The 260843-nt window shown below is 43.3% G+C and overlaps 2 protein-coding genes across 3 annotated transcripts; both read left to right on the top strand.

Moving 5' to 3' along the window:
• The first annotated feature begins 37049 nt into the window (after positions 1-37049).
• LOC126278751 (facilitated trehalose transporter Tret1-like) lies at positions 37050-63711 on the top strand. Its single transcript, XM_049979028.1, has 4 exons — positions 37050-37291; positions 42443-42722; positions 52772-53083; positions 63208-63711. Exons 1-4 carry the CDS (start codon positions 37050-37052, stop codon positions 63709-63711), a joined length of 1338 nt encoding a protein of 445 aa, XP_049834985.1.
• Positions 63712-78742: 15031 nt separating this feature from the next.
• LOC126278011 (facilitated trehalose transporter Tret1-like) lies at positions 78743-211118 on the top strand. 2 transcript variants are annotated; one of them, XM_049977714.1, is made up of 6 exons: positions 78756-78834; positions 126073-126309; positions 149636-149924; positions 158662-158941; positions 187763-188059; positions 209064-211118. In XM_049977714.1, exons 2-6 carry the CDS (start codon positions 126123-126125, stop codon positions 209562-209564), a joined length of 1554 nt encoding a protein of 517 aa, XP_049833671.1. In that variant the 5' UTR covers positions 78756-78834; positions 126073-126122; the 3' UTR covers positions 209565-211118. The 2 variants fall into 2 exon arrangements, with proteins under 2 accessions (XP_049833672.1, XP_049833671.1); XM_049977715.1 differs by lacking the exon at positions 126073-126309 and having other exon boundaries at positions 78743-78834.
• Positions 211119-260843: the final 49725 nt, after the last annotated feature.

The raw sequence follows: 260843 nt of genomic DNA, 5'->3' as shown, positions 1-260843 counted from the left end.
TAATGTTATATACGAGGTTCCCGCGAACGCCTTACAATCTCTTCCTGGAATTTTATTAGCTACGACATTTTCCTGCGCCTTTCCTTTCCAAGACTTTTATGAAAATACTAGTGAATACACTGAGCATCATTTCGGGTTATTTCCAGGGTAACGTAAAAAATGGAAATAAGAAAGAGAAATTGTTTTATCCAGTTCCGCTAGGCCAACCGCTGCCTGGTAACTGCGCTGACTTGAATGGCTCATGCCTCGCCCCATCCGTGCCAAAAACGCTATTTCTTCCTAAACGCTCGGCCATATAGAGCTCCCACTTCTGGACAAAATCGGTGGTGACGACGAGATGCAGCCCCCTTGTCAGAATGTTTCATACGTAAAACACCTTTAGCATATTGCCAGATAAAGTCACCTTCCATATACAATACGGTCCCAGCATTCTAGCAGCATGTATCATCATTTAATTTTAACTTACAGCCTCCATGACTAAGGCGACTACCAAACTCCAATCAATGCCTCCTAGTACTTCGGTGTCTCTACTCCCGTTGGCTGACTGCATCATATCGTCTATTAGGTAGAATCAGAAGCTTATTTTATAGATACACAGAGACGGTGGCAGTCCGCTACCTCTGCAAGACTGTTCTTCGAAGCAAATATCGAAGTTCTGTGACAGGTGGGTGAAGGTCAGTGCCAGTAATTAAGCGCTAATCGGAACGCAACTGACTATCGCAGTTTTTCTGGTTTCTATCTGAATTAAGCACTGGCTTTAGAAATAGAGCGATCCGCTGTACTCTCATTGCACATGAAACACCAAAAATTAGGTAAATTCTGCGAAATTACCAACATTAGTGCGATGATTATTACCCGTCAACATGCACTCGGATAAAACGTAATTTTTAGACATTACAATTACATCATTTACTGAGCGTAATTTTTATAAGCACAATTTTTGTTTACATCAGCTACTTCATATTAACAAAGTGCACAGATACAACGTATGAGTTTGTTATGAAGCATTACACAAAAACATGTGTAAGATGTTTGTTATGCTATTACCAAAGATGTCACTTGCTTTACCCATCATGTGCGATTTCTCTCGAAAATAGCTCTTTACGTTTCATGACTCCTGCTAAATCCACTACAGCTACTGAAACAAAATTAAATCAGTAAGTATAATATATAGGAAAACTTTAATTATTGAGGTACCTGTTGTTGTGAGTCTCATCATACACAATTTTGTCGCCTCAGAACCTTAATTTTTATCGACTTTGGATCTCAGGATCTAAGTACATCCCAGGTTGTAACTCATGTAATGCTGGAAATTTCTGTATCCGGATTTTTTAAAAGAGTCCTTTTCACAGTAAAGCGTTCTATGAGCTCGCTTAATGTGTGAGTGTGTCAACAAGACGTCTTGGAACATATTGTTTCTGGCCTAAACAATGTGTGTATATTATAAGACGGTCACATTATTATGTCTCATTCGCTTTCATAGTGTCCCACGGATAGTAAGACATTTTAGTATATCCTGAACGCTAACCTAGTAACATCACTATGAAGTTGATATGACTGCAGCAATAAAACTCTTTTCTGTAACTTTCGGTTGTTACTATTATTTTAAAATCCTCGAGAACGAACTTGATAGGACAACGAGGCACATCCAAACATGTTTCCATTGTGGAACAACACCGTTTTGGTAATCCTACAGGAAGGACTGGTAAGCGAATCTATGCTGAATTGGATCATTTTCAGTTTCTAGCAATGCTTCACCTTGTTTACGATCATCACTGAGCTATGAAATCTAAGTTAGTCACGAGAGTATTTGTGGCATGTGCCACTCACAGTTAAGTTTCTGATTCAGAACTCATTGACTTCTAGGCTAGGAGTCCATATTTCCCAAGTTATGACAATAAAAAAGGAAAAAGAAGTGAAAGACTAATAACAACCATAATAACAGTGAAACCTCTGTCTTTACTTATGTCTGTTGCATTGGGAAACTTAAATCTCAGTGGAAATTCTATGCTTTCTTCTTGTTATTTTCAACATTTACTCTCTCAGCCAATAATTTAAAAACGTCAGGTTGAGTCTGGTATGGACAACACTACATGTGGGGGAGAAAACAGGTACAGTTGCTGCGTAAAATTTGAGCTCATTGTAAATTAGTTACAAATCACGAAATTTTTGCAAGCTAAATATGCTGAATAACATTCTGAAACTAACACCAAGCGTCAATTCCTGAGCAGGTAGAATTAATGACACAGAGAATTTCTAAAGAATGGCATGCCAATTTTTTTATTTCCTACTCTTGTCTCTCACAAACAAAACCTAACACAGAAAATACAAATAGGCACTTAATTAAACACACAATTTGCAAGCGCAGTCATTTTTAAATGATACACAAATTAAATTTACAAATGTTCTTTCTTTTCAAGGCATGGGACCATTCATTCGTATGAGCTCTATCAGCTGTAAACCTGTTACCAGTAGCGACGATTTCATAAAAAGAAATTCGTATCGTGAACAGAAGAAAAGAAAGACAATATTAATTTTACACTCATACATTCATGAGACAGTTGTAGAAATATCCTTATCAATAAATTCATAGCATTCATAATGAAATACTCTTAAATAGATGATTAGCACTGCTCGTCACTTCTTTAGTCTCTAGGCCTTAATTCAATGACCTGATTTACAAAAATGTATCAAAAATTTATTACTGTAAAGCAACATTATTTGTGGACCGATTTTTTTTCATGTCATTTATTATTCCATAATCCAACTGCTTCCTAAGACTTCAACATTATAACAAAAATAATCAGTTCCAACATTACAATAAAAAAATTAACGTTTACTCCACAAGTAGACTTCTTTCACTATCCACCCGTCAGCTGATCGAGGTATTGGTTTTCATATAATCATGCTATATGGTGCTTCTCGTATCTGTGGTCAAACGCAAGACGCGTCTGTGAAGAATCTAACTGACACCCTGTTCCCCCAGTCTGTCAAATGGACCGGAAACACAACGTAAGAGTGACTCTTACGCCATGTCACTACGATTAAAATGGTACCATTTTTTTACTTACTTTTGCACGTTAAACATCTAGCGCTCTAAATAATTATCTAATGGTTTCACTGGACTAATTAAAACTCATACGAATTTTAACGGCCTCTCTAACGATAAAGCGGAGCAACTTGATGTTAAACTGCTTGCACAGTACGTACATAGAGAACCTCTAGTCAGTGTCGAGTTATATTCGATTACAACAGCGAAAATTTTCATATCCGTTTACTCTGTACCGCCATTTCCAATATGGATTACACACCAGAGTCCAGACGTTCATATGACATCAGAAGCACATACGAAACTGTATCGACCTAATATGGACAAATATGGCTCCTCAAATGTAGGCAACTGCCCCGTTGATGATTTCATTGTATGTACCGGCATCCAGCCTATGAGATGTAAATAATACTTGAATGGCCCAGAAATAATCACGATCAGGTGGATGTGTTCGGCAGAAGGGTTGATAATGAATACGAAAGCAGTGATGATGTTCGAAGTAATTTCCCGTGTGCAGTTCCTAGAGCACTCGATAATAACATCTAAGAAAGCGGACGTCAAGAGTTAATGCACATACTACTGTTGTTATTCCTGCGTACACTTTCAGAATTAGCTCTGAGGACAAAAGTTGTCTTCCAAACACACCGTTTGTTTTCGAACATAGAGAAGTTCGAACACAGAGCTTAATGGGGCAAGAATGCCCACTTAAAGTTAGCAATATACTGAAGAAAATTTCACAAATTACACTTATATTTTAACTGATATTTCATAAGAAAATTTTCTGTTGCATACCAAAGTCCGAAAGTCTTAGTTACAATTTAAAGTGTAATTCGCACGTAGTTAAAATGCAATGCAAATGCGCAGTCTTATCCGACAGTGGGGTAAGTGTGCGTTTCTAGGGGTTAAATTTGCGCATTATTATTAAATGAGATAAACGTATGGGTCATTCAGTTCTTCTTACTTATTTAGTTTACAGTGTACATAAACGTAATATACCTTCCATAATTTTCCTTCTTTCTCAGCACATAACAGTTACTGTACATACAAGATTTGATGTGATGATCGATCCTGCGGTGTGTGAACAAAAACCTGCAAAAATAACCAATCGGAGGAAAAGCTGTGTAACAGAGATAAATAAAGTATCCAGAACCTTCATAACAAGAGCAGAATTCATGTCACCACTCCTCGCACTTGAGACATTGAATTCAGTCTTCTGTTAGTGGATTATTATACATTTCAGTACAGTGAAAAGTATGTGAATTTCCCGCCGACGTATTTAAGATTTGCCTTGCTTTCTTTTTGTTTGCTTGATTTGAAACGGACAGTTTCCTCCTTAGTTTCTTTATTCCTTGTTCTGTTGATTAGGATTTCGGTTGCTTCTTGAATGGCATTCCGGATACTATTTCTGACTTATTTCCTTTCTTCTGTCTTTTTTGGCAATATTTTCTTCTTTTCACAGGACTTATGTCTTTCAGGGAAACGCAGGTACTTGGACCTGGTTGTGGTTCATTTGTAGATGTCTGTGGACTTTGGTTCTGAAGAGATCCAGTTTCAACTGTGGACGCATCATTAAATTTGTCACTTTGGTCTGTAACAGTCGAAGGCAGGAAATCTTCCTCGGTGAATACCTGACGATCGATTGCATATATGCGGCTTATGTTAAATGCCTTTGTTGTTTGTCATTATGGTTGTCTTTTCAAAAGCGTTTTCAAACAATTCCGCAATAAATTCTTGCGTAATCACATATCCAGAATCTGGTTAATGAGCCACTGGTTGCATTCTTGTGAATAAAAGTCATTCAGCGGCTTGAAAAAGCAATGATCCAGTGGCTGCTGTTTGTGGTTGGTGTGTGGAGAAATGTTAAGCACATGAATGTCATTCTCCCTACAATAAAGGACGCCATGCCGACTCAAATGTGACGAGTGATTGTCAAAAATTAACAAGACTGGATTTTCTTCTGTTGGCTGTGTATGTTGCTCAAAATGTTGTAGCCATGTGAAATACAGACCTGAGTTGATGCAACCAGTGCTCGAACACATCATTAGTGATCCACAGAAGAGGCAATAGTCTTCAAACCCTCCTTCACCCTTTTCTGAGGCAATATTATTAATGGAGGGATGTATCACCCCCCCCCCCCCCCCCCCCAGCTCCCACACAACATACAACGTTTATAAGCTGACCTATTTCTTGAGATGCAATTTTCCCTATATGCTTTTTGCCGCATGTTGCAATCACTTTCGGAACTTTATTAGGAACAGTTGCAATCCCCGACTCATTCATGTTATATATGCGATCAAGTTCAAATTTATACTTCTCCATAAGCGATGAAAGATTATCGAAGAAGATGCTCGTTTGCTGTTTATTAAAACCCATCACAAGTCCAAGACTATTTTTTTTTTTTGTGGGCTAAGTTTCATCTCTGGATGAAATCATAAGCCCAGTCCTTTCCAGCCATCTTAGTGTTTTTGTCAAATTTTATTTTTACATTATTCTTCTCATAGCAGCCAACAACTAATTTTCAGAAATCGTTCAGTGTCACACCATAATGACGTCTGTCCAAATATCTGCAGTGTTCAGCGAGTTCCAGTTCCTGCTCATCATTAAAAGTCCTTCCAAATCTTCCCAATTTGTTTACCTCAAAACTCTGAAAAAGTAGGGCTAGGACTATTAATTTTATGCTTTTTATTACGTAGGCGACAGTCTCCAAAATAAAAAAATATAGAGATGAAAGTACACTTAACAGGGCCTCGTACCTCAAGAAGACGATTTCTAAGGGCAGCTTCACGTAATGAAAGCTGCCACGTTACTTCTCTTTTAGACACCCCTTTTTTCAAGCCCTATTTTGCAGCTTCTAGCATTTCTGGAGTGCATGGCTTCGGTTCTGTTTTCCTTTTCTAGATGCTAACATAGAAAAAATGACTCTTCGAAGACTACTATCGGTGAATAATATCCACCCATCACGTTCATAAACATTTATAGCTCCATATAAACTAAAAAGCTGGTACTTATAACGGATGGAGTACACACTGCGCTGTTTTACCCTACATGCGACGCGCAAACTTACCCCGTACTACGAGACTGCAGCTATCGTCTTCACGTGGAAACGCTTTTCAGGAATGTCGATGTGTTAATATATCAGAAGAGTGACAATACATCGTAGTAAACAATGGAATAAAGTTAAAATTCGTAAGTCCATTATTTCCTGAGTTATAGCTTATTTCTGCAACACAAAATTTTATATAAAAATAACGTAAAACAGTTCTTACCGCACTGCGCAGCCGTTGTTCTAGCAACAAGCAAACTACGGTATCAAAGGGTCAGATACATAGGTTATTTCGTACCCTGCAGAGTGGCTAACTGCTGGATTATTAAACGTGAAATACAAGCGTTGCACAGTCTTACCCGCCCCCAGTCTACTCTACATTATTTATGTATGGTTACTGCCGCTAGTAACAAGGGATACTGTCCATTGCACCCCTCCCTCAGATTTAGTAGTAATGTGACCCAGTAGATAGTCTGTTAAAAACTGAACACATATCAAGCATGAAAACAGGTGGAAGTTGTACTGAACTGTAAAAAAAAGAACAAAAACAGATATAGTGAACGGTCCAATTTCAAGACATACTACATGCGAGCGAATCTGAATAGCAGTGGCGCTGGCGCCATGATTATGTGATCACGGTGTCGGTCTGTGAAGGGGGAGATCCGTGTTCAAATCTACCACGAGCACCAATTTTTTTTTTTTCCACAAAATTATGAATTATCTGTCCGGTCGTTGACGTGTCTGTTCACTGTATTCATATTCGTGTCGGTGTCGTGGTGTAAGGTCCATTTGCAACAGCGACGTATAACGAAGGGGCCTACAGACCAACGCACCTATTAGCTCTACACAAGTACTACATGTTATGAGTGTTGCGTTCCGTTTGGCAAGCTTTCACTCTTAAATTACTTTTTTGTAGCATGGTTAAGACTCGTTTATTTGTTGTTTTCATTTCTGTGAAAGGGGTATGCGGCACTTCGCTTGCTCTCACTATTCACCACATTCACTTGCTACGGTAATATATATATTCTTTCCACATCACTCACATTGTAAAGTACCAGTGTACAGTATGACAGTTGGAAAGATTACGGAAAGAGAACAGACACATCTATGACTTAGATAGTTCATAAATTTCTGAATGAAAGGGGCGCGTGAGGCAAATTTGAACACTGATTTCCCGAGTTGCAATCGAGCACCGTGACCGCACAACCGCTTGGACCGTTCACTGTTTCTATTTTGCTTCAGTACAGCATCTTCCTGTTTCCACACTTGATCTCTGTTCAGTGTTGGAGGGCTAATCAGTGGACCCTTTTACCACTGAATGTGAGTTCCTCCTGTTAGAGACGCCTCGTGACAAACGTCGCACACTAAGCCCTTTCAATCAGTATTGCAGCTGTTTGGTGGGAGTCTCCACACAGTTCATGTCCTAGAGGTAAGTCGATACAAGATGTGGCCGTAAGGTCACTTCTCAGTCCACAATCATCTATCTTAAAAATGAATAAACACATTAACCCTGCCATATGTCATCGTAAATCGACGAAACAGGATGTGTACTTCATAAAAACTGTGAGAAACATGTGTAAATAGGCTGTTTAGGTTTTTATGTTGGTAACGCCACGTAGCGCTCTGTATGAAAATCACTGGCTGTGCTGTGTGTAGTCTGTAGCTGGTTTGCGTTGTTGTTGGCTATTGTAGTGTTGGGCAGTGGGCTGTTAACAGCGCGTAGCGTTGTCGCAGTTGGAGGTGAGCCGCCAGCAGTGGCGGATGTGGGGAGAGGGATGGCGGAGTTTTGAGAGCAGATGATCTGGACGTGTGTCCATCAGAGACAGTAAATTTGTAAGACTGGGTGTCATGAACTGATTATATAATCAGCGATACAGGTGCAACCACAACGGAGGGGTATCTGTTGAGAGGCCAGACAAACGTGTGGTTCCTGAAGAGGGGCAGCAGCCTTTTCAGTAGTTGCAGGGGCAACAGTCTGGATGATTGACTGATCTGGCCTTGTAAAAATAACCAAAACAGCCTTGCTGTGCTGGTACTGCGAACGGCTGAAAGCAAGGGGAAACTACAGCCGTAATTTTTCCCGAGGGCATGCAGCTTTACTGTATGATTAAATAATGATGGCATCCTCTTGGGTAAAATATTCCGGAGCTAAAATAGTCCCCCATTCGGATCACCGGGCGGGGACTACTCAAGAGGATGTCGTTATCAGGAGAAATAAAACTGGCGTTCTACGGATCAGAGCGTGGAATGTCAGATCCCTTAATCGGGCAGGTAGGTTAGAAAATATAAAAAGGGAAATGGATAGGTTTAAGTTAGATATAGTGGGAATTAGTGAAGTTCGGTTGCAGGAGGAACAAGACTTCTGGTCAGGTGACTACAGGATTATAAACACAAAATCAAGTAGGGGTAATGCAGGAGTAGGATTAAAATGAATAGGAAAATAGGAATGCAGGTAAGCTACTACAAACAACATAGTGAACGCATTATTGTGGCCACGATAGATACGAAGCCCACACCTACTACAGTAGTACAAGTTTATATGCCAACTAGCTCTGCAGATGACGAAGAAATTGAAGAAATGTACAATGAAATAAAAAAAATTATTCAGATAGTGAAGGGTGACGAAAATTTAATAGTCATGGGTGACTGGAATTCGGTAGTAGGAAGAGGGAGAGAAGGAAACGTAGTAGGTGAATATGGAATGGGGCAAAGAAATGAAAGAGGAAGCCGCCTGGTAGAATTTTGCACACAGCACAACTTAATCATAGGTAACAATTGGTTCAAGAATCATAAAAGAAGGCTGTATACATGGAAGAAGCCAGGTGATACTGACAGGTTTCAGATAGATTATATAATGGTAAGACAGAGGTTTAGGAATCAGGTTTTAAATTGTAAGACATTTCCAGGGGCAGATGTGGACTCTGACCACAATCTGTTGGTTATGAGCTGTAGATTAAAACTGAAGAAACTGCAAAAAGGTGGGAATTTAAAGAGATGGGACCTGGATAAACTAAAAGAACCAGAGGTTGTACGGAGTTTCGAGGAGAGCATAAGGGAGCAATTGACAGGAATGGGGGAAAGAAATACAATAGAAGAAGAATGGGTAGCTTTGAGGCATGAAGTAGTGAAGGCAGCAGAGGATAAAGTAGGTAAAAAGACGTGGGCTAGTAGAAATCCTTGGGTAACAGAAGAAATATTGAATTTAATGGATGGAATGAGAAAATATAAAAATGCAGTAAATGAAGCAGGCAAAAAGGAATACAAACGTCTCAAAAATGACATCGACAGGAAGTGCAAAATGGCTAAGCAGGCATGGCTAGAGGACAAATGTAAGGATGTAGAGGCTTATCTCACTAGGGGTAAGATAGATACTGCCTACAGGAAAATTAAAGAGACCTTTGGAGAAAAGAGGACCACTTGTATGAATATTAAGAGCTCAGATGGAAACCCACTTCTAACCAAAGAAGGGAAAGCAGAAAGGTGGATGGAGTATATAGACGGTCTATACAAGGGCGATGTACTTGAGGACAATATTATGGCAATGGAAGAGGATGTAGATAAAGATAAAATGGGAGATACGATACTGCGTGAAGAGTTTGACAGAGCGCTTAAAGACCTGAGTCGAAACAAGGCCCCTGGAGTAGACAACATTCCATTGGAACTACTGACGGCCTTGGGAGAGCCAGTCCTGACAAAACTCTACCATCCGGTGAGCAAGATATATGAGACAGGCGAAATACCCTCAGACTTCAAGAAGAATATAATAATTCCAATTCCAAAGAAAGCAGGTGTTGACAGATGTGAAAATTACTGAACTATCAGTTTAATAAGTCACAGCGGCAAAATACTAACGCGAGTTCTTTACAGACGAATGGAAAAACTAGTAGAAGCCGACCTCGGGGAAGATCAGTTTGGATTCCGTAGAAATATTGGAACACTTGAGGCAATACTGACCCTACGACTTATCTTAGAAGCTAGATTAAGGAAGGGCAAACCTACGTTTCTAGCATTTGTAGACTTAGAGAAAGCTTTTGACAATGTTGACTGGAATACTCTCTTTTAAATTCTGAAGGTGGCAGGGGTAAAATACAGGGAGCGAAAGGCTATTTACAATATGTACAGAAACCAAATGGCAGTTATAAGAGTCGAGGGACATGAAAGGGAAGCAGTGGTTGGGAAGGGAGTGAGACAGTGCTGTAGTCTATCCCCGATGTTATTGAATCTGTATATTGAGCAAGCAGTGAAGGAAACAAAAGAAAAATTCGGAGTAGGTATTAAAGTCCATGGAGAAGAAATAAAAACTTTGAGGTTCGTCGATGACATCGTAATTCTGTCATAGACAGCAAAGGACTTGGAAGAGCAGTTGAACGGAAAGGAGGATATAAGATGACCATCAACAAAAGCAAAACGAGGATAATGGAATGTAGTCGAATAAAGTCGGATGATGCTGTAGGAATTAGATTAGGAAGTGAGACCCTTAAAGTAGTAAAGGAGTTTTGTTATTTGGGGAGAAAAATAACTGATGATGGTCGAAGTAGAGAGGATATATAATGTAGACTGGCAATGGCAAGGAAAGCGTTTCTGAAGAAGAGAAATTTGTTAACATCGAGTATAGATTTAAGTGTCAGGAAGTCATTTTTTAAAGTATTTGTATGGAGTGTAGCCATGTATGGAAGTGAATCATGGACGATAAATAGTTTGGACAAGAAGAGAATAGAAGCTTTCGAAATGTGGTGCTACAGAAGAATGCTGAAGATTAGATGGGTAGATAATATAACTAATGAGGAAGTATTGAATCGGATTGGGGAGAAGAGAAGTTTGTGGCACAACTTGATCAGAAGAAGGGATCGGTTGGTAGGACATGTTCGGAGGCATCAAGGGATCACCAATTTAGTATTGGAGGGCAGTGTGGAGGGTAAAAATCGTAGAGGGAGACCAAGAGATGACTACACTAAGCAGATTCAGAAGGATGTAGGTTGCAGTAGGTACTGGGAGATGAAGAAGCTTGCACAGGATAGAGTAGCATGGAGAGCTGCATCAAACCAGTTTCAGGACTGAAGATCTCAACAACACACACATTATATATATAACTTTTGAACACTATTAAGGTAAATACATTGTTTGTTCTCTATCAAAATCTTTCACTATGCCTATCGGTAGTTAGTCCCTTCAGTAGTTTGAATCTTTTATTTGGCTGACAGTAGTGGCGCTCACTGTATTGCAGTAGTTCGAGTAACGAAGATTTTTGTGAGGTAAGTGATTTGTGAAAGGTATAGGTAGATCAGAATAGGTAAAGAGCGAAATGTTCAGTTCTGCTCAGCTGTTTGAAAATCAAATAATCTAAGAGGTTTATCAGCACAGTAATTCATTAATTTTTCTAAGGGGAAGTTTCACATGTATTTCCACAACCTGCAGAGAGACTTATCGATCTGTGCTACCCACACACATTAGAAAAATATATGTATATATACGTGCCACATCTCCTCCTACACCACTGGAGCGATTTAGAAGAGACCTGATAAGCATATGCTTTACTGCCAGGGAACAATCACTGTTGGGTTAAGAACCACCTATCTAACATTGTTCAGGATGTATGACGTCGTAAGCATTGATATGCGTGAGTATCTACCGCATATACATGACCTTTAAATGTATTATTTCTATGCTACTAGCTGTGTTCACAATAAATTAAAAAGGTAGTGTCCATATACGCCCCTAAATGCACCTACAGTAGTATATTGCGGTAACACACTTCTGGAGATATGTCATAAATATTGGGATGCGCAAAAAACTGCCACATTGTTCATTCTCAACATATTTTGCAGACAGCATCCACACGATGATTCTGAAATTACTGCTATATCGTAGCACAACTCAAATAATTTGACAATTCAGAAGCTTCCTTTACCAGCATATAGATTAGCTGGCTGTTTTTCAAGGAGTTCCTCACGGAGTGGGGGAATGGCAACGTACGTAAAAAGCAGTACTCCGTTTGAGTCCATAGACGTGTCACAGCACTGCACTGAACAGAGTGTTGTGCAGGGGCAGTTGAATTTAGTGGAACTAAAGTTATAATTGATGTAGTTTATAGATTCCCTAACTCTGACTTCAGAGCAAGAGAGGGTTTTTAATTCACTTCATAGGAAGTACCATAAATTTGTTGTATGTGGTGACTTCAAAATTTATTTTTCTATTTGATTGTGCAAGAAAAAGGATGTTGTTCGATCTCATAAATTCATATGATCTGATGGAGACCGTGTTTTTTCCAACTAGGGTGTAGGGGAACCGTAGCACAGCTGTAGATAATATTTTATTGCATTCTTCATTACTAGATGAGCATTCTGTTAGCAAAAGGGTGAATGGCCTTTCAGACAACGATGAACAAATTTTAACACTAAAAGGCTTCTCTACTCAAACAAATCTCACATGAAAGTACAAACAATGCTTCTCTTATCAGATTTCTGGTGCTCATTGACATTTCCTTTCCATTAGAACGTTCTAAACGGAGTACTAGCAGTAAAAGTCAGCCTTGGTGGCTGACTAGTGGGATAAGAATACATCAGCTTATTCCTAAGAATAAGCACCTTTCACTCTGTTAACACTCGGCAGAAATCCAACCTGCATTTGGATCGGACTTCCTTAACTCCTGTGCAGAAAGGTGTGCAGTATACTGCTGCATCAGTTTCCAGTAAGGTACCACAACGATTCAAAAATCTTAGCAGTAATCCACGTGCTTTCAAATTGAAACTGAAGCGTTTCCTCATGGATCACTCCATCTATTCTGTTGAGGAGTTCCCTGAAAACTTAAGCTGATTCTTATGTTATACCGCTAGACCACCGCGGCCGGCTGAATGAAGGGTAGAGCCACAGGTCGTAACACATCTGAAATGTAAAGTCCACTCTTAAAAGTGCCGTCAATGCGAACAAGAGGTGACCGAGACGTGTAACCAATGGCACCCCATACTATCGAGCCGGGTGATACCCCAGTATGGCGGTGACGAATTCACGCTTCCATTGTGCGTTCACCGCGATGTCGCCAAACACACATACCACCATCAAGATGCTGTAAACAAAACCTGGATTCATCCGAAAAAATAACGTTTTGCCATTCCTGCACCCTGGTTCATCGTTGAGTACACCATCTCAGGCGCTCCTGTCTATGATGTAGCGTCAAGGGTAACCGCAGCCATGGTCTCCGAGCTGATAGCCCATACTGCTGCAAATGTCGTCGAACTGTTCGTGCAGATGGTTGTTGTCTTGCAAACGTTCCCGTCTGTTGACTCAGGGATCGAGATGTGGCTGCACGATGCGTTACAGCCATGCCTGTTATCTCGACTGCTGGTGATACGAGGCCGTTGGGATCCAGCACGGCGTTCCGTATTACCCTCCTGAACCCACCGATTCCATATTCTGCTATCAGTCATTGGATCTCGACCAACGCGAGCAGCAATGTCGCGATACAATAAACCGCAATCGCGATAGGCTACAATCCGACCTTTTTCAAAGTCGGAAACGTGATGGTACGCATTTCTCCTTCTTACACGAGGCATCACAACAACGTTTCACCGGGCAACGCCGGTCAATTGCTGTTTGTGTATAAGAAATCGATTGGAAACTATCCTCATGTCAGCACGTTGTAGGTGTCGCCACCGGCGCCAACCTTGTGTGAATGCTCTGAAAAGCTAATCATTTGCATATGACAGCATCGTCTCCCTGTCGGTTAAATTTCGCGTCTGTAGCACGTCATCTTCGTGGAGTAGCAATTTTAATGGCCAGTAGTGTACATGAGTACATTATGTATATTTCTGTGTGCGACTGCTCCATAATTTCTAAGATGTTTACACGAATACATGGAAATGAATGCTTTAGTTTCTAATAGAATCGCAAAATGAAAATCCGAAAAGTCCCAGATTTGTCAGCTAGTTTATTATGTATAATAGTAATCTTGATCGCATCGCAATGTAACAATAACGAGATAACCGGTTTCGGTTGGCAAACAATCTACTTCAGGTCTAGTGATGTTCTGTTTGGTAACAGCTCGTAATAACCGCCAAATCTTTTTTAAAACATAAAATTATAAGAAACATTAAAACACTAAACATTAAATACACGAAAACAACGCATTTTTCTTTCACTGTAATTGGTAAGTAAGACTGCGGGTACGTTAGCGATCACCAAGCTGATATTACGAGCAACTTGTCGAAATATCCAACATATGAATCAGAACCTGTCTGTCGACGTATAAAATCTTATCATTGTGCGTTCCCTAAATGTAACCAAGTGGTGACGGACAAGAAGGAGCAGTCACAAATTTAGGACCTAAATAGAGCTATAGAAAATGGTTCTAATGGCTCTGAGTACTATGGGACTTAACATCTATGGTCATCAGTCCCCTAGAACTTAGAACTACTTGAACCTAACTAACCTAAGGACATCACACAGCACCCAGTCATCACGAGGCAGAGAAAATCCCTGAACCCGCCGGGAATCGAACCCAGGAACCCGGGTGTGGGAAGCGAGAACGCCACCGCACGACCACGAGCTGCGGACTAAATAGAACTATAAACAGGATTACAAAGATATGGATGTAATTCACATACCGGTACATCGAATTCACAATCACAATGCAAATACAAAATTCGCAAAAACTGTGTGAGGACTATGTTGGGAAGTCTAATTTGGAAAAAGTATTGGGTATCCAAGCTGCACGCGCATTACGAACTATATATAGCAAATGCCTCACTGTCCAGCCGTTGCGACGTGTGGTATAAGCAGCCAACTGCATTCTTTGTTTTCCGTAACCAGGATAAAGTGGCGCAATATCTCTGAGAACTATGGGGAGAGTTTGAGATGAAGATGCTTCCCTGACAGTTGTAAGTTTCGGAAGTATAAGCATTAGAATATATACGGTTCATCTCTTTCGTAGGGAAGACTTTCTCTCTTAATGTAGTAGATGACTTTAAGGATTTCCATGAACGCTCAATGTTTTGCGTGTCGACAGATGGCTTCAGTCATTACTATTTACACCGTTACAAATGATATTCCGCTGGAAGCGCAAAAACAACGTACAAATTCGCCGCCTCGACAGTGAGGTTCGTGAGTGAGGCATTCGATACATATCGCTCGTAGAGCACACGCGACTTCCATACCTAAGGCTTCTTCCAAACTGTGTGGAAAAGATGTAATCCTCAGATGGTAATTAGCCTACGTAAAATTTATGAAAGACAGCACCAAAACAAAGGCTAAAACCAGAAACGTAAATTTTACAGTCCAGCGTTCAAGACTATTAAAATTGGTAATAACTATACAGCTCGTAGGACAAGTAAGAAAAAGATTTTAAAAATGGTGGTAATTTCCAACTAGTGTTAAACTAAAATAGGGATAGAAATTCGAATAGCACTAATATGGCAAAGGACGGATATGCCAACTTCAACTAAGAAAAAGTTCTGTTTTGGTGGCAGTCGCTAGATGTCTTCGACCTTCCATCAGATACGGCGTTACTGTCATCCCATTACCTGCAGTTTGAAACAAGAGCAGGCACAGTAATCCAAAACCTATTTTCAACCGCTTTCTGTTGCGTTTGTACTTCGACCATCACGCTCAGGTTTGCGTCCAACAGAAGGTACAGACATGGCAGCTTTTCGCAATTTTCACTAAGTTTGCGTTTTCTCTGATTTATACATTTTGCAAGTGTTACTAAATTTTTATTGCTTTCCAGCTTTTGTATTCTATCCCAAAAGTTGGCCGCGGTGGTCTCGCGGTTCTAGGCGCGCAGTCCGGAACCGTGCGACTGCTACGGTCGCAGGTTGGAATCCTGCCTGGGGAATGGATGTGTGTGATGTCCTTAGGTTAGTTAGGTTTAAGTAGTTCTAAGTTCTAGGGGACTGATGATCGATTACAGATGTTAAGTCCCACAGTGCTCAGAGCCATTTGAACCATTTCTATTCCAAAAACGCTGTTTTGCGGTTAGCAGACATCGTTTTATACAGGTATTTTTCGTATACGGCGTATTGCTTCATTTCTCTACGACAACTCGAAGTACTACGCTGAAGGGTCAAAGAAATTGGTATATGGATGAGTATTCAAATACAGAGATATATAAACAGGCAGAATACAGCGCTACGGTCGGCCACGCCTATATAAGACAACAAGTGCCTGGAGCAGTACTAAGATCGGTTAATGCTTCTATCAAGAGTTAAATGCGTTTAAACGTTGTGTTATACTCGACGCAAGAGCAATGTGACACATCATCTCCGATGGAGCGATGAAGTGGGATTCTCTCGTGCGACCATTTCACGAGTGTATCGTGAATATCAATAACCCGGTAAGACATCAAATCTCCGACATCTATGCGGTCGGGAAAAGATCCTCCAAGAACTGGACCAACGACGACTGAAGAGAATTCTTCAATGTGACTAAAGTGCAATCGTTGCTGCAGATTTCAGTCTTGGGCCATCAAGAAGTATCAGCGTGCGAGCCATTGAACGAAATACCAGCTTTATGGGCGTTCGGAGCCGAAGGCCCATTTGTGTACTCTAGATGACTGCACGACACAAAGCTTTACGCCTCGCCTGGGTCCGTCAACACCGGCATTGGACTCTTGATAACAGGAAAGGTTGCTTGGTCGGAGGAGTCTCGTTTCAAATTCTGTCGAGAGGACGGACGTGTACGGGTATGGAGATAACCTCATGAATCCATGGACCCTTTATGTCAGCAGGTGACTGTTCAAGCTGGTGGAGGCACTGTAATGGTGTGGGGTGTGGGCAGTTGGACTGATACAGGACCCGTGATACTTCTAGATACGACCCTGACAGGTGACACGTACACAAGCATCCTGCCTGATCACTGCATCCATTCATTTCGTTTGTGCATTCCGACGGACTAGAGCAATTTCGGCAGGAAAATGCGACTTTCCAAACGTCCAGAATTGCTACAGGCTGGTTCCAGGGACACTCTCCTTAGTTAAATACTTCCGCTGGCCACAAACGTCCTCAGACATAAACATTATTGAGCTTATCTGGGATGCATTGCAACGTGTTCAGAAGAGATCTGCACCCCGTCGTACTGTTACGGATTTATGAACAGCCCTGCAGGATTCATAGTGTCAGTTCGCTTCAGGACTTCTTCAGACATTAGTTGAGTTCATGCCACATAATAATGCGGCACTTCTGAGTGCTCACGGGGGCCCTACACGATATTAGGCAAATGTACCATTTTCTTTGGTTCTCCAGTGTAGAAGTAGTCATCTTCAGCGGCAAAACACAGAACTACAACTACTTAATATATGCAGTTTTGCGAAACGGCCTTTTGATTTTTGCACTGAAATTATCCCAGTTGATCGTAGTTCTTTTCGTTACCTTGAAATACATGTTCATCATACAGCACTATTAGAAATACTTTTCGAGTCCGCCATATTTCACTGATGTGACACTTCCCGAGTATTTTCCACGTTTTTACTCCATGCTGACTCAACTAATTCACATACAACAACTGCTAGCTACTAGCCACAATGGTATTTTAATCGTTTTGGAAATGCTTAACAGGGTGTTACCTGCGCTAGTAGGATAGCTTATACTAGCTATTACTCACAGCAGTGCTTGTGTATCACTAGTTTTCTTACGATGCCTGCTGAGAAGTAAGTGAGCGACGAATAAGTAATGCAACACATTTATTTCTGGAAGACTGGTGATTTTATTCTTGATTCCCGTTCTTTTGCCTGCAAAACCCTATTTTTCAACATAATCTCCAATCAGTGCAGCTGCCTTAAGGCCACCTTACTGGCAGGGCCTGTATGTCCACTGATCGACGTCGGATCTAACGCCTTGCTTTATGAATAACCTCTCTATCATCCACGTACTGCTTCCCACACAACGCAACATTCATTGGGCCAAACAAACAGAAATCTGAAGGTGTGAGATATGGGCTGTAGGATGGATGCAGAAGAATATTCCAATGATATTCTGTGATCTCCTGTCTGGTGTGCAGACTTGTGTGACGCGTTGCATTGTCATGGAGAAGTAGTTTGCATTTTTGTGGTGACAAACAGGCTGTAGTCAAATGGTTCAAATGGCTCTGAGCACTATGGTATTTAACATCTGAGGTCATCAGTCCCCTAGACTTAGAACTACTTAAACCTAACTAAACTAAGGACATTACACACATCCATGCCGAAGGCAGGATTCGAACCTGCGACTGTAGCAACCATGTAGTTCCTGACTGAAGAGGCTGAAGTCTTTTCTTCAGTTTTCTAAGAGTATCACAATCCACCTCAGAACTGATCATTGGACCATGTTGGAGTTCCAGAAGTCTGTCTGAGGACGCGGCTTCGAACGCTTTCTTTGGCGGAGAGATGATGCGGTGCCACTCAATGGATTGCTGTTTTGTATCCAATTCGTAGTGATTAACCCATACTTCATCGACTGAGATACTGTTGGCCAAAAAATAGTCACGATCAGTCTCGTACTGTACTAGGTGACCCACCCTTGCTCTTTCTGGTCTACTGCTAGACTGTGAGGAACCCAGGGAGAACACACTACTGAGTACCCCAGCTGGTGGACGAATGTGTCACCACCACCAGCAGTGACGTCCAGTTGAGCAGCGAGATGTCTAATTATGATCCATCGGTCACCTCCAGTGAGAGTATGCGCATGTTCCAAAACCGCAGGAGTCACAGTCGTGTGCGGCCGGCCGATAAGTGACAGAGGTTGCGATGGTGACAGGCACCCTGCCCACCGATTCATCGTGGTTTTGTTCACTAAGAGGTCTCCGTAGACATTCTGCAAGCGCTTTTAAATATCTTCGACGCTGTGGTTTTCTGCCAAGAGAAACTCAATAACAGCTCTCTGCTTGGAACACACTTCTGTTCCAGACGCCATATGAAGGGTATATATAAGTGCTGCCATCTATCGGTACTTAAAAAAAAACTATAGGGGCTGTAGAACTAATATTCCGCGATGTCCCACAACGAATCTTTCATTCTTGTCAACCAAAATTGACCGAGAAAAATATGTTGTATTGATTATTCAAGACCCTGATACGTACAATAATGTCAGCTGTCCTCACAAATCTACCTGTACCGATAAGCATACCTACTGATGTGAAACATGGGTAAGCGTAGAGGTTCTGGGTGTTTGTGGGGAGGATTGCGTCCTACCAACTGAATAATGCCTGCTTTACTCACACACTGTTCATCTGCATAGTCTGATGCGATAGGGCTGCTGGTCGCTGCAGCAGTCTCACGCAGTTTAGTGACGTCATGAGCAAACTCACTCGAATCTGGTACTTTCTGGTTTGCAGATTGTCTACCGCATTCTTTAGCGGCTACAGCAGGAGGGGCATTTCCATTACAGAACCCGTCCTCAAACACAGTATCAGCATTCTCAGCACGATGAGCCAAAGCATTATTATGACCACTTGCTTAATAGCTTGTTTGCCGTCTTTGGAACGAAATATGTCACTGATTCTGGATATGATTGATCCGCCATATAGTTGGTAGGTTTGTGGAGTTATGCAGCATTAGATGTCTCATCACAGGTCATGTAATTCGCCGCTGATTTGCGTATGCAGTGATGGCGCCCGAGAGAGACCCATACGGGTTCCATAGTATTTACATCAGGCGAATTTGGTGCCAAGACATCGACGAGAGTTTACTATAATACTCCTCAAAGCAATGCAGCATGGTTCAGGCTCCGAGACAGTTATACCGCTGAAAAAAGGCCTCGCCATCGGGGAAGACATCAGACTTGAAGGGATGCACGTGGTTTGCAGCTGTCAGCGTGTTTTCGATTACTACCACAGGTCCCATAGAAGCGCAGCAGACTAGCATAACACTGCTGCCACTGGCCTGTGTCCGTGGCGTGCTGTACATCCGAGCCGCCGCTCACCTCGATGACGGTGTTTGTGGAGACAGAGTAGCATAAATGTTATTTACGCGAAGACCCGACATGTTTCCATTGATCGACGGTCGAATTCCGATGGTCCCGTGCCCACTGCAGATGTAACTGACGATGTTGTTCGTTCAACACGTGGACACGTAGGGGTGATCTGCTCCCGAGCTCCATGTTCAACAACGTTTGTTGAACGGTGCCCATCAAAACACTTGTGCATGCACCAACATTGTGCTCTGTCGGCAGAAATGCCACAGATCACTATCATCCTACTTTACAAGCAGACAAGCTCCCCAACCCATCGTTCTGTGAAGAGTCGTAAATGCCCAACCAATAGCGCCTAGTGGTAGTTTGGTTGGTTGGTTGATTGGGGTTGAAGGGACCAAACAGCTAGGTCATCAGTCCCTTGTTACAAAGGCGGTCAGTTCCGACAGAGGGACAGCTCAGAAGAGTCAAAAACGATAAAAGGTAAAAGGTAAAAGGCTAAAAAAGTGCAGTTGTGTCGTCAATGATAAAAACACAAGGAGGGAAGTCAGTAAATGGGCAACCTCAAGAGAGGAAATATCCCACCTGTGATGCAGTACAAGCAAGACCACATGCTATTTAAAAGCGTTCAACCGCCAGAGTGTAAAAGGGCGGATTGTAGAAGGGATTAAACAAACCTAAAAGGCGATAAATACAGTAAAAGGGAAAAAAGAAGGAACATGGCCAGGGAGGGGAGTCAGGAATCTCCAAGCACAGCCTACAGTGGGAGACATCCCAACCCTCACCGCCCTGCCCCTACTCCAGAGGGAGATGAAAATCCTTAAAACTGAGAATAAAAACCACTTTCACGGAGGAAACTGAGAACCAGTTCAACCATCCGGGAATCGTCTGCTAATATTAAGCGTAAAGTGCAGGGAAGTCTGTACTTAGAACGGAAAGCTAAAAGAAGGGGGCATGCCACCAAAATGTGGGCCACTGACTGGAAAGTTCCACAACCACAAAGTGGGGGTGGCTCACCACGCAAAAGAAAACCATGGGTCAGCCTGGTATGGCCGATGCGAAGACGACAGAGGGTGGTTGAGTCCTTTCGCGAGAGGCGTAAGGAAGAACGCCATGGGACAGGTGTCACCTTAATCGCACGAAGTTTATTAGACAAGGAGGTAGCCTCCCAGGATGTGGCCCATGATTGCGCAAAGTGGGATTTGAGATGAAGCCGTAAATCCGCCACAGGAGGGGTGACAGGGAATGGGGGATAAGTGACTGCTCCCCCAGCCAAACGATCAGCAAGCTCATTTCCTTGGATGCCCACATGGCCAGGGACCCAAAGGAAGCTAACAGAACAAGCAGCATGGTGGAGATCAGCGAGATGGTCATGGATGGAGGAGACCAAGGGATGACGGGAGAAACACTGGTCAAGTGCCTGAAGGCCACTCATTGAGTCTGTACATAACAAAACGCGATTGAGCTTGGACTGTTTAATAAAGGCCAGGGCCCGGGAGACCGCCATCAATTCCGCAGTGAACACCCCACATGCATTTGGCAGGAGATGATTTTCCATGCCTACAGAGGAGGTGAAGGCATAGCCCACACGATCAGCAGATTTAGAGCCATTTCAGTGTAAAAAACAACAGCATCCCGAAACTCAGATAAAATGCGGCGGAAAAAACAACGGAACACCATCGGGGGAACGGAATCTTTCGGACCTCGGCAGAGATCCATCCGAACTCGGGGCCGAGGAACTAACCAAGGAGGTGTGTTGGGGAGGGAACGTGGGATACAGGAAAAGGAAGGAAGCTGAAAATCACGGCGAAGAGACGCTAGGCGGAGCCCAACCGGTAAACCCGCCCGAGGGCGGGAGTCAGGTGGGCGACTTCCTTGGGCAGGGAACAGGATAGAAAAGGAAGGATGAGTGGGAGAGGAACGGACAGCGATTGCATACGAAACCAGAAGCTGGGAGCGCCGAACGGAAAGGGGGGGGATCCTAGTGGTAGTTTCACTGTCCTATCTCTTTCTATAGATGGTTACGACAGTAGCACGTGAACATACGACCAGCTTCGCCGATTCCGAGTTACTCGTACACTGGCGCTGCCTAATAATAACCTGTCTTATGTCAAAGTCCCTTATCCCATTGGATTTCCTCATTTTCAGCCCATATGTCCGCTAGGGTGATCCTCCATCTGCATCTGCTCCTTTTACATACTTTTGTTATCTCGTCACTGCCCCCATCGTCACTAGGTGGCACCCAACGTAGCGATGTGCAGTCGTCACAATGTTTTAGCCTGTCAGTGTACGTGAGGCACAGGTGAAAAATTCAATTCTGTTATCTCACGACCAACTTCACAGCTTGAACTTCAAAACCAACACGACAATCGACAAACTTATAAGTGGACTACCAATGAAATGAATTTTTATCTCTGCAACCAGCGGTATCTCTGTAACCAACGAATACTGATCGCATGTTCTACTGACTGTTTTATCCCAGTTAGTCCACATCGCCACCTCGTAGATTATTTACTATTCTTCCTGAAACATCCGATACAGCTGAGTCGTAGCTCTTCAGGCTTTCGGGGTGGACATGTTCAGCATATGGCTCTCGGCCCTACTGTTGAATCACGTTTTGTAAATCCATTTCCTCGAACTAACTGCTCAACATGCATGGAGTCAAGAGGTTGTACGTCAGGTGGTTGCATTAGTAAAATCATCTATGGAAGAGAAGTTTTCCACGAACAAATCTTCTGAATACCATTTCATCACTTCATCAGCAGCTTATTTTTTTGTGGTTGTGGCAAGCTATTAAGAATGTATATTCCCGAATAATGAATATCTTCCCGCGCTACAGGAAATAACTGTACGACTTTATACAGTGTGTGCGAGGAGGAATGGTCAGTATTCAGGGATATGACAGGAGCGGTCATTTGAAGCAAAAAGCTTCTTGTGAATATATGCCCTACTCCGAATGGTTCCGGATATGAACCACATTTAATGTACATTTGTTTTTGGGCCAGGGGCGCGCATTTGTGCGTTTTATCGGCCCAACCACATTGCCGTTTTATTCTAGCCCATTCCGTTTCGCTCCTTTTTGCCTCATTGACCGGAACGTTTTTCTGCCATTAAACTAGTGTTCTGAACGCGCAGTTGTCCTTGTAAATTGATCAGTGCGAAAGATTGAGAGTATATCAGCGAGAAACATCGGTTATCCTTGACTGTACATGCGCTGACTAAAATGCCACACGTCTACTCTAAGGAAGAATATGCTGATCATGGCGTATTTTTATGGCTTCTACGACAGTAATGGTCCTTCGGCTGTCTAAGAATACGTCTGCGCTTCCCCATACAACGGATTATTCGGGATCATAGAGTGTACACCAGGTTTTTCAGCGCACAGCAAGGAACAGGTATTCAAAATTCCCATTTTTCTTCTGAACGTGTAGTTCAACAATGTTAGCAGAAACAGCTGCACATTGTTGAAATGGCGCTGCGTAATCCTACTACCAGCACACAGTGACTTTCTGCACGTAACAAAGTCCCAGGAGCGCGTGTATGGCGTACATAACATGCGGAAATCTTGAACCCGTTTGACATACAACATGTCCACGATCTTCACATTGGCGGCAATGCCACATGAATTTTGGCACTGGTTAAATGACAATCGTCGTTCTCTATCTTTAATACTGTTCACTAATGGAGCCGCGTTTACACTGAATGGAATCAACAACAGACTAAATAACTATTGATGATCACAGGAAAATTCACAAGCTGCACTTTGAAAACCAATTTCCAAGTTAGTTTTTCGATCAATGTTTGGAGCGGCATGTTTGGAAATATGTTGATAGGTCCAGTCCTTTTAAAAGAGGAAACGATGGGACACAATTACTTGTATTTATCAGGAAAATTCGTTCGGTGAACGCCTTGATTACGTTCCTTCGGCTAAGTGGAATGCAAGTCTGAGGTGTAGAAACGAAACATGAACAATCGAGATGAACTGCTTGGTCACATTATGGTCACTGGTGCCATCTTTAGCGAACGTGAAGAGACGTCCAGAGAAGCAACACAGCATGTACTCCCAAAACTGGACTAACGCAGTGAAGTTGTTGGTGCGATGTTCGAACATTTGTTGTGAACTGTGTAATAGCTGTAATGGGACGTGTACGTGCTTAGAAGTGAATATGTTAAAAACAGGCATTTTTCAGTTTCTGCTAACAGAGTTTATACACGTGCTCGCTGAAAATCCACACATATATTTACTACTTAGTGTACGTAAGGAATTATGTAAACATGACAGTGTACTGAATAACAGAATAAATAACAGTGTACATTAAATGTGTTCAATCTCAGAAGCTATGAGGAATATGGGACATGTTCATATGAAGTTTTGCTTCAAATAACCGTTCCTGCCACATCCTTGAATATTGAGTATTCCTCCAACGAAACTCTGTATAGAACGTTTGTATTCATGCTCATCATTCAGTGAACTGAGCTCTTGCTTTACAGCCATGGATAATACTTATGACAAACTGCGCTAAGGAATAAATAAACCGATGCGCAGTACTTAACATACGCAGTCCACTGAACAGGTTTCCTCAGACCATTCTAGACTTCACACTACAAGTATGTCTGAAGTTGTGAAATTTTAACTTCGAATAATAACCCAATGCGTTCGATGGTATGACATTACGAAATAAAAATGAGGGAAACCACGCCACCTTTCTAACTGTTACATCATTTATTGTAATATATCAATTTTTTATGTGGCAAACATAGCTACTGGTGTCTATCGGAATCGGGAAGTAAAAATTGACAGGTAGTGGCAATGTGGTGGTGCGGATATTTTCTGGTGATGTAAGAGTGTTCGTAGGAGTTTTACAAACAAACTGGACCAGAGAGCTTGCGGATGTTCCAACCAGATTAGTGTAACGGCTGAGCAAGGTCCTGTGGTCTCAAACAGAACGGTGGATAGCTGGGATAGCACGATTACAGATGCTTGTGATTTCCGAACCTTTGTGGAAGTCCTATGGTTGCTAGGTTCAAATGTCTCTGAGCACTATGGGACTTAACATGTTAGGTCATCAGCCGTCTAGAACTTAGAACTGCTTAAACCTAACTAACCTAAGGACATCACACACATCCATGCCAGAGGCAGGATGGCTGCAAGGATACAAACACAATCGCCAGGATGTGGCGAAAGACGGTGTCTTCATAATGTTTCAGAGAATCAGAAAGCGAATGCAAATTCTAGAAGATTGTTATGTATATTATCGAGGCAGGCATTCGCGTGGTTTGAATGTCGGAACACGTGACGGCTCAAGGTGGGGGAAAATTAGCGAGGGTGAGAGAGGAATATGGGCAGAAAGCGAAAACGAAAGCATTGCTGAAATTATGTATGTCCATCCGACCAACACGAATACATAATAATGGCAAAAAGCCTCAGTGAACTCGTATACTCAGTGTAAAACCGAACTGGAATCCCATCAGGTCCAGCGGCCTTTCCTCTTTTGAGTGATGTTAATTGTTTGTCTATCCCTCTGTCGTCTATTTCGATATCTACCATTTTGTCATCTGTGCGACAATCTAAGAGAAGGAACTACAGTACCGTCTTCCTCTGTGAAACAGCTTTGGAAAAAGACATTTAGTATTTCGGCTTTTAGTCTGTCATCCTCTGTTTCAGTACCATTTTGGTCACAGAGCGTCTAGTCATTTTGTTTCGATCCACCTACCGCTTTGACGTAAGACCAAAATTTCTTAGGATTTTCTGCCAAGTCAGGACATGGAACTTTACTTTCTAATTCATTGAACGACTCTCGCATAGCCCTCCTCACACTACATTTCGCTTCGCGTAATTTTTGTTTGTCTTGTGTTGTGTGTGAGCTTGTTTGTTGATAATCTTCCTCTATATCTCCAAACCAACGAATGAACCACTGATCACAGGTTAAGTAGTCAGAGGGTCTAAGAAAATCTATTGAACTGATAGTGGCCCATGAGGGTCAGTAGTATAAAATCTGTGAGGTATGGAGAGAGGCAAACACCTGTAACGTGACTTGCTGTATTAGCGGGTCCTGTGCATGATATCTCAAGAGAAGGTGATATTGTTATATAGACACCGTGGACAAAAATTTGTATAGGAGTTTGTGTAGTACACTTCTTCCAAATTAATGCATTATGAAATGGAAGCACCAAGAAGTTATGTCACTCTTCTATTTGCATACCCACATATTTTAAGCATATGATGATTAGAAAGGTCTTGCTTTCCCTGAACTTCACTTAGTTATTTTTTTACAGCTTTGAAATTTTAATTGGAATTAATTGGCTGGAAATCATTTATTTACGTCTAAATTGATTTCATTTACAAATCTTTCTGAAATTGTACTTCATTTAATACTTGTTGATTTGTTTGTGTAACCAGAGAACAAAACAAAGAATATACACACATCAAAAAAAGTTTTGCATCACCTTGGTTCCGAGATTTCCGAAACCTGTACAGAAAACTGGAATAGAGATCAACATAAACATCAATTCCGCCTTTTTTATTGCTCATGAAAACCACACATTGTAGGTTGTACCTACATTCAGCGAGACCTTGAGAGGCGGTGGTCCAAATTGCTGTACACGCCTCTACCTCTAATACCCAGTAACTCGTCCTCTTGCATTGATGCATGCCTGTATTCGTCGTGGCATACTATCCACAAGTTCATCAAGTTACTGTTGGTCCAGATTGTCCCAATCCTCAACGGCGATTCGGCGTAGATCCCTCAGAGTGGTTGGTGGGTCACGTCGTCCATAAACAGCCCTTTTCAATCTATACCAGGCATGTTCGATAGGGTTCATGTCTGAAGAACATGCTGGACACTCTAGTCGAGCGATGTCGTTATCCTGAAGGACGTCATTCACAAGATGTGCACGATGGGGACGCGAATTATCATCCATGAAAACGTATGCCTCCCCAGTGTGCTACCTATATGGTTGCACTATCGGTCGGAGAATGGCATTCACGTATTGTACAGCCATTACAGCGCCTTCCATGACCACCAGCGGAGTGCGTCGGCCCCACATAATGCCACCCAAAAACATCAAGGAGCCTCCAACTTGTTGTACAATGTGTCTAAGGCGTTCAGCCTGACCGAATTGCCTCCAAACACGTCTCCGACGATTGTGTGATTGAAGGCAGTTGCTACACTCATCGGTGAAGAGAACGTGATGCCAATCCTGAGCGGTCCATTCGGCATGTCGTTGGGCCCATCTGTACAGCGCTAGGACTGATCGGCTGTCGGACCCCCTACGTCTAATAGGCGCTGCTCATGCATATTGTTTATATATCTGGGCGGGTTTGGTGACATCTCTGAACAGTCAAAAGGACTGTGTCTGTGATACAATATCCACAGTCAACGTCTATCTTCAGGAGTTCTGGCAACCGGGGTGATTCCAAACTTTTTTTTGATTTGTGTAGTGAAAATAGTGATGAACGAATTTGGATCACAGTTCTGCCCTAGACATTGTATATTCATTTACTTATTTATTTTGGGTCATCGTCTCCTGACCGGTTTGAAGCGGCGTGCCATGAATTCCTCTCCTGTGGCAACCTCTTCATTTCAGAGGAGCACTTGCAAACCTGCGTCCTCATTTATTTACTGGATGTATACCAATTTCTGTCTTCCTCTAGAGTTTCTACATCCTACACCTCACTCTATTACCATGGAAGTTAATCCGTGATGGCTTCACAGATGTCCTAGAGCCCTGCGCCTTCTTGTCAGTTTTGTTTCCATATATTCCTTTCCATGCTGATCTCCGGAAAACCTCGTTTCTTATCATCCCACCTAATTTTCAACATTCTTCTGTAGCACCACATTTGAAATTCTTCGATTCTATTCTGTTCCGGTTTTCTCAAAGTCCATGTTTCACCGCCACACAACGCTGTGCTCGAAACGTACATTCTCAGAAATTTCTTCCTCAAATGAAGGCCTATGTTTGAGACTAATCGACTTCTCTGGGCCAGAAATTCCCTATTTTTCAGAGCTAGACTCCGTTAGTATCGCTGAAAGGTAGCCCTGTGGACAGAAAACAATTTTTTGGGAAATTTAAAACTTCCTTTACAACATGGCGTGCGATACATCATAAGGATATCGTATTCTTTCCCATTAAGTCTTATAAGTCATGCGTCTCGTACTACGTACGCCAAACGAAACAGCCACCGAGCTGCAGTACAAGTCAAAGCGCCCTGTACTTAGGAAAAGAGCGTAGGGCACCACTCGCACGAACCCTGCACCGTAGCTCATTGCAAGGTCTTACAAGAGGATAAAACGGCACTCGGATTTTTGAAATTTTTTATATTTATAGCGCGTTAACTTCAGAACTCAAATATCAGTCAACCAAAGTAGTTAGACGTGACTCAAAATTATTACGATTAAACAGTCTTCGACGTTCTCCGAGCCACATCAATTCACGAATCGTAGCGCAATTTTCGATTGGCAACGTGGCTCTATCTGGAAATCGCTGGATCACTGGTTCGAGTTTCTCGTTTCACCCATAACTTTTCTCTCTTATTTTGTCGTTCGGTTTGAATACTTACGTTTATTTAAATATGAAATTAATGAAATATATGATAATTAACATATATCTAATTATAATTTTTATGAAAACTGCATGTGAGTTGAGTGGAAACGTAATAGTAGAGCGCCTCATTACGGAGAGGCTTCACAGCACGTGTTTACAAACTTTGGACTTCGCGCACTATTGTGTAAACCTGCTGTTTGGTGACAGGATTTCAATGAATTCCGAAACGGTTCTAAGGGACACGAAGTATTTTGGAAGGTACGGCTGTGGTTGTAGCAGCATTTCAGTGGTTGCCGACGAAACAGTAGATAGTGTTTTGCGGAGCTTCTCATATAACAAAAAAGAAAAGAGACATTGTAACGTCGGCCGTCGATGACGGAATTTTGCCTTCAATGGGACAAGACGATTCCTTGTGTAGTAAAGTTTCAGGATTACGCAAGAGAGATGTTCTTTGCATTCCTGGAGAAGAACTGCTGCTATCAGAAGATCTGTTCCATTGCGCTCTAGAAATGTTTGTAACCTATCAAGAGTTATTTATGTTCAATCAACAGAGCGAAGAAAATATTTTGACGACTCTGTTTTTAATCGTGAAGATTCTTCGGATGATTATGTGCCAAGCTAAACACTACAAGAACAACATTCCACTGAGTCATATACCAAAAGTTATCACCATAGTTTAAAAAACGATAAAGATAATCACCGAAGCGAGGCTCGAACAGTCTCGGGGGCAAGGGGTCCGTTGAAAACTGTCATACCTTTGTCTATCTTGAATTAAAGTCACTCGCAAAACTTCAAAGACTCGTACTGAACTGATTTGGAAGGTAGTTATCTGAGTTCTGAACTTAACGTACCACAAATACTAAATTTCAATAATTCCTTTGCTTTGTGGTCCTCTTGTTAGTGGAGGGGGTTTGCCATTACCTTTCTGCAACCTATTACGAAAAAAAAAAAAAAAAAGTACGAAGTGGGCAGCCAAGTTTAACGTCCTCACCCGCCATACGTATTTCCATCAACAGTGTCATACGCCGTTACTTTATAAAACCCTCACTTTATAAAACACTGCGGAAAGTTCTGGAATTTAATTCAGGACATTGGCGGGAAGTCTGGCAATCAGGATCTTTACGCCACCACGACTGCTCCTCTTGCTGACTAAAAAAACTGGTGATGAAAATTTCCCACCACCATTACGGACTTATCACTTACTCGAGCGCCACCGTACAAGCAAGATTCAGCGACCGCGGCTACTGAAGCAAGTTTGTGTTATATTACGCACTGGGAAATTCTGAACACAGTGTATCTTTTGTCCCTCGCAATGCCTGTTTTCTGCGCCTTGTTGAATGGCACCTGGCTTGAGTAACGATACACTATTCTCATCTACAACAAAGGAGATAAGGCTATTGTGTAGGTTATCACACGTTTTCCCCGTACGCACTTAAGTCCCCGTGCAGACGGTAGCTGTCAACACACGTGTCGAAGCACAAATGAAGACGCTCAGTAGCGGACAGTGCGACACCGCAACCGGTTATGGTGTGGCCGGTGTCTTCAAGACCAGTGCGTTAACAGGCGCTGCTACCAAGCTGGTCGCCAGTGGAAACGAAGATGCGAAGGCGGAAGTGTCCGAAAAGAAGATATCTGCGTGGCCCCAGTTCCTCGCTACAGTAGTCGGTAAGGTGGGAATGCAAACGGTGCTCACACCCAGAAACTTTCATTTGCAGCAGTTTGTTTGTGTGTGTCTGTGTGTGTGTGTGTGTGTGTGTGTGTGAGAGAGAGAGAGAGAGAGAGAGAGAGAGAGAGAGAGAGAGAGAGAGAGAGAGAGAGAGAGAGAAAGAGAGAGTGAGAGAGAGAGAGAGAGAGAGAGAGAGAGAGAGAGAGAGAGAGAGTGAGAGAGAGTGAGAGAGAGTGAGAGAGAGTGAGAGAGAGTGAGAGAGAGTGAGTGAGAGAGAGTGAGTGAGAGAGAGTGAGTGAGAGAGAGTGAGTGAGAGAGAGTGAGTGAGAGAGAGTGAGTGAGAGAGAGTGAGTGAGAGAGAGAGAGAGTGAGAGAGAGTGAGAGAGAGTGAGTGAGAGAGAGAGAGTGAGAGAGAGAGAGTGAGAGAGAGTGAGTGAGAGAGAGTGAGTGAGAGAGAGAGAGTGAGAGAGAGTGAATGAGAGAGAGAGAGTGAGAGAGAGAGAGTGAGAGAGAGAGAGTGAGAGAGAGAGAGTGAGAGAGAGAGAGTGAGAGAGAGAGAGTGAGAGAGAGTGAGAGAGACAGAAGCCATGGGGATGGAGCAAGTAGGGGGGAGGTAAAAGACAGACAAAATAAAATAGGTGGGTGCGACGAACTTGTTGAGAATCTTCTTCAGTTTCTGATCCACTCCTGTGGTATTTAAAAATTAGTAGAGTGATTCGAAGCACTGCAGTAGCTACGGTAGGCGACAATGAGTCTTAACCGTTCACTAACGCAGATATAAAAATGCACAGAAATGATAATGTTTCTCTTATTCAGGTATTTAATGCTCAACGTATGTTATTATAATAGTGTAATGAATCCCTGATTCTGTTGCCAAGCGGCCCACAAAAAATATTCACTTTCTCGACATATTTTCAAAAACAAAACAGTTCTTTTTCTTTTTGTCCTCCAAGAGCAACGCTAAAGTGCATATTTTCGGTATGTTCGTTTTCCTTTTTTTTTTTTATTAATAATAATATTTAATATAAGTCAACGCTGTGTGTTTTACAACATGTTTAGTTTTCCTGCATAATACTTTTTTGGGTCTAACCCACATAAGGTACTGAAAGAGCCAATTTTAGGCACCTACAATCCACTTTTTACTACCTATAAACCCGCGGTCTACGCATTACAATGAAGTAACTACCGGCAACGTGACATTTTGCGAGAATATTGTCAAGCAAACATGCCAGTCGATGTTCCACTGTTGTAGGTGCGGGATTCTACATAACAGAAAAATTTCGTTTATCGTACAGAAATGGGCACAATTAAAAAAAAAAAAAACAGAATTCAAGAAGAAAATTGTTCCCCTTCTACTTGCCGCCATGCACTGAATATGGGCCGGTCTCCACGCCACGTGCGGGCGCACAGCGCTCCTCCCAGCTCTCTCTCCTGACCGCCGTCCGCACGCGTCTCCTCGTCTCGGAAAGATTTTCTTGCCGAAGGAAAGCGTTCCATCGTATTGAGCACCACGGCTCAACTTCCCCCACCAAAAACGCAACACACCCGCGACCTGGAAAGTATCGATATTGTGCACCAATAGGCTAACTGCGTTAAGGACCTCAATTACCTCGTAAGGCCCAACAAAACGGGGAGCTAATTTATCGGAAGTAGGATCCTTGTCCAGACCGCCCAGTGAAAAGTTACGGCCAAACACTATCCCCCAACTTACACTACTGGCCATTAAAATTACTACACCATGAAGATGACGTGCTACTGACGCGAAATTTAACAGACAGGAAGACGATGCTGTGATATGCTAATGATTAGCTTTTCAGAGCATTCACACAAGGTTGGCGCCGGTGGCGACACCTACAACGTGCTGACATGAGGACAGTTGCCAACCGATTTCTCATACACAAACAGCAGTTGACCAGCGTTGCCTGGTCAAACGTTGTTGTGATGCCTCGTGTAAGGGGGAGAAATGCGTACAACCACGTTTCCGATTTTGGTAAAGGTCGGATTGTAGCCTATCGCGATTGCGGTTCATCGTATCGCGACATTGCTGCTCGCGTTGGTAGAGACCAATGACTGTTAGCAGAATATGGAATCAGTGGGTTCAGGGGGGTAATACGGAACGCCGTGCATAATCCCAACGGCCTCGCATCACTAGCAGCCGAGATGAAAGGCTCTTATCCGTATAGTTGTAACGGATCGTCCAGTCACGTCTCGATCCCTGAGTGAACAGATGGGGACGTTTGCAAGACAACAACCATTTGCACGAAGAGTTCGACGACTTTTGCAGAAGCATGTACTATCTGCTAGGAGACCATGGGTGCGCTTACACTTGACGCTGCATCACAGACTCAACGACGAACCTGGGTACACGAATGGCAAAACGGCATTTTTTCGGTTGAATCCAGGTTCTCTTTACAGCTTCATGATGCTCGCATCCGTGTTTGTCGACATCGCGGTGAACGCACACTGGAAGCGTGTATTCGTCATGGCCATTCTGGCGTATCAACCTACGTGATGGTATGGAGTGCTATTGGTTACACGTCTCTGTCAACTCTGGAAATTCCCGCCATAATTCGAAATTCCCGCCAAAATTCGTATTCCCGACAAAATTCGAAATTCCTATCAAAGGATAAATGGAGAGGGAATGGGGAGGGGTGGGGAGGAAGAGGGGGCGGTCACCCACTTCCCAACTATAGAAAAACATGCCATCATCTGGGGGTGCAGTTGTTTGTGGTGGTGGGTGTTTGTGGTGGTGGGTGCAGGTGGAGTCAGTTTGGGAGTGGGTGGATTAATTAAGTGATCCGTTTAATTATCAAAGTTAGGGTTGGAGCGCCCCTAACCTACTACTCCTTTTAAATTTTTTAACCTACCTCCCTCATTAAGGGAGCTGACATTCCACACTCCAATCTGTAAGGCTTCCGTTTTGTTTGTCTTAATAACGACATTCTCCTGAGTAAATGGCTCTGAGCACTATAGGACTTAACATCTGAGGTCGTCAGTCCCCTAGAACTCAGAACTACTTAAACCTAACTAACCTAAGAATATCACACACATCCATTCCCGACGCAGGATTCGAACCTGCGACCGTAGCAGCAGCGCGGTTCCGCACTGAAGCGCCTAAAACCGCTCGGCCACTCCGGCCGACCCAGATAAGTCGGTCACACAGACTGTTGCCCTGCAAATACTGAAAAGGCTGCTGTCCCTCTGAAGGAATCACACGTTCGTCTCTCAACGGATACCCCTTCACTGTGGTTGCACCTACCTTATGGCTACCTGTATCACTGAGGCATGCAAGCCTGCCCACGAGCATCAAGGTCATGGTTGTATGAACAAATATTTGCAATCAAAGGTAATAAAGTTTTTCCAGAACAAGACTGTACCATTGAGACGATGTTTTAATTGCTATTTGTTAACTCAAATATCAATAAACATGTATCGATAACTATCGAATTACTTTGCCTAGATAAAATCGATTTTCATCGTAATGCTCTGATCAAACGGAAACCTTTGATATACTTCTCGATTACATTAAGGTTAAATTGTGGCATTTTTCTACTGATTTTTGTTCTTTGTCTTTTTAGTACTTTTCAATGATTGTAATACAAATACCATTGACACGCGATCAAAACGGGTAATTTGTGATGGACTCCCAGCGTAATTCTGCTGCACTGAATTACCTGTATAATTAGACACCTACATAAATTTACATGATAACAGATTTGCATTATACACTCCTGGAAATTGAAATAAGAACACCGTGAATTCATTGTCCCAGGAAGGGGAAACTTTATTGACACATTCCTGGGGTCAGATACATCACATGATCACACTGACAGAACCACAGGCACATAGACACAGGCAACAGAGCATGCACAATGTCGGCACTAGCACAGTGTATATCCACCTTTCGCAGCAATGCAGGCTGCTATTCTCCCATGGAGACGATCGTAGAGATGCTGGATGTAGTCCTGTGGAACGGCTTGCCATGCAATTTCCACCTGGCGCCTCAGTTGGACCAGCGTTCGTGCTGGACGTGCAGACCGCGTGAGACGACGCTTCATCCAGTCCCAAACATGCTCAATGGGGGACAGATCCGGAGATCTTGCTGGCCAGGGTAGTTGACTTACACCTTCTAGAGCACGTTGGGTGGCATGGGATACATGCGGACGTGCATTGTCCTGTTGGAACAGCAAGTTCCCTTGCCGGTCTAGGAATGGTAGAACGATGGGTTCGATGACGGTTTGGATGTACCGTGCACTATTCAGTGTCTCCTCGACGATCACCAGAGGTGTACGGCCAGTGTAGGAGATCGCTCCATACACCAAGATGCCGGGTGTTGGCCCTGTGTGCGTCGGTCGTGTGCACTCCTGATTGTGGCGCTCACCTGCACGGCGCCAAACACGCATACGACCATCATTGGCACCAAGGCAGAAGCGACTCTCATCGCTGAAGACGACACGTCTCCATTCGGCCCTCCATTCACGCCTGTCGCGACACCACTGGAGGCGGGCTGCACGATGTTGAGGCGTGAGCGGAAGACGGCCTAACGGTGTGCGGGACCGTAGCCCAGCTTCATGGAGACGGTTGCGAATGGTCCTCGCCGATACCCCAGGAGCAACAGTGTCCCTAATTTGCTGGGAAGTGGCGGTGCAGTCCCCTACGGCACTGCGTAGGATCCTACGGTCTTGGCGTGCATCCGTGCGTCGCTGCGGTCCGGTCCCAGGTCGACGGGCACGTGCACCTTCCGCCGAACACTGGCGACAACATCCATGTACTGTGGAGACCTCACGCCCCACCTGTTGAGCAATTCGGCGGTACGTCCACCCGGCCTCCCGCATGCCCACTATACGCCCTCGCTCAAAGTCCGTCAACTGCACATACGGTTCACGTCCACGCTGCCGCGGCATGCTACCAGTGTTAAAGACGGCGATGGAGCTCCGTATGCCACGGCAAACTGGCTGACACTGACGGCGGCGGTGCACAAATGCTGCGCAGCTAGCGCCATTCGACGGCCAACACCGCGGTTCCTGGTGTGTCTGCTGTGCCGTGCGTGTGATCATTGCTTGTACAGCCCTCTCGCAGTGTCCGGAGCAAGTATGGTGGGTCTGACACACCGGTGTCAATGTGTTCTTTTTTCCATTTCCAGGAGTGTAGATCGTAATTCTGATGCAGGGCTTGTTTGACGCCATGGAATAAATCATTAGCCACTGGAATAAAAGCTGAAGCCTCAGATGAAGAGGGTACTCGCGCAGCAGAACCAATGGTGGTGGAAAGCTTCGCACATCATCAAGTGTAGCGAGCAGACTGTCTGACAGTTACAAATGCGCTCGTTTTGAAGACGAGTACTGCCTGTGACTAGGGTGTAGGTGGCAACACTGTAGCAGCGACGTATTTCAGTCCGTCGTACAATCGTGGACAACAACTGGCTACTACATACACTACCCTAACAAAATAATAGGGTCATCTATCAGTGGACGTTAATGTGGGGTGAGGTCACTTTTCGCTTCTGTTATGGTTCGAACTATGCTGAGAACAGTTTCAGTGCCTGAATATCCGTGGAGGAACGATAGCTCAGTCTTCCTCAACAGCCAAAACAAGATAATGACGTTGGACGCTGCTGTCTGGAGCGGCTTCGACTTTCTAATTCACCCCAGAAGTGTTCCCTTGGGCACTCTGGGACTCTGGGCAGGCCAGTTCATTTCTGGAATGTTATTGTGCATAAACCATTGCCTCACACATGCTGCTTTATAACTTGTTACCCTGTCAGGCTAGACAGATAGTCATCATCTCCGAACTCTCTCTTTTCTGTACACAGCACATATTCTCCCACATCGACTGTTTTCTTCAGAGCAATTCTGTGAACACCAACAACCAAAAGAAGGATCCCCATACCATACCATCACCTCCTCCATACGTCACTGCTGGCACTACACATGATGGCAGATAACGTTCTCCAGACATGGGCCAAACCCGAAACCCTACATGAATTACCACAGGGCGTACCGTCATGCATGGCTCCAAATCACTATTTTCCCTACGATCACTGCCCAGTGTCGCCGCGCCGGCCGCTGTGGCCAAGCAGTTCTAGGCGCTTCAGTCCGGAACCGCGCTGCTGCTACGGTCGCAGGCTCGAATCCTGCCTCGGTGTGAAGTCCTTAGGTTAGTTAGGTTTAAGTAGTTCTAAGTCTCAGATGTTAAGTCCCATCCTGCTTAGAGCCATCTGAACCATTCTGAACCTAGTGGCGCCGCTCTTTACACCATCTCAAGCGTCACCTAGAATCAATACAGAAATCTGTAGCTTATAAGCAGCTGCCCGACCACTACACCTCATCCTTTTTAACTCTCTATCCACAGTCTAACTGGACTGCTGGTAGCACTGAAGTGTGATTCCTTCTGCTGATTCATGTGATTTTTTGTAAATACCCACCTCAATGCTCGAAGGTGCCTGTCTGTCAGACCATGAGGTTTGTCTCGTCTTCATTTAGCTGTTGTTATGGCTTTTTCGTTTCCAATTAACTGTTATGAACAATTGACTTGGGCAGATATGGAAAGATTGAAATGCCTGCAATGTCCTTGAAGGATTTGTTACTTAGGTGAAATCCAGTCTACATGCAATGTTTCTATGCTGACAACGTAGTTCTCCCCCCCCCCCCCTTCCCCCTCTTCAACTGGCCTATACTCACCTTGCAAAATTTAGTGTTCAGTTTCGCATTCCATACTTTTAATCAGACAGCGTAAGTGTACCAGTGGGAGTTGTGCTTTTGGGAATCTACATTATTAGTTGGGCCCCTTAACAATGACATTGGTGTGCGCCTGCCTGCTGCCTGCACAGTGAACCTGAACACATTCTCGCTGGGCGCGGCTACGGCGTGGCCCGCGATGGCGCTGCCGCAGCTGCTGTCGGCAGAGAGCGGCCTGGCAGACCAGCCGCTGACGGTGGAGCAGGGCTCCTGGCTGGTGGCTCTGATGGCGGTCGCCAGCTGCGCCTTCGTGCCCGTGTTCGCCGCTCTCGGCGGCCATGTAGGCCGAAAGATGCTCGGCTACCTGACCATAACACCTGCACTTGTCTCGTGGATCATCCTGATGTTCTCCACCTCTGTCGGTGCCCTCTACGTGGCCAGGTAAGGACCATTCTCGACTTACAAATGTTCAGTGATATGATGACACTGTAATTCTGTCAGAGACAGCAAAGGACTTGGAAGAGCAGTTGAACAGAATGGACAGTATCTTGAAAGGAGGATGTAAGATGAACTTCAACAAAAGCTAAACGAGGATAGTGGAATGTAGATGAATTAAGTCGGGTAATACTGAGGGAATTAGATTAGGAAATGAGACAAAGTAGTAAAGGAGTTTTGCTATTTGGGGAGCACAATAACTGATGATGGTCGAGTAGAGAGGGTATAAAATGTAGACCGGCAATGGCAAGAAAGCCGTTTCTGAAGGACAGAAATTTGTTAACATGGAGTATAGATTTAAGTGTCAGGAAGTCGTTTCTGAAAGTATTTGTGTGGAGTGTAGCCATGTATGGAAGTGAAATATGGACGATAAACAGTTTGGACAAGCAGAGAATAGAAGCTTTCGAAATGTGGTGCTACAGAAGAATGCTGAAGATTAGATGGGTAGATCACATAACTAATGAGTGGATATTGAATAGAATTGAGGAGAAGAGGAGTTAGTGGCACAACGTGACCAGAAGAAGGGATCGGTTGGTAGGACATGTTCTGAGCCATCAAGGGATCACCAATTTACTATTGGAGGGGAGCGTGCAGGGTAAAAACCGTATTGGGAGACCAAGAGATGAATACACTAAGCAGATTCAGAAGGATGTAGGTTGCAGTAAGTACTGGGAGACGAAGCAGCTTGTACAGGATAGAGTAGCATGGAGAGCTGTGTCAAACCAGTCTCAGGACTGAAGACGACGACAACAACAACAACAACAACAACAACAACAACAGTGATACGATTTCATTTCCAGATCTAATAACTGATATCAATAATGCATACAACGCTCCATTTATAGGCATCCGCGGAGGTAAAATTAGTCTTAGGTAAATCTATAGCAAACGTTACGTCTCCTCGAAGTTCCGGAGTAAAGTTGAAAACAGACTCGAGAATTTGTATAGGGACATAATCAGAACCGCCAAGATCTTGTGGTAAAATAAATTTTTATGGACTACTTGTTCCGATCATCTGATAATTTTCAGCTACCATAAAATTATTTACAATAGCATTTACGGCAACAAAATAATGGACAGAAGAGTAAAAAAAGAAATGGAAGCTCTAACAATGGAAATTCAAGATTGGAGTATTAAAAATATTATGGAAAGGATAGATTGGTTCAAAATGGTTCAAATGGCTCTAAGGACTATGGGACGTAACGTCTGTAGTCATCAGTCCCCTAGACTTAGAGCTGCTTAAACCTAACTAACCTAAGAACATCACACACATCCATGCCCATGGCAGGATTCGAACCGTAGATTGGTATTCACTGCATTCACACACACACACACACAACGAAACGACTGTTACACATGGAGCATTCGGCCAAAGCCTTCTTCAGACGCAAAAAGAAACACACACACACACACACACACACACACACACACACACACACACACACACACACACAAATTCACACAAGCAAGCACACATTATGCACACATTGCCGTTATCTCCGGCCACCGTGGCTAGAGCAGCGGGGAGATTGCGGTCATGTGAGGTGTGCTTGCTTGTGTGAATTTGTGTGTGTGTTTCTTTTCTTTCTGAAGAAGGCTACGTCCCAAAGATCAATGTGTACCAGTCTTCTCTTTGTGTCTGTCTACAACTCGACGTGTCATTTTTACTGTGAATATCAATCTACCCTTTTCATAACACACTGAGTGGCTGAGCGGTTCTAGGCGCTTCAGCCCGGAACCGTCCGACTGCTACGGTCGCAGGTTCGAATCCTGTCTCGGGCATGGATGTGTGTGATGTCCTTAGGTTAGTTAGGTTTTAGTAGTTCTAAGTTCTAGGGGACTGATGACCTCAGATGTTAAGTCCCATAGTGCTCAGAGCCATTTTGAACCATATCACACTGAGGTTAGAAAAGTAATAGGATAGCGATATGCACTTACACGGCGAACACAAAGAACAAAAGTACAATGCACTGGCGGTGGTGTTATTTGTACTGAAGTAATTGTGGCCACACGACGGCAATTAACAGACTATGAACACGGAATTAAAGTTCTAGCTAGAGCCATGGAACACTCCATTTCGGAACTCTTAGGGAATTCAATATTTCGAGATCCAAAGTGTCAAGAGTGTGCCTACAATATCACAGTTCAGGCATTACCTCTCACTAAGCACAAAGCAATGCCTGACTGCTTTCCATTACCGACCGAGACCAGTGACATTTCCATAGAGTTGTCAGTGCTAACCGACAAGCAACACTGCCTGAAGTAACCACAGGAATCAATGTGGAACGTACGATGAACGTACTCGTTCGGACAGTGTGGCGAAATTTGGCGCTAATGGGACATGCAGCAGACGACTGACACAAGGGCCTTTGCTAACAGTACGACATCGCCTGCAGCGCCTTTCCTGGTCTCGTGACCATATCGGTCGACTGGAAAACCGTGCTCTAGTCAGATGCACCTCATTTCAGTAGGTAAGAGCTGATGATTCATGTGTGGCGCAGATCCTCGGAAGCCATGGACCCAAGTTGTCAAAAAGGCACTGTGCAAGCTCGTCATGACTCCATAATGGTGTGGGCTGTGTTTACATTCAATGGATTGGGTCCTCTGGTGCAACTTAACTGATCATTTACTGGAAATCGTTATGTTCGGCTACTTCCCAAATAAGGATGTCATGACACCGTGACACCTCTTCGCGACTGGTTTGAGGAGCATTCTGGATAGTTCAAGTGAATGATTTGCTCATCCAGATCGTCCGACATGAAGCCCATCGAACATTTCTGGAACATAATCAAGATGTCAGTTCACGGAAAATATCATGCACCAACACTTTCGAAATTCTGGGCTTCTATAAAGGCAGTATGGCTCATTGTTTCTGCAGGGGACTTCCAACGACTTGTTGATTCCACGCCACTTCGAACTGTTGCACAATGTTGGGCATATGGAGATCCAACAATATATAAGGAGGTATTTCACCAATTTTGTCACATCAGTGTATTGTTAAAATTGAGGATCTACTCAGTGAAGGGCAGTTCATGGAATATTTACAGAAGATCTAGACATGATCATAGAATTTATTGACCTAGAAAAAGCAATCAACTATATAAAACGGTGCAAAATGTTCAGAATTCTGAAAAAAGGGTGTAAGCTGTAGCCAAATATGGATAATATACAACATCTACGAAAACCAAAAAGGAACAAGACTAAGGGACGAACGAAGGTCTCAGATTGAAAAGAACATGAATCAGGGACGCAATATTTCCCCCCTACTATTCAATCTATACATAGAAAAAACAATGATGGAAATAAAATAAATGTTCAACAGTGGGATTAAAATAGAAGGTGAAAGGATGACAATACAAACATTCGTTGATGATATTGATACCATGAGCGAAAATAAAGAATAATTAAAGGAACTGTTGAATGGAATGAACAGTCTAATGAGAACAGAATACGGATTGAGAATAATCGGAATAATACAAAAGTAATGAGCAGTAGCAGGATGACACTAGCGAGACACTTAATATAAAAATTGGCAATCACGAAGTAGACTACATTATGAAGTTCTCCCATCATGGAAGTAAAATAACCCATGATGGATGAAGCAAGGAGGACATAAAAATCAGGCGAGCACTGGCATTCCTGGCCATGAGAAGCCTACTCAGTGGATTAATAACAAATGAGAAGGTCCTCTGAAAATTCGGCGAGGAGAGAAACATTTGGAAAAACATTGACAAGAAATAGGAACACGACTATGGATGGATGTTAAGGCGTCATGATTTACATGGTGCTCGAGGACGCCGAAGAGGCTAAAACCTGCAAGTGTAGACAGAGATCGGAATACAACCAACAAATAACCAAAGTGCTACTCGGAGATGAAGGGGTTATTGCAAGACAGGAATACGTGCAACTGTATGAAATGAGTCCATTAACAGCCCTACTGTTTGGTCACTACAGCATGTAATCAACAATGAGTGTCTTCAGATTGATATGGTGTAACTGAATAAACTTGTGGTTCTTGGCCAAATGGGGGGCATGATCGACAATATGGGCTATGATATCTGCTGGATGTAATTAATATCTCCCACGTTTTTATTTGGTCGCTTTCTTGTGTGCCTGTTGGTTGCCCAGTACAAATTTTGCGACTTATTTTAAAATAACTTTGCAATGAGCTAGCAACTTGAAATTTTAGATATAAGTCAGAGCTGGATGACTATGCAGTATTAACTCACTTTCTTGCCAGTCTGTTCAGCAAGGAAATAGGTGGGGTGAAAGAGTTTGCCAACAACTGGCATCTAGGCTGCCCTGCACAACTGCTGTGTTGTGTGGGTAGTATCAGAACGCATTCTAAGGGGTATATGTGCGGATGGGCCCAGCTGAGCAGAGAGAGGGGCAGGAGGAGATGGATAGTGAGATGGAGAGGATGATATGGTCAGAAAATGAGAGGAAGAGATGAACATATATGGGAGAAAGATATGTATGGAAAGAGGATGGAAGGAGAAGGACATGGGAAGGGAAAGTAGATAGAGAAAGGGGAGGAGAAGATGGACAGAGAGAGTGGGAGAGGAGATGGCCAGAGAGTGGGTGAGAAGAGGTGGATAGAGAGTCAAGGGGAGAGCAATTAGCTAGAGAGAGGGAAAAGGGGAAATGAATAAAATGGAATGGGTGTTATGGTCAGAGAGAGGAGGCAGAGATGGACAGCGAGTGGGGGAGATAATAGTAAAGACATGAACTATACATGCATCGGTTAGTAAGTAATGGAATAGCAAGGAGGGAAAGCATTCATTTATCATTTATCAATTATGCATTGTATCTGTACCACGTTTATCATTCTAAATCTTACAATTGTTTTCATAGCTATTAAAATTCACAATGACAAAGGACTACCTACATAGGAAGAGGCAATGACTTATAGGAATAGGATTCTGTATGATGTTAGAAGAAATTATTTTATTCCTTTCTGTCCTATTTAAAAATGTTATATATAAAAAAAATTAGTTTTATTTAAATAAAGAAAATTTAGTATATGTAAATCGTACCTAGCTGTTTCTCCTCAGTCTGGCGCTCAAGGGAATGTCACGACTCTACTTGGATTTGCAGAGTGCTCGTCGGCGTGCAGTCGGCTGGCACCATGGTGATGGCGACGCTGTACGTCAGCGAGACGACGACGGACAAAGTGCGCGGGTCCCTCGGCTCCCTGCTGCCGCTGTTCTGCAACTGTGGCTCGCTGTGCGCGTTCCTTGTGGGCGCCTACCAGCCTTACGACATCGTCCTGTACCTGAACCTCGCTCCGGTCGTCACTTTCGTCTTCTGTTTCGCGTTCATGCCCGAGACACCGCACAGACTGATGCACGTTCGCCGACATCACCAGGCCAGAAAGGTAACAAGTGTAAGGACTGGGGCGCGAGGATCTGAGGGCGCGCTTTGACTGCAGGCGTATACCAGCAATATAACCAAAGACTTTATACAGGGTGTTTCAAAAATGACCGGTAAATTTGAAACGGCAATACAAAGTAAACAAGCAGCGACAGAAATACACCGTTTGTTGCAATATGCTTGGGACAACAGTACATTTTCAGGCAGACAAACTTTCGAAATTACAGTAGTTACAATTGTCAACAACAGATGGCACTGCGGTCTGGAAAACTCTATAGTACGATATTTTCCACATATCCACCATGCGTAGCAATAATATGGAGTAGTCTCTGAATGAAATTACCCGAAACCTTTGACAACGTGTCTGGCGGAATGGTTTCACATGCAGATGAGATGTACTGCTTCAGCTATTCAATTGTTTCTGGATTCTGGAGGTACATCTGGTCTTTCAAGTGTCCCCACAGAAAGAAGTCACAGGGGTTCATGTCTGGCGAATAGGGAGGCCAATCCACGCCGCCTCCTGTATGTTTCGGATAGCCCAAAGCAATCACACGATCATCGAAATATTCATTTAGGAAATTAAAGACGTCGGCCATGCGATGTGGCTGGGCACCATCTTGCATAAACCACGAGGTGTTCGCAGTGTCGCCTAAGGAGGTTTGTACCGCCACAAATTCACGAAGAATGTCCAGATAGCGTGATGCAGTAATCGTTTCGGATCTGAAAAATGGGCCAATGATTCCTTTGGAAGAAATGGCGGCCCAGACCAGTACTTTTTGAGGATACAGGGACGATGGGACTGCAACATGGGGCTTTTCGGTTCCCCATATGCGCCAGTTCTGTTTATTGATGAGCCGTCCAGGTAAAAATAAGCTTCGTGAGTAAACCAAATGCTGCCCACATGCATATCGCCGTCATTAATCCTACGCACTATATCGTTAGCGAATGTCGTGCAGCAATGGTAGCGGCGCTAAAGGGTTGCCACGTTTGATTTTTGTATGGATAGAGGTGTAAACTCTGGCGCATGAGACGATACGTGGACGTTGGCGTCATTTGGACCGCAGCTGCAACACGGCGAACAGAAACCAGAGGCCACTGTTGGATCACCTGCTGCACTAGCTGCGCATTGCCCTCTGTGGGTGCCGAACGCGGTCGCCCTACCTTTCCAGCACGTTCATCCGTCACGTTCCCACTCCGTTGAAATTTTTCAAACAGATCCTTTATTGTATCGCTTTTCGGTCCTTTGGTTACATTAAACCTCCGTTGAAAACTTCGTCTTGTTGCAACAACACTGTGTTCTAGGCGGTGGAATTCCAACACCAGAAAAATCCTCTGTTCTAAGGAATAAACCATGTTGTCCACAGCGCACTTGCACGTTGTGAACAGCACACGCTTACAGCAGAAAGACGACGTACAGAATGGCGCACCCACAGACTGCGTTGTCTTCTATATCTTTCACATCACTTGCAGCGCCATCTGTTGTTGAAAATTGTAACTACGGTAATTTCGAAAGTTTGTCCGCCTGAAAATGTACTGTTGTCCCAAGCTTATTGCAACAAACGGTGTATTTCTATCGCTGCTCGTTTAGTTTTTATTGCCGTTTCAAATATACCGGTCATTTTTGAAACACCCTGTATTTACGAGGTGCTAATTACAATTTTACGGCAGTATTTGTAGATTCAGGGACAGATTGTGACGGTAGCAAGGGTAAAATACAGGAAGTCTAAGTTATGCACAAGTTGTACAGAAACCTGTCAGCAGTTATAAGAGACGTAGTGCACAAAAAGGGAAGCTGTGCTTGAAAATGGAGTGCGTCACTTGTAGCTCTCGCTGTTATTATTCAATGTGTACATTAAGCAATCAGTAGAGGAAACCAGGGAAACCATGCGTGGCAATTACATAAGAAACAGAAACGCAAATGGTGCCATTATTTGATTGCTAACCAATACTTCACTTGCTGAACGTGTCTCAGAATGCTCTGTATGCTGGACAAGTAATTTATAAACTTAAGCCGCATGGGATTAGCCTAGCGGTCTAAGGCGCTGCATTCACGGACTGTGCGGCTGGTCCCGGCGGATGTTCGAGTCCTCCCTCGGGCATGGGTGTGTGTGTGTGTGTGTGTGTGTTTGTGTGTGTGTGTGTGTGTGTGTGTGTGTGTGTGTGTGTGTGTGTCCTACGATAAGTGTGGAAGCTTAGGGACTGATGATGGCTTGGTTCAAATGGCTCGGAGCACTATGCTTCTTAACGTCTGAGGTCATCAGTCACCTAGAACTTAGAACTAATTAAACCTAACTAACCTAAGGACATCACACACATCCATGCCCGACGCAGGATTCGAACCTGCGACAGTAGCGGTCGCTCGGCTCCAGACTGTAGTGCCTACAACCGCACGATCATTGCGGCCGGCAGGGACTGATGACCTTAGCATTTAAGTCCCATAAGATTTCACACACATTTAACATTTCATAAATTTAAGTGTTAAGAAGTATTTTCTGAAGGTGTTTGTGTGGAGAATATCCTTGTACAGAAGCGAAAAGTGACCCAAAAGCAGTTCGCACAGTAAGAGAATAGTAGCTTTTCAGATATGGTGCTACAGAACAACGTGGAAAATTAGAAAGGTAGCTAAGTGATGGGTAGCCAACAACTAATGATCAGACACTTAATGAACTGCAGTTAAATCAAATTAGTGGCACAAGTTGATTAAAAGATGTGAGGAAGCAAAATTATGCTTATCATAGACGGAGCACACACGCAGAATGTGTGAAGGGTGGGAAAGGAAATCAGCCGTACCCTTTTAAGGGAACCGTCCCGTCATTTGCTTGGAGCGATATAGGGAAATGACAGAAACCTAAATCTGGATGACTGGACTTGGATATAAACTGTCACCCTCCCGAATGCGAGACTAGTGTGATAACTTCTGCGCCCCCTCGCCCACCGGCTAATAGATGAGATTGGTTGATAGGTCACATTCTGAGGCACCAAGGAATGATCAGTTTGGGAAAGGCAGGAGGTGTGTGTGTGTGTGTGTGTGTGTGTGTGTGTGTGTGTGTGTGTGTGCGCGCGAGCGCGCGCGCGCGTGTGATGGGCGGAGGGGGGAGAGGGGATACAACTGTAGAGGGAGTCCAATGGTTGGTTGAATACAATAAATGGATGTAGGTTGCAGTAGTTACGCAGAGATTGAAAGCCTTGCATAGGGTAGACTGTCTCCGAGAGCTGCACCAGTCAGTCTTCGGAATGAAGACTACCGCTCGCAGCTAACTGTTTTGCAAGGACGTTTGTCACGCATACATTTATCGGAAAAGCTAAAGGAAGTGTTGTTCAACCAAGACAAGGGTTCCTATCCTCGATCTAAGGGAAGTGTAGTTTACCTAAGAAGGAAATTGCTTAGAAAACCTCGATCGCCCAGTCCTTCTGCTCGACGATTGTACTACGACACACACACACACAATATGCTGCAAATAAGTACACGCCTCATTCACTAGCGGAAGAACGATGCATTAATATGTACGCCCCATATAACAGGCACTACAGAAAAGTTCAATAAATTAGGGCCTTTTTTCTTCGCCTCACCGGCAGTCGCATAAAGAAACTGGATAGAATAATAACAGAAGCACAAATTTTCCAGTAAATACGGGTCGGCAGACGAAACATTTTTATGTGAATGTGTCTTTGCGATCCGACACTGACTTCACTACGAAATATTTTCTTAGTTAGTAGAAATGCATTTCAAACGTACACTTGTCAGTTAATGACCATTCTTATCCATCAGAGATCATTGGAACAGCGGAAAGTTCCATGGGACTGGAAAAAGGTCCACGTCATAGCAATCTAGAAAAGGGGTAGAAGATCAGATGCACATAATTACCGGCCAATTTCACTGACATCGATTTGTTGAACAATCATGGAGCATATTTTGTGTTTAGACATAATGACCTTTCTAGATTCTGAGAAGCTCATCTGCAGAAACCAGCATGGTTTTAGGAAACAGCGGTTATGCGAGACACAGCTGGCCCTCTTTGTGCATGGTATACAACAGGCTCTAGATACCGGCTTCCAGGTTGATGCCAATTTCTCGACTTTCGAAAGGCGTTCGATTCAGTTCCGCACTGTCGCTTGCTCCAAAAAGTGCGCGCTTACGGCCTATCCGATGACATATGCGGTTGGATAGATAGTTTTCTAACAGACAGGGAACAGTATGTCGTACAGAACGGGGTGACATCAACAGAAACAAGAGTAACTTCAGGTGTGCCACAGGGCAGTGTAATAGGTCAGCTGCTTTTTACGATTTACATAAACGATCTGGTTGATGGTACTGACAGCGGCTTAGACTGTTTGCCGATGATGCTGTAGTCTACAGGAAAGTAGTATCACACGAAAATTGTGAACAAATCAATGAGGATTTACAGAAAATAAATGTGTGGTGTAATGACTCGCAGTTATCTCTCTATATTAATAAGTGTAACCTACTGCGTATGACAAGGCGAAAATCCTCATTAATGTACGAGTAGAAATTAAATGCCCAGACTTTGGAAGCGGTAACATCTGTCAAGCATCTGATCGTGACTATTCGAAATGACCTCATATGGAATGATCAGATTACACAAGTAACGGGCAAGGCGAACTCTAGATTACATTTCCTTAAGATTCTTCCAATGAATCTGAGTCTGGCATCTGCTTTAACGATGATTAATTTTTTTTGGTCATTCCATTTTAAACCACTCCTAATGTCTACTCGCAGATAATTTTTGGAATTAACTGCTTCCAGTTGCTGACCTGCTATAGTGTAGCTAAATGATAAATGATCTTTCTTTCTACGTATTCGCAGCACATTATACTTGACTTTTTGGTCGAACTTCAATAATTTCAGAGCAAACTTTGCTGCTACACGTTTCATGCGCCAACCATCCGGGAAAAACCCTTGACAGGAGCCAGAGAGTATGTCTACATTATCAGCAACCCCTGTGATGGTGATTCGGCGATTTTCCAGAGAAACTTTCTTTACTTCCTCCATACTGCCATCAGCAGTTGATGTGCTAAGCCATCCAGGGAGATTGTCCGCTCCAGCGTGTTCTCGAGCCTCTCTCAAACCGTAAACTCTTGTGTTAGTCATAGTAGTAAACGCCGAAACCACAGTCAACATTTCGAATGGTGTGCTGCACTTTATCAAGTAAGATTTAATGCAAATTCTTTGATCAGCTTTTTCGAAGTTAAAACTTCACCGAATACTTGAAAACAAGTATAACCTATTGGTGACTGTCAACAATAAACTAAATATAGAAAAGCTACAAATGAAAAAATCCATCAGGTACTGAGCCGTGCTCCGGCTCGCGTTTGTGCCCTTCACAGTTTGGCGTCGTGTATTCGGATTGTGACCTCTCGTTTTCTTAGTCTGTTCACTGAAACCCCTACGTTTGCTCGCCTTGTCCGTCCGTCAGTGGCAGCAGCAGCAGCACTTATCGATAGCAAGTACTGCGGTACTATCTTTGGAGCGACCTCGAGTATTTCTGGGTCGTCGTGTGTCAAGGAGTTCGCTTAGGACGAAGGAGCAGTGAGGTCTGCACAGCGCCAGTACTCGCCGGGACTGCTGGCGTTACATGCTCTGACCCATGGAAGGATGTGGTCGCGAGAGTGCACGACCACGTCACGGTCCGGATTCAGTGAGTTTAAGTTGAATGGATCGTTATATTTGTGTGTGTGTGAGTGTGTGTGTGTGTGAGTGTGTGTGTGTGTGTGTGTGTGTGTGTGTGTGTGTGTGTGTGTAAGTGACCTCCTGGAAATAAGCTCTCAGTCGACGATTCACTTTCCCTTGCCTGACTTGAACGGGGACGACGGTTGGTTGGTCGTTCGGTAGGTCGGTCGTCTCATCGGACGACGTGTATTTGGTGTTCCAACCGCTTCTGGGCCCCTCTGTGTTTGTGTCGACTTGCGGTTCGCGCTTGTTGTTCCACGCCGGCCGGAGTGACCGAGCGGTTCTAGGCGCTACAGTCTGAAACCGCGCGACCGCTACCGTCGCAGGTTCCAATCCTACGTCGGGCATGGATATGTGTGATGTCCTTAGGTTAGTTAGGTTTAAGTAGCTCTACGTTCTAGGGTACTGATGACCTCAGATGTTAAGTCCCATAGTGCTCACAGCCATTGGAACCTTTCAATTTTTTAGAAATGATTGTTTAAAAGAAATTTCTTATGCGACTGACGGGACAGTTGCCTTGAAAGGGTACGGCTGATTTCCTTTCGCACCCTTGAAACATACTGCGTGTGTGCTGCGATAACCTCGATGTCGAAGGGATGTTAAACCCTAATTTTGCTTCCTTTTTTGTGATTTAGGCCTTCAGCCGTTAATTGTTCTGATGTACTACTTGTGGCCTTCAGCCGACAATTTTGAATTCCCTCTCTTAATAAGGACTTCCCTCCTCCCTCCCCCCCCCTCCCCCCCCCCCCCCCTCGCATGAACCATGGACCTTGCCGTTGGTGGGGAGGCTTGCTTGCCTCAGCGATACATATGGCCGTACCGTAGGTGCAACCACAACGGAGGGGTATCTGTTGAGTGGCCAGACAAACGAGTGGTTCCTGAAGAGGGCAGCAGCCTTTTCACTAGTTGCAGGGGCAACAGTCTGGACGATTGACTGATCTGGCCTTGTAACATTAACCAAAACGGCCTTGCTGTGCTGGCACTGCGAACGGCTGAAAGCAAGGGGAAACTACAGTCGTAATTTTTCCCGAGGGCATGCAGCTTTACTGTATGATTAAATTATGATGACGTCCTCTTGGGTAAAATATTCCGGAGGTAAAATAGTCCCCCATTCGGATCTCCGGGCGGGGACTACTCAAGAGGATGTCGTTATCAGGAGAAAGAAAACTGGCGTTCTACGGATCGGAGCGTGGAATGTCAGATCCCTTAATCGGGCAGGTAGGTTATAAAATTTAAAAAGGTAAATGGATAGGTTAAAGTTAGATATAGTGGGAATTAGTGAAGTTCGGTGGCAGGAGGAACAAGACTTTTGGTCAAGTGAATACAGGGTTATAAATACAAAATCAAATAGCGGTAATGCAGGAGTATGTTTAATAATAAATAAAAAAATAGGAGAGCGGGTAAGCTACTACAAACAGCATAGTGAACTCATTATTGTGGCCAAGATAGATACGAAGACCACACCTACTACAGTAGTACAAGTTTATATGCCAACTAGCTCTGCAGATGATGAAGAAATTGATGAAATGTATGATGAGATAAAAGAAATTATTCAGGTGGTGAAGGGAGACGAAAATTTAATAGTCATGGGTAACTGGAATTCGTCAGTAGGAAAAGGGAGTGAAGGAAACGTGGGGGGAAGAAATGAAAGAGGAAGCCGTCTTGTAGAATTCTGCACAGAGCATAACTTAATCATAGCTAATACTTGGTTCAAGAATCATAAAAGAAGGTTGTATACATGGAAGAATCCTGGAGATACTAAAAGGTATCTGATATATAATGGTAAGACAGAAGTTTAGGAATCAGGTTTTAAATTGTAAGATATTTCCAGGGGCAGATGTGGACTCTAACCACAATCTATTGGTTATGAACTGTAGATTAAAACCGAAGAAACTACAAAAAGGTGCTAATTTAAGGAGGTGAGACATGGATAAACTGAAAGAACCAGAGGTTGTAGAGAGCTTCAGGGAGAGCATAAGATAACAACTGACAGGAATGGGGGAAAGAAACACAGTAGAAGAAGAATGGGTAGCTCTGAGGGGTGAAGTAGTGAAGGCAGCAGAGGTTCAAGTAGGTAAAAAGACGAGGGCTAATAGCAATCCTTGGGTAACAGAAGAAATATTGAATTTAATTGATGAAAGGAAAAAAAATAAAAATGCAGTAAATGAAGCAGGCAAAAAGGAATACAAACTTCTCAAAAATGAGATCGACAGGAAATGCAAAATGGCTAAGCAGGGATGGCTAGAGGACAAATATAAGGATGTAGAGGCTTATCTCACTAGGGGTAAGATAGATACTGCCTACAGGAAAATTAAAGAGACCTTTGGAGAAAAGAGAACCACTTGTATCAATATCAAGAGCTCAGATGGAAGCCCATTTGTAAGCAAAGAAGTGAAGGAGGTAAGGTGGAAGGAGTATATAGAGGGTTTATACAAGGGCGATGTACTTGAGGACAATATTATGGAAATGGAAGAGGATAAAGATAAGACGAAATGGAAGATATGATACGGCGTGAAATGTGTGACAGAGCACTGAATGACCTGAGTCGAAACAAGGCCCCGGAAGTAGACAACATTCCATTGGAACTACTGACGGCCTTGGGAGAGCCAGTCATGACAAAACTCTACCATCTGGTGATCAAGATGTACGAGACAGGCGAAATACCCTCAGACTTCAAGAAGAATATAATAATTTCAATCCCAAAGAAAGCAGGTGTTGGCAGATGTGAAAATTACCGAACAATCAGTTTAATAAGCTAAAGCTGCAAAATACTAACACGAATTCTTTACAGACAAATGGAAAAACTGGTAGAAGCGGACCTCGGGGAAGATCAGTTTGGATTCCGCAGAAATGTTGGAACCCGTGAGGCAATACTAACCTTACCACTTATCTTAGAAGAAAGATTAAGAAAAGGCAAACCGACGTTTCTAGCATTTGTAGACTAAGAGAAAGCTTTTGACAATGTTGACTGGAATACTCTCTTTCAAATTCTAAAGGTGGCAGGGGTAAAATACAGGGAGAGTAAGGCTATTTACAATTTCTACAGAAACCAGATGGCAGTTATAAGAGTTCAGGGGCATGAAAGGGAAGCAGTGGTTGGGAATGGAGTGAGACAGGGTTGTAGCCTCTCCCAGATGTTATTCAATCTGTATATTGAGCAAGCAGTAAAAGAAACAAATGAAAAATTCGGAGTAGGTATTAAAATTCATGGAGAAGAAGTAAAAACGTTGAGGTTCGCCGATGACATTGTAATTCTGTCAGAGACGGCAAAGGACTTGTAAGAGCAGTTGAACGGAATGGACAGTGTCTTGAAAGGAGGGTATAAGATGAAAATCAACAAAAGCAAAACGAGAATAATCGGATGTAGTTGAATGAAGTCGGGTGATGCTGAGGAAATAGATTGGGAAATGAGACACTTGAAGTAGTTAACGAATTTTGCTATTTGGGGAGCAAAGTAACTGATGATGATCGAAGTAGAGATGATATAAAATGTAGACTGGCAATGGCAAGGAAAGCCTTTCTGAAGAAGAGAAATTTGTTAACATCGAGTATAGATCTAAGTGTCATTAAGTCGTTTCTGAAAGTATTTGTATGCAGTGTTGCCTTGTATCGAAGTGAAACATGGACGATAAATAGTTTGGACAAGAAGAGAATAGAAGCTTTCGAAATGTGGTGCTACAGAAGAATACTGAAGATTAGATGGGTAGATCACATAACTAATGAGGAGGTATTGAGTAGAATTGGGTAGAAGAGGAGTTTGTGGCACAACTTGACAAAAAGAAGGGACCGGTTGGTAGGACATGTATGGAGGCAACAAGGGATCACAAATTTAGCATTGGAGGGCAGCGTGGAGGGTACAAATCGTAGAGGGGGACCAAGAGATGAATACACTAAGCGGATTCAGAAGGATGTAGATTGCAGTAAGTACTGGGAGATGAAGAAGCTTGCACAGGATAGAGTAGCATGGAGAGCTGCATCAAACCAGTCTCAGGACTGAAGACCACAACAGTAACAAATAAGGACTTCAGCCGTCCGTGTAGCTTGTGTTGCAGTCATTTTAAAAAACATTCAAAAAATTATTTCCTTAAATGAAGTGTGTGTGTTTACTGTTCAACCAACGGTAACTTATTAGGCCCCATCCACACCTTTTCCTGCTTTCCGTAAGTCCCACGTCTCAGGTACGTGTGTACCTAACATTGAGAATCAGGTTTACAATACCGGCGAAAGAAAAAAGTTCCCATTATTATTCCATCTGACCTTGTACGTTTACTTTGCTATATGTCTTAGAAATACATTGTGGAGTCATACAGGTACCAGCGGCACGAGGGCTTTTACGTAGCTCCACGTGCCACGGGTGTGCGCAGGCGCTGAGGTGGCTGCGCCGTGGGATCTCCGAGTGGCAGGTGGATCGCGAGGTGGAGCGAATACAGGCGTCTCTGGGCAGAGACACGACCGAGGCGGGCGGCGGCGGCGACGGCGACGGCAGAGCTGTCTCGCTTGCTGAGCTGCTGCGCTGCCGGGCCAGCCTGCTGGGCTTCGCCATAGTCCTGGTGGCCGGCGCCAACGCCCAGCTGTGCGGCTCCTTCGCTGTCCTCAACTACGCCGTCCTCATCTTCGACGAGGCTGGGGGGTCAGTATCTCCAGAGGTGGCCACCATCGTCCTGGGTGCGCTGCAGGTACGATCGCCGACCTTCGCTAGCGTCCTATCTGTGCGATGTAGTCTGTCTGTCCCTGTCTTTCATCATATCATCGGAAACAGTGTCCGAACTTTCGTTTTTTCTAAGAACAGGTAATCTCACAATGGAGATTTCATCTGAAAGGAATCTGCCACTTCCTTGGAGGTAAATATGCAAAAACACAATATCACGAGTTTGGTTGTATGGAAGAGTATTCGGCCTTGGCTCTTGTAGGGAATCCCACAGAGGAGACTTCACCTAAAATGAACTCTTCTGCCATTCCCTCGGAGATAAATACGCTAAAATACAATAGACCAGTTTGAGTGTCTGGAAGAGTATTTGGTCTTGGCTCTTAAAACGACTCTTAGCTGCTACAGTATTCCTATCGATAACTTGCATGTCACCTCTTATTGGACACTATTTTTTAAAATTCTTCTTCATCATTACTTTCTTGCATTTTTCATAATGACTCAAATACATTTTCAGATTTTTCAGATCTACCACCCTACTGGCCATTAAAATTGCTATACCAAGAAGAAATGCAGATGATAAACAGGTATTCCTTCGACAAATATATTATACTAGAACTGACAGGTGATTACATTTTCACGCAGTTTGGGTGCATAGATCCTGAGAAATCAGTACCCAGAACGACCACCTCTGGCCCAAATAACGGCCTTGATACGCCTGCGCATTGAGTCAATCAGAGCTTGGATGGCGTGTACAGGTACAGCTGCCCATGCAGCTTCAACACGATACCACAGTTCATCAAGAGTAGTGACTGTCGTATTGTGACGTGCCAGTTGCTCGGCCACCATTGACCAGACATTTTTAATTGGTGACAGATCGCTGGCCGGGGTGGCCAAGCGGTTCTAGGTTCTGCAATCTGGAACTGCGAGACCGCTACGGTCGCAGGTTCCAATCGTGCCTCGGGCATGGGTGTGTGTGATGTCGTTAGGTTAGTTAGGTTTAAGTAGTTCTAAGTTCTAGGGGATTGATGACCTCAGAAGTTAAGTCCCATTGTGCTCAGAGCCATTTGAACCATTTTTGGTGAGAGATCAGGAGAATGTGCTAGCCAGGGCAGCAGTCGAACATATTCTGTATCCAGAAAGGCTCGTACAGGACCTGCAGCATGCGGTCGCGCATTATCCTGCTGAAATGTAGGGTTTCGCAGGGATCGAATGAAGGGTAGAGCAACGGGTCGCAACACATCTGAAATGTAACGTCCACTTTTCAAAGTGCCGTCAGTGCGAACAAGAGGTGACCGATACGTGTAACCAATGGCACCCCATACCATCACGCCGAGTGATACGCCAGTATGGCGATGACGAATACACGCTTCCAATGTGCGTTCACCGCGATGTCGCCAAACACGGATACCACCATCATGATTCTGTAAACAAAACCTCGATTCATCCGAAAAAAATTACGTTTTGCCATTCGTGCACCCAGGTTCGTCGTTGAGTACACCATCGCAGGCGCTCCTGCCTATGATGCAATGGTAACCGCAGCTATGGTCTCCCCAGTTGATAGTCTATACTGCTGCAAACGTCGTCGAACTGTTCGTGCAGATGGTTGTTGTTTTGCAAACGTCCCCATCTGTTCACTCAGGGATCGAGACGTGACTGCACGATCCGTTACAGCCATATGGATAAGATGCCTTTCATCTCGGCTGCTAGTGATACGAGGCCGTTGGGATTAAGCACGGCGTTCCGTATTACCCTCCTGAACCCACCGATTCCATATTCTGTCAGCACGTTGTAGGTGTCGCCACGGCGCCAACCTTGTGTGAATGCTCTGAAAAGGTAATCATTTGCATATCACAGCATCTTCTTCCTGTCGGTTAAATTTCGCGTCTGGTGCACGTCGTCTTCATGGTGTAGCAATTTTAATGGCCAGTACTGTATTTGGTCTTAAGCCGACTCCTAGCTGCTACAGTATTCCTATCGACGACTTGCAAGTTACCTCTTATTGGATAGAAATCATTTTTTAAAATTCTTCTCCATCATTCCTTTCTTGCATTTTTCCACAATGATGAGTGAAATACATTTTCAGATATTTCAGATCTACAAGATTCCATAACCAACACAAATTTTTTGAATAATGACAGTCGTGTGCACTATCATCGATTCGATTAAAACATGTTATTGTTTTGTGATCGTCATAATTGCCCTGCTGTTCACGAAATAACTCACAGAGAAAGTACGAAAGCACTGACCATTATTCATTTGAATACCAATCCTCACATATTTTCATTTCAATAACATTATTCTACTGTCACAGTAGGCACTTGTGGGAACAATCCTGCACCCTGGAGTCCAAAACCCTTTGGGCAGAGAATCTTAATTACTACACACCTGGCCTGAGGCTGCCTTCTGGACATTCGACAACTGCAATGTCCTCAACATAAAATACTGGTCCTCGAAAGGCGGATATTCATAGATCGCATCTCGACAACTGAAATTTGGAACTCCAATACAGCAACATCACAGACACTGGGAAGGGCAACCATATGGCGAAGTAAAGCATTTACATTAATGCATAATGTTGTTTTCCTTGCCGACTACGGACGTACGTATGATCAACTGGAATTGACACGTCTATTTACCAATTTTCGCTCTGATGACGGAGAAGAAGCGTGGTAGCATGGACTCGGCGAGACCCCGGTCCGCCGGCCTCGGTGGCCGTGCGGTTCTGGCGCTGCAGTCTGGAACCGCGGGGCAGCTACGGTCGCAGGTTCGAATCCTGCCTCGGGCATGGGTGTGTGTGATGTCCTTAGGTTAGTTAGGTTTAAGTAGTTCTAAGTTCTAGGGGACTTATGACGTAAGATGTTGAGTCCCATAGTGCACAGAGCCATTTTTAGACCCTGGTCCATGACTACTCAACCACTGACACCGTTCAAGGATACTGGTCGGAGCTAGGTCCAAGACACACACGTTCGATAGCGTCCCAGTTCAGCTCAGTACGTTTGAGGACAGCTGAGCTGTTGAGCCATACACGTACACTAAGGCGTTGCTGTGTACTTCACTATCCTGACACAAAGGGGAAGCGACAGGGTGGTGCATTCTCTTGTTGAAGGCCCATTGGGATTCTATACGCACATAAGTGATGCGTGTTATCGGGGAGTGTGTTCCTCGACCGTTTTACAGAGGGTGATGAGAGAATACGTATCATTATTTACATTTGATCCAATTAGAGCACCACTCAGACGAAAATAACGAAAGTTTTGTATGGCTGGTGTCCTGTTAGCAAGCTCTTTGTCCCCCCTCATGTGGCTTTACCCACTCGTACTACGTCACTGTAATGTACCAGTACGTTAACGTGACTTATAAGCCTATGCGACATTTTTATATTCTTCAGGTTTGCAATGTCAGCGCTCCTACGCTTATGCTAACTTCCGCGCTCTCTGACCTGCGTCTCTTACAGGTGAAGTTGGTGTGTATATCGCTAGCACAGTGATTACGGATTTTTAGACTCTTCGATGATTACTACTGCCGAGTAATGGTGTGTTATTTAGTGCATCGTACTTTTGTCTCCTGTAATAACATATTTTTGCTCACAGCATTTGACTCGGGCGGCTACGGTTTTCCGGCAAATAATAATACACCAGTCACACGATAAGACACGAAAATCCCAATGTCTGCACGACCTCGGAGAAGCAGTGTCCCACATGTAGGTAGCCCACAATATGGTCACAGGCAAATGGGTCTTGCTCACTTTGTATTCTGCTGTTGTGCAGATGCCCAGTATAAGACTTGTGTCATCTGGGTCACGTGACACGTCGAACTATCCCATTCATCGTCACACTGCTTCTCCAATATAGCTGTCATTTCTAAAGCATTTGTTCGTAAGTGTATATTAACATACTAACAGTAAATAAGGGAGGAGTCATACTGGAAAGACCGTTAAAAAGCTACAGAGGTGGCATAAGAAGAAAAACGAGAAGGACTCGCAGGATTCTAATATTCCCTAACGTATTCGGCTAGGAAGTCAGTCTGTAACACGGCCAATGCTATATTTCCTATAACAGCTGAAATACCAAGGTAATTCTGGATACTACGTTAGTCACTGTAGTTCTGTTTCCAAAACCCACACGTACAATCGAAATTCGCCACCAAAGTAGTAGAGTCCTTTTTTATCATGTCGCTGTAGTATGCATTGCTCTTATTCCTTGGCGACACAACAGAAATAAAAGAGGTACGATGTGAAACGTCCCCTTAGAACAATTTATACAAGACTGTGCTTAAAGCTGACACACAATATTTTTAGCGCAACGCAATCTGACTTCCAAAAATCCCTACGAAAGCATGGCCCTGACTAACATTAACCTATACGTTTCACAAATCACTCACCTCACAAAAATCTTCGTTACTCAAGCTACTGCAATACAGCGAGAACCACTACTGCCAGCTAAATAAAAGATTCAAGCTACTGAAGGCACTAACTACTGATAGGCATAGTTAGCAAATGAAACATTTTAATACAGAACAAACAATGTATTTACCTTAATAGTCATAACATATATATATCAGTCCGTGACACCAATTCTTACAGATGGTATGTCTGTTCGTCCATCTTTATTAACGTTCGACATATTCGCGATGTCTAGTTTGGAATTACGATCAACATTACGAACAACAAGAAGTTTAAATTTGTATCGCCACGTGTATATACTGGAAATCATACAGCGACACATCACAAGTGACAATGGAGTTGTCACTTGCTATTCACGGGATGCCATAACAAATGAATCTAATTGGTGCAGCCCTCTCTGCTACTTAGTGAAGTACGTGTCGCTCGTAGTAAAACAATAACATGGTGTATCACCAACATAGGCCCTATAGCCAAGATAATGAATGTTGCCTGTTATAACTAGAGGGTACCTCTTACACTCGCACTCAATGCCATGTCCTAATAGAGAGCGCGACAAGACAGACAGATACTTTAGGACTAGCTAATACACAAAAACAGTTTTATCAAGCTGCCTATCAGTATACTAGTTGATTATAAAATTAGAGCGATTCCTGTGTCTGAGGCTGAGACCATTTGACTCTGCAACCGAATGGATGTAAATCTGACGTAGTAACTATAGGTAACTGAAGAAGGAAAATAGAGGAATAAAAATACGGGATGTTCTCTGCGAGAACGGGATTAGGACCATCCTAAAACAGGATGCACTGTTGCCAGATTTCTGATGACATCATAAATGATGTACTGTTACCATATTTCTCCCCTACTCCTCTCCCACACCTCTCATTTCACAGGCCATTTGCCGAATACATAAATTGGCGGGAGATACAAATTATGGCAGTAAATTGAAAAAGTAAAGAAATGCAATTTTGCTAAGCGTAATACGACAGGAAATTCAAAAATCCTCAAAGGTAAGAGAAATTAGGGCTTGTACGGAAGCATATAGTCGTTTCCCCCTCACTGAAGTATCGTAACTTCATGTTTGATGCTCCAAAAGTCAGTCTAGAGCACTTGCAGTGATATGATAGCTTGTTAATGTATATTACAATAAAATTCTAGGGAAGGAAGACGAGAAAATGACGAATTGTGGTAGCCTCTAGAAGGGTTTTACTTCTACTGCCATCTCAATGTAATGTGAAGGACGGCATCTGAGCTAAGTGACTATCTGATAACGGCGCTGAACACAGGCAGCGTAGAAAAAGCATGTATGTTGCTGTAACACTTGATGCAGTATCAGCAAGTGTCTCTAGCAGATTTATCTCCTATTTGCCCTAGTTCGGTACCTGTTCGGTCTGGTATTATTGCTTATTAACACAACCATAATGACAACAGATGCACTGACGTCTATGGAAACACATCTGTGTCTAAAAGGTAGTCAGAAATTACACTCCAGAGAAGAGATTTTCTTCATATCATTTCTTACTTTACCAAACCAAGATATCTGCGTAATTTTCAGCTTCCTAGTTGCGATGAGTTTGAGTCTGTGAGTGACGGAAATTGTGAGATTCTGTCAGCACTATGTGCATACTTGTCTAGTCACCTGATTGACAGTTACTGCAAAATATCAGGATGAAAAAGTGTTCAGTTCTTGTTCGAGACGTTAGTATAAAATCTGCATCATACTTTTAATACCCCAAACGCTGTTGCCCCTGTGTACATTGCGTTGGGCAGTGAGACGCACCTTGATAACACCTGCTTTTGAGAGGTTTCTACATAAAGCTGTACCATACCGCTGCAATTAGAAAAACTATACAATTACCATTTTGTACGCACTATACTGCGTACATCTCTATCGTTTTGAGAAGATGTAGTCATTCTTACAGGTAATATCTTTCCGACATCCTTGTCCTTCGTAAGAACTAAGTCGTCATTCTTTGAGGCAACCCCATTTAAGTTTCCCAAGCATTTGTCTTAGACTTTTATACGAAAGTTTGTGTCGATCTGTTAAGGTCCTAGTGGCATTTATCTGAATTTCATATCTGTCCTCATGCCTCCTTGATAACGCAGTAGGGTCCATTTGATAGTATTTCCCTGCCTACTTGTACGACGTTCATCACTAATGTTGGAATTAGTTACCATGACGTTCGTTCTCTTCGTTATAACAATTTTAAATACGGTTAAAGTTAGTATCTTACACTATATATAGAGGAAATTTTTGTCCTCAGGTTTCCACAATTCCTTACGATTCTCCATTAATGTTTCTTTCCTATACGCAAAGGCGTCATTGCCAAACAGTTCCATAGCACAACTGGTCCTATCTGCTAAATCGTTTATGCATATTGAGATAAATGTGCAGCGTAAAGGACTGTGCTCTACTAGTTAAATATTCCTCCACGTGACACCTGAAATGTTACCATTAGCATAGTTTTAGAAAGCCTCAAACTCATTACGTATGCTCCACGCAAAAGGACAATAGCACTTTGGTGTTCACATCATAATTTTTTTGGCCTGATCTAAGGCTTAAAAACCAAAAATTCCTGTCTACTGACATGTATGGCAACCGCTAACATTCCTATAATGGTGGCATATGTCAACAGTTACGTGCTAACGAGTCACCACGTCATTAATGAGACGAACGACGTTTTCATCCACATGGAACATAGCTTTGCCTACCAATATTAGGTATCACTGATTGCTCGTTGTTCTGACCTAGCAGTCCCAATGACCTTGAATAATTCCACTTTCGACGAACCTCGGAAATATTCCAAAGACTGACTACAGTCGAATACATTTTACTGTCTCACAACTTAGCAGACTAGTGAAATTTCTCAAAGTTTGTATGCACAGCCATTTCACTGCTCACCTCTCGACGCTGACTGTCAATCATTTCCTGCGCAAGCACACTTGTTGAAGAGCCACATCTGTATTTGTAAGAAATTAGTCGGAAGTCATTTATAAACATCCAATGTCTACATCATGGCCATAGAGATCGTTTGAGACATGCCAGTCGCATTGAAGACTGTATAAATCGGAAGTGAACTCTTTGAAGGAACCACATCGACACAGCCACCAAATTCGTTTGAGAGGGACTCAGCTGGGCCGCTACTGGACGTCAGTTCTATGCCGCATTTAATAAAAACTGTGTAAATATGTGATGCTACATGTCTGGAAACCAGGAATAATCCACTCGTTGTGATATGTGTCCAGAATTGCTAACAAACTTTAGCTTGCACAACGTCCTTCATGTTATATTTTAATGACAGCAGATGTAAAAACTCAAGCTTGGATTATCACATTTTGTCAGTATTCCGTCTCATTTTCCTAATACTTTCATTGTAATAGACATTAATAAGTGATCATTTCACTGCAAGTGCTATAGAACGACACATTAACGAGGCGCAAACGACAGTATGGTTCTGTACAGGCACTAATTTCTCTTGCCTTTGAGGTCCTTACAGAAGGTGTACGTCAGTGGCATTAAATCGTTCTGCAGTCTGTCGCAAATGTCGAGTCTCAATATTTATACCGTTGGACTCCTCAAATGCTACATTTAGAAACCCTTTGGAAAATTCCGATGTCCCATGTACAACATAAAACATTGAATGAAGCAAGAGCCCTCAGACGTAAAGGTTATGTGACATGGTAGTTATCAGGTGTCATTTGTAGCGATTAAAACCGAAACATTAACTGAATTTGGTTCTTTGATGTAGATGTTCAACGGTTGGCGAGAAGGCTTAACACAAAATATGGTGATTTACGTACAAAACTAATGATCTGGTCACAACATCCGTTTTAGATGGTTTCAGCACAAAACTGACCGATTGCGACGCGAAATACAAATTCACTGATTTCGACTCAAAATTGACTATTTGATTAAGTTCCCTCTTGGGTCTGCCAAATGAAGAAACGGCTGGCCGCTGTGACAGAGCGGTTCTATTATTAAGTGGCAGACCTGTCTCGTGAACTTTGAAGATGAACTGAGGCTTACCACAAACTCCAGTCTATTCAGACAAATTCCGGTACACATCGAAATCAGCAGTTTCAGCCCGCATATTCATCTCCTTCGATGCAGCTTTTGACAAGTCTTATGGTTTTCTGAGTGATAAATCACTATGCCCCTTCATAAATCCAGTAAACCAGTCATTATCTGCAATCATGTGTTCCACGCCTCAGGGATGCTTAATGTTATTCGTCGTTGCACACGTGAATGCTGCTCTTCGAATTTGTTCAGGAGTGCAGCCAAACCCCTTGCAGCGAAGTCTTTCAACCTAGAAATTAAATCATCCTCTTCTTCTAGGCTGAACACCGTCGGATGACCAGCTGGTCTATGAGGTTCCTTTTCCGCCAGTGCCGAATCACGTTTTGAAATAGGTACCGCTCTTTAAGTGTCGAATAAGGAATTTTGGACAACGCAGCAGCTCCTTTCATACTCACCTCTCCAAATGGTTCAAATGGCTCTGAGCACTATGGGACTTAACATCTGAGGCCATCAGACCCATGGAACTTAGAACTACTTAAACCTAAGGACATCACACACATCCAGGCCCGAGGCAAGGTTTGAACGTGCGACCGTAGCAGTCGCGCGATTCCGGACTCAAGCGCCTAGAACCGCTCGGCCACCACGCCGGCCTCACGTCTCCGTGCTATAGCACTTGTTACTGCGTATTTCATCTCTTCCTCGGACATTAAACGCTTGACTTTTTCCTTTTGTGTGTACGGACCATCTGAAAGGCAACCAAGAAAATATGTTTTCTAGAATATCGCGTTACACATCGATTAAACTAATAATTTGATTGAGAGGAAATAGCCCAAAGGCGCAGTCATTTCGAAAGACACACCAAATCCCCCAAAAATGTTTGTTGACACACTGCATAACCTATATTCTTACACAAGTAATGTAAAGATAGATTTTATTCGTTAACTTCGGCAGTAATCCATCACAATGCCCTTACCTCTAAAGTTTGTTCTTCTGTCCTGTCAGTACTGTAACAGTAAATGGCCTTACAACAAGTACATGCGGTGACACAAAGATACTGGCGCACACTGCAGGCAAAACGACCTTGACTATGTGTGGAACTAGCCCATTGTTCCAACATTTCCTATCAGGCGCATTAGCCCCGTGAGCGGAATAACCCAGCTACACGCTACAGAAAGTACAGCACGTAATCGAACAAGTTAACTTTTGTATGTGTTATACCTCAATATTTCACAGTCAGCAAGTGCAAAATATCAAGAATGATATTTTCACTCTGCAGCGGAGTGTGGGCTGATATGAAACTACCTGGCAGATTAAAACTACGTGCCGCACCGAGACTCGAATTCGGGACCTTTGCCTTTCGCGGGCAAGTGCTCTACCATCTGAGCTATCCAAGCACGACTGACGCCCCGCTATCACGGCTTCACTTCTGCCAGTACCTCGTCTCCTAACTTGCAAACTATACAGAAGCTCTCCTGCAAATCTTGCAGAACTAGGTTTGCAGGAGAGCTTCTGTAAAGTCTGGAAGGTAGGAGACGAGATACTGGCAGAAGTGAAGCTGTAAGGACGGGGCGTGAGTCGTGCTCGGGTAGCTCAGATGGTAGAGCACGTGCCCGCGAAAGGCAAATGTCCCGAGTTCGAGTCCGGCACACAGTTTTAACCTGCCAGGAAGTTTCAGTGCAAAATATGTTTCTCTGTCGTCATCTGAAGTATTAATTCGTTTCTTTCGATGTCACAGGTTGTTGGCGGTCTGGTGTCTACAGTATTGATAGAACGGATTGGTCGACGGCCCCTGCTGTTCCTCGCGAACGGGGCCGTCGGTACTTCGGTTGCGCTTTTGGGTGTCTACCTGTACCTAAAGCAGCAGACGCAGGTAGATGTGACGTCCGTTGGATGGCTACCAGTCACTTGCCTGTCTATATATGTGCTGATGCACGCTGTCGGACTGAGCCCACTGGCGTACGTCGTGGTCTCTGAGACGGTGGCTCCAAGGATCAGAGGCTTGGCTGCCATAATCACGTACTCGACGAGCAGTGGCACCGCAGCCATCATGAGCAAACTGTACCCAGCCATGTCGCAGTCCATGGGAGCCTACGGCACCTTCTGGTTCTTCGCCGCTGTCTGCCTGGCCTGCTCCCTCATCGGGAGGTGCTTGCTGCCGGAAACCAAGGGACGACCTCTCGAGGACATCCTCAAGGAACTCAACGGCGGAAAGGATGTCCGCGCCAGCAGCTCCCAATGAAGCTCTTCACATAGGTCACGGTTGTTTCTGAAATTTTTCATTCGTAGTATTTATTGTGTGTGTGGTTTGGGGATCTTATAGGCGCCCAACGGCGAGGTTATCAGCGCCCTAACAATGATTAAAATAAATGAATGTGGATAAGAAGGAAAACTGTCGTACGCGCATGCACACGAAGTGACCAAACGATTACTCTATCTCACAGGCACACTCACTTGCACTAAAACCGATGAGGAGGCCAAATAGATAATAAAGATATTAAAACAAAGGGAAAACAAAACACAGAAAAGCTAAAACAATAGCACAGGGAAATGTAACTGGCTGACCACTTACAAAAACTTGGGTGAGCCATCCAGCCGTAGTATTTACTGTGTGCAATTTCACCCTATGGGTGGGTACTACATCCGGAACACCGAAACTTTCTCGTATGCTGGATTATGGGTCAACAGGCGTGTAAATTGGAGATACATCGACAAATTACATTCTTTGCGCATTGTGCTGACAGACGCTGTTGACACATTTCTGTTTTCGAGAGACAGAACCGTCCAGATCTCACTTTGCAGCAACTCATTGAAAGACCTCACCTGCCTGCTCTAAATCAAAACTTTGACCTCAACTGTGATCAAATGTGTGTGAAATCTTATGGGACTTAGCTGCTAAGGTCATCAGTCCCTAAGCTTACACACTACTTAACCTAAATTATCCTAAAGACAAACACAGCACCCATGCCCGATGGAGGACTCGAACCTCCGCCGGGACCAGCCGCACAGTCCATGACTGCAGCGCCCTTGACCGCTCTGCTGATCCCGCACGGCAGCTGTGAAATAGTTACCAATGAAAAAACACCATACGGTCCTATGTTTTCAGAAGTTATTATTTTACTTACATGGCCAGTTTCTGCGTCTCATTAATGTCTTCTTCAGGCTCCTAAGCACTCCATGTGTATAGATCAGATACATCGATGCATCCATAACGGGAGCCGTCGATACTTGGACACTCAGTTTTTTGTCGGATGTGTACTTCGAGGACTTGTCAGATCTGAAGACGGCGTTAATGATATTCCGAAACTGACATTGTAAATAAAATAACTTCTGAAAACAAACGGTTGTTTGCTGATTCTTCTTTGGTAAATAGGAGGTATGAATAAAATTAATGTCTCCACCTTCGTTAATTGGGTATGGATGGGAATATTTTAATAAATCAAACGCACAAATAATCCTTAGAATGTCATTTTAATTACCAATACTCGCTTTTCCACACAATCATCAGCCAATTTGATACATTTCTGCTAACGATGAACAAGTTTTCTAAGGCCGTCACGGAAGATGTCGACACACTGTTTTCGCAAGCACCGTCTCACAGTTCTCTCCTCGTCTTCATCAGAAGCATAATGATGTCCCATGATTGAATGGAGAAAGGCGTCGCATTCATTCTCGTAACGCGAGAGGAGTTCCTGGCAAATTTCAAGTCTGTGAGCTTTCATTTCACGAGTCAGGATCCGGGGTACCCATCGTGCATAGAGCTTCCGATAGCCGAGCAAAGGAATAATGTGACCCACACGTTCTTGTGATACGCTGATTGTGCTTGCAGTTTCTCTCTGAGTGATAAGACGATCGTCCTGAATCTGTCAACATTTAGCTTGTGGAACTCTGTGGTTGCTGTCACAGGACGTCCAACTCTTTGTCTGGCACGCAGGTCAGATGTTCCAGCCTCAACATCTGTAAACATACTCCCCCAGTCATGCACAGTAATCACATCAACACAATCACCATAAACAGTTTTCATTCTCTGATGACTCTCATTTGGGGTAAAACCTACTACTGTCAAGAATTCAATGACTGCACGTTGCTTAAAACGCATTGACGAACGTCTGTGCAGAGTTACATACTTTACACTGTAAAAACACAACCGTTCAATGCTAAGGCTTCCCGCCAACTGGAGCTGTAGAGAAGAGGCTACGAAACAAGGCAGTACCTGCCGCATACCAATGCTGCCAACTGTTGAAGAGTTACGAAGGTGGAGGCATTAGTTTACAGTCAACCCTCGTATTTGACAGGTCTCTACCACGTACCAATAGTGGATCAACAGAGAGTAAACTGTGAAAGCCCGATCACGTTTGCTTACTGTCTACTAGGAGTTCATAAGATACTATGACAACGGTTCTATGCCCTGAAATATCCTTTTATATCAAACTTGATGCACATTTAAGTAACGTAATCTAACAGATTATTTAAGGTTTGGAGTGGCACGGACTCTCGAAAAGTGCAATGGAATAAAAGATGGTTGGAAGGTCGTTGATCGGACTTAAGTGAAACTGAAATTACAATCGTCACTGTAGACATCCTGCATCTACTATCTAAGTATGTAACTAAACTGCATCTTTAACAAGTTATATGTTATACATAAAATATGTGGAATTCAAATGTTTTTGCTATCTGTGCCCTACATTACCTAATAATCTGAAAATTGCCTCCTCTGACAGTTGTCTCGAATTTCAACAGCGACACAGATTTACCTGCACAGCTGAAATTGCTGTTTAATATTTTTGCAATCTCTTCAGGCTTCTTCAGCCTAGCTTTGAATACAATTAGAATGATCGGATTACGTATCGAGAAAGTAGTTCTAGAGTGAACGTATGAGATAAGGAACATATTTATTAAACAAAGATATCCCGACTTACTCGAACATAATGCAAGTACAATGACCAGTACTCATGTACAAGATAACATACTACATGCCCAAATACAATTCCACAGAACATACGTCTTTAGTTTCCCACCTGGTGCACAGACAACACAAAATCACAGCTCATTACTATTAACTCCTGAAACATTGTTTTACGGGTGGAAGAGCATTATGAGACCACTTGGAACTTTGGATGACTGAATGAAAAATGAGTATTGCTCTCCATGTGTTCTAAAGAGGTTGAAAGAAAATACTTAACAATGTCCAGGCGAAATAACATAGCAAAACGCACCGCAGGGAGAAATCAAATTCCCCGTGTTCTGGAACGCTACTTAATGTACAATCATGTAAATACAGCACAGAAGTGCAAAGGCAGCAACTATCTCACCACAATCGGGAACGAAGTCAGGTAAATGTGACCGTTTCACTATCACGAGATAAAGTGTCTGTACCAGGAAGAAAATCAGCTCGCTCAGTCGTCACGACAGCAGGAAGAAAGACTGTGCGTGTGCGTGCGTGTGTGTGTGAGAGAGAGAGAGAGAGAGAGAGAGAGAGAGAGAGAGAGAGAGAGAGAGAGAGAACTGCGAGGCCTCCAGAAACAAATTCTGCTGCCTAGCGTTCCTGTTGCTGGCTCGAATCAAGGCCCGCACGACCTGTCAAGACATAACTTGGAAGCACTGCTGTAGTAGACAGATAGCTGACGACAGCTCTTCGAGGCTACTATTACAGCACTCGCTAATACGGAGCATGTAAGGTGTTTCTCGCCAAACCAGACGCCTTTCAGCTACAAGTCAGGAGTAAAATGAAAATGAACGAATTTAAGCTACTGACTTCTTCATTGTCCCACAAAAATCTGTTCGCTAGACGTAAACGTTGTATGGCATCCGAATCCACGCTTTGTAACGCATGCAAATGTGTTCATGAATCTTGAGATAAAAGCACAGGTGACATGTGAAAAGTTCTCAGCATTAAGGCTCCATCATCTGAATGTGTACCTGCGCTGCTACCAATGGCTCGTAGCATGGGGTGAACTATTATTAGGTAACTGCGTCATGTATCCTAAAACGAAGGGCCAGATCATATGTGCAGGATATGGCAGTGGTAAAATACAGTAGCCCTCCCCCAATCCTCTAAGCAAGTACGTTAACTCCTCCCTCGTCAAATGGGCCACAGCCATATTGCGGCATGGAAGTGGCACACTTCCGTCAACATGTCTGTGTGCTTTTTTTTGTTTTTATTTTTGAGCACTAACTGTGAAGCGCACGTTTTGATGTCACGATGTTTCGCTGGCTGTATGCTGTAAGTTTAAGGTTTACTACAGACACGCGGTTGGCACACTGTAAGAGTACTACCAAATTTGTAGCAGCTAGTACACATTAACTGAAAGGTGATTGCCCTGTTCTAAACTGTGTCGACAGCCAGGATTAAAAAATATCATAGATGTATAATGGTACACCTAATGATTCGCAAGAGTCGTCTTGCAATGACTATCATCAAATGAGATGTCATCCTAACGAGAATATTTACAATTATAAACTGTTTATTCATTTCAACATCAGTAAGATGTTAGATAATCACGATCACGTTCATTAGAACTTTCATTCTGGTCCGGATACTTCTACACGTCTATTGTTAATGTCAACAACTTAGTAGCATCGTTAACTTCAACTAATATTTCAGGCACTGGACTGCAGCATGGTCACTCATTTTATGCGACTGCTACGGTCGCAGGTTCGAATCCTGCCTCGGACATGGCTGTGTGTGATGTCCTTAGGTTAGTTAGGTTTAAGTAGTTCTAAGTTCTAGGGGACTGGTGACCACAGCAGTTGAGTCCCATAGTGCTCAGAGCCATTTGAACCATCTGAACCACTCATTTTAGAAGAAATGTGACTCAAACAAATCTGCCAACCACAGAATAAGACCCGCTTCTAGAATAGCTACATATATAACCAGACACACGCTGGATTCTACTATTCCCCAACAACCGTTTTTAAAAGTGAATTAAAAGCATACCTGACCGCAGTTAAACATTTAATGGCAATGGTAACCGGTTTCGGTCAGAACCATATTACATTAAAATACGGTCTATTACGGTGGCACTGCTTTACAATCAGAATCTGATATATAACTGATTACTTAGGTGTAGATAGCTAATTATATGAGCCTATTAATTTTCAAAGGCAGAATTTCGATATTAGGTAAGTTACAGTCGCTACTTCAGCTACTTGTTTATCGTTATACTCAAAGTCTCAGTCGGTAGGTTGCAATCAGTATGCTAGTTTGATAACTCTCAGAAGTGGCTATACGCACATAGTCAACAATTTTCTATTCATAACTAGCAAATTTTTGGTAGTATTTTACACACTGTAGCTTGACTATCTTCTGTTTCATTTAGTAGTTGTTAGTCACCTATATACAGTTACATGCAAACAGCTGTTCACAGGTACAATTAGTCCAGCTTTTATTATTGGTACATTTGTTACAAGTAGTTAATTTTTCAACTTTTTTAGACAGATTTTTAGTCAGTTGGTCATCTATAGCTACAGGTTATTAGGCAGCTATAGTTCTAAGTAGTGAAGCATTTCAAGTTTTCATTGGCTAGCCACTTACATTGCCAGGTAGTTAATTCTTTATAACTGGAGCTACTAAACCATCTACAACCTCAAGATGGTGAATTACACTCAAGCGCCAGAGAGACTGGTACAGGCATGAGTATTCACATACAAAGATGTCTGGCGCAATTCTTAGATCGGTTACTGCTGCTAAAACGGCAGATTATCAAGATTTGAGTGTCAACCTGGTGTTACTGTAGGCTCAGTTCTGAGCTATCAACAACTGGCAGAGTGCAAACCATTCAATGAAACATCATCGACATGGGCTTTCGGAGCTGAAGTCCCACTCGGTATCCTTGATGACTCCATTAAACGAAGCTTTACGATTCGCCTGGGCCTGTCAACACTGATATTGGACTGTTGATGACTGGAAACGCATTGCCTAGTCGGACGAGTCTCGTTTCAAATTGTATCGAGCTGATGGACCCGTACGTGTATAGAAACAACCGCATGATACCATGGACCCTTCATGTCAACAGGGAACTGTTCAAGATGGTGGAGGCTCTGTAATAGTGTGGGGTGTGTGCAGTTGGAGTGATATTGGACCCCTGATACGTCTAGATACGACTGCAGCAGGTAACACGTACGGAAGCATCCTGTCTGATCACCTGCACCCATTCATGTCCTTTGTGTCTTCCGACAAACTTGGGCAATTCCAGCAGAACAACGCGACTCCGGCCGGCCGCAGTGGCCGAATGGTTCTAGGTGCTTCAGTCTGGAACTGCGCTGCTGCTACGGTCGCAGGTCCGAATCCTGCCTCGGGCTTGGATGTGTGTGATGTCCTTAGGTTAGGTTTAAGTAGTTCTAAGTTCTAGGGGACTGATGACCTCAGATGTTAAGTCCCATAGTGCTCAGAGCCAGTTGAACCAATGCGCTACCCCACACGTCCAGAATTGCTAGAGAGGCTCCAGAAACGCAGCTGAGAAGAGTGCTCCATCTACCATCTCCGGAGGATGCCATGGGTCTGATGATGGTCATGTGATATGGCCGAAACCGGTCACCTATGTTCTTGTAGCATACGTGGCACGATCAAGATTGCATTTTAAAAAGAAAATTTTTTTTGATCGCTGTTCCAAAAATGTTTATTAAAATTATGACGATTTTATTTCATATAGATCAATAATTATTACTCTGTGCATAAAAGTTTCTGGCAAAAAATGTGCAAGCATTCAGCAAGAAACGCCCGTGCGTAACTCATCTTGCCCTTTTATCGCATAATACCTTGCGAACCATGGATGAAGGACGACAGCAGATTCTACGTTACTACATTTTCCGGAAGGCGTTTGACACAGTGCCACACTGTAAAGTGTTGAAGATCAGAGCGAAGCAAATAGTATCTCAAATATGAGAGCGGCTCTAAGACTTTTTGAGTAATAGAATCCAGTACGTTGTCCTGGACGGCGAATGTTTATCAGGGACAAAGATGTCATTACCAGTGCCCCAGAGAAATGTGACAGCGTCACTCTTGTTCTCTATTTGCATAAACGAATTTACGAATAGCGTGCCCAGCATTCTACGAGTTTGTTAATGATGCTGTCGTGTCCTGGAACAGCGTAGTCATTGTGCGACTGTAGAGGGACGCAGGATGAGGCAGAATTTCTATTTGGTGTGAAGAAAAACAACTTGTTCTAATGTTGAAAAACAATTCTATCATCTTCGAATATAGTATTAGTGATGTACTACGCTCAAGCTCACAAATTAAGGATAATGCTGATACATGGTGAAACATCGCTCTGGTGGGCGTTTTTGCGGGTTTCAATCACCTCTGAGTATGACCATGCGGTGCATTTGACCTGCGGTCGTGGCACGGTGGCGCTGGCTGCAGTCCACGTACGCAGAGGTGTGTTGGTGCATGTCAGAGTATGGTGCAGCGAGTAAGTGTGCAGACGTTTCCAGATGAGCTAATGGTTACTGTGTGTTGATAATGGCCAAAAGAACACATATTGACGACGTTATGAGGGGTAGAATACTAGGGCGACTAGAGGCTGGTCGAAGACAGCAGGTCGTAGCACGGGCCTTCCGTGTGCCACAACGTGTGACCTCACGATTATGGCGACGATTCCAGCAGAAAATAAACGTGTCCATGCGCTATAGTACAGGGCGTGCACAGTGTACAACAACACAAGAAGACCGATATCTCACAATCGGTCTTCTTGTGTTGTTGTACACAGAAGACCGATATCTCACAATCAACGGCTGAAAGCAAGGGGAAACTACAGCCGGAATTTTTCCCGAGGATATGCAGCTTTACTGTATGATTAAATGATGATGGCATCCTCTTGGGTAAAATATTCCGGAGGTAAAATAGTCCCCCATTCGGATCTCCGGGCGGGGACTACTCAGGAGGATGTCGTTATCAGGAGAAAGAAAACTGGCGTTCTACGGATCGGAGCGTGGAATGTCAGATCCCTTAATCGGGCAGGTAGGTTAGAAAATTTAAAAAAGGGAAATGGATAGGTTAAAGTTAGATATAGTGGGAATTAGTGAAGTTCGGTGGCAGGAGGAACAAGACTTCTGGTCAGGTGAACACAGCGTTATAAACACAAAATCAAATAGGGGTAATGCAGGAGTAGGTTTAATAATGAATAGGAAAATAGGAATGCGGGTAAGCTACTACAAACAGCATAGTGAACGCATTATTGTGGCCAAGATAGATACGAAGCTCACACCTACTACAGTAGTACAAGTTTATATGCCAACTAGCTCTGCAGATGATGAAGAAATTGAAGAAATGTACGATGAAATAAAAGAAATTATTCAGATAGTGAAGGGAGACGAAAATTTAATAGTAATGGGTGACTGGAATTCGAGCGTAGGAAAAGGGAGAGAAGGAAACATAGTAGGTGGATATGGATTGGGGCTAAGAAATGAAAGAGGAAGCCGCCTAGTAGAATTTTGCACAGAGCGCAACTTAATCATAGGTAACACTTGGTTTAAGAATCATGAAAGAAGGTTGTATACGTGGAAGAACCCTGGAGATACTAAAAGGTATCAGATAGATTATATAATGGTAAGACAGAGATTTAGGAACCAGGTTTTAAGTTGTAAGACATTTCCAGGGGCAGATGTGGACTCTGACCACAATCTATTGGTTATGACCTGTAGATTAAAACTGAAGAAACTGCAAAAATGTGGGAAATTAAGGAGATGGGACCTGGATAAACTGAAAGAACCAGAGGTTGTACAGAGTTTCAGGGAGAGCATAAGGGAACAATTGACAGGAATAGGGGAAAGAAATACAGTAGAAGAAGAATGGGTAGCTCTGAGGGATGTAGTAGTGAAGGCAGCAGAGGATAAAGTAGGTACAAAGACGAGGGCTGCTAGAAATCCTTGGGTAACAGAAGAAATATTGAATTTAATTGATGAAAGGAGAAAATATAAAAACGCAGTAAATGAAGCAGGCGAAAAGGAATACAAACTTCTCAAAAACTAGATCGACAGAAAGTGCAAAATGGCTAAGCAGGGATGGCTAGAGGACAAATGTAAGGATGTAGAAGCTTATCTCACTAGGGGTAAGATAGATACTGCCTGCAGGAAAATTAAAGAGACCTTTGGAGAGAAGAGAACCACGTGTATGAATATCAAGAGCTCAGATGGCAGCCCAGTTCTAAGCAAAGAAGGGAAGGCAGTAAGGTGGAAGGAGTATATAGAAGGTTTATACAAGGGCGATGTAGTTGAGGACAATATTATGGAAATGGAAGAGGATGTAGATGAAGACGAAATGGGAGGTAAGATACTGCGTGAAGAGTTTGACAGAGCACTGAAAGACCTAAGTCGAAACAAGGCCCCCGGAGTAGACAACATTCCATAAGAACAACTGACGGCCTTGGGACAACCAGTCCTGTCAAAACTGTACCAGCTGGTGAGCAAGATGTATGAGACAGGCGAAATACCCTCAGACTTCAAGAAGAATATAATAATTCCAATCCCAAAGAAAGCAGGTGCTGATAGATGTGAAAATTACCGAACTATCAGTTTAATAAGCCACGGCTGCAAAATACTAACGCGAATTCTTTACAGACGAATGGAAAAACTGGTAGATGCAGGCCTCGGAGAGGATCAGTTTGGATTCCGTGGAAATGTTGGAACACGTGAGGCAATACTGACCTTACGACTTATCTTAGAAGAAAGATTAAGAAAAGGCAAACCTACGTTTCTAGCATTTGTAGACTTAGAGAAAGCTTTTGACAATGTCGACTGGAATACTCTTTTTCAAATTCTAAAGGTGGCAGGGGTAAAATACAGGGAGCGAAAGGCTATTTACAATTTGTACAGAAACCAGATGGCAGTCATAAGAGTCGAGGGGCATGAAAGGGAAGCAGTGGTTGGGAAAGGAGTGAGACAGGGTTGTAGCCTCTCCCCGATGTTATTCAATCTGTATATTGAGCAAGCAGTAAAGGAAACAAAAGAAAAACTTGGAGTAGGTATTAAAATTCATGGAGACGAAGTAAAAACTCTGAGGTTCGCCGATGACATTGTAATTCTGTCAGAGAAGGCAAAGGACTTGGTAGAGCAGTTGAACGGAATGGACAGTGTGTTGAAAGGAGGATATAAGATGAACATTAACAAAAGCAAAACGAGGATAATGGAATGTAGTCAAATTAAATCGGGTGATGCTGAGGGAATTAGATTAGGAAATGAGACACTTAAAGTAGTAAACGAGTTTTGCTATTTAGGAAATAAAATAACTGATGATGGTCGAAGTAGAGAGGATATAAAATGTAGACTGGCAATGGCAAGGAAAGCGTTTCTGAAGAAGAGAAATTTGTTAACATCGAGTATACATTTAAGTGTCAGGAAGTCATTTTTTAAAGTATTTGTATGGAGTGTAGCCATGTATGGATCATGGACGATAAATAGTTTGGACAAGAAGAGAATAGAAGCTTTCGAAATGTGGTGCTACAGAAGAATGCTGAAGATTAGATGGGTAGATCACATAACTAATGAGGAAGTATTGAATCGGATTGGGGAGAAGAGAAGTTTGTGGCACAACTTGACCAGAAGAAGGGATCGGTTGGTAGTACATGTTCGGAGGCATCAAGGGATCACCAATTCAGTATTGGAGGGCAGTGTGGAGGGTAAAAATTGTAGAGGGATACCGAGAGATGACTACACTAAGCAGATTCAGAAGGATGTAGGTTGCAGTAGGTACTGGGAGATGAAGCAGCTTGCACAGGATAGAGTAGCATGGAGAGCTGCATCAATCCAGTCTCAGGACTGAAGACAACAACAACAACATCTCACAATCAGTGCCCCCAGACAGCCACCGAGTACTGCAGGTAGCCTTGTCAGGACCTTACCGAAGCCACTGGAACATTTGTCTCCAGACACACAGTCTACAGACGACTGAACAGACATGGTTTATTCGCCCGGAGACCTGCAAGGGGCATTCCACTGACCCCTGGTCACAGAAGAGTCTGGAAAGCCTGGTGTCAAGCACATGGTCATTGGAACAGTGGGCCCAGGTTATGTTCACGGACGAGTCCAGATATAGTCTGAACAGTGATTCTCGCCAGATTTTCGTCTGTGGTGAACAAGGTACCAGATACCGATCCCTTAACGTCCTTAAAGGGACCTGCATGGAGGTCGTGGTTTGATGGTGTGGGGTGAGATTATGATTGGTGCACGTACACACCTGCATGTCTTTGACAGAGGAACTGTAACAGGTCAGGTGTATCGGGACGTCATTTTGCACCAGTATGTCCGCCTTTTCAGGTGTGCCGTGGTGCCACCTTCCTCCTGATGGATGATAACGCACGGCCCCACCGAGCTGCCATCATGGAGGAGTACCTTGAAACAGAAGATATCAGGCGAATGGAGTGGCCTGCCTGTTCTCCAGACCTAAACCCCATCGAGCACGTCTGAGATCCTCTCTGTCGACGTAACACTGCACGTCTACAAACCCCTACGATACTTCAGGAGCTCTGACAGGCACTGGTGCAAGACTGGGAGGCTATACCCCAGCAGCTGCTCGACCACCTGATCCAGAGTATGCCAACCCGTTGTGCGGCTTGTGTTCGTGTGCATGCTGATCGTATCCCACATTGATGACGAGGTACATTCGCAGGAAATAGTGGCGTTTTGTAACACTTATTTTTCGGGACGGTTTTCTCAACTTATTTAGAGCAGTTAGTCCACGAACCCACGCGAATTGTAAATGGTTGCGAAAACACACTTGACCTCTTAGCCACAAACAATCCAGAGCTGATAGAGAGCATCATGACTGATACAGGGATTAGTGATCACAAGGTCATTGTAGCTAGGCTCAATACCATTTCTTCCAAATCCATCAGAAACAAACGCAAAATAATTTTATTTAAAAAAGCGGATAAAGTGCCACTAGAAGCCTTCCTAAAAGACAATTTCCATTCCTTCCAAACTGACTATGCGAATGTAGACGAGATGTGGCTCAAATTCAAAGATATAGTAGCAACAGCAATTGAGATATTCATACCTCATAAATTGGTAAGAGATGGAACGGATCCCCCGTGGTACACAAAAAAGGTCCGAACGCTGTTGCAGAGGCAACGGAAAAAGCATGCGATGTTCAGAAGAACGCGAAATCCTGAAGATGGGCTAAAATTTACAGACGCGCGAAATTTGGCACGTACTTCGATGCGAGATGCCTTTAATAGGTTCCACAACGAAACATTGTCTCGAAATTTGGTAGAAATCCGAAGAAATTCTGGTCGTATGTAAAGTACACAAGCGGCAAGACGCAGTCAATACCTTCGCTGCGCAGTGCCGATGGTACTGTTATCGACGACTGTGCCGCTAAAGCGGAGTTATTGAACGCAGTTTTCCGAAATTCCTTCACCAGGGAAGACGAATGGAATATTCCAGAATTTGAAACACGAACATCTGCTAGCATGAGTTTCTTAGAAGTAGATACCTTAGGGGTTGCGAAGCAACTCAAATCGCTTGATACGGGCAAGTCTTCAGGTCCAGATTGTATACCGATTAGGTTCCTTTCAGATTACGCTGATACTATAGCTCCCTACTTAGCACTCATATACAACCGCTCGCTCACCGATAGATCTGTACCTACAGATTGGAAAATTGCGCAGGTCGCACCAGTGTTCAAGAAGGGTAGTAGGAGTAATCCATTTAACTACAGACCTATATCATTGACGTCGGTTTGCAGTAGGGTTTTGGAGCATATACTGTATTCAAACATTATGATACACCTCGAAGAGAACGATCTATTGACACGTAATCAGCATGGCTTCAGAAAACATCGCTCTTGTGCAACGCAGCTAGCTCTTAATTCGCACGAAGTAATGGCCGCTATCGACAGGGGATCTCAAGTTGATTCCGTATTTCTAGATTTCCGGAAAGCTTTTGACACCGTTCCTCACAAGCGACTTCTAATCAAGCTGCGGAGCTATGGGGTATCGTCTCAGTTGTGCGACTGGATTCGTGATTTCCTGTCAGGAAGGTCGCAGTTCGTAGTAATAGACGGCAAATCATCGAGTAAAACTGAAGTGATATCAGGTGTTCCCCAGGGAAGCGTCCTGGGACCTCTACTGTTCCTGATCTATATAAATGACCTGGGTGACAATCTGAGCAGTTCTCTTAGACTGTTCGCAGATGATGCTGTAATTTACCGTCTAGTAAGGTCATCCGAAGACCAGTATCAGCTGCAAAGCGATTTAGAAAAGATTGCTGTATGGTGTGTCAGGTGGCAGTTGACGCTAAATAACGAAAAGTGTGAGATGATCCACATGAGTTCCAAAAGAACTCCGTTGGAATACGATTACTCGATAAATAGTACAATTCTCAAGGCTGTCAATTCAACTAAGTACCTGGGTGTTAAAATTACGAACAACTTCAGTTGGAAGGACCACATAGATAATATTGTCGGGAAGGCGAGCCAAAGGTTGCGTTTCATTGGCAGGACACTTAGAAGATGCAACAAGTCCACTAAAGATACAGCTTACACTACACTCGTTCGTCCTCTGTTAGAATATTGCTGCGCGGTGTGGGATCCTTACCAGGTGGGATTGACGGAGGACATCGAGAGGGTGCAAAGAAGGGCAGCTCGTTTTGTATTATCGCGTTATAGAGGAGAGAGTGTGGCAGATATGATACACGAGTTGGGATGGAAGTCATTACAGCATAGACGTTTTTCGTCGCGGCGAGAGCTTTTTACGAAATTTCAGTCACCAACTTTCTCTTCCGAATGCGAAAATATTTTGTTGAGCCCAACCTACATAGGTAGGAATGATCATCAAAATAAAATAAGAGAAATCAGAGCTCGAACAGAAAGGTTTAGGTGTTCGTTTTTCCCGCTCGCTGTTCGGGAGTGGAATAGTAGAGAGATAGTATGATTGTGGTTCGATGAACCCTCTGCCAAGCACTTAAATGTGAATTGCATAGTAGTCATGTAGATGTAGAATAACGTGGAGTTACAGATCAGTGTCGTGTGTGTTCCCTATATGCCTATGCTATTAGTGCCAGTTTTGTGTAGTGCCACGTTGTGTGGCACCACATTATGCAGTTATCCTTAATTTATGAGCATGAGTGTACTTGACACATGCTGATTAAATACCTAGGCGTCATGTTTCAAAGCAATACGAAATGGAACGAACACACAACGTCTGTTGCAGGAAAGGCGAATAATCAACTTCGGTTCACTGGGAGAATTTTAGGAGAATGTGCCTCATTTATAAAGAAGGCCGCGTACAGAACACCGCCAGCCTGACCGAGCGGTTCTAGGCGCTACAGTTCGCAACCGCGCGAGCAATACGGTTGCAGGTTCGAATCCTGCTTCGGGCATGGATGTGTGTGATGTCCTTAGTTAATTAGGTTTAAGTAGTTCTAAGTTCCAGGGGACTGATGACCTCAGAAGTTAAGTCCCATAGTGGTCAGAGCCATTAGAACCATTTTTTACATAACACCAGTGGAACCGATTCTTCAGTACGCTCGAGTGTTTGGAATCCGTGCCAGGTCGGATTAAAGGAAGACATTGCACAAATCAGAGACGCGGTGCCGGATTTGTTACCGGTAGGTTCGATAACCTTGCAAGTATTACGGAAATGCTCTGTGACTCAAACGGCAATAACTGAAGAGAAGACGACATTCCTTCCACGAAAGACAGAGAACTGGCATTTGTGACTAACGGCAGAACGATTCTACTGCCACCAAAGTACATTTCGCATAAAGAACGTGTAGATAAGGTAGAAGAAATTAGTAGTCAGTATGTTATTCAGCAGGTGTCGAAAATTCGTGGTACACGTTGACAACACGTTTTGGGGACTATATAATCCAAAATCAAGTGCTTAAACTTACTAAATCGTAAGAGAAATTAGGGCTCCTGCCGAAGCACAAAGCCCCTCGCTCTATTTTCTAATCCAACAGGAAAGGGAAAGACTAGTAGTAGTAGAAGATACTCTCCACCACACACTGTATGGTGGCTTTCGGAGTATCTTTGCAGATGTAGATGTAAACTATAATACCACGACGTGTCGAGTATTTTCGTAAAACTGATACACGCATGAATAAAATTACTACTGTGGAAATCTGGTGATACCCGGGTGTGCGGTGTGCTAACAACAAGCCCCTCCATACGGCATCCGAATGACGCTATTCGAAGGGGATGACCCGGCGGTCGGTCGGCATCGTGTTGGTGGGAAGTATCAGCACCTACGACGAAGGTTAACTTGGGGCGTGTTTGCGCGCGCAGATAGTCTACTGGTTTGCAGATAGCGTAAGGTTAGCAGCGCTGCGAAAGCATTTTCACACTGTACACTTGCCCGACGTGGTATGCGGCCCGGCTCGGCACCTGCTTGCGAAGGAACTATAAACAACGCCCGATTTAGCGTATACTGTGAGTATATCAACACTTCATTACAATGGAACAGTGACGAAATCAACATTAAAAGCAGCCTTGCACTTTGGAGCTAATAGTCTTTTAGTCACGGAGTGACCATTAACTTAGCGATCAAATATGTCATACTGGCGTGATGTCTGCACTTGTTGCTTCACTTCTTTATACCATTTTCGTACGGGCGCTATTAACCATATGACCACAGCAGTAAACTGCAAGGATCTTGTAAGTCCCACAGTGCTCAGAGCCATTTGCAAGGATTTTTTGGGCTAACACTTGCAAATAATGCCATAGTTATTACCTTCTGAAGAAGGGCATTTAGTGTCTCAAACCAGTTAAGGAAATAAAATTTCTTTTATGTAACTGGCTACCGATTACTTCGATAGGTAAAACATCATACAAATAATCATCAAACACATTAGCCGTAACTCTCAAATCTTGCAACCGTATACTTCCATTTTATGTATGGACCACCACAGTTCACATTTTATTCAGCATCAAGGAGGAAACATAATTGTTCAATAATACTGCTATTTATAAAATTATTTCCACCTACTTTAAAAGGCAAAAAATTAACCTATAAGGAGCACTTGAGGTAAATAAGCATATAGCTCAAAATCCCGACTGTTTCTAAATGACGATTTACAGCTGAACCCATATCCGCTCTTAAGCTTCACATGATCCAGTCTATCAGCCACGTACGTCCAGGCCACATTCTCAACGATCATATTCATCTCCACTACAGAATTGTCATTATATGCACTTTACTTCTTCTTCCTTACTACCTTTCGCATTACATTTACACAGTTAATATATTTTAATTTTGTGCCTTTTCGTTATTTGCTGCGTTATATTATTCATCTTCTAAATTGAAACTCAATGTAATGTTTTGTTTATAACAATATTTCGCATCCAATGTAATGACCTAAGATTCTGTGTGTGTGGTCACAACATCTTTGTTCCTAATGTTTGGTTTCCTACACGCTACTGTACTTTCTCTAAAGGACATTATCAGAATAACGTCTCAATAAGCCGAAAACCGATTCGAAAAACAAATGTTAATAAAATACTGTCCAGCACCTGTACATCTACATCTATATCTATATCCACGTAGATCCTCAACAATACACAGTACGGTGGGTGGCGGAGGGTACCATGTACCACTACTAGATATTTCCTTTCCGGATTCCATTCAAACATAGAGAGAGTCAAAAACGACTTTATGCCTCCGTACGAGATCTATTGTCCCGTATATTATCTTCGTACAAACGAAATGTATGTTGGCGTCAGTAGACTCACTCTGCAGTCAGCTTCTAACAACTGCTCTCTAAATTTTTTCAATAGCGCTCTTCGAAAAGAGCGTCGCCTTTGTTCCATGGATCCCCATTTGCGTTCCCGAAGCACCTCCGCAAAACTTGCACTTGTTCAAAGATACGCTCTTCGTACGTCTTCCAGTGATTTCTTTGGTTATTTAAAGCAGTGTTGGTTTGTCTGTTAGCACTGATAACTCTTCGCAAATGCCGTTGCTCTCGTCGTTGCAATCCGACTCAGAAACGCTTCGATGTATTTCTATAATCCGACCTGGTGCGGACCCCAGACACTTGAGAAACACTCAAGAATGCGAGTAGCGTCCTATATGCGGTCTCCTTTCCAGATGAACCACACTTTTCCCGAAATTCTCCCAAGAAAGCGACTTTTCGCCTTCCCTACCACAAATTCACGTACTCGTTCCGTTTTACAACTTTACATCCATATATTTAAACTACGTGGCTATGTCAGACATAACACTACTAATGCTAATCCAAACACCACGGATTTGTTTTCCCTTCTCATCCACATTAAGTAACATTTTTCTACATTTAGAGCTAGTTGTGACTCATCACACCAACTAGAAATTTTGTCTAAGTCATCTTCTATCCTCGTACACTCAGTCAACACTTTCCCGTTCACCATAGGGATCATCAGCAAACATCCGCATATTGCTGTCCATCCTGTCCGCCAGATCATTTATGTACACAGGAAATATTAACTGAGCTGTCACGCTTACGTGAGGCTCTGATGAACGCTTGCTGTCGAGATCAGCTTACTAGATTCTATTACTTATGAAGTCTTCGAGTCAATAACTTATCTAGGAACCTATTCCAGATGCTCGTACGTTCGCTAGTTGTCTGCAACGGAGCATCGCGTCAAATACTTTTGGGAAATTTAAAATTATCGAATCTGCCTGTTACTCTTCAGCCATAAATCGCAGTATATCATGTGAGAAAAGGGCAAGCTGTGTTCACACCAGCGATGCTTTTCAAAATCGTGATGATTCGTGGACGTAATCTTTTCAGACGCAAGCAAGTTTACGATATTCAGTATCTAAATATTATGTCTGGCCGTACACTGTTCTTCAAGAAACATTGCCATAACAGCAATCCAAAGGTCAGTACAAGGAACAATACTTTCACCAAACTCTCAGCGAGCACCTGAGACCTTCTGCTACATCTACGTGATTACTCTGCTATTCACAATAAAGTGCCTGGTAGACGGTTCAATGAACCACCTTCATGCTGTCTCTCTACCGTTCCACTCTCGAACGGCGCGCGGGAAAAACAAGCTCTTAAATTTTTCTGTACGAGCTCTGATTTCTCTTATTTTATCGTGATGATCATTTCTCCCTATGTAGGTGGGTACCAACAGAATGTTTACACAATCGGAGGAGAAAGCTGGTGATTGAAATTTCATGAGAAGATCCCGTCGCAACGAATAACGCCTTTGTTTTAATGATTGCCACTCCAATTCACGTATCCTGTCTGTGACGCTGTCTCCAATATTTACCGATAATACAAAACGAGCTGCCCTTCTTTGTACTTTTTCGATGTCATCCGTCAGTCCCACCTGATGCGTACCCCAAACCGCACAGCAATATTCCAGAATAGGGCGGACAAGCGAAGTGTAAGCAGTCTCTTTGATATACCTGTTGCACCCTCTAAGTGTTCTGCCAATGAATCGATGTCTTTGGTTTGCTCTACCCACAATATTATCTATCTGGTCGTTCCAATTTAGCTTATTTGTAATTGTAATCCCTAAGTATTTAGTTGAATTTACAGCCCTCAGAATTGTGTGACTTATCGCGTAATCGAAATTTAGCTAACTTCTTCTAGTACTTTTCTTTATTCAGGGTCAATTGCCACTTTTCGCACCATACAGATATCCTATCTAAATCATTTTGCAATTCGTTATCTGATGACTTTACAAGACGGTAAATGACAGCATCATCTGCAAACAATCTAAGACGGCTACTCAGATTGTCTCCTATGTCGTTAATATAGATCAGGAACAATAGAGGGCCTGTAAGTCTTCCTTGGGAACGCCGGATGTTACTTCTGTTTTACTGGATGACTTTCCGTCTATTACTATGAGGTGTGACCTTTCTGACACGAGATCACGAATCCAGTCGCACAACTGCGACGATACTCAAATAGGGGCGCAATTTGGTTAAAAGACGCTTGGGAGGAACACTGTCTAAAGCCTTCTGTAAATCTAAAAATATGGAATTAATTTAACATCTCCTGTCGATAGCACTCATTACTTCATGAGTATAAAGAGCTAGCTGTGTTTCACAAGAACGATATTTTCTCAATCTGTGCTGACTATATGTCAACAAATCGTTCTCTTCGAGGTGCTTCCTAATGTTCGAATGCAGTATATGCTCTAAAACACTACAACAAATCGACGCTTTTTCTTTGTTTGTATCAGCTGCAGAGTACGCCTCACTTGGGTTAAGTGCATCTGCTCACACCAAGGAACCTGGCACTGCAGTCAGCAAGGACTGCCCGAATCTTGTTGGGATTTATTAAACCAACTCTAGTCGACAAACTGTACCCGATTGTTGGAACAGCTCGAGCGCGCTGTCAGAAGGGTCCTCGCTGCCGATGCGGAAAGAGCGAAGTAGATCAGTGATCCCTGTGTCTACTGCATGATCACCAAGCTGTAGTCGATCGATAAAAATCTCAGAAGAGCTTCATCGCCAGGACTCGACCAATGGAAGGAACAACGGGGTCTAACCGCGTCACCAGATGCTTGAGTAAGCTGCCGCCCGATATTCCTGCAAAGGCAGAGCTAGCCCCAGGAAGCAGTCTCCCCTACCCTGTTGGTATGGAGGTCGTTTAAAAGTTCTGCACATCGCGCAAGCGCGACTGGTACGGCGGTATGGTCAAGTTGAAATGCATGTCATTTGTGAGCGAGATTTTAGGCGTGACGGTCGAATATGTGTCGTGGGTAATTCATTTTGAAAACGAAAGCTGAAACCGAGTCAGGTCGAATCACATGTAGTGACCAGCGTTCCTGCATCAAAATCCGTTCGTGTAAACAACCCAACGGAAATTTACAAAGGTTTGAGAGAGATGTGTGGGAATAGTGCAGTGGATCGTACCGCAGTATCACGATGGTCTCCTTGTTCCCGTGAAGGTCGGGTAAGCAGCGGAGAGAAGCAACAAAGTGGACGGCCATCAACTGCAACAGACTCTCAGATTATTGTTAGTGACATTTTCAGCGAGTATCGACGCAAAACATGTGTGGTAATTATACAGGGTGGTCGATTGATCTTGACCGGGCCAAATATCTCACGAAATAAACGTCAAACAAAAAAAACTGCAAAAAACGCAACTGGTCTAGCTTGAAGGGGGAACCAGATGGCGCTATGGTTGGCCCGCTAGATGGCGCTGCCATAGATCAAACGGACATCAACTGTGTTTTTGAATAGGAAACCCCATTTTTTATTACACATCGTGTAGTACGTAAAGAAATATGAATGTTTTAGTTGGACCACTTTTTTCGCTTTGTGATAGATGGCGCTGTAATAGTCACAAACATATCGCTCGTGAAATTTTAGACGAGCAGTTGGAACAGGTAGGGCTTTTTAAATTAAAATACAGACCGTAGGTACGTTTGAATATTTTATTTCGGTTGTTCCAATGTGATACATGTATCTTTGTGAACTTATCATTTCTGAGAAAGCATGCTGTTACAGCGTGATTACCTGTAAATACCACATTAATGCAATAAATGTTCAAAATAATGTCCGTCATCCTCAATGCTTTTAGCAAAACGTCCATAATGCCACACCACGCATTAACCAGCCAAGGTCGCTGATGTTCCACTTGTCGCAACCATCGTGGATTTTCCGTTGCCCAATAGCGCATATTATGGCGGTTTATGTTACCTCTGTTGGTGAATGACGCTTCGTCGCTAAATAGAACGCGTGCAAAACATCTGTCATCGTACCGTAATTTCTCTTGTGCCCAGCGGCAGAACTGTACACGACGTTCAAAGTCGTCGCCATGCAATTCCTGGTGCATAGGAATATGGTACGGGTGCAATCGATGTTGCTGTAGCATTCTCAATACCAACGTTTTTGAGATTCCCTATTCTCGCGCAATTTGTCTGCTACACCTAAATGGGCATCATCATTTGTTGCAGGTCGTGGTTGACGTTTCACATGTGACTGAACACTTCCTGTTTCCTTAAATAAAATAACTATCAGTCGAACGGTCCGGACACAGGATGATGTCGTCCAGGATACCGAGCAGCATACATAGCACACGCCCGTTGGGCATTTTGATCACCATAGCCATACATCACCACGACATCGACCTTTTCCGCAATTGGTAAACGGTCCGTTTTAACACGGGTAATGTATCACGAAGGTAATACCGTCGGCACTGGCGGAATGTTACGTGATACCACGTACTTATACGTTTGTGACTATTACAGCGCCATCTGTCACAAAGCGAAAAAAGTGGTCCAACTAAAACATTCATATTTCTTTACGTACTACACGAATATGTAATAACAATAGGGGTTCTTATTTTAAAAAAACGCAGTTGACATCCGTTTGACCTATGGTAGCGCCATCTAGCGGGCCAACCGTAGCGCCATCTGGTTTCCCCCTTCAAGCTAGACGAGTTTCGTTCTTTGTAGTTTTTTCGTTTGATGCTTATTTCGAGAGATATTTGGCCCGGTCACTATCAAAGGACCGCCCTGTGTATGGGGCCAAAATGCCTGTGAATTCAGTTTATAGAATCATAACTGAAAAGTTAAAGAGGAGAAAAATAGCTGCCAGATGGGTTTCGCATGATAAGCGTGAAAAACAAAGCAGGTCCCGAATCGCAGAAGTATTGGTTCAAATGGTTCAAATGGCTCTGAGCACTATGGGACTCAACTGCTGTGGTCATTAGTCCCCTAGAACTTAGAACTACTTAAACCTAACTAACCTAAGGACATCACACACATCCATGCCCGAGGCAGGATTCGAACCTGCGACCGTAGCAGTCGCACGGTTCCGGACTGCGCGCCTAGAACCGCGAGACCACTGCGGCTGGCCGCAGAAGTATTGCTTCAGCGTTATAGATCAGAAGGAGAGCAGTGGCTGAATAGGATTCTTGGTTTGAAGAAACCTGGATAACAGTTAATGAGCCAGAACTGAAATCTCAATCACCAAAATGGAAAACCCCTGTTGATACAACTGATGAAGCGTCCAGTGAGGCGACGCGAGCAGTCAGACAGCTCATCAACGAAGGTGACCTGTCCGGAATTCAGAAGTTGCCAAAATGTTGGGAAGATGCCCTAATCGAGGAAGGAGATTATACTGAAAGCCTCAAAAGGTATTTTGTGAAGCAATGTGTATATAACTTCTGAATAATCCTGCTAGATCAGTCAGTCGTCTTTCGTTGCAAACCGACCACGCAGCTTCTGGAGAGCGTTTTGCGAAAGGTGGAACAATTCAAGATCTGAGCCACTCGCTCATGTGCCCTCCACTGGAGCGAACTTGCACAACACAGAAAGGCAAATAACAAGGCCATTGGAGTCGCTGCATTCTGCAAACGCCAGCCAAACACGGAAATTGATGAGGGGTAGAACAACTTTAAATTTGAGAGGTTCGGAGGTATTGTGTCTGTAATATGCTTTCATCGTGAGTATGGTTACGTGCATATTGTAAATGATGCGATTTGCAGTACATTCATCGTAACCATGGGCAATATGGCAAAATCGATTCCCTATATTGGAGAAATATTTAATGCGACCTTAAACGTGCGTGATTGAGACTAATCAAGTCTTTACCTTCCTATATAAGAATGAAAATGATCGTATAGCATGGTTGGCCGGGATGTCCCATTCGGGTTGGCCGCAAAGCGCGAGTCTTACTTCATTCTGGGCCACACTGGGCGACGTGAAGCCGATGATGATGAAATGATGATGAGGACAACACAACACCCAATTCACGAACGGAGGAAATCTCCGACCCGGCCGGGAATCGAACCTGGGCCCAGAGCATAGGAGGCAAGCATGTTACCACCCAGCTAAGCAGGCGGGCAACTTACTGTATGGAATATATATACAGAAAACAGACCACACCTTCAGTCCATACGATACAGTGTTGCATACACGAAACAGAAACTTATTAAACAGCACACACTTCAATTTAGTCTATGGCGTAAAAGCAATCAGATAAATTTTAAATGTCACATTCTTTCAAATATTACGGTTCACTGGTCCAGGACTTTGATTTCATGTGATGGACAGCTGGTGGCATATGCGATATGTGGCTCAACTAAGCATATCCGAGTTTATTCTGCAACGAATAAGCCAAATTACAACAATGTGCAGCCAGAAACTAATACCAAAATTAGAGGTACATAAATGGAGAATTTACACAAACATACTGGAGTCACAACACGTGGAGTCTCCAGTCAGAATGACAAGGGTCACAGTCAGCGATAGATGTCCCGCGCGCATACGCAGCACAAGTAGAGAATATCTAGCCGTCACATTGTTAGCGTGTTAAGTGGGCTGATGTTGGAAGCTCAGTCTGTATCGTCGGCGCCAGAAGATATTGCTACAAGGTACTGCGACCTCTGTCAGGTCAGGTAAAGTGAGCTTGCACACAGAGGAACATGGCACGAGGATAACAGACACAGAAGAAACACGTGTTATAGATACTGGAATTCAAAATGGTTCAAATGGCTCTGAGCACCATGGGACTCAACTGCTGTGGTCATCAGTCCCCTAGAACTTAGAACTACCTAAACCTAACTAACCTAAGAACATCACACACATCAATGCCCGAGGCAGGATTCGAACCTGCGACCGTAGCGGTCGCGCGGTTCCAGACTGAAGCGCCTAGAACCGTTCGGCCACACCGGCCGGCTCTTTTGTGAATTCAAACTGGAGTAAACTGAACTGCTATTCTCGATACTCGTGTATGTCTGTGTTGTAAAGCTGAACAATACAAATGGCGTAATTTTGGAAACGCTGTTTAGTTAATGACGAGCTAAAACTAAAACTGTATAACTGCACATTTCATTAACTCTGCTAAAGTTATTAGCAAACTCTATTGTGCGGTACAGTGAGCAGTGCTACAACGCATGACGTCACAGTGTCTGACTTGCAATTCTAACACACAGCCTAACAGAATGAAAATGCTACATAAAATCACCAATCGAATTTTGAAGGCGTAAATAACGCTCTGAAAATTTAAGTACACAATCTGAATGAACATAATTCCAGATCCAGGATAATATGCAGGCAAATGCAACATTTCAAAATGGCTCTAAGCACTATGGGACTTAACATCTGACGTCATCAGTCCCCAAGACTTAGAACCTACTTAAACCTAACTAGCCTAAGGACATGACACACATCCATGCCCGAGGCAGGATTCAAACCTGCGACCGTAGCAGCAGCGCGGTTCTGGATTGAAGCGCCTGGAACCGCTCGACCACAGCGGCCGGCAGATGCAAACTGTATTCTGAGAGTAACTATCTGCTTATGAAAGGAAAACTGAAAAACTTCACCTAAACTGACTCTGATAATAAATTCTGAAAAGCAAAGCTAACTGTAATGTAACTGGCCATAAAAAATTTTCATGTGGCTTACATGTGGCAACGGAAACTTGGTGCTGCTAGAAGTGATGAGCACAAAATATTCAGCGCAGCAGCTTGCAAGCTAAATAGGAAAGAAAATCTTGTGCACTGCAATGACGTGCAACTGTTCTGAACACATCATGCTTTGCTTTTACTTCGTGCAGCTGTGTTCCGCTCCGAGCAGAGCGGCGACACACATAATGAGGCAATAAAATACTTGCGTGATGATAAAATGCTGTAATTTGAACTTGTTAAACGATTCAAAGTAATTGACCTTAATTTTATTGCAAAATCTGAAACTCATTAATTATTACTGTCATCACTATAAAAGTTATCTTTTATAAGAAATATCTCTCTGCCATAAAATTAGTTGCCAAAATGGTAAAGGAGCAGTAAAATCTATAAGCTATGAGAGCAAGCCATGAGAATTCATAACTTTTCTAACGCTCGTCTGAACAGTGAACTATCTGATACAAACCAGCCAGAAAGAATTTCACTAAAAGTTCCCGTCTTATAAACACATCTCAATTACGCGCAAGCAATTAATGCAGCAACAACTGTACCTGGACTTCTTCGCTTCCGAAATTACTCTTTACCAAATCATAATTCAAAATTCCTTCTTCTCTGCATATTTCTCTCTGTTCTCTGCAAGCTATTTCCAACAGCTCAGTCCCACAGCCAACACCCAACTTCCTCACTAGCTTAGCTTAGAATGCTCACTATAGCAACAAGACTAGTGACAGCTAATGATCAGACTTCTTATAATTAAATCTTCCTCAAGACATTTAAGTCTCATCTTTATCTACAATAAAAATCACAGTATTTGTACTCAAAACCTCTGTGGCGTAACATATCGACTATCTAAAACCTCTGTTTGAAAAATATCAAGTACACAAGTGAAATGTGACACATCGAACGAAAACAGAGCTTACGCCACTTTCCTTCAACGCCCTAAAATATACTAAAAACCTTAGAAGATGGCACTGAGACAAAGGATGCATAAGAAATGTTTGTTACGGGTACCGAAAAAGACTTTCTACTACTAAACAGTTTACAAAAAGGACAAAGACAAAGCAAAGGGCGAATCCAAACTTATGACACATCTGGGCATAATACATGCACCATCGTGGGTAAAGAGGAAAATAAGCGTGGTGTCAGCTGATCTGTACGGTGTTATACCTCTCCATAACCATTTGTCGTACTCTAACTACAGTGAAATTTGCCTGTTACCTACAGTATAAAAGCATTTTCTAGTATAATTTTTAATAGTCTTACACTCAGTGCAGGGGTTGGTCACTAAGAATGTGGGTCTCGTCTGGGAGGATCTACTATCGACCAGATCTTCAAGATACGGAAAATAGTAGAAAAACGCAAAGAATTCGGGATGTATATACAGTCTCATCTCTTTATAGACTTCAGATCAGCCTAAGACAGTATTGACAGAGAAGAACTGCATACAGCAGTGGAAGAATTAAATATTGCCACTATATTTATTGTCTTAGTGGAAGCTACTATGGAAAATACCCAGAGTCAACGTAAAATACAATTATCAAGTACTGTGGCCTTAAAACGTAGAATATGACAGAGAGATACATTGTCCTCACTGCTGTTTCATATAGCCTTGGAAAACGTTGTAAGAAATGCGGGCATCAATACAAGAGGAATAATCCTGTACGAATCAGTTCAATTTCTGGCATATGCAGATGATGATGATGATGTAACTGCAAGAACGCCAAGAGCACTGAAAAGGCCTTTACAAGTCTTGAAAGAGCTGCTAGAAAGATCAACCTAGAGATAAATGAAGGGAAACCTAAGTATATGCCCATAACTAAGTAAGATTATCCAAATAAGCCTCATCCATAGAAAATGGTTTATATAAGCTTGATGTGACGCGTTGTTTCATTTATCTTAGATCAGAAGTATAAGAACAATGTCGGCTCAGATCAAGAAACGTCCGCTAACCAATACTATCCGCTAACAAGTACTATCATGGCCTCAAAAACATCTGAAATACTAAAATTACGTTGTATAAAGGTTTAGGAAAGCCATTGGTAGCATACAGTGCTGAAATATGGATGGTAACAAAATTTGATGTACAGCAACTGGGTATATTTGAGATTAAAAGGCGGAAATCGGCAGGACTTGCACTGAATCAAACGACGGAATTATTACGAAGATATTCTGCGAATTGCCTGAAGGAATCAGGAGAGTTGGAAGAGCAAAGCTGAAGTGGGAGGAAGGTGTCATATAGGATATAAGGAAAACTGGAATTCAGAATTGGATGTGTTCGTCACTAAGCAGGGGAGAATGGAGTAATCTTGGCAGGGAGGCGCGTCACTCTCCCGCGATCTTCGGTAGCGGTACTCGCGTCATCAGCTGATGTCAATCGCGTCACCGTGAGAGGTCTAGTTTTCTGCGGGAGGAAGTGTTAATGACACTTTTGAATCTTATATAGACCTCGAAGTCGTGGTAGGAAAAAATAAACAAAATGTTTGACAGTGTGCAAAGCGTGTTAGAGCAGAAAACTCAAGGTTTCAGACAACGAGACAGGGTCACAAGGCGCGTCTCTTGCGACTTACAGTGTAGTCCTTGGGATACGATCATCGCCCTACGGTAGAAGTGATGAAACTTTAAACTGAGGTGTACAGTTCGATCGAAAAGTGAATATTTAATAGCATCGTCACATGTGCTCGATGCCTGCACGCATGCGATATTTTGTTTTCGACATCTGGTAGGAGAGAGATGCGGTGAAAATCTTATCGAGTTTGAAACCTTCCCGTCTAATATTGGATGCACGTTTGCTTGCTGACTGAACGCTGCGTCTCTTAAAATCTTTTAACTGCTGCTCTGTCAAGACTACCTGCTGATTATTACGACGAAACATAAAATGTGTTGTCGCCGTGGCCCTCAGTCGTTACCTGAAATTATTAAGACTGATTCTTACCTTTAATTATTTATACTGGATCGCCATCTGACTGCTACAGCAAACTGTGGAATGAATATACTTACTTCTCTTTAACATAATTATAAGCTGCTGGTGGAGTTTCATAATACTTTGTGACTGGAATTCTTTAAGTTGAAGTTAATTTAGATTTGATAAAAGCTGAAGCTCAGTTTAGACTTTTCTTTTAAGATAACAATAAATTCCGTAAAGCATTTACGTGAATGATTTTGGGATAGAAAATTCTTCATGCATTTAATCTGGTAGAAGTTAACTATATTCTGAGAACGATCTTGACAAACAATTACAAGGGGTATAGTTCTTTACAAAAATTCTTAAAAAGTAGCGTTGCGCTACATACATAATTTTCCATCAAAATTACATAACTATATTCTGAGAACGATCTTGACAAACAATTACAAGGGGCATAGTTCTTTACAAAAATTCTTAAAAACTAGCATTGCGCTACATATAGCGAGTGGCTGGCGAGCACACCGCTTCTTTCAAAGTGTTAATTCATACCTCGCTTACAGCGACCTCCTCTCATGTCTCGCTAGCTACGACTGCCTCGTCTCACATCTTACTCGCAACTGCTCGCTTCCAACGCTCAATGCTACAAAAGTGCGGTCTCGCCGCCAACAATGGTTTTTGGTGCAGACAATCCCTGCTACCATTACAGATGTATTACTGCGCGCTGTTTCCCGCTCTTTCTCAAAATGTATCTATGCGCGGTTTCCCGCTCTTTCTCAATAATACACAATGCAATTTAATTAACAAAACAATTTAAATAAGAAACAGTTCAGATAATTACATGCTAAAACAGTTTAAATACGCCTATTACATAATTACATATGCCGCTACTCGGCTTTCTTAAAATTTTACTACGTTGTTGAGTCATATGGACTCAACATAAGTATAAAATTTGATTATAGAAAATAGTTTGAACAAAGTGTATACACAAATGCTGTCATACGAAATGATTTGTCTATCTCTAATAAAGAGAATATGTAAGTAGAAAGGGTTTTAGTAGGAATTGTACATCAAGTAAAATTTGGTTCCCTTAAATTTAACAACAAGAATAAGAGTAAATGTGAAAATCAATATACAGATCATATGAAGCAATTGAAAGTTTACATTATGAAACATTTAATTCAAATTGGCATCTCTTAGTACCACAATTAAGGAAGGTACAAAAGGAATTGGATAGCATGGTCAAAGCACTGGCAACTGTCTGTGAATGCACTCAAAAGTCTGTTCCTTTCCCTCACATAGCACAACACCAGGTTTCGCCATGTGGTTCCATCATCGCCTTGCTCCATAGTTTTAATGTACCCAAACACTAAGTACGTCGTCGAATAGCCTGAGTTGCCACAGCCGCATCAGGATTAAGTTCCATCTCCAATGGTCCATTAAGGTTGGTGGTGTGCATCTTGGTATGCAAACACCTATTGTCGTACATCATACTGTGGTGTGTATCTAGGTATGCAGGCACCAATTGACATACATCGGGCTGTGGTGTGCATCTAGGTATGCAAACACCTCGTCGAGAACATCATTGGTTGAAGTCACGTGTTTCACAATTCACTGATTCTGTGCTCAATAACCATGGGGATGCACAGGAATTAAGGTACGGGTAAAATTGTTTTGGCAATGGGTTCACGGACATTGTTGGTACCATAATTTGACTACCAAATAATTTTCCCTATGACAAAATATGTTGTGTCATAATTTGTAACAATATGTAGTTTTAATTTAAGAATTCTTCCAGAAAATTATTCCCATATATAAAAGACATAAGAGTTCCTACTTATTCAGTATTTGATAGTATACAGATTTGTTATAGACAAGTACATTATTACTTATTCTGTATTTACATATCTTAGTTTCTTACATCATTAATTATAAATTTTGTTGACAATGCATTTCTTGACTTACTGTCCTAAAATTTTATCTTCCATTCAGGGGTGTAGTCGTCAGTTATGAGTCGTCAAATGTCAGGTCATAATATACAATAAAATTACTGTCATAAAATTATTTAAAGTATTCTTTTGCAGCTGAAAATTAAGGTAAACATTATTCTGGTTAGATATTGTAATGTGTGGTCCCCATCCATAGTGTTGCAATGTGTCACATGCTAGCAAAATTATTTCTTAACATTATACATTTCTTATATGCTAACATAACATACACATTCTTCTTCTGCATCTGTGTCAACTCTCTGCATAACCTATTATAAACATTCAGCATTAATTAACGTCAGCGCACGGCATGACTTATTATAAAACATTCAGTATTAATTATCGTCAGTGCACGGCATGACTTCAATAAACATCTTCTGGTACTTCTCGTCCGCTCCTGGCATGACCTATAAAACACTTTCATAATATTAACTGCTGCAAAATCACGTCAGCTCCCAGCATGACCTATAAAATTTCTGTAATGACAATTAGCGTCAGCTATCTGCGTGACCTAAAGATTCACATCCTTATTCTAACTAAAACTACGTTTCATTTTGATGACGTGTGACAACAATGCTGCATTCTGGAATAAAGAGTACATGTTAATGTTACCACTAAAATAATTGATTAATGAACGATCTATATTATCAGTTTAGCTATTGCAAAAATCGACATTTTCTTAAGTAATTATGTCACGTTATAAAAAAAATTTCTTTCATTTATGAGCTCTCAGTGCACAAATTCATACGTCGTGTCGTTGTCTGCATGTTCTCTTTAAGTTAGGAAATGTTTCTCGTGTTTTTATTTGTCTTGGCTGGCGTAGCATCATTAAGTACTGCTGTGTTCTTTAAGGTACGGTGAAATATTAGCGGCCCGCTGCGTGTCGCGGCTTTGTTTGTTACTGAAGCGCGCTGAAACTACCATTGTTGCATACTTACGTGTCACGCCGTCCTTTCGTCAGCTGAAATGCAAAAATTTAAGTCAAGAAATGTTTCACGTTGGATACATGATGATTCCCTAATGATTTCTTCTTACGTAGCGTTTCCACATGCACTACATTAGCGTGTGGAATATTACGAACTCTGTAAGGGCCTGCATACAGAAGTTCGAATTTACGGCATCTGTGCTTACCTTTGTTGGAAAGAAAATGAGTGCGAATCAGTACTTTGTCGCCAATCTCGTACTTCTGTAGTCGACTTACCTGCTTCTGTTGTTTCTTCCGCCGATCTGCAGCTCTTTTAGTGTTTGCTAATGCTGTGTCTATTATTTCACAATGTCGAAGCCTACGCGTCTTAGGAAAAGTAATTAGTTCGGTAATTTTGTTCGGTGGGTCTTTATTTGTCAGTATTACGGTTGGTGATAGCATCGTAGATTCATTGGGTATTGCATTTATCACTTCCTGAAACTGTAAAATATATTTATCCCATGTTGTATGTCTTTTATGACAATAAATTCTGCATAACTTCCCGATCTCTTTCATTATTCTTTCTGATGGGTTGGAAGAACTGTGATATCTTGATATGTAAATAGGTGTTATGTTCTTACTTTCTAACATTTTCTTCCATACGTCTGACCTAAACTGCGGACCGTTATCCGAAATAACCTTCTGTACACGTCCTACTACTGATAGAAAATCTCTTACAAACGCTCTTGATACTGTTCTTGCTGTTGCTTTCCTTAGTGGAGAAAATGTTACAAATTTGGATGTTAGTTCTACAGCTACAAAAATATAACTATAACCATTATTTGTTCTGGGGATTGGACCGAAAAGATCCACTGCTGCCATGTGTCTTAACTTGACCGGTATGATGGGATACAATGGTGGAATGTGTGACACTGTTGATGATTTAGCTTTTTGACGTATCTTGCATTATGCTATTACTTTTCTTATGTGTTTTTCCATGTTATTAAAGTGGCAATTTTGTCGCAGAATCAGAAAGCATTTCCTCGCTCCGTAGTGTCCATAACTTAGATGTGTATACCATATCAGTTTATTTACGATCCCTTCCGGAATGCATAAAAGCCAATTATTACCGTCTCGGTATGATCGAATAAAGAGTATATTTTGATGTACAGTGTAATGAAGTCTGACTTTAGCGTTACTTCTGTCTTTCCAAAGCGTTACAATCTCTTTCAGTGTTTCATCTTTCTGCTGTTCTCTCTCTATATCCTGTAATGCTGCTGATATAAAGTTTTCGAAAGCTACTTGTTTAATATACATAATACTATGGTTGTTGTAGCAAAAGGTATTTTCTTTCTCCATGCGTTTATTGTGAATGGAACTCGACAATGCGTCGGCAACAGTATTCTGCGTGCCTGGAATGTGTATAATGGTAAAATCAAACTCTTGTAAGTATAATTTCCAGCGGCTTAATCTATCGTGCGTAAGTTTTGCTGACAATAAAAACTGGATTGCTCGGTGATCGGTATATATTGTTGTATGTCGGCCATATAGAAAATGACGGAATCGCTTAAAAGCGTAAATTACACATAGTGTCTCTAATTCTGTTACAGAATAATTGCGCTCTGCTGGAGAAAGTATCCTGCTTGCAAAAGCAATGTATTTCACGACTGTCTTATCTTCTTCCTTTATTTCTTGGAAAATATGTACTCCTAGTGCTGTGGTTGAACTATCTGTTGCAACGGAAAAGTTTTGTGTTGGGTCAGGGTGTGATAACAAAGGTGCTTTTAATAATGCTTCTTTCAAGTTCTCGAATTCAGCTTCAACGTCTTCATTCCATGACCAAAGTGTGTTTTTACTTGTGAGCTGGTATAGCAAGGGCGTGTCTAATGCTTTGTAGTGGATAAATTTTCTAAAATAATTGATAAGACCTAAAAAGCTCCGAAGTTCCTTTTTGTTTGTTGGCACGTCGATGTCTTTCAGTGCTTGCAATTTGTCAGGGTCTGGTGCGATACCTGTTTGTGAGATAATGTGCCCTAGAAATTTTATTGACGCTTTACCAAATTCAGATTTACGCAAGTTTATAGTTATACCATTCTGCTCGAATGTATTCAGTAATTGTTGAAGAGTATGATTGTGTTGTTCCCAGTTTTCTGCTGCAATTAAAATGTCATCGACATATGTAGTAATTTTGTTTTTCAGATCTTGTGGTAGAATAGTATTCATGCCTCGTATAAAGGCGGCAGACGAAATCGTTAGTCCAAACGGAAGTTTACAAAATTGATAGCATTCCCCAAAGCAAAGGAATGCCGTATATTTTCGGCAATTTGGGTGTAGTTGGATTTGCCACAACCCTGATTTGAGGTCGAGTGTAGTATAAATGGAGGTGCCATGAAATTTTTGCAGTAACTCTTCTAACGTCTGTGGTCGGTCGGTTTCTGTAATGATTATTTTATTAACTTGACGTGAATCTAAAACTAAACGTAGTGATCCATCCTTCTTTTCAACAATGTGTAGTGGATTTATATATTGGCTGGCTGCTGGTTCTATTATTCCTTGATCGATCATTGCTCGTAATTCTTTCTTAACTGCTTCTGTGTGTATGTGTGGGATTGGATAATACTTTGCTTTGAAAGTCTCGTGTGGTTTCACCTGAAATTCGTACATAAATCCTGTCATTGTTCCTGGAACATTGGCAAAAACTGCTTTGTGTTGTACCAGAATATTTTCAAGTTCTGTACGTTCTGCGTCGCATTTTGCTACACTATTGTCTACCTTGCGTGTAATTGTCTCGAACATATTGTACTCCTGTTCCTCTACCAAGTCATTATTAAGTGTGTTCGTGTATAGTGCGATATAACAATCGTTATCTTGAGAATCAGTAATAATCTCGATCCTGTGCATATTTTGTTCTTCGGAGGATACTGTGTTTTGAAATCTTACGATCACTTTCCTGTTTTCCTTTTGTAGTGTGAGGTATGACGATTTGAAGTCAATCTTCGCATCGTACTGAACAAGAAAATTTATTCCTAATATCATGTCTGTTGTTAAATTCGGAACTATCCAACAATCACTGTGGAACGTTTCCCCTGCAAAAACAAATGTTAATTGTGTCTGTCTTTTAACTTCAATGCCTTTTCCTGCAAAAGCTCCCTTGACCTTCGTTCTGTTTAAAGGAAATACTGGGTAATCATTATTGCTATTGCATCTGTTAAATGTGTCTTCGTTAATTATGCACATAGGTGAACCTGAATCAATTATCGCTAAAATATTGTGCGACTGTAAATTTATCTCTATTATTGGGTGATATATTGTTTTCTGTAGGATTGGTTTTTCCTGTAACAATGTGTCTCTCACGTCGTCAAATGTAATGGCATTTTCGGTCGTTATGTTTTCTCTGTGTGATTTCATAGTATCGACATTAAGAGATTCATTGCAGGTTCTCTCTAGTCATAATTCTTCCGATATGTGATTTTCAGCTTGGGAGTTTGGTATGTGTTCTATCAACTGTACAGTTCTGCCGTTTTGATTATTAGCAGTGTCTGGTGGATGAAATCTGGTGTCTGGTACATTCATACGGTAACGCAGCTGTTGGGCCCTGTTGTAGTTTCCGTTAAAATTGTCATTGTGGAACGTCCTCGGCGGTCTGTGTTCTTTTTCTTTTCTCCTGTCGTTATAACTGTGACTGTACGGCAGCCCACCTGCACCCCGTAGAAACGTTTGTTTTTGTTCATTTTGCGGTCGACCCGCGTAATGGCCTTCCCCGGTCGCATTATCTGAGCGATGATTCATATGGAAATTTGACCTATTCGGTTGCGTGTTAAGTCTCGGATTCTGTTGCTGTCCTGAATATAAATTTACCGTGTCAGTATAATGTTTTTCATTACTCCTGTTTTCGTTGTCATTTTCGCTGCGAAAGCGTTTACTCGGATTGTTATTACCAAATCGTGTTTGTTCAAAAGTAGCTGAGTTTGTTTGTTTTCCGTTCTGTCGTGAAAAATTTTTGTTAATAATACACAATGCAATTTAATTAACAAAACAATTTAAATAAGAAACAGTTCAGATAATTACATGCTAAAACAGTTTAAATACGCCTATTACATAATTACAAGTTCTCTATCAGATGAAGTTAGTGGAGCTTCTATAGTTAGTAATATTTCTCTGTTGGATGGTAGAGAATAACGACGACAGATGTGAATGGAAGTGGACCTGTAGTACTTGTACGCAGTTTGGAGGCGCACCGCAGTACGGTAGAAAAAAATCCTTGTCTTTCTAGAAATTCCGGTTTTCATCCAATGGTCAAAACACAGTCCTGTCGCAGTAACACAGCTTAGCCTATTTCTACATGGATTGCAGAATGTGGTAGACAAATTTTCCCCCTGACTCCTACTAAGGTGCGATTTAAATTGAAATGATCACATGCGTAAAGCTGGAGAAATGGCAGCAGTTGCACGGGGGGCTAACTGAAACGGGGTTGGAATTTTACTGTAGCAAATCGGCTCGAGAAAGGTGACTGTTTTTGAGATATGAGAGTGCTAGAAATATGATTCATTAATAGCTGTAATAAACGACTTCTCCATAGGATCCTACGCAGGTATGTGCTTGAATGCGAGGACGCCGGCCGGTGTTGCCGAATGGTTCTAGGCGCTTCAGTGTGGAACCGCGCTGCTGCTACGATCGCAGGTTCGAATCCTGCCTCGGGCAGGGATGTGTGTGATGTCCTTAGCTTAGTTAGGTTTAAGTAGTTCTAAGTTCTAGGCGACTGGTGACCTCAGATGTTAAGTCGCATAGTGCTCAGAGTTATTTGAACCATTTGAACCAATGCGAGGACTTGATTCAAAATTCGATACTGCATTTCTAGAGGATAACGTAGCACTAGAGATCTGAACAGAGTGTACATTTCTTACGACCTCAATCAGCACATCATCCACTGTTTGTGATCCTCCTCAATCAAGCATCACCTATAGCCCAGTCGATGTATCACCGAACCTCTGGCATGGCATAGGGAGAGAATTCTTTACAAATACTGGATAAATATCTAGACACGGTGGCTTCAGGGGGTTCAAAATACCAGGTTCATAACATGCTCCTTAGCATCTGGTTTATAAAGTATGTGTTGTGTTCTGAGATGTGTAAAGGAGATGACTATGTCCAGTTGTAAAGAAGGTTTCTATTGTGATAGCAAAGGGGAGAGTATGTCAAGCGACAAGAATGGTACACATATTTCTATTTCCAGAGCCGTAAGCAGGATGTATTTCGGATACTTCGGTCATTGTCGAATGTCATTCAGTTGTAAGTATAGCGATCCAATATGTATGTGTTCGATTCAGTAGGATGATTCTGTCTATGCATGGCCTGTGGTAGGAATGATTCAAGGTTCCCGCTAACGGTGGGGTAGGTGGGGGGTGGTGAGGGGGGCATCTAAATGGATAGGGCTGTTGTAATTCGGGAATGTATTTGACTTAACCGTGTGTAGTCGTCTAGACGACCGAACAGCGAACTAATACTTAGTATGTGCTGGACAGCTTTCGTGATCAAGTGGAAATTTGAATATGGATGTGTGTTTGTGCTCGGTCATTATTCCGTTATCATGTAAATTGTTTGGTCGAGTGCTACTTCGCATTTGACTTCTTATTTTGATGAGAGGAGGTCGATTGTGGTGTGTGCATCTAGCAGGTGGAAGACACGTTTGCCGGTTGTCTAGATATGAGAAAGACGTTATCTGACTTTATAAATTATAGGGCGTGATTTGGAATTTGCTAAATGACGGAAATCTGTATTCGTGAGTGGAAATATCGGTTTAGACGTAAATGTGTTTTCAGAGGTGATACGTTTCGAAGTCTAACGCGAACAACTATATACACTCCTGGAAATGGAAAAAAGAACACATTGACACCGGTGTGTCAGACCCACCATACTTGCTCCTGACACTGCGAGAGGGCTGTACAAGCAATGATCACACGCACGGCACAGCAGACACACCAGGAACCGCGGTGTTGGCCGTCGAATGGCGCTAGCTGCGCAGCATTTGTGCACCGCCGCCGTCAGTGTCAGCCACTTTGCCGTGGCATACGGAGCTCCATCGCAGTCTTTAACACTGGTAGCATGCCGCGACAGCGTGGACGTGAACCGTATGTGCAGTTGACGGACTTTGAGCGAGGGCGTATAGTGGGCATGCGGGAGGCCGGGTGGACGTACCACCGAATTGCTCAACACGTGGGGCGTGAGGTCTCCACAGTACATCGATGTTGTCGCCAGTGGTCGGTGGAAGGTGCACGTGCCCGTCGACCTGGGACCGGACCGCAGCGACGCACGGATGCACGCCAAGACCGTAGGATCCTACGCAGTGCCGTAGGGGACCGCACCGCCACTTCCCAGCAAATTAGGGACACTGTTGCTCCTGGGGTATCGGCGAGGACCATTCGCAACCGTCTCCATGAAGCTGGGCTACGGTCCCGCACACCGTTAGGCCGTCTTCCGCTCACGCCCCAACATCGTGCAGCCCGCCTCCAGTGGTGTCGCGACAGGCGTGAATGGAGGGACGAATGGAGACGTGTCGTCTTCAGCGATGAGAGTCGCTTCTGCCTTGGTGCCAATGATGGTCGTATGCGTGTTTGGCGCCGTGCAGGTGAGCGCCACAATCAGGACTGCATACGACCGAGGCACACAGGGCCAACACCCGGCATCATGGTGTGGGGAGCGATCTCCTACACTGGCAGTACACCTCTGGTGATCGTCGAGGGGACACTGAATAGTGCACGGTACATCCAAACCGTCATAGAACCCATCGTTCTACCATTCCTAGACCGGCAAGGGAACTTGCTGTTCAAACAGGACAATGCACGTCCACATGTATCCCGTGCCACCCAACGTGCTCTAGAAGGTGTAAGTCAACTACCCTGGCCAGCAAGATCTCCGGATCTGTCCCCCATTGAGCATGTTTGGGACTGGATGAAGAGTCGTCTCACGCGGTCTGCACGTCCAGCACGAACGCTGGTCCAACTGAGGCGCCAGGTGGAAATGGCATGGCAAGCCGTTCCACAGGACTACATCCAGCATCTCTACGATCGTCTTCATGGGAGAATAGCAGCCTGCGTTGCTGCGAAAGGTGGATATACACTGTACTAGTGCCGATATTGTGCATGCTCTGTTGCCTGTGTCTATGTGCCTGTGGTTCTGTCAGTGTGACCATGTGATGTATCTGACCCCAGGAATGTGTCAATAAAGTTTCCCCTTCCTGGAACAATGAATTCACGGTGTTCTTGCACTCCTGGAAATTTCCAGGAGTGTAGTTCTTGCTCATAAAACTGGACTTTGTCTATTTCCGTGAAAAATAGGACATTTATTGTGGTCGGAAATGTTTTGCTTTATTATAGGAGCGAAGTTTATGTTAAAAAAAAATGGAACACTGAATGGTGGATCTCGTCCGGCCGTGCTCGAGCTTACTACGTAACGTAAAAACAGTCTGCGTACGCGAGGCGTTGTGGGTCTGTGACAGCGGTGCTTCATAGCCATTAGGTCAGAACACTTTTAGAGGAAATGGATGAGAAGGTAGTCTTTTAGGACGAGGATCTCCCACTGGCTTCGGTTAGGGTGATTTTTTAGTAGGCGTGTGTAGTGAACTTTGACGTCAAATAGGCATAGATGGTATATGCTTGGAGCTAATGAATTTTTTAAACGCATCTCTGTCGAACAGCAGCTGAATGTCTTTTGCCTTGCTTGTAGGTGTAGGGTACAGTTTGAGTGTTTTTGTCGCTGGTTTCGTGCGGTATATTTTTTTCCCCAAACATGATAATGCGAGTTGTCAGTTTTTGTGGAGTACTGCCGTTCTTGTGCAGTACTATACATATAGTTGTGTAATTAAAGAAGGATAAGGTGCGTTTTATAGTTAGTTTTTGCGATTTTAAGCCGTCCTTACGCAGCGCTCTGCATATAACTGTGTAATTAGGAGCGATCTTTGTGATTAATTATGTAACTAGGATGGATATTTTCGTCAGTTTCCCTAACAAAATAAAGTACACTAACCTAACCTTTCTCTCCTGCATCTGGAGAGTTTCCATGAGTTAGTAGGGGGGGGGGGGGGGAGCACTTAGGCTTTCCATCCAGTATAATCAGGTTTCGAATGGTTGAAAATCTGGGCTTTTTACTTGCACTGAGTGTTTGTGCAATGACTTATTTTCGGGTGATTAAGCGTTGTGAGCCTGTTTGCATGCATTATTTCGGTGATCCACGTGTAGATTGCTCGTTGCATGGTATGTACTGGATTATTTCGGTGATTTAGGAGTGTGTTGTTTGAAGGAGAAGACCAGACAGCGAGGTCATTGGTCCCATCGGATTAGGGAAGGACGAGGAACGAAATCGGCCGTGCCCTTTCAAAGGAACCATCCCGGCATTTGCCTGGAGCGATTTAGGGAAATCACGGAAAACCTAAATCACTATGGGGCCGAACGCAAGATTGAACTGTCGCCCTCCCGAATGCGAGTTTAGTGTGCTAACCAATGTGCGACTTCGTAATTTACGGGTTGTTACGTCTCAGCACATCGGTGTAATGTATTATTATTTAGGAGTAAAATGGTTGTGAGCACTATAGGACTTAACGTCTGACGTCTTCAGTCCCCTAGAACTGAGAACTACTTAAACCTAACTAACCTAAGGACATCACACACATCGATGCCCGAGGCAGGATTCGAACCTGCGACCGTAGCGGTCGCGCGGTTCCAGGCTTTAGCGCCTGGAACCGCTCGGCAAATCCGGCCGTCATTTAGGAGTAGTTTTGAGGTCTATAAACTGTATATTGTGACTAAGCACGTTAGGGCGAGTGCTTTGCATCAGCGTAATAAACAAATTAGGTAAAATCCGTGGCTAAATCAATTGTTCATAAAAATAAATAAAGTACACTCCCTCCTCTCTCTAGCAGCCCAGAACAGTTTTCCTCCCTTCTAGACCGGTGGCATTGTGAATGTTTTGTATCATCATAATAAACTAGGTGATATCCCTAATTCTGTGTATGTAGGAAATGGGGTTGGATCACCTTGAAAAGTAGCTGAAACAAGGTATTTGGAACCCTAGCGAATACCTTTTATTGCCTATAAGAATGACCAACCTCTAGTGGGGCGACACCGTAATAGCCCCCCTCCCTTCAGCAAAATTCAAGCACATTTTCCAATAGGATGGCAAACATTTGATGGATAGTTGTTTAAATAAAGACTTATGTCCAGTGCATGTAATACACCTACTAAGACCCTGATATCCAAGCCTCTTGTGGTGGCAACACAACGCTCATGCTGTAGGTATATAATAAATTTAAACACATTTAAAGAAATTTACACAAATTTTAACAAATTTATAGAAATTATATTCGAATTGAATGGAAACACGACACTATCTCACATCAGCTATTCCAGCAAATTTCGTGAACAGGCGCTGTTGCCAACCGGTTATTAGTAGTGGGACTACGGACACGCACACCTTTGGCCTGTCTGTTACTCACGCGAAGTATTGACATACACTACTGGCCATTAAAATTGCTACACCACAAAGATGACGTGGTACAGACGCAAAATGTAACCGACAGGAAGAAGATGCTGTAATATGCAAATCATTAGCTTTTCAGAGCATTCACACAAGGTTGGCGCCGATGGCGACACCTACAACGTGCTGACAGAATGTGGAATCGGGGGGTCAGGAGGGTAATACGGAACGCCGTGCTTAATCCCAAAGGCCTTGTATCACTAGCAGCCGAGATGACAGGCATCTTATCCGCATGGCTGTAACGGATCGTGCAGCCACTTCTCGATCCCTGAGTCAATAGATGGGGACGTTTGCAAGACAACAACCATTTGCACGAACAGTTCGACGTCGTTTGAAGAAGCACGGCCTATCAGCTCGGAGACCATGGCTGCGGTTGCTATTGACGCTGCATCACAGACAGGAGCGCCTGCGATGGTGTTCTCAAAGGCGGACCTGGGTGCACGAATGGCAAAACGTCATTTTTTCGGATGAATCCGGGTTCCGTTTACAGCACCATGATGGTGACATCCGTGTTTGGAGACTTCGCGGTCGACGCACATTGGAAGCGTGCATTCGTCATCGTCATACTGGCGTGTCACCAGGAGTGATGGTATGGGGTGACATTGGTTACACGTCTCGGTCACTTCTTGTTCGCATTGACGGCACGTTGAACAGTGGACGTTACATTTCAGATGTGTTACGACCCGTGGGTCTATCCTTCATTCGATCCCTGCGAAACCCTACATTTCAGCAAGATAATGTACGACCGCATGCTGCAGGTCCTGTACGGCCTTTCTGGATACAGAAAATGTTTGACTGCTGTCTTGGCGAGCACATCGTCCAGATCTCTCACCAACTGAAAACGTCTGGTCAATGGTGGCCGAGCAACTGGCTCGTCACAATACGCCAGTCACTACTCTTGATGAACTGTGGTATCGTGTTGACGCTGCATGGGCAGCTGTACCTGTACACGCCATACGAGCTCTGTTTGACTCAATGTCCAGGCGTATCAAGACCGCTATTACGGCCAGAGGTGGTTGTTCGGTACTGATTTCTCCGGATCTATGCACCGAAATTGCGTGAAAATGTAATCACATGTCAGTTCTAGTACAATATATTTGTACAATGAATACTCGTTTATCATCTGCATTTCCTACTGGTGTAGAAATTTTAATGACCAGTAGTGTACATAGCTGGATTAGGGCAGACAGAGGATCACTTAGTAGGTGGAATGGCGCGTCGTGGTCTTGATCATCTGCTTCTACGACGTACATCTGGTGAGTACTGTCTCGTACAGTGCATTCGTCCAAGCCACACTGGCCCCATCCCAGGACTTATGGTCTGAGGTGCAATAAGCTACAGCCCTCGTTCACCTTTGGTGCTTCTGGAGGGGACTTTACCACCACTCGGTACATACAGATTGATTTTGGACCCATCTTTTGCCGTTCTTGCAACAGGAAGGCTGTAACGTGCCTCTTACGTGAGGAAGACATTTTTACCAGTTTTAGTAAATTATTGTCTCTTATTGATGTATTCACGATAGTTAGAAAGTGCTGTATTCCGTAGCCGGCCATGAGTCGGAGAGAATTTCCCACGCTGGATGGCTAGGTGACGAAGCGACCGTATTTCGCGCATAGTGGGGTGGGGCTCGGCGCTGGACCGTAGCAACAAGCGTCAGCCTGGGAAATATACATGACGGGAAGTACCGCCATCTTGGTTCCAAAGTCACCGATTTTGTTTATTTATATTTAATAATCAAAGTCGTTTATGACAACATGAATACTAGGAGGAGCCTCTGGATGTTTAAAACTATTCATCATAATTTTGCCTCGTTAAAATTCACTCCAGTTCATTAAAAAATGCATATCTTCCTAACTACGAACTTGATCGGAAATCCACGAACTGTGACGAAACTAGTAAGAGATACAGACTGCGCGCCAAAGCTGGCAGTCGGCGTTAAGAGCTCTTCCTGTCTTGATAGATGGTAGCCATGCTCTCGGTTACGAGTAGTTTGTCACATGAGTGTTTCATTATTGATCTAATATAAATAAAAGTGATATTACGGCATTCTGAATGTTAATTTCGAGTAAATAGATACCCCAAAGTTGATCGATAGCAATTTCAGATAATTAGCTTCCTCCGGCAGAGACATCCAATGCGCAGATGAAGTATCTGCACGAGACGACATTTACGACAGCTGCACCGCGCACAGGTAGGAGGTAATCCGACGAGACGACCCACCAAGCCAGATCGAGGAAGGTCCGACTTCACTCGCAAATTCTGGTTGGAAATGCTGAACAGTTATACTGTACGTCACATATACCACCCTCTACGGACTCTAACCTGAGTAATAACAGCATCAGTTTAGAAGCGAGGCGATCTTGCAAGGTGATGTATTGTTCCAACAGGATCATACTCGCCCACACATCGTCCGTGAAACTCAAGGTGCTCTGCAAGACGTGCTGGAACTTCTCTGGACACACGATCGCTGGACTTGCTCCAGTCGACGGGACGAGGAGTTACTCGTGCGACTCGTCAACCAGCGACACTCACAGAAGTACGTGAACAGGTCGAGCAGGATTGGAATGACGGATCGCACGACAGTATTCGCCATCTGTACGATCGAATGGATGCCAGTCAGCGCCTGTATTTCCACCCGTGGAGGATTCACCAAGTATTAATATGGGTGCTTTCTCGACACCACAAATCAACTTCTGCGATTCACCTGGAAATGTAATCATTTCATGTACTCCATATGCACTCTGAAACAATAAATCTTGAGTGACTCTGAAACCCCTCGTAGGGTCTACTAATGTTTTTCAAAAATGTTCAAACGTGTGTGAAATCTTATGGGACGTAACTGGTAAGGTCATCAGTCCCTAAGCTTACACACTACTGAACCTAAATTATCCTAAGAAAAAACACACACACACCCATGCCCAAGAGAGGACTCGAACCTCCGCGGGGACTAGCCGCACAGTCCATGACTCCAGCGCCTTAGACCGGTCAGCTAATCCCGTGCTGCTACTAATTTTTTCCCGTCAGTATACTTCCGGCTGTACACTGAATGCTAATCATGTGATTTATCACCCCTACTGAAACTGTAGAACGTGACTATACTGAAAGGATCCAGCTGCGGTCAGCTTGATGAGATACGTGAAGGGCCCATCAGAGCCTTGGCACCTTTTTTACAAAACGAAAATATCATCAAGGACGTTCAGTAAATTGTCGTACGAAGATTCTGAATGTATTATGGATTGGAGGGTTTTGTAATTTCTCTCTCCCCTAAGTGAAATGTCATTCGCACTTCCACTTGTCCCGGCTCTCGTTAATTTATAGTGCGGCTGTCCACGTGTCTAGGTCGACTCGAAAACAATGACCACCAGAAATGCGCTGCAAAGCCTGTTACGGACAGTGTTGTGATATGAACACGGCGCGATATGAAAGTGGCAAGCTCGTTCACCTTGTGGAGAACAAAAGATAATATCCGCAAATGGTAGCTTTCGCCTTTAGAAATAATGGAGACATTCTACATTTACGTTTCGTAAGAGTACATACGGTTTGTAAGTAGTCACTCCCTTCCCGCTCCGCCGGCCGCGGTGGCCGTGCGGTTGTAGGCGCTTCAGTCCGGAACCGTGCGACTGCTACGGTCGCAGGTTCGAATCCTGCCTCGGGCATGATGTGTGTGATGTACTTAGGTTAGTTACGTTAAGTAGTTCTAAGCTCTAGGGGACTGATGACCTAAGATGTTAAGTCCCATAGTGCTCAGAGCCACTTTTGAACCTTCCCGCTCCTCCGTGGTGAGAGGGAATTCCCGTAATTTGGTGTCTCAGGACACTCTAGACACTGTTTATTTCGGAATATAGAATTCCCTGACGATTTCCCAATTGGAGTGTTCCATGTGTACAGCTCCAACTACCATTCAGCGTTCGAAGCCTGTTGATTCTATCGAAGACATTCTGTATCCTCTTATAGTAACTCAACCATGACACTGCGTCGTGCAATACCTTATGCGTCAGATTGTTTGCGTACGTGGATAACATGAGCAATTCTGTCATACTTCCCTGGGGCTCTCAGCATGATATCTTTGTCTGCCATGAACACTCGCCATCCAGGACTATTTCTTAAGAAGGCTTCTAGCCACTCACATATTCCGTAAGTTCGGACCACGTTAACAATCTTCACTGGGTCGCTGTGTCAAACGCTTTCGGGTAATAAACGAATATAGAATCTGCTGTTGCCCTTCACCCGTAGTTCGTAGGATATGTAAGAGACAAGGGGAAATTGTGGATTTATGGAAACCAGCTCTTCACTCTCAAGGAAATTCATTGTATTCCAAGCGATGTTACGGACATGTATCTGTAATTTTAGGCTCGAATCGAAGTAATTGCATTAAGTGTAGTCTTTTCACACAGCTCTATGGCGCAACACCATAATGAATCTTTACAACAGACAAATTGAAAATGTAGGTGTTACACCCGTCACATGCTACACCTATGTATTGGAGCTTGATGCAATGTCTCGATACCATTAAACTACGAGCACAGTACATCCTGAATGTTCTGAAGTTTTCTTCCCCACACCCGAAGACTGGTATTACTTCGCGTCTAAAGATATGCTCATATGCTGAGTTTCACGTCAAGTATTTTTGTTGTTAGTCATCGAACACTGCTAGCTCGTACAGCATAAAGCTGTCGGCACACGTACCATGAAGTCTAACATTGAGTTTTGAGAGTGTGTCGTTTCTGACGTCATAGCGTGGAAAAAGCTAGTTGGTGATACCTAGCATGTCAGATATTTTGAACATGTATTTGAACGTATACCAATGACATGGTCATACGCACGCCATCTCTCTCCAATACAGAGCCGCAAAATGCCATATTGACTTTCAGTTCAAGCCCATATGTACACTATATGATCAACATACGTTTTTCATATTAGTTGCATTTTGATGCCACCTACTGCCAGGTATTCCATATCAGCGACCTCAGTAGTCATTAGACATCGTGAGAGACTAGAATGAGGCCTTCCGTGGAACTCAAGGACTTCAAACGTGGTCAGGTGATTGGGTGTCATTGTATCATACGTCTGTACGCGAGATTTCCACATTCCTAAACATCCCTAGGTCCACTGTTCCCGATGTGATAGTGAAGTGGAAACGTGAAAGGACGCGTACAGCACAAAAACGTACAGGCCGACCTCGCCTGTTGACTGACAGAGACCGCCGACTATTGAAGAGAGTCTAATGTGTAATCGGCAGATATCTATCCAGACACAGAATTCCAAAGTGCATCAGGATCTTGGATTTCGTGGTCGGGCGGCTGCTCATAAGCCACACATCATGCCGGTAAATGCCAAACGACGCCTCGCTTGATGTAAGGAGCGTAAACATTGGACGACTGAACAGTGGAAAAACGTTGTGCGGAGTGACGAATCACGATACACAATGTGGCGATCCGATGGCAGGGTGTGGGTATGGCGAATTCCCGGTGAACGTCATCTGCCATCGTGTGTAGTGCCAACAGTAAAATTCGGAGGCCGTGGTGTTAAGGTGTGGTCGTGTTTTCATGGAGGAGGCTTGCACCTCTTATTGTTTTGTGCGGCAGTAACACAGCACAGGCCTACATTGATGTCTTAAGCACCTTCCTTCCTACTGTTGAGCAATTCAGCGATGGCGATTGCATCTTTCAACACGATCGAGCACCTGTCCATAACTCGCAGCCTGTGACGGAGTGGTTACACGGCAATTACATCCCTGTAATAGCCTTTCCTGCACACGGTCCTGACCTGAATCCTATAGAACACCTTTGGGATGTTTTGGAACGCCGAATTCGTGCCAGGCCTCACCGACCGACATCGACACCTCTCCTCATTGCAGCACTTCGTGGAAAAAAATGTGTGTGAAATCTTATGGGACTTAACTACTAAAGTCATCAGTCCCTAAGCTTACACACTACTTAACCTAAATTATACTATGGACAAACACACACACACCAATGCCCAAGGGAGGACTCGAACCTCCGCCGGGACTATACTTCGTGGAGAATAGGCTGCCATTCCCCAAGAAACCTAACAGAATCTGATTGAACCTATGCGTCCGAGAGTGGGAGCTGTCATGAAGGCTAAGGGTGGGCCAACACCATACAGAATTCTAGCATTACCGATGGAGGGCGCCATTTTCAGCCAGGTTCCGGATACTTTTGATCACATTGTGTAATTATGCCGTTTCTAAACACCAGCAAACTGAGGATCTGTCGAAAACCCGTCAATAATGGTATGATTTGTTGTACTAAAATGTCGGGAAACGTTGTATTGGTCGTTAAAGAATTATTGTAACTCCCATCTTACGAAAGTACGCCGTTTGAAGGCTGCGGCACAAGGAGGACCCATCAAAAACACATTGTTCGTGGTACAATGTGTTACAATTAAATGTCAATCGATAACATATCTACGATTAAAGCTTTCAGAAGGTGATAAACTCACTCAGGGTTGGTGTAGTGTAATTTGCAGTGTCATGGAATTGTTAGGTGCTAGATGATGCGTTGCTGGTTCGCGTCTAACTGTATCTAAATACTTTATTACTACCCTCCTCGTTTTCAGATGGGCTCTTACACTATCTTATTAGTTTTATAATAGTATGAGTATATTATATAATAGTCGGTGTTACTTAAATAAAAGTGCCCTATTTTTGAGAAGTGATTTTGTTCCATTGCTTTAATCTCTAAGACATCTTGCCCTACTTGCTGTAAGACGTTTTACACTTTGTTTTAATTTTTGTATTTCACACTTTGTAAAGATTCTGTTACTGAACGGTCACAGTGATCAAGAAAGAATTACCTAGGCTATTACTAAAAGGTGATAACGAAGAAATAATTTTGTTTTTTTATTTTTTCTATTTGTCTTTTTTTTCCTCTCCGTCGCCCCATATGGATGGGGGGGTGAGCTGTCAGCGGTACATTTCTCCGCTCTTCAGCCATGCGAACTGAAAAATTTATAAAGAGAAATTGAAACAGCAGGAAGGTAAAATTCTTCTTATAAAAAGACTGAAGCACTGCACATTCAGTTAAAATCTGGAGAGCCTGCACTATGGTGAGAAGTATTCTCGGAGGAGAGGGTATGTTCCATGGGGTTGAGGGGTTTGGGTAGAAAGGAAGGGGTCCGAAAGCTAGGAAAAACTATCTAGATAGGAGTTAAGGCGGATAGTGGGAAATGCAGACGCTGGAAAAGACAGACGGTGAGCATTAGTGCGCTTTGTGGATAGGACAGTGGTTACAACAGGAAAGGGATGGGGAAATATGGAGGGAGGAAAAGGAGAGAGGACCTCCGATGTCGAATGGGATAGTTGGGGTAGAGGTAAAGTTGGTAGGAGGGATAAATATCGGGGCGGATCTCGTCTGAGAGAGGGAGTTAGCTGAAGTTGCGTTGAGCTGGAATATGGAGTGTATGTAGTTGTAGGGATGGAGGGATGTGTTTCTCAAGGCGCGGCTGCATAACAAGACTGGTGATCAGAGGGGAGACAATGATGTGAATGGAATCTGGTTTGTGAAGATTGTAGGAGATGCAGAGGTGTACGATGTGAGTGAGGAGGGTGGGGAGGAGGGGGGGGGGGGAACTTGATGAGATGGTAAAGCATCCAGGTTGATCAAGGTATAATTTTTACCCTATGTGGAGAACTATTGTAAATCTGTGTCGAACTATTTGTAGTGGAACTATTATAAGCCAATGTCCTTATTGACTGAACATGGTACTTTCCTTTTTGACATGTATCGATGTTTTTATCTATTTGTACCACATACAGAACAAAATGTCTAGGGTGTGAACAAGTGAGGAAACCTGAATTTTAGATGAGATAACATAGGAAATTTAAGTCTGTCCATTTCGCAAAAAGTGTTATTTGTGAACTGCATGCAGCTAACAACTGTTGCAGGAGCGCGCTGCGATTGCGTATACCACGATAAGGCACACGTACCGTAACAACAAGTCACATCGGTTACGAGCGTTGAACTCGGTACGCTCAACGTTGACGTTCGAAAGTACGGACCGCATGCAGACACGTTAACGAGCAGTGCGCCAGCTCGAGGGACGTGGAGGTGAGCGAGATACGAAACGAAGCTGTACAGTACATTAACGACAATGGCTTCAGCACTGGCCAGCCTGAGTTTGTTTTTTAGGCGGTTTCCCACACACTTTTAGACAAACGCTGAGCTGGGCCTAAGTTTCTGCGTCAAACAACAAGCTACACAAACATCTGAAACAGGATCACACACAGAACAGAATTAACACACTTTGGAGACTGTGCTCGCATGGGTCTTCCCTTCATTAAAAAACTTACCAATGCAGTGACTTGGGAGGGCACCCGACACGAAGTTAAATAAAATAAAATTGCCCTTCCTTGCGTATAGCGATCCTCATATCTAAGACGGAGGGGACGCTAACGAACAGAAGAAAGAAGAACATGCCGAAGAATGAATCACACGTACGAAATCGTTCCCGCTCTTTTAAGTAATATTGTACCAAAGAAGTTATTTTGATATTGTTTTATTAGGCAACCAGTTTCGACGTTCCAATCATCTTCAGGTCTATACAATAAAGTTACAAGACAGTAGATAAACATATAACAGGATGTCACACACGGTATTACATAAATGAAGTAAGTGACATATTAATCTACACATATTTTGCATCACTCTGCTTCCCAGAACTCCTGAAGATAGACTTGACTGTGGATATTGTATCACAGACACAGTCCCTTAGACTGTTCAGAGATGTCACTAAACCCGTCCACAAATGTAAACAACCATGCATGAGCAGCGCCTATTAGGCGGAGGGGGTGAGACAGACGATCAGTTCCACTCATTCCGCCAGGAAAGAGGTACATGGCTCGTCTTATCTGTACTCGGCCATGCCTAGAAGGTCAATACCGTCGTTCCATCGCGTCCGCATTGTTACTTTTGCCAGGAAGGGCTCTTAGCAAGGGAAGTGCCCAGGCGTATCGGAGTGAACCAAAGCGACGTTGTTAGGACATGGAGGAAATACAGAGACAGGAACTGTTAATACATGTCTCACTAATGTCGCCCAAGGGTTACTACTGCAGTGGATCACCGCTACCTGCGTATTACGGCTCGGAGGTATCCTGACAGCAACGCCACCACGTTGAATAAATCTTTTCGTACACCCACAGGACGTCAGCGCAATAGGGTGCATGATGCCTTGATGCCTAACTTCACTCCCGCCGTCCATGGTGAGATCCATCTTTGCAACCACGATACCATGCAGCGCGGTACAGTTCGATCCAACAACATGCCGAATGGACCGCTCAGGATGGCATCACGTTCTCTTCAATGATGAGTGTCGCATATGGCTTCAACCAGACAATCGTCGTGTTTGGAGGCAACCCGATCAGGCTGAACGCCTTAGACACACTGTCCAGCGAGAGCGTCAAGGTGGAGGTTCCCTGATGTCTTGGGGTGGCATTATGTGGGGCCGATGTACGCCGTTGGTGGTCATGGAAGGCGTCGTAACGGCTGTTCGGTACGTGAATGCCATCCTCCGACCGATAGTGCAACCATATCGACAGCATATTGGCGAGGCATTCGTCTTTATGGACGACAATTCGCGCCCCCAAAGCGTGCACATCTTGTGAATGACTTCCTTCAGGATAACAACATCGCTCGACTAGAGTGGTCAGCATGTTCTCCAAACATGCATGGGACAGATTGACAGGGGCTGTTTATGGACAACGTGACCCATCATCCATCTAAGTGATCTACGCCGAATCGCCGTTGAGGAGTGGGACAATCTGAACCAACAGCGCCTTGATCAACTTGTGGATAGTACGCCACAACGAATACAGGCATCTATCAATGCAAGAGGACGTGATACTGGGTATTAGTAGTACCGGTGTGTACAGCAATCTGGACCACCACCTCTGAAGGTCTCGCTGTGTCGACAGCTTATGGTCTTGATGTAATTATCATTAAATAAAACTGGTCAGAAAATTAAACTTCAAAGCAGTATCCACAATGCAGTATTTCCATTGAGACATCTTAAAACTACTAATAAGAACGAATAAACTACTTTGACACTCATTAAACACACTCCCCATAAAATATTGCACGCAATGCGTCTTGTATTTACCTATCTACCTTTTAAATCTTCATATATAGTTAAGGCTACACGGCCATTGACCTCCTCCTTCTGTACGGATGCACACCCACTGCCCGAACTCTTACGGGAATCGATAGATTGTCTGCCGCGAGTAATGAGTGTAATGGCAGGGGCACTAAGAATGTAGTATGTGGACATTAAGTGGGGAAGGTGGGCATCACGGGGAGCGCGCAAGGGATAAATCCCTGCAGTCGCGCTATCCTCTGTGTCCTCGGTGGCTCAGATGGAGAGAGCGTCTGCCATTTAAGCACGAGATCCCGGGTTCGAGTCCCGGTCGGGGCACACATTTTCAACCGTCCCCGTTGATGTACATCAACGCCTGTCGACAGCTTAGGGTCTTGATTTAATTATTTCATTCTTGAGAGCTGCATGGTCAGCGATGGTATCTGTTCTTTCGTATATGCCTGGGGCATAGATGTTTGTGATGTCCTCAGTTTAGTTAAGTTTAAGTAGTTCTAAGTTGTAGGGGACTGATGACCTCAGCTGTTAAGTCCCATACTGCTCAGAGCCATTTGAACCACACCTCCAGAAGCTCTGTACTTCTAGCGCCCTCTGAATAGAACGGCCAGTGGCAACAGCTGATCCCACTTCCTCTTGGAGCGGCTTCGCAAGATGATGATACGCAGGTCTGTCATCATTCGAGCTATAATAGAGAGAGAGACTTTTCCTTGTGGACAATTACAGCTGGGCTTTGTTTCATGCTGCAGTATGTGTAATGAGGCTTTGTTCGACTAGATACATATAAATTAAGTAAACCTTCAGTTTGTTGTGTTGTTCGCTAATCATTTCTGCTGCTGTATAGCTTTCTGTGATGGGCGTATTGTAAGACCTTCAGTAAACACACCATCAGATTATTTGACTTGTCGCTCTAACGAAGTAGGCGAATGTCAGCAATATGTCTCGTGCTCTTATCGTGGCGTGTTTATCTTCTGCCGGTAGGTCAGACGATAGAAGTGCCAGTTGCACGCTTAGAGTAGCAGATTGACGGTGACCAGAACTTTAAACAGAACTTGATACATTTTCACCCACATTTATTAAAATAATAAAAAATATAGACATTACGTAACTTGATTCTGGATGCTGTTTACAATTTACAATCTGAAGTTCCTTTGATATTGGTACGTTCAACTTATTCTCACATATACTCTGATACTTGACAAAAGTGTCTGTACATTTAGCTTCATGGCTATGTACTTGAATATGGTAATCTTATTAGGCGCAGACTGAAACTTGACTACAGACTGGTACAGACTGTTGCAGACAAATGCAGACTCACTAACTGGAGATCTGTACACCCGTTAAAATACCTTGCCCATTCATGTATCACTGCGCGATTGTGATCCACGAGAAGAAAAGGTTCTACGTTAGCAGCAATCTCATTGGCTGCGTTACATATTAGTACGCAGATCGGCTGAAGCAGAATTTGGTCCGTCTCTATGGCAGCGCCATCTCGTAGTTCGGAGACGGACGAGCGCTGCACCTGCGCTGTTGTGCTTAATGGGGCGCGCTCTAGTGGGAAAGTTGTGTGCGCGCTGACTACGTGGAACTATGTACAAAACACATTCCTACCACAGCAATTACCACACCACTCAGCAGATCACCTCTCCTTATCGTTTTGTACAAAGTCGTATGCAACGCAACTGAATATTTCAGTTGCACTGCGTATATTCTGGAGATTTAAATAATAGTTCACTGGCGAGAGTGGTTTTTCGGGCTTTATGATTTTTGTATGCATGCCAGCGGACGTCCTGGTGGTGTCAGATGAGCTGGCATGAGTAGAACAACGGTGTAGTTCAAGAAACTGCCATGGATGACGCACGCATCGCGTCATATCGGCAGACCAGCTGAAAGAAGTGTTTACTTGCGAGCAAAAGTAAGCAGAGCAGACCAGTGCTACTACTGTATTAAACCACCACAAACATAATTTTGTGCTAGAGCTGACAGTTGTCGCCTAGTCAGTTGTCAAATGCCCGCATCTGACGAGGTAGACGGGTCGAAATAAACGAACACGTGTCTCAGATTATCCGTCGATACTCGACGATTTCTGAAAAACGACGGTCAAAGTTTGCGACTTATCGTCCAGGTACTTTACGTGTCTTTCACGTGGCACTGTTCTCAGACGAATTAGCGGCACGGTCGTTAACGTCTTGCGTTCTTAATTTTGGGCCCTGTGTTCGAGACTCGATTATTGTTTTTTATTTATATGCCCACACCTGTAGAAGACTACTACACTGATGTTTTCCAGATCTTTGACATAGCGTTGTCCTTATCCGTCTACTAATTGTATGTCACATGAATGAATTTAAACAAAAAGTGAAAATATTTGAAATTGTTTTGGTTGAAGCTCCTGTACTGTATCTTGGTTCGCAATCCACTACAAGCGCCAGTTTTTTGAAAAGTGACTCATTATGCATGGTTTACCGTTAATGTTTCGCCAACACGCAAACTCTTCACCAATTTTAATGAAGTTCCTTTCCCGAGGGAATTTCATACGAAATACTATGACTGTAGTAAATCTGTCTTCGCCCGATGCTCGTGGTACGCAGAATATTTGTGTTGTTCAGGGGAATTCAGCAAAGCTTCCTGAATAATAAACGTACAAAAATATATAGGAATTAATGTAAGGATTGCTATGAGATGAAGTATCAGAATATGAGAATTTAAACAGATTGTAACCCGTCAACAGACGATACAGACACACATTACATAATAAACGTATGAAACGTATTGTGAAATACAGTTGTAATTTTAAAATAATGTAACCCCCTGTATCCCCTAATTTGATAAGAAACATTCGTGTAGTAACCTTCTACGGACACGGGTTCATAAACGAAAAAAAAAAAACTAAAACCAATTAACAACACTCAGGATTCGACAACAGGACCAAAACTAAGAAGCCGCGACGCTAACCACTGACACACAAAAACTTTGACGTCCTTCTTTTCTTAGAAACAGTCGCACACCTACGGATAACCCAGGACAAGAGTTTGCGTATTTTGACTCCTCTTCCATTGACCGAAGTACCATGCAAACCGGGTGATGGCACTTGCCATATTCTCCTCGTGTGTATATTGTAGTGCGCGTATCTACATAGATTCGGACGTCGTCACGCCCACCTGCAGATACTAAAACTATTATTGTATACTATACAATGACTGATAACTTTCAGTGAATATTACACTGTTCATATTTGTCCACAAGGTTTTTATTTTTTAAACGATCCCATTCCTTCCACACTAGAGGTTGCGTATTGTATGTGGAATGTGGTAACAAACAGATGATGTGGACACAATTTTCTTTCTTTGACTCTTAAGAAACATGGTATGATTCCCGTCAAGTACTAGCACAACAGAAATAGTGCTTAGAGCCATTTGAACCATTTCTTTCCAACGGGAAAGGAAATGATTAGTACTGCCACAGGATACCATCCGCCACCCAATGTACCGTGGGTTGCGGAGTATTTATGTTCAAATGTGTGTGAAATCTTATGGGACTTAACTGCTAAGGTCATCAGTCCCTAAGCTTACAAACTACTTAACATAAATTATCCTAAGGACAAACACACACTCCCATGCCCGAGGGAGGACTAGAAGCTCAGCCGGGACCAGCCGCACAGTCAATGGCTGCAGCGCCTTATCCGGAACCGTGCGACTGCTACGGTCGCAGGTTCGAATCTTGCCTCGGGCATGTGTGTGTGTGATGTCTTTAGGTTAGTTAGGTTTAAGTAGTTCTAAGTTCTAGGGGACTGATGACCACAGCAGTTGAGTCCCATAGTGCTCAGAGCCATTTGAAACTTTTTTTTTTGCAGTGCCTTAAACCGCTCGGCTAATCCCGAGCGGCATTGTTCACAGAGTGCTGCTATGAGTAGAGTTATCGATGTCGGTAAGCGAGGCCTGGCACTAAGTCGGCGTTCCAAAACATCCCATAAGATTCTGGTCAATACGCTGTGCAGGCCAGTCCATTGCACTGATGTTATTGTCATGTAACCACTCCGCCACAGGACGTGCATTATGGAAAGGTGCTCGATCGTGTCGAAAGATGCAATCGCCATCCCCGAATTGTTCTTGAACAGTGTGAAGGAGGAAGGTGCTTAAAACATCAGTGTAGGCCTGTGCTGTGATAGTGCCACGCGAAACAACGAGGTGTGCAAGACCCCTCCACGATAAACACGACGACACCACAACACTACCTCCTCCGAATTTTACTGTTGGCACTACACACGCTGACAGATGACGTCCACCGAGCATTCGTCATACCCACACCCTGCCATCGGACCGCCACACTGCGTACCGTGATTCGTCAAGCCACACAATACTTTTCCACTGTTCAATCGTTCAATGTTTACGCTTCTTATAACAAGCGAGGCGTCGTTTGGCATTTACCGTTGCTTATGAGCAACCACTCGACCATGAAATCCAAGTTTTCTCACCTCCTGCGTAGCTGTCATATTACCAGGGAGGTTCAATAAAGAATGATCATAACTTTTTTTTTTGACAAGATACGTTTACTCATCCTCATAATTTTGATGGTCCTCCTCAAAGTAGTCTCGCACGAATGTGATGCACTTGCTCCAGATTTTCTGCCTGTCTTCAAATATATGCTGGAAAACATTTTTTGAGAGGTCCTTCAAAATAGCCTCCGCAGCCTTCACCACTGCTTCTGATGATTGATAATGCTTCCCACGAAGGCGTTTCTTCATGTCAGGGAATAAAAAAAAGTCACATGGGGCTAAATCCGGACTATAGGGAGAGTGAGGAGACGTTGATTTTTTGCAAGATATTCAGCAACAGCAGTCGCAAAATGCGCCGCTCATTATCGTGGTTCAGCATCCAGCCTGCTTCTCGGAAATGTGGTCTTTCGTGCCTGATATGGACTTGCAATGTTCTCAGGACATCCCTGTAGTGTTGTCCGGTTACTGATGTGTGTGCGGGTACAACATTCTGACAAACCATTCCATGAATATCAAAGAAGCAACCACTTTTGCTTTTGGTGGAGGGGGGGGGGGGGGAGTTAGTGGTGAAGGAAATTTCCACACTAATGTTTGCTGTTTACTCTCAGGATCAAAATTATGTAGCCAAGTTTCATCAGCAGTGATTACATTTGAAAGTAACTCAGGTTCTTCTTCTAACATCAACTTCAACTGCATGCAGACCTGTACGCGAATGTCCTTCTGTTCGGAAATCAACAGTCTTGGAACCTATAGCGCATAAGCACGCGCCATGTGTAGTTTTTCTGGCACCAATGTATGGGTGGCACCCTATGAAATGTTCGCTATTTCAGAAAGTGATCTTGAGGTAATTCGTGGATCCTCTCTCAAAATGGCAGCAGAATTGTTGATGTTTACTCCCGTAACAGCAGTAACTGCAGCACGGTGTCCACCTTCCTTTGAAACTGATTGTCTCCCGTCTTTAAACATTTTAAACCTCCTTCGAACTGTGCTGTAAGGAACAACAGACTCTCCGTAGGCCTCCTGTAACATTGTATGGCCTCAGCTGAAGATTTTCTGAGACGAAAGCAGAATTTCAAAGCCGCATATTGTTCCTCGCCTGTTACCCCCATTAGAGCGGTAGGCGATACTGCACTTGTCTGACCTTGCCTGCCTCTCACAGGCGGGAACCAAGAGTCCCACCAATCAAACTACTGCGATGTGTTTGTTGCACATTATGCTAATAGAGTATCATTAGATTAACTTTTAGCGCGAGAAATTATGATCATAAAAAATTATGATCATTTTTTATTGAACAGCCCTCGTACTTGCAGTGGATCCTGATACAGTTTGGAATCCCTGTGTGGTGGTCTAGATAGATGTCTGCCTATTACACATTACGACCAACTGTCGGCGGTCTCTGTCAGTCAACAGACGAGGTCGGCCTGTACGCTTCTGTGCTGTACGTGTTCCTTCACGTTTCTACTTCACTACAACATCGGAAACAGCGGACGTAGGGATGTTTAGGAGTGTGGGAATCTCGCTTGCAGATGGATGACACAAGTGACACGCAATAATCTGACCACGTTCGAAGTCCGTGAGTTCCGCAGAGCGCCCCATTCAACTCTCTCATGATGTCTAATGACTACTGAGATCGCCGATATGGAGTACCTGGCAGTAGGTGGCAGCACCTAATATGAAAAACTTATGTTTCTGTGGGTGTCCGGATACCTTTTATAACATAGTGTAGCTTCAAAAAGTTCACAATTGCCAAACCACTTTGTAAAAATGTGTCTGAATACAGCTACTAGCTGACGTGGTGAAGATATCCTAATATGAGATAGTGCATCCCCATGGTAGCAAATATTAGGAATAAGCCATCTAGCGCTATAAGCCCAGTCTCATAGATATGCTGCTCATTTTGAAGGATAATTCGTTATAGTGAGTGAAATGGAAACTGCTCTTTCAAGTTTCGAATCACCATTCGAGCATGAAATTATAGCTGATGATATCAATATAAATTTTCTATACAGTAATCCACCCAGTGTAAAATTTAAGTGGTTGCTTTCTTCTTCAAGTGTGTCGTTACTTCGGCTTGCTCCTACCCATCATACCAACGTTAGTCACACTTCTCTGCAACGAAATCCCCAGACTGAGTACTTCGTTCTTCTTTAATATCTCCACCTGACCTGTTCACCCATTACATAATTTTCATGCCGTACTTGCCAGAATGTTCTGGAAAGAAACCACAATTGGCTACATGCCGATAGTTCAAACATATTAATTTATCTGAACTTGCAACTGAGGCGTACAAAATAGTTTGGGGGAAGTCATCGATTCCTTTGTGGAAAATTAACGAAAAACTTACTCAACTATATGCCAAATATGACTCTTAAAGACCGAAAAAGTAAGAAAGAAACCTGCACCGCGGCTAACTGAAGAACTAAAACAGCTCATGAATCTCAAGGTGCTGCACATAGGACATAAAAGCTACGTGCTACATCTGAAACTCTTATTACTTACAAGCAGAAGTGGAACAGTCAGTCAAGCTTTGAGAAATGCAAAACTCAGACATGCCCATACATTAACGGACAACAGAAATAGACTAGCTGTCATAAGGAAAAACCTGCATGGTCTTGGTATAAGCAAAGTAAAAGCTGCAGCTGATTCCATTGTCCCATCTAATAAACTGAACCGGTACTTTGCATTACCTACAATGGCAGTTGAACCACAGAAGCAAAAGTGACTCTTTGAGAACTTTAGAGGATAAACGACTGTAGGCAAGAAAAATTTTATGTAAAGTATGTCACTGGCAACACCGCCCATACAGCCATCATGCGTATCATATCAGCATTTACTGGACTCGATGGCATTACATTCCAAATCATGAAGCATATTATTGACCCACTGCTGCCCACTATAGCAAATTTTCAACTTTCCTTAACCACGTTTCCACTGAAGCCTCGAAACGGGGACAAGTTAAGGCATTATCTACAAAGGACGCTGCCACAGCACCTTCTGATTACCGACCTATCTGCACTCTTCCTCCACTTTTGAAGGCCATAGAATATGTAGTTCACGTCCAGCTAACAAACTACCTAACTACAAACAACCTACTACAAGAAGACCAATCAAGGTTTCCGTAAATATATAGCACAAACTCTACCACAATAAAGATAACAGATGACCTAAAGCTCGCCATGGATGCGAAAGTGGCAACTGTCATGTGCATCTTAGATTTCAGCAAAGCCTTTGACACCGTCGATTATGACATTTCACTTGCAAAACTCAGCAGCTTAAATTTCTCGCCGAGTGCAGTGCAATGGTTTCGGTCATGCTTGACATCTCGCCAGCCGTGCGTCATGCCCTGCACTGGAAAGTCAATGGACCCAGATACTTTCCGGCGACCCCAGGGTTAGCTATTAGATCGTATAGTCTGTCATTGTACATAAACTGTGTGTTTTTTGCTATTGCAAATACCAGTTGTAGGCTGGTAGCCCCCAGTTGTACATAAGTGCAAAACCTACAAACCTGAAGACAGCTATCGAGAATCACAGAACCGACTTATGTGCAATATCAAAATGGGCGCAGGATATAGGGTTAAAAATCAACCCACTCAAAACCCGAGCGGCACTGATTGGTCATTCTACTCCCATTGGCCCGAAACATTGGAAATCACTACCATCTTTTATCTTACATGGGATAAGTATCAACTCTCCTTCATCGAAGAGTTTTGGAGTAACGACAGATGAAAATCTAAGTTGGACAGTGTACGTAATTGTAATGTACAAGAAGGCAACAGTATCTCTCCTTTCCCAGAAAAAAATACATAAAGCTCTTCTCTCTTGACATGAAAAAGAAACTTGTACAAACACTTGTACTTCCATTTTTTATTTATTTACTATTAAAAACAGTCTTGATCACAATTTATTCAGTATGGTGACCGGTTTCGACCACTACTGTGGTTATCTTCAGACCAATGAGTAAGAACCTCCTTCTGCTAGAGGATCACTAGCATTAGGTGGTTCTTACTCATTGGTCTGAAGATAATCACAGTAGTGGCCGAAACCGGTCACCATACTGAATAAATTGTGGTCAAGACTGTTTTTAATAGTAAATATTTGTAACATAATGATCACTGTCACTCCCATAATGTATTCAAAAACTTGTGCTTCTAGTTATTGATTACAACCGTATTATCGTTCAGTGCCTTTCTCAGGAAAGCTCACGCCGCCTGGAACTGGTTCTGAATGCTTGTGTTCATTATATCTGTGACGTTCGACTCCTTAATCACATATTACCATCATATCCACAGCTATCCTGGTTTGGTGCAGACAAGCGCAGAGCTTTCCATAGCTCCTGCTTGCTCTGACGTCTTATCACTGAACGCTGTCCCTCATATCTCTCCTCGACCTTAACACTCCTGTCTGACCAATACGGAAGCAATACCCGTTCCCGTCAGAGTAAAATCCTTACTGTCCCACTCCCTCGTCCAGCCACCTTGTACAGTACTTCTCAACAGCGGGAACCAGTATCTGGAACAACCTCCCCCACTATATTAGAGAACTACATAACACCTCCAACTTCACAAGACAGATAATTACATATCTATTAAAGCAATGGTAAGATCATCATTGTCCCTGTATGCATTCGTTACCCTTGCACAGATCTCATTCGAAGCTGATGTCTCCAACTTCCTAGTATTCATAGCGAATGTGCCTTTCTTAAATTTTCTTTTCCCAAAACTCGGTACATCAGAAAACAACTACTTCTATACCTATAAATTCTACTTTTATCTGCTTCTGCCATTACTGTTATTAATGCACAACTACTGCCATTATTATTATTATTATTATTATTATTATTATTATTATTATTATTATCACTACTAGCGGCTGCATCTGCAGTAGCAAAAGTAATACCAATATTATCTTTGTTAGGTCAGCCTAGTTAGCTGAAAGATAACGCCCTGGCCTCCCATGCATAGGGCCTAGGTTCAATTCCCGGCCGGGTTGGAGATTTTCTCCACTCGTGGACTGAGTGTTGTTTCGTCCCATCATCGTTGCATCCTCATCACCGGCACGCGAGTCGCCCAATATGGCGTCGACTGCAATAAGACTCGCACTCGGCGGGCCGAACTTCCCCAGATGGCGCCTCCCGGCCAACAAAGCCAGACGCTCATTTCATTTAGTTCGCAGTCACTATAATTCACCCATACCGTACATTGCGCAAGCAGTTAAGGAAACAAAGGATAAATTTGGAAAGAATTCAAGTTAAGGGGGAAGAAATAGAAAGTATTATATTTGCCGGTGCCGCAGCAATTATGTCAGAGACTCCAAGTGGCTAAGAAATTCATTGAGATGAACTGACAGTGCCTTTATAACAGGTTGTAAGGCGAATATCAACAAAAGTGAAGCAATTGTAATAAAATCTAGTCGAATTAAATAGGGTGATGGTGAGGGAATTAAGTTAGGAAATGAGATACTGTTGTAGTGCACACGTTTTGTTCTTTAGGCGGCAAAATAAATGACGATGACTGAAGTAGAAAGGAAATAAAATTCAGATCAGCAATAGCAAAGAAAGTATTCCTGAAAAAGAGAAATTCGTAAACATCAATTATAAATTTAAATATTTTATTTTTGGTACAGATTTCTGCAGAATTTTTGATTTTTTAAACGTAATGATTACAGTCTTACACAACAAGCTCGTTTTGGCGCTTTGCCACTATCAAGCTTACATGTGTAGATTAATAGCTATTATACTGTTCCTTACGTCTATGTTAGTTTCTCTGTCAACATAAGGAACGTAATGCTTAATAACTGGTACGACGTAGTTCATATTGCGCTTTGGATTATAAGTATCGGTAGTCTTTCTTTTATGTTACAATCACGTTATTTCTATATACTTTTACTTGTGTGATTCCGGTACAGTTATTTTTCACAGCTTTTTGACAGCTCCGTCTCCCTCAATGTTGTATGTTTACAATAGAAATTGTATTTAAGAAAAATTCAGTGAGTACGTTTAATTTTACGAGATACTATTTTTAGGATTTAGGTAAATTATGGTTTGTGTTTGTCGTAACAATTTAGGTTTTTCCTTTTATGACGTCAATAAAATTTTTCCAGTTTTTTTTATGTTTATCTGTTTGTTCGTTACGGATGTCACATGCGTATTTTTCCGTATGAGTGTAAATTTCCTTTCTTCCAAAACGTTTAGTCAATGCCCTTTAGGGACTTTGTGCAAAAATTTTAGAGCAGTTTCAATAGTTTTTGCCTTATGTTTTTGGCTTTTTCAATGGAAATAAGGTGTCGACTGTTGCCGCAGTTTCGTGTATCTTCTTTACATCTAATTACGAAATTTGTACCAGTTTGTCAGATATAAAATTTATCGCAGTTGTCGCAAGAATGTCTGTAAGGCCGGGATTTTAAAAAGCGGAGATATTTTTTGGTATTTGATTTTTGTCCTTCAAGTTGTTTTTCGTACGAAATGATAATTTGGTTTTTGTTTTCTTGATCAGTTTGTTCATCTGATTCTATATTTGGCCTATGTATGATGTGTGACAGGTAGATTTATTTGTGATTTTTTTCTTCTCTTTTTCATGTTACCTCTTTAAATATGCTATCTGTTTTAGGTTTTGTATGCCGTTGATACCTAGATAAATAAGATTCTTCTTCTTGTGGCAGGGCCCTCCATTCCTCCACCAGTGCAATTGGCAAATGATGTTTGGTTGTTAGCGCACGGGGACGTGCCACAGTACGTTTTCCCAATGCATTCCACACGTGCACGATGAGTTGGGTCAACAGGCGGCCACTCGATTAGCCGAACATCCTCTCGTTTCAAGAGCTCCCCCAATTGCACAGTTCGATACTGCCGCAAATATGAATCCAGTGCCGAACGCACCCTTGCAAATACGCACATGAGAAGGAGTACGGTGTCTCGATAATGTTTACCTGTGACTGTACCTAGTTCAGAGATTTGGAGATCAGTAGTGCCATGTAACATTACGCCTCCCAACACCAAATCTACCAGACTATCAAAACGATCATTTTAGACATTCCTGTGTGCATTACGTCTTCCCATTTCTCGCCATACAAGGGTACGTCCAGAATCACTTCTCAGCCTGAATCTGTTCTCATCCGAGCATGCGATCCCACCTCTCGTTGGCCCAGTCCCTATGCTCTTTGAATCTTCGCAAACGGTGCAGTCCTGTTAAATGTGGTTGCAGTTGTACCCGCTGTGTGACGTGGCTCCTTTCTTGTCTTTTGCACAGTGCTCTGTACATCTGGTACTGTGACCGCCAATGGCACGGTAACTGAGTGGGGTTCCGACGACCAGTACGATGTGTTTCCTGTGTAAGTAGGCTGTTTAGGTTTTTACGTTGGTAACGCCACGTAGCGCTCTGTATGAAAATCACTGTGCCGTGTGCAGGCTGTGGCTGGTTGGACTCATTGTTGGAATGTTCACTTGTGTAGTGTTGTGCAGTTGGATGTGAACAGCGCGTAGCGTTGGTCAGTTGGAGGTGAGCCGCCACCAGTGGTGGATGTGAAGAGAGAGATGCCAGAGTTTTGAGAGGTTGCTATAAGCGGACGGTCTGGACGTGTGTCCGCCAGAAAGACGAAATTTGTAAAGATGGATGTCGTGAACTTATATATATATACAGGATGACTTTTGAACACTATTAAAGTAAATACATTGTTTGTTCTCTATCAAAATCTTTCTTTTGCTAACTACGCCTATCGGTATTTAGTGCCTTCGATAGTTAGAATCTTATTTATCTGGCAGTATTGACGCTCGCTGTATTGCAGTACGAGTAACGAAGATTTTTGTGAGGTAAGTGATTCATGAAAGGTATAGGTTTTGTTAGTCAGGGCCATTCTTTTTTAGTGATTATTGAAAAGTCAGATTGCGTTGCGCTAAAAACATTGTGTGTCAGTTTAGTGATGATCAGAATAAGTAAAGAGAGAAATGTCTGAGTACGTTCAATTTTGCTCAGCTGTTTGAAAATCAAATAAGACAGAAGTTTATCAGCACTGTCATTTTTATATTTTTCTAAGGGGATTTTACACATGGCGTCCAGTTTTCTGTGCCCAACGTCGAGATGTTGCCAAAATACTCGTCCATTCCTACCGCACAGCTAATATGATGTAGTACTTTATCTACCGCCTCCTTACGTTTCGCAGAGTAGTGTGAAATCATTTTTCTTGTTCCAGTGAATTAAATACCATTATAGCTTCGAAGTGACGGGAGCAAGTTCCCTACCTTTTACAACCCACACATCTCGAACCTCCCGAGTGGAACAGTGACAGCAATGCACGTGTGTTATTACATAGCCGCAACTCTGACTAATTCTCTGCCTTAATACCACCATTCAGTGTGCACAAACATACTGCCCAACAGGTACGGCTTATTAGCTGTGTTTCATGCAGGTACTTAAGCAGCTGCAGGAAGCCACCTTCCGGCTAAGGAGCTAAAGCCAATGAGATCACACGCAAAGAAATGGTGCAGCGTCGCTGACGACTGGGGAGTAAACGGCATCTTCAGGACGACCGCTTCAGGATGGCCCTACATTGGCCCAGTGTCCAGCGGGAAGGCGCCTGCAGTGGGGCCGAAAGAGGCCAACACGTTGGGGTCCACGTGGCCCCAGTTTCTGGCAGCGGCCGTAGGTAAGCTCGAGTGTGTATTAATGCATATGTGCATTATAGAGTTACATCAACAATGAAGAAGATCTAAAATTCATCTATAGCAGTTCCAATAATTTAGTATGCAAAAAGCTACGGGTTGTCAGAGTGTGAATTATTAATGCATAGTTAGTTGTTGTCCCAACACTGTTTTGATGCAGTTCTCCATTCTGCTCCATCCTGCGCCAGCCTTTTCATCTTCGAATAACTACTGCAACCTAAATCATTCTCACTCTGCTTACTCTGTTCATCTCTTGGTCTCTTTCTATGATTTTTACCCCCCCCCCCCCCCCCCCCCACACACACACACACTCACTCACTTCCCTTTAATACTAAATTGGTAGTCCCTTGATGACTCAGAATGTGTGCTATCAATCGAACCCTTCTTGTGGTCAAGTTGTACCACGAATTTCTTGTCTCCCCAATTCTGTTCCGTACCTCCTCATTAGTTGCATGGCCTATAGATCTATCTGCTACATTCTTATGCAACAGCACATTTCGAAAACTTTATTCTCTTTCTGTCTACACACAAACACTTTCACAAAAGACTTTCTAACACTTAACACATGTCAACAAATCTCTCTTCTTTAGAAATGCTTTTCTTTCTATTGCCAGTCTCTAACTTCTATCCTCTCTACCTCGGTCATCGTCAGTTAAAACTCGTCTGCTACTTTAAGCATCTCGTTTCGTAATCTGATTCCCTTAGCATAATCTGATTTAATTCTACTTCATTACATTATTCTTGTTTTGATTTGGTTGATGTTCATCTTATCTCCTCCTTTTAAGACAATGTCTATTCCGTTCAACTGCTCTTCCAAGTTCTTTGCTGTCTCTGACAGAATTATAATTTCAGCGGCAAAGTTCATAGTTATTTATTATTCCTGTTCCAAATTTTTCTTTCGTTTCCTTTACTGCAGCCTAAAGTTCACGCAAAGTGCAGTGCAATAGTTACGCTCATACCTAACGTCTTGCTAACAATGCGTCACGTCTGGCACCATAAGTTACAGTTGAGGCAGCTAGTATCAGACTCCTCCAGGGAACTATTAGACATTATTCTCTTTTCATTGTACGTAAATGATATCAGTTTTGTCCTACTGCAAAGACCACATATACGTCGAGAACCTCCATTTGTATATAAGTGTAAAACCTATAAACCTGAAAACAATTACCAAGCGAGGTGACGCAGTGGTTAGACACTGGACTCGCATTCGGGAGGACGACGATTCAATCCCGCGTCCGGCCATCCTGATTTAGGTTTTCCGTGATTTCCCTAAATCGCTCCAGGCAAATGCCGGGATGGTTCCTTTGAAAGGGCACGGCCGACTTCCTTCCCCATCCTTCCTTAATCCGATGAGACCGATGACCTGGCTGTCTGGTCTCCTTTCCCAACCCAACCCAACCCAACCCTGAAAACAATTATCGAGAATCCCATTACTGACCTGTGTGAACCATCAGAATGGGCGCAGGATATAGGGTTAAAAAATCAGACCACTCAAACACCAAAGCTGTACTGGCTGGTCTTTATAAGCCCTACTATCTTTAAACCTAAATGGGACATATATTAACTTCTTCAACAAAAAGTCTGTGAGTAATAATAGATGAAAATCTAAATTGGACTGAGCAAGTAACTGTAATGTTCAAGAATGCATCAGCATCCCACCATGTCCTACAAAAATAATGCCATTCCTTTTTTATCTAAAACAGTAACTTGCACAAACACCGTATACTTCGGCAATTTTTGAAAACATTTCTCGTGGAGAAGCCGAGTTCTGGCTAAAAATGCTTTAAAAATGGATAAGAAACTGTCCTGACCACAATAAAATATATATTTACAATGGTTACCGGTTTCGGTCAGAATATGCCTCTCTTCAGACCATTTAAACTACGACGGTAGGCGGTGGCGGTGAACGGAGGTGATGTTACGACTCAACCAGCAGTTGGTGTTTTAGAGCCATAACACCTCCTCTGTTCACCGCCACCGCACACCGTCATAGCTTAAATGGTCTTAAGATGGGCACATTTTAACATAAACCGGTAACCATTTAACTACGGTCAAGACTATTCCTAACTCATCTTTTAACTTATACTTTCAATTTTTGGTTAAATGGTGTTATCCTGCAAGGCCTTTCTCAGGAAAGCTCATGGCTCGTGGAAGAGGTTATGAATGCCTGTGTTCGTTATACTCGTGATGTTCGAATCCTTAATCATACTCCACCACCATAGGCACAGCTATCCTGGCTTCATGCAAACAAGCGCAGAGATTTCCATACCCTCTCTCTTCTAAAATGTCTTATCAACGAACACTGTCCCTCATATCTCTCCTCTGCCTTAACGCTCTTATCTGAACAACATGCCAGAAACACCGGATCCTACCATAGCAAAATCGTTTCTGTCCCACTCAATCGTTCAGCCACTTTCTCAAAATCCCTCTTAGCAGCAGGAACCCGACTCTGCAATAACCTTCCACATTACATTGCAGGACTGAATAACATCTCCAGCTTCAGAAGACATTTAATGATATACCTAATAAAGCAGCAATAAAGATTACCGTTGTCCTCGTATGCACGCGTTACCCTTGTACATCATTCTTCCAAACAGATACTCCTCTTTCCCCACTACTCTTAGCTGATGCAGTGTCCTTAAATTCTCTTTCTGCAGATCTCGCTATATCAGAAAACATCTATTTTGTACACCTATAAATTCTTTTTATATCTGCCACAATCATTATTGTTATTATTATTATTACTACTACTATTATGGCAGCCGAAAACGTCCTGCATAAGAAGTCACTATCATTCTCCCAACGGCCATGTGAAAGAGAGCGGAGAAGTGGACTGAGGTTCAGTGCACTCTCTTGGCCTTGGGGTGGCAAACAACCCCTAACACGTGGAAGAATCGGTCATGATCAACGACATGAAGATGCGGAAGTCGATGGAAACCATTGCATTAAAGAAGCATAACGTTTATCGACAGGACATGTGGCCTATAATTAAAAAAGTATCATCATGACCTCTAATTGGTAAAAGACTCTGGACTACTTCCACATTCGGATCTCCGGGATGGAATTGCCAAAAGGGGGGTGACCAACGAAAGGATGACATTATACTAGCCTGGACGTGGAGTGTCAGAAGTCTGAACGTGGTAGGGAAGCTAGAAAAACTGAAAACGGAAATGCTAACAATCATTCTAAATATAGTAGGTGTCAGGGAAGTGTACTGGAAAGATGACAAGGATTTCTAATCAGAGGAGTATAAGGTAGCATCAACAAGAGCAGAAAATGGTTTACGACAGTAGGATTCGTTATGAATACGAAGGTAGACACAGTAAATTACTGTGAACAGTTCACTGATATGGTTCTTCTCATCAGAATCAGCTGGGAGGCAGCACGGACAACAACATATCACATGCCGACGTTGCAGGCAGAAGTTGAAGAGTTGGAGAAAGTATATGAAGATACTGATCGGGTAATTCGGTACGGAAATGGAGATGAAAATCTAACAGCCATTGGGGACTGGGATGCTGTTGTAGGGGAAAGAGTAGAAGAAAGGGTTACAGGAGCGTATGGGCTTGGTTGTAGGAATGAGGGAGCAGAAAAACTGAGTTTCGCGATAAATTTCGGATGGTAATCGTGAATACTCTGTCCAAGAAGCAGAAGAGAAGGAAGTATACTTGGAATAGGCCGGGAGGTACAGAAAGATTTATATTACATTATACTACATTAGATTATAGCATGGCCAGACACAGATTTCGAAATCAGATAGTGGATTGTAAGGCGAATCCGGGAACAGATACAGACTCAGATCATAATTTGGTAATGATGAAGAACTGGTTGCAATTTAAGAGACTAGTCAGGAAGAACCATTGCGAAAAGAAGTGAGATACCGAAGTACTAAGGAATGAAAAAATACGCTTGAAGTACTCTGAAGCTATAATTAGTTCAAAAAATGTTCAAATGTGTGTGAAATCTTGTGGGACTTACCTGATAAGGTCATCAGTCCCTAAGCTTACACACTACTTAACCTAAATTATACTAAGGACAAACACACACACACACACACACACACACACACACACACACACACACACACACACACGCACGCACACACAACCATGTCCGACGGAGGACTCTAACCTCCGCCGGGACCCTATAATTAGTGCGATACGTAATAGCTCAGTAGGTAGTTAAGTTCAAGAGAAATGCACATATCTAAAAACAACAGTCAAAGACGTCAGAGAAAAACATACGTACAAGGTAGATAAATGCGAAGAAACGACGAGTTGCAGAAGGAATACTTCAGTAGATCGGCCGAAGAAGGAAGTACAAAAATGGTCAGGGAAATTAAGTAATACAAGTAACGAAATAAATAGGAAGTGCATGAAAGATCAATTGAAATGGCTACATGAAAACTGTGAAGAAATCGTAAAAGAAATGATTGTCGGGAAGGACTGACCCAGCATACAGAAGAGTCCAACAACAAGGCTACGTCCACTGTTAAATGTAGAGGAGAGAGTGGACGGTTGGAAAGAGTACACTGAAGGCCTCTATGAGGGAGAGAACTTATCTGATGTGACAGAATACGAAACAGGAGTCGACAGGGAAAAGATAGGAGATCCAATAGTATAATCTGAATTTGTGTCTTGAAAGGATGATATATGATGAACATTAACAAAAGCAAAACGAGGATAATGGAATGTAGTCAAGTTAACTCCGGTGATGCTGAGGGAATTAGATTAGGAAATGAGACACTTTAAGTAGTAAAGGAGTTTCGCTCGGCTCTGAGCACTATGCAACTTCTGAGGTCATCAGTCGTCTAGAACGTAGAACTAATTAAACCTAACTAACCTAAGGACATCACACATCCATGTCCGAGGCATGATTCGAACTTGCGACCGTAGCGGTCGCTCGGCTCCAGACTGTAGCGCCTAGAACCGCACTGAGTTTTGCTATTTGGGGAGCAAAATAACTAATGATAGTCACAGTAGAGAGAATATAAAATGTAGACTGGCAATGGCAAGGAAAGCGTTTCGGAAGAAGAGAAATTTGTTAACATCGAGTATAGATTTAAGTGTCAGGAAGTCGTTTCTGAAAGTATTTATATGGAATGTAGCCATGTATGGAAGTGAAATATGGAGGATAAATCGTTTAGACAAGAAGAGAATAGAAGCTTTCGAAATGTGGTGCTACAGAAGAATGCTGAAGATTACATGGGTTGATCACAAAACTAATGAGGAGGTATTGAATAGAATTGGGGAGGAGTTTGTGGCACAGCTTGACTAGAAGAAGGTATCGGTTGATAGGACATGTTCTGAGGCATCAGGGATCACCAATTTAGTATTGGAGGGCAGCGTGGAGGGTAAAAATCATAGAGGGAGAGCAAGAGATGAATACACTGAACAGATTCAGAAGGATGTAGGGTGGATACGTACTGGGAGATGAAGCAGTTTGCGCAAGATTGAGTAGCATGGAGAGCTGCATCAAATCATTCTCAGGACTGAAGACCACAACAACAACAATCTGAATTTAAAATAGTTTTGGAGGACTTAATATTAAATAAGGCAGTAGAGAGGGATAACATTCTATTGGAACTTCTAAAATAATGGGGGGGGGGAGGAGGAGTGGCAACAAAATATTATTCACGTCGGTGTGTAGGATGTATGAGGCTGGCGATATACCATCAGACTTTCGGAAAAACATTATCAACAATTTGCAAGATTGCAAGATGCGACAGGTGCGATAATTATCGCACAGTCAGCTTAGTTATCTCGTGCATCCATGTTGCTGACAAGAATAATATACAGAAGAAAACTGAGGATCTGTTAGATGACGATCAGTTTGGCGTCAGGAAAGGTAAAGGCACAAAGGCCTGCTAGTATCAAATATAGGTCTCAACTTGAGGAAGGAATTTCTGAGAATATACGTTTGTAGCACAGCCCTGGGCAAGCAGCACATTTTCTACGACGTTAGTGAATATCTTCCAAGGTACTGGAGGCAACTGTAGAGGGTCAAACTGTAGAGAAGGACAGAGATTGGAACCCATCCAGCGAATAACTGACGTAGATTGGAAATACTACTCCGATATGAAAAGGTTGGCACAGGAGAATAATCAGTTATTTACTCAGTTTGCCGCTTCAGACACTCAAATCATTCTAATACCATTTGTCATATTAAAATTGTCATGTCTTAGTAAACTAAGTAGTGAAAAAGGTACAGTACGCGAGAACCGCTGGTCCGATTTAGGAGAGGGTCTGATAGTCCTAATCTTATCAGGTTAAAGAGATAAATACAAAATAAAATGAACAGATAGTAACAACAACAAAAATAATTTCCTGTGGCTCTGTAACATCGTGCAAGGCTTTCTGTTGGACACCACTTCGGCGACTTTAGTGTCCATAACCTACCCTATTTATCCAACTTGTGAATAAATTTTTATTTTCTAACTGTAAAATTGTTGTTACATATTAACATTTAGCGAATCTTTTGGTGCGTAGTATTTACAGTTGTGAATGAATTCACAATTTTAAATACTATGTACCAAAAGTTTCGCTAAATGTTAATATGTAACAACAATTTTACAGTTAGGAAATAAAAATTAGCCCACTGAAGATAGCACAACATGTGCTGAATCATGCTTCGGTAAAACAAAACAGAAAAAAGGTGTCTTGCATAAGGCGGAATTCCTCTTCTCATTTCGTAGCAAGCACGGACATAAAAAGAACTGCATCACCAGAAGATGATCATTACAGTCTGGTAAAACTATGTGCTCTTTTAATGCCCAGTTACAGGTTTCTTCACTCATTTCAGTTATAGCCATAAGGATTAATTATTTTTGTCATTGCTTCCACTTATGTCACCAATTTTGCCCAGATTACGTAAACAGCTTTTTAAGACAGTTGCTTTTGTGGATATTCGGGACAGATCGGACGTTCGTCTTCTTCCAGCCGTCCACCTGAACGTAATTCCATCCCCCTTCATGTAAATGTCTGTTAAAATGGCAGTACCTTCATCCTAGTTTCGAGCACATAATCCTCATAATTCTAGGAACCAGGAACGTCTCTTCTCCGTCTTGCTTTGCAAAATACAGCTGTCCACAATATCTTGCTTCGTGCCCTAAAACGGCATGTTTCCACGTGCTGGATTAACACTACACCTTTTGCGAAGGTACGAGAGGTACTTCTGCCTGAAGAACTTCATGCAATGTTGTTATGTTCACATATCACTAAAATTTCTTCCTTCCTTTTCAGAACAGTCTTCACAACAGCAGCTGCAAGCGATCCTAGGAGGTGACCCCATTCTGTCAATCTCGCTAAACTCAGTCGTTCATACTCCACAAGTACTGAGCTACAGACGAAGTTGTGAACAACCTACTTCACTTTAAAGCGATTTTTTTTTCAAAATTTTTTAGAACTGTGTCGTAAGGCGTTAGGAGAGCCATGTTCAGGCAGTCATTTTTAAATTCTGTAAGTACGAATAACTTCGAAGAATGCCATCCGTAATACCCCCTTGTAAGTTATTAAGCCACTATTAAGAGCAAATTTGATTATTTCCTTCAGAATTCTTGCTCTTGTGTTGACACATAATGAAACTGCTAAACATTTCCAATAGAAACCCACTGTTGGCGGTATATTTCTATCCGCCGACAGACACTATAAGCTTCTATAAGGAATCATTAAAAATATGGCATTTACTGAAGTTACGAACGGTTTCCACGTGCCATAAAGATGGCAGAGAAATGCAAACGTATTGTTCTACAATGGAAAAGAAATAAGTTACTGGTAAGTTTAAATCTGCTGTAAGACTTTCTCAGGATCACGAACATTAACGGTCGAGTCTCATGAAACAGCTTTTGCAAGAATGTTCAACCATTCGAAGCAATCCTCGGTATTTATATGGTTTGGTATAAAGTGAAGATAATTGCAACGCCTTCCGTTGGAAATGATTTTGAAGGTTGTAGTAGTAAGGAATGTGATTCTGCTTCTCGTGTGAATGATCCTGTAGAGAGAATTTCCGATTGTGAACACAGTGACCTCCCCTCAATTCTCGGTAGCGTCACGCCTGACGTTTATTCTGCACTAGAGACAACGTTCATGACCTAGAAAATGGGGGACAACCATATACTTAGCTCTGTTCTTGATGATCTCTTAGAAGCCGAAAGTACGTAGTTAGTGTCTCCAAGTCCGTAATTGCAGCTTTGCAGGAAATTGCGTAACGGATTTTATGAAGTTAATTGCAGCAAATTAATAAGTTTCAGTAATCTTCGTGGTTTACTTGTTGCTTCTTGGTTCACCAATGTAACAAACAAATTATAGTTTCAACGTGCGTGCTAAAATTGCGCAACACTTTAACGTACGCAGAAATTGGAAGCCACGTCTCTCACATAACTCGGTCATGTGACTCCTTTTTGTGCTTTTCCGAGACAAAACATGTCGCAAAGCCAACACCATTCTTACATATGGTCTTCTTTATGCAAGTCACTCATAACTACTCCAATTTAGGATTAATGTAAATGTTGGTAACTTTAATGTATTATCTCCACGTCTGTGTAATGATCGTATTTTCTATAAATACAGATTAGCGTTCCGTTCGCTATAACCTAAGGAACTTTATCAGTGTGGATGTGATACTAGCAAAGACTGGATTACAATTTTATGTTGTCTTTTCCATGAAGAAGACTTTCCCAATTCCAAATATTTTTTAGTGTTATAAAAAACGAAACGTAACGTTAGTATCCGTAATTGTGTGAATTACGTGCGTATCTGTATTTCGATTTGAAAAGAATTTTACGTCATTTTATTACTTCTCGTATATATTACCTTGACTCAAGAGTTTTTCACTGAGGTATAAATTATCGATAGGTGATATCTTTTTAAAAGGACGTAAATTCTGAAGCCAAGTGTTGCATCTGATTACGCATCGATTTGCATTCCTTAGCAGTTTTTCACTCAAAACGTGGAAATTGTCGAAATGAATGTAGAAGTAGCAACAAGGTGTTATCTTTAGATATGTAAAGGGTCACAAAACTGGTTGTGATTACTATAGGTCAGAAACTTTTCTTTGGTCTATTATTATTATTATTATTATTATTATTATTATTATTTTCGATTATTTCCCTTTGGGATAGCATGTGAAGTTGAACCAGTCACAGCTTCACTCTCTTTTCCTCATTTCCTTGCTTCGCAAAACCTCTTAATTAATTCAGTGCCTTTTTTCTTCATTTCCTACGTCTTCTTCTTCGCGGATGGATCACTTATAACCAATAGTAATCAAAATTTGTTGGCCTTCCTTTTCGCCCAGTATTCCTTCATACGTTTATTTTTTCCTGTTTTACTTTACTTGACATTTGTCACATTCTCCTGTTCCTTGTTTTATTTCTGAACTGTTGTCGGTCCTCAGTTTCTCCTCCTAACATTTCCAGTCGTTCTAGGTTTTCCTGTGTTTCTTTCAGCCAACTGGTTTTTAATTTACCTCTATTAACGACGTTACAATTTTCTTTGAGAGTCTTTTTCCACCCTTCATAGGTGTCCCTACAACTATGGACGTCTTTCCTTAAATTTATTTGTGATGTTGACTGTGTTTTGGTACGCTTTCTTTTTAGGTCATCTGACCAAAAGAACAGCGCCATGAATTTCTTTAAAAAGTTTTCTTTATCAGTGCGGAAGAATGTAAATTGAATATTATAAAGTCCTATAAACATGAAAGTCAAACAAAGTTGATGTGTTTCTTCACCTACGTGTTTTATTTGCCGACGTTTGAGAGTGTTAATAGTATTGTAGTATCCGGTACACAGTTGAAACATAGTGTAATATCCTATATATGGCCTAATTCGTTACGAAACGTACTTGACGGAACCATCTGCGAATTAAATAGCAAAGCCTACGAAACGGTATTTCAAGAGCTAACTGATGCAGATATACGGGCAAAGTGTGTTCGGTGTAAGAGCAGTCTACTATTTTTTTTTTATTTCAAGTAATCCTGCGAGGTGTCGGTAACTGAAAACCGCGCACTCCTTTTTCCGACTGCACATATTCTAACTGGTTATTATCACCTAATTCACCGTTACCTTAATGGATTCATTTTTATGATATACCACGGACCTTCTGCTATCCCTTGACTCAGAAGTAGAGAAACTAGTAATTTAGTTGTTTGAGTATTACACTCGTCCACTGCGCGTGCGATGCTGTCCGTTTCCTCCAACATACGTTTTTTATTAAGATATGAATTTAGACAGCGCAACGGAGCGATGCTATAGACAGTGTGGGAACACACAGGGACGAAATACACATCGGGTAAACTGCTATACTCATGGTGAGATATATCTCACAATGTATTACCTCATCTCTCGAAAAACAAGAGCTATTGATCATTCGGAGAGTTTGGTGGGAATTGAAAATGCATGGCGGATTTAAACATTTTCACGTCAGAACATTAGTTTACTACAATAAAACAACAATACTGAATACACACACAACGAACATCTAACAATACTGAGTCAATATTGAAAGAAAAATGTTCCCTTAACATCATCAAATGTGCCTTAACACGAACAAAAGTATCCGGACACACCGAAAAACGTATGTTTTTCATATTATGTGCATTTTGCTGCCGCCTACTGCCAGGTACTCCGTATCAGCGACCGCTGCAATCAATGGAGATCGTGAGAGAGCAGAATGGGGCGCTCCGCGGAACTCACGGACTTCGAACGTGGTCAGGTGACTGGGTGTCTCTTCTGTCATATTTCTGTACGCGAGATTTCCACACTCCTAAACATCCCTAGGTCCACTGTTTCCGAAGTGATAGTGAAGTAGAAACGTACGGCGCAAACGCGTAGAGGCCGCCCTCGCCTGTTGGCTGACAGAGACCGCCGACAGTTGGTCGTAATGTGAGGGCCGTAATGTGTAAAAGGGCCGTAATGTGTAAAAGGCAGACATCTACCCAGACCATCACACAGGAATTTCAAACGACATTTAGTATCCACTGCAAGTACTATGAAAGTTAGGCGGAAGGTGAGAAAATTTGGATTTGATGGTTATCGGCTGCTACTAAGGCACACATCACGCCGGTAAATGCCAAACGACGCCTCGCTTGGCGTATGGAGCGTAAGCATTGGACGACTGAACACGGGAAAAACGTTGTGTGGAGTGACTAATCACGGTACACTATGTGGCGATCGGATGGCAGGGTGTGGATCTGGGTAACGCCCGGTGAGCGTCAACTGCCAGCGTGTGTAAAATTCGGATGCGGTGGTGTTGTGGTGTGGTCGCATTTTTCATACAGGGGGCTTGCGCCCCTTCTTGTTTTGCGTAGCACTATCACATCACAGACCTACGTTGATGTTTTAAGCACCTTCTTGATTTCGACTCTTGAAGAGCAATTCGGTTATAGCGATTGCATCTTTCAACACGATAGAGCACCTGTCCTCAATACACGGCCTTTGGCAGAAAGGTTACACGACAGTAACATCTCTGTAATGGACTGGCCTGCACAGAGTCCTGACCTGAATCCTATAGAACACCTTTAGGATGTTTTTGAACCCCGACTTTGTGCCAGGCCTCACCGACAGACTTCGATACCACTCCTCAGTGCAGAATGGGCTACCATTTCCCAAGAAACCTTCCAGCACCTGATTGAACGTATGCCTGCGAGAGAGAGGCTAAGGGTGAGCCAACAACATATTGAATGCCAGCATTAAAGCTCCACGAACTTGTAAGTCATTTTCAGCCAGGTGTCCGGATACTTTTGAACACATTGTGTATGTAATAATTACACTCTCCCAGGTTTCAGTGGAAGTGCTGGCACGCATTGCTAGGAACTTTCATACAATGGAGAATAATTCTGCCTTGCATACATGTAATCAATCACACCTAAGAGGTTCTAACAACTTTAAAACCATATTTCAATAAGATGAGAGCATACAGACAAAATAGAACGGGCGATGAACTGCATATGGATAGAGCTTCCCCACAAAACCCAATAAATTCAATAACTTCATTTAAACTGGGTTCCTGTCACACTAACAGTGGTCAGTTCATTCTGGGTATAATACTTAGGTCTGTTAATGGATGCTGCCTAGGAGTACGAAACCGTCACTTTCATCACATGTGGAGATGGCGCGACACAAAGGCTTTAACACCAACACACGGAACTATTACAAAATCTGTGGTAAAATTAATGGCACTAAATATGAGAACTTCGCAATGCAATAAACTTTTTCCAACAGCCCTATGGTTCAAATGGCTCTGAGCACTATGGGACTTAACATCTTAGGTCATCAGTCCCCTAGAACTTAGAACTACTTAAACCTAACTAATCTAAGGACATCACACACATCCATGCCCGAGGCAGGATTCGAACCTGCTACCGTAGCGGTCGCGCGGCTCCAGACTGAAGCGCCTAGAACCGATCGGCCACTTCGGCCGGCCAACAGCCCTATACTTTAGATTATTTTACTTTATTTCGAACGCTACCAGTTTCAGCAATTCATTTTGTCGTTTTCAAGCCCTATCCGCTTTTTTCGAATCAACAAGCTTATCATATAGTGCCATAAAACTGCATACCGTGAACCCACATCATTGTTCAACTGATTCATACGAAAGTGTGACACCAACTCACCCTTCCGCATGGGTCAGTTGCACAGCCTTCCGTCGAGGTATCTCCGCAGATTTGCAGAGTAGAACCATCACGTCATCTGCCTATGCACGAATAGCTATAGTCCAGCCTGTCAGCTGAGATGTTAGCATCCGAAGAAGGGGCTCCAGAGACAACACAAACGTAGTCATTGACAGCGGGCTTCCTTGGGGTACTCCCCTACGGATATTTATGGAAGGGCGTCAGTTGGCCATTAACAACCACCGAGGCCGAAATACCAGCAAACAGATTCGAGAGCACTTGCTGTGTGTCAACACTAAAACCAGCTGCAAAGATCCGAAGCAAAAAGTCGTGATTAACACGATCAAATGCCTTATCAAGGTCTAGAAAGACGGACGTTACAGCAGCAACCGAAACCACGTCACGACAATTGACTATAGGAGTATGAATGGTACGAGCAGATACGCAGCTTTGATGTTTTGCAACAATCGTCACCATCAGAGCCGACATTCTACTATTAACAGCCTTCACCACAGTCCGTATGAATCAGTTGCACAGCCAGTTCAACAAAGTAATTGGGTGAAAGCTATCAGAGGCAGTCGGTCCACGACGTTTCGGAATTGAAACAATTTTTCCCCACTTTGAACGATGTCGGCACAACTCTACCCTGTGACACTTCAATCAAAAGGTACTTAAAGGTAGCCCCCAACAACGGCTTAAAGCGCACGTAAAATACCTTGGGAAGTCCACCCAGACCCGGGGACTTTTGAGAAGGCGATACCACAATAAACTTTCACAGGCTGAAAGGCAGCTAAGAACGTTGCATTATGTTCAGGTGTAATTGTCGTATCCAAGATGCTGACTGCTGGGTCGCCAAAGTTTTCACTGGACTCATCGATGTCTTAGATTTCTACATAGTACTGGCGTAAGTTACGCACTATATCAGCTTGCGCCATTACGATACGTCCATCATGTGTCGTAAGAGAATGAATATGAGCGTATCGCGGATCTGATGTCGAAGCAAATGATATAAGGCAGTCAGTTCTTCCATTATCAATTAACGCTGCTTGGATCGGATTTTGTAACCTTCCATTTGTATTCTCTTGAAGGTCAATTTTGCTTTTACACGCGTAGCATCCGCAATTCGCAGCAGAGCGGCGTGATCCGAAGCAGCATGAAGTTCACGCAGGATGGAACAGTAATATTCTTCAGTTTTTCGAAAGTCCTGCGGTTTGGCAGCACAGAAAAGTATTAAAGTTTGCCTCAGCCTCGGTTTTGCCAGCTGTGTTCACCAGCCAAGGATGGAAGAGAACTTCCCAGTGGGCCGTTGAGTACGCTCCCACACGGCTCACATCACGTCATCGAGAGAGGGGTCAGCTAGGCGAGAGACGTTTAAGATCCACGGAGTGCGAAACAATTTCACTGGCTGCCGTTCACTATTGAGAGTTATAGTCGCAGCACAGTGATCCGTAAAGGAAGCTGGGATGAGTTCGACATTAAGAATACTAACGCACAGGCTGTCTGATAAGTAAAACTTATCTAACCTGCAACTAGAAGTCGCAGTAAAGTGGGTAAATTTAACTCACGTTGGGTATTTACATATCCAGACGGCTTTCAGGAGTAAGGAGCGGACCAATTCAAGTAACTCAGAGAGAAATTAAAATCTGGGGATTGATCTGCAGGACGCAACACACTTAAAATCTCGATCCAACAGAATACCCGGAGGACTCTTACGCAACAGACACACACAATTTCCTGTTTGTAAAAATGCGAACGATCTACTGTGTGACCAGTGCCAGAATGAGCATATAAAAGAACCAAGGTAAGGTTAAAAAGCTGATAACCTGTGCCTCTGCCAGAATCCAACATTTCCACCTCAGCAATAGGAATGCCTTAGCGAAACAATAAGACGGTCACCGTAGAATATTCGGGTGCTAGAGTAAAGATCACACGAAAGCCAGGTAAAGAGAAATGCCTACATAACACCTCCTGCAAGAACACTATGTCCGCACACGAATCATAAAACTCAAATGGCTCTAAGCACTATGGGACTTAACATCTGAGGTCATCAGTCCCCTAGACTTAGAACTTCTTAAACCTAACTAACCTAGGGACATCACACACATCCATGACCGACGCAGGATTCGAACCTGCGACCGTAGCAGCAGAGCGGTTCCGGACTGAAGCGCCTGAACCGCTCCGGCCGCATCGGCCGGCTCACGAATCATAAATGAAATGACGCAGTGAAGCCAATCGCAGTTCTGATTCCACACGATTAACATTTAAGGAAAGGAACATGCACACATGGGTCATTGATCTCAGCTATATAGGGATGTACAGAACGTATCGAGCAGAATTAGGTAGACAGCTGAGAGTCAACGTCCATTGCGGAGTCCACAGATGAATCAGATATCGGTGGACCAGAACCCCAATCATCATAACCTTTTTTCTTAGATTTCTTAGGTGCCACCGCACGGTCTGGTTGTATACGCTGCTTCTGTCGGCATGGAGATCTCTGCAGACAGAGGTGTGGCAGGGGTTATAGGCACAGGCTCCTGCCCGTCAGAACAGGGGACATGTATTGCAAGTCTAGTCTCTAAGGCCGAAGCATTCAGTGGAACTACCAATGCAACTGGTGATACTTGGTCGTTAATTTTATTCTCCTCGGGAGTGGCTGCAGGCGGCAAAATTCGGGAAACCGTCGGCGGCTGAAGACGAAGGAGCAAGAGGATACTGCATTCTCAGACTGTAACGGAGGGTACAAAGACGAAGAGGGGGGACTCCGCTCCCTCTCCACACACAAGCATTTCAGATGGAGCCACTTCGAGAGTAATAGGGATGCTGAAGATAATTTCTTCTCCACTCACCGTATCACGGAATGGAGGTATCGTAGCATCGAGAGTACAAGGGAATACAATCGATGCGAAGGAGGTTGGGTCAGAAAGCACAGCCAAATCCTCACCCTCACCATTTTGAGTGCGACGTCGCTTGTTTGTCACTTAAAGGTTCTACCCTGGGGGCAATAGGATTTTGAACCTGTTGCGGAGTTCAAGGCGAAAATTCGTTTACACGACTTTTTTTTTTCATTATGATCCGAAGCAGAAGTAAGTTCGACGTCCGGAGTAGAAGGAACAAGATCAGCGACTGTCAATTTGCGACGCTGCAATGTTGACGGTTTTAACACAAAACTTTTGTCGAGCAGTTAGTCCGAACATATCCACTTTCATTACCTAGGAATCAGGTTCCCTCTTGACCAGTATACATGACACGAACGGGATTGCCACACACTTGTAAATGTGATGGAATATTGCGTTTGACATGCATTTCCACGGAACGAATTCCCACTATTAGACTGTAATGTGTGTTACGTAGACCAGCGTTCACGACTGACGTTTTTCACGTTACCATAAGGAGTCAATATGTCCTTTAGAAAATTGCCATCAACTTCCGGCGGTAGGTTGAACACTCGTATATTGGTATATTCTATTTCATCATCTGCGAGTGACACCATACTAACGGAATTATCACGAAGCTTGAACGGGATTTGAGAACCATGTCGCGACAGTAATCTTTCAACGTGAAGGGAATCCATAAATTTAATGTCGGCATCAAAATAAGCGGTGTGGACTTCATGAGAGTTCACATGAATTGTATCGACAAGCCAATCTAGAGACCTGGGCTGCAAATGTCGCGCTGTTTTATAGAAAGTAAAGGTCACAGTACCTTTTCGTGGAATACTTGTAGAATCCGTGGTAGCCATAGCGAAGCGGTCGACGCTGCTGCAAGTACACGAACACAAACAGACAGTAAAGGCGGAGTGGAGGCGCTACGATTCACTCACGAGGAAAACTACACACAAGCGACGCTGCGGCAAGTGAAGTAAACAAGAACCTTCCCGCTCGGTGCTCGAAGCGGAATGGTTCAAATAGCTCTGAGCTCAAAAATGGCTCTGAGCACTATGGGACTTAAATGCTGATGTCATCAGACCCCTAGAACTTAGACCTACATAAACCTAACTAACCTAAGGACATCACACACCCATTCCCTAGGCTGGATTCGAACCTGCGACTGTATCGGTCGTGTGGTTCCAGACTGTAGCGCCTAGAACCGCTCGGCCACTTAGGCCAGCCGAAGCGGAACTGGTTGAATACTTACCTTTTTAATTAAATTTAATTATTAGGGGCAAACATATTTATAACTATCGACAAGTAAATGAAGAAACGAGTAGAGTTTTCCTGAAAACGTGTGCCTATCGTGATTTACGAAATCCTTTATACATACGATTTGCTAACGTATCCGGAACTAGTTTGCACCTCTACGCTTCGGGCCTGAAGACACAGAGGCAGGCCATATTTGGAAGTTAACCTGCAACCTGCGTAGCGGTGAGAGATTTCTATAGCAACAAGAATGAATAGAGTTGGTGCAATTTTTTTTTAAATCACAGTATTTACAATGATACTACAAAAAGGAAGGTTTGAGCGGGAATCGAACCGTCGTTCATACACATGCCTTTGGCGACGCTCGAACGCTAACCACTCCACCACCAAGAACTCTAACGTGCTGTATCTGCGCAGACATACATCAGTTACATATTAGACGCGTAAAACTTCTCTTACGATTTTCTCGGAACGCCAGAGTAGTGCAACTTACTACTTGTACGTTATGTTGTTTTAATAGCCTACTAAAGATGCACAGTTTGAAGTAAATCTGTGATCCCAACGTCGTAGCCTCCCCTTGTCAATAACCATTCCTGCAGCTGGTTTGACTATGTCAGGTCTTCTTACCTTCTGATCATTTTTTTTTTTCGTAACTTCCATCGCCTAATTTTAAAATTTCAATCTTCGCCATCTCTCGCTACAGTATTTCTCGACTTGCAATTTAATTACAGCCATTCGTCTCACGACATATCACACCAACCAATGCTTCTTGTCGGAAATCTACTCCATAGATTTGCTTCCATTAATATATTTACTTTTTCTTTCTCTTACTTTGAACAATACTATAGGTAACACAAAAAATATCTTCATACAAACGTGCATGAAGGAACACTGCATCGTGTTTCTTAACAACTCAGGCACTACAGTATTTATCCGCCGATACCTGGTACCGATTTTCAGTTAAAATTTCCTCCCTGTACGGAAACTGCATAATGTATGTACAGGTACAGGAATGATGATATATGGAACACGCAGAGCCAAAGTGGTCACTGAGCGAGGTGGCGCAGTGATTAGACACTGGATTCGTATTCGGGAGGACGACGGTTCAATCCCGCATCCGGCCATCCTGATTTAGGTTTTCCGTGATTTCCCTAAATCACTCCAGGCAAATGCCGGGATGGTTCCTCTGAAAAGGCACGGCCTACTTCCTTCCCTAATCTGATGAGACCGATGACCTCGCTGTCTGGTGTCCTTCCCCAAAAACATCAACCAAAGTGGTTAAGGTGACCACTCGCGTAAAGCGGGAAATCTGGGTTAGAGTCCCGGACTGGCACAGATTCTTTATTGTCGTCGTTCCCTTATACAGCTGATGGTTGTTCGTATTCGCAACTGTGAAAACATTTCATTTATATAAACTCCTTATGGTCCTCGTTTCACTTCCGGAAAAAGCTACTTCCCAGAACAAACTTCCCAACCTTTTAATTTATGTTTGGTGTTAATAAATTTCTTCTTTTTTCACTCGATACGACTTCTGGACGTGAACGTCGCCATCTTAACAATATCCTTCAAATGCATTCTCTTCCTTACAGGCAGTTATGTGCACCAGCATTGCAACCAATCTTCCACTACGCTTCGTGTCGAAGTAACTACATCAGTGACGGACTATACCATCTTACATCCAGTGACATATTCTTTTGACGGTGGTAACGCACTTTGTTCATTGTGTCAAAGAGAGCAGTTCCGAACACATACTGGTGCCAGAGATCTCTTTGTTTTGTACATTTTTATGTTGCGATTCACAAGTGTAGCGCAACTGAATGAAACGAATGAATGTGTCGTTAAAGAAGTAGCTTAGTGCTATTATTAACATCGATGTTGTGCGCTATTTTCTTTGGACTGTAATTCTGACACTGTTAAAGTGAAGTACATTTGCAGGAGTTGCGCTATTCTTTATTAGCAGGACACTGGTCTTCAATCCACTGTTCAGTACTTAGTTCTCGGGCAGTGAGCGGGTATGGTGGAGCGCGCGGAGAGAGTGACAAAAAAACGATGCGCGCGCTTCATGGTACCTTTCTGTTCAAGCCATATTCTGTTTCTTATTTCCTTATTTTACAGTTGTACAATTTTGTATCGCGTCTGCAGATATCAAGTAGCTTTCAGTGCATAAAGCGGCACTGCAAAACGGGCACAGTCGAGAGGAAGTTTTCAGTTCCCTCGCTGTCTGAAGGAGCCGGTGAACCACATGGTGTAGCCAGAAAGGTTGTGCGAGGCGCTGTGGCTAGACATGAGAACCCCCGTTACGTCAGCAGCGAGGTACGTTGGGAAATCAAGTTATTCTGGTGCGAAGCACGTAACTCTGATTAATAAATATTTGCTAGTAAAAGGTGCTTTTTCCTATACATATACGAGGAGAAGCCTACAGGTCGTTACAGCAATATTATAGCGCCAGAAATCGATCATCTCGATAAGTAAATGAATAATGTTTAAGCTAACGAAATGTACGAATGACTACGAAATATCACGAGGTACAGGCTGCGAGCTGTAGTCTGCAGTCATTGACAGGATGCCTTCCGGTCTAGTTCTGTCGTATGATCATGCTCTCAGAAGACTGTTAGTTTTCAGTTAATCTAATGTTCTACTGGGTGTGAATTTCTAAGGGACCAAACTACAGAAGTCATCGGTCCATAGACTTACACACTTCTTAAACTAACTTATGCCAAGAACAACACACACACCCATGCCCGAGGGAGGACTCGAACCGACGGCGGGAGGTGCTGTGCAATCCGTGACATAGATCAGTTAATGCTTATTAATGGTGTCGATGTTAGTGGTTTATGGTGTTTAGTAAACATACATCATAAAGGGATCTCTTCTGAACGTTATTCCGAATGATACAGCTTCCCCCTTCATCACTTAGAATAACAGGAAGTAGAATTGCACTTCACACAGGACACGACGGCGCTGAAATTGCTTCTGCGAAAGACATAATCTTGGAGCGCTTCTCGGCATAGATTGTGTTTATCTCCGCAAAGGTCGGACTGAAAAGCACGTCAAGTCATACTGTACCCCTCATATTAAGGGCTTATGTCAATAGTGGTACATGTCCATTACCTCCTCTTTTATGCCTATAATGCTTCTGAAATTAATGATCCAAACAAACAGAAAGAAAGGTTTATCTCTAGCAAGAAGCCATATACTTGAATATTTCTGGTATCTCAACTACAGAAGTTTCAGCGCTCATTTCACCTTAGGACTCTGCATCTCAAGATGAACAAAAATGGACCTGTACCACAATTGAAATAAGCCCTTCATATAACATCTTCTATGGACTCACTTGCTAAACTGAGACACTTCTGATGTCTTGCATGGCGTGTTTAAAAACTACACATAACTTCATACTTTAACAATAATGTTCCAAATTCTTACGCGGGGTCGATTGTTGGGACTGATATCTTGCACGTGTGTTTTTTATTTTCACCTTGCACCTAAATCTACGTCCACATCTACATGATTACTCTGCAATTCACATTTAAGTGACTGACAGGGGGTTCATCGGACCACCTTCAAGCTGTTTCGCCTCCGATCCATTGTCCAACAGTGCGTGCTAAAAGTAACACTTAAATCTTTCCGTGCGGGCTCTAATTTCTCTTGTTTTATTATGATGATCATTCCTCCCTACCTAGGTGGGCGCCAGTAAAATGCTTTCACGCTCCGAGGAGAAAGACGGTGATAGATATTTCATGAGAAGATCCTGCTACACCGAAAAACGCCTTTGTTTTAATGATAGTCACCCAAATTCACTATCAAATCCGTGGCATCCAATCCCCTATTTCACGTTAATACAAAACGGGCTGCCCATCTTTGAACTTTTTCGATGTCCCGCGTCGATCCTACCTGATGCGGATTCCACAACGTACAGCAGTACTCAAGAAGAGGACGTAGAGGAGTCCTCTCTAGTCGACCTGTTGTATTTTCTCAGTGTTCTACCAATAAATCGTAGTCTTTGGTTTGCTTTATCAACAACATTATCCATGTGATCGTTCCAACTTAAGTTATTCGTATTTGTAATGCGCAATTACCGGGTGATCAAAAAGTCCGTAAAATTTGAAAACTTAATAAACCACGGAATAATGTAGATTGAGAGGTAAAATTTGACACACATGCTTGGAATGATATGGGGTTTTATTAGAGCCAAAAAAACAAAGTTCACAAAATGTCCGACAGATAGCGCTGGACAGCAAAATTGCTACCGTGACGCTGAGAGGTACGCCGATATGTTACAGAATCGCACCATCCCCAGCCTGGCTGATAAACAGCTGCTGGAACGTACGATATTTATGCAGGATGGCGCTCCACCCCAAATTGCTAGACGCGTGAAAGATCCCTTGCGCGCGTCGTTTGGTGATGATTGTGTGCTCAGCCGCCACTTTCGTCATGGTTGGCCTCCCAGGTCACCAGACCTCAGTCCGTACGATTATTGGCTTTGGGGTTACCTGAAGGCGCGAGTGTATCGTGATCGACCGACATCTCTAGGAATGCTGAAAGACAACATCCGACGCCAGTGGCTCGCCATAACTCCGGACATGTCTTACAGTGCTGTTCACAACATTATTCCTCTACTACAGCTATTGTTGAGGAATGATGGTGGGTGTATTGGGCATTTCCTGTACAAATCATCATCTTTGTTTTGTCTTACTTTGTTATGCTAATTATTGCCATTCTAATCAAATGAGGCGCCATCTGTCGGACATTTATTGAGCTTTTGCATTTTTTTGGTTCTAATAAAACCCCATGTCATTCCAAGCATGTGTGTCAATTTGTACCTCTCTATCTGCATTATTCCGTGATTTATTTAGTTTTCAAATTTATACTGATTTTTAGATCACCCGGTATTTTTGTTATTATGTATTATTATTATTTATTTTATGGCCTTCATTGGACCACTATAGTCAAAAATACAAAGTTATAAGCAAGTTGTTACACAGGGATACAATTTGGCTCAATAGTAACTTAATATGATACTTAAGTAATATAATTATTAGCGTTTATTCTTATATGAAAGATGTTTTGCTCCTCTGTCTGCCCAATATTTCTTCATTCTTTCAGATATTTTCTTTCTTTCTTGATTTGAGACCACTCTCCCTGTACTCCTTTTATTAATTTTCATTTGTAGTCTGGTTTGCGGGTCTTGCAGTATTCTGGTTTTCTCTGTCTTGTTTTTTAGGTCATCTACTGTAATTTGGAGTTCTTTTACATCTTCTTTAATTTCTGTGATCCATTTAATGTCGCTCTTGCTATTCCACAATTTTTGTTTTATTTTTTTACTAATTCTGTTTTCTGGAGTCCTCATCAGATGTCCAAAGAATGAGATGCGTTTCTTCCTGATCGTGCTCATGACTGGTTCTATTTTCTTATATACTGTTTCATTTGATGCTATTCTCCAATGTCCATTTATTTTATACTGTTTATTTATACATGTCCTAATTATTGTTCTTTCTATTTTTAGTATTCTGTCAATTTCTGCAGTATTAGTTTTTTTGAAGATAGTTTCAACTGCATACGTTCTTTCTGGTTGTGTAACTGTTTTATAGTGTTTTAATTTTGCATCTATAGATAAGCTTTTTTGTTGTATGTAGTTTTGGTAATTTAATTTGCGTAGTTCAGTTTTTTTATTCTATTCTGCCATTTTGGCTTCTCATTTAGATTGTATGTTATTATTTCACCTAAATATTTAAATTTATCAACAATTTTGATTTCCTGTTCTCCTATTGTAATTTTGTTTGCAAGTGGTGGATCAGTTAGCATAATCTCCGTTTTTTCAAATGATATTCTAAGGCCTACTTTCTCTGATATTTCTTGTAGTGATTTCACTTGTTGCCTGGCTTCTTGAACGGTGTTGGCTAGGAGAGCAAGGTCATCAGCAAATCCCAAGCAGCTTAAGCTACTATCATCTTTTGCAATTCCAACTCTTATCATCTTTGGATTGTCCTTGCACCATTCTCTCATTATGTATTCCAGTGCAGAGTTGAACAATAATGGTGATAGGCAGCCACCTTGTCTTAAGCCTGTTTTTATGAGGAATGGTTCCGAAATTTCTCCTCTAAACTTCACTTTTGATTTGGTGTTGGTTAGAGTGAGTTGTATTATTTTAATTAGTTTTGGATGGAGTCCTAGATTTCTTAAAAATTTTAATACTGAAGGTCTGTGGAGACAGTCATGTGTCTTCTTAAAATCTACAAATGTTATTGGCAGAGGTTTGTTCCGTTTCTTGTAGTATGCCATAATCAATTTTAGACTAATTATCTGCTCTGCACAGCTACTCCCGGTATTTATTTGACTTTACAGCCTTTACATTAGTGTGAACTATCGTGTAACCGAAATTCAGCGCGTTCCTTTTGGTGCTCATGTTGATGACTTCAGACTTTTCATTATTTAGGATCGAGGCCGAGTTGATGGTGTTTCCTTGTACGTTATACCAAGAACGGATGTGCCAGTTATTGTCTCCTGATAGGCAGAACAAGAAACATCATAATAATTTCAGTAAATCATGGAGTCATTTGCTCATGTGCAGTGAACCTGAGCACATTCTCCTTGGGGACGCACGTGGCGTGGACGGCGATGGCGCTGCCGCAGCTGATGTCTGCAAAGAGCGGCCTCCGCGACCAGCCGCTGACGGCGGACCAGGCGTCCTGGGTGGCGTCGCTGCTGGCGCTCGGCGGCCTCTGCGTCCTGCCCCTGTTTGCCGCACTCAGCTCGCACGTCGACCGCAAGATACTCGGATACATCATCGTGCCGCTGCAGCTTGCGGCGTGGGTCATCCTCATGTCGTCCACTGAGGTCGCAGCTCTCTATACCGCTAGGCAAGTTAGTTAGTTTCATGTTCCACGCATCATTTGCACTACACAGGGTGGTCCATTGATAGTGACCGGGCCGAATATCCCACGAAATAAGCATCAAACGAAAAAACTACAAGGAATGGAACTTCTCTGGCTTGAAGGGGGGAACCAGATGTCGCTATGGTTGGCCTGCTAGATGGCGCTGCCATAGGTCAAACGGATATCAGCTGCGTTTTTTTAATAGGAACCCCCATTTTTATTACATATTCGTGTAGTAGGCAGATGATATTTGAAGTGATCCTGTCTAAAAATCTACGGATAGCAGGTACTGAATGCTGCCTCCTATTCTGACTCGACCAAAGGTGGGAACCCTACTACACATCGGCCAGAGGGCCTCAAGATGGAGTAATATATCGCCGAAATTGGTAGCCCAGTAAAATAATAATTTTCAAAATGGTTCAAATGGCTCTGAGCACCATGGAACTTAACATCTGAGGTCATCAGTACCCTAGAACTTAGAACTACTTAAAACTAACTAACGTAAAGACATCACACACATCCGTGCCCGAGGCATGATTCGAACCTGCGACCGTAGCGATCGCGCGGTTCCAGACTGTAGCGCCTAGAACCGCTCGACCACCCTGGCAGGCGACTGTAAGGTGTTTGATTTGATATTCTGTACTGAACAGCCAAGGTCTCGCAACTGTCTGCCAAGAGATGGACGTACAGAGGTAGTACTTGAGGTTCAGCAGATATTTTGTGATTGGCTGTTGTCAGAAACAATGGAAATCAGAGACATTACAACGGACTGAGCGAATGAGGCACACGTCTCCTCTCACATTTTCTTACGTCACGTACGTAGCCTGTTTTAGACACTTCTTGAAATAAAATTACGTTTTTCCCAATGAAATCAAGTTACTTCATGATTTAAGGCCTTGCGAAACAGACATCTAAGCGTCCTCGTTATTTGCTGCGTCCTCGTTGTTTGCTGCGTCTGTATGCGTTTGTGCATGCACAGAGACACCACTAATCACCCCTCAGCACTGTAATCGCTCCCGATAACATCAGCGACTATTCGCAACTGAAACAATGCCATGCAGAGACGAAACAAAATAATACTGACAACAATGCTTTTCGTCAGTTTAAAATCAGTAGCGTTAGAAAAACTACTTCATTTATGAACAGTTAAATGAAGTAAGCGGGCTTCTCTGACACCCTATATACTGTAGATAACACGCCAAAGAAAGAAGAATTTTACATCAGCTCATGATAGGAGGAGTTTAATTACAGAAAATTTACCAATTAAGCAATGAGTTTGTGAGAGAGCTATTGCTTCAAAACGGCATCGAGAGCGCGGTTGTTTATTCAGCAACTGGACAGGAATGAAGGTGTCCAGAAGATGTATTTTGTTTAATGTTGTTTGGAAGAGTATATGCACAGCTACATCTACTTGCATATTAAGCAAGCCAGCTTACAGAGGTGACGGAGTGTGCTTTGTAAACCGCTGTCAGTTCTCCCTTTTCCTGTTCCAGTCGCGTATGATTCGCGGGAAGAACGATTGCTGATAATCCTCCGTGTGAGCTCGAATCTCTCCGATTTTATCTTCACGAACTTTTCGCGAGATATACGTAGGAAGCAGCAATATACTGGCTGACGCTTCTACGAACTTCTGCGCTCTGAACTCAAGCACTAAACGGCACCATCATGCTGAACGCCTTTCCTGTAGCAGACGCTGCAGTTGCCTGAGAATAGCCGTGTTGCTTGCTTTCAAGCCTACTGAATGAACCCGTAACGAAATGCGCTGCTCTTCTTTGGATTTTCTCTGTTTCTTCTGTTGGCCCTATCAGGTATGGGTCCCAGAATGACGAAGTAGGTATTCTTCAAGTATTGATTGAAAGAGAGTTTAGCAAGTTATCTGTCTGCAGGTGGACCACACATCCTGAGATTCTTTCAGTAAACCTCAGTCGGGCGTCTGTTTACCGAGATCATGCGCGTCGACTACGTGGGTACGCCGGGGCTCGAGCACCCACATACATAATCTTGTGGGCGCGCCGCACCCACGAAATGTTTGCTTTGGTAAAAACAAAATAAAATAAATTTTGTCACTTGCTTTTATCAAAAAGTAATGACCTATTAAAACACTGAGATGAAAGGTAAAATTTCTAACCTCTAGAACATATCTGTCTGTTTCGGACGTCTTTCAGCAAAGGCAACGAAGCAACACACTCCCTCGTTGCTTGTCTTTCTCTGGCCAAGTCAAAGGCACTCACCAGGATACCGAGCGAGGTTGCGCAGTGGTTAGCACTCTAGACTCGCATTCGGGAGAACGACGCTTCAGGCATATTCCGAGATGGTTCCTTTCAAAGGGCACAGCCTACTTCCTTCCCTAATCCGAGGGGACCTGTTACCTCGCTGTTTGATCCTCTCCCACGGATCAACTGCCCAGAATATCAGTCGCACTGCACTGCGAACTGGATCCCGTCTTTCAGGATTGCTTTCATGTTTACTTACAAGTGACGCGCTACAATATGTCCACTCCATTCGTCAATAATTGTTTTAAAAAATCGCCGACCGGAGTGGCCGAGCGGTTCTAGGCACTACAGTCTGGAACCGCGTGACCGCTACTGTCGTAGGTTCGAATCCTGCCTTGGGCATGGATGTGTGTGATGTCCTTACGTTAGTTAGGTTTAAGTAGTTCTAAGTTCTATGGGACTGAAGACCACAGCAGTTAAATCCCATAGTACTCAGAGCCATTTGAACCATTTTTAAAATATCTGCTTGTTAGTATTGAGCAGCAATAAAGAGTAATCCGAGATATACAGTTTTAATCTGCCAGGAAGTTTCATATCAGCGCAAATTCCGTTGCAGAGTGGAAATTTCATTCTGGAAGCCTCCATGTGTGTTCATATTTTTGCACTCCATAAATTAAAAAAATTTTATCAAAGAATTTCAAACACTGACGTCATCAGCAAAGGCAGATCATTCCTCACGGACCCCTGAATAGTTGCCAGCTTCGCCGCTAGGTAAAGTATCACACGCACTTTATCCTTCTTTAAGATTCTGGAAGCTTTTGAAGAAACAGTTGCCGTATATGGGAGAAACATGGCAGGCTTTAAATCACATCACTTAAGTAGGAGACGTAAGTAGCAGAAGTAAAGCTGTGAGGACGGGGCGTGAGTCGTGCTTGGGTAGCTCAGGTGATAGAGCACTTGCCCGCGAAAGGCAAAGGTCCCAAGTTCAAGTTTCGTCCGGCACACAGTTTTAATCTGCCAGGAAGTTTCACACATGGAGGCTCATTATCATAACATGCAAGTATGATTACCTATGTCTACGGAAACTAGAGCAAAGTAACTTTGTATAATTTTTTCTAAATGCATAAGACTTCTCACAATTTGTAAGCACAGTGGATCTTCAAATTAATAATGCTACGTCTAAATCCTATGGATTACTTGATGAACATAGCTTGCATATCGATACTGCTGATAAAAACTTCTAGGTTAAACAACACTCACTAGGACGAACGTAGGGCCGAGGTACTAAGCTTTTCAAGCTCTATGAACCTTCAAATTAAATATTTCCACATGTAAATTATCTTTGGAACTTACTTTACACCCAGGTCTCCTATTGGCACTGCTTAAACAATTATAGATTGATAGACATCTGTACCAGACATTAGACGCATCTAAAAACGTAAAAACTGTACATTAAAACACAGATACGAGCACTACTTCAGATCTAACCTAAAGCCTAACGGACACCAATAATTAGCAAAGTAAACGATGACAACAGAGCAATAAGCAACTTACCATACATCTTGGAATCTATGTAATAACATCAAGATGCCTTCCCCCAGCACCGTACAAAAAGTTGTTATCTTCTATGTTACGTTGAGGAAACTAGAGGGGGATACCTGTATGCCCGCTGTACTTTATTATAATGTCGTTTCCTCATTAAAGTAGGTGTTACAGCCCACCTTCCCCTTTGTAATATGTAACGCTGTTACCTCATTAAAGTAAGCATTACAGAGAGAGGAAATTTACTGTTGTGTATAAATCAGGTAGATAATGATGATGCAGATGTGGAATTATTATGCATCTGTGATGAAAATTAATGATGGGGAAGTACAGTGGATGAGGTAGGCGGGGAAATACCTGATCACTGTTAGCCGGTATACTGTCAGGTGGAGAAAATGATGTTCAGCGGAGAATAACGGTAAGTGGGAAATTATGGTTAGTGGAGAATTATAGTCAGTAGACAGAATGATCGTCTGTGGAGAGAATGAGGATCAGTAGAGAATCATGGTCACTGGAGATAACGATAGTCAGTAGAGTATTGTAAGCAATGGAAAAAAAAGATTGTGAATGGAGAGAATGATGGGCAGTGGAGAATTGTAGCCAGTGGAGAGAATGATGGCTGGTGATGGATAGGCAAGAGAGTTGTGGTCAATTGGAGAATGATGTTCAAAAGATATTGGATATGAATGGTGAACTGTGAGCTGCAAAACATGAATGGTAAATCCACAATGGTAAATGGTGAATAACAAATTGTCAATAGGAAATGGTAATAGCAAAAGGTGAATGACGAATGCGTAATGGGTAATGGTAAATGGATAACAGGTAATGAGTAACAAGAAACTGTGAACAGGTAATGTGTAACAATAAATGGTAAACTATAATTTGCGAATGGCGTATGGTGACAGGAAAACAGTAAATGATAAATGAAAAATGAGTAACAGTAAATGTTAGACAGCTAATGGATAACAGTGAATGGGTAAGAGGTAACAGTAAATGGTAAATGGTTAACAGGTAATGGGTGAAGAGTAATAGGTAACAGTAAATGGGTAATGGTGGTTGACTACCATGGGTGGCCACCATTCCCCCTTGAGTGGCCACCACTCTCCTAAACGACTAAGAAACGAAAGAGATCACCATATAAGAACCACAGCTAGTCAATGTTTAAAAAAATAGAACGAATCATTATTTAAAGAAATGGAACAGGCCAATGAAATTACCCTTCATGTCACAGCAAAGTTGCATCTACTTCCCCACCTCCCTTACACTGTAGCAACTAGCCCCTGCAACTGTACAACTTACCCATGAACTGTATCAAACTGCCCCTGAAACTGTACCCAGTGGCCCTTCAAACTGAATCAGATTGCTCCAAAAGGAAATCTACTTGCCCTTCAAACTGCATCTCAACTTTCCCCAATGTGCATCAAAATACCCTTCAAACTACATTGTCAGAAAAAAAATCAGCGTATCCTTTCAAAGATTTCCAATTTATTCCAGATTTATTGTTGCAACAGTGCATACGGAGTACATTAAATGGTTACTTTTACAGATCAGTATCATGAGTGGTTCTGAGGTACTAGGTATCGAACCATTCTGAAACACCCGTATTAGTACGTAGTGTAGCCTGCATGGGCAGCAAGGCAGTCACTTACTCGGGCATCCAGTCGATTCTATAGATGGCGAATACTATGTGATGGCCAGAGGAGTTGTTGCTCGTCTTGTAGAGTATGTTAAGCTTCAAAGGAATTGTGTGGCCGAGCATTATCCTGTTGGAACAAAATATTATCTTCCAGCAAAAGAATGGGACAAACAGCATTCTTCACACACCAAGTGCTGGTTATCGTACGTTCCAGGAACACCAAAGGTGAAAGAGAATTCTAGTTTATTGCACCTCAAACCATAAGGCCGTGCCATTGTCTGTCTTGGACAGAATGGCACGGTTTATTGTAGCCAGTAATGAGAACATAGTTTAAAATACTTTTGGCGTCATTTTACGTAATACAGGATTGTGTGTGTTTGTGTGTGTGTGTGTGTGTGTGTGTGTGTGTGTGTGTGTGTGTGTGTGTTGATGCCGTATTTTAGATGTGGTAATACTGCAAACATAATTTTTGAACAAATAATTATGTCATTTTGGGGAGAGTCAAGATGAAACTCCACTGTGTTTGGCTGTTCCTGCACTCATACCTTCAATGCCTTAAAATACTATGAGTTTGTTTAGTGATTGGCATTATTTGGGTTTTGTGATTGTAAAGCTATGACGTGGCTCTGCTGAACCATGTGGATTGCCATTCAGATTTTTTTCTGTTCAGATGTATATCTCAGGGTGTGGCTGTATAGGCCATGAAACCAGTAATGTCCCATTAAAGATTATCATACAGCCATACACGGTTTTTGTTTTGCAAGCTGTATTTTCCAGTTTGTCTGCAATGTGGTCCATAGCACAATACGCGATATAATTCGAAAGGGCATCAGTCAAGCGATTGATCACGACTGAACAGAAACTAAGACTGATTAGGACACATACACTGAGTTGAAAAAAGTCATGAGATACCTCCTATTATCGTGTCAGACCACCTTCTGACCAGCGTAGTGCAGCAGCTCTACGTGGCATGTACTCAACAAGTCACTGGAAGTCCCCTACAGAAATATTGAGCCATACTATCTCTATAGCCACCCATAATTGTGAAATTGTTTCCAGTGCAGGATTTGGTCCACCAACTGAACTCTTGATTATGTCCCATAAATGTTTTATGTGATTCATGCGGTGCACTTTGGATGACCAAATAATTTGCTTGAATTGTCCAGAATGTTTCTGAAACCAGTCGTGATGAACTGTAGCCCGGCGAAAATTCCACAGGTCTTTGAGTGCATGGAGTTCGTAAATGGCTGCAAATGGTCTCCAAGTAACCGAACATAACCATTTACAGTCAGTGATAGGTTCACTTTGACCAAAGAACCCAGTCGACTCCATGTAAACACAGCAAACACCATTATGGAGCCACCAGCATCTTGTACTGTGACTTGATGACGACTTAGATCCATAGCTTCATGGGGGATGTGCCACACTAGAATCCTACCATCAGCTCTTACCAACTGAAATCGGGAATCATCTGAACAGCCCATGATTATCCAGTCGTCTAGGGTGTTATCAATACAATCAGAGGGCCCAGGAGTTGCACTGCAAGAGATGTCATGCCGTTAGCATAAAATGACTTTTATCTTAATAATATGAATATTTATATATGTGTTTGGAGAGAGAAAGAGAGAGAGAGACTGATTTTTGATTGAGATTTTTAAGTCGTAACTGGTACCTGAATTTCGGTGCTGCCTCCTTGAATGATCAGCGTCTGCACCAGTTGGTGACGTATTACAATTCGGAGGAACTTTTTGTTGTTTAAAGTTTAAAATACGACTGTGTTAGTTACTTGACCGTATTGCGGATAGCTTTGAGCCCAAGTTTTCGTAGCTTTTCATGCCTAAGGGACCATTGTTGTAAGCAAATAAGATCGAACAGCAATCTGCTTTTCGTGAGAAAAGGAGACTGCTTGGCACACAAACTTCCTTCAAACTACACGTCCTGCTACATCAGCATTGGTCAGTGGAGTTCAGCACCATACTATCGTACAAGAACATAATTCAATTACTGTAATTAAGAAATTATGAGAGGCTGTTACGTATTGAATGAAAGCTATAGAGAATGCATTTCTTTTCCTGTATTTTAGTGAACTTCGAACACTTACGATTCTGTCGATTGATAGACGGCGACGACAATGAAGTTCACCTCTTTTTCCAAAAACAAGATATTTCCAGTCTTCACTTCCAGACTATTTGTATACATAAATGTTTCGCAACTGTTGCACATGCTTTACTCGGCTTTATCACTAAAATAACAATTTTCATTACATGTAACAATACGTTCTGAGCGACGGCCTAACAACACGTCCTCTTTCCACAAGATATAGATTAACAGTCCTCTTTTTTTTAATAAATCAATTGTCTTTTTTTTTAGAGTCCATACTGTAAGATTCACAACCACTATCGTTGTGGGGATTGCGCGCTAAAGAGTTTCTTGCTGTCCAGCTGCGCTTCACTTCACTTCAAGTACTTCTTGAATCACATTTACATTTACGGTATTTACGTACATTACTGAGCTACTCAGAATAAAATCAGGCACAAATTAGTTTAAAAAAAAGGGCAGTGGGGCTCACATAACATTACAGTCTGCTCCCACAGCCCATTACCGCCATATTTCGCGGCACTGTCCAAAAGAATACGTTTCTCGTACGTCCCACATTGATTTCTGCGATTATTTCATACAGTGTTGCTTGTCTGTTAGCAGTGACAACTCTACATAAACGCTGCTGCTCTCCGTCGTTAAATGAAGGCCGTCAGCCTCTGCATTGTCCGTGGTGAGAGGTAATGCCACAGACTGGGTGTTCTCTGCACACCCTTGATACTGTGGATCTCAGAATACTGAATTTCCTACCGATTTCCGAAATGGGATATCCCCAACTACCACTCAGCATTCAAAGTCTGTTAATTCCCATTTTGCGGCCATAATCATTTCAGAAACCTTTTCATATGAATCATCTGAGTACAAATGACAGCTCCTGAAATGCAATGCCCCTTTGTACATTGTGTACGAACTATTACTGTCATCTGCATATGTGCATGTCGCTATCCCTTGACTTGTGTCTCTGAACGTATTTGCCAGTAGCTTACAATGCAGTCCATATAATATTACACGATTAAATTGGACGGAGCGTCAGTCTCTAGGCTGGTCGTGATTGACAAGAAATGGTAATTGATAAGGAACTGTAGTTCACAAAAAGCGCAAGGGACATTGCACGTTGTCAGGTGATGATGGTTCGAGAAGCTCCAGGTTATTTTGTGGGAAAATAAATGTAAGTTTTCAGTCACTATTATCACGCAGGGAAAGTAGTTAACATCGGGTGATGGTGTGACGGTAGGTTTCTGGCGAGCGTGCACGGCACATGCGCGGTCCTGTTGTCGACGCTTTACGTGGGCGAGACTGCGAGCGACGGTGCGCGCGGCGCCCTCGGCTGCTTGCTGTCGCTACTCTGCAACTGCGGCGTACTTTGCGGCTACGTGCTGGGTGCCTGCCTGTCCTACAGCGCCGTCCTCTACGCCAGCACGGCTCCGCTCCTCCTGTATGTCATCTGCTTCCCGTTCATGCCTGAAACGCCGTACAGGTTGGCCAGCACTGGTCGTCATCAGGACGCCAGAAAGGTACACTGATTAGCTGCCTCGTTTTAATATTTCAGTGTGATTACTTGGTAGGAGGGGGCGGGGGATCCAGGGCGTTAACATACATAAGCTATTTATACCATCCTGTATTACGCAGAACTTCACGCGATCCTGAAGGCATTGGAGCAGATACGGTGTACTCAGGGCAAAAACTTTCTCATTTGCTCTGACTCAATGAGCGCATTACAGTCACTGCAGAACCTGTAACCAGCGCAGAAGTTGGAACAGCTGATTTACGACCAACTGTACATCCTCCAACGACGGGGCAAGCAAGTGTCCTTTTGCTGGGTGCCAGGGCATGTGGGCATACGGGGAAATGAACAAGCTGATAGAGCTGCCAAGGACGCCTGCAGATTACCGGAGGTGACACAATGTTCTATTCCTTTGCAAGGCGTTGTTTCTGTGCTGCGGCGGAAGTGTATACAATTGTGGAAGGAGGAATGGCTGGCGGTGAGGGAAAATAAGCTGCGATTGGTGAGACCCACCATCCAGCCGTGGTGTTCCTCCTGCCGGTCACCTAGGCGTGACGAAGTGACCCTTACACGTCTTCGCATAGGACACTGTCCTCTTACGCATGCCTTCTTACTACGGCGAGAGGAACCCCCACTGTGTGATGCCTGTGGCGTACGAATCACTGTACGCCACATTTTAGTTGAGTGTGATTTATATCGTTCTGTCAGGGCGGAAGTTAATATTAGTGGGGATCTGCCCACGATTCTAGCCGATGACGAGGCGAGTGTCAAGAAAGTTTTAAAGTACTGTGATGTTTCTGGCCTTCAGCCAAAAATTTTAGGTTGGAATTTTGAGTGTGTTGCCGAGTGGCTTACCACTCCTTTTTATACTTGTAATAGGCCAGTTCCAAACACGTGCTATGTGCTTCATTTTAACAATTTCACCTACGTTCTCTTGCAGTTATCCTCTTTATGTGCTGCATTCCACTTTGCAACTGTTGACGTGCAAACTGCCTATGTAGCCTTTCACTTTAATTTTAGTCCTATTTTAGCACTTGCTGCATTTTAGTGACACTCGTCCGTTGTTGTTTCCGTTCGGGCGCTAAAGACTACACTGTTGAGCGCCCATATCCATCATATCCATCCATCCATCTGTATTACGATTCAAAAATGGGAAGCGGAAAGGGCATGTGATTTGATGACGCCACTGATACGGATGATATCACCGATGATATCACAGATAAGGATGGAGGAAACTGTGACATGGAAATGGTCATGGCTGCTACCATCTTGGGCCACTTGACTGCATTCCTTGCACTCCATAGCGGTCACATTACGGCATTCCTTGAATTACAAAGTGAACCAAAGGATCCCTAACCATACAACTTGTACTCAGAAATGGTTCAAATCGCTCTGATTACAATAGGACTTAACATCTGAGGTCATCAGTCCCCTCGAACTTAGAACTACTAAAACATAGCTGACCTAAGGACATCACACACATCCATGCCCGAGGCAGGATTCGAACCTGCGACCGTAGAGGTCGCTTGGTTCCAGACTGTAGTGACTAGAACCGATCGGCCACCTCGGCCAGCTAACTTGTACTAATTCGTGCCCAAAACGCTGTGTATGCTGGCCAGCACCGGCCACCATCAGGGTGCCAGAAAGGTTTGCTGAGACAAGATATGTACCAAAAATATGGCTGTGCGTTGAGCGTTCTTCATTCCTATTGGCTGGCATTGAGACATCGCTGAGGAACAGCCTCAACTTTGAACAGTGCTGTAATGTGTGGGCTAGAGCACGCTGATTAGATATCCCATTTTAATTGCTTGGAATGAAGGCAGTCGGAGATGCAAGGAATTAACACACTTGGGCTATTTCTGCCCTCTTGGATTTCGATTCTGAAAGGGGGAGCAGATAGGGTGTGTGGCTTGATGACATCACTGATAAGTATGATGATATCACTGATAAGAGTTATAACATAACAGATAAGAAGGGAGGGGCTTGTCACATGACAAGCATCATGACTGCGCCATTTTGGAATGAAAGGTCTTTGAATCAGGCCAGTTTGACTGCTTTCCTTGCACTCCAAAGTGGTCATGTCGTTGCTTTCCTTGCATTCCTTGAATTTCAATGCGGACAAAAGTGTTCATAACCCCACTACTTACACTACTTTGTACCCAAAATGCCGTACAAGCTGGCCATCACCAGTTTCGATCGGCATACCAGAAAGGTAGGCTGATGTGAGTTGTGTAGCAGAAATAAGGCTGTGCATTAAATTAAGTCTTCTGTGCTGCTATTGGCTGGCGTTGTGACATCACTGAGGAACAGTCTCAGCCTTGAAACAGCGCTGTAACATCTAGGCTAGAGCATGCTGATTAGATAGGCCATTTTAATACTTCAGTGTGACTGCTTGGAAAGAAGGGGCGTCCTGTCACGGTTCGCACGGCTCCCCTCCCCCCCTATCGGTTGTTCGAGTCCTGCATGGATGTGTGTGTTGTCCTTAGTGTAAGTTAGTTTAAGTTAAGTAGTGTGTAAGCGTAAGCACCGATCGACCTCAGCAGTTTGGTGCCATAAGATATTACCACAAAATTTCCAAAAAGAGGGGTTGGGGATGCAGGGCATTAACACACTTGAGCTATTTCGATTCCAAACGAGGAGGTGGAAAGAGCGCGTGGCTTGATAGCGTCACTGATAAGGAGAAATGTATCAGTGATAAAAGCGATGACGTCACATGGCTAGGATTATCACTCCCGCCATCTTGGAACCAGAGGTCTTAGAATGAGGGTCACTTAACTGCGTTCCTTGCACTCCAACGTGTTCATGCTAGTGCTCTCCTTGCATTCCTTGAAATCCCAAATGGACCAAAGAGTTCGTAAAAGTACAAGGCGTCTCCCAGAAAACCAGTACCCCTCAAATACTCGTTAATCATCTGTAGTTTAGTTGTTTGTGATGCAGCGACATTGTCTCGGAAGTTGGCTTTACTGATTTTTATCGGAACATTGAATGTAACTGTGTGTTTCCTTTTCTGGCTGTAATGGACCTTTCGGAATGTCCTGCTCCCGAGTCTTATTCAGTTTTCCCCTTCGTCGTCACCCGCTGGAGTCGAAGGGCGCTCATCATTTCTTTGCTCTGACTGTGCACTTTTCTTCGGAGGCCGAATGGACAGTCTGCTATAGACTCTGCGTGACGTACAGGTGCCCCTTACAGAGGCTCCTTCTCTCTTTATCCATTTCTTATCCTCGCTCCTTGTCTTGCTGCAGTCACTCATAGGCGATCATTATCTCTTGTCCCGTAACATTCCGTTTGTTACGTTTAGAACTCACAAGACTTGACGATTTCTATAAAAGACGTACCATATTTAAAAATAAATTTCCTACACATCAATTAGAGCACCAAGCACATTCTTATTAACAGAGATTCTTTCTAAATTATTCCAAATCGTCCCATGTACACGAACAGCAAAATTAATTGACAACGTGTCAACTGGAAGGTCAATTAGAGCGACTAGAGAAAAAGAAACTAGCTCACCAAAAGTATTGGATAATGGCTTACCACAGGGCTCCGTCTTTGCTCTTCTCTTGTTTAATTTATATATGTCTGATATTCCTCCAACACAGCCCAGAACGTTTGGCTGTGCAAACGACTGGGCAATAGTACCAAACACTAAACCTTTGGAACAACTGAAGTAATCCTAACTCCTGATACAGATATTTTATGCCACTATTTCTGTAAATGGAGGCTACAACTAAATTAAAATTAAACAAAAGTTTCATGTCTTCGTCTGTCCAGAACCATCGACTTATACGAAGGAGACAAACTTCCTCATAATATGAATCCAAAATACCATGGTATCACTTTAGATAGGACGCTTTCTAAATAGGACGCTTTCTTTTAAGGAGCACTTGGCACGAAAACCTGCTAAGCTCAAAACTAGAAACAAAGTTCTCCATAATCTCTGTGGCTCTCGTTGAGGATCGACAGCAGACTATGAGCACTCGCTTTGGTATACTCAGCAGCAGAGTACTGTTGTACTTTCTGGCTTAACAGCCCACACGTGAAAACGATAGATGTACAACTTAACGAGGTTAGTGGGTCAATACGATCTACTCCCACTACTGGCTGCCTATCTGGAGCCACATTGCACCTCCTGATATCAGATGCAGCTCCATGGGTTAAGACGCTGCCCCAGTTTCTGCGCTCCAGGAAGCGCCAGTAACAGACCGCTCTGTGGCTAACAGAAGCGGGAATGCCCTACTTCCACTTCGGGCAGAATATTCTTGTTATCGACCGTCGACTAGACCACTTAAACCCGTACTGTTCGGCTGCTCGGTGGTAGTCCGTATTCCGTCTCACGTTACTCACTCAGTCATACCTCCAGTTCCGGCCGATGTGTACAGCGACATCGCACACCAACACTGCAGCGCTGGAGTCGTGGCGCTCCTGCTAACAGCGCCCTCATGGAGTCATGCTTACACAGCCTCAACTCTGTTCGCGCAGCTTTTCAAACTGCCATGGACGAGTGACGTCTTGTGACGACACGGTCATAATCTGTTATCACACATTCCTGAACATAAATCTTTTTCATTTGTCATTTCCAAAAATTTGTGACTGTCAGTGCAATTTTATCTGCAGTCTGAATGCTGAAAAAAAATTCTACAGCTATTAATTCACGCGGATTTACAAGGCTGGCTGCATTTTTATTTTCAAGGCTGCGTTTAGACAAGTATGACTCGCCATCCGATAAATTCGTTCAAGTCGTAGTGGTCCACTCTACTCAGCTGGTAGCCACGCCTCACCACACAATGAAATTTGATTACGCAGCACAGACCACGGGCACTATAGCCCATGCAGCACAGCGTGGATGGGGGATTGCTTGCAGGTCTTTTTTTCTCTTTTTGTTTACGTTACAGCTGTGATTACTTCTTGAAATTATATGACATGCCGCTGTGGCCGAGTGGTTCTATGCGCTTCAGTCTGGAACCGCGCGCCTGCTACGATCGCAGGTTCGAATCCTGCCTCGGGCATGGATGTGTGTGATGTTCTTAGGTTAGTTAGGTTTAAGTAGTTCTACGTTCTAGGGGACTGATGACCGCGGATGTTAAGTCCCATAGTGCTTAGACCCATTTGAACCATTTTTTATATTACTTCAAATAACAAAACGGAAAATTATAAAACATTAATTTTTAAGGAGAGAAAGAAAACGGAAGATAGGAAAGATTATTGTCAGAGATAGTCAGCCCCTCACTGGCGCTGCTAAGAAAGCTGGTCTCAGAAGTTGGTCTTGGAATGTGTACTTGACCCCGATGTCCCAGAACAGCGCCACCAATTGCTAGCTAATTACGCGAAATATTTCACGTCTCAGATGTCACGAGACGATTCATGTTTCACATATTCGTATAATTATTCTAATTTTTAAATTTTGTGTATTTGTACTGTGTATGTATTAGCTGTATTACTTGATTTACTGTGTCTGTGTGTGTGTGTGTGTGTGTGTGTGTGTGTGTGTGTGTGTGAGAATTCCCATGGGACCAAACTGCTGAGGTCATCGGTCTCTAGACTTACACAGTACTTAAACTAACTTATCCTAAGAACAGCACACACAGCCAGCCGCTGTGGCCAAGCTGTTTGAGGCGCTTCAGTCTGGACCTGCGCGACCGCTACGGTCGCAGGTTCGAATCCTGCCTCAGGCACGGATGTGTGTGATGTCGCTAGGTCAGTTAGGTTTAAGTAGTTCTAAGTCCAGGGGACTGATGTCCTCAGATGTTAAGTCCCATAGTGCTCAGAGCCATTTCTTTTTAACAGCACATACACAGATGCCCGTGGAGGACTCCAACTTCCGGCAGGAGGGGCCGCTCTGTCCTTGACATAGCGTCTTAAACCGCGCAACCACTCCGCGGGGCTTGATTTACTGTTTTTGTATATTAATGTAATCTAATTAGAGTTTTAACGTGACGCGTGGTACAGTAACTGGCTACGATCTATCTAACATAGCCTGTTGACAGGTTTCTGTTCCGTTTTGTCTGTGTTACAATTTCTATCTTTAGTGTCGTTTGTTTTGTGTGTTCTCTGCTATTTTTCTCTCCTCGCTCTACGTATGTTAATTTGCTGTATTACTTGTATTACAGCTCTTCTGCATTCATAAAGACAATTAGATGTTTTAGTTGACGCCTGAGACAATAACCAGCCACAAACTATCCTACTCAACAGATTTTTCTAATTTATATTTGTATTACTATTTCATCATTTAGTGTAGTGTATACTGAACAGTCAAAACATAACGACCACTCAATAGGATTTTCACTCTGCAGTGGAGTGTGCGCTGATATGTAACTTCCTGGCAGATTAAAACTGTGTGCCGGGCCGAGCCTCGAACTCGGGTACTTACCTTTCGCGGACAAGTGCTCTACAATTTATTTATTTATTGCATTTTGTTCGTTATGGTTCGCTATATTTCGTCGTCGCGCACGTCACATGACATGCGTTGAAGCTTGTTGTTGATCTCTTCAATCAGTTATTATTTTTTTATATATATATTTTTTTTTTTTTTATTGCAGGGGGCAGCCAGCTCTCTGACCGAACACGTTGAGCTAAATTGTCGGCGCCCCTTACAGCTTCACTTCTGCCAGTACCTCGTCTCCTACCTTCCAGACATTACAGAAGCTCTGCTGCGAACCTTGCCGAACTAGCACTCCTGAAGGAAATATATTGCGGAGACATGGCTTACCCACAACCTGGGGGATGTTTCCAGAATGAGATTTTCACTCTGCAGCGGAGTGTGCGCTGATATGAAACTTCCTGGCACACATCTACCAGGAAGTTTCATAACGACCACTGTTCACCGCGACACTGGATGCCGCCTGGTGGCGTTGCGGGCACGTAACGCGGTGACGGAAGTACGGAAGCGGAGCTGAGACGAATGGGGGATCACGCTAACGAAGATATGGGCTGCAAATGGAGAAATCAATTAAGATAAGCGACTCTGGAAAAGGGCAGATATTTATCATGCAGAGCCTGTGAGTGAGTATCTGTAAAACCTGCGAAGCTGGCCGAATACTTCGTTCTGCTGTCGTGAGCATTTACGGAAAGTGGTACAAGAATAGTAAAACTACCGCTAGGCGCTAAAGAGTTGGACGTCCAGGACTCAATGTGGGGTTCAGAGGCTTGTCTGCTCCGTAGAGTAGGATAGATGGTGATCTGTGGTGTCTCTGCCAAAAGAACACAATGCTGGGGCACGCACAACTGTTTTGGAGCACACCGTTCATGGTACATCGTTGAAGATGGACCTCCGCAGCAGACTACCCCCAAGCGTTCACATGTTGACCCAACGACATCGTCAGTCACGATTGCAGTGGGTACGGGACTATCCAGATTCGGCCGTGGATCAATGGGAATGTTTCTGTTCTACGAATGAACCGTGTTTCTTGCTACACCAGGTCTATGATCGTCTCCACAAACGCCGTCATCCGGGCGAATGTCGGGGCTGGCTAGTGGAAGCAGTATTATGCTATGGAAAACATCCTCCTGTGTTTGCATGAGACCTGCGTAGTAATCGATTATTTCAGCTGCGGATTAGCTGCATCCTTTCAGGCTTGTTGTCTTTCTTGGCGGTGGTGTCAAGTAAAACTGTCCGTGTCTCGGAGCCAGAATCATGCTACAGTGGTTTGAGGAGCATTATAGTGAAATCACTTTGATGTTTTGGCCACCAAATTCGCCTGTTGTGAATCCGATGGAATCCTTCTGATGCCTTCCCTATTGCATTATTTCATAATTCTCTAGTGCAGTGGTTTCCCCAGGGGTCCGCAAGCTATGACAGAGGGGTCCGCAAGATGCTATTAGAATAAAAAATGTATTAAATATAGTTCATATGACAACAGATTTTTTGTTTTGACCGCTTCCTGTATGAGCAGAGCTTTAGCGAACGCTAACTTCTGCGTCTAGCGTCTTCCTAGAGCCAACTGGCTCTGGAAGACTCTAGCGCAAAACTAGAATTAGGTAGAGGCAAAAACAATGATGGCTAAATTGAAAAAGTTTTAAGCTCAGGCAAAAACAATGATGGCTAAATTGAAAAAGTTTTAAGCTAAATATTTTTTTCAATAATGAATATGCTTTTTATAAGTACCAAAAAAAGAAAACGTTTAAAAAGACTCTTAATTTGGCTTTTTTAAGTACTTGATACTGTGATATGACAAGGTACCAATTATGCTCGATGAGGGGGTCCGCGAGAAAATTTTGTTGGGAACCCCTGCTCTAGTGGGAGGACATCTGGACCTCTATCAAACCCTGGGAAAAGTTAAGGCTCACCTCACTTGGGCTACGTTGTATAAGGTTATCAGTCGATTAGTAGGTATGTGTGACGCCTGTAAGAAGATAAGAAGGCTAAAATCAGTAATACTCCTCCGAAGGGGTTGTTACAATCCGATTGCGAGGAGAATCCTATGGATAAACTCTTTATCGATTACGTAGGGCCTCTTCCTCGTATCAAGAACTGGAACCGATGTACTATGGAGGTTGTTAACGTTTTTTCCAGATTTCTATGGTTAATCCCTAGTCGTGGGCTCACGTCGGCCATTACCATTGCGTATCTGACCAACATCTTCAGCTGGTTTGGACCCCCTAAGGCTCTTGTTAGCGATAACGCTCCGGTGTTTGTTTCCGAACAGTTTAAGCAGTTTTACTTTCGTAACGCTGTTAAGCACCGAATCATCAGATGATATTATCACCAGGCCCATTTTGCCGAGAGAGTGAATCGCAATCTTAAGTTAACTTTTATCATTTACCATCATAAGCCTCCAAGTAAGTGGGCGACCACCTCGCCTTGGCTCAATTTTACATTTAACACTGTGCATGCATCCAGGGCAACTCCTACCGCTCTCTTGTTTCCCATCAATTCCGCTCTATCCAATTTGTGAGATATTAACGACATCCTGCCTTCGTCCGTTACTCCTGAAAATCTTAGGGAAAATTGGGAACGGGCCAGGAATAACGTTAGGTCAGCCCACCGCCGCCACGAACGGTGATGTCATAGGAATAGACGACCCTTTCAAGGCAAGGTAGGGGATAAGGTATTCGGGAAGAACTGTGCCATTCAGGCGAGGGGTGGTGCCAAACTCTGGAAGTTCACTCCTCGTTTCATCCCATTCTCTATCATCCAACTTCTGGGTCCGGTTAACTTGCTTGTCAGGCACCTGACCACTGGTATGGTCCTCTGGGTGCACCTTAATCAACTTAAGCTCGTCAATTAACCTCCTCCTTTTTCTTCTGTAGGCTCGATTAGGGTCCAGTGGTTTAAGGGGCGAGGGGGGGGGGAGGGGGGGTGAGCCGTGGCAGGATTGCTGGCGCCGCCTTTCGGTTTCCTGGCGCCACTAGCTCGATCTGTTGTGTGATTCCCTCTGGCTTGAGGCCACTGAGATCTTTGCTCGAGATTGTTGATAGGCACGGGATGTGTTGTGGCGTGGGAACTGAGGAAGGGTAACGGAGCGGCGAGGACGGTGAGAGAGGTCCGGCGGCGAGTAAGACGAGCACTTGCGCATATGTCTTGGGCACAGAGTCTGGCGAGTGGCTGCAGGGCATTTTTGACGGTACGGTTTGAATCCTTGGCTGACTTCGAGTGCCGTCTTCATGCCTAGCCTGGCCAACCAGCTATGCGTAGAACCTCAGTCCACCTGATTTTCAACATTGGTCTGTAGCTCCACATCTCAGATGCTTAGATTCTTTTCTGTTCCGGTTTTCCCAAAGCCCATGTTTCACTACCACACAATGCTGTACTCAGACGTACATTCTCAGAAATTTCTTCCTCAAATTAAAGCCGATATTTGATATTAGTAGTCTTCTCTTGGCCAGGAATGCCTTTTTGCCATATCTAGTCTGCTTTTAATGTCCTCCTTAGTCCGTACGTCATTGCTTATTTTATTGCCTAGGCAGCAGAATGCCTTAACTTCATTTACCTCGTGACCATCAGCCCTGGTGTTACGTTTCTCGCTCTTCTCATTTCTAATACTTCTCATTACCTTAGTCTGTCTTCGATTTACTCTCAGTCCATACTGTGTTCTGATTAGATTGTTCATTCCGTTCAGAAGATAATGTAATTCTCCTTCACTTTCACTCAGGATAGCAATGTCATCAGCGAATCGTAGCATTGATATCCTTTCCCCTTGAATTTTAATTCCACTCCTGAACCTTTCTTTCGTTCCCACCATTGCTTCCTCGATGTACAGATTGAACAGTAGGAGCGAAACGCTACATCCCCGTCTTACACCATTTTTAATCCGAAAACTTAGTTCTTAGTCGTCCACTTTAATTATTCCCTCTTGGCTGTTGTAGACAAGGTATAAGACCTGTCTCTCCCTATAGCTTACCCGTATTTTTTTCAGAATTTCGAACATCTTGCGCGATTTTGCATTGTCGAACGCTTTTTCCAGATCGACAAATACTACGAACGTGTCCTGATTTTTCTTTAGTCCTGCTTCCATTATTAAACGCACCGTCAGAATTGCTCTCATTTGCCTCTACTTGTCCTAAAGCCAAACTTGTCCTCGTCTGACACATCCTCAATTTTCTTTTCAGTTCTTCTGTATATTATCCTTGTAAGCAACTTGGATGCTTGAGCTGTTAAGCTGATTGTGCGACAATTCTCGCAATTGTCAGCTCTTGCCGTCTTCGGAATTGTGTGGATCATGCTTTTCCGAAAGTCAGATGGTATGTCGCCAGAATCCTACATTCTACATACCAACGTCAATAGTCGTTTTGTTGCCACTTCCCCCAATGATTTTAGAAATTCTGTTGAAATGTTATCTATCCCTTTTGCCTTATTTGATCTTAAGTCCTCCAAAGCTCTTTTAAATTCTAATTCTAATACTGGATCATAACGGGTGGCAGGGACAAAGAATACAGTGAATTTTTTTAAGTGCTTTATCTGAAAACTACCTTGAGCAGTTAAACAGAGAACCGACTCGTGGCGATAACATATTAGACTTTTTGGTGACAAACAGACCCGAACTATTTGAAACAGTTAACGCAGAACAGGAAATCAGCGATCATAAAGCGGTTATTGCATCGATGATTTCAGCCTTAAATAGAAATGTTAAAAGAGGTAGGAAGATTTTTCTGTTTAGCAAAACTGACAAATAGCAGATTTCAGAGTACTTGACGGCTCAACACAAAAGTTTTGTCTCAAGTGTAGATAGTGTTGAGGAGCAGTGGACAAAGTTCAAAACCATCGTACAATATGCGTTAGATGAGTATGTGCCAAGCAAGATCGTAAGAGATGGAAAAGAGCCACCGTGGTACAACAACCGAGTTAGGAAACTGCTGCGGAAGCAAAGGGAACTCTACAGCAAACATAAATACAGCCAAAGCCTTGCAGATAAACAAAAATTACGCGAAACGAAATGTAGTGTGAGGAGGGCTATGCGAGAAGCGTTCAATGAATTCGAACGTAAACTTCTATGTATTGACTTGCCAGAAAATCCTAAGAAATTTTGGTCTTATGTCAAAGCGGTAGGTGGATCAAAACAAAATGTCCAAACACTCTGTGACCAAAATGGTACTGAAACAGAGGATGACAGACTAAAGGCCGAAATACTAAATGTCTTTGTCCAAAGCTGTTTCACAGAGGAAGACCGCATTGTAGTTCCTTTCTAGATTGTCGCACAGATGACAAAATGGTAGATATCGAAATAGACGCCAGAGGGATAGAGAAACAATTAAAATCGCTTAAAAGAGGAAAGGCAGCTGGACCTGATGGGATACCAGTTCGATTTTACACAGAGTACGCGAAGGAACTTTCCCCCCTTCTTGCAGCGGTGTATCGTAGGTCTCTAGAAGAGCGTAGCGTTCCAAAGGATTGGAAAAGTGCACAGGTCATCCCGTTTTTCAAGAAGGGACGTCGAACAGATGTGCAGACTATAGACCTATATCTCTAACTTTAATCAGTTGTAGAATTTTGGAACATGTATTATGTTCGAGTATAATGACTTTTCTGGAGACTAGAAATCTACTCTGTAGGAATCAGCATGGGTTTCGAAAAAGACCCAGCTCGCGCTATTCGTCCACGAGACTCAGAGGGCCATAGACACGGGTTCACAGGTAGATGCTGTGTTTCTTGACTTCCGCAAGGCGTTCGATACAGTTCGCCACAGTCTTTTAATGAACAAAGTAAGAGAATATGGACTATGATTTGATTGAAGAGTTCCTAGATAACAGAACGCAGCATGTCATTCTCAATGGAGAGAAGTCTTCCGAAGTAAGAGTGTTTTTAGATGTGCTGCAGGGGAGTGTCGTAGGACCGTTGATATTCACAATATACATAAGTGACCTTATGGATGACATAGAAAGTTCACTGAGGCTTTTTGCAGATGATGCTGTGATGTATCAAGAGGTTGTAACAATGGAAAATTGTACTGAAATGCAGGAGGATCTGCAGCGAATTGACGCATAGTGCAGGGAATGGCAATTGAGTCTCAATGTAGGGAAGTGTAATGTGCTGCGAATACATAGAAAGATAGTTCCCTTATCATTTAACTACAAAATAGCAGTTCAGCAACTGGAAGCAGTTAATTCCATAAATTATCTGGAAGTACGCATTAGGATTGATTTAAAATGGAATGATCATATAAAGTTGATCGTCGGTAAAGCAGATGCCAGACTGAGATTCATTGGAAGAATCCTAAGGAAATGCAATCCGAAAACAAACGAAGTAGGTTACAGTACGCTTGTTCGCCCACTGCTTGAATACTGCTCAGCAGTGTGGGATCCGTACCAGATAGGGTTGATAGAAGAGATAGAGAAGATCCAACGGAGAGCAGCGCGCTTCGTTACAGTATCATTTAGTAATCGCGAAAGCGTTACGAAGATAATATATAAACTCCAGTGGAAAACTCTGCAGGGGAGACGCTCAATAGCTCCGTAAGGGCTTTTGTTAAAGTTTCGAGAACATACCTTGACCGTGGAGTCAAATAGTATATTGCTCCCTCCAACGTACATCTCGCGAAGAGACTACCAGGATAAAATAAGAGAGATTAGAGCCCACATACAGGCATACCGACAATCTCCCTTTCCACGAACAATACGAGACTGGAATAGAAGGGAGAACCGATAGAGATACTCAAGGTACCCTCCACCACACACGATCAGGTGGCTTGTGGAGTATGGATGTAGATGTATATGTAGATACGCAAATATTAGCTTTTCAGAGCATTCACATAAGGTTGGCCCGGTGGCGACACCTACAACGTGCTGACATCAGGAAAGTTTCCAACCGATTTCTCATACAGAAACAGCAATCGACCGGCGTTGCCTGGTGAGACGTTGTTGTGATGCCTCGTGTAAGAAGGAGAAATGCGTACCATCACGTTTCCTACTTTCGTAAAGGTCGGATTGTAGACTATCGCGAATGCGGTTTATCTTATCGCGACATTGCTGCTCGCGCTGGTCGAGATCCCTTCACTGTTAGCAGAATATGGAATCGGTGGGTTCAGGAGGGTAATACGGAACGCCAAGCTGGATCCCAACGGCCACGTATCACTTGCAGTCGAGATGATAGGCATTTTATCCGCATGGCTTTAACTCATCGTGCAGCAACGTCTCAATCCCTCAGTCAGTAGATGGAGACGTTTGCAAGACAACAACCATCTGCACGAACAGTTCGACGACGTTTGCAGCAGCATGGACTATCTCGGTGGTATCCTCCACCCTCAGGGTACCCTCCACCACATACCGTCAGGTTGCTTGCGGAGTATGGATGTAGATGTAGATCTCCTATCTCTTCTAAATCAACTCCTGTTTCTTCTTCTACCACATCAGACAAATCTTCCCCCTCATAGAGGCTTATTTATTCTTTCCACCTATCCACTCAATCCTCTTCATTTAACAGTGGAATTTTCTGTTAATGTTACCACCCTTGCTTTTAATGTCTCAGAAGGTTGTTCTGACTTTCCTGTATGCTGAGTCTCTGAGTCTGTCCTTCCAACAATCATTCCTTTTTCGATGTCTTCACATTTTTCCTGCAGCCACTTCCTCTTAGCTTCCCTGCACTTACTATTTATTTTATTTTTCAGCAACTTGTATTACTGTATTCCTGAGTTTCCTGGAGCATTTTTGTACTTCCTCCTTTCATCGATAAACTGAAGTATTTCTTTTGTTACCTGTGGTTTCTTCGCAGTTACCCTCTTTGTACCTATGTTTTCCTTCCCAACTTCTGTGATGGTCCTTTTTAGCGATGTCGATTCCTCTTCAACTGTACCTCCTACTGAGCTATTCCTTAGTTCTGTATGTATAGCCTTGGAGAACTTCAACCACATCTCGTTATTCCTTAGTACTTCAATATCCCACTTCTTTGCGTACTGATTCTTCCTGACTAATGTCTTAAACTTCAACCTACTCTTCATCACTACTAGATTGTTATCTGAGTCTATATCTGCTCCTGGGTACACCTTAGTATTCAGTACGTGATTCGGGAATCTCTGACTGACCATGATGTAATCTAACTGAAATCTTCCGTATCTCCCGGCCTTTTCCAAGTATACCTCCTCCTCTTGTGATTCTTGAAAGGGTATTCGGTATTACTAGCTGAAACTTGTTACAGAACTCAATTAGTGTTTCTCCTCTCTCAATCCTTGTCCGAAGCCCATATTCTCCTGTAACCTTTTCTTCTACTCCTTCCCCTGCACCTGCATTCCAGTCCCCCATGACTATTAGATTTTCATCCCCCTTTACATGCTGTATTACTCTTTCAGTATCCTCATACACTTTCTCTATCTCTTCATCTTCAGATTGAGACGTCGGCATGTATGCCTGAACTATCGTCGTCGGTGTTGGTTTCTGTCGGTTACAATAAGAACAACCCTTTCACTGAACTGTTAACAGTAACACACCCTCTGCCCTACCTTCCTATTCATAACGAATCCTACTCCTGTTATACCATTTTCTGCTGCTGTTGATATTATCCTACACTTATCTGACCAGAAATCCTTCTTTCCACTTCACTTCACTGACCCCTACTATCTCTAGATTGAGTCTTTGCATTTCCCTTTTCAATAGTTTCTAATTTCCCTACCACGTTCAAGCTTCTGACATTCCACGTCCCGACTCGTAGTACGTTATCCTTCCGTTGATTATTCAGTCTTTTTCTCATGGTAACATCCCTCTTGGCAGACCCCTCTCGCAGATCTGAAAAGAGGACTATTCCGGAATCTTTTGCCAATGGAGAGATCTTCATGACACTTCTTCAATTACAGGCCACATGTCCTGTGAATACACATTACGTGTCTTTAATGCAGTGTTTTCCATTGCCTTCAGCACCCTCATGCCATTGATCATTGCTGATTCTTCCGCCTTTAGGGTCAATTTCCCACTCCTAGGACAAGAGAGTGCCCTGAACCTTTGTCCGCTCCTCCACCCTCTTTGACAAGACCGTTGGCAGAATGAAGGTGATTTCTTATGCCAGAAGTCTTCGGCCGCCAATGCTGATTATTAATCAAGATTTAAGCAGAGGCGGGATTCGAACCCGGGACAGAAGACGTTTTGATTATGAATCAAAGACGCTAACCCTAGACCACAACCATGGGTCAATGTACGGATTGATTAATATCGGGGATGGGCTACAACACTATCTCATTCCCTTCTTAAACGACAGCTACCCTTTCATGCTCTTTGACTCTTATAACTGCCCTTTTAGTTATATACAAGTAGTAAATAGTCTCTCGATCCCTGTATTTTACCCTTGCTAATATTTCAGTCATCATTGTCAAAGGCTTTCTGTAAATCTACGAACGCTATAAACACATGTTTGCATTTCCTTAACCTTTCTTCTACGATAACCATAGTGTGACTATTGCCTCATGTGTTCCTACATTATCTGGAATCTGAACTGATCTTGTCTGAGGTCGGCTTCTACCAGTTTTTCCATTCTTCTGTAAAGAATTCGTGTTAATATTTTGCAGCCATGACTTCTTAAACTTATACTTCGAAAATAATCACACCTATGATACCCGCTTTCTTTGGAATTGGAATTATTAAATTCCTCTTGAAGTCTGAGGGTATTTCGCCTGTCTCCCACTAGATGTAAGAGTTTCGCCGTGGCTGGCTCTCCCAGGGCTTTCAGTTGTTCTGATGGAATGTCATCTGCTCCCGGGACCTTGTTTCAACTTAGGTCTTTCAGTGCTCTGTCAAGTTCTTCTCGAAATATCGTATCTCCCACTTCATGTCCATCTACGTGCTATTTCTATAATATTCTAGTTCATATCTTTTGTGTAGACCCTCTATATGCTCTTTCCATGTTCCAGCTTTCCTTTCTTTGTTTCAAGCAACTATCACTCGAAACACACATAGGGCTCAAAACCGCAAAATTTGTTTTTGCAGTTTTCTATCAAGTGAGTTTTGGAAACGAACACCCAGGTTTCTAAGTTGCCGCTAAGACAGGTTTTAGTGAGGAGATCTAGATAAGGCTATTTTCATTTTGAATGCATCACAACCTTAATAAAACTTTAATTGGTAGGTGAATACTGTCGTTTCAGTTTTCCATAATTCTAGCAAGCATTTGAATAAGCTAATTTTCCACACCATCCTTGGATTTTTCAACAACTTGATCCATGTTGCTGGATTTCTGCCATATAACAGGGAATTACTTCGAAAACGTTAACAGCGCTGGAAAGTACTTTTCACAGGAAACATAGGCGAGTTTACTTACCATGACTTCCGTCCAGAAAAGCTGCTACGTGGTATGTGAAAGACGCCAGACCTTGGCACTATCGAAGAATGTTGCTAGATAGTTGGAGTTCTAGTGCTGACAAACAAACACTGCCTGTTTACGTCTCTCACGAGATCTTCGCACGACGTTGGTTTAACGACTTTTCTGACGTTTCACCAGCACAAGTGGCTGGCAATTTCAAGGGCTCACCCAGCATTTTTGATGGTGGACTGGAGTCAACAACTGACCACGAAAGTCTCAACGGTTTTGCACTGCCAATTATCTTCACTGTTTTATCTAATCTAAGTTACTACACAAAATTTACACAATTCTTGTAAAGTGATCATGTATACTACTTCCTTGTTAAGCGGGGATGAAGTACCTCTTCTTTGCCTTCTCTGTTGATGACATCCAGTGAGACCGCGAAATTTCCGCGCTCTGTTGTAAAGCTTAATTATTAGTGAATGAACAGTGCCACTAGGAACTCTGTTAACTAACTATATCTAGAGGATAACAAACAACATTAATAAATGTACATTTAACAGTTTCCTCTTCCATGATGAAAGCTTTCCTTAACTCTTTAGGCTTCATTTAAGTGTAGCACATTTGTTAAAACGTACATAACTTTCTTCTGTTGGAAATGGCGGGCCATCACTACAAGGCAAAAAGGCACGATGTAAATACATGTCTTAAATACTTCTTTCCTTTATAAATTTATCATGTTTAGCAAGTTCCTCAACATAATCTGTTTCTTCGAAAAGACGAGTGCATACTACAGTGTCTGTAACGTTCACAGCATCTTTTCTACAACATTTCGAAAGTCAAGTTTGTTGCAAAACTTGCATTCCGAGGGAAAAGCATGGAGGGCTAATTCAGTCTCTTTTGTCTAAAGATTGTTCCCATTACGGCCATCATAACACTCCTTAAACATACTCGAAACACTATCTCTTACAAATCGCTCACTAAACAGAAACACTTAATCGAAAACGATAACACTCACAGAATCATGCAGCGTCCAACGTACAAGCCAAGAGTTCCTCAGTGATGTGCGTACAACAGCAGCAACGCGTCTCATCCTACGCACTGTTTATTGCGCCCCCTGCGTTGCAGACTACGCGTCACGAGTTAGCGGCTGCTATAGCAGGCTACAGTGGCATCGCGGAAACTGGAGACGTTTCCTCTCCACTTACCTGAAACAAAAGAAAGAACAGGTAAAGTGACATTATTTCAGTCCCAGACCTACCATCCATCCCTTTTCATTTGAGATAAGAGTCCCTCAGAGCTCTTTCGGAAAAAAAAGTTGTGATCAACTCCAATTAAAACACGAGATGCGTTTGAAGAAATTCATGTCACCACCATAAGCTGCTTTTCGGTGAATAATGCTTTACTGACGATTAGTTTCGGTAGGAGGTTCCTGTCCATATAGGCGTGCGTGATAAAGCGCAGCTTCCGTGACGGGGAGGTGCGCCGGCTCCGGAACAAATCAGCCACATGTGTTAACAACGAGGTTTGGCGGGCAGGCTAGTCTGGATGTGGTTTTAGGTGGTTTCCCACATCCCACTAGGAGCATACTGGGCTGGTATCAAATTCCTGCGTCAGTTGCACGATTCGCAAACACGTAGAAAAAGATTGCTCAAACGTTTCAAGGGGAAGTAACAGTGAAATTTCAAGCCCGTTGCAAATAAATTACAGGGGAATGAAAATTTGTTTGGTAACATGTCTCGTCATGTTGAATTCTGTGGGTAAATCCAATTTACTAAACAAATTTTTTTCAGACGATCTGAGTATTGAGTTTTGACAAAAATTAATATTTTTCCAAACCTGAACGTGGAGTCGTTGGCTGTCACGTAATGTATTCACAAAAATGTTTTGAACCGAAGTTTTTAAAACTGATGGAGCAGTACAATTTTTTTGTTTTTGTATCGGCCATTCTGATATTTTTCCAAAAGTTTGAAATATAATGATCTTTTTAACACTATATACATACGAAAAGAATAAACAAATTATAAAAAATATGTATTTATAATACGTGACAATAATTTAGCGTTAAATAAAAATACTACGACATTATGCAGTGTTCGGCCCAGTATGGAGGAACAAATAAATAAAAGACAATAGTTTCAAAATTGTATACTTTATTTTTAGTTTAATGGAACGATGAAAAATCTAGGATGGAATGCAATAGTATAATGAAACGGAAAGTTGCTACTCACCATACAGCAGAGACGCTGAGTCGCAGTTAGCCACAACCGAAAGACTGTCACAAATAAAGCTTTCGGCCAGCAAGGCCTTCGCTGAAAATGGACAACAGACACACACACACACACACACACACACACACACACACACACACACACACACACACAAACGCGCGCGCGCGCGTAAACCAAACACACACACATGATTGCAAACTCAGGCAACTAAACCACACTGCGAGCAGCATCACCAGTGTATGATGGTAGTGGCGACTGGATGGGGGTAAGGAGGAGGCTGGGGCGGGGAGGAGGAGGGATAGTATGATAGGGGTGACGGACAATGAAATGTTGCTGAGGTTAGATGGAGGGCAGGGAAGAACTGGGGAGAGATAGTGAAAAAGGAGATAAGTAAAAAGACTGGGTGCGATGGTGTAATGAGGGCTGTGCAGTGCTGGAATGGGAACGGGGAAGGGGTGAGGACAATGACTAACGAAAGTTGAGGCCAGTAGGGTTACAGGAACGTAGGGGATATAATGAAGGGAAAGTTCCCACCTACGCAATTCAGAAATGCTGGTGTCGGAGGGAAGGATCCATAAGGTACAGGCTTTGAAGCAGTCATTGAAATGAAGGATGTTATGTTGGACAGTGTGCTCAGGAACAGGATACATACGAAAAGTGTAAACTGACCACACTTTAACGGTGGCTACATTCGTGTGGATTGACAGCTTGATGGTTGTCATGCCCACATAGAATGCAGCTCACTTGTTGCAGCATAGCTTATAGACCACGTGACTGGTTTCACAGATAGTCTTGCCTTTAATGGGTATGGTAAGGTCTTGCATCTAGGGCTATTACAGTGGTACGAGCCATGAGGTAAGGGGTTCGGAGCAGGGGTTGTGTAGGGATGGACAAGAGTGTTGTGTAGATTCGGTAGGCAGTGGAATACCTGTGTGAGAGGGGAAGGAAGGATGGTGGGCAGGAAATTTCTCATTTCAGGACATGACTAGAGGTAGTCGAAACCCTGGTGAAGAATGTATGTGGAGAATGTAATTCAGTTGTTCCAGCCCCAGGTAGCACTGAGCTACGAGGGGAATGCTCTCTGTGGCCAGACGTTGGGACTTTGGAAGGAGGTGGTGTGCCCGTTTGGGAGGATAATTACAGTCTGTGAAGGCCTCAGTGAGACCCTCAGTATATATCGAGAGGGACCACTCGTCACTGCAGATACTATGAGCGTGGTTGGCTAGGCTGTATGGAAAGGACTTCTTGGTAAGGAATGGGTGGCAGCTGTCGAAATGGAGGTATTGCTGGTGGTCTGATATCGACGGAGGTACTGATGTAGCCACTTTGATGTGGAGGTCTACAACTAGGAAGGTGTCTTGTTGGTTGAGTAGGACCAGGTAAGCAAATGTGGAAGAAGTTATTAACGTTCATGTCACACTCCGTCCAAATCGCAAATAGGTCATCAATGAATCTGAAGCAGGTGAGGGGTTTAGGATTCTGGGTGTTTAGAAAGGATTCTTGTAGATGGCCCATGAATAGGTTGGCACACAATTTGTAGTTTAGACGTTACATCAAACATTCCCATCTCCACTGCGGCTGCATGGGTGGGCCGTCGACCGCGGGTGTAGCTGGCCATGTGGAATAAAAGTAGGTCTTTTCTGGCCGTCAGGCGTCCAGCTGTCATCAATCGTCGTGCTTCGGTGTCGCGTTAGACTTGGCAGACTGTATACTGCAGGAGCGTTACCGCTAGAGTGTATATATCGTGGTATGAATAAAGTAATGTAAATGAAGTGGACTGTATTCGAGTCTTTAATCATCTGCTCGCTCTAAGAACCTAACACCGCGCCGCCACAGACACTGGGCCATAAATCTTTATAAATACTTTCTTTCCAATTCACAAATGAGTCCGCCCCAAACGTGAATACACATATCTGGATATAACAAAAAAATGAAAATTATAGTTGCACTTCTTTACGTTGATTTCGGATGCACATATAGATTAGGCACATATACATCCACGATTACAGATGTTCGTACAGATTATGCACATATACAGATATATTCATATAAATTTCTGCACCATATGCATCTATCTACTGATAGAAAAATAACTTCACTTTAACCTTATGAAAACAGTCAAATTGTCACAATAAAAAAATTTTACTCCTCTGTCAATTAAAACATTTATGGCTCAATTTTTTTTTTCTGAATACACTCCATGACAACCAACAATCCACTCATGGATTTGAAAAAGTATGAAGAAAAAGTTGTTTAGAAAATTAGATTTACCCACTGAATTCAGCACGCCAAGGTATGCTATGAAAAAAATTTTCACCCCCCTACGATTTTTTTTACGACTGCGTTCAAATTTCGCCGGTACCTCCCCTTAATGACGTCAGCCGAATTTGGGATTTGAGATGATGAATGGTGAAGATGTGAAGGACTGGGAGTCGAACCCGGATAGCCCACTTAACGCGAGCTGTCACCTTAACTGTCTCGGCTATCCGAGATCCCAAAAAAATATGGTTCAAATGGCTCTAAGCACTATGGGACTTAACAGCTGAGGTCATCAGTCCCCTATACATAGAACTACTTAAACCTAATTAACCCAAGGACATCACACACATCCATGCCCGAGGCAGGATTCGAACCTACGACCGTAGCAGCAGCGAGATTCTGGACTGAAGTGCCTAGAACCGCTCGGCCACAGGGCCACCTCCCGAGTTCCCAGCCTGTTACACACTACTGACATAGCGTCACCTGCTCATGAACCCTTTTCTCGCAGTTACTGATTCCCGTAAGAGATCGGACTGATGACCTCTGATGTTAAGTTTGGGTTTGAGGTACTTGGGGAAGGAGACCAGACAGCGAGGTCATCGGTCTCATCGGATTAGGGAAGAACGGGGAAGGAAGTCGGCAGTGCCCTTTCAAAGGATCCATCCCGGCATTTGCCTGGAGCGATTTAGGGAAATCACGGAAAACCTAAATCAGGATGGCCGGACGCGGGATTGAACCGTCGTCCTCCCGAATGCGAGTCCACTGTCTAACCACTGCGCCACCTCGCTCGGTAGATGTTAAGTCCCATAATGCTTAGAGCCATTTTTTTTCTTATTGTGTGGTTTGTTGTAATCAATTTGTGTGAGTATTGTTTTTAGATGATTACATTTCTAGACTCAAACTGACACACTCATCAGGTCGCATGTGGGATATTCGGTACTTTTTTTTGACTTAAGTATCATGACTAGCGACGAGTTAGTTTAACATAGTTCTGACATTGTGACATTTACTTCACCGTAAACCTGATGGGATATGGTACGATGTTCTTAACATATACGCGCATTTTACGGTGTTTATGGATTTTGGATTGATATCGAGCTGATTATAGCTATGAGTTTTGAGATTGTTATGTGCTGCTATTGTGAGTCACAAGTTGTTTCTGTGCGGCACGAGACTCCTGCCATATTTACGATTGTGACAACACATTGTTTATTTTATCACCTTTGTTTTCCCCAGATTTTGCAAGATTTTGATTTAGTAATCTTCCATTCCATGATTGGTTTTTAGTCTGAATCAATTTAACAACAGGTTTTTCACCCGCAGTCCCCTCCCCCCCCCCCCCTCACACCCACAAACGCATTTTGTGCTAGGACGTTTCTTAAACATTGGGCTTGTACCCTGGTGTCCTGTTTGTCTTCGCACACTTACCTTACTCTTAGCTTACTCTTTTCCTCACTACCTGTCGCGATATAGCTTGCTATGAGTCAGTTCCTATTTGGATGGGCCGTCATTTTATAGATGGGTCGATAGTGTGATACCTTATACTCCCAGGGAAATAGTATTATATTATTATATCCTCTTAAGGATATGGGTCTGAGATCCTTGGTTGCTACACACTTGTTTTTGCCCGCATATTAATTCATGTATTGGACAACAAGGCATATCTTTTTATTTTGATTTGCTATATTAATATGCTCTCGAGATATTTTAGAAATGTTCCTCGCATGTTCTCTGCATACCGTTTTCCACTTAATATGTCACCTGCCGTTGAGTTTTGCTTCTGGTTGTGTTTTTGATGTTCTGACAACTAATTCTGATATACCATCAGTAGTGATAATAAGCAGGCGCTGGATATGCACACTATCCTGTCCTTCATAGATTATACGGCGATGTTTTACTTCGAATGAGGACAGGCCTTCATATGAACTAGGGTTTTTCTCATCTATAAGAATTATGCGGGTATTTGTTTATAAAAAACTTTGTTCATTTGTGCTTCTGATTACATATTGTCTGTTTTTGTTCTTTTGTGATGTTTTGCATGTCCTGTTATAACTCTAAGATGTTCAAATAGTTACGTTGCTAACCAGTATGTGTACATAGCCTACATTTTTGTGCTTTACTGGCACAGATACATGCCTTAGCGCTGAGACCTGTATTTTGTAAGTTTCAAGAACTTTTGTCATTACGCTTCATTTTCTGAAAAGCCAACTGTGGTATATCTTGATATACACTACACGTATATTTGTTTTAATATGAAGGGGCTTGAAGATAGCACACTGAAATGCAGAAACTGATTTTCAAAATAAAGTAAAATAATTTCTCAAATGCATACGACTGTTTGGTGATTTTCCTTGATAAACACCAAGATGGAGGTGCGCGACATAAATGAAAGTTAACAGGCACGTTTCACACGACATCTATTCAGATTTCGTCTGCTCCACTATGAGGATGCAAAACGTGAACATTACTTGCCCTATTACAAAGGTTAAGGCAAGGAATAAGTACCTAAAGGTAAAACACAGTGAGTGTTTTACAACTTCTGACTTTATTCAGAAAACAGTTGCAACTCCTGACATACTTTCTCTGAAAGAACTGTAACCACGAAAATCCCAAGTCTTTACACAAAGACGGTGACTAACTACCTCCGTTCCGTGCACTTAAATTGAATCTGTCAGTAGCGGGTGAGCCCACATCCACAACACGACATGTAGAAGTCCTTAGCTAAAAGAGGAGAATTCCATCAGCTGCGATGCAGCTACAGCGGATGACTGTGCTTGGCTCTGCCTGGCTACTCTCTTCTGCTGCCCCTGCTCATATTACTACCAACTTCCCACTCTGACTGCAATAGACTATACATATTCCGCGAGAAGACCTAACCTAACACACTGCTCCATGAAACACGACAACTAGCAAGGAAATAGTACACTTTAGCTTTTGTTCGTAAGTAGACAAATAGTGAAGAGCATTATATGTTTCTTTGTTCTCACGTCTTCAATACGAACTTATTACTTCACTCGTATATAGATTTCTCTGCTGATTCCAGTACATCTTGTATTGTATTGTATGTCAACCAGGGACCTAGAAACGACGGAGAGGCTCCGTCCCCGCCGCAGCCGCAGTGGTCCACAACCTCACGACGACTACCGCAGTCCACTTCACCTCTCCACCGCCCCACACCGAACCCAGGGTTATTGTGCGGTTCGGCCCCCTGTAGACCGCCCCCCCCCCCCCCTCCCGTCCTGCACCCCCGGTACGTCTCACACCAAACGAGTGTAGCCCCTCCCTATGTTTGCGTGGTAGAGTAATGGTGGTGTACGCGTACGTGGAGAACTTATTTGCGCAGCAAACGCCGATCTAATGTAGCTGAGGCGGAATAAAGGGAACCAGCCCGCAGTCACCAAGGCAGATGGAAAACCGCCTAAAAACTATCCACAGACTGGCCGGTTCACCTGATCTCGACACAAGTTCGCCGGGCGGATTCATGCCGGGCACCAGGCGCTCCTTCCCACTCCGGAAAGCCGTGCGTTAGACCGCTCAGCTAACCGTTCGGGATGTCGCAGCGATGCTCATTACCACTTTATACTGAGATTACAAAGGTCGTGAGATGGCCCCTAATATCATGTGACACCTCGTTTTGCCGGCCGTAGTGCAGAAACTCGACGTGGCACGGACTCAACAAGTCGTTGCAAGCTCCTGCAGGAATATTAACCCTTGCCGCCTATACAGATGTCCATAGTTCCGAAAGTGTTGCCCATGTAGGGCTTTGTACCCTAAGTGACCCCTCCATTGTGTCCCATAAATGTTCGATCGGAATCGTATCGGGCGATCTCAGTGGCCAAATCATTCGCTCGAACTCTCCAGAATGTTCTTCAAACCAATTGCGAACAACTATTGCACGGTGACATTTCTCATTGTCATTCCATCGTTGTCTGAGAACATGTAGTCGTGTATGGCTTCAGATGACTCCCAAGTAGCCGAACATAAGCATTTCCAGTCAATAAGCGGTTCAGTCGCACCAGACGACACAGTCCGTCCCATGTAAACAGAGCCCCCACGGTTGTGGAGGCACTCCAGCTAGCACAGTGCCTTGTTGACAACTTGGGTCCATGGCTTCGTGAGGCCTTCGCCACACTAGAACCCTACCATCAGCTCGTACCACATTGATTACTGCGGCTGTTTCAAGCAGTGTTGCTCGTACGTCAGAACTGACAACTCACGCAAACGCCGCTGTTCTCGGTCGTTAAGTGGATCCTGTCGGTCACTGCTTTGTGTGCAGTAAGAGAGATTGCCTGAAATTTGGTATTCTCAACATACTCTTGACACTGTGGATGTCGGAATACTGAATTACCTACTGATATCCGAAATGGGATGTCCCAGGCGTCTAACTACAGTTGCCATTCCGCGTTCAGTGTCTGTTAATTCCCGTCGTGCAGCCATAATCACGTCGGAAATCTTTTCACATGACTCACCTGAGAACGACTCACAGCTCTGCCAATGTACGTACCTTTTATATCTTGTGTACTCGACACTGCTACCATCTGAATACGTTCATAACGCTTTACCATGACTTTTGTCAATTCTGTGTACGTCAGACAACTGTCTGACCATCACCTGCAACTTCTAGCGACCACGCCCTGCGGCCCTATTCTGTATCGTTCATACCGATCGGTGTAGTGGGTTAGTCTCGGTAGTGACGTCTTTTTTCGGTTTTTTGTCGAAATATCCTATTCAGTAAGCTTCTGAGACCAGTTACCGAACGGTTCTCCCTCCGATGTTAAGATAATTGTACTGAGAGGTTTTAGATTTCGGTGTTGCACTGTCGGTCGGTGAGCAGTGGTTTATGTACACCTATAATTTGTCATTTTATACATATTTAGCGGTTTTAGCTTTGGATTTAGTGATTGTGTTACTAAAGCCGGCCGCTGGTGGCCGAGCGGTTCTAAGCGCTTCAGTCTGGAACCGCGCGACCGCTACGGTCCAGTCGGAAAGTAAGTTCATAATAGAATATTCTCCTTTGTTAGAAATATGGTTAGGTTACGTTGTTACTGTGAATGGTTACATCAAAAAAAAATTTCGGTCAATATAATCTCAAAATACGTGTTATTTTTTATGCAAATAAGAGTTTAAAGACCATTACATATCAAGACATTGGCTCTGCTTACGTATATTACATGAGTGTGAACTCACGTTGCTAGTGACTTTGTGTATTTTTTCCCACAAATGGTGTAGTTAGTAATTATCGAAACGTGTTTAGAATTTTCAAGTAACAATGGAAAGTAATTATGTGAAGCCTGATAGTGGAAACCTTCAAAATTATCACGCAATTCTGACTTACGCAGCACCTTCGGGAAAGAAGTAAACCTACGTTCCTGTCCGCAATAGTACAAAAATTGAGCTGTAAATTATTGTTGTTTGGCGTGGCTAAGTGATTAGCGCGCGGGTATGCGATAAGAAAGGCTACGACTTCGAGCACGGATGGAGCACTAAAAACATTTTTTTCGCTCTTCATTTATGCAACACGTTATAAGACAATGTTATTCGTGTAAGTGAAGATTTTTCTGCAATATTTGTTATTACTTACAGGTAATAGCGCACTTCCTCAGTAATGATTTCGTGATTTCTGTGTGTTTAAAAATCAAAATATGAAATTGCTGTGAGTGAAACATCCGAGAGTGAATTTATATTTTTTTCTTGTCAGAAATAATTCACCATTCTTTCCGAATATGTAGCGATTTCCGAGTATGCGGTTAGACAGGAATGAAATAAAACAACTTAAAATACTGGGAATGTACCTAGCAGCAGTCATCTTCATAATCTTGCTTGTCACAAGTATTTACCTGCGATCGAATTCTCAACAACAGTAGGCAGAGATGAAAGATCTCCGCCGTAACATTTTTAGACTGTAGCGTCACATACGAAACATTTTCATTCATGAGAAGCATGTTATAAACCTGGACGAACTGCAGGAGCTCTCGAAAATGCGTTTTTTTTCAGTTTTGTTTTTAATACCCAAATCGATGACGTATCATGTAGGGAAGTGGGCTACTTAATCATTTGGATCTCTTGGAGCGAGTTATACCCACATTCTGTTTATCTTTTTATTCTTTGAATTTCTCAGAATCAATTTTATGGGTGTTTTTATAGATGTATTAGTACAATGTGGTACTACATACTATTCTTAATTCATTTTCCGAAACGCAAAATCCTAAACACGATGTCAGTGTGAATGAGAATAAGATGACATAATGCGACATTTACGACAATCTGCAGAATACAGTCAAATACGCTATCTTTTCGGTACTTCGAAGAATAGTACGCTTGTGTGGTCTGCTAGCCGCTTTGTGTTCGTGGCGCTGTGATCGCTGCAGAACGCATGCGGGGCCGCTTGCTTTTAATTGGCTTGCGCGACACGAACCGACTACAGCGCTTCGGCTCTCTAGACCCGAACAGTATTGCTTCCGAAATGCATACTGAATAACGCAGGGGCTCTAATTCGAGTACTAGACCGTTCGGTGTTCTTGAGTACCGAAACGGTTGGAACAATAGCGGAAAGATACAGAATACGCACCCTGGTCAGAACTGTTCACCTGATCGCGACCACAACAACAAACACCCTCGCCTATCTTGGCCTCACCTTTGACCGTCACCTCACCTGGATCCCTCAACTCCGCCCCATCCAATCCAAAGCCCACAACCGCCTCTGACTCCTCAAACTCCTCTCTGGGCGGACATGGGGGTTGCACCCCGCTACCATCCTACAAATCCTTAATCCGTCCCATCCTCTGTTATGCCAATCCCCCTGGATATCGCCCCCCCCCCCCCCAAAATTCTATAAGTCCCTCCAGAACCTTGAGCGTCATGCACTCTGCCTCGCCTTCCATATACACCTCCCGTCCCCCACGCGGATCCCCTATGACCTCATTCCTTTCCCGCATCTGCTTCTATTCCTCGAACATATCCGCATCCACTACACCTCCCGCCGCCTTAATCCCCCTCACCCCCTGGTTGCTCCTCTCCTCTCCCGTCCCGCGCCCTGCCACGTCTTCATTGTCGCTTCCCCCCTACCCTCCATCTCCACACCCTTCATCTCCTTTCCCAAGGTGGCTTCCATTAACTCCCCCTCCCGGATGATGGCCTCTCTGCCTCCATTTATCCCTCCTATCAACTCTGATCCTCACTCCCCCTCCTTTCCTCGATCTTTTACCCGGGCTCCCTGTCCCCCCTTCCATCCACATTTTTCCCCACCTCCCCTCTCTCTACCCCCTTCTCTCCCCCAAGTCCTTTTGCATTTCCTCTATCTGCCTTTTCCCATTCCCTCTCGAGCCTGCCCTGCCCCTCTCCCCCCTTATGAGTCTTCTCCCTCCTTTGTCCCCCCACCCTTTTCGTTTTTTCCTCTCCTACCTCCTTTCTTTCCCCCAAAGACTGCTACACTCTAACTTCCACTTCCTCATTTCGAAGACAAGTCTGTCGAAGTAAGGCGACCGCGCCCTCGCTATTCATTGGCTAATGTAGATTCCCTCGAAAGACCAAAGGGATGGGGGGGGGGGGGGGGGAACGATGTGTAATCGATGTAGCAGAGAAAATGCGGGAATTGATCGACGGTTTACGAAGTGAAAAGCGGAAGTGCGCGCCAGTAATCGTTAAGCAGGTAAATGGAACGTGTGAACGATCGATGACGTGGACCTAATGGCAGGCGCTGCGGTGGCTCCGTCGCGGAATCTCCGAGGAGGAGGTGGAGCACCAGATGGCATGCATCCAGGCCTCACTGGACGCGGGCGGCTCCAAGCAGGGCGACGGCGACCGCCGGCCACTGTGCGAGCTACTGCGCTGCCGGGCCTCCCTCGTGGCCGTCGCCATCGTCCTCCTGCTGTTCCTCAACCAGCAGTTCTGCGGCACCCTCTCCGTCAACAGCTACGCAGTCTTCATCTTCAACGAAGCTGGCGGCTCCCTGTCACCGGAGGTGGCAACCATCATCCTAGGCGTACTGCAGGTACCATCGCACATTCTCCAGGCCAGATATCTATTTTCCCATATTACACTACTGGCCACTAAAATTGCTACACCACGAACATAACGTGCTACAGACGCGATATTTTACCGACAGGAAGAAGATGCTGCGACATTGACGCATGGTGCAGGCAATGGCAATTGAATCTCAATGTAGACAAGTGTAATCTGCAGCGAATACATAGAAAGAAAGATCCCTTATCATTTAGCTACAATATAGCAGGTCGGCAACTGGAAGCAGCTAATTCCATAAATTATCTGGGAGTACGCATTAGGAGTGATTTAAAATGGAATGATCATATAAAGTTGATCGTCGGTAAAGCAGATGCCAGACTGAGATTCATTGGAAGAAGCCTAAGGGAATGCAATCCGAAAACAAAGGAAGTAGTTTACAGTACGCTTGTTCGCCCACTGCTTGAATGCGGTGTGGGAGCCGTACCAAATTGGGTTGATAGAAGAGATAGGGAGGATACAACGGAGAGCAGCGCGTTTCGTTACAGGATCATTTAGTAATCGCGAAAGCGTTACGCAGATGATACATAAACTCCAGTGGAAGACACTGCAGGAGAGACGCTCCGTGGCTCGGTATGGGCTCTTGTTAAAGTTTCGAGAACATACCATCACCTATGAGTCAAGCAGTATATTGCTCCCTCCTAAGTATATCTCGCAAAGAGACCATGAGGATAAGATTAGAGAGATTAGAGACCACACAGAAGCATACCGACAATCTCCCTTTCCACGAAAAATACGAGACTGGAATAGAAGGGAGAACCGATAGAGGTACTCAAGGAACCCTCCACCACACACGATCAGGTGGCTTGCGGAGTATGGATGTAGATGTAGATATGAAAATATTAGCTTTTCAGAGCATTCACACAAGGTTGCCCTGGTGGCGACACCTACAACGTGCTGACATCAGGAATGACTGTTAGCAGAATACGGAATCGGTGGGTTCAGGAGGTAATTCGGAACGCCGTGCTGGATCCCAACGGCCACGTATCACTTGCAGTCGAGATGACAGGCATTTTATCCGCATGGCTGTAACTGATCGTGCAGCCATGTCTCGATCCCTCAGTCAACAGATGGGGACGTTTGCAAGACAACAACCATCTGCACGAACAGTTCGACGACGTTTGCAGCAGCATGGACTATCTCGGTGGCCATGGCTGCGGTTGCCCTTGACGCTGCATCACAGACAGCAGCGCCTGCGATGGGGTACTCGACGGTTCTAGGGGCGCAGTCCGGAACCGTGCGACTGCTACGGTCGCAGGTTCGAATCCTGCCTCGGGCATGGATGTGTGTGATGTCCTTAGATTAGTTAGGTTTAAGTAGTTCTAAGTTCTAGGGGACTGATGACCACAGCAGTTGAGTCCCATAATGCTCAGAGCCATTTGAACCATTTTTGATGATATGGGATGCCATTAGTTGCACGTCTCGGTCACCTCTTGTTCTCATTGACGGCACTTCGAATAGTGGACGTTACATTTCACTTGTGCTACGACCCGTGACTCTACCCTTCATTCGATTCCTGCGAAACCCTACATTTCAGCAGGATAATGCACGACCGCATGTTGAAGGTCCTGCACGGGCCTTTCTGGATACTGAAAATGTTCGACTGCTGTCCTGGCCAGGACATTCTCCATCTCACCAATTGAAAAAGTCTGGTCAATGGTGGCCGAGCAACTGGCTCGTCGCAATACGCCAACTGTGGTATCGTGTTGAAGCTGCATGAGCACCTGTACCTGTACACGCCATCCAAGCTCCGTTTGACTCAATGCCCAGGCGTATCAAGGCCGTTATTACGGCCAGCGGTGGTTCTTTTGGGTACTGATTTCTCAGGATCTATGCACCCAAACTGCGTGAAAATGTAATCACATGTCAGTTCTAGTATAATATATTTGTCCAATGAATATCTGTTTATCATCTCCATTTCTTCTTGGTATTTCAATTTTAATGGCCAGTAGTGTACTTCATAATTGACTTCTGTCTATCGTGTTGCCACATCTGTTGCTGGATACCATTCGTGTTCACAAATGCTCTTAACGTCTAACGTTGTGCACTGTTGGAAGCGGCTGCCGCGAGCTATGATGGGAGATTCTCTGTCGACAGCTGATGTTCAGTGGAGAATGATCGCACTGCGGCAGACGACCCTTCTTATAGCCTAGAATTTAAATTCGTACCCTAACCTAACCACAACTGCGTGAACCGCAGTGTATCCGCAAAAACGGCGGTCAGCAATATGCGGCAGAATTAAAATCACGATCGCTTTGTTCACGGCGTTTAACGCTAACAACCGTTTCAGAAGTAAAGGCAACCTGTAATCTCTCGCAATCACTGGTTACCTGAAGCTACCTATTCTCACACTGCTGCGTTACCAATCGATCAGCAGTTATGGTTGGCACTTTGTTAGAGATTGTAGGCGACACAAGCAGATTCCAGAAGAAGAGGAATGATAGGAAAAAGATAAGAGCAAATAAAAAGATTAATACGATGATGAAAATTTCATGGAAAAGTATTACAAATAAAAAATTACGTTTAAAATCAATTAATTAATTAATAATAGTCAAAACATTTTCATTAGATTTAGAAAAATAAAAAATTTCGATGCAAATGAAATTTAAACTTACGACCGTCTACAGATGAAGTTTGTATGCTAACCACCACACTAAGCGATTACACAGCGGAAGGCTATTGTATTTACGACTCCGGTGACCCAGTCGCGACGATGAATTGCAGCCTTCAAAAATTCGGCTTCTTGCGACGCTGTGCGAAGCTTATATAATGTAAGCGAATCTCTGCGATTACAATAAATATACCGAGTGAGGTGGCGCAGTGGCTAGCACACAGGACTCGCGTTCGGGAGGACGATGGTTCAATCCCGCGTCCGACCACCCTGATTTAGGTTTTTCGTGATTTCCCTAAATCGCTCCAGGCAAATGCCGGGATGGTTCCCTTGAAAGGGTACGGCCGACGTCCTTCCCCGTCCTTCCCTATTCCGATGACCTTGCTGTCTGGACTCCTCCCCAAAACAACCAAACCCAACCAACAACAAATATATACGTGATGATTAATTGCGTCTTCTGCCGAGGGATTCAATAGTATTTGGTTAGTGTTGTCTGTGAAACTTGTGTATTTCGTTAGCATCATTGTGTGTGTGTGTGTGTGTGTGTGTGTGTGTGTGTGTGTGTGTGTGTGTGTGTGTGTGATGAAATAAGAAATAAAAGCGGCAGACACAGGACTCGGGATTCAAAAACATCAAGGAAGAAAGCCGAACAAGAATTTGAAAGTGGACTAATTGTTATGGCAATTCGACAACGCAGAACGATTCCGGCGTGACGCTGAGCTCTCTGATTGGAGGAAACCGGGTATCAACTATCAACTAATTTTAATCAGGGAATAGTATGTAATATGTGGATTATTCACAATGATGAGCCAAAGCTCCATCAGTTTCAGTCCAGGTGAATTTGGAGGCTAAAACATTAACGTACTCTTCAGACCACTGTAGCACCTTGTAGCCTGTTGATATATACAGACACCCGACTGTAAGATGCCATCTCTAATGGAGAAGACGTCAAGCGAGATCCAGGCGGTCAGCAATAATGTTCACATGTTGTTTTTGTTGTTGTCTTCAGTCCTGAGACTGGTTTGATGCAGCTCTCCATGCTACTCTATCCTGTGCAAGCTGCTTCATCTCCCAGTACCTACTGCAACCTACATCCTTCTGAATCTGCTTACTGTACTCATCTCTCGGTCTCCCTCTACAATTTTTACCCTCCACGCTGCCCTCCAATGCTAAATTTGTGATCCCTTGATGCCTCAAAACATGTCCTACCAACCGATCCCTTCGATGTTAACAAATTTCTCTTCTTCAGAAACGCTTTCCTTGCCATTGCCAGTCTACATTTTATATCCTCTCTACTTCGACCATCATCAGTTATTTTACTTCCTAAATAGCAAAACTCCTTTACTACTTTAAGTGTCTCATTTCCTAGTCTAATTCCCTCAGCATCACCCGATTTAATTTGACTACATTCCATTATCCTCGTTTTGCTTTTGTTAATGTTCATCTTATATCCTCCTTTCAAGACACTGTCCATTCCGTTCAACTGCTCTTCCAAGTCCTTTGCCGTCTCTGACAGAATTACAATGTCATCGGCGAACCTCAAAGTTTTTACTTCGTCTCCATGAATTTTAATACCTACTCCAAATTTTTCTTTTGTTTCCTTTACTGCTTGCTCAATATACAGATTGAATAACATCGGGGAGAGGCTACAACCCTGTCTCACTCCTTTCCCAACCACTGCTTCCCTTTCATGCCCCTCGACTCTTATGACTGCCATCTGGTTTCTGTACAAATTATAAATAGCCTTTCGCTCCCTGTATTTTACCCCTGCCACCTTTAGAATTTGAAAAAGAGTATTCCAGTCAACATTGTCAAAAGCTTTCTCTAAGTCTACAAATGCTAGAAACGTAGGTTTGCCTTTTCTTAATCTTTCTTCTAAGATAAGTCGTAAGGTCAGTATTGCCTCACGTGTTCCAACATTTCGACGGAATCCAAACTGATCCTCCCCGAGGTCTGCATCTACCAGTTTTTCCATTCGTCTGTAAAGAATTCGCGTTAGTATTTTGCAGCTGTGGCTTATTAAACTGATAGTTCGGTAATTTTCACATCTGTCAGCACCTGCTTTCTTTGGGATTGGAATTATTATATTCTTCTTGAAGTCTGAGGGTATTTCGCCTGTCCCATACATCTTGCTCACCAGCTGGTAGAGTTTTGTCAGGACTGGATGTCCCAAGGCCGTCAGTAGTTCTAATGGAATGTTGTCTACTCCGGGGGCCTTGTTTCGACTCAGGTCTTTCAGTGCTCTGTCAAACTCTTCACGCAGTATCATATCTCCCATTTCGTCTTCATCTACATCCTCTTCCATTTCCATAATATTGTCCTCAAGTACATCGCCCTTGTATAAACCTTCTATATACTCCTTCCACCTTTCTGCCTTCCCTTCTTTGCTTAGAACTGGGCTGCCATCTGAGCTCTTGATATTCATACACGTGGTTCTCCTTTCTCCAAAGGTCTCTTTAATTTTCCTGTAGGCAGTATCTATCTTACCCCTAGTGGGATAAGCTTCTACATCCTTACATTTGTCCTCTAGCCATCCCTGTTTAGCCATTTTGCACTTCCTGTCGATCTCATTTTTGAGACGTTTGTATTCCTTTTTGCCTGCTTCATTTACTGCATTTTTATATTTTCTCCTTTCATCAATTAAATTCAGTATTTCTTCTGTTACCCAAGGATTTCTAGCAGCCCTCGTCTTTGTACCTACTTTATCCTCTGCTGCCTTCACTACTACATCCCTCAGAGCTACCCATTCTTCTTCTACTGTATTTCTTTCCCCTATTCCTGTCAATTGTTCCCTTATGCTTTCCCTGAAACTCTGTACAACCTCTGGTTCTTTCAGTTTATCCAGGTCCCATCTCCTTAATTTCCCACATTTTTGCAGTTTCTTCAGTTTTAATCTACAGGTCATAACCAATAGATTGTGGTCAGAGTCCACATCTGCCCCTGGAAATGTCTTACAACTTAAAACCTGATTCCTAAATCTCTGTCTTACCATTATATAATCTATCTGATACCTTTTAGTATCTCCAGGGTTCTTCCACGTATACAACCTTCTTTCATGATTCTTAAACCAAGTGTTAGCTATGATTAAGTTGTGCTCTGTGCAAAATTCTACTAGGCGGCTTCCTCTTTCATTTCTTAGCCCCAATCCATATTCACCTATTATGTTTCCTTCTCTCCCTTTTCCTACACTCGAATTCCAGTCACCCATTACTATTAAATTTTCGCCTCCCTTCACTATCTGAATAATTTCTTTTATTTCATCGTACATTTCTTCAATTTCTTCATCATCTGCAGAGCTAGTTGGCATATAAACTTGTACTACTGTAGTAGGTGTGGGCTTCGTATCTATCTTGGCCACAATAATGCGTTCACTATGCTGTTTGTAGTAGCTTACCCGCACTCCTATTTTCCTATTCATTATTAAACCTACTCCTGCGTTACCCCTATTTGATTTTGTGTTTATAACCCTGTAGTCACCTGACCAGAAGTCTTGTTCCTCCTGCCACCGAACTTCACTAATTCCCACTATATCTAACTTTAACCTATCCATTTCCCTTTTTAAATTTTCTAACCTACCTGCCCGATTAAGGGATCTGACATTCCACGCTCCGATCCGTAGAACGCCAGTTTTCTTTCTCCTGATAACGACATCCTCCTGAGTAGTCCCCGCCCGGAGATCCGAATGAGGGACTATTTTGCCTCCGGAATATTTTACCCATTTAATCATACAGTAAAGCTGCATGTCCTCGGGAAAAATTACGGCTGTAGTTTCCCCTTGCTTTCAGCCGTTCGCAGTACCAGCACAGCAAGGCCGTTTTGGTTAATGTTGCAAGGCCAGATCAGTCAATCATCCAGACTGTTGCCCCTGCAACTACTGAAAAGGCTGCTGCCCCTCTTCAGGAACCACACGTTTGTCTGGCCTCTCAACAGATACCCCTCCGTTGTGGTTGCACCTACGGTACGGCCATCTGTATCGCTGAGGCACGCAAGCCTCCCCACCAACGGCAAGGTCCATGGTTCATGGGGGGGGGGGGGGGGGGGGGGAATGTTCACATAATATGCAGATTTCATGGTGCCCGTCACCACCAGTACATGTCCCAAGGAGGCCAAGGTAAATGACACCACTCGCCTTTTTCTTTTTCTTTTCATCATTCTAGTCATCAGTCTTTGACTGGTTTGTTGCTGTCCACCACGAATTCCTCTCCTGTGTTAACCTCTTTATCTCAGCGCTCTGCTACTTTCCTCGCCGATTCTAAGGAGAATCTTCTCACTTCTTATCTTACCAGTCCATCTACTTTTCAGCATTCTACTGTAACACCACATCTCAAATACTTCGTTTCTCTTCCGTTCCGGTTTCCCCACAGCCTGTGTCTTACTATCGTACAATGCTGTGTTCCAAAACTACATTCTAAAAAATTTCTTCCTCAAATTAAGGCCTGTGTTAAACGATACTAGTAGATTTCTCTTTGACATAAATGCCCTTTTTGCCAGCTATATAATTTTTATACATTATATACAAGCTCTCAGGTTGTATGTATATTTATTTATGAACTAAAATATATATCATGTTAAAATATTGATGTAAGCATCATGTTACATATATTACAGCAGTACATAATTATAATTATATATAGAACAGCATGTTATAACTCTTGTTCATTCAGACTATATCAGAAGATTACAAAAATTAGGTTACATGAAAACCGTCCAGGTAGAATATAATGAAACCGATGACACGGTACAAACATGAAACATCACAAGATCATGACAGCGACAGCTCGTGACTTGAATATTCCATCTGGATATTAACAAAAATGATATGTATATAATTGCAGAAGGTTGCTATAGGGCTATGTATTGATGCAGCCCTCATTATTATCAAAAAACCTACAATGTAAATCAATTAACAAAACACTTTATTACTCAAACTGTAAAATTTCAGTTAATTATAAGGAATTTTCATTTTTCAAATTTTTCTGTTCTTTTCGTATGTTTTTTTGTTTCTTTATTTTATACTTTGTCGTGATGATGGTTGCTAAAACTGAAGCCGGTTGAGAATGAAGGTTTATATGTATAGAATACTTTCCTTCAAATACATGACCGCTGTAAACAGTCACCCACAAAAAAATTTTAAAAAAAGAAGGACACATCGGGAATGTGCGGACAAACAAATGACTACAACTTCAGAACAATTGGATTATTCGTTCAAGAGAAAGAGCTCTTCAAAACTGAGTAAGTCAATAACGCCTTTGTCCGCCTCTGGCCTTTATGCAAGCAGTTATTTGGCTTGGTATTGATTGGCAGAGTTGTTGGATGTCGTCCTGAGGGATAACGTGCCACATCCTACCCAACTGGCGCGTCAGTTGCCCAAAATCCCGAGATGGTTGGAGGGCCGTGCCCATATGGCTCCAAACGTTCTCAACTGGGGAGAGATCCGGCGACCATGCTGGCCGAGATAGGCTTCGGTAAGCACTAATACAAGCTGCAGAAACTCTGCTGTCTACAGGAGAGCAATATCTTGCTGAAATGTAAGTCCGGGATGATTCGCCATGAAGGGCTACAAAACGGATCGTAGAATATCGTCGACGTACAAGTGTGAGGTAAGGGTGCACCACATGACAACCAAAGGGATCCCGCTGTGAAATGGAACGGCACCACAGACCGTCGCTCCTGGACGTCGGCCCTTACGGTGGGTGACAGTCAGGCTGGTATTCCATCACTTTGCGAATCTTCTCCAAACACGTCTTCACTGGATATTGGCGCTCACGTCGAAGCGGGACTCATCACTGATTATAATTCTACTGCAGTCAGATTCCAGGGCGAAAACATGTATGGAGACACCCTACCCAACGGTGGTACAGCAACCCTGACTGTCGCCCATCATACAGGCCGACAATCGGCAGTGATGATCCAGGGTGTCGTTTATTTTCATGGCAGGATAAGCATTAGCTTGCATTTATCGTGAATCTCTTGCGCAACGTAAAGCCCCGAGCGACTGGAAAAAAGCGCAGGTGACACCTGTATATAAGAAAGGTAGAAGGACGGATCCTCAAAATTACCGACCAATATCCTTAACATCGGTTTGTTGCAGGGTTCTCGAACATATTCTCATTTCGAATATAACGAATTTCCTTGAGACAGATAAATTGCTGTCCATGCATCAGCACGGCTTTAGAAAGCATACCTGCGAAATGAACTCGCCCTTTTATCACATGATATCTTGCGAACCATGGATGAAGGGTATCAGACGGATGCCATATTCCTTGACTTCCGGATAGCGTTTGACTCGGTGCCCCACTTCAGACTCCTAAGGTACGAGCATATGGGATTGGACCCCAAATATGTGACTGGCTCGAAGACTTCTCAAGTAGTAGAAACCAGTACGTTGTCCTCGATGGTGACTGTTCATCGGAGGTGAGGGTATCATCTGGAGTGCCACAGGGAAGTGTGGTAGGTCCGCTGGTGTTTTCTATCTGCATAAATGATCTTTTGGATAGGGTGGATAGCAATGTGCGGCTGTTTGTTGATGATGCCGTGGTGTACGGGATGGTGTCGTCGTTGAGTGACTGTAGGAGGATACAAGACATGGGGAGGGTTTGCGATTGGTGTAAATAATGCCAGCTAACTCTAAATATAGATAATAGATAAATATAAATTAATGCAGATGAATAGGAAAAAGAATCTCGTAATGTTTGAATACTCCATTAGTAGTGTAGCGCTTGACACAGTCACGTCGATTAAATACTTGGGTTTAAAATTGCAGAGCGATATGAAGTGGGACAAGCATGTAATGGCAGTTGTGGGGAAGGCGGATAGTCGTCTTCGGTTCATTGGCAGAATTCTGGACAGATGTGGTTCATCAGTAAAGGAGACCGCTTATAAAACACTAATACGACCTATTCTTGAGTACTGCTCGACCGTTTGGGATCCCTATCAGGTCGGAGTGAGGGAGGACATAGAAGCAATTCAGAGGCGGGCTGCTAGATTTGTTACTCGTAGGTTTGATCATCACGCGAGTGTTACGGAAATGCTTCAGGAACTCGGGTGGGAGTCTCTGGAGGAAAAGAGGCGTTCTTTTCGTGAATCGCTACTGAGGAAATTTAGAGAACCAGCATTTGAGGCTGACTGCAGTACAATTTTACTGCTGCCAACTTACATTTCGCTGAAAGACCACAAAGATAAGATAAGAGAGATTAGGGGTCGTACAGAGGCATATAGGCAGTCATTTTTCCCTCGTTCTGTTTGGGAGTATAACAGGGAGAGAAGATGCTAGTTGTGGTACGAGGTACCCTCCGCCACGCACCGTATGGTGGATTGCGCAGTATGTACGTAGATGTAGATGTAGATGTAGATGTAGATGTATATGTAGGATAACGCACTGATTTTACAGAATCTGGCACAATATCTTTCAGGAGAACATCCAATAATTCCATGAATCAGTGCCAAGGTGAAGAACTGCTCGGATAAGAACCAGAGTTTGAACAACACTCTACTGACAAGCTCAGTGCCTGAAGCTCTTTCTCTTGAATGAATCACCCATTTTTTGTTGAATTATAACCGTTTGTTTGTCTCTACATGTACATCACACATATGCATTTCCAGGCATTTGGCTAATTCCTTCGTGGTGCATTGATTTTATTATTATTAATAATATTATTTTTCTTGGATTGTCTTTTACATCGCACATAAACAATAAGCACGTTACAAGTTACATCTACTTTGGGGCTGAGGTTTAGAAACTGCTGTAGTGCAAAAACCAGACGCTAGACATTCGTTCACGAGAAGTGCAATGATAAATACAAATTATAGGAATGTGGCTCCAGAAGGAATGGATATGAGATAAAGGGTGGACGAGGCTTAGAAAGAGGAATGTGATAAACTGTAATTAAAGAAAGGCAGGGGAAAAGAAAGCGACGTAACTGAGTGAGAAGCGAAAGTATAAAGAGCGCAAAAATGGTTCAAATGGCTCTGAGCACTCTGGAACTTAACAACTGATGTCATCACTCCCCTAAACTTAGAACTACTTAAACCTAACTAACCTAAAGACATCTCACACATCCAACCCCGAGGCAGGATTCGAACTTGTGTCCGTAGCAGCCGCGTGGTTTCGGACAAGTGCCTAGAACTGCTCGGCCACCGTGGCCGGCTAAAGAACGCAAATTGAGAAGACGGGAAGGCTTCCTTTACTGTTTTAACGCAGTTAAAATTGGTCATATACGTTAATTATTTGGGACAATGCTGTGAGGATGACAAAAAAATTGTTTCAGCCTCTTCTTTAAAGCAACAAGACGTAAAATCCTGCGTAGCTTGTTCCAGAGGCGGCAACCAGCGACAGAGGTGGAATTTGGGGATGTTTTTGCAGGATATTATATCAGTGAGGTCGTGTTCTTCGACTACGATGAGACGACAAGTAACCTCTGATGCGTGGTACTAGCACACATGCGCACTGAGGAATCGGTGAGGCAGACGCAGCGTGTGACACGTAGCTTGACTGATGGCAAACCAAACTAATTGGGAGCGTAAAGCACTGTCACAGCCATACAGACGTTACAGACGAAGAGCACACGAGAAATCGTGGTCAGTACCAACCACTTAGTGCTCTCGCTACACGTCCGTGTTGGATTACGTCGCCGTGGTGTAGGTTCGGTATAACGAATGATTGCACACGTTTACGCTTCACATCTCGTGGAAATATGTTCAGAAGCGTTTTGACGGCACAGAAGCTAGGAGAACTGTTCCGTCGTGTGGCGACAGTATTTTCTTCCCAGTTGAGATTGTCCTTCAGTTCATACCCAGATTGTTACTATCTTCTGATACGGTACTGGAATACCGTCAGGGAGAATAGAAGTCAAGTGCTCACACAGTTCTAAAATTTGTCAGTTTCTGATGGGATATTAAGATTACTTGGAATATATTCGCATGTGGTTTGCCCGCTTCTTACCAAGAGACTGTCATTCATCGGGACGATTACTGTATTGATATCTTCAGCTCTGGCACTCAGGCATAGCTAGAGGCCGTTGATACATAAAATATTTACATGAGGACAGAACCGACGAGATGCCTTTGACATACAAGGAAAACAATATTAGTCCTAGCACTCACCGCTGGGAGATTCCAGAGAGTTCGTGCTTTTAAATGACATTTCATTCCTATAGGCAACACGTTGTTGTATGTTTTTCAAGCCGTTTTCAAACCACTCCAGCGTACTCTCTCAAAATTTTAGCTATTGTATTTTACTGAGCAGTACCGCTTGTGAATGATCGGTTGAAATTTCGTACTGCCAAAATTATGGCCTCACGGTTGCCCGCGGCGTATTTCAGTTCATCAGTTACCTTAATTAACACAGTGTTTGTGCTGTGCTGTTTACGAAAGCAAGACATTTTTATCATACTAGCTGAATGTAGCGGTTGTATCATAATTAACAGCGAAAGTGACGAGGATGAAAGTATCCACAAAGATTCGTTTTCAAGAAAATTGAGACAGTGTGGTTACGAGACTACAGTATGAAATGTTGCACTAATTAGTACAAAACATTTACATCTACGTGATTACTCTGGTATTCACAATAAATTGCCTGGCAGAGGGTTCAATGAGCCACATTCATGCTGTCTCTCTACCGTTCCACTCTCGAACGGCACGCGGGGAAAACGAGCACTTAAATTTTTCCGTGCGATCCCTCATTTCTCTTATTTTATCGTGATAATCATTTCGCCCTATGTAGGTGGTTGCCAACAGATTGTTTTCGCAATCGGAGGAGAAAACTGGTGATTGAAATTTCATGAGACGATCCCCTCGCAACGAAAAACGCCTTTTGTTGGGGAATGCGGTACATGCATGACGGGGTACCAGGACATTTTGCTGCTCACTTGACAATTGCAAGAAAGGACTCACTTACTGAACCGAACATAAACCGAAAATATAAACACGAGTTCAGTGAAGTTATTTTGTCTACTCAGTTTGAGAACTGGACGGGAAATGCTGGGAAGGTACAGTCTGTATGCAAACTGAAAAGCGAACAGCGTTCATGGTGCAGGAAGTCGCCTTTCTCGAAAGAACACTAAAACTGTCTACACGATAACTAAGAATCAATTGCTCTCCAGCAGCGTAGAACAGTCTGCAAATATTATGTAGATTCTGTCCATATGTGCATCTTGCGTTGTTATTATTAGTATCTCATATCTGTTTTATGTATTGTTAACTTACTTTGCTGAAAACAAACACCCCTAGGCTTGTCTGCACACTGCACCATCAGTGATTCAATAGGTGAGCAGCAGAAGGGTTGGTACATCTTCGTGGAACGCCCTATAGTGACACAGTGCGGTACAAGGCGTGGGGAATCGTCCGCTCAGTCTTCATTTTGCAGACCTACGGAGGGGTAAGTGGATGACCGCAGTCTGGCAACCTATCTTCCGTGACACTTCTAACCTCCTCTCCCCTCTTCCACCCTGTCACAACCCCAGAGCGCCATTTATCTCTGAACACGATTCGCTTCTACTTTTAAGATAACGGGTTATGTTAACACATAATAACACAGGTTCACACCTGTAGCACTGTCCGCTTAACATGTGTACTGTGAGGAATTTTACCGAGAATTTTCAGACAAGAGGAGAGGAAAGTGATTTGGAAACATAAGTGCCAAGGCAAGCTATTCACCAAGCAACCGTTCAAGTTCTACATTAATCCTAGTAAAATCTCACCATACACTGATGAGCCGAAATTTTATGACCCCCTGTTTAACAGCTTGTTTGTCCGCCTTTGGAACCAAATACATCACTGGTTCTGAGAATCAGGAATCCGACAGATTGTTGGTAGGTTTTTAGCAGTATGTGGCTTTAGATGTCTACACACTGGTCATGTATTTTGAGCAAATAACGATCCGCTGATTAAGGTGTGTGGTGATGGTGCGACGCAGATGGATTCCACAGGGTTTACATCAGGCGAATTTTGGTCGCCGACACATCAACGTCAGTTCACTATAATGCTCCTCAAACCACTGTAGCACGATTATGGCTCTTACTACCACAGAACCCACGCAAGCGCAGGGGAATGTCTCTCATAACAGAATACTTCTCCCACCATTCGGCGTCCGTGGTGCGCTGCAGGTTTCGAGCCGCGGTTCACCTCTGTGGCGGCGTTATGAAGACTACCATCGATCTAGCAAAAATGTGATTCAGCCGACGAGTCGTCACGTTTCCATTGATCGACTGTCGATTCCCCGTGGTCTCTTACCCACTGCAGTCGTAACTGACGATGTCGTAGCTTCTACTTGTTGGGGTTGCGGGCCTTCAGATAACTGCGCACCCTCCGACTCAGAGTTTCAATATTAAAAGTTTTGGCTGGTTTGTTGTGTGGGATACGTAGTTGCCGCATTACAGGCCAAATATTGCTGAGTCTACAGTATACGAGAAGACTACACACATTAACCGATTGGTCGAAGCTCCTATCACTCGGCAGTTGCGAATTTTGAACGTAACATATACATTTATAAATGAAAAATTGCAATTAAATAAAGTCTGCAGGTACTATCTTAACGACTTTAAATGATGAGCATGATAGCAGAAGTACTTTTGAGAATGCGGTAAATTTCTGCAAAACACTTATTGGTGTCGATGATCCAGCAATTAAATAAAATATAAGTTGAATAACAGGGAAACAATAGATTCCTACAGCACGTAATTAGTTTTGAACAAGCCGACCGGTGTGGCCGCGCGGTTCTAGGAGCTACATTCTGGAACCGCGTGACCACTACGGTCGCAGGTCCGAATCCTGCCTCGGGCATGGATGTGTGTGATGTCCTTAGGTTGGTTAGGTTTAAGTAGTTCTAAGTTCTAGGGGATTGACGACCACAGATGTTAAGTCCCATAATGCTAGGAGCCATTTGAACCAAGTTATGAACAACAACACAGCTTGCGCGATATTCACTTCTAAACGCACACTACGTCTTCACTGTAGAAGCCACGGAAATCTCACAAGTGCACAAGTCGGCACTTCAAAGAATTTCTATCTGCCGCTACCAGGCGCAAACCGCTCCACCCCCTCCAAGTCTATATCGCGCCGCACGTTCGCCGCGCCGTCGCATCCAGTACCTCCTCGTATCCCGTGCGACTCCCAGACTCCCTTCTATTCACTTCGGTAGTCGCCTACCTTAATAACGAGCGCTGTGATTGGCTAGAGCGCTCTATCCACGTCTCCAACCTAACGTATACTCACAAACGTAAAACACTTTCGAAATACTGGATTTACATTTAAATAATTTGAAATTAAATAAATATTCCTACTACTGCACCATAAACACGCTCTAACACGCATAATTAGATACTTAAACAAATTAAACAAACATATATCAAAGCAATAGAACAAAAGGTAGGCCAGTAGCCTAATCTCTCTGTGCTTCCTATAACACAGTAAATATTTAACTAATTTCTTCATGAATAGTGTATATCGGATATAAACAAAGACATAGATGAATAAATGAATTTATAAGGATGCTGCTACCGTTTTTTCGTGTAACTGTGGAGTACTTATGGCCTGAAGCGATCGATAGTAATCGGCCACTTTGACCTCCAATAACTCATGTATTATTCAAGTTACATGCCTGTAATTCATACCAATTAGAGGTTTACACTAATAGCTTTCTAAAGACACGGCGATCGAGAAAATCGGATGAAGCGTTTATACACTACTGGCCACTAAAATTGCTACACCGAGAAGAAATGCAGATGATTAACTGGTATTCATTGGACTAATGTATTATACTAGAATTGACATGTGACTACATTATCACGCAATTTGGGTGCATAGATCCTGAGAAATCAGTACCCAGACCAACCACCTCTGGCCGTAATAACGGCCTTGATACGCCTGTGCATTGAGTGAAACGGAGCTTGGATGACGTGTAGAGGTACAGCTGTACATGCAGCTTAAACACGATATCACTGCTCATCAAGGGTAGCGACTGGCGTCACAAGCCCGTTGCTCGGCCACCATTGACCAGACGTTTTCAGTTGGTGAGAGATCTGGAGAATGGGCTGGCTAGGGCAGCAGTCGAATATTTTCTCTATCCAGAATGGACCGTACAGGACCTGCAACATGCGGTCGTGAATTGTCCTGTTGAAATGTAGGGTTTCGCAGGGATCGAATGAAGGGTACAGCCAAGGTTCGTAACACATCTGAAATGCAAAGTCCACTGTTCAAAGTGCCGTCAATGCGAACAAGAGGTGGCCGAGACGTGTAACTAATGGCACCCCATAGCTTCACGCCGGGAGATACGCCAGTATGGCACGTTTCCAATGTGCGCTCACTGCGATGTCGCCAAACACGGATGCGACCATAATTATGCTGTAAACAGAACCTGGATTCATCCGAAAAAATGACGTTTTGCCTTTCGTGCACCAAGGTTCGTCGTTGAATACACCATCGCTGGCGCTCCTGTCTGCGATGCAGCGTCAAGGGTAACCGCAGCCATGGTCCTCCGAGCTGATAGTCCATGCTGCTGCAACCTTCGTCGAACTGTTCGTGCAGATGGTTGTTGTCTTGGAAAAGTCCCCATCTGTTGACTCAGGGATCGAGACGTGGCTGCACGTTCCGTTACAACCATGCGGATAAGATGCCTGTCATCTCGACTGCAAGTGATATGAGGCCGTTAGGATCCAGCACGGCGTTCCGTATTACCCTCCTGAACCCACCGATTCCATATTCTGCTAACAGTCATTGGATCTCGACCAACGCGAACAGCAATGTCGCGATAGGATAAACCGCAATGGCGATAGATTACAATCCGACCTTTATCAAAGTCGGAAACCCGATGATACGCATTTCTTCTCCTTACACGAGACATCACAACAACGTTTCACCAGGAAACGCCGGTCAACTACTATTTCTGTATAAGAAATGGGTTGGAAACTTTCCTCACGTCAGCACGTTGTAGGTGTCGCCACCGGCGCCAGCCTTGTTTGAATGCTGTGAAAAGCTAATCATTTTAGTATCATAGTATCTTCTTCCTGTCGGTTAAATTTCGTGTCTGTAGCACGTCATCTTCGTGGTGTAGCAATTTTAATGGCCAGTAGTATATTTTGGAAATTCATTGCTGGGTGTTACTCGTATAATTTACCGTCAGATACTAAACTTTAAACTAATGAAGATATTGAAAATCTGATTACATTATCAGAATCGTCGTGCAAATAATGGTAATGTACATGTTTCATTTGAGGTATCATGATTCATCTGGCTACCATTACTTTCTATATGAACTGTGAAATGTCTGCCATGATGGTTTCACAAAGACCGCCAACTTTGGCACTCTCGGCATACAAGTCTCTTTCATTGGCTCAGCGTCACCAATGAATTCCCAACCACGCGGCTGGACCGCCCGTTGTGCGGCATCACGCGATTGGTAAGCTAACGTCCGGGACCACGTGGTCGCTGCCGGGCCGCGGCTTTGACTAGTGTCCTGTGTGGCCGCCCCAACTCCGAAAATACAATATTTCCAGGGCGCCACAACACGCCCGTTACTGGGTGGTCTACTGCGAAACTCTATTTCAACAATCTACAATGAACGGTATGCTCAGAAACACTTTTGCAAGCACCAGTATTGTGCTATTTCGGCAGAAATGCCACGGATCACTGCCTATCCTACTTTACAGAGCAAACAAGCTTCCGATTCCCACGTTCTGAGAAGTGTCGTGAACGTCCAACCATATAGCTGCTAGTGGTAATTTCACTGCCCTTCTACCTCTTTGCCTAGATGCTCACAATAGTAGCACGTGAACATTCAACCAGCTTCGCTGTTTTCGAGATACTCGTTCACAGGCCCTGCCTAATAATAATTGGCGCTTTGTCAAAGTCGCTTATCTCAATGGATTTTCTTATTTGCAGGCAGGCCTTATCTTCGCCAGAGTGATCCCCCCGCCCTTGTCTGCTCCGCTTACAAACTGTTAATGTTTTTTTCCTGTTTGCTCCTTTTATATTTCTGTATTGTTCAGCGTTTTACCTTTTAAAATTCCGTACCAACACACTCTCAAAGATTGTATTTACTATATGTTCCCTCACACTCCTCCATTTTCCTGCATTTATCCATTTCTTTTAATCTTATTGATATTGCTTACGTTCCTTATATATATTCTGTATTTATATTGATAATTCTTTCTTCTTTAAATTGGTTTGTGTATCACTCTCCATGTTTTATACCTCCTGAAATAGCCTTGTCAAGTACTAATTTTATTTTATTTTATTAGTTTTGTTTATTAATATAATCTGTTAAGTAGGCATGCTGTTCCTATTTTGTGTTAAAATTTCTTTCTGTTTACTCCGTTTTTATTTATTTACTGTTCAATTTGTACTTTTTATGTTGCACTGCCACCATACTGTCAAAGACGTTACTTACCGTATGTTTCTGCTTCAATCTAGAAATATAACTTCTCCTCCAATGTTATTTATAAATATTGCAATTTCTTTGGTGACAATACTTAGTAATGTCTGAAGATGGCTTGTAAGCCGAGAAACGGAAGTAATACTGTAGAACAAAAGTAAACTAGTGCTTTCCATTTTCTACTGAACATTTTCGTTCTATATAGTTATTTTCCTGTCTGTTACATCAAAATAATCAGTATTTATAGCAAAACTGAAATTTTCAATGTTTAATTCAGCTTTTATTCGAAAACTGTTGATTTGCAACATGAAACAGAGGGATGTAGTGGTAAAAGTAAAGAAAACAACCAAGATTCATCATATAGTGCTAGAAAACGCAATTTGCTCAACAGAAAGTTAATATAAAAAAACGCAAAACTTCTATGAAATTATGTAAAACATATTTCCGTTATTCATAAACTACTTCCGCGTTTACCAGAATCAACAGGAAACTCTTGCCTTTGATTATGATGAATGTTCCATTGAGTACAAAATAACAACGTTAATTATATACTTTTATGTTTGTGCATTAAACTGAACTTGCAGCAATAGTAATTACTATGGTTACGTAAAAGAGTGCACTATCAACTAAATTTTATTACTTATAAAATAAAATTCATATTGGATAAGGATATACACTACTGGCCATTAAAATTGCTACACCACGAAGATGACGTGCTACAGACCTGAAATTTAACCGACAGGAAGAAGATGCTGTGATATGCAAATGATTAGTTTTTCAGAGCATTCACATAAGGTTGCCGCCGGTGGCGACACCTACAACGTGCTGACATGAGGAAAGCTTCCAACCGATTTCTCATACACAACCAGCAGTTGACCGGCATTGCCTGCGAAAACGTTGTTGTGATGCCTCGTGTAAGAAGGAGAAACGCGTACGATCACGTTTCCGACTTTGATAAAGGTCGGGTTGGAGCCTATCGCGAGTGCGGTTTGTCGTATCGAGTCATTGCTGCTCGCGTTGGTCGAGATTCAATGACTGTTAGCAGAATATGGAATCGGTGGGTTCAGGAGGGTAATATGGAACGCCGTGCTGGATCCCAACGGCCTCGTATCACTAGCAGTCGAGGTGACAGGAATCTTATCCGCATGGCTGTAACGGATCGTGGAGCCACGTCTCGCTTCCTGAGTCAACACGTATGTACCCAGAATGAGATTTTCACTCTGCATCGGAGTGTGCGCTGATATGAAACTTCCTGGTAGATTAGAACTGTGTGCCCGACCGAGAATCGAACTAGGGACCTTTGCCTTTCGCGGGCAAGCGCGCTACCATCTGAGCTACCGAAGCACGACTCACGCTCCGTCCTCACAGCTTTACTTCTGCAAGTATCTCGTCTCCTACCTTCCAAACTTTACAGAAGCTCTCCTGCGACACTTGCAGAACTAGCACTCCTGAAAGAAAGGATATTGCGGAGACACTTGCCCGCGAAAGGCAAAGGTCCCGAGTTCGAGTCTCGGTCAGGCACACAGTTTTAATCTGCCAGGAAGTTTCATATCAGCGCACACTCCGCTGCAGAGTGATAATCTCATTCTGGAAACACCCCCCAGGCTGTGGCTAAGCCATGTCTCCGCAATATCCTTTCTTTCAGGAGTGCTAGTTCTGCAAGTTTCGCAGAAGAGCTTCTGTAAAGTTTGAAAGGTAGGAGACGAGATACTGGCAGAAGTAAAGCTGTGAATACCGGCCGTGAGTCGTGTTTCGGTAGCTCAGATGGTAGAGCACTTGCCCGCGAAAGGCAAAGGTCCCGAGTTCGAGTCTCGGTCGGGCACACAGTTTTAATCTTCCAGGAAGTTTCAACAGATATGCACGTTTGCAGGCAAACAACCATCTGCACGAACAGTTCGACGACGTTTGCAGCAGCGTGAACTGTCAGCTCCGAGACCACGGCTGCGGTTACCCTTGACGCAGCATCACAGACAGGAGCGCCTTGTGGTGTACTAAACGACGAACGTGGGTGCACGGTTGGCAAAACGCCATTTTTTCGGATGAATTCAGGCTCTGTTTATAGCATCATGATGGTCGCATCCGTGTCTGGCGACATCGCGGTGAACGCACATTGTAAAGGTGTATTCGTCATCGCCATACTGGTGTATCACCCGGCGTGATGGTATGGAGTGCCATTGGTTACTCGTCTCGGTCACCTCTTGTTCGCATTGACGGCACTTTGAACAGTGGACCTTACATTTCTCATGCGTTACTACCCGTGGCTCTACCCTTCATTCGATCCCTGCGAAACTCTACATTTCAGCATGATAATGGACTACCGCGTGTTGCAGGTCCTGTACGGGCCTTTCTGGATACAGAAAATGCTCGACTGCTTCCCTGGCCAGCACTGGTCAATGGTGGCCGAGCAACTGGCCCGTGACAATACGCCAGTCACTACTCTTGATGAACTGTGGTATCGTGTTCAAGCTGCATGGGCAGTTGTACCTGTACACGCCATCCAAGCTTTGTTTGACTCAACGCCCAGGCGTGTCAAGGCCGTTATTACGGCCAGAGGTGGTTGTTCTGGGTACTGATTTCTCAGGATATATGCATCCAAATTGCGTGAAAATGTAATCACACGTCAGTTCTAGTATAATGTATTTGTCCAATGAATACCCGTTTATCACCTACATTTCTTCTCAGTGTAACAATTTTAAGGGCCAGTAGCGTAAATTACTCAATGGATTAACATTGAAAGATGTGCGGTTCTAATTATGTGCAAAACAGACAACCAAACGAAAAAAAAGAAACGTAGAGATGTTGTTGGCTCCCAGTTTCTCTCTCACACACGATTTATGTTTCTTTCTTTACCAATTTTAGCAATACTACCGATAACCATACCAGTTACTACTCCATTTGTGTAGCGTAGCAAAGCCGTAGTTTTGTTAGAGGACAACTCTAGCCCTGGTACATTCCTCGTACGACTACCAGCGTCTCTGCCGCCTGTCGTTTGTGCAGGTGGTTGGCGGCTTGCTGTCGGCGCCGCTGGTGGACCGCATGGGTCGTCGCCCGACGCTGTTCCTCTCCAACGGGGCCGTCGGCTCGTCAGTGGCGGTCATGGGCGTGTACCTGTACCTCAAGGCGGAGACCCAGGCGGACCTGTCGAGTGTCGGCTGGCTGCCCGTCTCGTGCCTCTCCGTCTACGTGGTGATGGTGGCCTTTGGACTGGCCGCTCTGCCGTACGTCGTGATTGCCGAGATCGTGCCTCCGAGAATTAGAGGCTTAATTGGTACCTGCGGCTACTTCATCATCTCCGTCGCAGGCGGCACCATGTCCAAGCTGTACCCGCTCATGTCGGAAAGCATGGGGACCTACGGTACCTTCTGGTTCTTCGCTGCCGTGTGCGCCCTCTCCACCCTTATTGCGTGGTTCGTACTGCCGGAAACAAAGGGTCGTCCCATCGAGGATATCCTCAGGGAGCTCAACGGTGGCAAGGATGTCTATGTCAGCAGTACTTAGTGATCTACCGACCTCGCAAATTGCTCTTTTTGCCCATTACACTGTGTAACATCATAGATCAGGTTCGTCCAAAATGTGCCCCTGGGGCGCTAACGCGCGGCCAGCGCCCCGGGCGAATTCGTATGTTGCCGCAGTGGCCGAGCAGTGCCGCTTAGCTCGCCGTGCGGACCGCCTGAAAGCCAGCCGATACATATATTTGTTCGCCCGTTTTCCCTTCGGGCAGAGGACGTCTCACAAGTGCTTCAACTAGAGCTGATTGTCCTACAGTGCCATATCCGCCTGAAGGACCGCTTTCTTGTGTGTAAAACTTTGCATGACTTTTACAGCTGTCTTCCACGAGAGAAATATCCTCTTTTGCACAAGCACGTAGCCAAAGTTCTCAGTGTTTCGTTCCACGTATATTTGTGGGCGCTTTTTCGCTCTTTTAAAGCTTTCCTTGGCGATAAAAACTTGACCAACTCTTTGAGGTTAGCAGTCTCACGGAATATTGTACCAAGCCTAGACAAAATCGTTTCCTCGAAGAAGAAAGACGTATAAAATGTTAATTGTCTTCTTTAACAGTGTCGACTGTAAGAATTAAAGAGCTTCGTAACCTTAATTCTATTTTAATAAGTTATCAAATATGGTCAGTTAAAATTTTTACGTACAAAACAGCAAACTATGGATCCTATTTCTAAACTCTGAAAAGGGATACAAAAAATTTTAACAAGAAGTAAAACAAAAAATACTTACATGTAACTACTAAAAGTAAGAGTGAGACTCTATATCCCTTACATAAAATTGTTCCTAAAATACAATATTTTGTTACGTTTGATCTGACCGCGGGACAGTCCAGCGCAGAGCAGTGCTGTCCGGTCTCACTCACTCTCTCTCTCTCTCTCTCTCTCTCTCTCTCGCTCCTATGGTGACACTAGCGACACACGGTCGCGGACGGAGCGCTGAACTACACTGACTTGCGGCCGCCGGGCGCAATTCTTGGATGAGCCTGTCATGGATTAAGGGTCGACCTGCGACAGCAATCGCACAACTTGCCGACGGGCCGCTAGACGCCGCCGTGAGAGCTAAGAATGCATTGCAATCGCAGGCGCGCGTTTTGCGTACGGGCCGAGAGGTGCCGCCACGAGCGCAACCGTATATAAGTACCGACGGAGTTCGGCCAGGTCTCATTTTGTTGGCATCTCATTTTTGCCTATTGTCTTGTTAGCTTAGTTGCTTAGCTCTCATTCGTTTATGGCTCTATTGTGATCTCTTTCAGCCATTCTGATTGTTTTGATTAACTCCCAATTGAGAAGTCCTCGTTTTGGCATTTCACTTTTGCATATTTCTTATTTTGCTAATAATATCCTCCTTAGCTTTTTGCGATTGAATTGATTAACATAGTCTCATCTGCTGTTTGTTCATTTCAGTCTGTTCATATTTTGATGTTCTTTAAATACTGTAACAATTATCGGAAGCATTTTTTCCCTTAAACTTGTGTATAGTATCCTCGATGTAGGATTTGTTCTGTGACACAGGTGTATGGTTTTGAATATAAATTATATACGAAACTGTGCTTTAAAAGGAATTTATTTTTCCGTTTGTACTACATCAGACGACAATTTTGTGATATGAGGGAGAAATTTGAGGGGTGCACCCATGAAAATAGTCTTAAGTGATCCACTTTAAAAATAAAAATTTGCGTGACACTGAAAGACTTGACACTGTAGGAACTGAAATTATATATATATATATATATATATATATATATATATATATATATATATATATATATATATAGGGTGAGTCACCTAACATTACCGCTCCATATATTTCGTAAACCACATCAAATACTGACGAATCGATTCCACAGACAGAACGTGGGGAGAGGGGCTAGTGTAATTGGTTAATACAAACCATACAAAAATGCACGGAAGTATGTTTTTTAACACAAACCTACGTTTTTCTATATGGAACCCCGTTAGTTTTGTTAGAACATCTGAACATATAAACAAATACGTAATCAGTGCCGTTTGTTGCATTGTAAAATGTTAATTGCATCCGGAGATATTGTAACCTAAAGTTGACGCTTGAGTACCACTCCTCCGCTGTTCGATCGTGTGTATCGGAGGCCACCGAATTACGTAAGGATCCAAAGGGAACGGTGATGGACCTTAGGTACAGAAGAGACTGGAATAGCACATTACATCCACATGCTAACACCTTTTTATTGGTCTTTTTCACTGACGCACATGTACATTACCATGAGGGGTGAGGTACACGTACACACGTGTTTTCCGTTTTCAATTACGGAGTGGAATAGTGTGTGTGTCCCGACATGTCAGGCCAATAGATGTTCAATGTGGTGGCCATCATTTGCTGCACACAATTGTAATCTCTGGCGTAATGAATGTTGTACACGCCGCAGTACATCTGGTGTAATGTCGCCGCAGGCTGCCACAATACGTTGTTTCATATCCTCTGGGGTTGTAGGCACATCACGGTACACATTCTCCTTTAACGTACCCCACAGAAAGAAGTCCAGAGGTGTAAGATCAGGAGAACGGGCTGCCCAATTTATGGGTCCTCCACGTCCTATAAAACGCCCGTCGAACATCCTGTCAAGGGTCAGCCTAGTGTTAATTGCGGAATGTGCAGGTGCACCATCATGCTGATACCACATACGTCGACGCGTTTCCAGTGGGACATTTTCGAGCAACGTTCGCAGATCATTCTGTAGAAACGCGATGTATGTTGCAGCTGTTTGGGCACCTGGAATGAAGTGAGGACCAATGAGGTGGTCGCCAATGATTCCGCACTATACATTTACATGTCACGGTCGCTGTCGCTCTACCTATCTGAACCAGCGAGGATTGTCCACGGAACAGTAATGCATGTTCCGTAGATTCACTGCCCCGTGGTTTGTGAAACCCGCTTTATCCGTAAACAGGTAGAACTGCAACGCATTCTCTGTTAATGGCCACTGACAGAATTGCACTCGATGATTAAAGTCATCACCATGTGATTGCTAATGTAGCGACACATGAAAAGGGTGAAAGCGGTGACGATGCAGTATGCGCATGACACTACTTTGACTCAGTCCACCAGCTCTCGCAATGTCCCGTATACTCATGTGTAGGTTCATGTCAACAGCAGCTAACACACCAACTGCACCCGCTTCTCCTGTGACGGGCCTGTTACGGACCCGTTTGCGTGCTACGACCATACCTGTTGCATACAGTTGGCGGTAGATGTTTTGCAGTGTGCGGCACGTTGCATGCTCTCTGTCCGGGTACCGTTCTGCATACACCCTGCAGGCTTCAGCTGCATTTCGTCGACACTCGCCATAGATGAGTATCATCTCCGCCTTTTCAGAGTTCGAATACACCGTGGTCACAGTTCCTACAACACTACACTATGACAGACTTCTCGTAACACGGTGTACTACAGTTGGACTACAGTTGGTCTGCGTGCAGAGACGAATGCAGAATAACAATAGCAGCAAGCGCTACATGCGGACACTGCGACAGCTAGAACAAACCACAACAGTGCACTACATTCACACTCTTAAACACGGTCGTCATCGTATACATGTCCCTGCAGATGCTGCTGGCCGACCGTGGCCCGTGTTTGTTACAACATGCAACTGAACGTCGGAGGTTTCAAGCGTCAACTTTAGGTTACGATATCTCCTGATGTAATTAACATTTTACAATGCAACAAACGGCATTGATTACGTATTTGTTTGTATGTTCAGATGTGCTAACAAAACTAACGTGGTTCGATTTTAAAAAACGTAGGTTTGTGTTAAAAAACATACTAGCGCTTCTCCTCACGTTCGGTCTGTGGGATCGGTTCGTCAGTATTTGATGTGGTTTACGAAATATATCCAGCGGTAACGTTAGGTGAGACACCATATTATATATATATATATATATATATATATATATATATATATATATATATATGCCACAACTGGCAACATGACAAGAGTCTGTTCTGACTTGAACAAGACTTCTTGTAAAGATATTCTCACAGAGTTACTGTTCTTTCTATTTTTCCATATTACTATAGACGTCTAGTCCGGCAACGGGAAGCACTCATTCTCGTGATGCCAACTAAGGAGCTGCTTGACCGAGCAGTAGCAGCTCCATGGCTTCAAAAGTCCGAAAAACGCCTTGGTACGCCCGCTAAACCTGCTCGACAGAATAGGTAATAGGATTGTGGAACAGCCAAAGGCTCAGGTCAGTTTCTCTGTCTAATTGTCATTTATTGTAATTTGATAACCTTTACAAACGAAGCGGCACACAATCGGAACCTTACTGAATGCAACTCTTTCACGGCTGAAGGCCTCCAAACAAGAAATCTTAACAATCAACAAGACAAAAACCAATTAAGATAGCAATAAAATATTTTTTAAAAAAACAGCAACATATGCAAAGTGCAATACAAATGGCTCAGGGCCGAAATTAAGTTTCAGAATTTTAAAATACTTTCCATAATATTTTAAAGGCAGAAGGCCGCAATGTTTAAGCATGAAAGATAAATTTCAAAATTAATTTTGAAATTTTTTTAAGAAAATAGAAACAATAACCATTAGCCTTAAATTTAAAGTAGCTCACAACAGATAATTAAACACCGGTGGCACTCAGTAGCCTCCAGGGAGGTCGGTCTGGCCTCCTTCACTTAGGCGAGACAGGTGGTGAGCCCAACTACCTACCCTTGATCCATCGGAACCCAACCAGGGGACAGCCACGGACCGACCCACACAACGACTTGCTCGTCACCAATCAGTACATGAGAACTCAAAACACAAAAGGTTACGTACATGATGGATGTATTAGCTGTCCAAATTTCACACTATGTTTTACAGCGACAACTGGTGAGGAAAGGACGCTGCCTGAAATTACGTTAGTGGCCTGGACAGGTAACTGGAATACTAACGGCCACTAGGCAGAACATTCCGCTGTTACAGTTGAATTTGAAACACGGCAATATAGTTAACTTCACTCAAAGGAACACTGCCTGAATTTACGTCAGTGCCCGGGGCAGGAAACCAGAACACTAATGGCCACAAGACAGAAAGTTCCACTGATGCACTCAAATTGAAGTCAACCAAAATAGTTAATTGCACCGCATGGCGGCTAAATTTCAGCAGTAGAAACACTCGGTGTCGCTCACAGGAAAACCTCCCCAACAGCAAACTACCGAAACGAGCCATCACAACATGAATGGACGCGGTTTGGGTAGTTGAAACCACTACTCCACTTTGACGTCCTGGGTCGGTGAACCAAGTAGCTCGTAGCGATCGGACAGCTCCACACACGCTCCGGTACTGCGCAGGGGCTGCCAGCGGCCCCAACCGACTGCACCGTGCGGAGATAATTTCCCTTGTCCGCAACAACAGACCGACTCATACTGCTCCGTCGCGACTGCACCGCTGGTCGGTCTCGCACTCACTTTCAGACACACGACGGCGGAAATGCTTACTCGGACCCAACCATGCAGAGGAAACACGCCCACTGGCTAAATGACATCCCTGCACCAGGAAAGGACCGAGCCAAGTTCCACAAGATGGTAATTGGAGGAGCCCAGAAGCGCTCGGAGAAACAGTTACACATCGCCCAATCAAAATCACACAACTACTCACAGAACCTGACAAATACTTGCACGAAGACCTGAGCGATACCCAACAGTAACTAAGCGCGCACGAAGACAAATCGGAAGTCGATGCACACACACACACACACACACACACACACACACACACACACACACACACACACACACACAGCCTACTCACGAACGATCGGCGGGCCAAAACGTTTCGTCCAGTAAGACGACCGACAGGCGATCCACCAGCAGGACCGCGGCCCGGCTCAAGTGATGCATGGTGGCAATGGTCGGGCGAGTCATGTAGACGCAGAGCTCACTGCTCCAACCCGACTGCACTAGTGCCGCATTGCAACTCCCCGTCTGGCAGGGCCGGACTGCACTCCAGGCGCGTTCCCACTGACTGGCAGACCTGAACTCGCAACCCGAACTGCGACCAACCAACTTACAACAGACAACGAGCGGGAAGTAATAGCAGTCAGGCAAAGGTACTACGAGAGGGGATATATGGATATGCGCTGCTAACGCCGCTCACGATCAGGCAAAGCAGCAACTCAGTGACGTTAATATTTTAAATTAACGCAGTGAAACTGAAGTACGTTAAAAACAGGCTGTAAAATACACTCCCGGAAATTGAAATAAGAACACCGTGAATTCATGGACCCAGGAAGGGCAAACTTTATTGACACATTCCTGGGGTCAGATACATCACATGATCACACTGACAGAACCACAGGCACATACACACAGGCAACAGAGCATGCACAATGTCGGCACTAGTACAGTGTATATCCACCTTTCGCAGCAATGCAGGCTGCTATTCTCCCATGGAGACGATCGTAGAGATGCTGGATGTAGTCCTGTGGAACGGCTTGCCATGCCATTTCCACCTGGCGCCTCAGTTGGACCAGCGTTCGTGCTGGACGTGCAGACCGCGTGAGACGACGCTTCATCCAGTCCCAAACATGCTCAATGGGGGACAGATCCAGAGAGCTTGCTGGCCAGGGTACTTGACTTACACCTTCTAGAGCACGTTGGGTGGCACGGGATACATGCGGACGTGCATTGTCCTGTTGGAACAGCAATTTCCCTTGCCGGTCTAGGAATGGTAGAACGATGGGTTCGATGACGGTTTGGATGTACCGTGCACTATTCAGTGTCCCCTCGACGATCACCAGAGGTGTACGGCCAGTGTAGGAGATCGCTCCCCACACCATGATGCCGGGTGTTGGCCCTGTGTGCCTCGGTCGTATGCAGTCCTGATTGTGGCGCTCACCTGCACGGCGCCAAACACGCAATCGACCATCATTGGCACCAAGGCAGAAGCGACTCTCATCGCTGAAAACGACACGTCTCCATTCGTCCCTCCATTCACGCCTGTCGCGACACCACTGGAGGCGGGCTGCACGATGTTGGGGCGTGAGCGGAAGACGGCCTAACGGTGTGCGGGACCGTAGCCCAGCTTCATGGAGACGGTTGCGAATGGTCCTCGCCGATGCCCCAGGAGCAACAGTGTCCCTTATTGGCTGGGAAGTGGCGGTGCGGTCCCCTACGGCACTGCGGAGGATCCTACGCTCTTGGCGTGCATCCGTGCGTCGCTGCGGTCCGGTCCCAGGTCGACGGGCACGTGCACCTTTCGCCGACCACTGGCGACAACATCGATGTACTGTGGAGACCTGACGCCCCACGTGTTGAGCAATTCGGCGGTACGTCCACCCGGCCTCCCGCATGCCCACTATACGCCCTCGCTCAAAGTCCGTCAACTGCACATACGGTTCACGTCCACGCTGTCGCGGCATGCTACCAGTGTTAAAGACTGCGATGGAGCTCCGTATGCCACGGCAAACTGGCTGACACTGACGCCGGCGGTGCACAAACGCTGCGCAGCTAGCGCCATTCGACGGCCAACACCGCGGTTCCTGGTGTGTCCGCTGTGCCGTGCGTGTGATCATTGCTTGTACAGCCCTCTCGCAGTGTCCGGAGCAAGTATGGTGGGTCTGACACACCGTTATCAATGTGTTCTTTTTTCCATTTCCAGGAGTGTACATGATGGCGGGAATAAGAGCCAGGCCAGGCTCACGCCTCTCCGCACCGGATTCGCATGAGGCCGCATGGAGAATGGTGACACGGCGGCCGGTAACATCCCTTGGGCCTTCACGGCCTGGACAAGGAGCCCTAGTCTGGCATCGGTGTTTTAACCTGTGTAGTACAATCACTGCCACCTGTTGCAGACGTATGTAACTTGCCTACATCATATCTGAAAACAAGTTATCTTTTGCAAAGTATAATGTAGTTTCAGTCATTTTCTCTGGGATTGTATTCCAAAACCAATACCGTGCTAAATGCATGCAAAGTATCTGTGAGTACTACGGTGTCCCAGCGACCTGCCGAAATTTCACACCGCTAGCTATGGGTACCTATGGCCGGACGACTTATTGTATAGTGAAGCGTTAGCTGAGCAGCTTAGTACATTCCTGAGTTGCTACAGATTTTATCCCCAGTGACAGAAAACTCCCTATCAGATCGTTAGAATTAAAAGAAAACCCGCATCTCGTGGTTGTGCGCTAGCGTTCTCGCTTCCCACGCCTGGGTTCCCGGGTTCGATTCTCGGCGGGGTTAGGGATTTTCTCTGCCTCGTGATGGCTAGGTGTTGTGCGATGTCCTTAGGTTAGTTGGGTTTAAGTAGTTCTAAGTTCTAGGGGACTGATGACCATAGATGTTAAGTCCTATGGTGCTCAGAGTCATTTGAACCATTTTTAAAAGAAAGCAAGGTCGCTCAACGGATAACGGCTAATCTAATGAAATTACCAGTGGTGGACCAATTAAGCATGGCAGAATGGGCACCACAACTCACATAGACATATTGAAAATGGGTGCATCGAACTACGAAAGGAAACTAAGGGCCACTATAACAATCTGATTTATCAGTTTTCGACATGGCTGTCTTTCAGCAACGGTACATAAGTTTCAACGGAGAAATAAAACAGCCAACAAGTTGCAATTATTTTTTTTTATACGTTGACCTAGGTTTACACTCCACTAAGGACGTCTTCCTCAAAACGAGATTTTAACAACCGTAAAATTACTTTGCGAGAATCCAATAGCAAAAATTTCGAGAAGGCAAAAATTGAAAAAACTCCAGCCTTTCACGCGTATTCCTTGCAATGAATATCAGACTGCCTGATGTCTGACTGTTTTTCATTGCAAGGTATACATTCCAAAGGCTGTAACATTTATAATTTTTAGTTTTTCACTTAAGGTTGTCTGTTCGAAACTTTGGCTGTTGCCTTCTCGCAATGTAACTTGACGTGTCAAAACCTAGGTCACTGTATTAGAAATTTTTTTTTGCTATCGGTTGGCTGTGTTATTTAACCGTTGAAAATCTTTAATGTGGGGAACAGAGCAGAAAATATCCCTCATTATGTAACAGATTACTAGCTACTACCAATGAGAAGGCAGGTACACAAGGACGGAAACTCTCCCCCACTACAAAAATAATTACTAAGACCAAATCACAAATCTCCTTAGAAATTTCTGAACGAACCTTCCAGCATGCCTCCTCCAGACCTAATGGCTGATCCCACACTCATAGCCTCATGGTTTTTGCTGTCCTAATTGTTCAAGTGGCTCTGAGCACTATGGGACTTAACATCTGAGGTCATCAGTCCCCTACAACTTAGAACTACTTAAACCTAACTAACCTAAGGACACCACACACATCCAATCCCGAGGCAGGATTCGAACCTGCGACCGTAGAGGTCGCGCTGTTCCAGACTGAAGGGCCTAGAACCGCTCGGCCACACCGGTCTGTCTTTCCTGTCATTCCGGTCTGTATCTTTACTATAATGAAGTATTTTCGCTTCACAGTCGAAGAAGTTTTACGATGGACTGCCCACCATCGCTAGCTGCTTCTGCTGCGCTTGGTCCGCAGAATGCTCTCCTCTGAATTTATTGCACGGAACTCTGGTTCTCAGCAGAAACATCTTTATGACACACATGACTACCCCTAGTGACTCGTCCCTTTCACCATCCCGCCAAAAGCCTCACTGCAACTGCAATCATTGACAGTTGTTATTACTTCTCGCAGTTTTCATGCAGCATTAGTCATTTGATTTGAGTTATTCGCGGGGTCTGCATATTGGGTTATTAAACAGGTTACTTAACACTTCTTGGAAAAAGCTGCTATGCCACGTAACAATATACAGAAACCTTCCTCGCGAATCGATCTGTTAGAGGAAACTGTGTCAAAACTTCTAAGTTGTTCCTTTTATTCCAGCCGCGCAGTCCGGAACCGTGAGACTGCTACGGTCGCAAGTTCGAATCCTGCCTCGAGCATGGATGTGTGTGATGTCCTTAGGTTAGTTAGGTTTAAGTAGTTCTAAGTTCTAGGGGACTGATGATCACAGCAGTTGAGTCCCATAGTGCTCAGAGCCATTTGAACCATTTGTTCTTTATATTAGCCTTCACATACAAACAGAAAAACATGGATGGGGCTTTGATTTATAATATGTTTAAAAGAACAAGACATGTATAGATTCTGGTAATAATAATTTCATGTGGCTGACTGGCCCGGAGGCACGTCGGCAACTTGCGTGTTCCTAAACTGCCCCAGTCTTCCAATCGGAGTATGTGGAAGTACATTTTTACGTGAAATCCGTACCACGTGTCGTTCTTGGCGCATTTCCACACCATTGACATCTGAATGCTTGATTAAAAGGCAGATTGAGTTCCGTGGTCTGATCAGGAGTCGATCCCACGTCCTGTTGGTTTCTAGGCACGTACTTGACCGCTAGACCGCCAGACCCGGCATTGAATCTTGTCAAGCTTCACTAATCTGGGGTGGCTGTTTTCCGCTTTCTCCACAGGACAACGCCTCATCTGCAGCTGACCAGTTCAGAGCTCCCATCGCTGCCTTGAGGTGTCACTCTAAATGCCAATTAAATATGCAACAGAAAACAATACATGTACTATACTTATCATTACTGAGTGTTAATTAATTTTATACACAAACTTTCCTCAAGAATCAGTCTCTCGATTTGTGGAAATCGTATAAAAATCCCTACCGTAGATTCTGAGATTAGCCATAATGGACAGACAGAAAAACGATAAGGGAGCTTTAACTTATAATACGTATAGATTCTCTCAAAAACTATTAACTTTAATTTATAATATGTATAGATTCTCTCAAAAACTATTAACTGCTCGAAGTTGGGGATTACACACTTATAATGATCTCCACACAACATTGCAGTAACCTATCCTCTCCTGTGCTAATGTTACATGGATATCCGCCCCACCAAAATTCTGCAAGTCCCTCCAAATCCTTGAACGTTATTCGCTGAGCATTTCGTTCCACGTCCGTTCACCTTCCCCTATATGGATACTAATCAAATTCCCACCCCTCCTTGCATACAACACCATTGTCTATACTATCCGAAAACTAGATTCCAATACCACTATTGTTTCTCCTCTGATAAACAATCCTAGTATGCTGCTGCGGCTTTACAAACACTTCCCGCCGCCCCTATACCTACTATCACTCCGTATCCTATCCCAGCGCATATTCAACCTACTCCCTGTCCCAGACAATGAGATCCGCCCCTATAATTATCCGCCCTACCAACTACAGATCTTACCCACCTACCCCACTCCACATCAGGGCGCCCCTATCTGCTACCTGTCCATCGCTGCCTATCCCTACACACACACCAAATACCTCCTCACCTTCTGTTTTCCCTCTTTCCATTCCAATACCTTCGTTCACTCCCATAGCGTCCTACATAGTGGACCCTATATTTTTTTTTACTATTTAAACCCCTCAACCCTATATAACATATTCTCTCCTCCCCAAGTCCTCATCTCCCAGAGAATGTCATTCAGATATTATGTGAAAGTGCAGTGCTTTTTTCTTAGAAGAATGTCGCCTTTCTTTGCGTTTTTAATACATTCTTATTTTTGTTACTTAGCTGTCAGTTCTATGATTTTAAGTAAAAAAAAGACAGGAGTCTAAATATCTTTCATGTAAACTCCTGAAAATGTCATCCTTTTTGTAGTTTTTAAAACCATCTGTAAACTTTTCAGCTTTAATCATCATTGTAAGCTATTTTACTTTTTGTTAAATAAACACAAAGTCTATTTAATGAAGAGTGAAATGTAGTGTCCCTGAAAGCCCCACCCCTATGCTGCGTGGGGGATGAAATAACAATAAATAAAAATTGTTTCAATAGTTAGTAAATCTATACACAACACAAATAAACTGACGCATCGGCTGTTCAGACAATAAGCAAAATAATGTTCTCTGTGATGCTCTTTTCAGTTGACGATGGAATGGCCATGCAAATTACTCACTGGCTTCCGTCAACGGAGCCCTGTTTTGTATAATAAGTGTTGTATATGTTTTAAACTATAGACCTAATTCAATGGCGAGAGACTGCTAAATGTTGCGGCCGTACCAATCGCAAATCTACCCTTTCGAGCGCCAAAATGGGTTTCATGAAAGAGATCTTCCTAATTCCTTGCCTTCCTTAAAGTAGACTTTTTTATCAAATGGCTAACTATTGCACTATATCACTGCACTATATTTCAGAACAAGATACGTAATTCTACAGAAGACATTCGTAACTTCCGTGGATATGTAAGTTCGCACGTGTTGCACTAAGTACTAGGGCCGGACGACTTGTTAGTAATACGAAGGACGTTCATTAAGTTCGGTTGAAAAAGGTTGTGGGACATCGTGTAATATTCCCACTTCAGCCCCTATAGTTTCATGAAGTCAGATAGGTGGTAGCGCGATACGTACATTTCAGAATGGCGTCTGTAACGAAGGTGCATTCCAAGCAGAGAGCGATCTTTGAGTTTCTTTTGGTGGAAAACCAGAGCATCGCAGATATTTACAGCCACTTGCAAAATGTCTACGGAGACCTGGCAGTGAACAAAAGCACGGTGAGTCTTTGTACGAGGCGTCTGTCATCATCGCAACAAGGAGGTGCAAAACGGTCCGATCTCCCTCGTGCCAGCCAACTGCACACAGCTGTGACTCCTGCACTGTTGGAACGTGCGGACACTCTCATGCGAGGCGATCGACGGACCATAATCAGACACCTCACTGCACAACTGGATGTCTCTTTTAGTGGGGCTGGCCAGTTGGGATACTAATATATGGATGCCTGCTGGCTTCCACATAGCCTCATGGAAGACTTTAAAGAGGAATGAAGGACCATCTAGGCGGAATTCCTTGCGCATTACGAGGCTGATCTTGACAATTATTTGTCAAACGTCGTCATAGGTGTTGAAAAGTGAATTCATCGCTTGTAACTGGAAACAAAACAGCAATTTAAGGAGTAGGGCCCCAACACTTCTCCTCCGAACAAAACCTTCAAGACCACAACCTCAAACGACAAAGTCATCGGTCTCAGACGGGGTTATTCTGTTTGATGTCCTCCCTCGCGGTGCAATCAACTCTGGAGTGTCTTGTGCTACCCACGGAAAATTGAAGAAATGACTTCAAAGTGTACGTCACCACAAAAATTCAAACGGGCTTCTGTTTTTCCATCTCAACACAAGGCCACACACAAGTCTTCGCACGCGAGAGAGTTCACAAGACTTCACAGGACTGTTCTTCCTCATCCATCGTATAGCCGGATCTCGCTCCTTCCATCCTCCATCTGTTTGGGCCAATGAAGGGTAACTTACTGATGCAGCAAGACGTCGGCCAGTAGAGTTGTACCATGCGGCCATATATGTTCTCCAGTAAGGTGGCATAAGGCAGAGGTTGTGTTGAAAAGTACGGGTTCGTAGCCAAAACAGTCGGGAATAACATGGTGTACTTTAATCCTGAATAAAACCAAGCTGCTTTCAGAAAAAATGTATCAGAAAAAATGTATTGCAATACATATTGAACACCTCTCGTACATGGTAGTCTACACATGTCTTCGTTAATCAGTCTATCTATTACTAAAAGCCGCATCGAAATCGCTGTAGTATTTGCTGAGACTGGCCCGAAATACAGAGAAAAATTCCTGTGGGAGAGTTTGATGTATAAGTGGAAGTGAAATGAAAAATGAAATGTAGTGTGACGAGGCCTTCCCTTCGGGTAGACCGTTCGCCTGGTGCAAATCTTTCGATTTGACGCCACTTCGGCCACTTGCGCGTCGATGGGGTTGAAATTATGATGATTAGGACAACACAACACCCAGTCCCTGAGTGGAGAAAATATCCGACCCAGCCGGGAATCGAACCCGAGCCCTTTGGATTGACGGTCTGTCGCGCTGACCACTTTTTTTTTGGCACAGCGGCGGTTTTTTTACCATCTTTTTTTTTATTGAACACACGGATAGTACATATGTATATATACACAAAGCAACAGTTCTTCAAGGTACCAGTTAAACATATGCAAATGAGTGTCAGGTAAACAAATTATTAGAATAACATTAAATACAACAAAATATAACACGTCCTTTTTTTGTTTCTTTATTTTGTTGTAATAATTTGTATTGAAGAAACTAAAAGTACATATATATTCACTATGCAAGAGTTCTTTAAGGTACGATTCCATTTAAGCATATACAAATGACTGTTAGTTAAGCAAAAAATAAATAAATACATTAAAAAGAAAAACATTAAATACAACAAAATATAACATATCCTGCCTTCTTGCTTTTTCTTAAATTTGTTTTTTTTTTTTGTTTTTTTGTCGATGCATGGGAACGTGGATAAGGGTGTTGCATCATGTGACAGGAATGCATGGTACACCCCAGCTTTGAGGGTGGTCAAGGAAGACGCTGCGGAGATAACCGGCAAAAGTTTGTCGGTAAGATGGTTTTTCGGTGGGGGTGCTATGCGAGGTCACAACTTTGTACCAGAAGTCAAGGACTGTATGCGGACCTATTTGAAAGAGGTATTCTAAAGCCAGTCCTCGAAACCAGATGAGGGTATGGTGCTTAGCAAGAGGGTAGTGAAATGTCTGGGCAACAACAGGAAATCCGGGGTTACCGTCGTTGGCGGGGCACGGAGGTAAAAGCCCACGATTCGTTGGATGAGGAGCCATACGTTTTGTTTCAGGGGGCACGTAAGACGGTGCTCGTCGGTGTCTTCGAGCTGACAGTCAGGGCAGAGTAGGGAGGTGGCCAGTCCTATGCGATAAAGTCGACTATTAGTCGGGAATTTTCCATAAACTAAAACATACCAGAGTGCAGACACAGACGACGGTAAAAAGGGTGCATCACACACCACCAAACCGTGCGCCAGTTAATGTCAGGATGCCGTAGCACCATGGGGTCGCAAGGGTTGGACAGCATAAACAAACGATAATAATCTTTTGTACGGGGAGGACGGGTGACTGGAAGATCGGCCCGAACGTAGCTGAGTTCTATGAAACAATTGGCGACGTGGTACAATAATGGAGAAATAGGTGCCACATTGATCGGTGGATCGAGAGAAGCTGGTCGGAGGATATCTAAGAGACTGCGTGTTAAGGACGGAACCGTCCCCTGCCAGTGCCGCAACAGAGTGTGGACAAAGAGCGCAGAAGATCGTGCCCGCACGTTGACGAGTCCGAGGCCACCTCTTGCAGGACGCAATGTTAGAGTGTTGTAGCGGACTTTGAAAAGTGCCCCTGCTGAGACGAAATATCCAAAAGCTGATTGGATGCGGCGGCCAAGGAGTAGTCTAGAGGTAAGTCCAGTGATGAGGGGCTCAAGTGCAATGGCATATAGTAAAGTAGACATAGGGCATCCTTGACGTACAGAGCGGCTTATAGGAATCGGTCCTACAAGCCTCCCATTGACTTGTACCCATTGACTTGTACCATCGAGACCGCGGGAAGTAGTAACCGGCATCTACAAAAAGTAATGGGAACCCCATACGTGTCGCCACCATGAGGAGGAATGGGTGTCGAACGCGATCAAAGGCACTCGTGAAATCGACGGATACCAGTGCTGCACGAAGGCGACAAACCGACGCCAGTGCAATGAGGTCACGGCATTCTCCTAGGGCTGTTTGTAAGGTGGCCCCACAACCACGTGCAGTCTGCTCAGGTCGAAGGACCGTAGGTAAGACGGTGCGCATGCGCGCTGCTAAGAGGCGTGCATAGATTTTATAGTCTGCATTCAGTAGTGTAAGGGGGCGATATGCAGAGACATGAGACCCTCCCTTCGGTTTAGGCACAGGTAGAAGAATGACAGTGTCGAATTCAGGTGGAATTGGGAAGGATGGAGTAAAGAGTTCCTGAATCATTTCCGTCCAGTGAGGACGCCCGGTAAAACTCCACTGGGAGACCATCTGGTCCTGGTGATTTGTTCTTGGCCCCTCTGTTGATCGCATCTACTACCTCTTCTGCGGTGATTGCAGACATCATGGACGTTGACTCCGCTACGGTGAGGGTCCGGTCAGGGGAAGGACGGAGATCATCAGGATTGGGCGTCGCCATCTGTTCATCATCATAAAATTGGCGATAATGTTCAGCAAAGGCAGACACCATCGGAGGTCGTGATGTTGGAGACGAAAAGTCGACGTGGACGACTATGGTCGGATGCGGCATGGATTGTGGATGGGGTTTCGTCGTGGAGGAGGTCTTGTCGTCGGGAACGCACCACGACACCATGCAGTCGTGCACGTTGAAGAGAGAGAAGACGAGCTTTAGTTCGTTGTCGTTCCCTATGGGTGTCAGGTGATGGAGGGAGCGCATTGAGCTCACGGAGGACGGCGTAGTGTTCCTCAGTGTCGGACGACAGCAAGGAAGAGCGTCGACCTGGTTCGAATGCGTCGGTGGGTACAATGAAATTGTCAAACAGGTGTTGTGAAGAAGTACAGTTCTCCTCAGCGTCCGGTGCGGGAGCCTGTTCGGCGGCAAGGTTGTCAGGTGGGACGTCCGCACCGTCCATAGGTGACTGGGACGGTGGGACGTGCCGATCGGAAGGACCGGGCGACGGACTGGACGAAACTGTAGACGTGGCAAGAGCCGCTCCGTAAGTGACCGGTAGGGCGGTCATAGTGGGTGTGACGGACGCTTCCGACAACGGGAGCTGCGCGACACGTCGTTGAATGCATTCAGACCGTAGGTGACCTTTCCCGCAACCGGAACAGGTTCGAGGTTGGCCGTCGTACATTATAATGGCACGGCAGCCTCCGATACTTAGATAAGAAGGCATGTGTTTCTGCAACTCGATGCGGACCTGTCTAACACCGTTTACAACGCGATAGGTCTGAAATTGTACCCATCGTTCGGCAACATGTTCCAGAACGTTGCCATAGGGACGGAGCGCCTCGATGACGACGTCTGCAGGTTAGTTCGAACACAGTTCGAAGATCCTTATCGTCCGTGTGCCGAGACCTGCGTGATCGACGGTAACGGATCCGACGTTGCCGTCGGAATGGCAGAAGCGCAGTCCACGTTTTGCCTCTTGAAGTACCTTGTCGCACGCCGCATCGTTTATCATTTTGACGTAGACGGTACTGCTAACTATCGACAAGTGGATACCAATTAGATCCGCTGGTGGTATCTTAACTTCTTCGCGAATAAATCGTTCTACCTCCAGGGCCTTGGGTCGGGCAAAGTCGGAACAAAAGTTGAAACGTAATGTCTTCTTCCGATAGTTGTGCGCCATGGTGGTCTAGAAGGGAAAACGGCACTTACAGCGGCCGAAGTAAACACAAACACACCGTGCGCGCCTCGCCCGCAGCGCTCTGGCGCGTGACCGCCTCGCAGCACTGCCGGCGGCAGACTGCCACTCATCTACCGGGGCGGACGGAAGTGAAATGAAAACTAGACACATAGAAAAAGAGTAAGGTAACTGTTCATTACTTCCAACGTAACCGCCGTAATTTTTCATACGTCCATCCCACTGTGGCAGAAATGTTCGCTGTTGCCTATGGAACCGTGATTGTACCCAAGCATCATATGAAGCAAATCGACGGCCACGAATGTCTTTCTTCAGGCCTCCAAAAATCTGGAAATCTTATGGAGGGAAATCGGGACTGCATGGAGAATGTGTGAGGGTTTCCTAGCGAAACTTATGCAGTCGAAACAACCTTGGCAACACATGCGGCCGAAGAAGTTCCGCTGGGACTATACAGTCCCGATCTTTCCGCATGTGATTTCCGTGTTTTTGGAGCCCTGAACAAAGGTATTCGAGCCGTCGAATTGCTTAGGACGAGAAGGTGCACGCCTGGGTACAATCATGGTTCCGTATGCAACCGCAAACACTTTTCCGTGAAGGCACTGACCGTCTTGTCTCATGGTGGGACAAATGCATTGACAGTTTTGCGAATTACTTTTGAAATACCAAACAGATTTCTTTTTTCTGTCTCTCCTGTTTTCATTTAACTGTTCCTTATCTAATATGTGGAGATGTTGGGAAAGTACAAGGAGTGATCGTAAAATAATGTTCCCAGTTCTTTTTTACAGTGTAAAACATGTTTATTTCATGAATGCGTACATTTTTGGAAAGTTCAGACTTTAACCTATTTTTCTACATAAGCGCCACTGAGGTCAATACATTTTTGCATGAGGTGTACGAGCTTTTGAGTGCCCGAGTCAAAAAAATCTACCACCAAGCCGCGCCGATACCTGAGAACCGCTTCTTCCAGCTCTTTTCTGTCGCCGAAATGCGTTTCACCCAGGTGTTTGTTCATCTTAGGGAAGAGATGGTAGTCACTTGGGGCTACGCCCGGGTTGTAGGAAGAGTGTTTGACAATACGCCATCCAAATTTTGCGATGAGCTCGTTGGTGGCTTTAGCGGTGTGTGGTCGCACGTTATCCTGAAGCAAACGCACCCCCTTGGACAGCCTACCCCTCCTCTTGTTTTGAATTGCACGGTGCAATTTTTGCAGTGTCTTCCAGTACCCGGTATCGTCGATTGTTGTACCACTGGGCAAGAACTATAACGACAATACCCTCTTACTGTCCCAAAACACTGTTGCCTTCACTTTGCCAACACTTTGCGTTTGTTTGAATTTTTGCGATCTCGGTGACTCTGGGTGCTTCCATTGTTTGGACTGTTCTTTGGGTGTGCGGTAATGCACCCAAGTCTCGTCTCCAGTGACGATGGAGTCGAGGTATTCCTCGCCATGAGTTCCGTGATCATGACGAAGTTCTTGGGCCGCTTCAACGCGTTGACTTTTGTGGTTATCGGTCAACATTCTTGGCACCAACCTCATGCAAACCTTTGCATACCCTAGATGCTCAGTCAAAATCTTGTCAATAGAGGTTTCGTTGACATCAGGGATTATTTCGGAGAGCACACGAACTGTTACTCTTCGATCTGAGAGCACCGCTGCCTCGACTTTGCGATTGTTTCGTCAGATACAGATAGCCATCTAAAATGCAGCTCATCATCTACATCTACATCTACATACATACTCCGCAATCTACCATACGGTGCGGGCGGAGGGTACCTCGTACAACAACTAGCATCTTCCCTCCCTGTTCCACTCCCAAACAGAACGAGGAAAAAATGACTGCCTATATGCCTCTGTACGAGACCTCATCTCTCTTATCTTATCTTTGTGGTCTTTCTGCGAAATGTAAGTTGGTGGCAGTAATATTGTACTGCAGTCATCCTCAAATGCTGGTTCTCTAAATTTCCTCAGTAGCGATTCACCAAAAGCACGCCTCCTTTTCTCCAAAGACTCCCACCCGAGTTCGTGAGGCATTTCCGTAACACTCGCGTGATGATCAAAGCTACCAGTAACAAATCTAGCAGCCCGCCTGTGAATTGCTTCTATGTCCTCCCTCAATCCGACTTGATAGGGATCCCAAACGCTCGAGCAGTACTCAAGAATAGGTCGTATTAGTGTTTTATAGGCGGTCTCCTTTGCAGATGAACCACATCTTCCCAAAATTCTACCAAGGAACCGAAGACGACTATCCGCCTTCCCCACAACTGACATTACATGCTTGTCCCACTTCATATCGCTCTGCAATGTTACGCCCAAATATTTAATCGACGTGACTGTGTCAAGCGCTACACTGCTAATGGAGTATTAAAACATTACGGGATTCTTTTTCCTATTCATCTGCATTAATTTACATTTATCTATATTTAGAGTTAGCTGCCATTCTTTACATCAATCACAAATCATGTCCAAGTCATCTTGTATCCTCCTACAGTCACTCAACGACGACACCTTCCACCGAGGACAACGTACTGGGTTCTATTACTTAAGAAGTCTTCGAGCCACTCACATACTTGGATACCAATCCCATATGCTCGTACCTTAGTTAGGAGTCTGCAGTGGGGCACCGAGTGAAACGCTTTCCGGATGTCAAGGAATATGGCATCCGTCTGATACCCTTCATCCATGGTTCGCAAGATATCATGTGATAAAAGGGCGAGTTGCGTTTCGCAGGAGCGATGCTTTCTAAAGCCGTGCTGATGCATGGACAGCAACTTCTCTGTCTCAAGGAAATTCATTATAATCGAACAATGTGTTCGAGAATCCTGCAACAAACCGATGTTAAGGATATTGGTCTGTAATTTTGAGGATCCGTCCTTCTACTCTTATTATATACAGGCGTCAGGACGTCAGTACGCCCGTTCTTGAACTCTCTGCACCATTTGCTCACGTGTTGTATGCTCATTCACTTGTCTCCATAGATTTCGCATAGCTGGGAATGGCTTTCTGCCGGCACAAGGTTTTTTGCAGACAGGAAACGAATCACTGAGCGCAGCTCTCACCTGGCGGGCGAAGCGAGGGGAAGATCCATCACGTACGGCTGCCAAGCCAAGACTGAGCTCCGTAGGCAGTTCGCTAGGGAGGGGGTTTGGATTCGGGGAACCAAGGTACACTACGGAATCGCTGGATCCACAGTAACAGCGATTTTCAGGACTATAGCGCCATGGGCAACTTATTTTACGGACAACCCCCGTACTAATGTGGTAGGCAACGTATTCAAAAAGTTGTGAGGAAAATTATCGTTCTCAAAATTCTACAGAGAAACATTATTCAACTCCACCGCTGAATTGATAGGTAATGTGGAAGAATTAGAAGAACACGACTGGTATCAAGGGCCTAGCAATGGTGCAAGGAAGAGCGTGAGTGGGTGTGTACAACTCTGTCAACCGTGCATGTTCGTTTTCGCCGCCATCCATCTACACGATGTCAGAAGGCAAAATCACCGTATTAAAACCTCTGCAGGTAGTTACAGAGTTGCAAGCTCCTTCTGTAACCAGCTCAATGTATTTCAAAATTAAAGTGCATCAAAACTAAAACTGCCCTAGTTTGGCGATCGTTATTCTCTTTTTTCTACAATCAAAATCGCATTTATTGAAAAACCGACTGCAAGATACATACACAATCACAGCACAAGTGCAGATCCGAGTAGACTGTTTGTAGCTTTGTGAACCGAGACAAAAAGGAGAAGCCAACCCGAGTGGATCGTGCTTATTCAGTAGTATGCAGAAGAGTCCCAAACAGTGTAGCATCCATGCGAGTAGCATCCATTAAGCATATCGAATGTTGTCGGGAAGGTGATGGTACCACGTGAACAGCGGATGAATCATTAAGGCCCACGGCGTTGTGGGCTGGCTTGTAACCGGCGGCTACAGGAGCGTTCAGTGTTGATGTCGAAGCTGGCGAGAACTAGTGGCGTGTTTACTTCTTACGCACTGAGTGTCAGCTGGTTGTTACCGCCAGTCAGGCGCGGAAACTACTCTTGGATCAGTTCGTGGCCAAGTAGCAAGTCCTTCACGTAGCTGACCCACTTACGTTTTACTTATTACATTTAGACTGTCTGCGATTGTAATATCCATTATGGAATAACTGGCGAAAGGTATTTTTCAAAAATGCAATCTAATCAGTCTTGCTGCCTTGATCGTAAGAATCTTCCGCAGTTCATTAAAATATTTGCCATGTTGTCTAGTCTACTTCCATATTTGGAAGTTCTTTATCAGTTTCTGCACCATTTTTTGTTATTTATGCATTGGCTGCGTTTACTGACTGTGTGCTGTAACAAATATTAGAATGAATGACTCCATTTTTTTGTTTATTTGCTCATTACTGCACAAATACATTCGTGTTACTTCAATCTTTGTGTTGAATCAATCTTCGTGCAGATTTGTCTGAGCTCTAGTGTTCGTTAAGATACCTGAACAGCTGGGTAAATTAAAATATATTGATACTAAACGTTGAACATGATCGCCTCATTAGGGATTATTTAGCTTTGACGATACGCTGAAAGCGCAGTGTCCAGTTGTATTGACTGAGTTGCTCTAGCCCGTGCAAAGCAAGGCCGATGAGGCCTTCGGCAGAGTTGGTTTTCATACATATCTCTACACTGAATTAAAACCCGAATACACACGTTGTATACGGAGGGTGGTTCGCTTCATACCGAAACAAATTCCGGGACTTTCTGTTCGTCATTACACTCTATTGAATAGCACTGTCATGTACTCCCTTGATGCTATAAAATTAACTTTATGTGTTGAAATGTTTTATTTTTATATACTGGGTGTTCATAGAACTGAAATAGCGCCGTGGCTACATGTATTTAGCAATTTCCCTAGGCGTGCAAGACTCATGGTGATTCCGTTTTCACACTGTAGAGTACTAAGGACGAACACATTCGATATTATTTACATAGGCACAACTACATCTTGATAGTTATGATACGTTAGTAAAAAAAAATAATTTTAACATTACTTCATCCGCTTCTAATGTTTAAGATGTCGTTGTTGTTCTGGTCTTCAATCCTGAGGCTGGTTTGTTGCAGCTCTCCATGCTACTCTATCCTGTGCAATCTTCTTCATCTCCCTGTACCTGCTGCACCCTACATCCTTCTGAATCTGCTTAGTGTATTCATCTCTTGGTCTCCCTCTTTGATTTTTACCCTCCGCGCTGCCCTCCAATACTAAATTGGCGAACCCCTGATGCCTCAGAATATGCCCTACCAACCGATCCCTTCTTCTAATCAAGTTGTGCCACAAATTTCTCTTCTATCCAATTCTATTCAATACCTCGTCATTAGTTATGTGATCTACCCATAAAATCTTCAGCATTCTTCTGTAGAAGCACATTGCGAAAGCTTCTATTCTCTTCTTGTCCAAAGTATTTATCGTCCATGTTTCACTCCCATACATGGCTATACTCCATACAAATACTTTCAGAAACGACTTCCTGACACAAAGCTATACTCGATGTTAACAAATTTCTCTTCTTCAGAAACGGTTTCCTTGCCATTGCCAGTCTACATTTTATATCCTCTCTATTTCGACCCTCATCAGTTATTTTGCTCCCCAAATAGCAAAACTCCTTTACTATTGTAAGTGTCTCATTTCCTAATCTAATTCCCTTAGCATCATCCTACTTAATTCGTCAACACTCCCTTCCCATCCACTGTTTCCCTTTCGTGCCCCTCGACTCTTACAACTGCCATCTGGTTTCTGTACAAATTGTAAACAGCCTTTCGCTCCCTGTATTTTACCCCCGCCATCTTTAGAATTTGAAAGAGAGAATTCCAGTCAACATTGTCAAAAGCTTTCTCTAAGTCTACAAATGCTAGAAAGTACGTTTGCCTTTCCTTAATCTTTCTACTGAGATAAGTCGTAAGGTCAGTATTGCCTCACGTGTTCCAACAATTCTACGGAATCCAATCTGATCTTCCCCGAGGTCGGCTTTTACCAGTTATTCCATTCGTCTGTAAAGAATTCGTGTTAGTACTTTGAAGCTGTGACTTATTAAACTGATAGTTCGGTAATTTTCACAACTCTCAACACCTGCTTTCTATGTTTAAGATAATATCACGTATTTAATCGGGTCAAAATTACAAAAATTCGCCTTCAGTAATATTTACATGTCATTTTTTACATACTCAATTACAAGAGTTTGGCTTCATCATCTGATTTCAGTCGAACGAAATCAGGATATTTAGAACTAAGTTGCGCTTTGTGATAGGCTAATAAATGGTAGGTAGCTGAAGAGTAGGTTTCAAGAGATACTAAATGATGGAGGCGACGATATAATGGGATCAGTGTAGTTGGCATTTGGAAACATACAAGGTCAATTTGGATGTGAATAACTGAGAATCGCCTTCCGTGTGGCCGTGCGGTTCTAGGCGCTGCAGTCCGGAACCGTGGGACTGCTACGGTCGCAGGTTCGAATCCTGCCTCGGGTTTGGATGTGTGTGATGTCCTTAGGTTAGTTAAGTTTAAGTAGTTCTAAGTTCTGGGGGCTGATGACCTAAGATGTTAAGTCCCATAGTGCTCAGAGCCATTTGAACCATTTTTTTTTAACTGAGAATCTAAATGCATGGACAAGATGCTATCAAATAGCTCAGAAGATGGTGATTATTATTATTATTATTATTATTATTATTATTACCGAGTGTGTTGGACCCAGACTACAAGCAAATATTAGGCAATAAATAAGACAGTTCAAAGCTGTCGGAAACGTATCGCAATATTTTTTTATGTATAATAATTACACAATACACAGTTCCTAAGAAAGTAGTTGCAGAAATTGTTTCGGTATTAGATGAAACGCCACATGTCACCCACGAACTCATTTCTCATTTAATCACTTCAAAACAGCTGTATATAACGATCAGATAAACAGAATTATACGACAGCACACAAAAACAGTTAGAATGTAATTTAAATGCTAAGGTAACAACAGCGACCATATAAAAACAACATAGTTCATAAAAACAGATCGGTATTTAACTAAAATAACACACTGTATTCAAAATACGCCATTGCGTGACGCCAGTGGAGGCACATGTCGTAACCCTGCAAAGCTAGACTTAACCAATTAATTCTATATTATTCTTATATTGTAGCAATGTAAGCATCCTTTAAATTCCAAGTTTTTTTGTCAATAAATTCCATTATATTTCTGTACACATTGCGGCACTTCACACTTGTTTTTTCAGTTACAAACTAAAAACTGTTGTTATTCGACTTGTCAGTTTTCTTGCCGTGGTGCAATGTATTATTCACATGCAGTCGAAACTGTTTGCCGAGGGAGTTGGCGCAGTTGTGAAGGCAGGGAAAATTTGACAATATTTTTCCATAAAAGCGACATATCATTTGCCCCCGCCCCACCCAACATTTCATCCCTGCACCTCATACATTAATTTCTTTTCCTTGTGCTTTCGTAAGACCTTTAGAAGTAATTGCACATTCACTTCTCATGGAAATCGGTTGCTTTTTTTTTTTTTACATAAGTACTGTACAGGCGTTCCCCCGTTAACAGAAATATATTTCTGGATCTTATTCCAGTGATAAATATTAAAAGGAGAAGCAATTCATTTCCGCTGGAGATAATTCCTGAGATATTTTTACAGCTTGCAATAATTAATTCGGGAACACTATCTTCCAATAAGGATTCGTTCTTCCATGCCTCCTGAATGATAGCTTTTGTATGTACTACAACATTACTTCAGTTTTCCACAGTTACTTTAGAAACAGCTTCATGTAAAAGTCTTTCCACTTCTGAAAGCCTGGATGTCTTGTTTTCACGTGCTATGTACCCCTTGACCTGGACCGAGCGAGGTGGCGCAGTGGTTAGCACACTGGACTCGCATTCGGGAGGACGACGGTTCAATCCCGTTTCCGGCCATCCTGATTAAGGTTTTCCGTGATTTCCCTAAATCGTTTCAGGCAAATGCCGGGATGGTTCCTTTGAAAGGGCACGGCCGATTTCCTTCCCAATCCTTTCCTAACCCGAACTTGCGCTCCGTCTCTAATGACCTCGTTGTCGACGGGACGTTAAACACTACCCACCACCACCACCTTGATCTGGGCCCATATTAGCTGTATAGCATTAAAGTGACGATGATGGGGAAGTAATCTAATTACAGATTGTCCATGTTTGTTGGCAACTTCATCTACAACGTATGTCGGGTGTCGTGTCTTATGTTGTGACACAAGTTCCAATAGTTCCACTTTCTTCATTCCGTCTTCGAATTGTATATTATTTCGCCGTAACCATTGTATATTTTCGTCTTTTCTAGAAGATAGCGTTGGGGCTTTATCCTTTACAACAGTGTGGTATGGCGCATTGTCAATAATGATGTACGACGGTTTCTCCAAATTCGGTAACAGTGAATTTTCAAACCATCGTAAAAAGGTGGCGTGGTTCAGTCCCTCGTGAAAATCTGAGGTTTTCTTTGACCTGAAACATGTAAACAGCCAGGAAGAAACCCACGGGCGGTACCTGTATGAACAACAATAATTCTGCTTCCTTTCCCAACAGGTATTGCCATTCCTTCTTGTGATCCGTCAGACGAACGTGTCTTCAGTGTATGAACAGAATTCACCCATGTTTCATTTAGCCACACTAAATCATCGAATTCAATGTCCTTCACCTGCCGCAAAAATCGTCATCGCCGAGCAGCAATATCTTGCCGTTCCAAGAGAACCGTACGACCACTTAATTTTTCGTAATTAAATTCGAGGTTTAATAAAACCAACCGAAGAGATGACTTACTGCCAGCAAAAAGACCAGCTTCTTTAAGCGTTACACGCAGTTTTTGTAACGTTGGATGCTCTCTACGGTGATAATATGCATACAAATGTCAGCAAATCGCACCCTGTTCGAAAGAATCAACTTTCGTCACACGTTTCTCGAGGCGTCGTCTTTTCCCCGGAGTTTCCAGGCTTGGCGGTTCGAGTTAAGATTTGATGGCCCAGAATGTGTTTTTAGTCTTTCATTTTGCTTTTTGCCTATGTTTATAACGGTTGTTCTGTTTATTCTTAATGCTGTCGCAGTCCTCTCGACTGCCTTATTAACGGAAAGAAGAGGCCCACACTTCTCCCTTTCCATCTCAAAATATTGTCTTACGTTGCAGACGTATTCGCGTGAGTGTCTTCTCAATGCTATTCCTTGCCCAACTTTCTTCGAAGATGATTTCGGACTACGAACTCTAGGACGAGCACGCTTTTTATTTTCGGACCTTTTGTACACAGAAGTCACTACAGTAATTTATCACACACTCGTAGTGGAAACAGAGGAGAAGCAGACACTGAGATAATGCAGTTCACACAACACGACGCGCACAAGACCAGGTGTTAGTAGGTACTGAACCATGACGCATAAGCAGTGGCAACTATGCAGAGGAGGGGTGCCGAACGTCAGCGTGCGATTGGCCCGCACGGTCTCATGGTCTCGCCCTCGGCTATCTGTCAAGTACAAAGTAGTATTAATCGCACTATAGAATGACGTTGCATCCCTCTGGCCTGGATGCATGCACTGATTCTGTTGGGAAGGGTGTCATAATGCCGTTGTGTCCTCTGCTGAGGCAAGTTGGCCCACAACTGTTCTAAATGGTCCTTCATATCCTGGAGATTGGCGGCGTTGACGTCCAAGCTTGTCCCACTCATCTTCTATCCGGGAAAGATCTGTGGATCTTGCTGGTCACTGTAAAGCAAGTGCATCACAGTTCGCCGGACGATTACAGTTCACAGCTGTCGCTAATAAAATCTAGTCTCACAACTCCAAAGCAGTTACATATCAAAGATTTCCCTACCAGGGATTCCACGTTCGGCAGGTCAAAGAGAGAGAGAGAGAGAGAGACCATGACAGGGCGAGAGGAATTTACGTGTGTATGATAAATCCTTTCCCTCGAAAATTTGCCCCCTTCATACCTCATCTATGTTACCACAGATGGCTTGGTTCAAATGGTTCAAATGGCTCTGAGCACTATGGGACTCAACATCTGTGGTCATAAGTCCCCTAGAACTTAGAGCTACTTAAACCTAACTAACCTAAGGACATCACACACATCCATGCCCGAGGCAGGATTCGAACCTGCGACCGCAGCAGTCGCGCTGTTCCTGACTGAGCGCCTAGAACCGCTAGACCACCGCGGCCGGCCAGATGGCTTGTCACTGATCTCATTTGTAACAAGATTGCAGTACACGCTAGGTGCCTACCTACTTCCACCGTCTTGAGTGGACTTCGTAAAGTTCTGAATAATGTTCAAAAACCTGCCATCTTTTGTACTTGTCTCCTGCACAGAAAACAGCATGTAGGTCGTGAGTCCGTTGTCTTTAGGCTGTAATAAACTGTTACCGAGGAAAATATATTCTATAAACAATTAAATTTTCAATTAGTTTATTCATACACAATACCACTCGCTTTTTACTATCAGAATACGAAAAACTCGCTTTTTACTATCAGAATACGAAAAACTGGGCAATTATAGTCCGCTATACGAATCACAAATAATTTCCACTTTCAAAGAAAATAAACAATACAATGAACTACTTTTTTCGTAATTACTATCAAACTGTTCTGAGGTACATGACAACATAACCATAGATTGATAATTAAGCTCTTAACTGATAGTCACCAAGCCAGGCGTTTCTGTCTTCCGAGACTGCCGAACCAGCTCTAATCTTACAGCCAAACCACTTCGTCCGCCATTCGAGTTAGGCGCTATCCGAAGTGCTTCGTCTGCCTTTTTGTTTAGCAGTTGTTTGTTAATCTGCTGGTAATGAACACTTTTCAAATAATAGGATGACAGCCTGCTATTGAGAGATGCTTTTTCATGAAATGCAAATAAAATTCACTGTTTAGCTTTTCTAATATTAACAACAGAAGTTTACCATTTTAGCGCTCTACTTCCGAACATAGCAACCAATCGCGCATACTCGCACGATACCCGAACCAAATAAACCACTGATCACCGGAACCTCACATCATGTTATTTCAACTTCCCACTGCAGCCTTCTCAATTGCTCTAAGAAGATGTTCTTGTAGCTGATTATAATGGTTGTAACGCCGGAAATATTACAACTAGTCTACATCACTTGATACTGTCGCGTGAGAGGTAACACATTAGGAGGCAGGATGCCCGTGACACACCGTCATGCGGTTAAAATTCCCTCAACCACTGCCAGCCATAACCTAAAGTGTCCGCCCCCGGTAGCTGAGTGGTCAGCGCGACAGACTGTCAATCCAAAGGGCCCGGGTTCGATTCCCGGCTGGGTCGGAGATTTTCTCCGCTCAGGGACTGGGTGTTGTGTTGTCCTAATCGTCATCATTTCATCCCCATCGACGCGCAAGTCGGCGAAGTGGCGTCAAAGCGAAAGACTTGCACCAGGCGAACGGTCTACCGACGGGAGGCCCTCGTCACACGACATTTCATTTCATACATAAAGTCATACCCTATGGCTCCCCACATCTCTCTATGTTGTCGTCATGCTTGCCGACGATGGTCATCCACCGTACAATAGAACAGCAATGTGAAGCCATTCATCAGCAGTGCATGATTTCGGGTCACGGCACCGCTCTAAATGCAGCAATTTGTGTTGTGATTTTTACGGCAGCCTGTGCCTGAGACTGTAATTCCCTAGTCCCACTGTTGCTAGCCTCCGACAGGACGACGTAGAACGGTTTTTTTTTGTTTTTTTTTTTTTTTTTTTTTACGTGTGTGCGTGCGATGCACCAGTTGCGACGGATTATACGTTGCTGCTGCAATGCAATTTCTTTTATAATTTTTGTTCACCTATCTCTTTAGAGCGGTAGATCTTCGCACGTAAACTAATGACTGAAACTACTTACGAGATCACAGAAAAGCAGTGTTGAGGAAACTGTAACCTCATCGCTACACGCCGGAGGCCGCTATGAGTAAAATTTGCTCAAAATTGTCTATGTACTTTAAAGAAATGATTCGAAAGGGGATGTCACCCATACTTTAAACGTGAAGTTCAAATTTAAATCATTAATAGATCTTTATTGCCGATAAGCAAGATCATCAGCCCACATTTACGAAAATTACTAAAGTTTCTGCTCACAGTTATCACCAGCCAGAACTTTTACCTTCCCAAATTTCGAAACCAATTACTTGTAACACAGTCAATGATCGGCCAATTACTTCTGCACACGTTATTCAGTGGTTGTCTTTAGTTAAAGTTTATGGTCGCCATAACATACTCAGTAAGAAAATACTGAGTACTGCCACGCTACATAATTCAAAGTTCACTTCGTCGGAACGAATTACCACAACACTCTAAAGTTTTCATAAACAGTTTCTGGTCACTACCAGGTACCATTAACACTGGACCATATCGCGGAAGCCATCCCAAGACTTCATCTTACACATAATGCGAAAAGTCACATCCAGCATAACCGCCTCCAATCAAAGCTAGCTCGCGACTCCCCCTCACTCTCCCACACTCAGAAACTATATCTCCTCGCTGGGCGGCCAATCGTCTCGCTTCTCATTGGCTGTCAGCACTTACGACCAATCAGAACTCACTTCTAGGGCGCGGCTCGCGCCAAAATCTAGCAAGCAGCAACCACTTCCTAGGCTCATACACGTCATCAAACTAAGTAACACAAAACTCTCTAATTAAATAAACAAAACAAAATGAACTATAAGCTTCACTCTACATCTGGAAATTTATTATGTAGTCGCGAATGTTCTGGCTGTCTTATACATAAGCATACATACTTGGACATCCGACATTCACTAGTAGGGGAACCACTAGTGGATTCGTTCCCACGTCACAGAGTTGGAACACTTGCCAGTTCCTGTAGAGAAGTACATGACTGATTTTTTAATAATGCCGAACGTCCCACATACTCTCACGCACGCATTCTCATTCACACGCACCCTAACACACAACACACATATTTACTTAGAATTCTTGAAATTATTATTATAGAAAAGTTACAGAGGTTTTCTGAAACTAAAAACTTTCCAGATTTATATATGAACTCTGAAAGTATTATCAGATCAGCGTACATAGTCACTCAAGGTGAACTATTACATCACTGTATTTATTTAAATTCTTGACTGTCGGAAAATTACGTTTTTTTATGGATTTTACTAACTTCCAAAATACAACTATTTTTTATCTCAGACTTGGACATATTGTTTGTTTTCACAACAGAAGGTTGTACATCAAATATGAAGTTCCTCAGGTTATTCCTTTATTAGTTATTAATATTTTTAGTTTCATATAATGTAAGTGGCCTGCCAGCGCTACTCCACTGCTTTCACACGCGCAGCTGCAACAGATGGTCGTGAGGTCAGTCTGCAGGACACAACTAGTTCGTTACTGACCGTATAATACTCTACCGGTTTACGTTGCAGCCCACATACATTCTGAAGTAAAGCTTTTAATAGACAAATGCACGATCGCGCACTAGTTGCAACGCTACAGACGGGATGACAGTATTGCAGCAAATACAGTCTAAATTTGGATCAGGGTCTGCATCTACATCTACAACCACATCAATATACTCCGCATGGCACCTGACTGTGTGTGGTGGAGTGTACTTCTGCTACAAATAACTGTTTTCACTATTCCCTGTCACATTCGTGAATGGCTCGTGAGGAGAGTGATTGTCAAATAAATGTTCAAATGTGTCTGAAATCTTACAGGACTTAACTGCTAAGGTCATCAGTCCCTAAGCTTACACACTACTTAACCTAAATTATCCTAAGGACAAAACCACACACCCATGCCCGAGGGAGGATTCGAACCTCCACCTGAATCAGCCGCACAGTGCATGACTGCAGTGATTGTCAGTAAGCCTCTGTAAAAGCTATAATTTGTCTGACTTACTCGTTGTGGTCATTTCATGAGACGCTTGTGGAGGAAGTAAAATGTCCAGCTCGTCCCGTGCGGTACATACTCGAAGTTTCAGTAGTAAACCTCTGTGTGACGCACAACAACTCTCTTCTAACGTCTGCTACTGGAGTTTGTTGCAGCTCTGTGACGCACACGCTCAGAGTAAAGATCCCTTAAAGAAACGGGACGCTCTTTGTTGAATCTTCTCTGTCTCTTATTTTAGTGCCAGACTGATCAGCAATCGAACAAACGCCTTGTAAGTCACTTCTTTGGTGGATGAATTACATTTCATTAATATTCTTTCTCATTCTCAGTCTGGTATCTGCTTTTCCTACTATTTGTTTTATGTTGTCATTCCACTCAAGGTCTCCCCGGATAGATACTCATTGATCTTTTATGACCGTTACCATTCCTAGCATTTTATGTAGTCATTCCAAAAAAATGGTTCAAATGGCTTTGATCACTATGGGACTCAACATCAGAGGTTATCAGTCCCCTAGAACTTAGAACTACTTAAACCTAACTAACCTAAGGACATCACACACATCCATGCCCGAGGCAGGATTCGAACCTGTGACAGTAGCGGTCGCGCGGTTCCAGGCTGAAGCGCCTAGAACCACTCGGCCACTACAGCCGGCTAGTCATTCCAATTAATGTCATCCAGGATAGATATTCCTTGATCTTTTACGACAGTTACCGTACCCAACAACATGTCATCAACAGTACAGTTGTCCGGCAGTGGACTCGTATTCTAAATATATGAGCAATACGTTTCATTTATTTACGTTCAGGGTCAATTGCTAGTCCCTGCTCCATCCATCAATCCTCTCTAGGTCCTTCTGTGAATCTATGCTGTCTTCTTATCTTCTTATAGACAACTACATAATCTGCGCACAACCTTAAAGAGGGTCCGATGCATTGTTGGTTTGTTTTTTGGGGAAGGAGACAAGACAGCGAGGTCATCGGTCTCATCGGATTAGGGAATGAAGTCGGCCGTGCCCTTTGAAAGGAACCATCCCGGCATTTGCCTGGAGCGATTTAGGGAAATCACGGAAAACCTAAATCAGGATGGCCGGACGCGGGATTGAACCGTCGTCCTCCCGAATACGAGTCCAGTGTCTAACCACTGCGCCACCTCGCTCGGTCCGATGCATTGTACTAAATGATTTGTATACATTATAAATTGTAACGGTTCTGTGACACCTCTTTGGGATACCCTCGAGATTACCTTTACAGCTGTCGATTTTGTTCCGTTAAGAGAGCTAAGTTTCCTACCTCCAAGGAAGTCTTAGGTGCACCATAAATCTGACACTTGCACAATTCGACCGACTGGTCAAATAGAGACCACAATGAGACCGCTTTCAAACCCTGTCAGGTGCTAATAACGCTGTCTCACACACATACGCAATATCTCCGTGTCCTTCATAGTGATCACTCAACATGTGACGCTGTTCACGCCCCATATATACCTTACCAGACTTGAAAGCAAAGGAAATGAACAAAGATGATGCACTCTGGTGGCCATTCTATCTATTACAGGGAATTGAAACACTAATTATTTACTTACCCGACATGTATATGCACGTTTACGAAGATATATTGGCATTCGAACATGTCTTTCGGGTATTTCACTTTTTTCTCAGACTGTTTATTACCTCTCGTATATCCTACTTATTGGCTGAATAAGTTTCGCATGGGATATCAAAATCCGACGTGAGCTCTCGTATAGACAATACCACATGCTAAAAGAACGAATTGTTACAATATTGTCCACACTATAATCACCACTTCCGACGATACAAGTAGACAGATAATGGGGCTGCAACTTACAACAAACGCTGTATAATCTATCTGGAAACTCGTTATCATTATTTCATTCATAAACCTTGAAAAAGTTTCCCTTGTTCCCTTCGACACTTCAGCATATCCAAAAACAACTTTTTAGCAATTATTTAAAGAAGCGACTTGCGATAGATGCGACATAGCTCCCCTAACAACAGATTATCGTTTTAGTTAAAGTAGAGGAGGAAATCAATGCCCAGTGGCTGTTAAATATAAAATGATTATGTTTCATGGAATAAATGTTGAAACTGGTAGGAAAATAAACATTTTACAAAGACGGATAAAATGTCAATCCCACAGCCAGCGATCATAGTTGTTTTTTTACCACAGTTATTTCCAGTTATTGATAGAAAACGCACTTTACTATGATTACCAGTCTCCCTGGCGCCGTAACCGGTAATTATAATGAAGTGGATATGAGATCAATGACTGGAAACAGAATATATACATTTCAATAAAATGCGACAAGATAACATACGTCAGCAGCCAATGTCAAATGTGGTGGATTAATGCCAAAAACGGACTAAGAAAAGTCTGAGAAATCGTCTCTGTAGGGACCAACGAAGCAAGCTGCGGTCATGTGAAACTCAGTTTAATTTGATCAACCATGACATTTAAAAGGCAGCTGATTATAGTAACCAATTCTCCGCAACGTTCGTTGTCTCGCGTCGCGTAAAAAATTTTCGACACAGTCTTGCAATAATGCCCCTCCCCACCAGTTAACAAGATAAAAAGGAATGTAATACCGACCAGATTAGTGCAGGGCCTAGTAAGTGAACCGTAACATAAACGAAAGAAACCTAGTTCACGAAAGAAGTGGGGAAGTCACATGCTACTTTGATTACATCAAGAGATCAGTCACTGAACCATAAAATATTTAGGAGCTACGGTCCGTCACGTTTTAAAGTGGAGCATTAAATTACTTGTAGGAAACGCAGGTACCGGAATCAAGAGTCATTTCGAATATCCACAGAAAACATAATTCATGCCTCGTTAGCAGCTTACAAAAACTGATGCTTGAGGAATGCTATCCAGGATGTGACACTTATCAGATACAATTAATGTTGACAGTACACATGAACCACAGACACAAGCAGCGCGTTTTGTCACTGGCGCTCATTCTCCATGAGAGACGTTGTGGATCGTGGTGAAAACGCTGTTAAAATGCGGGGAATGCTATTCCAATCAAAATCCAGCAACTTATTAGTCCCACATACAGGGTGTTTCATTACTGTGTGCTAACACGCTATGAACATTTTCCTTTGGTCCAATACACAAGGATATACATACAACACAGAGTGTAAAGTCATATTTTTAGTGAATTAGGCATCCTGAAAGGTGTGGAGTGGAAATATTTAAACGATAAACTTAAAACTGCTTGCGATGAAGCAACTACATTTTGCTTATAGAAGACACAGTAGCACAAAACACGGCGTTGAACACGGATGCTTAAGACTTTGTAACGTGACGAGTTAGAGAGCAGTACGTCAAAAGAAATAAGAACGGTCCCCTTCATACTAAGCGGTTATCCTCAACACTAATGTTTCTTTATGGAGAGCGAAGAAGTGGCTGCCTCGGAGGTAGGCAGCCCACAATACTGCCATGCATGTTGTGTTTGCAGATGTCCAGGCTACTGCACTTATCTTAAGGCTTGGAACACCGAGAAATAGCTACATGCATATGTTTCATTTTCTCCCCTTATTTCCAGTCTTCGTAAACGACGATGAAGTTGCCTGAATGCAAGTAGCATTGCGATGGTAATTTCACAACAGATATTTCTTTACTATGGGTGTCAACGAATGCAGCAGTGAGGAAATACTGTACCCGCGAGTATATCTCGCAAACGACTAAGTGGCGTCTAATGCATCAGCCACGCAGTGTTGATAATTGGCTCGCACTTAAGGCGCGCACTGTAACTATGTAGACTTTTATTTGAAGTAAATCAACTGCAACGCTGATACTGGAAACTCGATATCTTTTGTCTACGTCGTACTAATATCAGTTAAAATCAACTGTATCTGAGTAAAAGCATAAACTAGTTTGTCAGATGGTTTGTCCTCCAGCACAATGAGGACACAGAAGGCCAGGTTATCCGTAATGTTCACAGCACATAGATGATGGTACCGTGGGTTGCACAACTTGAAGATAATAGATTCAATGATTTCTGCATTAAATGGGAGAATTAAAACTTATAAATTAAGAGGACCTATTTTAAACCTTTTGCAGCACTTTGCTATATGCATAGTACAGTTGCATCGACTTGAGTGTTACAAAGTTCAAAGCAGTAACAGAGAGAAAACCCTTGTTTTACATATGAAGAATGACATGATTTGTGGAAGTTTAGCTGTATGTCAAATTTCTTTGCTGTATGGAATCATTACAAGAGACAAATGATTGTCATCCGTGGTGAGTGAAATGAAACGTCAGGACGACATTAGATTTGTTCAGTTAATTTCTTTATTCCTGTCCTTGGTCATAGTACATCAGGAACAGCTTGGTGAAAGTCTCCAGTTGCCTTACGGTCTCACTCAAATCCCACTGTCAGCGACGTCTCCAGCTGCGACCGAGATAACAGCGAGTGGGCGACTCCCTTGTGACTCAGGGCAGACTGTGTTGTCTCGTGGTGGAACAGCAGACCCCATACTGCATTCCAGGATGTAGCTCTACGTGTCGCAGGCTCCTTGTGTAGGCTGTGATACTGAGACAAGAATATTTTAGTACACCAATAGCAGAGTACTTATATGCTCCATTCTATGTTCGTTTAGAGCTTATGGCACATACTCTAAACAGCTTCGTGATGGCAAGGGAGAAAAGACTTCCGTCCTTCTGCTAGCATATTGCAGTGTCGGCTGTTGCCGCACCGTGCCCAGCGGATCACGGGGTCCCGGGTTCGATTCGCAGCGGGGTTGGGGATTTTCTCTGCCCGGGGACTGGTTTTTTGTAGTCTTCTCATCATTTCATAATCATTATGATCACTCGTTACAGTGACCCGATTGGTATGTGTAAAAAAAATGGACTGTGGGGAAACTTGTGACTTTGTACGGGCGCTGATGACCGCGCAGTTGAGCGCCCTACAAATCAAACATCATCATCACCATGCCCAGCTGGCACCGCTTCACAATGACAATCGGCCACGTTTTACTTTGCAATGCAACCTCGCTCATGTTGCCGTGTATCTCTTTCCTTCCTCTGTCCGTTTCCTCTCTCTCCTCTGTCTGTCCATTTCCTCCCCTCTATCTGCCCACCTCTTCCTCCTTCCTCTGCCCAACTCCTCTTCTTTCTGTTCATTTCTTCCTCTTCCCTCTCTGTCTAATTTCTTCTTCCTCCGCTCTATCTGTACATCTCCTCCCCTTCCTCTCGCCACGTTATCACTGCTACCCCGGTAGGATGTTACTGGTTCTTATGCCCACAATATTTCGTTCCATATAATAAAGCTGTTGAAATCGATCCAGGGATTTAGAAGGCGCTATTTACCTGTGGTTTTCCCCACGTACTCCCATCTCCCATATATTTAGCATGCCAAACCAAAGGGAACCCTGTTAAACTCAAACAGATTGCAATCAGTACAAAATGCTGTAACGTGTTTACATTCTTCGGCTAAGGGAATCTGATAACAGGCTTGATTCAGGTCGAGCACAGTACACCAATTAGGCCGGCAAACCAAGTAAAGGAGTTACGAAGAACAGGTAACGGAATAGATTCAAGGACGACCTTCTTATTTAGGCCGCAAGTCCCGTCCCTGATACTTAGGAACGAAGAATATAGGAGAGGCATAATCGGATGTAGAAGGCCTTATAATTCCCTGCTCAAGCATTTTGGAGATCTTTTCCCTCAGCATCTTAGACGGTAAGAGGCGATATGAGGACTGCTTGACGGGAATATGGTCAGACAGGCGAATATGGTAAAGAACATTAGTAACCCCCAGTCTATCACAGAGGAGCTCTGGGAACCTCTCCAACAAACCCCTTAGTTTAGATGCTTCCTGGGAAGACAGATGGATGAGATCAAACTCACTAACCTTAGCATCAACAGCCAGCACTCTCTGGAACTGTCCAGAATATTCAAACCAAGGGCGAACAACTATGCCATGTTGATATGACATCGTTGTTTGGGAATATGAAGTTCATGAACTGCTGCAAATGGTCTCCAAGTAGCGGACCATAACCATTTCCAGCCGATGATAGGTTCAACTGCATCAGAAAGCCCATTCCATTCCATGTAAACATAACCCACATCATTATGGGGTCATCATCAGCTTCGTGGGGCCTGCGCCTCATTCGAATGCTATTGTCAGCTCTTACCAACTGAAATCGTTCGTTGTACGTCCCACAGTGATTTTCTCGTTTTTTTCACGCAGTGTTCCTTGTGTGTTAGCATTGGCAACTTTATGCAAACATCGCTGTTCTTGGTCGTTGAGTGAAGGCCGTAGGCTTCAAATTTGGTATCTTCGGCACGCTCTTGACACTGTGGATCTCGGAATATTGAACTCCCTAACGATTTCCGAAACGGAATGTCCCATGCGTCTGGCTCCAACTACCAATCCGCGTTCAAAATGTGTTAATTCCGTCGTGCGGCCATATTCACGTCAGAAACGTTTCCATTTGAATCGACCGACTACGAATAACAGCTGCACCAATTCACTGCCCTTTTATACCTTGTGTCGGCGATACTACTGCCATATGTATATGTACATAGTTCTTTCCCATAGCTTGTCACCCCAGTGTATATGACGTCTCATTCCTGGATAAGGTACCTTGTACAAGTAAGACTCACATTATATGTAACTAAGACACTGAAAAGGTGGTAGTGCGAATTAACAATGAAGGAACAGGACTCGTTGGAAAAGTTAGGCGTTTAGAAGGACGAAGCATACTAGTAAATGGATATGAAAAAAATTAAACCTGAGAGTGGAAATGGCCAGGAGTGCTAAATGTGGTTTTCAAAATATAGCTGTCGATAAGTCTCACGAGAAAAGGTATTATCAATTTTTGTTAATGGCAGTGGCACTTGGTCTTTTCATGAGGAAAGCATTCAAAAAACTGAGGGCAGCTCAAAGAGCAATGGAGAGACGCTTATTGGAAAATACTAAGAGATACAGGAAAACTAATAGATCAGGGAGCAGACTGGAGTGCAAGAAGAATTTATGAGATGGTAATTGAACTAGAGGTGAACGTGGCACGTAGCTATGCCAGTAGATTTCAGAATCTGGCCATGTGCGTCTTAAAGCCGTATAGTAGCATGTGTTGTCACAGGTGTGACGATTGTTTATGACTCGATTTAAACACAATGAAAATAGCTGTTCAATAGCTGAAATCTATATTTGCAATAAAAAGACAGATTGGATTTGTGACTGATAGCTGAGTTCCTTCCATTTTTGAAATATACTGCAGTCGCTATCCAATTCTGCTCAAATCGAATAAAACTTCGTTAACGTTTTGCACCGCCTGCTGAACGTTGTTCACAGATTCACGAATTGAAGTACGTACAGAAAACCATTTTTACTTTTCTCGAAGAGATTATCCGTAAAATTACCGCGTGCTGTCTTACAGTCGTTCACCTGTTTTGTGCCTTTTTTCTTAACGTTGTGTAAATAAGAAGTTTCTTCAGTACTGAGCTGGGATGTGGTCGACCGTATACATGTAGTCGGCACATTTACAACACCTAGCCAGAAATCCTTTTTGTTCTAGATGTTCGTTAGAAGCACCGTCCAGTAACTTTCTTGACGTCCGTTAGGAGCATCGTCCGATAATTGAGTACGGGATGTGTGCGAATGAAAAGCTGACATGCAGTCACAGGCAGCTGATAAAACTGTATTGAAAGGAAGCAATCAATCGCAGCAAAATTGCTTGTCGGCCGCAAAGGTTATCATTCGAAACAGTGCACAGCAGTCCAAAGGTGTGAAGCTTGCAGTTACAGCTTTACATTCATTGTGATGAGGCGTAACGCTCATAACAGAGGCAAACATAATACCATGCAATGCCTTCGTTTGTCTAAAGAGTTCAATAACACATTGTAAATTCGACAAAAACCATTGGTGAAACATCATTTGAGAGGGATCGTCTCTTCATCATTGATTAATAATTTGCACAACAAACAGTAGTATTATGTAATAAAATCCAGATTGCTGCTATAGTAGTGTAGTGTTTTTACTTTGATGGATTCATTTCGGCTACACTGCCATCTTCAGACCAACTGCGAAAGCAAGTAAAAATTCACAAGAACATAAAACTATCCAGGAATACGCCAAAAACACTAAACCAGTATACATACATGTAACATTTATGGAGGATATCAAACAAATTAAATGCATAAGCATCCTATTCGAATATAGAACCAATAACAATATCCGCCATAGATTTCGCTCAGGAAAAACAGAATAACCAGTACACACAAACCCAGGCATATACAAAATCGAGTGTCAGGATTTCAATAAATTTTACATTGGACAGACAAGTCGCAACTTCAGTACACGGTATCGAGAACACACGAGAATCGCCGAAAATAATCCGTCTACATTCTTCAACCACTTAAAGAACAATAACCACAAAGCACAATTAGTGGAGGCAGTAATGAAAATTTTACACATATTACTTAAAATTTAGTAACGAACGCTCTTGAAGAGATAGAAATCTACATATACACAATACAGCGCCTTCATACAACATTTTATTGAACTCCTAACCAAAGATAACGGATGGGCACAGACAACTACCCACACACACATCTATTACAAAGATCATACGCTAAACCCAAAATTATAATGTCAACACACTATAGCGACTGTAACCATCCAGCATCTTTGGTCAGTAATCACTACTGGCAACTCGTCAAATCTGACGATAAAAACACCAGTTACAAAAAATGTTAGAAGGGACGATTAACAACAGCAACAAAGCATAAAATAGCTTATAGCATAAGCGTCCTAAATCTACAACATGTTATATCGGAATAGGCATATAATTAGTGAAAATAAACAGTTCACATTTCTTGGTGTTGGGATAGATAGTAAACTGTCGTCGAAAGCCCACGGTCATGATCTTGTTCAAAGACTTAATGCTGCCATTGTTACTATTCAAACGTTATCTGAATTAAGTGATTGTTCGACACGAAAATTAATCTATTTTGCTTATTTTCATTCGCTTATGTCATATGGTATTATACTTTGGGGTTACTCTTCCCATTCTAAAAGGATATTTTTGACTCAGAATGCTGCGGTTCGGGCAATACGTGGTGTAAGTTCACGAACCTCTAATCGATCCAGTTTCACGAGTCAGGGTATTTTGACATTGGCCACTCATAATATATATTCGTTGCTGTCATTTCCTGTTAACAATATTAACTTATTCCCAAGAATAAGCAGTTTTCAATCAGTTAATACTCGGCAGAAATCGAACTTGCATTTGGATCGGACTTCCTTAACTCTTGTCCAGAAAGATGTGCAGTGGACGGCTGCATCCATTTTCAATAAACAACCACAAGAATTTAAAAATCTTAGCAGTAATCCACGTGCTTTCAGATCGAAACTGAAAAGTTTCCTCATGAGTCACTTCCTTTATTCTGTCGAGGAGTTCCTTAAAAAATTAAGCTGATTCTTGTTTTATTGTTCATTGCATTTAAGTAAACTTATGGCTTGACTTTTTCGGGTTCATAAACATTTTATTTTTGTCTGTTATTACATTTTTATGTTGTAATTTCATGTACTCCATAGATCCATGACCTTTGAGATTTGCTTCTCAATTTGGTCCTACGAAACTTGACGTGTAAATAAAAAAATAAAAAAATAACAGAATACAAAATGATAGCAACACTGACGATATATGGACATAAGTAAAAAATTTGTATACCTCCAAATTATAATACAATACATTAAAAATATCATGTAACTTTCGCAGATGGTCTGAAGATGCTAATCTAGCAGAAATAGATCCACACAATAAAAACACTAAAGTACTATAGCATCAACCTGTAAGAGATATCTTCAACATTTCGGGATCATTGAATTGTAAATAGTAGGATGTATTTTTCATACGCAATTGAAAATAAGTCCGCCTTTCATTGAAACGTCACTATAACTCGATTGTCTAACATACCTGCAGTGCAACAACGTGAACTGACGTTAAGCTCTTTCCACTGTAGGATTATAATTCATTAACCTCAAATGCACTGAGTGTGGCCGAAAGTAGCGGTCAGGTTGTCCAGGAGGACTCTAGTTAACTGAAGACAATCAAACAGGAAATTAATCAGTTACCAACGTAAAAGCAACTCACGGATTATTCCTTATGCCTGTTCCGACTCGCCAACTGCTGCCTGCAAGGCAGAACGAGGAGTGACTTATGACCGCGGGGCTTGTGACCAACATGTCGCCAATCTGTTGAGACTTATTGCGAGTAGATGAATCTTGATGATGCCGCTGCTTCTTTTTTCAGGAGCTCGTTAGTCGCCCTCACAAGGGATGAGTGGATTCCGCACCAGATCTCTCTACCTCAGAAAAACATCAGAGGATGTACCGAGAACTGAACCCATATTCTTTGACACCGAAGGCAAGGCGCTAATCATTCGGCTTCCGTTCCCGATGCTGCACGAAACAGTTATACAGCAGCACTCACAAAGCATTATTCGATTTCACAAGACGTTGTATTTCTAAACGAACCTGCATCACATCACCTTGGAAGCAACAACTGGGAAAGGATAACGATCTTTACTCATGACTATAAAGCACTCGTACAACTTTCGTACAAAGTTACGCAAATTCCAGGAATAGCAGTTAACTGAATTTTCGATTGGTATTTGGCAGAACCTGATGGTCACTAACCGGCTTTCGGCTTCTTAGGTGACTGTCAGCCTAAGAAATCGGAAGCCGCTTGTGATCAAATAAATATAATTTCGCAGGAAACAGTTTCCTATTTAATACTGAGATAGTAAGTAATATTGCTGTAAATCTTTAACAGTGACTAAGACACGACAAGACTTTTCTACTTACGTATGTGAAAAGTAATAGATTTCTCAAGTCATTGGAGCACATAGAAGAGGTTAATCAAATTATTTGACTGCGCAGGATAGCTCCGATCATTGCTTAGTTTCATAATATTTCATTCTCATATTTATTATTGTCATCAGCCAATTGACATTCATTACTGGGTATATTATTGGTTCGATGAATACTGGAGTAATAAAGCCCAGTGCGGTATAATGGACGGCGAACGTTCCACAGAAAAGAACGTAGTATGCCACCCCCAAGGAGCTGTAATAGGACATGTTTTCAGTATACATAAACGAATAACAGAGGGGTACAGCAATGCTATATGACTGTTCAGTAACGATGCGTCGTTGGACGATAATAGCGAAATTCAGGGACTTCGACAAAATTTTCAGTTGGTGTAATGAATGGTAGCTCTCTTTAAATAAAGATAAATTTAAGAAAATGCCTTTAACAAAGAGAAAGAACGGTATAGCATGTGATTACAAAATTAATTGTGAACACCTTCAGCACGTCTCACCGTATAATTACCAGAATTTTATATCGACTTAAATGTAACGGAAGCTGAGTTACTCAAACTGATTTATATACGAACATTTAGTAGTGGGTTTCATATATTTTTTGCTTTTTTCTGATAATATAGTGAACAAACGCATCAAAAGGCATAGCATTAAGAATCTAACTCACATCTACATTTATACTCCACAAGCCACCCAACGGTGTGTAGCGGAGGGCAGTTTACGTGCCATTGTCATTACCTCCATTTCCTGTTCCAGTCGCCTAAGGTTCGCGGGAAGAACGACTGCCAGAAAGCCTCCGTTCGCGCTCGAATCTCTCTAATTTTACATTCGTGATCTCCTCGGGAGGTATAAGTAAGGGGAAGAAATATATTTGATATCTCATGCAGAATCCCACCCTTTCGAAACCTGGACAGCAAGCTACACTGAGATGCAGAGCGCCTCTCTTGCAGAGTCTGCCACTTGAGTTTCCTAAACATGTCCGTAACGCTATCACGCTTACCAAATAACCCTGTCAAGAAACGCGCCGCTCTTCTTTGGATCTCCTCTATCTCCTCTGTCAACCCGACCTGGTACGGATCCCACACTGATGAACAATACTCAAGTATAGGTCGAACGAGTGTTTTGTAAGTCACCTTCTTTGTTTATGGACTACATTTTCTAAGTACTCTCCCAACCGATCTGAACCTGGCACCCGCCTTACCAACAATTAATTTTATATGATCATTCCACTTCAAATCGTTCCGTACGCATACTGCCAGATGTTTTACAGAAGTAACTGCTACCAGTGTTTGTTCCGCTATCATATAATCATACAATAAAGGATCCTCTTTTCTATGTATTCGCAATACGTAACACTTGTCTATGTTACGGTCAGTTGCCACTCCCTGCACCAAGTGCCTATCCGCTGCGGATCTTCCTGCATTTCGCTGCAATTTTCTAATGCTGCAACTTTTCTGTATATTACAGCATTTCCGCGAAAAGCCGCATGGAACATCCGACACTGTCTACCAGGTCATTTATATATATTGTGAAAAGCAATGATCCCACAACACTCCCCTGTGGCACGCCAAAGGTTACTTTAAAGTCTGTAGACGGCTCTCCATTGAGAACAACATGCTGCGTTCAGTTTGCTAAAAACTCTTCAATCCAGCCACACAGCTGGTCTGATATTCCGTAGGCTCTTACTTTGTTTATCGGGCGACAGTGCGGAACTGTATCGAACGCCTACCGGAAGTCAAGGAAAATGGCATCTACCTGAGAGCCTGTATCTAATATTTTCTGGGTCTCATGAACAAAGAAAGCAAGTTGGGTCTCACACGATCGCTGTTTCCGGAACCCATGTTGACTCCTACAGAGTAGATTCTGAGTTTCCAGAAATAACATGATAGGCGAGCAAAAAACATGTTCCAAAAATTCTACAACAGATCGATGTCAGAGATATAGGTCTATAGTTTTGCACATCTGCTCGACGACCCTTCTTGAAGACTGGGACTACCTGTGCTCTTTTCCTATCATTTGGAACCTTCAGTTCCTGTAGAGACTTGCGGTGCACGGCTGTTAGAAGGGGGGGGGGGGGGGGCAAGTTCTTTCGCGTACTCTGTGTAGAATCGAATTGGTATGTCGTCAGGTCCAGTGGACTTTCCTCTGTTGAGTAATATCAGTTGCTTTTCTATTCCTTCAGCTTTAGCTGATCATATCCATAACGGACATTTACGCGCTTCTGAAGCTGCCCAGAGCGAATGTTGATGATGCGACTGTGGAGTGGAAACGCAAAGCAACAGCCACAGCTGAGCGACGACAAGGCTGACTTCATGTACTGACGGACAGGGACTGTCGAGCATTGTGGAAGGTGTTTGTAGAACTCGCATGAAATCAGCAAAGGGATCACTCGTGAGTTCCAAAGCGCTACCAGGACTCCAGCTGGCGCAGTGACTGCGCGTAGGGAGTTGAAAGGAATGGAGTACAATGGTCGAATAACTCCTAGTAAGCCAGGTGTTTCTGTAGTCCATGGTGTCAGTTGAGGTGGTGAAAACAGCGACGCCACTGGACAGTGGACGGCTGGACACGATTGATTTGGAATGAAGGGTCATCTTGTACCCTGTGACAACCCGGAGCAACAGTTTGGGTTTGGCGATTACCATAGCAGTGAGCCGGCAGGTGTGGCAGACCGGTTCTAGGCGCTACAGTCTGGAACCGCGCGACAGCTACGGTCGCAGGTTCGAATCCTGCCTCGGGCATAGATGTGTGTGGTGTCCTTAGGTTGTTTTTTTTCATCAGTCTACTAACTGGTTTGATGCGGCCCGACACGAATTCCTTTCCTGTGCCAATCTCTTCATCTCAGAGTAGCACTTGCAACCTACGTCCTCAATTATTTGCTTGACTTATTCCAATCTCTGTCTTCCTCTACAGTTTTTGCCCTCTACAGCTCCCTCTAGTACCATGGAAGTCATTCCCTCATGTCTTAGCAGATGTCCTATCATCCTGTCCCTTCTCCTTATCAGTGTTTTCCACATATTCCTTTCCTCTCCGATTCTGCGTAGAACCTCCTCATTCCTTACCTTATCAGTCCACCTAATTTTCAACATTCGTCTATAGCACCACATCTCAAATGCTTCGATTCTCTTCTGTTCCGGTTTTCCCACAGTCCATGTTTCACTACCCTACAATGCTGTACTCCAGACGTACATCCTCAGAAATTTCTTCCTCAAATTAAGACAGGTATTTGATATTAGTAGACTTCTCTTGGCCAGAAATGCCTTTTTTGCCATAGCGAGTCTGCTTTTGTTGTCTTCCTTGCTCCGTCCGTCATTGGTTATTTTACTGCCTAGGTAGCAGAATTCCTTAACTTCATTGACTTCGTGACCATCAATCCTGATGTTAAGTTTCTCGCTGTTCTCATTTCTACTACTTCTCATTACCTTCGTCTTTCTCCGATTTACTCTCAAACCATATTGTGTACTTAGACTGTTCATTCCGTTCAGCAGATCATTTAATTCTTCTTCACGTTCACTCAGGATAACAATGTCATCAGCGAATCGTATCATTGATATCTTTTCACCTTGTATTTTAATTCCACTCCTGAACCTTTCTTTTATTTCCATCATTGCTTCCTCGATGTACAGATTGAAGAGTAGGGGCGAAAGGCTACAGCCTTGTCTTACACCCTTCTTAATACGAGCACTTCGTTCTTGACCGTCCACTCTTATTATTCCCTCTTGGTTGTTGTACATATTGTATATGACCCGTCTCTCCCTATAGCTTACCCCTACTTTTTTCAGAACGGCGAACAGTTTGCACCATTTTATATTGTCGAACGCTTTTTCCAGATCGACAAATCCTATGAACGTGTCTTGATTTTTCTTCAGTCTTGCTTCCATTATTAGCCGTAAAGTCAGAATTGCCTCTCCTTAGGTCAGTTAGGTTTAAGTAGTTCTAACTTCTAGGGGACTGATGACCTAAGAAGTTAAGTCCCATAGTGCTCAGAGCCATCGGAAACAGCAGTGAAGTATGGATCAAGTGGAGTTACGGTAATTTTTTTCATGGTTAGGGGAAGGTGCTTTCATTGCACTGTAAAGAATGCTAAACATGGAAAGATATGAACACATTTTTCTGCATACAGCAGTGGAACAGCTAAGAGGCGATGATTGTATCAGAACGACAATTCACTCTTTCATAAGACAGCATCGGCGAGGCAATGGTTTGAGGACTGGCCTATCCAGAGTCCTTACTTGAATCCAGTGGAACACCTTTGTGATGTGAATCTTCAGGTTTTGTGCGGCGCAAAGACTGTTCCATTGTTTCGGGTATGCAACCGCAAGAATTCTCTTCCATTTTCTAATATTTCGGCTGTATAACGTTCAGAGATCCTCAGATTGAGCCGCGAGAGTGCCGCTCCAGTGCTCGCTTCGTCCCTTTATACTCGTGTACCGCGCAACTGCGGATGCGGCCACAGATGCAAATGCGCCAGTGACGTTGGTCGGTGGCAGACACATGCACAATTTGCGAGTTACACCTATGACTCCGGAGTCGATCTGTGTTGCCATGTCGATATATCATTGTGATCTGCACGGCGACGACGTCTTTGTGAGTTTAATACACAAAGTGCCGGCTTCCATGATTTTACAACCTAACAAATCGGCAGTGGCAGAGCACTGTATCGCCACTGGTCACAGCGTGTTGTATAACAACGACGAAATTTTGGCAACTACATCATCTTTTTGGGATCCGATAGTGAAGGAGGCAACTGAGATTCGCTTGACGTCCGATTTAATTAATAGAGATAGTGGTTTCAACCTTGATAAATCATGGAATGGAAGGATATGCTGGATAGCTAGGTATCAGTATTTTGAAGTGATGGGCGTATCTTGCTATCTTAGAAGCAGAGTAGATAAGGATGGGAGTTGCAAGAGAGACTAAGTAGCAAGGACTGTAAATGTGAAAAGGGCTTCCTATAAAAAGAAGCGTCTACTAATAACCAAAAATAAAAACAGTGAGATTAGACAAATATTGAGCAAAAAGCACAACGATGAATGGATAAGAAAAAGGGACACTGGGGGAGACAGAAATTAAACGAGTAGAATGCTTTTGAATATGGTGCTACAAAAGCTGGGTGGTTGGTCAGTGGAATTGAACAACTAAGAATGAAAACGTCCTCGAAAGAGTCAACTAGGGAAAAAAAGTCTGATAAAGATCATTATTAAATCAAGAGATATAATGGCTGTGAGCATACACAGAGGAAGAATAAAACTAGCCGGGTAAATATTTCATACACCTTAGTGTAGGTAACGCTAGGTGTGGATGCAGTCAGCTGGGTTACCAATTCTAAGAGGCTTAAAATATTTTCTGGGGCATTTTCATTTTTCGAGTTTTGTATTAGGACATGCGTTATTACGTGGGAGTGTGGTAGTGGGAAAGAATCGTAGGAACAGGCCTAGATATGAATACATAATGCTGATTGTTGATGACGTGACAAGCAATAGTCATACTGAAATGCCTATATTTCCGTCTTTTTAGAGATGGTTGCGGGACTCGGCTGTCCGATACAGGATGTCAAATTAAGCACCTTCCAGCCGTCTAGTTTCCAACCTTATTTTATTTGGAAACCAGTTTCAGCGTTGTTCTACGTCATCTTCAGCCCCTGACCGAGGTGTAGGTAGGTTCTATCCCGGATGTGATCAAACCAGGTGCAAGCAATACTGATATCAGTAGGCTTTTGCTACAGCAGTACTTCAAGCATCATCTGACGTCGGACAGGGGCTGAAGATGACGTTGTACAACGCTCAAACTGGTTGCCAAATAAAATAAGGTTGGAAACTAGACTGCTGGAAGGCGCTTAATTTGACATCCTCATACTGAAATGGTGAGGATAGGTTGCAAATGACAGGAATAGAGAGAAGCAGTGCTACACGTTAACAAAGCAAAGTTTCTTTTAAAACACTGGGTTCATGGATCTGCAATAGAACAATGATCATCTTCTGCAAAAAGGACGGAAGGCTGGGTTTAACGTGCCGTCGACATCGAGGTCATTAGAGACGGAGCGCAAGCTCGGACTGTGTCAAGGGTGGGGAAAGAAATCAACCGTGACCTTTCAAAGGAATCATTCCGACAGGAATCATTCAGACATTTTCCTGGAGCGATTTAGAGAAATCACGGAAAACCTTAATCATGATTCCCGGACGTGGCTCTGAACCGTCGTTCTCTCGCATGCGAGTCCCATGTGCAAACTACTGCGCTACATCGCTCTGTCTCATCATCTTCTGCTCCTACGAAACACTTCACACAATAAACTCAGGTGGCATAGTGAAGAAAGCTATGCTTCCAAGATTTCTATCGGACCTAGGCAGATAAATTGGCAACGGCCTTGCCGCAGTGGGTACACCGGTTCCCGCCAGATCACCGAAGTTAAACGCTGTCAGGCGTGGCCAGCCCTTGGATGGGTTACCATCCGGGCCGCCATGCATTGTGTCAATTCTTTGGGGTGCAATCAGGCTCGTGATGCCAATTGAGGAGCTACTCGACCGAATAGTAGCGGCTCCGGTCAAAGAAAACCATCATAACGACCGGGAGAGCGGTGTGCTGACCACACGCCCCTTCTATCTGCATCCTCAGTGAGGATGACACGGCGGTCGGATGGTCCCGATGGGCCACTTGTGGCCTAAAGACGGAGTGCTTTAGGCAGATAAATTGCCAACATTGTCGAAACGATCAAATAAAAAAACGTACATCCAACCTGTAAGCTAATCTTACGATGAAGTAATTTTGAAGCGGAAGGCTCATTTGCCTGTCTTCATTTTTCTTTGCCACGTCTTTTCTCAAGTAAGCACCCAGGACTAAATATTAGTTCCAGGAGATCTCACGTTAAAATCGTGTTACACCTCCTCTAGCCTCGATAATGACATCAGTTCAGCAAGAACTCAGGCAAGGCTGTTCTTTATCGGCCACACCATTTAACGTTTATATATAAATTATATTTCATATTCATGTACAAGTGTGAAAAGGAAACCGAAGATACCTATTTATCGAGATGTGCAGTATTTGAACCACTCCTTTTTGCAGATGATCAGATTATACTAGTGAATCCAGGAGACATAATGGTCCTTACATGTAATGGCAGAGCAATATAATTTAATCACACCGTAAAAGGAAACTAAAGATAAGATCTTTTGCGAAAAAAGCATCTTTGTTGCGGTTTACTGAGCTTCTTTCTGAGCTGCTGAAAGCTTTAATAATGGGTAATAGCGGTCATATTTTCGTCTAGTGTTGTAGGTATGAACATAACTGTTTTTCTCAAATTGTGATGGCTTATTTCGTTACTGAATATATGAACTGCTACGGTGTAGTTAAAATGTCTAACTCCCTGAAGACGGACTTACATGTTGACCGCGGGTGAACACCACATATTATTCTTACTGCTATCAGTAATTTCTTTCTAAGTGGTGAGCAGTCTTAGAAAATTACTCTGTAGGACAATATTAGATGGAAATATGCAAAATATAACAAGAGGTTGATTCATTTGTTTCTAAGATTAGCAATAATACGAAGAGCAAATGTAGTTAAACTTAATTGTTTGAGGAACTCAGTAACATGCTGCTTCCAGTTCAAGTTTTCATCAATACGTACACCCAAAAAGTTGGAGCATTCTATCCTGTTTCCTGTCTTCTGCTTGTGGTTCAAATGGCTCTGATCACTATGGGACTTAACAACTAAGGTCATCAGTCCCCTAGAACTTAGAACTACTTAAACATAACTAACCTAAGGACATCACATACATCCATGCCCGAGGCAGGATTCGAACCTGCGACCGTAGCTGTCGCGCGGTTCCAGACTGTCCAGACTGAAGCGCCTAGAACCGCTCGGTCACAGCGGCCGGCTCTGCTTGTGTGCTGCAATTGTCTGCCATCTTTGGTGTTTCTAATCAGTGCTCGGTACGTGCAGAATGTTATTAGACCCGTTCTTTTGCACTTCTTGCAACAGGAAAGCGACGTGTTGCTCCAACAGGATTATGCTCGACCACACCCTGCCCGTGGAACTCAACGTTCTCTGCAAGATGTGACGGAACTTCTCTGGCCAGCACGATCTCCGGACTGTCACCAATGGAGCATATGTGGAATATTATAGGACGAGAAGTGATCCGTGTGACTGGTCAACCAGAAACTGGCACAGAATTGCGTGAACAGGTCGAGCAGGTGTGGCATAACGTATTCCAGGACACTGTTCGTCATCTATATGGTCGACTGGAGTAAGAGTCAGCGCCTGCATTGCCGCCCGTGGAGGTTACATTGCGTAATAATAAGCGTGTTTCAACATGGATCGATACTTGGTATCTCACAAACGCCAGTGCTACTGATCCGTAAATGCAATCATTTCGCGTATTCCATACGCACATTTGCAACAACAAACGTTGAGTGAATTGGAAACCTAAGGGTGTACTGATTTCTTTCCGGCAGTGTAGTAAACGTCATGGTGATTAGTTTTGAAATAGCCAATGGTTAATTTAATTATTTGTAATGCGCCTCGTTTTTATTTGACCACCACTTACAGAAACGATCCAACAATGTAGAAACGACTGGCATGGCAATCTACTACGTATGGATCAAAGCCATATACCAAGAAGGAAAACCTATGACTACAAGCACATGGGAACAAAAAGCATCGGACGATTGCGAAAATGGTGCAATCGGCTTTACATTGCTTGGTTTCGGAACAGGCAAATATGTCTTAGCAGAAAATTGTACATGATGATAAAGAGAACCCACATGTTTCTTCAAGTATGCGCATTCAAGCTACATCTAATTTTTGATGATTACGTACTGAAAAGCCACATTTAACCAGTTGATCCGAACAGTCCCAGACGTTTTCTATGAAAGTAGGATCGGATGATTTAGCGTCCCAGGCGAGACGCGATGCGATGCCTGAATGTTCTCAAAGCTGGAACGTGTGCATCGACCCCTGCGAACACAGCTGTTGTCGGATACCGGCGTGTCCACGGCATACTCATCACCAAGGTGTGCAAGAAAGGGCAACACTGGGAACATTTGGTCACCGAGAATGTTGAAACAAACATCCAGGTTCTTGTTAGCGATAAACTGTATGAGTGGCCCCACGTCCTGCGCGCTGCATACTGTAATGGAACTCGCCAGTGGTCCAATTTCCGCCATGAACCGGAATACATGATACAGGTAACCAATTGTAGTACTTGACACATACAAATACTTCGAGTATCCCATACACCAAGACAACTAGATCGCACTATACACAGATATTTTTCCAAATCTAAAAAAAATATTTACTTCTTATTTACTTAGTAAACAGATCGTAAATTATTATTTTC

This window comes from Schistocerca gregaria, chromosome 6 (genome assembly GCF_023897955.1).
Source record: "Schistocerca gregaria isolate iqSchGreg1 chromosome 6, iqSchGreg1.2, whole genome shotgun sequence".
In the NCBI taxonomy this organism is placed as follows: Eukaryota; Metazoa; Arthropoda; class Insecta; order Orthoptera; family Acrididae; genus Schistocerca; species Schistocerca gregaria.
Note: the sequence above shows the minus strand (reverse complement) of the source record. Positions and strands in the feature narration are given on the sequence as shown.

Bases quoted from the DNA above. Each gene is read 5' to 3' on its own strand.
- LOC126278751 (XM_049979028.1), top strand. From the start codon at position 37,050: ATGGCGCTGCCGCAGCTGCTGTCGGCAGAGAGCGGCCTGGCAGACCAG. The intron at 37,292-42,442 runs GTAAGGACCATT...TTGGATTTGCAG, and splicing joins GGTGCCCTCTACGTGGCCAG to AGTGCTCGTCGGCGTGCAGT. The intron at 53,084-63,207 runs GTACGATCGCCG...TCGATGTCACAG, and splicing joins TCGTCCTGGGTGCGCTGCAG to GTTGTTGGCGGTCTGGTGTC.
- LOC126278011 (XM_049977714.1), top strand. From the start codon at position 126,123: ATGAGATCACACGCAAAGAAATGGTGCAGCGTCGCTGACGACTGGGGA. The intron at 158,942-187,762 runs GTACACTGATTA...ACCTAATGGCAG, and splicing joins GTCATCAGGACGCCAGAAAG to GCGCTGCGGTGGCTCCGTCG. The intron at 188,060-209,063 runs GTACCATCGCAC...TCGTTTGTGCAG, and splicing joins TCATCCTAGGCGTACTGCAG to GTGGTTGGCGGCTTGCTGTC.